This window comes from Sceloporus occidentalis, unplaced genomic scaffold (genome assembly GCF_023333645.1).
Source record: "Sceloporus occidentalis isolate IW3139 unplaced genomic scaffold, rSceOcc1.0.p SCAF_125, whole genome shotgun sequence".
NCBI lineage: Eukaryota > Metazoa > Chordata > Lepidosauria > Squamata > Phrynosomatidae > Sceloporus > Sceloporus occidentalis.
Genome location: NW_028317105.1, coordinates 471,286 through 759,643, shown reverse-complemented (window position 1 = coordinate 759,643; position 288,358 = coordinate 471,286). Strand labels below are relative to the sequence as shown.

The following is a 288,358-nucleotide window of genomic DNA, read 5'->3' as shown; positions in this document are numbered from 1 at the left end:
TGCATAGGTTTTTTTTCTACTTTGAAAACCTTAACTTAGCATTAGAAGCAATAACAATTAGCATTCTGGCATTTTGTACTGTTAATCGCTTGCTTTTTTGTTCATACTCTAGTCGATAAAACCCTTACACAGCATCAGATTACCAAGGGAAGAACAACAAAGGTATTGACAATAGTAAAAAATGGAAAAAAAATAGGATTTGATTAAACCGGATAAGAAAAAGGACATGTGTAATTAAGCCAAAATATGCCTCTGTGCATGTGTGTGTCTGTGTATGACCACAAGTATTTGGACACCTGACTATCACATCTATATGAGTTGTTGGACATCCCATTCCAATACAATGGGCATTACTACAAGCCGGATCCTAATTTTGTAGTCTGTCTTTGAGAATTTGTGTCCATTCAGCATTTGTCAGACACTGATGTTGGATGAAAAGGTTTGGCATTCAAATTCATCCCAAAGTTGTTCAGTGGGGTTGAGGTCAGGGTTCTGTGCAGCGACCCGAGTTCCTCCACACCAAACTCCTCCAACTATGTCTTTATGGACCTTACTTTGTCCACAGGGGCACAGTTGGTCATGTGGGACCAGGAAAGGGTCTCCCCCAAACTGGTGCCACAAAGTTGGAAGCATAGCATTGTCTAAAACGTCTTGGTATGCTGCTGTACTATCATTACGCTGGAACTGAGGGGTCCAAACCCTGAATAACAGCCCCAGACTGCATTCGTCCTCCACCAAAATTTACATTAGGCAAGTTGTATTCCAGTAGGTTGTGCTCCCCTGTCATCCAAACCCAGATTCATCCATCAGACTTCCAGACAGTGGAGCTTGAGTCATCACTCCAGAGAACACATTTCCCCTGCTCCAGAGTCCAGTGGAGGTGGCTTCACACCACTCCAGCCGAGGCTTGGCATTGTGCACAATGAGCTTGCACTTGTGTACAGCAGCTCGGCCATAGAAACCCATTTTATTGGGGTGTCCAAATACTTTTGGTCATGTAGTGTGTGTGTGTCTACTGGACTAATGCAGCTAATTCCATTAACATATATATATATATATATAATTTGGGAGCAGAAGCTGGAACGTTATCTCTTCTAACAGGAAAATAACATTTTGGATCAACAGCTCCAGTCCGTTTTAGAAAAGGTTATCTAAATGATAAGATACTCAAACAAACGTAGCTGTTCAAAACATCTGTAAACATTTGCTTTAAATCTCCTTTTGACATAGGATGTGAGCTGAGGCGTCAGTCTTTGATGATGCGATCTCTGAAATAATAGCGCACTGAAAAAATAACAATGGACGCTGATGAGATTTGTTGACAATAAAAACAGAGCGTTATCGAGAGATTTTCTGTGCAATGTTATCTAATGAAAGAATTTCTCACCAGACCTAATGCAGAGTCTGCACATCTCCCCATGGAGAACGGAAGGAAGATGATTATGACAACTAAAACTGGCGAAGAGATACGATGTGATTTGGCTTAGTGCTCGGGATTCTATTACATGCCAAACCGCTGCCTCTACTGAAAGTTCACAGGGATGCATTCTTTATTATCCCCATGGAATGCATTGCGTTATTCGTATTATTTCATACAACATATGGAATGTTGTTGTTTTTATGTATAATGTCATGATATATATATATATATATTTTTTTTTTAAGTTTATTTTTTGTGCTGTAAAAGCTGCCATATCACATTTTTTTATTGAAGCCAGAGGTGCTTGCGCTTCGTTATCCACGTGAAACCAGACCCACAAATCTACGTCGGCAATCCCCAAAGGAGTACGTCGTCCCTTCTTTCCTCCCTCAGCCAAAACCTGCAGTGGGAGCCGGATCTGCGTGGTCCCCTTAAGAGTGGTATAAGAAGGACCACTCAAGTCAAGGAGAGACACTGCTTTTCCCACCAAAAAAACAGAGTCTTCTGGGTTTCCCTGTCCGTTATCACCCTTATATTGTATTTTCATGCAAAAAAAAAAAATATACACAAATCACTTGGCAATTTTGCACAAAAATGTGCTAAGGAGAGAGAAAAGTACAAAAAATAATAGTGGCCATAGTAGGTCCCAAATTACTGTTGTAGTTAATAATATTTGCAATAATGTGGTCCTGCTGACGTCGGTCTTTAGTCCCACTGACGTTGCAGGTAGTCCCGCTCAGGTCAGGGGGCCGTCCCACTGATTCCGCGGGACAGGCGCCATTTTGGATGGGGAAGGGGGTGATGAATGGGGTCTCCAGGCAAAACCCAGAAATACAGAAGGTCATGGTTTTCCTTTCTGGATTTAATTATGGTTTTATCTCAAATGTGACTTTAAGACCAGAATAACCATATATTTCACCATTCACAATATATATTCATGAGAATTTCCTTAATACATCCATGAATTCATTTCTTTTTTGCAAACTGAAAGCAGCCAAGAAAGGAAATTATGGAGTAAAACCGATCAGAGAAAACATTTTATCAAATAAGTTTCTTTTTGCTTTAAGAAGAAGATTAATCAGAGATAAATCTTCATTATCATATAATTATGTAATATTGCCTGCTACCTTGTGAATATATTAGTCTTTGATAGAGTAAAAACTCTAGAATCGAAATCCCATTTATTGCTGAGATCTACCTAAATTGCAAATATATGGAAAATAATTCCCAATTGCCTTATGTTTGCTAAATTAATGTAAATGTGCAGTATTTGTTAAATATCTTACCTGTTTTTAAAGATGCTTATTTTTTTCATTAAAAAAACCTGTTCCAGGATTTTTTGTGTTTAGCCAGTTGGATATCTCTTGATGTTTATTATTTTTTCTTTTTTATGATTCAGTGACATTGATTCTCTTTTTTTCGACACAAAACTTAATTTTAAGGCTGACAATCAACAATAATGCATAGAATCCTCTTGTTGAACCTGAGGAATTATTAGTTAACGGTAAGAGATATTGGGCTGGATTTAATGCTAAAATCTATAGGGGTGGCTATTCAGTTACCCCCACCCTTTGTTAAGTTATACAAAAACATAACCCACCCCCAACATTTAAGGGCAAACAGGGACTGTCCTGTAAAATCTGGGACTGTTCTGCTGTCGGTAGAAGGCGAACCAGACTTCGTACCAGGGAACCATTATTGTACTTTTACACCATAATCGTGTTTGCGCTTTGTTTTAATTATGTATTGGTTATACTATTACATCATTCGAAAAGGTGATAGGGCAAAACCTGCGCTTTAACTTCACTTTATAAAAACAAGAAAGTGTTTCCTGAGATTCTGATTTTTCACATACATTCCACTTCCTACGAGGCCCTCGCCCAAGCCGACTCTTCATTCACAGCTCCAGAACATCATGGGAACTTTATCTAAATCAAAAGAAATTAAGTCTAGACATTATTGTAATGGACTGACATTCATATTTTCTCATTTGTCTGCGGAAGTCATAATACAGTCTATGGATTTTATGTCATTATTGTTGGTGTTTCTTTGCTTTATATATATTTTTTCATCCTGGTGATAATTTTAGTGTTATTTGGTTCCTGTACCTTTTGTGTGGCATTTTCATATTAGCTTTGCCATCCCTTTCTCTTCAAAAGTATACATTTCCACGAGAGGACACCATGTAAATTATTGGAGTGGAGTAACAGTCATCACAGATCAATGGTAAGGCAGAAATGCCTGGAAGGCACTATGAACATTTGCGATCCTCTACCGCCAGGGGCACTTTAAGGCCAACGATCGTCTACTGGTCATACATTTCGGGTTTTGCCCGGAGACTCCAGGAGAAGCACCACTTCTTCGAGTCGCCACCAGAAAACTCCAGGTCATGGGAAGCGGCATTCTGACATGCCACCTCTCCCCCCTTAAACATCAGTGTGTTCCTCGACATCAGCGGGACTGCTCCACCGAGGTCAGCATGGCTGACGGTGCGCGACTGGGCATACCCAACTGGTGGCTGAACACTACAGCTCCCAGTCAGGTTCTGGATCGGGTCTGGGTCAGATCAGGTTCATATGGAGCATTGTTAAGAATGCTGCTTTTAATCTAGATTTCAAGTTAAAATATGGTACCAAACGCGAAACAGAAAGTCAGAAGCGGATAGGGACAACACATGTAATACTACTTTTGTATGGTACATATATTTGGTTATTTCCTAATGTATTGACTGCTTCTCTATTGGTATATTGGTATAAGCATTATTAAGCCGACAGTGTGGCTCTAAATTACTTCACCTTGAAAAAATCACGGTTTACTGTAAATTATATTATTACTCATAGCAACATGTAACATACACAGGGAAAAACATATTCAGATCTGCTCATCGTTGGACCTCCGACACGGCCATGTTGTAAGTCCAGATGGTAGTTTCGGAATGTTTGATTGCTCCATTGTAAAACAAACCTGCCAAGATTCTCTGGTATGAGCGCGACTATTCCAAATCAATTCAGCGCTCGACATTAATAATGTTCTCTTCTCTAAAGTTGGCCATTGCCTGTGAGTGGGTGACTCGATGATTTTGGCAGCACGGATAACAAAATTGAAATTCTGCGATATTGCGGTTATTCTGGCAAAGCAAATGCCAATCTATGCAAGTACATCATAAGTTGCGTTAAGGTGAATGTCACTTTTCTGAATTATATATATAAATATAAAAATAAATATATATATATTAAATAAATAATTTATTATGTCCTTGTACTCACAGAATAAATATAGCTATAGATTATAGATATATACCATTAAATAAGTTATGGTGAGTAAAGGTGAATAAAATTAAGGGGGTAGTAGAAGCATTATTACACACTCATCTACAGACACCAGACAAGCCAGAAGACTGTTTTTTTCCCTCAGAAACCTCATGGTGCTGCCACAACCACAAGGGATTCTGGGTAGGCACATGCAAATAAGGTCACGAAATAGCTATAGAGGCAAAGGGTGATTATTGTTGACCTTATTTGCATGCGCCTACCCAGAATCATTTGTGGTTGTGGCAGCACCATGAGATTTCTGAGGGAAAAACCAGCCTTCTGGCTTGTCTGGTGTCTGTAGATGAGTGTTTAATAATGCTTCTACTACACACATATATATATATATATATATATATAATGCATGAAAAGCTGTTAATGCCCTGTTCCTATGAATTGCATCATTGTTCCTCACCATTAAAGTTATCTCTCCCCAGTTGCTGACCTCATATACCTAATATTTTTTTGTGAATTTTTTTATCTTAAATAAACAGGCTGGTTATGACAATCCCTTCTGCGTTTTTTTCCTCCAACAGTGAAAATCACTGTACTTGATGCCTTGCCTTGAATTGTATGTTCACCTCCAGTGGGCCGCTGGCAGACAGAACCAAAAACTCATCTGAATATGCCCAGCCGCACGCTACATGAGCTTAAAAACCTAGCGGGAGGTTGAACTTACGTCATCAGGCAGCCACCCGCCTTAAAGTCCTGCTCTTTAGACCGGCAAAACGTTTGGCATTCTAGAAATATACGTTACTGAAATAGCAGGAAAAATATTATTTTCGTTCTGTCTATATGGATTGTGACTTCTTATAGACAAATTATTTATAAGCAAAACTAACTACAAATGTCAGAAGCCTGATAAATACATATATTTATTATTTAATCATAACATACAGATTTACGGCCAATATGCCTCTAGATCGCAAAGCTATCTAGAACGGCATTAAGATTTATGAGTCTTTACAGAGTTAACAGCACTTAATTACCTAAAAATAAAAATAATAGTTTTATTATATAATAATTTATTATATAATAAAATAATAATAATTTTACAATACAGGCAAACCTGTCATCATGTCACATTCTGACATTCAAAAGGACAAAAAATTAATAAGTACCGCACAAATTATATGATTTCCGGTTTATTAGTCTTAAAATCTGTCCTTTAGCATCATGTAAGAAGGGAAAAGAGGACACTACAAACCGATGAGATTAGCAGCATTTTCTTACATCACAGTGAAGAATGTTGAGACCAAAGACTGAATGCTAACAAATCGCTTATGAGACAATTCACAAAAAACATAGTACATCGGAGTACACTCTAACACCACCACGTGGTCACCGGTTGCTATATGGTCTGTAGTGATACCCCCATTTCCCTATTGTATGTGCTTATATATAATGACATCATAAGCACGTGGTATGTCATCAGAGACACGACTTAAACACAGACAAGATCCATACATTAAACCAAGGATATAATACAAATATTAAGCATGTTAAATAATAATGTCATCCGTCTCTAGTATAACAGTATCACTGACGTGATTCAAACTGGCAAATATTCCAGTTATTTCCGTCTATTTCTGGCCGGGCAGTACTAATAAGGTTGCCGGCTGCACTTCCAGAATATTTTATCTTCTTTAACATAGCAGGGAGCGAGTATTTTCAATTTTATGTCTAAACATTGTACAGCGAATGAATAATGCAACAAAGGAAAAATCTTTTATTAAACTACAGCGTTACAAGTAAAGTCTGCATGACTTTTGTTTTTTTGTTTTTTAAAAGCACGGAGCCATAAATAATTAAAACGGTATTTTGCACATCAATGCATTCAGGAGATCATTCTGAAAAATTTATTATAATGCTGATTTAATATTTTGGCTGCCAAAATAATGTTCATACCTTTATATTAAGATATATAAAAAATATAAAATTATATATATATATATATATATATATATACACAGATCAACAGCATGTGATCTCCTTAATATGTATTATATATATATATATATATATATATATATATATATATATATATATATATATATATGTACCTATATGGCAGAAATCTATAAAATTACGGTAATTGTTTGAAATTCATATCTCCTTACCTTTACTGTTGTTTCGTAAAAAGGTTATCTGTTTCTCTACGTTGATGAGAAATGCACGTTCTTTAAGCAGATTTAAAACACGCCTTTAAAGAAAAATCTATAGGAATTGTGTGATTTTACAGATGCAGGAAAGGGCTACCGACTTCCTCTTCCCGCTAGCCTCGTCCATTAACAAATATTTATCTCTCTGTCTAAAAAAAAGGAAATTCTTGATGTATGTTTTTCTTTGCTCCCCCCGCCCGCCGCACATACATAACGACAGATTGAACTGCAAATTACATCCTCGTTCTTTTGTAGTTAAAAAAAAATACAATAAGTACAATAAGTGAAAACACAAGTTAATAGTAAATAACACAGAAAGTGGACCAGAACGTATTCACACTTAGACAGATTTACTATTTTATTAAAAGGCGTTATGAGGAAGCGTTGATAAATGTATTGGTTTCGCTTTAAATTTCACTTAAACTATGGGTATATTTGGGGATATATTTTTGATATATCGCAACGAAAAAAGGTTTTGCTCAAAAAAAAGGTATTTTTTGGTAAACACAGAAACATAAAATTTGATGGCAGATTAGACCCATTTGGCCTGTCCAGTCTGCTCCTTAATCAGTCGTTGGTCTCTTCTTAGATTGAGGAGCCGTATGCCTATCCTGTGTATGTTTAGATCCCCTCACTGTATTAGCCTCTACCACTTCTGCTGTGAGGCTGCTCCATTTATCCACCACCTTCTCAGTAAAATGAAAACTCCGTATATATGACATCTAAGCCTCTGACCCTCTAGTTTTAGATTATGGCTTCTTGTTCTAACATTTCTCCTCTGTTAACAGCAGCAGGCCAATCTGCTCCTGGAGAGACAATAGGGGTAAGCGTGCAGCGCTATCAGCCAGTGGCCCACCAGGCATTTGCCCATCGTGCCAGACGGCCTGTCCTGGCTTGCATTTCACTTAATTTTCCCGCGAAGCAGCAGCTCAAAAGTCAAGAACTTAGTTAGCGAAAGAAAAAAACACTTATATTTTAACTTGAAGATTCCACTTTGCAAGAAACAATAAAAAAGACACTTTTGATGTTTTTATCAGTGAAGGAAGACCTTTTTTGATATATTTTTATATATATATATATATATATATAAAGCCCCGGAGCAAGGAATGTTCCTTACAGATATTCTTTATTGTCTAGAGAAAAAAAGTAACGAGTTTGAAACCGATCAGAGACGAGATCGCCAGCCAGTTCTCCAACAGAACAATATAATTTTTAAGATGACTTAATCAATAGATGTCATTTTGAAAATTTAATTTGAAAGTTTCGTTTATTGGCATTTCAGTTTAAATGTGATCTTTTCTGATTGAATCTGTCTTCTTTCTCTATGTTTCAGTATCAAACAATAACAGCGATCTTTATTAAGAACACTGTCTGCACGCCATTTTATTGACTTTTTACATAAAAGTTGATTGCTATGGCAGAAGCCCTAATTACTTTCGAGGTGAGATCAGTGTTATTTGTACATATCCTTGCAGTAGTCAATACCACTAATATTATTATTGTTATAGATAAATATACTATACGGACAAAACTTTTGGGACACCTGACCATTACACCAACAGGGACTTTGACACAACAAACACTTCAAAATCTCATGGAAAGCCTTCCCAGAAGAGTGGAAGCTGTTAATGCTGCAAAGGGGGGACCAACTACATATTAATATCTATAGATTTAAAATGTGATGTCATCAAAGTCACTGTTGATGTAATGGCCAGGTGTCCCAATACTTTTGTCCATATAGTGTATTAAGGAATGCAGATGTGCCATCTACTGGTCAATATCTATCTATTTATCTATTAAATCTCAGTCAAATCAGGCAACTGAGTTAAATAAACACATATCTAAAACTATATCCAAACGAGAGGCTCATGTCTAAGATGTAAGCGTGATGAAGTTTTTCTTTACTTTGAGGATGTTGGATAAGTGGAACAGCCTCCCAGTTGAAGTGGTAGAAGCGAGGGAATAAGGATATGGCATATGTCAATCCTGAATCTAATACAAGACCACATGGCAGACTAAATGGGCTGAATAGCTCTTATCTGCTAGCAATCTTCATGTTTCTAAGGCTGCTTTGCGAACAAAGAGTATTAGCTGTATATGTAGATTAACATTAACAAATTTTTTTTTTTTCTAAATCTGAAAGAAAATAGAAAACAAAAATGTCCCCCCCATGGAGATTACATGCAGTAGCCCTCTAGATCTAGATTATGGCACACATGTAAATTATCTAGATACTCTTTGTTCATTTTTACGGCCGATTTTACGACAAAGTAATTACTCCACAAACAAACAACCTTCCGCAGAATATCGATGGGATGCTTTGAGTGATAACATTCTACTAATTGTATCCTAGAACTGGCTCTTTTTCGTCTAGATAAGTAACTTTTTTACAGCAAAAAAAGAAGAGAAATACCAGCTGTTTTCCTTCACAACATTGGATCCTTGACACATCCAAGAATAATAATAATGATAAAATTATCAGTTCTTCTAATATCTCTCCCCCAAATAAATCACATACATGTAACAAGGTATAATGTGTATAATGTGTCCATATATAGTGCTTAATAAATTAATTATTTATTTATTTTTTTCTAAATATTATTTTGCCTAGTTCTGTTTCATCCATTATACTCCTTATTAATCTTTAGCAGATAACAGTCAAATATTGTATTCTTTGCTGGTTTTTACTTGCACAAAAATATTATGTATTCTTCTATATTTTTCCAATATTTTTCTTTTTTTATATGTTTTTTTGTTTCTTTTTCTATGTTTGTCCAATAAAAGAAATCAACTTCAAGTAACGACTTTTTGAGGGGGAACCATAGCAGGACACAGTCGTGATTAAAAATATGCCTCCTACCCATCACTACTCTTTTTTAGCCCAATTGAACCCATGTCCAGCCTATCTTCTGACTTGGCCCCACAAAATTAACCCCTTATGGGTCTATTCACTAAAGGTTGAGCAGGTGCAAGTCGGTAGTTGAGTGACATTTGTAAAGCAAACCTGCGCAATGAGATGCACTAACTCTCAAGTCAAGCAACTCTAGCTTGACTGCAGACTCAACTGAGTCCCAGGTTAGTGCAGGTTATAACGGACAGTGAGTTTCTGCGGAAACTTACGTCTGATAGGAATCACAATACAGAGGCCTTTCAGCTCTTGTGTATAAAGAATATAAAAATAATATAAATTCCTTCTGATATTTTTGCTTTTATTGCAATAAAATGCACAGTAACCTTTACAGCAAATATCTCATATGAAAGCATTGCTTGGTGTTTTATCAGCAAACATCGTGGCTGGCAAACTTATTGCCGGTGCTAGTAATATAGATTAACACCGGCCACGAAATGTATTGGTATCCCAGCTGTACGGCTAGGAGAAAAGAGAGAAAAAACATGAAAAATCCCAGACAAAAACACAAAAAAGACATGCAAAAGGTTTTTGTGTCAAGGAGAGTGGCAGGAACCTGGATGACCAGGTATCTCTAACACCCAAGGACAGCCCAGGATTTGGAGTTCCTGACCCCCACCCCAGACAGTTTAATGCCTCTGTAAGTATAAAGAGCTCAACACAGTGTAAGTGTCTCCCAGGAGCTGTCGCCACACATGCGTGTGTATCAAACACACGTAGATGTGCATGAAAGCGAAGAACGGCTTCAGAGGTGTTTGTGTGCCTGTCAAGTCAAATTTGGGACGTGCCACCCTCTCTGACGAGAGAGTTTAACTGCCGGTAAAGAAACAAGGTTGGAATTTAAATTGCTTTTATGTGGCCGGAAACAGGCCTGGGGGGGGGACAAGGTGGGCAGAAACAGAGATAAGGCGATAAGGAGGAGATAATGGAGAGAGATGGGGGGCATGGAAAGGAGAAAAGCCGAGAGAAATATAAAAAGACAGAGGGGGGCAAACAGTGGTGAGCCAAAATATTTATGGTACTCTCATCTTTGTCACAGATAAGTAAAAGAATAATACATATACACCAAGGGTGACATCAGGGGGGGGGTTAACATTATTCAAATATAAGACTCAGAAAAGAATGGGGAAGCAGCTTTCCTGATCTGCTACAAGCCCCCACGTTGGCCTTTTTGACCCAGTACCTGTGTCTGGGGCAGGGGTGAGCCTAGGCTTACTAGTACCAAAGTATTTCTTCTTCCTAACTAAAATCCATATATAGTACCAACATGCATACACACATACTCTCACTCCCCTATCATGAGTGTTGTTTTCCAGCTCCCATTCCTCTTTATGTAAATACTTGGGAACTCTTCAGGTTTCGCTCATGGACTCTGAGAGAAGCCCCGAGTCTGATGGGTAGCCACCAGAAAACGAGGTCCTGACATGCCCCATTTCTGTCTGTTTCTCCTTAAACAGCGGTGAGTCCTGCAACATCAGCGGGACTTCCTCCCCATCCCGACAAAAGGGGGTCTCCAGGTAGCCAGAGCTCAAAGTTCCATAAAACTCAACATGATTTCTGGATAATTGTCATAATTCACAGTAGTTAGATATCGAGCAGAACTCTCAAAAAACACGAGAACAGTTTACAGATTGTGTTCACGAATGCTGAATAAGCATGGTAATTAATGTTATGTATTGTTATGCTTTGAAACCTTTCATGTACAATCATTCTGAAGGTAGTTGAGCTCCATTCTCCAGACTTTCATATTACACAAATAAATAGGATTTACCGCGTGGTTTTCTTGCCTGATTTCCTTGCTAATGTCATGTCAAGATAATTTCACAGCTGATACGTTTGTCCGAGGATCCTACCCCGAAGCACCAGTTGTATCATTTTCGTCTTTTTTGGGGTTTTGTTTTTTTGTAAACCAAATAAACAAACCCAGAGAACATCACCAAAAGATAAAGCTAGAAGCAGAATGAAATACTATTTTAGTGTCACAGATGTCTGCAGGACACGGATAAGGAATCAAAATTCATTTTAGCAAAATGTTATTCTGGAAGGGTACATGACCGGAATAATAAACAGATAAAGGGAAATAGCTTGTGGTGTGTAAAAAAGGCATTCCTAGAATGTCTCTGGATTTGCCCCAGAACGCAGGGTATGGCGAGTGACCTTTTGATCTCTGGGTAGAAGAAGGAATGTTTGGCTCCATCCACTAGATGCCCTGTGATGTATTTATGTTGGGCGCTGCACTAAGCCTGACCCAGTATACCGGCCCGAACCATGCTCATCCACAGTCATCGTCCTAACTGCAGAGTGATGTCATATGACATCATATACTGGCACTGCATTTCTTAAAGTGCACAATGTATTTTACTATTATAAAGGTAATGCTGGCTACATTTCTCCATGGTGTAAATGAACAACACGCGCGTGTTGTTCATACCCTGATCTGCCCTCTAAAACCAAACTGGGATCTCTGCTGACATGTTATGGAAGAACCAATAACAAAAGTTATAGTGGGTAAAGGTGATGGAAATCCCTTCCACTTAAAATTAATGGGGTAGTAGAAGTATTATTAAACATTCATCCACAGACACCAGAAGGCTTGTTTTTCTCTCAGAAATCTCATGGTGCTGCCACAACTACAAGGGATTCTGGGTAGGCGCATGCAAATAAGGTCAACAATTACCTTTTGCCTCTATATCCACTTTATACATGGATGCGTTGAAAGTAATGGCATCCTCTACAAGACAGCCTTTACACAAAACTCAAGTAATCAGTGCAGTAACCAGATCACAACTCATGGACAGCTTTTTTTTGTTTGTCTTTTATCCTTGATAAAAACTCATCCACATAATGGTTGTGAAACTGGCTTTATACCATTACATACCATTACATAAGTTATGGTGGGTAAAGGTGATGGAAAACCCTTCCACTTATAATTAAGGGGGTAGTAGAAGTATTATTAAACACTCATCTACAGACACCAGACAAGCCAGAAGGCTTGTTTTCCCCTCAGAAATCTCATGGTGCTGCCACAACCACAAGGGATTCTGGGTAGGCGCATGCAAATAAGGTCAACAATTATCACCTTTGCCTCTATATCCACTTCATACATGGATCCCTTGAAAGTAATTGCCCGCTGTACAAGACAGCCTTTAGACAAAACTCCGGTAAGAGGTGCAATAGCCAGATCACCGCTCATGGACAGCTGTGGTTTTTTTGGTTGTTTTTTTATTTGTTTTTTTTGTAAGCTTTTCGTAAGGTTCGTGCTTCGTTGTGAAAAAAAACAGAAAAAGTGCCAGAAGGCCACAGTGGACACCAGGTCCCCTTCTTCGTTTTCTTCGGGGGTCACACTCCTGAAAGATATGCAACCCCTTCCTTCCTCGGCCATAAGGCCTGCAGGAGGGCCAGATATTCTTGGCCCCTTCCAGCAAGGGTTTGGGCCACTTAAATCTTCGTTTGGAGGAGGGGGGGCTGCTCAGATCTACCTAACTCCCCTCCTCACCAGAAAAGCCGGACCTTTAGGGGGCCTGGCTCCACCGTGGCTTTTCAGTGTCATGTTCGTGTCCATCCATCACAGTTTTGTATAAATAATCTCAAATACAAAAATATATATCAAAAAAGTAAAAACACATGAGTACTGTGAAAAAAAACAGTGAAATCATGTGGCAAAACTATATACAAAAACACTCCCAAAGGAAGCCCCAGCCTTACCGGCTGGTGTGATAAAAAATTACTTGTATGAACCGCACACCGAGCCAGAAGGCTGGGGCTACTGCATACAAAAGTTAAAGTGCATGTAGGGATCCAAGGTGCTAAAAGGTGCTTGTCAGCACATGACACATGAAGAGGTGCAGCACGCTTAGAGACACACTAACACCCTTTGCACAGCACCCAGTCACAGACAAAGGAATAGCAACCTAACAACAGCCTTGGGGCTTCATGCATGCCAAGCCCTAAAACCAGAGCACCAAACTTCCCTTCTCTCACAAATATCCAGCCAAGAAGCATGTACAACAGCTTCATCCTTAACGAGACTCATCAGCACAAGGTTATAACACTGGTTTAGTACTTGAGGCTTGAGTAGTCGAGAAATACCATTACATAAGTTACGGTGGGTAAAGGTGATGGGAAAACCCTTCCACTTAAAATTAAGGGGGTAGTAAAAGTATTATTAAACACCCATCTACAGACACCAGACAAGCCAAAAAGCTTGTTTTTCTCTCAGAAATCTCATGGTGCTGCCACAACCAGAAGGGATTCTGGGTAGGCGCATGCAAATAAGGTCAACAATGATCACCTTTTGCCTCTATATCCACTTTATACATGGATCCCTTGAAAGTAATTGCCCGCTGTACAGGACAGCCTTTAGACAAAACTCGGGTAAGAGATGCAGTAGCCAGATCACCACTCAGCTGTCCATGCTAATGCACCTCTTGGTTTCATCTTTTTATTTGGGGTACCAAAAAGTTCCAGAAGGGTGAAACACCATTGAAACCAGATATGAAACAAGGCGATTTTTCCTCTGTAAAGCAGAACACACCGTAGGACAGGCTATGAAGCGTCTGTTTGTTCATGTCTGAGCATCTCATATTTGCTTTGCATGATGTTTTACCCTTTTGGGATTTCTAAGGGCTCACCCCAAATACAAAAAGTGAATCCAGAGGTATATATCTCACTCTCTTGTACCCAAAAGGATATGATCTATGTCTTGCTAAGAAGGTCTATATAGGCAGAAATTGGGTTTGTTGGTATTCTCATGCTGGAAAAATTTGTTTTCTGTTTTAGTTTTGGCCAACTCTTTGGGTAAGAACAGATTGATACTTCGCTGGATACTTTGCCTCTCTCTAAAGTAAAACGTGATATTTTGATTTGTATGTTAAATCCAATGTTCATTTGCGACTCAGCAGCTCCATCTGCTGGTGATCTAGTGGGAGCGCATGACACGGTATAGTACATATATATTGAAACATAATGCAAGGCATTACAAAAATGCAGCTGGGTAAACTAGCATGGACTTAACATCTGGCTCTACCAGGCTCTTGAAAGAGTGCAAGCTGGAAGGGAATGTCTCAGGTTCCTCCTCCGTGACAGTGTTTTGTTACATTTGTAAGGGTGCTTGTCTATGAATTATCAGGTTCTCCCAAGTGTTTTATTGTATTTGCATAAACTGTTTATCTCTCAAACCTTATGTTTCTTTGTAATGGAAGTCATCATATGTACAATTTAGGGGCTTATCATAGAAACATAGCATTTGAGAGCAGATAAGAACCATTGGCACATGTAGATCACATATTTTACATGCTGTAAAGACACACTTTAATCAGTCTTATCTTAGATTCAGGAGCCATATGCCTTTTCCATGCCTGTTAAAATTATCTTACTGTACCACTTCTTCTAGGAGGCTATTCCACTTATCCATCACCTCTTCAGTAAAGTAAAACTTCCTTACATCACAGCTAAGCCTCTGACCCTTTAGCTTTAGATTATGACATCATGTTCTAATGTTGTAATAAACTTTCCGTATTTACTTTGTTAAATGTATATTTATATACCTAAATGTTTCTATCCAATCTCGTCTCTCTCTTCTCTTTTCCATGCCCTTACTCTTTCCTGATCCTTTTATCCTGCATACCATTCACTAATCATTCTCTGAACTCTCTCCAAAGTGTTGATAGCCTTCTCCAGACTTGTACACCATGTTCCAAGGGCAGTCTGACCAAAGATCTTTTCTAACTTTTCTCCTACTGATGCCTCTTGCTATACAACCCAGCTTGCTTTGAATTCTTAGTATTTGCAGTGCATGTACATTTTTAATACGGATTCATCAACTAAAATACTTTCATTTAAAATCCTGAAGTAGAGAAGGAATGAAAATCTGTTTATGCGTATATTTGTGAATCAAATTTTTGGGACACTTTTACCCGCAGAGTTTCATATTCCACTAATGTTTGTGAGGCTGGATGCAGTTTTATACTCTTGTCGTTGTGCTTTGGTGTGACTGATAATTTTACATAGTCCTTTCAATTGCTTCACTGGAACGTAACTTTACCCGAAAACTCTCTGGGTTTGACCTGCAGTCTCCAGGTGAAGTGATGCTTATGTTTTTAATAAATGAGATGCCATACTGTCATTATACTTTTCAACCCATGTACCAAGAAATGTATTAGCATTTTACATCATTACAGATAAACATCAAGAACCGGACTACACAGTAAATTACTTTGTATTGAGGAGGAGCTTTATTTTTATATTTTGCAAATACAAATATTTACTGAAAACTAATTTTTCTTAAGTTATGCAAAATGCTGTTTTTCTTTCTACATGCTAGTTATAAAAACATATAATTCTTCGCTAATCGCTTCTGTGAGAATGCCCCAGGAAATTGCAACTTCTCCATTTAGTTCAGGATATAGAAATTTTACTATGGACTCATCCACACTTTAAGTGGTTTTATCACAATAGCAGCCACTGCAATGGTCCAATCAGAAGGAATATCCTAGTGATTACTGCTATGGTAGTAAGAACTTTTTTTAAACTTTGTGCCAGAATCCTTTTCTACAAAGCCTACTGCGCATGTGTACTGAAAATGTCTGCATTCTTTACTACGGCCACTAGAGGTCACCACAACAATAGGAGATGGAAGAGCACGCCTCAAAAAAACTGTTTTTTATTATTTGGATATACATCACTAAAAGAAAATCTAGATATCATGATTAAAATATCAACAAAAACATCTAAAAAAAATACACTATACACTTGTACACATACTATTTAGCATATTAAATATAATAATAAATAACATATTAGAGAATATAGTAAATAATATACAGTATACACCAATGTTTTATATACAGAAAGTTTAAGTCTTAAAAACTTTCCGATCTATCTGCTAAGGATTCAGTTTGCAGTCAAGTTACAGAGGTATCTGGAAACTCCTTGACGGAACTTCACTGAGCCATCTTGAACAGCAACTTGCCTATTGAGGCTGATGTGATGTTGAATGCTGTCGAGTTAGACATTGTCATTCCTCTCTCAAGTTGGCTCTAATTGACTTGAATTTCGACCCTTCAACTGTTGATTTTTAGTTTTGTCCATCAAGCACCTTGTGGAAGTCAATGGTTGAGTCTATCATGCAAGTCCTGAGGACACAAGTTGACTTTATCGAGTCTCAGATTTAAAACTCGACTCAAGTCAAGTCTCTCTGAAGATGACTTCTTATGCTTTTCAAAGCAACTTTTTGAGGTGTTAATAATTAAGTTGACTTGAGTTAACATGAACTCCGGTTACTAGGTCACTTTGACCCAACACTCTGTAGTGTGACATCACTGTGCATTATGAAAACCTACTTTAGACCATACAGGGGATACATCAACCTGTTATGGGCTCCCTGGATGCCAATGTGGCAATAACTTGTTCAGATTTCCCTTTCATACAATAAATGGACCTTTATGTGCTATAGTGAGGATAGCAGGCATAGAGTTACTTAATAATTTATGTATCTAAGCCCTGAATGAAAATACAGTAGGACTAACACTATTAATAAAATACCGTAGGATTAATGTTGTATAAAAAAAAACATATTTATTGCGCTGTAATAGCTGATTTCCTTAACCCTTTACTGTCCCCATTCTGATTCAGTATCCGCTAAGATATCCAGTTCTTTTTTCTATACACATTTCTATAGGAAATTATACCAACAGGAGCATTTCTACCACCCCCAGTATATCTTCGCTGCAGAAAAAAAATAAACAACTGTGCCAAAACATCCTTGTTGGTGATATTTACCATAAATTATATTGCTGAAAATATTAACGATAAAATAATCTCTCTTTCGTTCACCTTCACCTTCCAGATATGTTATTTTAGTTACTTGTTTCATTTCAAGAGAGATTAAGCCTCCCTTTAAATCACAGAATATTTCTATCTTCAGAATTATTTTGCAAAGCTCCTCTGTCTGCTTTATCTCCCATTTCATATCCTTTAATGCCTACACAAGCCGAGATTCACGCAGAACTGTCATTGTTGCCTTGATGTATAGCCGTGTCTTATACATCAATAATTTCCAAAGCCATGCACTCTCTGGTGATTGAAATTTCCAAGATGATATCAACGGCACATAAAAGATCTAAAAAAGGTGACAGATTGTAAAGGTTGTACCTCGGCAATCTAATTCAGTGTCATCATGACTTCAAATAACTCAAAAGCATAACCTGATAAGTAATCTCGCAGCCTAACTGGCTTGTAAAAAAAAAAAAAAAAGCAAATATGTGAATTCTTTCCGGCAAATCTTTAAAACCACAAGCCGGTATTATCCTACAACTGCGTTGAAGGGGAACGAGGTTCCGTCAGTTTCATTCTGTGGATATTCTAAAGCAAATACGTTTACTGATGCTTAGAAAGGCTCTTCCACCTCATTAACCTGTGATAAAGACGCTCTCTCTCTCTCTCTAAAGCGTAGCGTACGTGGAAACTTCAAGCAACCTTTGATTAGAAAGAAAGTGGTCACCAGAAACCTTTTTTGGGGGGACAGACATGGAAATCTTTTATCTGTCATCCAAATATCTCTCCAATATTCCCAAAACCAACAGAATAAGTCGTTAAGACCAAAAACCTGCTTTGAGATATGGAGTGCAAAGATACATTTGGAAGCCATTTAATCAGATGGTAGAAAAATAGAATCATCTCTGGTCTATTTTGTAATTGATTTACAGACACAGGGAAAAAGCACACAAAAATTGGCTACTGTTAAACAATGAAAAAACTATACAAAGGTCAATATGAGGGGTGGGGGGGCAATTAGCATGTTACTCCAAAATTGCAGTATTTCACAGAGGTTTTTGTTTGTTCCTAAGGTAGTGGGCAGGTAGTGGACAGGGTCGAGACTGTCCTGGCACTTTAAGGCCAGTGGACACTTGATGATGAGCTCATGTAGAGTCCAACCGGCATATCCAGCCACCGGCCACACGCTGCAGCAGCCGACCAGGTACTAGGCCAGTTCAGACCTGGTAGAGGACCCAACTCTCGATCTTCATTTTATATTACCATATGTCCATATTTTGAGGTCCTTTGTATAAATCCGGTGTGACTGTATCTGTAATACTGTATATCTTTTATAATCACATATAATAATGGCATATATGAATGGAATGGGTTTTTTTCTATTCAAATCACATATTTTTAGTTTCATTTTAATATAGCTAAAATAAAAATATTTACTCGTCAGGTAATAGAGTATCTCACAGATGAAAATAAGCATTATGCGCCTAATCAGCAAGTAGAACGACACATTTTGTGAAATGCTAGTCATTCCTAAGACAATCCTCCTCTTTAAAATGTCCGGTTATTTATATCTGTTCTCCATGTAAGGTATATGTGGTCCTTTAACTGATTTATAAGGAGAACAAAACAACTTAATAAACTAATTGGACGATGAAACATATATCATGGAAAATGCACATCGCTCTATATACGTCCCTGTATTAGAACATAAGCAGCAAGGGTTAACCCACCAAACCGCTTAATAGTGCTGTGTGTGAACTAATTACGTGAAGATGATGCTGTAGAGATAGCTGCGTCTAAAGTGAACCCAAGTGCTCTTGGTACCTCTACATTTTTGTTCTAGTGACCTGTCCTCTAATTTACTTATATATTATTTAATATATAACTACCTGCAACTCTATATATATATATGTAAAAATATTATTTTTTTTTTATTATTTTTTTTTATTATTATTTTTTATTTTTTTTATTTTAATTTTATTTTTACTTATTGTTATTTTCGAATCTATCAAATAAGCAGCCATTTGTCATTTCTCTGCTACAAATATGCACAGAGTGATAAGACGATATTTCACAAGACAATAATGGCTACTTATCCATTCCTCCGAAGCAGACAACTTGATTAAGTGACTTATGTGTATCGTAATGAGGTTGAATGTCTAAGTCAGCCTTATCTCCTGGAGTAATGTCTACAGTGCAGACACACTAAACTGTCCCATTAGATACTTAAAAGACTTGAGAAGGGATAGATGATATTATGGTCATTTATACAAACACCGGAAGAAATAATGCACGAAGATGCGAGACGTAATGGCCTTGGTACAAATCAGGTCTATTGGCTGTTGTCAACAGCTTTTTGTGTAAAGAAGTGAAATCAGCGCCTAGTGTCGTACAGTACTGGAAGCATTGTATCTGACGGCAGATGAGAACCAATCAGCCCATCTAGCCTGCGCGTAAAGGCTCACTGTATTAGCCTCTACCACCTCTGCTAGGAGGCTGTTCTACTTATCTACCACCTGTAAATTAAAACTTCCTTACATTACATTTAAACATCTGATCTTCTTTTAAACTATGACTTCTTGTTCTAACTTAAAATCTGTCACCGCTAGTCACAACGGGACTACTTATCCTCGTTAATCAAGACATTTATACTTTACCGTGCCAGCACTGGAAGATTTTTTTTTTTAACGGATAATCTTTTTTTTTAACTGATGGCGCTGGGCACGAGTGAACTATGGAGGGTTGTGCCAATTTGCCTGTTTTGCAGCAAAGGGGGCTGCCACCCCCCTGGACCTGTCGTCCTAGGACTACTTGGTCTAGGCTAAAATACACCACTAAAAAAAAAATGTGTATGAATGATAACCAATGGTAATTGTTTTATTTCACGTTGATTATAAAAAAGTTAAAAGTAACAGAGTCATAATCAGATTTATTATGTCAGCTGTAATACCGCAAAGGCTGAATAACCCAGAATCGTCATTTTCAAAGCAGTACTTTTTTTTTTTTTACCTCCATCAGAAAGGTGGGATAAGCCAAATAGTTCTAATCATTTATTTTTATTCTTTATACTAAGAAAGAGGACAATCAAACAAAGTAGATTTCATAAAACCAAGAGAGACCACAATAATGAAATCTTCTTTCAACATTTCTTTTTTTTTTTATAAATACAGATAGAAATAAAGCAAAATGCTTGACATTTATGATAAAACTGTCATTAACGGCACCTTTTGCCATAAAAAAAAAAAATCAAGACAGTATCTTTAATCTGATTTTGCCAGAACCTCTAATGTATTTGAAATTTCCGATTCATCCCGCATTGTGCAATTACAAAACTGAATAGGATGACCCAGAGATAGCTTATCATTCAGTCATACTCCTAAATATTTAAATTCTGCTGTAAATGTCATTCCACTTTCTTATTATTAGAGATATGTAGGTGATGAATTATCTGTGTTCTGAAAGAAATCATGGATAATTTAAATTGCTCATTGTATTCAATATGCCTGACCTGAAACTTACCCTTTTTCTTCTACAAAAATCAAAAAAAGAGTTTTGTCTTTAAACTTTGACACCACCATTTGTGCTAAGCTTAATAGAATGTTAAAATTACGCTTCTCTTTATGGAAATGTAGGAATATTTCATACTTTGAGGGAAAAACAAGGAATGTTAAAACACAGTAAGCTGTCTACTAAAAAAACAATATATTTGGTGTAATTTCCACAGCCATTAATGTCATTTTTAACATATTTTTTTATTTGTATACACGTTATTTGAACAAATAGGTAACAATAACTTACCTTTCCATTTTAACTGCAGTAAATTCCATTTAAACCCCTAAGGAGGGATGCATTTTGGCGTATGCATACTAGGTATTTAAGACACAGAGTTTCAGGCTATGATGTCATATCGCAACAGAAAGGACAGCAGCGGCTAAATTCTCCATGTTGTATTTAACTCTTAGCCCTATCCAAAGATCTTATGTATTTGTCTGTTTGCTATTAAAGGTTTACTCCAGTCGTTACTTTTAATGCTTATTGTCCCATTTGTTATAGAGTCCAACTGAAATCAATAGGAGCCCAGCTTGCCTGAGTGTGAGTGGCTGTGCCTTATTTCATGCACAGGCAGCATACTTAAGTATCTCAGAAGGAGGTTGAAACAATTATGCGATGGCCACATACAGATTCATGTTACATATACATCAGTTTTATTTATTATGAGATTATTAAAATAAATATAGTATACGTAAAATTAAATTACAATATTTTAAAATATTGTTATCCGCGGCAGTTTATAATGTGTTTCGCCTTAAGGCTTCATCAGAGGGTAGAGGATAGATAATCTAGAGTAACCTAATTTGCTTGAGGTCTTGTATTCTGTCCATGGAAGGAAGTAGTAGTATCTGTATTTTGTGTATTTGTTGTTTTTGTATGTTATACCAATGAATGATTGTTTCTGTTATTCCTGGGAAAGAGTCTGGTAGTAATTAGATTCAAAGCATTGCAGGGCTCCAAAATTATGCATGTCAGGACCAGGTAGTCACTCCTCATTCATTAATTCATTTATTCATTCATTCATTCATATACTTATTATTCACTCTGTCTTTATAATCCGGACATTTTTACCAACACCCCTCCTGTTGCTGATCTAGACACGTTATTAGAAGGAGATTGAGCCAGGAGTCTAATTTTACAAGTCTGTTGAAAAAGAGAATAAAAGGGTCAATTCATAACCAAAAGCCAACTACAAAGTCAATTTTTTTTTCAGCCAAAAGTGTTCCTTTCATATTATCTTTCTTTTTTATTTATCACCATTTGAAAATGGTATTAAAAACTTGATGTCACAGAGACAAAGCAATGTTTTTGGTGTTTGGTGTCCATCTGACGCATTATGATGGCACCATATTTGCCATCGGAAACACGCCACGGAGACATTCCGGAATAACATTGTTTTTAATATTATCATGTCGCATTTCTATATTTGCCTTTCTTTTTTTTTCTGCCTTTACTATTATATTGAAGATTTAAGTGGAAGGTCAGTAGGTCTATAATTGCACCATGTTATCGCTGCGATACAGCAGTAATTTCACACGGTTCATGACCTGCCTTTGTATTTATTCAGTTGATGGCTTTATGTGTGGAACCCAAATCTTCCTGATGCTTCTTCTCCGATTCATTTATAATAGGAATGATATTTCTGTCAAGCTGACTTGCATTTATGTGAGCTCTCCCTACCAAGCTTTTACAGAAGCCCAGGAGTGAAAGATTGCTGCCGACGACAAACTACCTCTGGCCTACGTTAGCGATGAGTAAAGGTTTTTGAAGCAAGGTCATATTTTATGTAGGTACGGTTATAAGTGAGCCCTTGTATCAGGAGATACTATAACACTGATTTCCATACCTGATTGATAATAGCGACATTTTTTTTCTATGGCAACCTACAATTCACAGGTTTTGGAAGATGAGATTTCAAAAGATCTCGGGGAGGGGAAAAAAAAGTATTTTGCTGTAGTAGCCCAAGAGAAAATAGATATTTTTAGTCAAAGTTGATAACTTTTGTTGGGGCAACCTAGAAACAGATATAAATTTATGTAAGCGTATATAATGTTTCATTTTTTTCAATGCTGGCCCAACAAAATGTATCAGATTTTAATGCTGGCCCATTATTCCAGAATAATGGAAGACATTGTATAGTTCTGCATTCAATAAAATAAAAAAAAAATCTATTCAATTTGAGAACAAATAGAGAAAAGGGCTTGATGGGCAACATAAAAAAGAAAAGATGTCGTTTGAGAAATAGAATTAAAGCATTAGATAACAACTAAATTGTCCATCTTGTCTGCCCATTCCTATTCCAGGTAATTCTTACCTATGCCTTGATTTTTTCCGAAGGTCACAAAGCCAAGATCGGAAGTCATACATTTTTCTATTTCAGCTTTCCATTTATTATGTTTAAAATTCCTGCATTACAGTTGCCCCTGATGGCACTTGTCTGGTGCCTTCTCTCGCCCCTGCCTACTGTTGCCAATATTTTATAAATGCATCATTCTATGAAACTGTAAATGTGGACACAAATCTAACCCACCTAATTTGCTGCGTGATGTGTATAAGTATACTAGAAAAATGTGCAACAGTGTATGCATAATGCCAATTGGGTTTGATTAATTATAAAAATAAAGAAAATGTTACAATGTTACCACTTCATGTAGATAATTTGGAATATAAAAGTCCTTTGACCACATTAACGCTCTAGATCCTACATTCTGAATGGCTTTCAAAAATTCCGAAGCCATTTGCTCATTGGTTGTCCACTTTCCAGAATGTTGGTTGTCCACCATCATTTCCATAACCGAGAAGAACTCAAAACCAACACATTAATGCTCTGAATCAACGAACACATCAAGGTAGCTTTAAAAATAAGCCAACTTTAATGATCTTGTGGCCAAGGACGGATTGCATGCGAGCCTGCATTACACATCGGATGACCATAGTTTGTACTCATGCTCAAGATACAAGTCATGGTAAACTGGTTACAATATTATTTAAACAGTTATTTTACTTCTGTAATCTCACTTTATTTTACTTTTCCAATCCACTTAATAACATAACTAATTTGGCAAAATACTCCCTAAATTCAGTAATTTTTCCCTAAATTCAGTGAAATTCTTACTTTTTGGGGGGAAAAAAGTTTTTTGGGCGTCGTGAATATGATTCATTCAAAAGTTGTCTGATTATTTTTTATTTTTTTTCACAAATTTGAAATAGTCATTCTGGATTTGGCTGCTGCTGAAAAATATAATATGACACTTTCGTATTACGATCGTAATGGTATTTAAAGTTGAACTTGAGCACCGCTAATTCTATTAGACTTCGGAAAAGCAAATAGCTACGAGGCCTAATTAATCATTTTGTCATTTTAGCTTTCCAAAACTGGTCAATATAAATTTGAATACATAAGTAGCCGTTGACCTGCATTCTCTACAGAGTTTAGCGTTCTAATCTTAATTTGCAACCTTTGCAAACCTGCAAGGTTTTGGTTTTCCTTGTTTTTTAATCTTATTCGGTCAAACTTTTTGAAAGAAATGAAATTATGTTGTAATCCTTTTAAGATCTATAGAAATAAAACAAGTTTTTTTTTTCTTTTTTTTTCTTTAGATAAAGACCTTTTAGTTAAATTTTTATCGCTGACATCGCATTGTCATAAGTCACATCAGCTTGTATCACTCCCATGACAGAATAATGGAAAATGACTGATGAAAACTGGAATAAGCTCGCATACAAAACATGATGGGTTAGCAATTTTTAATAGAAGCTTCCAAGAATGAATTTTTAACATTATATTTAAAAAGGGCAGCAGAGCTCCTGAGATATGCCTATAATTGTCTACCTTGTGTCAGGAGCAGGCATGTGCCGTTGTAAGTGTCTGTCCAAAATCTTTCAGGGGGAGGCCAAAATTACCCTAAAGGGTTGAATACACAAACACACACACATATGTATATATATATATATATATATATATATATATATACAAATATAGATAGATAGATAGATAGATAGATAGATAGATAGATAAAGATATCTCTTGTTCCTTGGGGTGGGATTGTGTTAACTCTTTGGTTGAGTATCCCCTCCAAACTTCAGACACAAAGAAGTGAAATATTATTTTTTTTATTTTTTTTTTCCTGCTTTATTACATGGAGTTTCTATTCGTAAAATGTAATATAATTGATTATTAACAGACATTTAAAATAATACCAATTTCTGTTTTAAAAAACGGGGGCTTTAATTAAACAATCCCTTATTATTTGGTCTTTAGATGAATATGCTGTTTTCCATGCAAGTTTTCAATTAGGGTATAAACTCAACGTACATCCTTTATTAATCTTTTATGGTCTGTTTTGCAATATGCTTCAATAATCCGATGGAGCAGAAACTCCACGCTGTTTTGTTTCAAGGATTCTGCAGATAAAACACAATTTCTCCGCACATCTTTCTTCCAGGTAAATGGACAGCAAACCGTTAGTCTTCGGGAGATTAAAAATAACATTGTTTGCTTTGTGTGTCTGGTCAAGGACAATTTGCTGTTGACTTATTCTAAGGGAGAGACTTGTTGATCTGAACGTATTCCTGCTACAGCCCCAGGTAGTAGATGATAGATTTAGCCGTCATTGTATTAAACAGAAGACGCTGAGCTACGAATGCACAAAATAAATAAAGCGACGTTGAATGTGTTGGGCGCCATATTGATATGTTATATACTACAGGTGACATTTTTACTGAAGCAAACATAAAATCACAGGGATTTCTGCATTTAATATAAACAGAACAAAGACTAGTTCTAGAGCAGACGAGGGCCGTCTTTGATGTTAGCAATGAATCCAGTTGTGATCTTTCACCTATTTATTGGGGATCTTGGACGTTCTTCCGAATCTTGGTTTATTTCAAACTTTCTGTTCTCTATTATATCAGAATGAAAAAACATTAAAATACATTGGAACACAATATGTCTTCTATTTAAAACATTTATTAAACCTTAAACAGATTTATAGTCTTGTTGGTAAAGTGTGAAGATCCAATATTATCATTGGCGGAAAACCTTCTTTCAGACAGATGGCTTATGGTGGTCCCACTCTGCGTCACAGGCAAAGCCGGTCAAGTATTGATCTTTCATTCTCTCTTTTTTGAGGAGCCATAAGGTATCTGTGCCTCCACAAGCAAGAACCTATCTGACAGGAGGTCCTTGTACTGCCTAGGACCTCAAGATGAAGACCACCTGAGATGATGGCAAATGCTCCATAATAACTATACCACCAAGCACAAGACCCTTCTTGAAGGCCCTCAAACTCTGTTTTGGGACATGGAGTGGATAGTGTTGTTTAGGGTGACTTCAACTTGCAATGATATTGTATTTCAGATTACTAAATAACTTTAAGCAAGAAAAGCTAAAAGTTTATCTCCTTTATGGTTGACCTGTTTAGAATGTTCAGAAAACTATACATAGAAATACACAGAGCCCTCTCTCTACCAAGTTCTTTGTGAAAAACCTTCTTACCAAATAAGTCCTACAAGTAATAGTATGAGAGATATTTGGAAATGCTGCGACACACAAAAAAAAAGAGATACAGAAAGATTGATGGATGGATGATAGGCGGGTCACAGACAGATAAAAAGGCAAAAAGATAGATGGGTCACGTACAGGGAGACATATCACGTGACCCATACAAAGACAGAGACACATTGGACGTGTCATACACCAAATAGAATAATAGAGAGACAGGCAAATGCTAACAGAGAAAGAGCGAGAGACAACCCAAAGCACTAACACACAATTTCTCACAAAGAACAAAATATTGGCCTAATGAAGACAACTTTATTCCATGAAAAAAAGGATTCATGGCCTTTAATTATTAAAATAATATGGAGAGTATATTTTAAGGAGGCCTACAACACACACACATTTATATATATATATTTTTTTTTAATTTTATTTTTTATTTTTTTTATTTATTTTTTATTATTATAATTTTTATTTCTTTTTTTTTTTCTTTTCTTTTTTTTTTCCTTAAACTCTTACAAATATAGGAGTAAAGGGTTTAAAGAAACTCAGTGAACAGACAGCTTGGAGACTAAACAGGGTTTGCGTACAAGCAATAAAACAAGTGTCATTAGAAACATCTTCTGTTTGTCTTGCATATCTCTTAATGTTCTAAAATGCTTTTACATACATAGTAAACATGTATTTCAGCAGTACTTTCTTTTAGACAAGGTGAACATAGCTTTGAATGTGTATTAGCCGTGTTGTTCACTATAGTGAATAGGGTTTTGTTCTTTTCTCATCACATTTACATACCAAGCAGTAAAATACATTTTTGTGGTTTTGCCCTGCTTAACCGTTACAAAACATTAAAAAGGTTTGACATTAATTATATAAATGCATTGTGAGCCCCAGAGCCAATGTAATTCTGAAATATTAATGTTAGAAGTCTTTCAGACTCAAAGCAAATTGCTCCTTCATTTAAAATATTTGTTACACACAATGGGTTTATAACCAAAAGAGAAAAAAAAAAAAAAAAGAAAGAAGAAACAGAAGAAAGAAAAAGTAATATGTTCCCGTTATACTAAAAAAAAATAACTGCAATTTGAAGCCAAAATATTTTCCAACGGATAAAAATTTGGCTTTGAATATTATAACTTGATGATATGTATATATAACTATTTTTATTACTATATATCATCCATATGTTTTATGCTATTGCATTTTAAAGATTGTCAAAAGAGTCAAATTCCTGCAAAAAAAAAATTAAAAAAAGAAAGAAAAGTTTACACTAATTTTTCCAGTTCACTTAAAACAATTAATGTCATTGTGCATGTTGACGTACTTTATTTTGAACACTAGGATAACTCGTTCTGGCAGTAAGTATATCCCACCAATTTAAATAACTGGGTAACTCGAATACTTGGGCATTTCGGAATGGGAAGTATAATACTTTTAAAACATTTTTATAGAGATTCCGGGTCAACTTAAACCTTCCTGAGCATTTAAATTGATCTTGTTGAGCTGACCAACCCAAAAGCCAACTCATCTCCACCATTTGTAAATGGCACAGTGGTTATATATTATCTTAAACTGTAGACACTGTTACCAGGGCCGGTCCTAGACCACATGGCACCACAGGCCACCATTTTTTCCCCCTTTTTTTTTGATATGTTGTACCACGATCTTTACATAAAATATTCCGATCTCTTATAATGGTGGGACATTGAGGGTGGGATGAGGGCCACAGGGATTTCTGTAGGGTACCATCGCTTCAGCCATGTCTCTCTAGGAAGAATGGGTTACTGCCTAGCACCGCCATGATTTTCCACCGCCCTGGAAGCTGCCTAGGATGCCTGAGTCCAAGATCGGCCCTGGCTGTTGCATAGGTTTGTTTTGTGTAGCGAGCTGTAAAATGTTAGGTATCGTTAAGAGAAGGATTCGCTTTAGTTCCCCCTCTTTGTGCATATAATATAGTCATGAACATGCAGGACTAGACAGTATTAAATGTTGTTGTAATATAAACCAGATTGTCCAGTTGAACACAATTTATTAACAGAAAAATCTACAAATTAACCACCCCGCAGAGTTTTCAGGTGTCTCCAATTATGTATCTTCTCTCCTCTCTTCTACATAGAACAAATAGATGGGAACACTACTAAAATGTACATCATAGACTAAAATATATAATCAGGTACATCATACAACCAAAGGAGCCATCAACACATAAAGACATGAATGTGGTTTAAACAAGCAGCGCTTTGATGTATCGCATTCACTTTATTCCGAATACATAATGTTCCAAAATGTGCTGTTTTGTCTCAGTTTCCCACTAGATAGCAGTAGATATCACATAAACATCTCGATTATAAAATGCTTCCCGTGTTTGCCGTGTCTTCTTTATGTGCGAATTTATTCATGTTTTTCCATGGTAAATATTACAAGAATATGGATCTTGCACAACAATTTATAGTCTATAGAAGAATGCAATGAAACATTGTTAATAACAATGGCCACCAAGGGCTCTGCTAGAATTACGTAATTTAGGCAATTCCTTAAAAATTGTATTTATTTAATTCTTATATAGGTAAACAACCTATCCCATTGCCTAAGGGGTTTTGGTCTTCCAGAAATATTATTTATTGTGTCTAAGCTCATCTTGATCACCCTGGCGGGTTTCACAGGCACCATCCCAAGAAGGGCCAGACTGGGGCCGACTTGAAGGCCGGCGGCCGAGTGATGACGTAAGCTGGATACCAACGGCACCTTACGTTTTTATGTTCAAGTACTGTGTACTGTGCTATGTATATGTCATATAACCTGAATTCAAGTATCTCTGTATATAGATAGAGATTAATGTGATACATTTCGGATCCCCTTCATAAACGGAGGGGGGGGGTATATTTTTGGATGGGGCCCAAGAAATAAACTCTTGGATTTAATTTTTAGACTGTGATTAGATTCACATTCATTATTAAGTAATTGTTCTCTTTATGACTGCGTTCCAATTTTCCAACATTATTTAGTGTCATCTGATTTCTATCCTCTTGAGTTGCTTTCCATGTAAAATGCAGAATGAAAATAAATTAAAAGTAATATGGCTTACATATTTTATCATTCAGTTCATTTTTTTTAATTTTTTTTTGCCGTTCTACCTCCGCAAAGCACTTTAACGGTGAAGGTTTGATGTAAGCTGTCCTAAATATTTAAAGGTGCTTTTTAATTTCTCTCTTCGATATTACAGATCAGACATCGCAAAACATGTTTTATGTCTGAAATTAGACGGTAATGTTTTATACTTAAATGCTTTTGCCAAGAAGGATCTGTACGTTGCCCTAATGCACACCCCTGTCATCTGCATTGCTGTATATTATTGATTGATCAGAGACTGAAATAAATTGATTGTTTTTGAAGGACATCAAAGGTCGCGTGCAATCTTTAAGACGCTAAATTCCCTTTTAGTTCCCACTTAATGACACCACGTGAGATATTTGTAAAAATGATCACGCTGAGAATGGAGACACATTGTGTATGAATTTAATATTTTCTAGCACATATAATGAACATCTGGAGACAAGGTGTCTGGTGCAGAAAAAAAACAAACTATTTTTTTCTTCCCTTCTTCCAAAATTTCCGTTTTTGTTGGTATTTTTAAGCCGATCTTCGTGTATTGTCGAAGTTAGGAAAATAGTAACAATCAATTTTTTAACAAGGGAAAAAAAAAAAAAAGCACCAAACTCATAAATATTGCATGTATTAATTGTACGGCTTAATGGAACATTTTATGTTTCTGAACAACTCGTTTACATAATTAAAATCTTCTTTGATCTGTAAGTAAGTGATTTAAGCATAATGCTCATTAGACTCAATGGGTCTTATGTTCCGTTATGTCAGGATGGTTATAAAAAAATAAAATAGAATAAAAGTAAAAAATAAAAAATCTTAATCCTTACAAAATAGTGTTTTGTTTCTTACCAACTAAAAAGAGGGGGAAAAATCTATTTGTTGCCCTAAATAGTTCCTTTTATCTTTCTTAATGTTATTGGATTAAAACAAACATTCACATTAAAGCATTTTTTGTTCTTTTTATCTGACTCTGTTTATTTTAGAGTAGTTCAGCACAGTAAGTGCTTTCTCGGTCAATTTATGTTCATTAACCACTTCACTGCAAAAATAATTAATTCATAAACCATTTTGTCTGAACTGTGCTCTAAAGATGCATAATTTGTCTCTTCTAGGGAAAAAAAAAATCATTTGCATTTGTACTGTTTAACATTTAAAAGGGCATCGGGGAAGAAAGGAAAAATGTTTAACCCTATAGATATTTAAAAGACTTTAAAGATTGAGATCTATGTATATTTATGATATGGTTTGGAACACAGAGATTGGATTACAATTAGTGAAGAAATGGATAAAAAAAAAACTAATTTTATTTCAATCATAGACCTCCTAGTATTAGGTCGTATATAGTTATTCAAGATACTTAAAGTCTAAAGGGTTAAAACAAAGAGTTGATTAAGTAACACTATAAACCCTAAACACAAAAAATGTATATTTCTGTATTGGTTCTCATAGCCCAAACTTTGTGATATGTTTTAGCAGACTGGTAGAAACAAAAGTTTGACTGCAAATCAGACACATTCGGCCCCCGTCTGGTCTGCCCATTTTTCCCGATGTAAAGACCTTAATCAGCCGGTGGTCTCGTCTTAGATTCATGAGCCGTTTGCCTCTCCCATACATGTTTAAGTCCCCTTATTGTATTAATCTCTACCACTTCTGCTATCACAAAATAATAATAATAATTTATTATGAATATATTGTTATTATTAGACTATGCCGTCATAAATTATTATTAGACTATGACATCATATTATTATTATTATTGACATTTAATTTCTTAAATCAAATAGAATCTACAGCCGCATTAGTAGAATCAGTTGCTGCTTTTATAAAGCATTATTGTTAAAAAACATTGTGTTTCTTAATGAAATAACATAATAGGATCATTGGGGTGACATTTCTTTTAGCAAACTAAATGAACATTAGGCAAGTCTGATTCTTTAAGTATCAGGATACTTTTGTTGCTCGGCAATGACCTTCAAAAACCATTTCAAGACTTGGTCCTTGGTTTTTTAACACCATTTGCCTATAGGCAAACCGTGGTATATTTACGGCTGCATAGAGCCTAATGAAATGTATTTTATCTTTAACCTTGCCATGTCTACGTCAATGAAAAACAGAACAAAACCTTGTTCGCTTGCATTCGATGACTTATTGCTGACTATGCGAGTGAATCAATTTCATTTACCCGTGCTTCTTAATCCATTCGTTGCTAGCCCGCCATATAATTATGCATGCGCTTGACAAAGTAATGTTTTATTTGTATGTAGCACACACTCAAACTGTTCCTTGCAGACACCCGTACCAGTCAATAAATTCAAATCACTCGTTCAGCAATGGACGCAAAAACCTGGCATATCCGTCTTTCTTCTGGAAATGAAAAAAATGATAAAATAAAGGAGAAAAACAATATAAGCTTCATGGTCAGGTAAACACCGAGTATATGTCACATTTTGGCAAACTGTAGACTTGACAAAAATTCTGTATTTCTCAAATATATGTCCTCGATTTCTGATTTAAAAGATAAATATATGGAGGTCATAGGAGCAGGTGGCTAGTAGCGGCAATAATCCCCATCTTTTTTAAAAGAAATTTGCACTATAAAGTTTAGTTTTTATAAGTGAAACTATAATTGTATAATTGTTTAACAATTAGTTTTCCCACATTTATAGATTTTTTTTCATACTAAATGATATATATTTATAAAATTATTGTTATTATTTGAAAAGAAAGCCCTACTTGTCCTGAAAAATATATCTATAATTTGTGGAGAAAACGTTCTGGTCCTGTAGCACATAAAATAACCCTTGTCCTGAAGGTTGGAGTGTGTGTTGGATAAGACTGGGCATTACGTCACGGTAGTCTGGATGCGAAGTGAGATTTGAGGCAGGGGTCTCTATTGAATCAGAAATCTTTTGTGTGCTTTCACCTCCAAGCTAGAAGTTGCCAACCCTACCATGAAGCCTAAGCCTAGGGTGCCAGGTCCATGGGGCAGCAGTCCCCAATCTGCCCTTCTCTGTGCCTCTACTCAATGGACCAGTTACAAAGGACATCGCTGATCTTTCCAACTGGCCCCTTTATACCATGGAGGCCTTTATGAGCGCACATAGCATCCATGAGAAGCATCACAAAGGGATTTGCGCCTTTAAGACATGAAGCGCCGAGATATGAAGCCACATCCAGGTGGCTGTCGAGAGGCAGCTGTTGACTCTACTGGGCCAGGCCTAGGGCAAAGCCCAATGTCCCTGGTCCTACCTTAATCGTGACAATATTTTTCACTTGCTTACACACGAGTCTTTATTCTCCCAGGAACCTGACCTGGAGCCTGAGATCTGACTTCCGATTTGGTCATAAATTTCCACCCTAGTAAATTGATTTAGTATAATTTTCAACACATTTAAGTTTGACGTCTTTTAGCACTGACCCCACTAAGCACATGCCAAGGGATCTAGAGCGTTGTAGCCATTGGGTTTACCTAAGTTGTTCTCTGTGGCTACCTATTCATGCCCTGAAAAAGTGATCGGCAGACTTTCCGTAGTGTTGTTCCCATTTTTTTTTATTGTCAGACTCATCCGCAGAAGCGTGTACATTAGATTACACTTCACGTTCTAGAGTCTCGTGGGGATAGTAAAGTACTTGGGAGCTCCAAGAATATTGATGAAGTGCCGTAAAGTATTAACCCGAGGAATATCAATTCTTATAATTGTATATTATCCTTATTGTATCAAATGTAAAAGAAACATTAAAAATGAACTTATGGTGGTGTCAGCTGTACGGAAAAGCAGCATAAATATTCCAACGGTATTTTAATCAAAGTACTCATTGGTTGTACATCATTCTCTTAAACTAAGGTTTGGCAAACTCAGCTAAGTTGTAAAGTTAATTTTACGTGTTGTCCCTGCCTCTCACCCATCTTCATAAAAAGTTACAACATTTAGAAAATAGAAATGTCTCCTTTGAGACTTTTTTGAGTATGCAAGGACGTACTTTAGCTTGATTTGTTAAATAAAAAATACATCAAGCTCTCAGATATGCTTGCTCCGCTATTTGTACATTGTGCTCACACGCAGCATTAAGACGCGGTTGTTCTAGATAAAATGCTTTGAGCATTTTTCACTATAAAGCTTTTTTTTTTTTTATTTACTTTTTATTTTTGTTTAGTTTTTTTTTTTGTCTCAAGCTGTCCGGCCCCTGTCCTCTACTGTGGTCCGGGCCTTAATGTGAGACATCTGCTGGGGGACGGATCGTTTAAGTTAGTCGTAAGACTCCAATTGACAGGGGAGCTTCAAAATCATTTTTTGGCCAGGACTGGACTATACGCGCAATGGATACAAAATACTTTTTTTTATTTTTTTTATTTTTTTTACTATACATTTTTTAAATAAGGATTTTGGTATTAGAACAATGCTCAATAAGATTTTATACTATGTGTATATTTTGTGTATATTTTGGTGTGCAAAAAAATACTTTTTAGGGTGTCTCTAGCTGCGTAAAGGGGAAAGGCTAGCACCGGTTTGCAAGAGAGGGCTTTGGACTGGGAAACTGGCAGGGAGTGGGGCAAAACGCGCAGAGTTTCTGTTCTTTGGGTCACAATATGCCACCATTTATAAAATCTCTTGTATTGTCTCTTTTCTTGCTCTAAAGGAGGTTGTGCTTAGAATACATAAGTAACAAATAACAGGACCAATATGTAACGTTTTTGTTAAAGTTAAATTCTAAATAAACCATGAGTATAAATGTGTAAATGGTTTCTTTATGGGTGCATAGGGATGGGGCAAATCACTCAAGAAGGGGCAAGTAGTGGATCTAGCCCACCAAGTGGGTGATAAGCAGGCAGGCGCAAGCAGTTACGTATTCTCAAAGAGTTAAAATGAAGAATAATCTAAACTCACATGTAGCAGACAAACAAAATTTAACATAATAAGGTTTTGTGGTTTTCAGAAAATATATATTTTTTTGTTAAATATAAAGCTTTCCTCCTTGGTACAAAGTAATTTACTGTGCAATTGGGTTCTGCATATTTATGTGTAATGATGTATAAAGCTAATACTTTTCGTGGGATGAAAAGCAGACATTTCATATTATTGCTTTTAATGACAACATGCAATCTCATTTATTAAAAAGTAATATAAACAGATTGTTATATGTAACATAATCCTTACCTTTGTAAAAGTTTATTGGCATGTGTAATATTTGGAATATATGCTCCAACAAAGTAAGTGCAACTCATTTTCTTTCGCTGTTTCCAGACATAATTCTTCTAATATTTTTAGTAGGGAAAAAAAAGGCTGCCACCATGAATAAAGATAAATGTTTATTGGTAAAATCAAATTGCCGTATGCAATATCTGATTACCTATTAATATTTTTGTTAATATTGTCTTACTTTAAAAAAAATATATATGTTATATTTGAGCTATAAAACTTATTCTGTATGTATATATTTTTATTTGTCTGTTTTTATTTAAAAACAAACAAAAAACACTCAACAAACCTTTGTAACCTATGTTGACCATAGCCATGTCTTCACCGGGGCCAATCCAATGGCTCTTGGTACCATAGATGAACTAGAATGCTAGAATGTCCTCCAACCCTCTCATTAATACAGCTTGTCTTTAACATGGTCAGAGTAAAAAATATGTCATTTGATAGCTTCTGGGCAGGTGTTTTGATGTTTAGGCATTCTTTGTTAAAGGAAATTGAAAAGACTTCCACAAAAAGCCTTTGTGTTCTACAAGATGAAGATTGATGGAACCTTCAGAGAACGTTCTCCTGCTAAGTTTCTATGCGATACATTAAAGAAATTCTGCACTTGATACAAATATCGAGTTCACAGAACTATCTTTTAATAAAAATATGCAACTGATGCCCTACAAATCGAGGTGTATTTCAATAAACTTATGTACAATGTATGATTCTTCTGAAAAATTGTCTTCTCTTATTTCTGAGGTCAAGGTTGCAGTTGCTTTGCCATTTGGAGATATTCCATTGTATCTACTCCTGTCTGCGGGTGCAACAATATAAACACAAAATACACACATATTTTTAACACAGTGTATAGTATGATAGGATTCTCTTTTTTCAACATGTCATCAGTTTTTAATCCTTAACAGAAGATTGTCTTTTAAAACTCATCCAGGTTATTATCTACTGACTGCACTTGATTCACTAAACGCACTTGGATATTTTGGTTTTGGGCTGTTTATTTCACAAGTGTTTTGGCGAAGTGCACAATGGTCTTTGTTGCATCATTTGTTGCTTGGTTTAACAATACCTTGTATAACCCTTGTGTATATGACAGCATTGTGTTTGCTGCTTAATATTTGTATTTTAATGACTACATTTATCAAGTGTGAACATTACCAAAGGTTTCAAGAGCAGTGGCATTTTTACCTTTATCATGATAGTCAATTAAAATAAGTTACAGTCTTACATAGTCGTACATGTCAGAATTGTCTCTAAAATGCAATGTTAAAAATAAGCACTTAGTCTCTTTAGATTTGCATATTGGCTCAGTTCTTCCACGATGTATAACCTCAGAAAGACATCAAACAATATATTATTCCCACGGACTAGTAAACGCGTAAGTCTTTGACACGCGTTTTTTGTCATATTTAAACCCAAGCAATTGTTCAAACTCAAAAAGTTGGTTCCTCTCACCAGGAAAATGTATCAAATGTAACATTATATTACATAGCTAACTACGTATATAAAACTTTGTTTCAGTTCTTACAAAATTTATAAAAGAGCACATTCATTGTATGGGCAAATAAACACCCCTACAAGCTGTTCAATATTTTCAACAATTTAACTTGATTTTTTATTAAAATAATTATAGAACATTAACACATGGAGCACAGACATATAAAAATTATAACGGAAACAACACACGAGACATCTTATTAAATACAATGTAACTTGCGCACAGGAAAAGTACTTAAGCTTCTGTGGATTAATCATTGTGTAGGGGAGGTATTTTACTGGCACCCAGACTTAACTAAAGCCGCAATAAACTCTTTTATTAGTCCTGACTGCTTGATCGCTGTATTAGGGCAGGGACAAACAAGTAAGAAAGAGAAATGTGGGTATTTTTAGATTATTTATCCTACCAAACAATGGTAAGTGTCAAATGTAAACAGCTGTAAACAAATCTTAAAGTGGCATATGTATAGTAAACAAAATTGTTTACGCCTTTTTAATGGAAGGTGATTGGCCCTGACAGCTTGAAAGGGAGGAGTTAAGAGAGGAAGTAATGTGTGAGGGAGGAACAATTCATTATTAGTTCTGGAGGTACAGTACTTCCAAGCAGGATGCTGAAATAAAATAATAACATTTACAGTAATAAAAAAAATATGACAAATTATAGACATTTTGAGAACAAATTGTAGTCTAGATATGCAGATACAAGAAAATGTCTATTTTTGGTCCTTCCGGAGAACTCATCTTGTGATAGTTCCTATAGAACTTTTCTTCTTCCAGAATGCGTGCTTCACTCTAAAAATGGAACCTCGGGTTTTATAATTCACTAATGAAACGATACCGCGTCACATTATGTTGATTCATTAATGGCATCACCAGTTCCGTCCATTTTGTACGGTGTTAACAAACACATTATAGCAGAATGAGCATCACTGTAGCGAGACCTGATTACCTTATAAACTATCATTGCTGATTAATAGCAATGGGCAACATTATTAGCCTCGGTGAAGATAAGCTGTGCCGATTATTTTTTAGTGCTATAGATCAGCAGTCGCACCCATAAATACTGCGCTAGATTGTTCCTGCCTGACACTTAATGAATATAATTGTGAAACTGCGTTTTATTCAAATGTGTTCTTTCACATAGAAGTGTGTTTTAAAGGTGACTAATAAGACAAGAAAGGCATGACTTTATAATGACTCAGTAGGGGGTGCTTAGATGACCCGGCACATTTCAGCATGGGGCCAAGGGTCATATGATATTATGGGCTACAAAAAAAGCATTGTACTGAAGGTGTTTAATTCTGTCCAAAATGTGATTGTAGAGAAAATCCCCTGAAATGACAAATTTAGATTAGAAATAGGAGAAATGACCAAGTCTAGAAATATGTCATAAAGAACTGTCTTTGGCAGTTCAGGTTGCTTACGATGTACAGTGTGCGTGGAATTTAGACAGGGCACGATGTGACCTAATGCAACCACGGCTGAATGTAGGCGGAGCTTGTAGCATCATCATCATCACATCAGCAAGCAAAGTAGGAATAAAATGACATCATAGCTCCTCCACCATTTGCTTCTCAGAAGCACTCTGTCCTTGTAGCCTGGGGTGGAACGTTGGCAACTGTGCCATCCTGATCTGCCCTGGTCTGTCGTGGTCTGTCTTCATTCCTTCCCTACTAACTGCTCTGCCTATCAGTGCCGGGATTTGACATCATACTGTCACCGAAAGACCGCAAAAAAAATAGCAGAAAAGAGAGAAATAGGATATATTCTTCATCACTACTTACGACTTGAAACTGTGTCGCTTTAGCTGTTGATGAACTTCTAATGATTCTTTATAAGTCATACTGGCTGCTGAACACCATTTTTAGCTCACCACCAGAGGGAGGGCCATACTTGGTTTCGTGCACCCTTTTACTAACTCTTAAAGATGCCCTTTAAAAAAATATCTCAAAATTTGACACTATGTCCAGGCCTCCTATGCCATACATGCCACAATTCCTTGTTTCAGGTACCTTGGTGCCTCTTTCTGTCCTGTGGAGTGAGACCTATGTCACCTGGTACAGAAATGGTTAATACGCAGCTCAGGATTATCTCACCTTCTCTCTGTACTAAGCAGCGCACACTGCAGAGTATTGTAACTATTATATATAATATATATATATATATATATATGGAAAATCTTTACTTTTAAACAACCTACAATGCTCCACATGAACAAAGCAAAGCATGACACAAAGGCGAAGACAATGCCCCGATTCCCACTAATGTATTTAAATCACATTTGTGTGATGCTCAAGCGTTCTGTATCTTGCTAGTCTGCCAATAGTAATTAGCCAGCTTCTAAAGTGATGCATTTTAATGCAACGTTTCAAATTTGACTAAAGCATTGGAAATACTCTTTATTTAGCTTATTAATGAATTCAATGTTTTATTGTTTTCTAATCTGCTGGGGAAAAAAATAGGTATTTAGCAACAGAATTGCCCTTTGTACATTAATTAAGCAAGCCGACATCAACATCTTTTTTTGAACTGTTTAATTGAACAATTAATTGTTTGCTAGTTGCTACCTCTCTTCTTTATTGGCTACAAAACGGGTTTATTAAAACATGGTTTTGGTTAAGATAAACCATTGAGTCTCTCTCTTTCTTCAGTATTTTATTATCGAAAACTTTTCTAATCTATCATGATATCACGATATCAAGACTCGTTTTGTTGAATGATATCAAAGACAACCAATTAAAATGTTCCCAAATTTAGACACTCGCCTTAAAAAAGTGACATAAGTTCAATTATTTTAAAGGGGAATGCTCACCATTTTTTTATTGCTAATATCAGATTTGAATTATTATTTACTGATTTACATATGAGGTGGGGGTAGATTACTGTATACAGCACTGAGGGTTATATTACTGTATACAGCGCCGGGGTTATATTACTGTATACAGCGCTGGGGGGTTATTACTGTATATAGCGTTGGGTGTTATTACTGTATACAGCACTGGGGGTTATTACTGTATACAGTGCTGGAGGGTTACTACTGTATACAGCGCTGGGGGTTGTTACTGTATACAGCGCTGGAGGTTACTACTGTATACAGCGCTGGGGGGTTTTACTGTATACAGCGCTGGAGGGTTACTACTGTATACAGCGCTGGGGGGTTATTACTATATACAGTGCTGGGGGTTATTACTGTATACAGTGCTGGAGGGTTACTACTGTATACAGCGCTGGCGGTTATTACTGTATACAGTGCTGGAGGGTTGTTACTGTATACAGCGCTGGGTATTATTTTTCCTTTGGACTTCCTTTGGACAGCTATTCAGTGCTTCTAACGGCGTAACATCTGGCTAGATAAGGGTTAAACTGCCCATAGCTAGGAAGTGAGGAGGACAAGCAAACATTTTGGGGGGTGCAGTTAAGAGCTCAAAACACAAGAGTACAAATACAACTTGATAAATCTTAAGAAATGTGATATAGGACTTACAATACAAATTGAATGTGTGTTTAGAGTTAGCAACACCCACATAGGTAGCTTGCCCTGCCCACATATGTGTATAGCCCCTTACATGGCTAACTCCTCCCCTCACAAAGCCACTCCCCTCAAATATTTCACACTCCCAGCTGTGGTGATTTCCTGGTGATTATGTTTGCATCTTAAAGTCCTGCTATACTACTAACGTCATCTAATGGAAGCCCCGCCTACACTTGTCAACTTGCTATCAATTACTGCATATGCTCCACCTTATTTTCATTTTGTTCTGCCCACTTTCCAAATATATATATATATATATATATATATATATATATATATATATATATATATATATAGTATGCCTCTTGACTGCTTGACTAACTGTTCCCCTCAACCTGTGCTGATCTAGCGATGAAGAGGCAGCCCCGGCACCTTAAGGCCAGCAGCCACCTGATGACATGAATGTAGCTGACAGCTGTATATGCGTAAACAGGGAAAAGAAAAAAAAAAAAAAGGTTTAATTGCACCTCCCCCAACACATTAATAAGGTTTTGGTAGCCGTATAAACTGCTTTGTGTGCCCACTATGTAGGAGGTGAGCGTAGGTTCTCACCCTATTGAGAGTGTGCCTTGACGTGGCGGGTGAGCTTAATTATGCTTTGGCCAATTCCTATAACCAAAACCTCTCATTTATATTATGTTTATATATGCCAACTTTATTAGGGTGAGAAGCGCAGACAGTATTTTGTTTTTTGTATACAGCTGTATATGCGTAGCCTATTAACCCCTTCTGTGGCAGGAGCGGCACATCGGGTGAGTGTGCTGTCAGGTGGCGGCCCATCAGGCATTAACGTGATATGCCCGATGGACAGTCCTGGACCAGCCCCAACCTGCTAATAGATTGCTAGCTCACCTATCTAATACGTATAGCCCATCCAGACATTAACTATTGAGTTGAGGCCGCATTAAATTCTACCTATTTCAGATGAAATAAGACGAGTTAAGTGATGGTAAAGAAGTAACAATGTCTTTATAAATGTTTTTTCTATACGATCTGCTTTTGTTACAATTAATGCAACATGCCAGATACAAGCCAGGTAAGATTAAGGATTATTAAACCCACGTCGCAAAGAAAATATGGAATTTAATATGGGTAAACACGGAGGCATTGATTCCTGCTTGCTTCCCTTTTGTTCTAAAGATTAGCGATGGCACAGTAAGGAAATTAAGGTAAATACTCAATTATAAAACCTCCACAATTAGACATAAACCATATGACTGTTTTTAATTGAATTTCAGGTCTGAATGGTTGATATCACAATCTTAATTAAATAGTAAATTATAAATTACTCGGAGTAGAAGGAAAATATTGAATAACCTAATAAAACCACATAAAAGTAGCCACTTAATGAACCATCTATCTTCATGTCTTTCCAAATGAAAATTAAGAAAAGCGGTATAAATAGTTTCTTTTATATATATATTATTAGCTTTCATGTGTTCGTAGCATTGTGTTTGTCTGCTTTTCTTTTGATTGTTTTCTGTGAAATGTTTGTTTGAAGTGAGATACTTATTTTGCTCTGTCGAACAAAGCTTTTGAATAGCCGGGTTAAAAAATAAAAATAATAATAATAAAAATACATTAAAAATAAAACAGTTGTAAATGAAAAAAGCTGCTACAAAGAACAGGGACGTCTGCCAAATGCGGTTTAAATGGTTTATTGTGCCCGAGCAATACAGAGATTAAAAAACATCTCTTGAATTACAATGACACATCAAAAATAAAATTAATGTAGGGGTTTTCATTAAAAGAATTGAATCTCCGTTTGTTATTCTTTCCATTAGATAAGGAAGAAAAAAAAACTCTGGAACATAGTTTTTTTGCTGTCAGAGCAAACATTTAGACAAATACCCGACAGCTTTACTGTGCGCCTTGCTGACTCAATCATGTTCCGTACAACTTGTTCCGTTCATTTGTTGTTCCGATGGAGATTCAAGGAATAGATTAGGCTATTGCACCTGAGTTCTTTGATGTACAAGTGTACATTGTTGAATATTCGTCACAAACAAGCCCGCAAAATGTTGGAATAATAATTATTTGAAAATCACTTGAATGCCCTTTCAACTCAAAATGTTGTAAGGATGCAGATTTACTTCACAAATTAGGTTAATCACGCAATACACAAGATTAAAATTGATTAGGTATGTACATGATGTTATCTGGGCAGATTGGTGAAATTAAATCAAACTTTCGGGTTAAATAAACAGCACTACTTGAAATCTTTAAACGGATCCTTTTTTTTGTAACTGGAATACGTTGCTTTTTTTAACTTCACCATTATTTCTTTTTTTTTTTTCTTGAAATGATATGACAGTGACTTTAATTGTACAATGCTGAAGATAATTACTGAGCAGAGCGAAAGGATATTTCCGATCAATACCGATGAAGTCTTTGGTGCTCAAGCAGATGTATTGCTAAAGCGGACATCAAACATAAAACAGCTCTTCGTAAAACAATGGAGGGTGCAGAGGAAACGTTTGTTGTGTTCTTTTCATTCTGAGATATTGTGCTAATAAAATCATACCAACAAGAAAAACAAAGCTTTATTATTCTATTACTAAGTATTATAAATATTCTTGACATGAGTTCAGAGGAAGGTCTTGCTACTAGTGGTCTACCGTAGGAATCAAGATTAGGACCTATTTTTAGTAATTTTATTAGCAATATTACAAAAGGTCTTAATGGTAAGTGATGTCTTTTTGCAGATGATACAAAGGTCTGCAACAGGGTAGACCTTCTGGGGGAGAGGACGTCACCGCAAGCACTGCCCTCGGTTCAAGTTAGGGCAACACGACGGCATGCTCGGTGACATTCTCTCTCCCTGATTGAAGGATCGGGGAGAGGACATCACCGCAAGCACCACTATTTTGGAGGTAGTTCCCGCCGGGTTATGTCCACGGAGATGTGGATGAAAATAGCAGATTGAAGATAGACAAGAGGAGAGAATGTGAAATATAGAAAAAAGAAGAAACGAGGAATAAGAAGTATCTTCTTTTGAGTAATTGTCATAAATTAATGTAACAATGTTAAACTCTGTGTTCTCCATTGATATATTTCTGTATGATAATACAAGCAAGCAAATGTAATAATGACACTGAATAATACACTTATAGATAGAATAAAACCCACCGATTCCTTTTTTTTTCTTGTATTATAAATGCTTTTTTATTTGTGTATAAACAATAAATATGTTTGGTTGTTACATTCTTTTACTAACTCACTATTTATAAAGGCAATTGGAATATTGCATTGACAGTAATGTTTGAAAGAATCAGTGTCAGAAAAACATTTGACTTGAATAGTTACGGAAACATTCTGCGCAAGCTGATATATCTTTGGAAATAAATGCAACTCTAACCAATAAAATTGTAGTTGTTGGGATTGATCACAAACACTAGCAGAGAGGAGTTTTCCCAAATACCTTTTTTTATGAGCTTGATCTGAATAGATACGTGTTGGGGAAAGAGCGAAATTGCCAAAGTAATAGATGGATGTTTTCTTTTTAGAGGCATAATGCCTTAATCTGAGAATAGAAGGCATTGCATTTCCGTGTTGAAAGCGAGCATAAAGTGTAGATTTAGACATTTATATGCAATGTGACCAACGGAAGGAATGACAATGGAGATTGCGAAATCTATGGTCTATGTAGAGCTGGCACCTACTTAGCGATGGCTGGCAGGACGGGTGGCGTCAGTACTTCTGGCATACGCTGCAGATTAGGGTCTATTCAGACCCCCATGCACAAAATAGCTCCCATCGATTTCAATACAAGTGCTCTCCTGCCATTTATTGGGCGCTTCAAGCTGCCAAACAATAACAGGAGCTGCAGCTTCTACCTCAAGTAAATGCGTAATTTTTTATTAATTTTTGAAGAATGCAGGCTATGAATATAAAATGCTTTCTTCTTTAAGTCCTTTTAATCGATTTCCCAGTTTACTGGAGAGTGATTGGTAAGAGAGATCAGAGAGCACAAAACATAGCAATTTTGCTAATCTCTTGTGATCCCCATACGGTATGGCACAGGAAATTCTAAACGCATCGGCACAAAGCATGAATGTAACAGATGCGACACCTATGGGTAGCCATTTACGGGTCAGCCACTTAAGTGTCACTCAATGAGAGCATTTGCTTTAGTTTTAACTAAAACGTGTTTTTACTAAAACGTGTTTTAACGTTATTTTTAAGACATTTACTCTCAGATTCCTCTGTTGCTCCACGCAGTCCCCTTTTTGGAATTGGATCTATCTTAGCCAGCGAATTTAACCAAACAAAACATGAACTAAGAAGATCGCACAATAACAGTTTCCTTTCCTAGGGGCGTCTAGACCAAAAAAGTTACTTTTATGAACTCGTAAAAAAAGAATGGGTTCAACATTTTCTAGATGTCAACTCCCAGTTCCGACGAGGCCATCATTTTTGGATAGCCCAACTCGAGTACAGTCAATTAAATGAGTTCAATTACTTGTTTCGAGGCAGGGATACACAGAATTCCGGAGTGTTTTTTGGCTCTCGAGGACACAAATGATCTAAAACCAATATTCTTCAGTAACTCTAACTAAACGGGGCCTAATGGAAAAAAGGCAAAAGAACTGGAATGCTGAATGAGTATGTCGGGCAGATATATTGAAGCAGGAGAGTTATTTTACAGAATTGATGGAAGAACAAGAATAGCATTGCTTTTTTTAAAATAACGTATTCGTTTTTATGACATTTCAATAACGTATTTTGAAAGCATAAGTAGCTGACAGTACGAATTAGGAATCTTTATTGAATAGTAAATTTTGTTTTATGCTGACTGACTGGGATCATTAGATGTACTTCTGCAAACTTGGTACGCAATAAAGTTTCTTTTTTATTTTCGACTGCCATCTCTTCTTATAAAATATGGATCGCTTTTCAAAGAGAAGTATTAAAACACGCAGGGAATCATTCTGAATTGCATCCAGTTAGTCATTACGCTACGTATACAAACAAATTAATTGCCTGTATGTGCAAATCTCTACAAATAAGCAAGCGGGACTGCATAGCGAAATTCCGGATTTCTTTGTGATTTAAATCAAAACCAGCAATAAGATAAATGCTCTGGGGAAATCACTGTGGTATAGGGATGGAGCTTAGCATAGGCAGAAGGACATGCATATGAAATGCAATTTATTCATTTTGTTGCACAAAAATATTTTCTTTTTTTTAATTTTCTCTAGCAAAGACTAAAAATGCACACAAGAAAATAAACAATATTTGGGTTTTTTTTCCCCCTTACTGTACAAAAAGTTGAGAGTTAAATCAATCAGGAGCAGCGACGCTACTAAAGTTGGCACGTTAGTAGAAGTGACTTGAAGGTCGTGAGAAAATATTAGCCCGACTAGGTATGCCGCAATCAAAAGGTTATGATCAACTTTTTTTTTTACCACTATGGGTAATAACCTGAAATCTGGATCGATTTTGGGCTCCCTCTACTAGCAAACTATTAAAACCTGTTTGTTTCTCGAAGAATGATCAGATTTTATGGAATTCTCTGAGGCGGTTCATCTGACCATTGAGCTTTTGGATCTCCTGTGTCGCTGGGTTGTTTGCCTGAAGTTGCCCCATCCAGGTTAAAGAGCAAAATATGAGTTTGGTACCTCCTAGGGCAACAAAGAATTCTCATTTTATCACATATCAGTTGGGTTGAACCATATATGTTCCAAGGAGCATCAGGAGAGCAGTATAAGAGGTATGGTTTTTGTAAAACTACATGTTTACAAAAATACAGGGACCTTTTGTTTATTTCGTTATCATACGATCTCAAGGAAAAGAAGATGTATAAGAGGCCATCCCATGTACAGTCAATCCCTCTTTCGGACCCTAATCCAACTACCTCTCTTCCCTCTGATGTCCCTCGTTTCTCGGAGCTTGAAATATTTGCTGGCTATGAGTATATCTCAGCGTTCTACTGCCAAGTCGCTATAAGTCACTATAATGCAGAATCATGCTTATAAACCATTGCGCAAACAAAACACATTTTCTTCTTCCCACTATTACAGAAGTGTCCCTCTTTCACCATCTGGAAATTGGGAGCCATGGAGTCAACACATGATCATCCAACTTCTTTAGAAATCTTTCGGAAGTTTCCAGACATGATCTTCAGGTCCTTAACTTCATCAGCAGACCAAATTCTAGAGAACATCACCATCAAATGGAAATTACATCATACATAAATCTAGAGTTACTTCATTCTAGCATTCTGCATACTTGAAGGCAGTCTCAGATAGCAAGAGACAGTATACTTCTGGTAGGCTCTGTTGATAAGGTCATCAAGGTGCTTGGAATGGTTAACAGAACATCTTCCACCAGCGATGTGCATCTTTCTGTCATCACCATGAAACCTTCTAAACTTGTTACTTTTACTTCAACTTAAGTAGCGACCTTTTTGTTGCCAGAGAAGCTCTTTAGACTCCACAAGAAGAGATGTGGTTTAAGATTGTCAGAAATGTTGCACCTTTAACTTGCCTCCGAGTGATGATTTTGATGCAGGTTATAACTAACATATAATTGAGCTTATTTCATTATTTTATTTCATTATTTTATTTCAGCTGCTTTGTTGCTGTTTTTAAACTTTTCCAAAATTAGTTTTTTTTAGAGTAGAACAATTTTTCATACAATAGGAGGTGACAACCGTGACATGACCGATCTCCGAATATACACTGAAAATTGCTCACCTGGCAGGCAAATAATGAATCAACGTAACGAAGACACAGGTTACTTGTGTACCAAGTGAGTTCATGCAACTTTAATCGAGTCAAGTCAGTCAAGAAAATGCTTAACGCAACCAACAGCCTAACATTTTAGTGAACAGAACCGGATGTGCTTTACTCTCAGCTAAACCTTTTGGTAATATATATGTTGTTACGAAAACACTAAAGGTAAAAAACGAAAGAGAGCCCCCTGAACAATGAATGCATAAAAAGTACATCTATATGCATACATCTAACCTGCAATAACAACTCACCTTATGGATAAACTGCAGCCCCAGAGCTGTAACTTCCCTTACCTGATGTTTTGCGCCACTGAAAGCAGCCCATTAGTGGCAGGATAGCGCTCCTATTGCCATTAACGAGAACGCTTTCCATGCATGAGCCCCCGGCCAAGAGCATTTACTGAGCCAGCGATGGAGCTGACTGGTCGTAAGTCCATCATGTGACAGAAGACGTGTCTGGCCGCCAAACACATCGCCTGCATGTCATATAGCTGCCGGGGGGGGGGGTAAGAAAAATTTAAAAGGGATGTCTAGAGTGTTTCTTTAAAACCGATATGGTTCTGTGCGGCAAAAGAGAATTAAAATAGGAACTCATTAGCCCGAGTGAAACCTCAACTATCATTTTGTTTTCTTTGCACGGACAATCACGGATTGTTTGAGCTGGGTGTGACACATGGAAGGATATGATTCATGCAGATAGAACAGATTCAAAGTATCTGTATTGGTACTTATTAATTACTATAGCACACATGTTTTGTTCCTTCCTCCCCTCTAGGGGATTAAACGCCACATAACATATGCTAGATTTTTGGCAATCTTATGTTTACAGAAGTTTAAAAAATATTTGGAGCAGTTGTGCATGAAATTATTTAATATCCCTCATGAGAGGAAATGCTAACAATGTTCAAAAAAGAAAAAAAAAAAAGTACAACTGCTTTCTATGAATGCAATGCTTTTCATATCTCGTGAGAACTTACCCAACAGAATATGCAATTTCCACAACCATGATCTGGAAAAAATAGCAGAGGACAATGTAGACCTGCGATGGTTGTTATAAATAGACAAGACTGAACTCGGAGAAACAATCGAACGTGTTAAATTAACAAGGCAATAAATCTCAGCTAAAATGTTCCGTACTTATTGTCTCTACATGTGTTGGACGTAGTCATGTAACTTACAGAGGCCATTTTGTCATTCTTCTGCAAAGAATGTTCTGCCAAGGAAATGTCATCTGAATGTTGCTATTTTTGAACATTCTTGCTTACTTACCAAGTCAAATCTCTGAAACCTACATGGAAATTTCCGTCGGTCACAACCGACAAAGTGATTAGCGGCCTCTGGATAATTTAGAGACTGTTTAGGGCGCTGTTGTGAAAATGTGTGTTGGGGAATTTTGTTTATTCTGTCCAAAAACATACTATAAAGTCTGCAATTATAAATATTTTAAGACAGAATCAGCATTGGTTTTTTTTTACCTTTTGGTGTATTTTCAGGAGCTACGGTAATCATATGTGGGAGCTGCCCATGGGTAGGCTACTCAGAGCTCTCCCTCTTATGGGGAAGTGACTTTGTGAGGGGGCAGGATAGCCATTTGTGAAGGATGCCCCCAGAGAGTATTACATGGACAGGGAGTAGGTGGGAAAAAGGGTGGGCATGGACAAACGCCATTACCCTGCTCAAGAAATAGCAAAGTGACTCGGAGACCCAGTGAAGTAAAGCTTCACCCGGAGACTCCAGGTCCAACCCGGGAGGTTCCCAATTATATGAGAAGTAATTAAAAACCATAACCAAGGAAAGTAGGTAAAACTGAAAAAAAAATATTAAAAAAAATCACATACAAAACACAGTTTTCCCCCAACAAAAATATAATCAGCTGATCATTGAAAGGTCTTAGATGTTTTTGAATGTTCTTGGGTATCACTCTTATGTCCTGGAATCTGTTGTCACATGATTTCAGTTACTCTGCTGAGAGTCATTCAGTCACCTCTGCTGAGCTCATGTCAACTCTTTCCGTTTGGCTGAATGAATCTGCCTGGATAGCAGTACAGTCTCAGCTCTGAGCGCATGAATGGGACGAATTCACTGGGGGTAATAATCATGTAGTTAGCTGTTTGGAAACTCGGGAAAAAAGTGGTACATGAAGCCTTGTCATAGATGGATAAGCATATATTGCTCTATATACTTATATATATATGTGCATATATATATATATATATATATATATATATATAAATAGTTTATATAGTGCCAGCAGATTCTGTAACTTTGTTACAATAGAGTGAAAATTAACATAAAAATGGACCATATACAAAAATGTAACACATGCCAAAAATGTTAAAACATACCAGTAAAGAAAAAAAAGAAGGCCCTGCTCTTTCTAGCTTGGGAGACAGATGGGGAAATGGCTTAGCCAAAGCGTATCTAAAGTGAGTGCAGGCAATTGCAGGAAACTTTAAGGGGAAGTCTAATGGGGGGAGGGGAAACATTTTGAGAATAAACTCCAGAGCTGTGTACTGTAATGTAGGTCAACATTAATGAACATCTTTTTACTTCATTTTTATCTCGTTTTGTTGCGATGCAATTCCTTTATTTGCAGACCTGGAGGCAGCCATTGTTGTCACTCACTTGGCATTCTGGGTGACTTTCCCTGCTCAGACCAACACTGAGCTGATTCTTTATGGCAATGCTCCTGCTTGTGCTAAGAAATATTTTTCTATATAGACATCCATTAGTCATAGTGTCAGGCTTGGTGATTAAGACCGAGCCATACTATTGTTTCTCGCAAGGAGTGCTTCTCTAATAGTTTGAACCACTTAATCGTCACAAAAAAGCAAAGATGCTTGACCACAAATTCGTACTGCAGAATTTAGTAACCGTTTACCAGGCTCAAACCTGAAGCCGGGCTGCTCACAATGCAACGGAGACTTTAACGAAGACGCACCACCATCCATGGGGTACGTGGGCATCGTAGTGCTGCAGAAAATATTTTTTTCCTTGCAGATCTCATAAATGAGATGTGTTGATTTACTTAACATTTCTATGGGCATTTTTTGCCAACAGGAAGGTCACAGAAGTCAAGGCTATAAAATATTGAAAAGAAAATAAGAAAGCTTGAAACGCTGCCAGGCATTGTGTTCTTTTTACGACTGAAGACAACGCGGATTGCCAGCTAGAAAGCTTGATTTTCAACGGGAGCTGATGAAACATTAGAAATCAGTGGAACAAACTACCTAAATCATTAAAGGACATACTAAACGTGGTTTAGTATTTACACTAGAAGCTTCCGATTTGGCATCGGTCTACTACATTTGCAAAGAAATACACAATATGCCACTTTTATCTTAAAATAGAGAAATATTACATATGACATATTTATAGGATATCATGTTATATTTCTGATCTTGCTTCGCACCATGACATCATATCCCAGTGCTTAAAAAAGAGGACGTTGGCCGTGAAGGAGTGTCAGCAGCGATGTTCTAGGTCAGCGCCAAACCAAGTTACGCCAATGCCTACAAACTCTTAATATTTCGATACTATATGGGAATGAATGTCGCAAGAATATTTTAGGCTGAGAGATCAGATGTTTGTTAAATCACAAGGGGGACATCAGATATTAAAACTTAACCACTAGGTGGCAAATTTTCCCAAAAATGTAATTTTAGGACATTTTGGGTGCATTTTTTAGATTCCGATCTGAACAACTAGAAACAACAACAAAAATAATACAATATGTAATGTGTTTTTTTATTAAGTATGTAAATTTGTATGTGTGTGTATAAGTATATAAACACATTTCCCTTAATGCCTCTGGTATCCAGAAGTATACGTTTACCATGATTTAATCGTAATTTCATATCCTGGATTGGGAAACAACAATTACTTGTCCCATTTCCCTTTATAAACGTATCCCTAGCTTCTCAGCAGGTCCGAACGCAGATGGCTGCCTTATTGTGACAGAAGCAAAAAATCCTACATTAATGTTTAAAGGGATTAAAAAATTCCCTTGGCAGCGGCGGCATATGTTACCAGTTAATTGTAGCACTGGAAGCATCCCTGCTGTTTTAAAACATGGAGTCCTTTTACATGTTTTCTACAGAGCAGTCTGAAAATGTCACATTTGTTGGTATAAATCACAAACAGAATGACCTATAAAAAATGGGAATATTTAACGTGTTTAGATCTTACAGAATCTTTTTCACTAATTCTGACCTTTGTCTAGAGTTAAATACAGGGTTTTCCCAAACTGGAAAAAGAATTATCATTAAAAGAAATTAATCAAAATATTCAAACATAGTTTATTATTAAGTGCACATTTATTCAGATGTATCAGGAGTGGTAAGAAGAAGGCTTTATTTATCGTATATTTAGATAAAGCTTTAGATTTAGATGTCTACATATTATTCTTGCTTCAATCAATTCATCCTCATCCAAGCAGTCCTCTACTACTGGCTCACCCCTCCAAACAGCGGCTAGATTGTAAGCTTGCAAGAGCAAAGCCCTCTCTTTCTTCGGTGTCAGTATGTGTTACTGTGTGTTATGTCATTTATTTCCACTAGCTCTTATTGTAACAGCACTACTGCATCTGCTGGCACTATAGAAATAAATGTAAGGCCATTTAATGGCTCCAAGGTGGAAGGGAATTCTTCTAGATATCCCTGACATGAAGGTTTTTTTAGGCGAGGACTGGGTATGTTGGTGTAGGTAAAAGTATCTACCTAAAGGCTTCTTTACAACTATAAGCATGTGTAACAAGAGACCCTTCGCACATAATTCACAAACCTACAGGCAGTACGTTTTGTGTATTTCTGGTTTTATGAGAAAAACTGGTGTGCTTCTTTCTTTTTTATTGATAGGTATATCAATATATTGATATATTCCCCTAATTTTTAGACCTGCTAAGGAACAGATGGTTGTTATTATGTCCTGATACGTAAAACCATAGAGGATGTACTTTCTGTAGTTATTTATTTTCATATGTTCTTTTTATGTTTTATTTTTCATTTTTTTGTCTGATTTTTTTATATTGTTTCTCCTTCACTACATCAGTAACAGAATCATCCCATGGAGTCAGTGGACATCTGCGTGGCCATCAGGAGACAACCTCATATGTCCATAATTGTTTTGCCTTGTTAGGAGGGCATAGATTATCTTTGTCATCATCAGAGTAAGATTAATATTCGTTAGATTATAAAACACTGAAGATACGTCCCAAAATTTACACAAGAAAACCAAAAAGCAATAACATGGCTATTTTATTATATATTTTTAACATTTGCAATAGACATTTATTACATTTAAGTATTTCTTTTCTAGTTTTCAGTTTACCTATCCCCACGACTGAAAATATGTTTCCTGGATATCAGTGTTCTAAATTAGATCTCTGGTCAACCCATATATTTACTGCTTAATACAAAATAAAACTGTATAATGGCTTAGAATTTTAAGATTTTTAATAATAGATTTATTTTAAAATTTCTTACTGACTTTTTTTTAAATTAAATCCTTACCAAAATGCCTGTAGTTTATTTCTAAAAAAAAAATTAAGAAATCAATAAATTCATTAAAGTGAAGTGCTGAAAAAGAAACATAACACTATGTTATTTGACTTATTTGAACAGCTTCATGACTTCTCAAGGACATTTGCAAAAATTAATAATACACTATTATTATTATTATTATTATTATTATTATTATTATTATTTGTCCTTAATCTACTAAGTATTGTAAATTGTGTATTTTTTCTTTGCAATCAATTTCTTTTTTGTTTTCTGAGAAAGAAGAAAATGAAATTCTGGCAATATAAATACTCTCTTACCCGGCATAATTAAGACAGCAATTCTCTCTGCAACATATTAGATTTAAATTTGTTTTTCTGTGTAATGATAATATTTTTTGTCATTTTGTTTTCCGACTGTTAGAACATCAGCAGCGCCAGTCAGAACTTCAAAGTTTATCAAGGGATTTTGCTCTCATTAATTCCATTTTTATAATTTAAAATTAATTTGCTACATTTATCATGTGTATACTAAGGAGACTCCAATAAACTCTTGTATCCTCAAAGTAATGAATGATTTGGCTGTTGTAAGGACATTTGGACCTACCCGATCAGGTGATTAACATACTGCTGAGTAACATTTTTCTTTTCATGCCACAATTCTCTGATTAACAATTAAACAATCTAAAATGAGTTTTCAATAGGGTGTGAATTCTATGCCCTTGTGTTCTTGTACAACTTTTGTGAAACTCTGGGGACAAAATAAAGTATCTTGACCATTTTAGAGGTATAGCATTTTACCATGCGAGCCATAGAAAAAAAAAGCAAATTTGGTAAAGATGATACTTTTATTGTTAAGTGAAATTTATTAGATTACAAGCATTGAAAGCTATCAATTGTCTCTTCCTCAGGCATTTTATCATACCTAGGAACGTCCAGGCTCCAGTTACCAGGTGGTCATCAGGTGGTCATCGGTGGGTATGACAATGTTGTGGGTGGAGCTAGTCAGAAACATTTTACATTTTTATGGGGGTTGGAGGAGAAAGTAGGCGGGGATTGGGGCGTGTTTAAATGCTGCTCCCGCGGCCTGGAGACTTTGGGCCTTTGCTCAGAGACCTGGAGAAGTGGCGCCTCACCATAAGTCTTGGGGCAAAATCCAGAGATTTCCCACGTATGCCATAGGTCTAACTCACGGCAATGCCACCCACCTCCGCACCAGCGCCCTTAATTCTGAATGTAGGATTATGATGTCATATCCCAGCCCTCTGATTTATAACGATGTTTGGTGTCAGCAGTAAGTAAACTATGGAGGCTATGCCGATTCAACACAGTCCTCCATAGTGGCAATGGGCATGTTGGAGATATCAGTGAATAGTGACTGTTTACCCCAAGGGGACGATTAGGTGGTCTGTATATGTCAATGAAGTTAAATGTCCCGGCTATTACATCATGCACTTAGTATTAAAGAAAAAGAAAAAAAAGGACGTGGAATATTAAAATCTCAATAAAAAAAATCTTATATTTTTTAAAAAAAGATTTAAAAATGAAAAGAAAGACCTTTTAAAATGAATGCTCCCCAATCTAATAACTTTCCCTATATTGTTTTACCTCACAATACCTAAACAGTTATTAATAATTACTCTCTGGGTTGCAGACATTTAACAGACCCATGCAGCTAACGTAATGGAATTAGCCTCCCACATCATGCAAATTCTGCAATATTAAAAAAGATGATATGGTCCTAGAGGATTGCAAAAGAACGGTAAAGGCGGCCAGCTCGCCCAAGAACGCGCCCGCATCGTAATCTGGATTTTAAATCTTCCGACACGGTGATAATATCCCGTAACTCAAAGAACTCCGCCATCCTAATAGCGGAATGTATGTGTATTCATATTCCTCTTGTCAAACCATTTCTAGCCGAACAGTTATCTCTACACCGTGTGACATAAAGGTCACATTTGTACTTAACTGTGTGTTTATGGCATTTCCCTGTCTCTTTCTATACGTCTATTTATTTGGCTTCACAAAATATATGTTTTCAACTGTATTGTTCCATCTCATGAAAAGCCATTTATCAAGAAACACACACACACAAAAAAACACACACGGCACAAAAATGATGTAAGACCGCATTGATTTATATAGTAATGCTGCATACGTTTTCTAGTTTCATTGCCTTTATGATGCAAATGTATGATTTATTGGCAAACAGCCTATGGAAAGATATATAACTTTGTGATATAAATCAATACTTGGGGTTTTTTTTGTTGTTTTTTTTTTGTTGTTGTCTCGTTAAGCTATTCTAAATATATTAACCTTTTAAATACTGGGAAGAGAGAGAAGGATACAAAAAAATATACAATTAATATATATTTACGTTATAAGATTCGGGTCGGTTTACTAAAAAAGAAGGCATATTAAAATAAATTCTGATGCCGCAGAAATTCCCCACGCGTTTGCCAGATGGGCATCGAGGCCATTTAAAGGGACTGCGCAGCAACTATTTGCATTAAAGTATATATATATATATATATATATATATATATATATATATAATGGCTGGAGTGTCCTTTTAACCCCTTAATGACAAAGCCCGTACATGTACGGGCTCAAAATGCATTGTTTTCAATGGGTTTAGGGGCCGCCCATTGTCCTTAAGGGGTTAATAATATAGTTCTTTAGTTTATCATTGATTAGGAAACAACAGCTGGATCTTACTATTGTAAATGGAGGATATGAAAAGCAAACATGACTCATATTAGGTTTTATGACGAGGTTTTAGTATAATTGTCCCCGCAGACAAATTTGCTTCCTTGAACCCTCTGTAGAAAAAACGAAAGGAGTAAAATTGATTTCCTGCAAACACAAAAGCTATTAAGAAAATAAGACCAATAAAAGTGAAAAATTGTGTTTCTTCATCAGGAAGCATAGCGCTATAAAAGTATTTAAGCATATGTGGTTTCCTTTTGTAGATGTTATATGGGACCGGCACCCACTTTTACATTTTTTTACACCAAAGCAGATATTATGCTGTCGAAAACTGCTAGATTTTTAAGACTAGCGTGACCGATGTGACAAAGCGCTAATTTCCAATAAGATCACACTTTTCTAATTCAAAAGACCAAGTGTTTATGTCAAAAAATGCATGACAAAAAAGTAGCACAAAATTAGTACTTGGGAAACGGAACAGTAAGGAAACAACTGTGAAAAAAGGTAAAAGATGTCAGAATAAAGGCTAGTTATCCTCGTGAAAGTGAATTGCCAAAAAATATTTATTTTACACTTTATTTAGAGGGACTCTCAAGTGTTCCAGGGAGCCCTCTAAATAATTAAGTCAAACAATTATTTTTTTAAAAAAATACTCACTTTAAGGAGAAGCTGCAGCTTTCCACCATATTTGTGACCAGAGGATTCATGCCACCGATTGGCTGCTTGAAGCAGCCAATCGGTGGAATTAAAGCTCTCTTATTGGAATTAATTGATAATCAGGTATAACGCACAGAAAATAGCAAGGGGTGCAGGCAAAGGGACAAATGGGGGGATTCCAGAAATGTTTGTAGAGACCCTTTCATTCATCATCAATACATATATTCAAAACATATATTTATCCAAATGTTGCAATGTCGCTAAATATATATATTTTTTCACATTATATTTGGCTCCTTGAAGAGGCAGCTCCAGAAACCCAAAAACCTCACTGAAGAGGGATTAAAAGAAACTTTTAATAAAAATAGCGCGTTTGAAGAAACATTTTGATGTTCTCGTAACCAACCATAGCGACACACAATGTGATTGGGAGAATACCCGGTGAAGGGGCAATTTTGTAATCAAAATGAAAGCAAGTTTAAGAGCAGCATATTCCCTCCATCTGTTATGAGATTTTTGTTTAACCTTTTTAAGATTTTAGAGGATTAATCAAGTAATTTACTGCACTTTTGATACTGATAAATATCATTCTTGCACGGTTTGGATTTTTATTGACAAAGCGCAGCATAAGCATGGTGGTAATTTGGAGGAGGCGAGATATAAAGAAAACACTCTTTGCCTTTTAAACTTTGTATGATATAACAGAGCCTTAATAGCTCCTGCTGTCTTTCCGTTCGCTATCCGCTACTGCCCATCTGCCTCTTGATTGGTAGTAAACTCCGAATGAGAATTACATGTCATTAATCATGTCACATCACAGGGATAAGGACAAAAATAAAACTTTAAGCATCACAGCAGACACCCAGACGTCGAAACGCCGGAATGCGAAACAGAATGGTTTCTCTCAACTTGATATCAATGTAACATTGTTAAAAAAAAATATTTGTAAGAAGGTAGAGGGCAAAATATACATATATATTTTATTTATTTATTTTATTTTTTGTATTTTCTTTTTATTTAGATAAAATGGGAAAGTTAAAGATGTCTCACTTGATTGTTTCTTGAAAGGCGAATATTAAATATTATGCAAATTTGTATAATTTGGATAGCATTTCCGGTTGAAAAAGGGGTCATTTACAAAGAGATGACTTATTTTATCCAATATCACCAAATTAAAGAGGTATTGAAGCTAATCATTCATAGATGGTTTGGTTCCACTAAAAATAAAACCATCATTGGTGCAAAATAAATAGGAGCTCTTTAAGCCTCGGTTTACTATAAAATATAAAAAATAGTTTCCATGGTTGCCACTGATTTAAGAATTTAAACCTTTTTTAAAATAAACAAATAAATATATATTTATTATTTTCTTTTTTTATTTTTAATGATGTCTTGCCAGCTTTATAAAGATAGAACATAGGTTTTAGGTAATAAAACCAAGAGTTCCCACTTGTTCCTGGGACCGTGTTCCTAACTTGAAGGCTTCTCTCGCGTCCTTCAGCATTTTGAGAGGTCAATGAAAAAAATGCAGTCAAGGATCTCTCAAGTACCTCAACATCAAGAACTTTCACCCAAATCAGGTCTTCTCTCCAACTGCTCCTCAGCCCAATTCACATTAAGGTTCATGTTAAAATGTATCAAGCATTCTTACTTGAGTAAGAACCAAGGGCTTTAAAGGTTTCACTTGAGGTTCAATTGGCAACCACGGCCACTAAAAGGACACCTGAGAGATTGTGTTTAGTGAATAAGCGCCTACAAATTAGACTCGGCCAAAAATGTCTCTGGTCCGAGGTGTGGCTGTCTTATTACTGAGACTTACTGCTGTATGTTCTAGTGAAATGTTAGAAAAAGAAATGTAACCAGCCAGAACCTTCATACCCATCTCTCTAGAGTGTTCAACTATTTTTTTCTAGACACTTAGGCTGATTTACGTATCCTTACTGAGAAGGGAAAAAAATAACAGATCTAATTCAGAAATATGACTGAGCGGTTGAATAGAGCAAGAAGGAGAGAGAAAGTGTGTACATGAGAGACGTCCATAGCCTTGGAAGAAGGCCAGCTTATTAATGAAACCTGACCATGCAAAACTGGTGCAATTCTCTTGTGCACATCTACTGCCATGTTTTAATATATTTAGCAAGGGGCCTGTCTTCCAACCCAAAAATTCAGAATTCTATTTTAGATGTCCGACTACTATTTTTTTTTTTTAAGGCAGAAGTATATGAAAAAAACATGAATGAACACTTTATAAATATTGAACAAAAGTATTTTTAGCTATCTCCCATCTCAACATCTTACAGTTCACTTCATCTAAATGTCATCTGCAGTAGAAATGGAACTACAGAAAACCAAGGAGCAACCTGGTTTAGAAAGAAACGTGGACCATGACCACTGTGGAAGTTCTGAAACATAACAGAGTTCTATGAAGGGCTGTGCCCATGGTAGCAGCAGGATAGGCAAGATGGCAGAATGACAGAGCAGCAAATGGAGCTGAGAAATTATCCGCTAAGATAACCTCTAGTCCCTGATGAAAACCCAACAGGCAAGTGAATCGCTCTCCTCTACCATATCTTGATGCTATTCGATTTCCCTGCTGGAACATTGTAGCTACTTAACCCCTTGACTGCTAACGACGGCATGGTGCCGTCGCTAGCAGTCCCAGTCAGGTGCTAACGATGGCACCATGCCGTCGCTAGCACTACCCTACCTTGATGGGGGTCTGTGGACCTCCATCACCACCTACCCCGGCGATCTGCCCCTTACATTGAAAGGCATCACCGGGACCACCCGATCCGGCCGGTGACGTCGCGCGTAATGACGCGATGACGTCACCGCGCAACTTTATTGAAAACTGACAATTGTCAGTTAAAGAGGTATGGGGGCATGCTGCTTAGATGCCTGTATCTCAGGCATCTAAGCAGCTACAGACCCTCAACATATACCGTTGGAAAGGTAATTGTGAAAGAAAGAATAAAAAATATTAAGTTAAAAAATAAAAATATAAAAAAAAAATGATTTGGGGGTCTCTAAAGGCAGATAAATAAAGATCAAAATTGCCTAGAGACCCCCAAATTAAATTACCTAAACATAAACTAGTTTAACTTTAAAAAAAAAAAAAGTTTAAGTATTCTAGCTAAATGATCACTGTGGTAGCCAATGTTACCACAGCGATCATATAGCTATAAAAAGTCACATTCCCTTTTTAAAAATGGCCGATACTAAATTTGAACCCCATGATCCCTTTGATCATGGGGTTAATTTTAGCCAATGGTAGAGGGAGGCAGCTTTTGAAATCTTGATGAACTGTAAATTAATTGCAAATATTATTAAAATCAGCCATTTAGCCTGTGCGGTACGTGAGTAACCATGTCATCGCTGGAGCGCCTTGCATTTTTACAGAAAAACTTATTTTTGCTGTAAAAGTGATTTTTTTTTTTCTCCCTTTATCATCATTTCTTTGGGATTGTAAGGGGAAAGAATGGTGTGTGCTACTGTGAGTAAATGTATGGAAAGAATGGCGTGTGCTTCTGCAAGTGAATGTTTGGAAAGTATGGTGTGTGCTTCTGCGAGTGAATGGAGAAATGAGAGGCGTGTGAATGGTCAGTAATTAGGGTTAAAGCCTTGACGTGGCATTACTGCAAGTTAAATTATGGCACAAAAAGTATACATTAGCAAAAACTACACCCCTTGGCGCATCAAATGAAGGGCTGCATGTGTTTCTAGTACAAACCTGGAGTGTGCAAGACACAAATGAACATGCCGCTATGGTTAGAAAAAACATATTTTCTAGCCGAATCGACATATTCTGTCATTGTTTGTGCACTCAACTTTTGTCCTAGAAATACATGTAACCCCTCATTTGAAGCGCCAAGGGGTGTAGTTTCTTGAAATGTGAACTTTATGAACCCTAATTTAACTTCCCAGATGTCTAGGCCACTTTAACTTCAGATATGGCAGATTTGATAATCTTGTAAAAAAATTGTCTTAAAACATTTAGGGGTGATGCCTGCAATTAGGCAGCTCTAGGCAGCTGGGAAGTTAAATTATGGTACATAAAGTAACTACAGAAACTACACCCTGCATGTATTCGTAGCACAAGACTGGAGTGCGCAAGACATAAATGAACTTGTCGCTTTTAATTTAATTTTTTTTTTCACTTATTTGTTGTGTACGTCAGATTTGTGATACAAATACAAATAAGACCTCATTTGCTGCAGCTTGGGGTGTAGTTTCTAAAAATATATAGTTTTGTTGGCATATTTTAACATCCCAGGCAGCTAGAGCTGTTTAATTGACGGCAGCCATGCATTAAATTTAAAGATGTCTTTTGTGATAGTCTAATAAATTTAACTTTTAGCAATAAAATATTAGAAAAACACAGTCTACTGTTCTCAATTTCTGTTTATTTTAGACCGGTTACCTACTACAAATATTTAGCAGCACAGCTTTTGATATTAGAGTTTAGATAAATAAAATTACAAACTAATTTTTATTGAGTCGGAAGTGAAAAATTACACTTTTTTCACATTTTTGGCTTTATTTTGCAAAACTAATATATTTGGAATCTGCTGGGTGTGCTGAAAAAAACAATATATAGTTTGTATAGTTTATTCCCAACAAATGTACTTCTAAACGCGTTTAAACGTCAGATGCACCAAAATGCCGAAAACCAGCTTAGCACCAGGGTGGGAAATGGCTTAGCAGCCAAGGGGTTTAAGCAAGGGTGAGTTTGACTCAGTAGTTCATCCATGTTCCAGATGTTCCCATCTCTTTATGACACATATATACGTATAGGCGTTGTACTCTGTATTCCCACTTTTCCAAACTATTAGCTACACGATTCTTTTCAGTTGATCCCTTGAGAGGTCATCCCTCTAAGCTGTTAGTATTTTGCCAGTAAAGTCAAATACAATTCCATTAAAAGTAAAATGTATGGAATGCCATGAAACATAGGAACATGGTATTTGAAGGCAAATAAGACTCATTGGGTCAATCTGGTCATTTTCATCTTGTAAACACTCAGTTAATCAGTCCTTGGTCTTGTCTTGAGGGTAGCCATATCATGCATCTTTAAACTCCATCATTGTATTAACCAAGAGATAACATCACGGCTTCCAATCCATCATACCAAAAAATCAGTTTCTGGACTTGTTGGCTAATAACATGTTACCAGCTTTAAAACGTATCATATAGAGTCATAGTGTATGCACATTAAGGCACAGATTTTGTCTGAATGTGAATAGAAGGAATTGTAGTGCTTGTTGGAGAAGACGGAAATAAATGTGTGCATTTTGTAAGATGCTGTTTATGAGTTTTAAACAGCCTGGCTATTTTTATTCTGTTCATCCTCTCAAAGGGAGAGGGGTGTAATGAAGCATGCAGCTAAAAGTAGGCTACACCTCAGCTGGAAAATGTCAAATTCTATTATGCATCTCTTAAAAGCATAAATCATGGGTGAAAACTCACAAAAAGGAGCCAGGAGAACAACACAATAGCATGATTGGGGAAAAAACGTAATATTTAAGAACACTTAATGTTACCATAAATATTCTAGGTCGCATTGGTTAACACCCTGCATATGAAATGAATGCGTAACTGGCTAACGCTATTCTCATAAACTAAATTATTAACTTTTATGCCTTAATATTCTCCTGGCAGCAGGGGTTGTTTAAATTGCAAGCTCTTTAGGACAACATTCCTTTTTCCATTATTTGCATTTATTTACACGTGAAGCAGCGTCTTGCAGAGAAAGTCACCTACATATCACATGACCGACAACAATGGCCGCCTCCAGGTCTGCAGATAAAGGAAATGTATTGGACCAAAACAGGATAAAACCAGGTTTTTGTCAATACCGACCTACATTACTGTATGCAGCCTTACGGTTTTTGCTCAAAGATAAAAATATTTCCTTCCCATTAGACTTCAGCAGCTTCTTTATTTTGGAGAGGAACCTGGACGAGCCACCCAGGTCTTAGGTTTCAGTCAAGGAGGGACACATATATTTATGTTGGGGAGAGCAGTCCAGAAGAGGAAGATTGGGGCATACCCACTCCCTTTATATGACGAGGGTAAGGTTAACTACCTTGGACTTCTGGAGAAAAAAAAATCAGTGGCTAAGGAACTATTTGTAAGACATGATTTAGAGGTTGGTGGTGTCATTGTTTTGCCATCCACTATCTAAATAAATGTCTTGGAAAAATGTGCTCTGAATGCATAATTGTGCCTGTACGTATAATTTACATACAATTTGTTTTCTCCGTAAGTAGCTTAAATGGAACAAGTAGGAGAGAAGAAAGCAACGTCTTAGGTTTTCAATTGTTTTTTTTCTTTCTTTCTTGCATTAATATCTAATTCCATCCACATAAGGGTTGCGCATTGGGGAAAAACAAATGTTTTATGAATTGAGCTTTTAAATAATAAATGCCCCGCTTACTGTCTGTTAAACTTGCCCTGATCTTTCTGTATACAAAGCCTCTTAGAAGTCAGCAAAGTATTAGCCGGTACAAAAAAAAAAAAGAGAATGTTTTTTTTCTATGGGAAAACCATAAACGTTTCTCAAAAATTAAGATAACACATCATAGCCTGTTTCCTAGTGTTTTGCATATTAATATAGCTAAAGTAAAAGAGTAAGTCATTTTAGAGTTTTTCCCTAGAGCTGCATACTTCTCCTTATATGTAATTATTCTCCGAGTGCATTAGATATTACTATGGTTCCCACAGCTGTATACACATCTATAAATCATTAATGAGGCAGTTAACTGAAACAAAACTATAAAAGATTTGCATTACCCGGCAGAACCTTTGCTTAATTGACTTCCAGTTATTTACAATTAATTTTTCCATTTGGAATAATGATTGCAAGCCACTGAGCTTTTTTATGGCTTAAAATGTAGATGCTGCCGATTCATCATAACTTTGTTCAACAAATAGTGTATAAATGACCGGTAATGAGCTTCGAGGTCATCAACTTAATAACGGTACATTCGAAAACATACTCAAAATATAAATTATTCCGAGAGTGTTCTACTTTTTGTTTTTGTTTGTTTGCTTGGTTGTTTTTTTATATTTTAACATGTTAAATAGTTTGCTTATATTTAAAAAAAAAAATGTGGCTAAGGAATTTTTGGCCCCATTCTCTGTCACCTAATTTAATCTAATTTAATCTAACGAGTACAGATTTGGATGTTATCTGATAATATAAATCGGTTTTAATATAGAATATTAAAACCCATTGTTTTTATCAGATATTGTCCATATTTATATCCGTTAGAGCTCGCACCTACTAATCACATCTACACTTATCTTCTTCTTTAGTTTTGTTACGGGTGCAAACATATGCCGAAATCCTCTAAAATGCATCCGATACAATAAAATACTACATAAATAGAATATTATTAGGATGGGGTCCTCAGCTTCCTAAAATAGCTCTGATTATGGAGCCTCAAAAATGTCTGCAAAGCTAAAGAAAAAAGTGCAAAAATACAGAACATGATACAAAAGCTTGATGGTGCTCAACAACACAAAACAAATAAGATTAGTTTTGCGTTACCACCCAAACGAAGCACAGAATGGAAATGCAATGCAAGCTCCCTAAGTGCATTGGGAGCCAGCAACCACAGAAGGGCTTCTCTAGCATCAATAAGCTGCGGCTGACATCGTTCATGGAATAAGCAAGGAGGTCTATATCCGGACTCACTGTTACACCTGGGGTGAACCCCAAACGTATATATTGTGCACATGGAAGTATAAGGCTACATTAACAGAGAAAAGAGCAATTAGCCTGCACTCTGGTGTGTCCCCCACATAAGAAAATCTCAAGTTTTGTTGCTTCCCCCCGCAGAGGAAATTTGCCTTGAATTTTGGTTCTTGGCTGCCCTTGTGAGTGGGATAAGGCTGATCTGTTGATGCTGGATTTTCCCTCTGTAATGGAACATAGTCCAAAGTAGCAAAACATGATATAACACCTAAGGATAGGGGAGTGGACAGGTGGAAAGGGATATCACAAAAGTCCAAGCGTTCATGGGACCAGAGGAGACGGGCTGATGATTCATGGTCTCCTCCTAGAGACTGCCAGTGATGGAGTAGTATTGAAGCCGGCTGAGGATCAGTCTAGTGGCAGTCTAGGACAGTGACCTGTTTCTTGCTCCAGATTAGGCCGTTCCGTGCAAACCACAAACCACAAGTCGCCCAGTGAAGTGTTCTGGGACAGCTTTTAGGCAGCCCTTTTAATATTCTGCGTTTAGAATATTCTAATTAATACCCAACTGCTCTGAAACCACATCCACTGTACCATTGTTGATGCTTGCAAAACTCTACGGTTTTAGCACAGACACAAAATTAACATAATAAGATATGTAGCGCCAATAGGTATTACCTAATATATATTTAAGTTGAGCTTTTTGGCCACCACGCCTCCTTGAAGACTACAGTGGGTCCCATTTCAGCAGAGGGGTCCTAGGAGAGCCCTTTTTTTTTTTTTTTTTTTTTTTTTTTTTTTTTTTTTTCCGGTTTCACCACTGATTCACCTTTGCTCAATTAATGGTGGGAAGTATGTGTTACCTTCAGTTGGGGAAAAAAAAAAATATTTCATTTTATTTATTTTTATAATATTATATTGCTTTTTGGCTGAGAGTAAATTATCAAATTTTTTCTGTCCTAATTTTTGAAGGGATAAAGCAGCAGTTTCCAATATGATATAGCATCAAGATTGTAAGATGGACAAAAAAATTCCACACCTGCGTTTTTAATATTTACATGTATAGTTATGTATTTATATATCATACTTTGCCCTTTTTAAAAAAAAATGTTTTAAATAAACATTAAATAATTGAGCAACATTCATACCATTGCATGTGGTGCTCTTGCATTTGATATTCACAGCCGATACTCCTTAAGCACCTTTTTTTTAATACCAGTGTGTCTAATTTTTTATTATTATTATTAAACCAGCCTCAGAGTGATACTCAGTAATTTTCTTTAAGCAGATTTTTGGATTATTTTATCCGTCCAAGTTAAAACAACACATGAAATCAGGCATCGACGAGTGGAAAGTCAAACGAAACAAAAAAAAAAGTTTTAATACTGTATCTTAGCAAGAACATTTTAACAAAGAAGTTGTATTTTAACTTAATATGGTACAACAGAGAAACCGTAGTTAAAAGTTTCCATTATCTAACACGCTACCGCAACTTCGTTTTGTTTAAAAGACCAAATTCCAAGCTGATTGTAAAAAGGAGTCGCAATCCCCATTATTCCAGCTGCCGAATGATGTGTTTTTACACACCTAGCTTGGTCGTTTCATTTTAAGCGTCATTTGTACAACTTTATTTTTATTTTTAAAAAAAATGTACACACTTTTTTTTTTTCTTCTTCTTCAAAATGTAATATATACTGAGGATCAGCCCTGGTAAACAAAGCAAAATTTTTAAACAAAATGATACTGTTCTGTGATGAGTGGTTATCAGTGATATAAACATTTTTCTGGTTGAGTCACAAGGAAAACTGGTACGGGACTTTGCCGAGTCTTGACAAACAATTGTGCCGAAGCTGAACAACATAGATAAATATCGAAACGAATGAGTCGAGTGCTGAAGGGTCTTGAAATGCGATGTCTAGTATCTAGCACTCAAAAAAATGTAAAGAAAAGAGAAGAAATATCAAAAAGAACAAATTCAAAGTCAGGTGGGTGATGGGGGGTAACTTTCAAATGTGCTTAAAAATGTTGATTTTGTTTTTTCTTCTGTTCCGAAAATCTACAATCTAACATTCTCATCTGGGTCAGATCGATACGACAATTTTGCTGGAAGTCCCTTGTTATCACTACAATGACATGGCAGCTCTGGATGCAGCAAACGCCACAATTGCTCAAATAAGTCCTTCTCATTTCATGCTTTATTTCATCTTTTTTTTAAATTTTATTTCATTTTTTTCTTTCGAAACCGAAGGCATCAGAGGTCGGGAGGAACCTTCCTTATGAACAGTGTAGTCTTCAGAAAACGATGTCCGTTGGCTTCTTCAATACATTATCGGAGGAGGCTTTATGTACGTCCTGTTTTCTAGGAAAAAGGGAACATAAAAGTGAATGAATAATTAATCTGATGCTCAAACAACTTTTAACTAATATTCATTTCTGTTTCGAAATATCCATTTGCAGCTTTTATTGATCCGGCGCAGGTTTCTATTTTTACTACGCAAACCACAACGAGAGCAGATACTGCATGCATCTTCAAGGATTCATTCGTTTCATTGTACAGTGCTACGGAATTTGATGGCGCTATATAAAACAATAAATAATAATAATAATTGTGTGTCTTCTTCAAAACATCTCTGATGTGTGTCAGGATCAAAACAGGGGGAGATCTGGATTAGTATAGTCAAAAAGGTATAAAAATGTATATTAAAAAACTCCATGTTTTTATCTAGTTGATATGAATGAGAGGATAGTAAATTTTCTTCAAAATGCACAGAAATCTTGGGTTACTGCAAACCGATTTGCTAAAATACGGTAACCAGAGGAGAAATCCAGAACCAAGATTAACGATGAACATTATTGGCAAAAGAAAACCCAAAGACCCCTGGCATATATATATTGATATTGTTGGGCTTCACCCATTAGGTGTCGCTGGGATTGTTGCATGGTGTGGATTCCCATGTTTCTCTTACAGATGTCTCCCAATCCCATTATAACATGTTATATATAACAATAGATGAGACTAGCTCTACCAAAAACCAACGAGTCCCCCAGTCAGGTCACAAACGATGGGGGAAAATCCTGTAACATTTCACTGGCCCCAAGCATTAGAGGAGTCCTGGTTTCTAACACCGGCCATGCAAGCAAAGTTGAGGCTAAATCCATAGATGTTGTGATGATAACGGAATGACCGTTTCGTGTAAGAATGAAAGCAAAATCAACATTTCTTCCTATCCCGTTTTGCATATGCCAATAGCGAATGCATTATAAGATAAGAACCATTATTGACCTGCTACGTGACACTGATCCTTGGAACAATTTCAAAGCTTGCCACATTTCAATTTCAAAATGCATTTCAGCCATAATATGAGTGATTTATCATTTAGCCGTAGCTGTCAGAATAAACACCTAGATAAAGCAAAAAACATCTGGAAGCGTAAACAGGGGAGAGCGGTGGCTGAATTTTAATCCAAAGCCGGCGTGCTCACTTCATTAGGAGCAGGAAGCAGCTAATTAGTAACTGAATGGTTTGGGCTTTAAGAGATCGTGTACTCCAAACAAAGATGATCTAATATGTATTCTGGATGTAAACATGAAACAAGACCGGGAAAAAACACAGAACAAAACATTTCAATAAAAATGTTTCAATGAGCCTGGGAAACTGTTTGAGATTCCAAAAAAACAACAACAAAAAAACAATAATTGAGGAAAATGAGATTAAAGTATTTATATACATTTGTAATAATGTAATCTTTCTTAATAAATATCGCTATCAATGCAGAAATATGACTTGGAAAATGTTATGTAAATATTAATCACTTAAGCGTTTGACCTCCAGCTACAGGGATCTCTAATATCCTATAATTTGCTATCTGCTTCAATCTGCTTCCTTTAAAAAAATATATATATTTGCCGAATAGACAAGAAAAATAAGTCTGCTAAGTGAAGTGCTTGAATAATACAGATAACAGTAAAGTTTAGCATAATTTATTTATAAGCAGGGTAAACAAAATTGGTTTAAAAACTAGCCTTCACAACACTGACATTTGTATATTATTTATGAAGTAAAGATGTAGTTAAAATAATTCATTATTTAAGATTCCATTTCCAACTTCTGTAAAAACTGAATACTGTGCAGCTCAACAGAGAGCATCTTACAGTTTTGGGGTTTTATTTATTAGAAATGGTGCAGTCTTGACGTTACCCTGAAAGTGAATGGTTCACAAGAGGACAAAATCAAGATATATACGATACATGGGGGGAAGAATTGCCGCATTAGTTTATCGGAAGTTGCTACCCAACTGCTGGCACTGACTGGTGTACAGCACACATTCGGCCACAAGAGTAAATACTGAGAAAGTCCACTGGAGACACATGCATCGTTTGCACGGTGTAGAGCTTAACGGTCGATAACACATCCTATCTAAGTTATGGTGGATAAAGGTGATGGAAAACCCTTCCACTAAAAGTTAGGGGTATGTAGAAGTATTAGTAAACACTCGTCTACAGACACCAGACAAGCCAGGCTTGTTGTTCCCTCAGAAATCTCATGGTGCTGCCACAACCACAAGGGATTCTGGGTAGGCGCATGCAAATAAGGTCAACAACGATCACCTTTTGCTTCTACATCCACTTTATACATGGATGCCTTGAAAGTAATTCCCCGCTGTACAAGACAGCCTTTAGACAAAACTCGGGAAGAGGTGCAATAGCCAGATCACCGCTCATGGACAGCTGTTTCATCCTTATTTTTATTTTTTGGGGGGAGCCCGAGGTGTTGTGCTCCTCTATGTGCTGCATTCTGTGCAAAGGGACGTACCAAACTGAATTCCTTCCCTCCCCTGCGGGTGGGCCAGATGAATTCCTTCCTTCCCCTGCGGGGGGGCCAGATGTTCAGGCCTAACCCCGAAAGGTAAGACCCCTTTAACTTCAGGTCAAAACCCCGAAGGGTAAAACCCCTTTATGGAGGAGGTAAGGGGCCATAAGGCTCCACTATACCTCTACCAGCTAAGTCAAGCTACAACCGCAGTGTAGTGCCCAAAAACAAAAGTGCCAAATCATAATCAAAAAACATGTAGTTGCCTCGCCGTGTTCAGTAACATGAAATCAGGCCAACAATTAATAGACATAAATAATTGTCCAGCCATTTCTGGCTAACATCAAATAAATACTGCTTATTCCACAAGGCCATAAGGGTCAGGAGAAATAAAGCGTGCACGGTAACAAAAGTCCTCGGTGCATATCATGTGCACACCTTCCACAGTGGACAAGGAGACTGTGAAAAAAGCAACTCCAGCATTATGCCAGGGCAAATAAGCACCTCAGGCTCCTCCCTACCTTAGCCTGTTCCATCCTTAACAGGACACATTGACATGAGATTGTAATACCGGCTTAACGCTTGAGGCTTGGGGTAGCACAAGAAATACCATTACATAAGTTATGGTGAGTAAAGGTGATGGAAACCCTTCCACTTAAAATTAAGGGGGTAAGAGAAGCATTATTACACACTCATCTACAGACACCAGACAAGCCAGAAGGCTTGTTGTTCCCTCAGAAATCTCATGGTGCTGCTGCAACCAGAGGGGATTCTGGGTAGGTGCATGCAAATAAGGTCAACAATTACCACCTTTTGCCTCTATTCTTCACCAGGATCCAAACCTGACAAGAAAAGTGTTACACTTTCTAAATCAACTTTACTTAAAGGATCATGGGAACTTCCATGGATACTACTGCTCCTAAACATTTTCATTCAGCATTGATGTCGATGTTGTTCTGAGACCCTTGCCCAACCTATAAAGTGTCCTATGTTACCAAACATGTACCACTGCCGATAGAGTCAATACATGGGGAGAAATGCAACAAAACTCATATTGTTTAGGCCTAAATCTACATATTAAGCTATAGTTCTGTTTTCTCCCTGACATTTTAAATAAATGTTGATACAATGGAACCGTACCTGGGAACACTAAGGTCTGACGTAAGTTTTTTTTTGGGGGGGGGGGTTTGCCCCAATTTTAGGGTCACAGGCACAGTCTGGAACTGAGTCCTTCCTTTTAAACTATATTGTTATCATACCTAAGACCGTCATTTGGTGCTTTTCCTACCAGTATGTTATGGTTGATATCCCTGCTTGAATGCAGGTGACTCAATCGTGTATCTTTAAATAATGGCAAGTCAAGGTTTCCACAAGGAGCTGTATAAGAACCAACTGATTAACACATTTTGTGAGTCACTCCATAGAATCTTAATGATGGGCTATTAATTCATATTTGAAGAATTTCAGGGTCAGCTTATTTCCTAGGTATGATAAAAATACCGTATTCGTTTGATTTAGGTTATTATTAATAAGCAATTTATTAAGAAGGCTGGGACATGAAAGCGAAGATTAAGTCTAAATAACAACCATTATAGACTGTACTAATGTCAGCTGAAAAACCTCAAATGTTCTTAGAACATCTAAAATGTTATATTAATGAACATTTTTTATTTTCTTCCCAATTAGAATTCATGTAGTATAAATAAATTGGATTTACCAATTCCGTCTGCCTGCCAGACTTAAATTCAATACACAGTTAGCCTCTCCGCCTTGATTCTAAGGCATGTGATAAAATGGTATAGACAAATCATCATTGATTTAATGTCACTCAGTGTAATCATGACTACTACTGGAATATAACTATGAGAAATACAGAGAACACCGTCTTCTTCTGCCTTCTTCTGTTTAAGTAATTTGAACATGTTAGAAACATTACAGTAATAAGGAAAAAACAGTTTACCAAAGAAGAATGGGTATTAAAGTACTCTGTGAGTTCTTGCCATGACTGTAGGTACCAGGTTAATTGGGAGTCTCTGTGCAGGTTTCTCCAGACCCTGGGTGAGGAAGGCAGCTTTAGAAGTGCCGGGTTGCTGACCGAGGTCTTCTGCAGCCTTAGACTTCGTAGGCACCATCTACAGGCACAAAACTAACAGGAATTGGCCGACGGGAAGGCCCGCGGGAACTGGCAGCAGACTGGGGAACTGGCAGACGGCACAGAGTCTGGGGACATGGGGAAGATGGGAATCCCAGAAAGACTCTGGGTGGTGACATGGGCAGGTGAAATGTCTACAATGGTTGGAGTGTCCCTTTAAACCTTCCAATGGAAGAATACAATGTCAGATCTGCTGAGGTTTACTTACTTAAGATACCAGAGAGTGCAATTCACGTTTCGTGTAAGTGGAACAGCACCTTTAAGAGTTTTAGCAAAGTCAACCTTGACGCGATGTTTTGTGGAGATAAGCAGGATCGGTGCTTGTCTGACTAATGTGTCCTGGCATACACGAGATCCAGAGCACAGGAGACTACTTAGCCCTTTAAAACAGTTCAATGTAAACGATATACGGCTTTATAGCGTTTCACCGTTCCGCGCATGGAAGATTTGTATGAGCCTCTGTGCAATAAATGCATTCATTTATTTCGTTTTCTCACTAATCAAATATTCATTTACGTGGGTTTCGTTCCATTAAAGAGAGTATTATACAAAGGTGAGCAAAACTGTAGATTTAGTTTAAAGCCTAATCTCGTTCTCAAGGGGTAATATTGACTATATAAAAACTGTATAAATGATATTCGGTAACACTAAAATATGCTTATAGCCCCCTTGTGCCCGTTCCTTTGCTTTATAACCTACAGCGAAATGCATGAATAGCTTAATAAGCAAGGCATTTGAAGAGGATTTTACACAGAGTAAAGATCTTACAAATTCTCGCAGCGCTGAAAAATCCTTCAATAATTGTAATTCTCCCTAAGGAGGCACATTTTAGAGAAGAAAATGCTGGGTAAATCATTGTGTGTCGTAAAACGCGGGGTAAAAAAGGACAAAAGCAGAGCCGCGCGCGCAAAATAAACAAATCAACGTTTTATTTTAGTTTTTGTTTTTTTAAACAGACTGAAGAAATGTTGAGATTTTTAAGAAAAAGATAAATTCGAGGATTGGGTTTTGCTGCGCTTCGAAGAAGCATTAATCTAACCAGATACGTTCGACCCTGAATCTCAGGGTTTTTCCCCCCAATCTCAAGGTCTCAGGGTGAAAGGACAGATTCTAATCGTATCTAAGACAGTATCTAAGCCAAGGTTTTCCACCCGGACAGGTATTAGAGCCATTAGATGAGTCGCTACATGGAATCTGCATGATGGGCCATTAAAGGGTTAATATTTCAAGAGTTTTAAAGTCATATAATTTAGAAAGTTCCCCCGGTACGATCACTTCTAATTGTCTACTATGTGTGGTCGTACTTTCCATAAGGCCGTGTAAAGTAGGATGACCAGCCGGGCTGACCCTACCATATAGGAAGGGTGCTGAGCTTTTAAGGTGCGCCCCCAAGAGGTTCTTCCCTATGTCAGCAGGCAACCGTACGAAAGAGGGGGCTTCGGAAACATAGCTTGCCTATGGTCCAACTATGCTAGCCTAGAACTCCTAGGGGGGGAACTTCCCCTGTTTTGTAGGCAATGTCCCTGGACCGCGGTCTTTCCACGGTTTTCAGTTGTCTGAAGGCGTCCCCCCATATCTTTAAAAAGGCAAGTTATGTTTCGGGAGTAACCTCGGCTTTTATTTTAAATGCTATAAAATATATCAACCATAGTCAATAGAATTTCTCATTGCAATTTGAAAAACAAAAAATGTATATTTAAATATTTAATGTTGTCAGCCATGTTTAAAGCTGCTGTTCCACTTAGACAAAACAGTAAAAACACTCTCTCCCTGCCGATCAGTCGTTGCACCCTTTTCCCCTTAAGGTATAATCACCGTAACAGAACATTTTCTGTTTCTATGACAACTTACCGACGTCTACTTTCGTGTCACATGACAATGAAGCATTCCCTGAAAAATTAAAGAGACTCTGACGCGCTTAAAACGCTCAATCTGGGAAGGGTTTGGGACTTAAATAATGTTACTAATGTAGAATACATACGAATGTAACCGTTTAAAAATTGTATCCAGATCTTACCGACCGGGCGTTCTTAGGGCAGAATGAAATAGCGCATACGGGATTCTGAACCTACAAGCCTACACTCTACTCATAAGTAACTCCAGAGAAAAATGCAGACACAAGGAAATTAATTGGGAAGTCGGTAGCTGAAAGCGATACATGACAACAGGCCAAAGTAATGTTATTGTAAACGGGAGTCACTAAGGTTACTCAATAATTTACCAGCTTGGTTGTCTCAAAGATGCTGACTGGGCAGAACAAGCTTTTTAAGCTAACAACTCTCCGGAGCTGTGTACAGTGAGACCTACGAATCGCATCCATTAAGTGAATAAGATGTAGATGCAATTCCGAACATGCTTCAAGACTCCGACTCAATTAAATCGTCGAGCTCCCCTGTCATCGGAACGTTCGCCGGGACGGTGGGAAGAATCTCTTCATCTTTACGTTCGCAATCCCAACACAGTGCCAGTTGTCTCCTTGGTTAAAATAAGATGTAAAATAGGGAGCAAAATTGAAAAATGTAATACATGTTCACCAAAGAATATAGAAACATAGAATTAAATGGCCCATTCGGCCTACTAAACGGATTTTATCCGTGGACCTCGAACCACCAATAGAAACTTGAGTTGTGTGGTTTTTTTTTATCTCTCTTGAAAGATTACTCCAGATCCCTTAAAATGAAGAGTTTCCTGGGTTCATCAAAAAACTACAAGAATAGAGAGAAATGAAAACTGTATGGGATCCCTGAAAACACCAGATTCACACCAGATCTTTAAAGACACAAGCAGCCCATAGCATTAATAGGTCTACAGATCCCTTCAAAGGAACAGCAGCAGATCTTTTAGGCACCTGGCGCACCCTAACACAATATCAGAATGTGATCTCGTTTCCATGCTGAAAGCTTTTTTTAATCATTTATTGGAATCATTGTGTAAAAAAGCGTGCATTTCAATCTCTGCGCGCGAGTGGAAACAGGCGTCTTCCCTTGATGGGTTCATACACATTGTATTGATTGATTATTGATCTAGTACAGATGCACGGCTCTTTAAAAGGTCACTTCTAATCAGGGGGTCATATATATATATATATATTTTAAGAAATTAGCTGGATTCTGAACATTACATACCTGGAATGTTGGTAAATGTGCTACAATTATCCCCGTTAGCGCCCAGTTGGGCGAACCACATCCACCCTACAGGCTTTGTTTGGTTACTGTTCTCGGAATGGTCATCTAGCTTGCACCCTACAGGCTTGTGAAGGATGGGGTGGATGATGGGGGTTGTTGTCAAATAATATACCCAGGTTGAAGGGAGACGCAGTCCAGGATAATCTAGAAGAGGGGAATTTAAAGCTATCCCTGTATCCAGACAGAAGAGCAGAGATGGAGCATATCGGCAGGATTTCTATACCAATGTTTGGACTGTAAGTGGCTTGCTTATGGTCCTAGCAGTGGTCCTTCAAGAATGGTGGCATTTCAAAACAGTACAAATATCCTTAGTTTAACCTGTATTCAAGCAGGGATTGTAGGTGTGATATGCCAGTGGAACAAAAAACACCCATCTTATGATCTCAGCTCCAGAGTATAACCGTATTCACCCTGAGACCAGGCAATTGGGGTACAAACAGGCAAAACCCTTAGTTTTTAGAGATGACTCCATCTAAGTTGTTGGAAGATTTAATTTGTATTTGGCTGTATTTCGATTAAAAAAGGCAACAAATTTCAGTATAAATGTTCAAATATATTAGTTTTAAATGGTTTTATTCTACAAGTGGTCACCCTATACAATGCTCCATAAATGTGCTCCAGCCGTGCTTAACCCTCTTAGTGCCAGAGGGCAGTACAATGTACTAAACAATTTACTGACACAAGTATATAGAAGCTAGACACCCACTTCCAAGGATGGACTGGTAAAGAGAAAAAAAAACAAAATTTTGTGTTTATTGTAAAAAAAAAATACAAAAAATATATATATATATGTTATGGAATAAATTGATAATCTCTAAGAAACTGAAAAAAAGAAATTTCAAAAAATATAAATTTGCAAATTAAATTAAATTTTATTAGATCCTAAAATATACTTTTAAGATCACGCATTATTTGACCATTGTATGGAAAAAAAAACCAGAGTGTCCATGATACGCCACTCTCATTAAAAATCAATGTCCCTTTCCCCAATTTCTATGACGGGTATAGGTTCCGAGTCCATACTGCCCCGGGAATCTTGCCCGCAGCCTTAAGCGTTTGGAAGGCTGTAGATGATACATTGTACAAACAACTCCTAACAATGAAATCATATAAAACTTAAGCAAGGTATAAACATGCAAAAGAAGAATTCTCGGTGCGGTCATAAAGTGATGTTATTTTCTGTTCAGCAGTTCACGTTACTGCTGCTCGTGCTAATTAATTAAAGGAGCTGTTTCCATAATGTGCAAACAGGGAATCTGAGAAAGCGAGAAGGCTTTTAGGTCTCGGAGAGAAGTTAAGTCAATCCGGGAGCGGGCAATCAAATGTAATGAAATCACTTGTCAGTGCTAAGCTTGCAAAAACTGTGAAGTTTGACTAGGGAGTAAAAGGATTATAATTAGATTTCCAATAGGATAATAACTAAATGGCACAGAGCAGTAAAGAGAAAATATTACTTTGTTGGCTAATGGTGGTGCTGCTGTTCAGTTTAGTATTTTTTTATTTTTCCTTTTTTTTCTTTTTTTTTTTTTCCGGCGATCTTGTTGTTGCTAATTCAATTTGCTTTTATCAGCAAAAAAACACTCCTTCAATGATACTCGAATGTCATTTGCAAGAATCATTGATCTCAAGGTGCTTTTAATGACACCCAATATGTTTTGCTATGTGAATGGGAGACTGAGGGGGTGAAATGGTTAATGACGGGTGCTTTTATTCACCATCAGATCTTAGAGTCACACATGACTTTATATCTTCTAAGCGTTGGTTTTTGGACCCCGAACCCCTCTCTCTGTTCCTTTTTCCTCCCCAGTTGTCCCTTTTTTTTTCTAGGATCTCAGAATGTTTGCTGGGTATGAGGGTTCTCCAGCCGTAAAAGCCACGATAATTTATATAGAAACAGCAAGAAATATATGTATTAAATATATTGTGTGAGAATAACACACTGTTATAAATGCCCGAAAATTCCTATTAAAGCCCCTCCTCAGCCACGCCCCTAACCACACCCTACAATGCAAAAGTGCCCCCCTTTGGCCATATGGAATGTCGGGGGGGTATTAACTTGTCATAAACCATGCGGTTCATTTCGATGACACAATACCGTGCAGATGGCGGGCTGTATGTTTCACTCCACCCTTTCCCGAGGCATAAAGTACCGGTCTCTACTACCTCTAGAATGAGTTTATTGCCCCAAGATGTCAGCAGCCGTGCATACGTATAACTCACTCTCTTTATGTCTATTTATACAAGAGAAATTACATTTGTGCTCCATACAGCAGCCCAGCAAGGACAGAGTTAAGAAATAGAATGTCTCCTTTTATTAACATGTGTAGTGCTGGTCTGCTGACCATAGAGGTTACGCTATGCTTACTTTACCATACTTCTCATGTGTCCCAGTTTCTACAAGATAGTCCTAATTATCAGGCCCTGCCCTGCCACCCTATGTAGCTGCCCCACTGTCCTTTTGCAGCATTGACCTCCATCACAGCTTCCATGACGCCAACTAATATACTGCTACTGATGTAGAGCTTGGGGGAAAGTGGGGCAAAATCGAGACTGTCAAGCACAAAGCCGTCCAGATGGGTGGCATGTGACCCCGACACCGGTGACCCAAACTACTTAGAGATTTATAAAATTAAACATTTAAACATGGAGTAGTCACCATGGCAACCAAGGAACGATGCTGAAGAGGGGTCCTTCTTTGGCACTTAGCACCGGTCCTTAACATTAAACGGTCACGCGTTGTAATTTTCCCATAAACATATAAAACATTAACGATAGCTGATTAGCAAAAATAAAAAGATTAGTTATTAGCGCAGATTATACATGGCTGACTTTGGGCTTAGGGGTATAATTAAACACTTCCTGAAGCGGAGGATGAAATTCACACATTTCACTTGTGAAATAAATTATCGTCCGTCCGCCGCCACTCAGAAACACATTATTTCGAGCAAAAGGTCAAACGAAATCAACCACCACAAGAGCTGCCGATATCCAGATGCGCATCGCCATCTCCCATAAATCAGGGGGAAATATTGCGTTTTATGTCCGTCCTGTTCCTGCATGAGGCATTCGCCAATAAAAGAGAACTTAACAGCTCCCATTCGCAAGGAAAGTGTAATCCTATAGGGGGTCCGAGCCGCCTATTCTCGTGGGACCCTTAAGACTGTAGTTTTCGCAATTATTTACCTTGCATTGGGGGGCTATCATGTTGCGACCCGCTGTGTTCTGTTTCCATCTCTGGGATGCAAGCGTCTGCAAAACATCAAATTATTAATGATTAGATGGAATTAATAGATATTTTTTTAAATCATTTAGTTACAAGAACTGCGGGTAAATTGGGCATTTTGTAACATATAGAAATATATATAAAGAAGAGAGAGAGGGGGTAGGATGGAAACATTTAAATACATGAAGGGGTTTAACAAAGTCCAGGAGGGAAGTTTATTTTAAAGGAGGAGATATGTTAGAACAAGAAGAGGGTTGTAAATAAGTGGAACAGCCTCCTAGTAGAAGTGGTAGAATTCCCAGTGTAGGGATTCACACCTCGGTGAGCATTATGCCTATCCCTGGCATGTTTGCATTTCCTCGCTGTATCAGCATCTACCACTTCTGCTGCCAGGCTGTTCCATTTATCTACTACCTTCTCAGTACAGCAAAACCTCTGTACATTAGCGACTGTTTATAAATAACAACGGCAATGCAGACAGATCTACGACAGCCAGGGACAGCCGACCCAAACTAGACAGTGATACAATCAATATATATATATGTATGCTGTGTATGAGTTCTTTTTATTTTGCTAATAAATGACAAGCTAACATATCACATGGTGGGACGAGGGGATCCTGACAAACCCAAATCCTCTTATAGATAATGTTACTATCTTAATGCTGGATTTGGATGTAATAGATTGTAAACTTGCAGTCCGATGTCTTAACCTGCGTTAATCTTATTGCCCATTTTGTATATGGCCACCTTCCTTTTGTAACAGCGCTATGTACTCTGTTGGCGCTCTACGGATAGTGTCATGTAATAACTTCAGGTTGGTTATGTTCCGGGGCTGCGTTACCGTTTAACATCCGCAGTCCCTCTCCTGACGTGGCTTGTTTAAGTGCCTGTTCAACTTGCTCCCTTCTTTTCGACTCGAACTCCAGGGCTTCCTGCAATTTTCTCTTAGCCTTTTTCTCTTTCTTCAAGCGCTTCTGAATTGTTGCTGAAAGATAGAAAAATAACAACCGTTACAGTCGGTTCTATTCTCGGAGGTATCTTCTTCCCGAACGAGTCTGATCTCCCTCTACGAAGTCCCCTCTATAATCGTTTCCAATAGCTGAGCGCCGGGGGATACAAATGTTGTTGTTTTCATATTCCTTTTAAACTGTATGTCGTCTAATATCTCAAAATAATAAAAAAGCTTAAGAATTATAATATATATGTCCAAAGAAAAAAATTATATATATATATATATATATATATATATATATATATATACACATATCAAATATACATCCAATTAGGCATTAAAAGACTCTCATTCTGGACAAATAACAATAAACGCAAATTTATACAGAAATATTTTAATTGCAGTTCTTTGCCATACCAACTAATATTCTTTACTAGAACTAATATCTTCTTATTGTATATAATAAATTAGAGAATAAAGCCTCACTAGCTGCACAAGTATTATATAAATCTACTTATGTTCCTTTTTATTTATTTTATCCTGGCATGATTTCAAGTATTAAATATATAAAAATAAATGAATAAATCACCAAGAGGAATAAAAATAAATTTAAAAAAATCACCAACTTTGTGTTAAATAGGCAATGTTTGACTTACGGTATTCTTAAAAAACATCTGGAAATGTGTGTGGAATATATATATATATATACCGTATATAATTATATATATATATAAATTAAAATCTCTCTAAAACAAAGTTATTTTCTTCTAAATTTTTTGTACTTAACACTTAAAATATCAGTAAATAGGATAACTTGTAATCACTATTGTTAAATAGTAATGTTAATTTATATAATTACGACAGCATCATTATCTTTTAATCTTCAGGAAGGAGTTCTGCAGAATAATTGTGATATATTACTATTCTTATATCTTTTCCTGGAGCATATAAATATGTTTCTCTGGTTGCGAGAGTATTTCATGAAGAAGAATGTTCTTTGGATGAGATCTATACACTTTCTAATGAGATATTTCATACCGGTCCCAGACTATATTCAGTATAATGGTTGCTTAACAGCTTCTCGGTGATATATTCAAATGGAACAAAGCGTGCAACACTCAATATATTTAGCTAAAGAGTAAAACGAAACTATTTCAATCCTGCTAATTTCACCAATGACAGAAAAAGGCCTGCCAAAGCGTTATCAATTTTATTATTTCCTACTTAACTCGCCTATTTATAAAAGATGACAACCCGTAATATTTTTTAATCCAATGCAAAGTAAATGATTGTAAGAAAAATGACTATTTAACGTATTATCGTTCTTTTAATGCCTTTTTAATACACATAGGACTTAATAATTAATTTTCTATCTAAAGAAGAGTCCTGAAAGCATATATATATATATATATACATATATACATACATATACATATACATATATATATACATATATACATACACGTACATACATATACACACACACATCTTTTTGGTCTTATAGAAGGTATTACTTTTGGCTAAAGACTACAGCTATATCTGTTTTCCTTAATTTTCCCATTATAACTATTTATTTTCTGTTTAAAGAAAAATCGATCTCAAAAAAACATTTTTTACTATTTACATTTTTTTTTTTCTTACATCTATTTACTTTTTTTTTTAACGACACTACTGCCTCCCTCCGCGATGCTTGGAGTTTCTTTAAGGGACAATACACAGGGCTTCTATAGCCATCTTTTGTACAGATGCTATAGATGGGGCAGTATCGGGTTCCCACCATAGTTGTAGTGCCTCGGGACAGACGTACAGGTAATGATGTTTCTAATGCTGTGTTTACTTACTAATGTTAAAAAAAGCAGAGCTGGTGGAACAGCACCTTTAGAATAAGCCTTACCTCGGCTCTGTAACTCTGCAGTCAGCTGTCTCTCCAGATTTTCCCGAAGTTCTCTCTCCCGGCAAAGTTCCAACTTTAACTCCTTCTTCTCCTGCTGTATTTGTTTCTCTTGTACTCTGGCGTTATCGACTGCGACTTTTAGAAGGCCCTGAAAACAAAGTGGTCATTATTCGCTGAGCAGCACTTAAATATAAGGCGCAGGGCCTTGGCAAGGTTAGTGTAGGGTGCCACTAGTCATTACTGCTGAAGAGTGAACAAACAGATCCGTAAACTCTGGGCCCGTGTCTACTAAACTGCGGTATTTATTGTGTCGCATAGGATGCCTTTTTAAAGAACGGGTCACAAGGAGCCATTTCGCAAAGGAGCTTCTGCACCACACCATTTAGTAGACATGGCTGGCTGTAATCTTAACATGCGTCCCTCCTCCCGTAAACAGCTAATTACAGCAGGTACTTTAAATTCATAATACTTTAAAGATCATCATTAGGATAAAAAAGGAGAAATCTGGTAGTTTCGCTGTCAAAATGTCTTCTTAAATTGTTTTTGAAATGTTTATCAATCAAGACATTGTTCTTCAATTTAGTACAACGTGCGTCAGTAATGTATTTATTAAGGGGCTTCACAGAGACTACTGAGTACACCTATTAGTGAGAAATATATGGATTTGAGGCTATTTCGTTCCATCCTTTGTGCAACAATTGAAAAATGGAGATTTAGGTCCGCGTAGTCCTTCGGTGATTAAGTATAATGTATCGAATTTGTAAAATGAAAACATGTTTGGTGGATGTAAGCGGAAAGCACGGGTTGGAATATTAAGTAACTGATGGACTGCAGGATGAGAACACCGCCTGCCCGGCGGAGGCTTCATTTACTGCAGTTTATTAATAACAGCTTTCGTATTCTGCCTTCGTTAAGAGATCCTTCAATTGGCCATTTTAAGCAAAAATAAGATTTTAAAAGGATCTTGGAATTTAATGATTTTTCTAACTGCAGAAATGTATATTTATTGATCTTTCATCATTCTCAGGCTGTTGTTGGCCATCAACGCATATCTATGAGCTTTTCTAGTTGACTTCCAGTTGAACTTAATGTTACTCAACCTTTGGAATCTTACCATGCTCCTATTTTTTATAAATTGCTTAATTTTTGGGGATTTTTTTTAATGAAACTTCCATAATACCAAGGTTGGAGAAGACAAGGAACCCATGCAAGGTGTGGATTAGTGAGATGGTCTGGGGTGGCCCCCCTAACATGAATGGTCTCCTATTGGAAGATACCGGCGGAAACATCAACGTGTAAATACCTGAATGTTAGTTAGAAGAGTTTCTACGGATGACAAGCCATCGGCAAACAAGAAGGGTGCAGGGAATCCGGGCGGTAAGGTCTGTCCGGCCAGTTGGACTTTATCCAAATGTGGTTTTATTATTGGAATGGCAATTTGGATGTCATCTGCAAAAAAAAAAACCCAGAATACCGAATTACAGAATAGTGATAATAATAAGTTACTAAGAAAGCCCGTTTAACTTTTTTTGTCGTTGGTTAAGGGAAGCCAAGATGCGAAGAACTGATGTCTTCTAAATCTACTTTATCAAATCCTTCTCGGAAACTGTGGGAACACTAGAATATATGACAGCAGTCGCAGCAGGAGCAGATGTGCGGTACGGCTTGACTAATAAATTAAAGAAATGTTTGAATGCTGCTCCATAAACTAATGTGATCAGATGTAGTGCGGATATTTAGTTCCGTGATTTAGGAACAGTAAGGACAATAAAGTATATATGAAGAATATATTAGAAGTGAAGGGGATCGCTCCCTGAACACAGCTCATCCCTCTGGAGCACAAAGAGTTAATACGGGATACACAGAATAATTAACAGCTATGTTATACTAACAGCAGGTCAGGCCGTGCTGACCGCCATCCAGTAGGGGAATGTTCAGTATCAGCGATTAACCTAATGAGTGCCAGAGGGAAGTGAAAAGCTTTCCCTTGCTCACCTCCATTAAAGATTATTTTGATCATTCAAATGGGAAGCCGCTCTTTTTAATATTATTTGAATATGACCTTTGGATGACACACAAAAATGCAATAACTCACCCTAAAACATATATCATTCTAGCATTAGAGTTTTTAGGATCTATTTAAAAATAAACCAACCTGTGAGTGATTACATTTCATTTATTTGTTACAATAGGGGACACGTTTTTACCATGACTAATTAAAAGTGACAATGACATCAACGCGTGTTAAGATAAGGAAAAGAGGGCTGCGATCAATGAAACCACTCATGAGATAGCAATCTATCAATGATGTTCCATTTTTAATTTCATTTTTTAAGTAAACTTGTATACTTATAATGATGTTTGCTAAAAATTCCTTCCTGTGCAACTAGATAGATAGATAGATAAATGGATGGATGGATGGATGGATAGATAGATAGATAGATAGATAGATAGATAGATAGATGATGGATGGATAGATAGATAGATAGATAGATAATGGATGGATGGATGGATGGATGGATAGATAGATAAATAGATAGATAGATAGATAGATAAGGAGATAGATTGATAGATAGATAGATAGATAGATAGATGGGTAGGTAGGTAGATAGATAAATAGATAATAGGTAGGTAGATAGATAGATAGATAAATAGATAATAGGTAGATACCACCTACTTGAAAACATTAAAGATAATTAAACTAAACATTTTTTGGGAAGAAGGGGACACTAAGGAAATGGAAAAGGTATCAAAGTCCATATGATGTCTGAAGTGTCCCTTTAAACCTAACATTCTTTTTTGGAAGAGAATGGATTTCACAATATGACACGAACTCCATAGACAAGAAGACACGAGTTATTTCAATATAACACCCAAGGCTGTATATGGAGTCACAAACACAGTAGATAATGTGCGAAGGGACAGGTCCCAGAACGGAACGCTGACATCCGTAGACTTCCATCGCCCGCATTTGGAGCACTTCGACATTACCATCACACCTGCGGCACGTCACCTCGAAGAGTTATTAGATAGACATGTGCATGAATATAGTTTTCATTTTTTATTTAAAAGTATAGTGATATTGCCACTCAAAAAAACAGTTCAATTTCCCTCTTCAATACATAGCAGGGCATAAACTCTGTTGAAATAATGTTTCCAATACTATTTTAAATGACTCGTTTTGAGCAAAAAGTGCAGCAAAATATATCACCTCTTTGGAGAAAAAAAAAAAGGTTATGAAGGACGTTTCTGCTTCAATTGCTTTTTTTTTTGGTAAAACCTTCCTCCAAATATATTAGCTTTAAGTACTTGATACATTTGTTTTTCTAAAGGCAATTGCACAACTGTCCTTAAGGCTCCATTTGTCAAACGCCCTTGTCATATTAATTCCAAGATTTACAATTAGACCGAGGTACAATTACTATTTTTTTTTCTTCTTCTTCTTTTTTATAATTCCACTGGGAACCAGCAAATCAGTTACAAACACACGGAGACATGATTAAAGTGCAGGGCTTTAACGTTTGTATCATGAAATGCAGACAAATTCCTTTTTTCGAGACAGACGCGATCTCTGTTATGTTTCGGAGGAGAGAATACAACAACAACAAAAAAAAACCACATTTGCTAACAAAGAATATAATGGAGAATTTTTCTCTCTTTTTATTTATTTGAAATCCATATGAGGGGGTCTCGGGGCACCAGACTGTACAATGGGAATAGAACCCCTCCGGCCCCATTTAGTCTGACGATTTCTCCTGATGTAAGAACTTTACAACCTTAATCAGTTGTCGGTCTCATCTTAGGACCAGGAGCCATATGCCTACCCCATGCATGTTTAGAAATCTATATAACGTATACAGAAAGGAGAATATATATATATATATATATATATATACAGCGATCTATTGCGAGTAAATACGGTAAACATTAATATATCAGAGGGGTTGATGTTTCACCGGGGTTAGAGGTCAAACTGGATGATGCCTTTATTGAAGTATAATAGATTGCAAGCTTTTCAGACTACCCAGGCTTCTTCTTCAGGTATACCATAATATAGTAAGGCCTAGAAGAGACCTAAATGGTTTCAAAAGCTTGCAATCTATTATACCTCAGTTAGCCAATAAAGGTTTTTTAATTTGTTGTTTTTTTTTCTTTCTACAGCTAATACAGTACAATTATTTGGCATCAGGGCTATCCAAGATACTCCTCATTACTTTGATACAGATAAGGGGAAAGCAGTTCCTTCGAGACCCCCTTGGGCAGTTAAAGTACCCCCTTGGATCAACAAAGTTGAAATTACTAAACAAAATGACTGCTTCCAAGAAGGACATCATAACCTACAATGAGCAGATCAAGGTCAGAGCTGAACGAAGAACTAAGGAACAAAACACTTTTCTTCAATCTGCACTGCGATATTGTGTAGCCTTAAAACATTTGTGAATGTTAACAATGTAACACTTAGTATTTCATGCGTCTGCATGAGTTAGGGCTTCTTGTTTTACATTTAATGTATTAGCAGCAACGTTAAATGTCGTTCTGCTCCCTTATTAAGCTATATATATTTGCTGCTGAGTAATGCACTTAATATGTAATTTTGACAGAGCTAGTTATTCTTCTCGCCTATTTGCTTATTTATAAACATGTTGACGTGAATCCATTGTTCTCCTATTAAATAAGTCAGAATGATGACAGTGGGGAAAATATGGTCAAAAGCTGTAACTGCTGTTTTGTTAAGTTTTTTTAGTGTTACGACTATGCCATACATCTTTAGCTTTGTGTGGGAGCATGGATGTGTGTGCATGAATGTGAATAAGAGTGTGAACGGGCAAGAATGAGAGTGTGAAGGAGAGTGAATGAGAGTGTGAGAGCATGAGTGTGGGAGCGTGACTGAGAGTAGGAGAGAGTGAATTTATATATTATGATATAGCAATGGATGCAGGCATGGTTGTGGTAGTGAGGGGGGCAGCATTTGGCTCTGCCTCTGCATAGGCAAATTAATCCAAAATTCACCTAAACTGTATCATTGGTTAATCCAATGGCCGACATAGAAACTTAAATTGAGCAGGGCAGCATGTGGATTGGAATTTAAAGGTACTGTTCCGCTTACATAAATCACTAATATTGAGCAGATATTTTATTTTATGTGTTTATCTGAAGTGTTAGTCACATAATAACAACACAAAAACTTTTTAGAAGCTTTTTCAGTCGTTATGAGAACCATTTTTTTAATGATTTTGGGTCAAATGACAATTATTACTGGGACAAACCTTTATGTGAAAGATTTATTTCAAAGGATGGTTTGACTACTCAGCAGAACCTGCAATTTTGTGCTTAATGTTGCATTTAGTTACATAATAAGTGTTAAGTTCAGCAAAGTAGGTGAAGCAGCACCTTTAATGAACATTCACGTTAAAATGTTACATTAATGGATTTAAAGAGTCCTGCTTGGGAGTCTTCTAATCCCTTCCATGTCTTCTTTTGCAGTTTCTCTAGGATATGGTCATTCATTTACCTTACTTACCTAATTTGGAGTAATGCGCTTACCTATGTGAGCGGAAGGACCTTTCGGCCATTTTTTACTGGTTGAATGTGTTTCTCTTTTACACAGACGAGAAGAACTACCAACAGGTAGAGCAAGGGTGTCCAAGCTGCAGCCCTCCAGCTGCTGCAGGACTACATCTCCCATAATGCTCTTTTAGCTAAGTGGCTGGCAGAGGAGTATGGGAGATGTAGTCCTGCAGCAGCTGGAGGGCCGCAGGTTGGACACCCTTGAGGCAGAGGCTTTTATATATATATGTAAATATATATATAATATTTGTTATTAGTGTTATTGTTTTATATAGCGCCATTATATTCCATAGTGCGGTAATGGGTAAACATTATTATTATTATTTTATTATTATCCTTTATTTATATAGCGCCAACAGTTTACGCAGCGCTTAATACAATACATATATTCAAGGGATATGACAAGACAAGAATTGACAGACTAAGACAAACCGATACATTTGGTGGAGAGAGCCCGGCTCGCAAGCTTACAATACATAATAAGTAATACATAATATAACAATTAGACTTAAAGCTTAGAACTTAAATGAGCTTATGGCTGATAACTAGTAATATTGATTTATTCACCTACAGTCTCCATGTATCCAGCTAACCTCTTACCTGAATATGTTGAATGAATGGAATCCCAGACCTGCTTACACTGTAAATGCCCATTACTGCTGGAATACATCTTTGTCACCTTATTATGATAAGTCAATACTCAGTAAATGGTCAGAAACCCCCTGGACACCCCCCTCCTAAATTCCAATTACATGATTGCACCTCTGGCCATCACGGCATCTGAAACCAAATCAGCGGGAACGCGTCCAGTTTTTTTCTTTTCCCGATGAACACAACGCCACTTACAGCCTTGCTCTGAAATATAACTGTTGGTGATGAAGACAAGTGTCGCGCCGCATGGCTCGCAATGTTTCCGTACAGTAAATTGAAGTTTCAAAATAATATTACTCTCCGTTAAAGACAGAGACACAGCTAAATTAGGTGCCCGCCGGCTGCAGCAAGGATCAAATGCAAAAAGAATCATATTTCATCACAGCTAGTCAAGAGCAGGAAAATAAATAGAAAAATAAGAGCTATGTGGGCAATGATTCATTTTGATAATCTGGCCCAAGAGAGACGCACACAGACAGCACACAGATCTAAGCGCCCGCCGAAAGACAGATAGGACGCAGAGGGTGGGAATCGGGATGACAGTGTAGCAGAGGTCACATTGATTTTTGGAGGCATTTTTCCCATAGATGAGATAACCCTGGACTCCATTTGGTCCATTGTTCATATCCTACCTGTCCCACAAGCAATAAATTTCCTGGTCCACGAAGAAACAAAAAAAAAAAAAGAGAGCAGCAAAGGAGAAGGATCCTACTTATGGCTTCTTATGAATACGTTTTTGTGCTAGCCCAACATGTTTTGCAGACCAAGGTCACATCGTATGTTAAGGTCCTTTAATAGGAAGACGTGGCCGCAGAGTATTACCGTTTACTGTGTACGCGAGGACCTGCCAAACCATTCATCACTTATTTTTTTTTCTCTCTTCTGATTGGAATCGCACACTGCAAGGATGAATGATAAATGTAATACAGATCTATTTCAATCTTGTAATGGCTCTTTACATCTGAATGGTGTCCGCTTTTCACCGCTCCCTTTTCTGATAAGTGCGCTTTTAGTAGGGCATTTATCAACCATGCGTGGAAAGTCTTAATTGGTAGAGCAATTAAAACTGTCAAGCGCTGGGACCATATATTTGGGGAGAACAGGTACGAGGTTTGGTCATATAGCCAGGGAATGTAAAAAAAAAAAAAAAAATGGGCCTGCCAACCTTGTTCTTAAAAGGAAATTAACCTCGCAAAATATTGTCTAACAATCTAGAACGTCCAGTCCTTATAAAGTGATTTAAAAAACTGATTTGGGGTAGCCCATGGAATCTTTTGATACCTTTTATTGGGCAGAAAAAGATGTAAATTCAGCAGTCTCTTCTTCAAGTGGAATTCTGGAGAATATGGAATATTGCCCAACATGGTCAATTAATTATTTGAATTTTAAAAATGTTCACATGATCTGGAAACTCGGCTTAACAAAAACCCCTACTGTAAGATGTTTTATAATAGATCATGTTTATATGCATTGTTGTTATATCATTTCACGTTACCTTTCGCACCTTTGTCTCTGAAATCAACTTTTTTTAACAATGTTATATACACCTTTTTTTGATTTAAATATCCCGTTACTTTTTTTTTGCATGTTCTTCAGTTACAACAACTTTTCCTGGTTCACCAATTTTTTTTAGGGTCCAAAATCCCATGGATCCAGAAACCTTTTTCACAATGAAATATAATTGCGTATATATAAGTAACACCTTCTCAATATATACAAAAAGAAAGAGGCATTAACCTACAACAAGCCTAATGAGATGTTTCGATAAGAAGAGAAGGAACAAATGACAAAATGATGACAAAAGTGTCCAATCAGCACTGGAATGATTACTGGACTCCCAAATCTTCATGTTCTGGGGTGGCACTCTCTGAAGAGATATGCGACCCCTTGCTTCCATCCGTGGCCAGAAGGCTACGGGATGGCTGTTTCATCTTGGTCCTCCTCAGAAGCAGAGAACCACTAAAGTCTTCAAGGAGAGGCAGAAACCCAAAAGGGTGACCTCCCCACTTTCACCAAAAATTGTATCTTCTGGGTATCCGGCTCCATTTTAGTAGCCATTTTAGTGTACCATATCAGTCAAACGTGCAAAAAAACCTATTACTTAATGAGGGCAAAAGGACAGACGCAACAACAAAAAGGTTCCATCCATAAAAATGGCCACTGGAAGGCCAAAAGACTGGGGTGAGTGAAAAGAAAAAAGAAAAATGTGCCAGGAAGGGTCCGAGGCAAAATTATGCTCTTACCCATGAGCCAAGAACTAAAAAGTGATTGTCTACACAAAACTAAAACACAATTTGTGACACACACACAGATCTTGGACCTTGCCTGGTGGCTCCATGGCACCTTGGGCTTCCAGCCTTTGCCCCCCATGAAGGCCAGAGGATCGAGTGATTCTCTCTCCAACAGGCACTATTAAATCTTAGCCAAAAAGGCCAAAAAGGCTAAGATACATTTGGAAAAACGCTGAAAGTCCCAAAGTTAATTGATTTCCCGACTTGGGGTAAAAGAGGCAACCTTGGCAGTATCATAGTGAATGCATGAACACAGCGCTCATCTACCAGGAGTCTTGGGCAGGAAAAAAGTTTCATATAGTGTCATATAGTTACGGAAAAATCCAGAAGAAGTCATAGAGTGCTGACTGTTTTAACCTTGTGATTCACATGCCAGCTTCACAATCAATGTCTCTCTTCTTAATTAGTCCGTGAACGCGCAGGACAGCGAATGCAAAGAGGGAGTAGCTGATTAATCTCTCCCACCGGCTCTAAATCACTTTTTTTTTTACATTTATTTCCCAAATAAATTAGAGTATATTACTTAAGACTAAAATTGCATTTTTTCATTAGTGGTGTTTATCATAAAAAAAACAGCGCTTACAATAAAAATACTATATGGTGCCCATTTTTCCTGAATGACCTTAACATTAAAGCGAAACCGTAAAAACCAACGACCATGCGCATCTCCCTTACGTAGTTACCGGGAGTTTGTATAAATTGGATGTACAGGCAATTTATTTTGTGCTGATAAAACAAATGTGAAATGAAACATTTTAAATATAATCTTAGAAACTGCATTAAATATGGCAATTAGATTATATTTTAACAGTCCTTGGCAGGTAGTTTTCACAATCGCCATGATAGTGTTTTAAGAAATGAAGTTCATATTTCACGGTTGTGTTCCCTACCAGAGAGAAATAATTCAGGCATAATAAAAGATTTAGTATCAAACTATGCTCTGCTCCACTCCATAATATCAAAAACCGGGACGAGTAAATCTTCTCTGGGTTTAATGGAATAAAAAAACAAAAAAATCACGCTTTTCATTACTCAAAAAAAGTTTTTAAAAATGTTCCAACCCATTCCACCAATTTCCTTCCATCGATATATCAGAAGCCCAAGAAGCACTTGACAATAGCCCTACCTTTTAAGTGTCACCTCTATGGGTATTGAATACCCCCCCCGGGGGCTAAATTTGGGACACCCGTGTTAAGGAGCTGGACGGAGTGAGGCAAACCGCAGAAATGAGTGGGGCAGGAGGAATGACCACCTGGCTGCCTTAACATAAGAACCACCTGATGGCCATGTGGGATCTTCAATGGTGGTCAAAGCTCCCTGAGCAAGTAAGAAGTGATGAGAGGATCTCCCCTAGTGGAAATTGGGACTATACCGTGAAAACCAAGACTGTTGTGAAGTATGGTAATGGCATTTTTCAGTTGACGCTCTTCCAGCTACATTATTTCTATTATCTTTTATTTATATGGCGCCTATAGGTTCCGCAGTCCATACGTTCAAAAGGTCTGACAAGACTAGAACTGACGGACTAAGACGAACCGAGACAAGAGGACTCGGCTCACAAGCTTACAATTATTATTATTACAATCTGCATATATGCCAAGTAAACCTCTTCAGGGAAGACAGTCCCTCTCTGGGATCCATATCCCCGCAAATCTCTTCTCCTTGATTGATGTCCCTGTTTTTAAGAGCCTGAAGGATTTTCTATGCTGATACTTCTCAAGAAATGTTCAGGATGGAAGCAGAAGCACAAAGTCCGATAAGAAAAAAAAAATAGCTAAACCCGCCAGGCAGGTACCGATCATTTAAAAATGTGATTGCACGCTTTTGCCAGAAACATATAAATAATGCCATTTCGTTCTAGATCTCGGTTGGCTTAATGTGCCACTTTGTTCAATATCGCCCTTCTTCAGTTTAATACCTAGAAGACGCCTCCGAGTCAGGTATCGGTGTTGAAATGTTTCGAAAACAAGCTTGCTGCAAATATTTATGAATCCATATGGAACGACAGATGTCTCTGCATACACATCGCAGGAAACACTTCATTTTACACCATAATCCTGCTGCTACATCAGCAGATTTTTAACTCAAACTCCATCCTCCACTCTCCCATCAAAATCCCGCTATCCAACATTTATCTGCAATTAATATATATATTTATATATGCCCTATTTTAATTTTAGATGGGTTCTGGAACTGTTACGGTAAAAAGGGAAAGAATATTTTATTATTATTTATATGGGACATGGGGCGAGACGCCGTTCCATACAACCCAAAGGATAATAGAAATAATAAAAAAAAAAATAACTCCCTGCCCCCAGATATTCAAGACGTCACAACATAGTCCCACATGTTTTTTGGAGGAAGTTTTACTTTACTGAGAGGGTGGTAGATAAGTGGAACAGACTCCCAGCAGAAGTAGCAGCGGTGAGTACAGCGAGGGAAGACAAGACTAAAGGACTGTTGGGCCGAATGGTTCCATGTTCCTAACGGCCCGGCGGCATGTCCACTAAAACACCGTTTAGAAGCCACGTCCGACACTTTTGTTCTTTTTTCCGCTCCATAACTCCAGACCGAGAAAATGTTCCCTGGCAGATAGAAAGCGGCGCTCCCTGCCCCCGAGTAATTATTCCTGCTTTATTAAGGTTTATTTTATAACTTTATAAAGCAGGTTATAAAAGACAGCGCCGCTATTATGTCCTCCCCTGCTTAGACTTAATAAATATTATGTCCCTTGCCATCGATTAAAACCAAGTAGCGCAGAAAATAGTAGTAGGTGTAATCTTCTGTATAGATGTAAAATAACCTTTATAAAACAGGGGTATATAACAGTCGGGGAGAAATGACACCGGTGTAGTTTAATAAAATAGTGCCCCTGTAGCTGAATTAATCCGAAAATCCCGGTGGCCGTTGCGACCGTGTCCTTTCGTAAGGCCGGGGAGCCGGTTAAATTGGCAAAATCCATATATTTTTAGCAATGTTCCGTTTGCGTCCGAACAGATACAAGGTTTGCAGCGAAGGTATCTGGGGACTCGTAAAACTGCTGGGAAACATATTTCTCGCTGGTATTTTAGTACTTTGAAAATTCAATCACTGGGAAAATGTTTCGCTGTAAATATCTGGAGAGGCCAACAAAAGCCGCGTCCGTGCCGAGCACCTGGTTTAGTCATTTAAAAGGACTGTAGCGGGGTTTTTTTTTGGACATCTTAAGAAAAACAAGATGAGGAGGGAAAAACAAAACCAAAAAAAGCTATCAATTGTTACTATTTAACTATTAAAGGAGACGCGATGCATTCGTGACGGCTACGCAAGCCGCAAAAGGAGATGGGTTCGTAAAATTTATTGGATGTGGCCTTTTAGGAGTAAACTAAAGACTGCGTTCAAAGGTTTTAACTGCAAAAAAAAAGAAAATCTAATTTTTTTGGTGTGTTTTACTTAAAATTCCAGTTTGGCCACATGGCTCTGGAAATCAGAGCTGAGTATAAGGACTTCGAGGCGGTGGAGACATCCGAAATGCTCGCACCTGGAGCGGAGTCTGGAGTGACCTTGGCTCTGCAGGGGTGATTCTTCATATAAATGGTCTCAAGTTGACTTTCTTAACTTAATTTTGCCCGTTTCGGCCCATGTTAGGACCATTCTGTCCACTCCTGCCCCCTTTCATGTCTATTGTGAGCTAGCTTTCGCTATACCTCCTCAACTCAGACTAGGGCCTGCTCCTCCAGGAGACATGGAGACCTTTGGGATACCAGCCCTGTAACCCTCCCGCAGCGGTTTAGATGACGGAGCAGACTACTTTCACAAGCGGTGATGGTTGTCTGCCGCAGACCGTTTCTGTGCTGTGTAGATGAACAACTGTAGTCAAAACTGACAGGAACAACTCAAAAATTTAAATGAAATCAACATCCTAAATGTTTCATTCCGCTTAAAATTCAAATCTTGCGATATAGAAAAGGTCATATTTTCTTCTAGTTGAATTACTCCTGGAAAACACTTAGACCGAGGTAAATTCAGTCGTGGTTAAACTACAACTCCCATGATGGTCAGCCAGCATATCTTGGGGTTCACCACAAGTGTAATGGTGAATCCAGAAAAGGACCTCCTTGCTCTAGATACCAACTGCAGCCCATTGAAAGCTGAAACATATGTCTGGGGTTGTTGGTTCCCTCATGCAGAGGAAATTTTTATCTCTTTTGGTTTTGAGCTGCGCTTTTGGGTGGGATCAGACTGATATGCAGATGGAGATTATTTTCTCTGTAATGGCACAAAAGAGCTTAAATATTGCCAGGTGGGGACGCACTATAGGGTAGGCTAAGAAGTGGCTGTCTGTTCTTGGTGAGCATCTCATATTCTTTTTGTAGGAGATGTTCAGCGAGTATACCTAGAAATTTCCCTAGGGTTGTCTCCAAAAGTTCTCCCTCTCTTGTTCCTCATGGGAGGAGCGAGAGGGAAATAGCTGATTCAGAGGCAGGGCAAGCCACAATATACAAGAAAAGATGGGTGGAGCCAAAACACCTTATAAAAAAGGACACCTCTATTCAACACCATTATATTCATATTTTAGTGCTAAAACTGCCACTACGATTACTGACAATTATACTAAATCACAGAAAAATAAATATACAGGGCTGGAATTTTGCAGATTACTACTGGACAATAAAAATCTTGATTTTTAATATGTCAAACATTGCGTGGACTACCAACATCCGCCAGCCCTGGCTAGTGACATTTTCTGATGGTTCACAAACTCTAATGATTCTTTTCCAAGACTCTGTGTATATATAAAAGCAGCAAAGAACATCAGTTTCAGGAGAAAGAGATGAATGCGCGCACAAGCACCCTGTCAATTTTTGAAGATTGTAAAGAGACAAAAAAAACCATCAACTAACTTTTTATGAACGCCATTCCGTGGGTACGTGTGATCCCCCCCCACCCCCCACAAACAGACGCATTATGGCTCAGAGTCTGCCGTGCATTTGTTTTACGGTAATAAAATATGGCCTTGTTCTCCTGCCCTGTGCTATTCTTTCCTGCGCTCTTCATTAACAGGCCACCGATCTGCCAAATTACTTGTTCTTTTTTCTGTCAATTTACAGAACAAACTCTGCTGCCTGGTGAAGGACATTAATGTGCAAACACAGATGAGAGAATGACTCCTGGCATCCTACAGAGGTTAGCAAAGCAGAAAGGAACACAACAGCCGCGATTGTAACAACGGACATTAGACATATAGCTATATGTGGTATAAATTATATACAGGGTATGTGCATGTATGTATAGATTCTGTTCTGAAGGGCTTCTGTTACTTTAGAGTCAGGGTTTGCCCGGGGCATGGTCCAAGTCCTGTTGCCCCAGTTGGATCTCTGATGTTTCACGTCTGTGAAGTACCGTTGTCACTTAGGTCGTCTGAATCTACTCATAGTTGCTTTAAGATAAAGCCATGTCCCTATGCCTCCTATGCCCTATAAGGAAATCGTTACGTGAACTTTTATAATTTATATTATAAAACTTTGTATATTATATTTGTTGTATGTAACGAGGTTTCTCCAGGAAATCAAGTCCAACGTTGTAAGCTTCTGGAAGTTCTAAAATATCCAGAGAGGAGGATATATACCGCCATGGCCAGTTCTACATCCTATGTTCGGCGGCTGCCGCATCTGACCCCTACAAGAGGTCTGGACAGATCTTCTGAAGCTGCGATTGAAGAGCTCATGGCCACCAGTCTAAAGTCACTGCGAAACCCCATGAGCAAACGGTCTGAGGATCCAGTCCAGACAACGTATAACAAACGCGACTCTAATGACAAGACAAGAGGCACAGACTGCGCTACCAAACATATTATATAACTTAATATGTGCTTCCAAGACCATCTTGTTCTTTCTTCGGCCGCTACGTCTCGTCCAGGAAAAGTTGTCTGAAAATGGCGGGGCTGAGCTTGCGTGATCTTTCTGAACATGAATTATAGTAACAGAAAAAAATAAAAATAAATAAATAAAAGGGAACGGACAAAACTCTTGAAGTATTCATGACCCCTCAGGCAATACCAATGTTAAAACAACGCGAACAACAGCAATAAAATACAATTGTATGAAGTGCTCTGTGTGTGGAAAACCCAACACGAATGGCATATAATTGCCGACTTAAAAAATTGCATGGCTGTCTCGATTTATGTCTGGTATTTCACCTTTTAAAAATTTTAATCAGGCTTTGAAATCATTGCCGGAAACCATATGTTTATTAGAGCATTTGCAAGCCAGTATCAAAGTCGGCGTGGCTCCAGATCACAGCAAAATCCTTTTTTTTTTCCCTCCCCTCTTTTGTCGATCAGCATATAAATCCTTCCCCATCTTCATTCCTAATACTTCTGTCATTACTAAGATTTTGGACGTATTCTCTCAGAATTCATTGAGAAGGAAACTCAAATTCACTAACAAGGAGCAGATTAGGGGACTCATATTGTCTTGGAAAAGTGCCCGCGCAGGATTAAAAAGAACAAAAACGGAAAGGGCCGTCCGAGAAAAGCGCTGTTTTGGGCAAAATTTTAATCCCGCAATTACTGCCAGGCGTATTATTATTACAAACAAATGTATGCAGTCAAGTGTTAGACAATCATGTTGAGATATAATGTTGCAATTTACGATATTTACGGAAAGGATCGTTTATTATACACAAGACGTTTTGAAATATTTAAAATTTGGGGGCAATACTTGATTTTTTCCACCCAAGGGAGACCGCAGTGATTGCATAAAAAGCAATTATTAACCCTTTTCTGTCTGAGAAGAAAATGCATACTGAAAGAGGTCATTATCTAAAACTAGAGGATCAGATTTAATAAAAGGACGTTTATGTTGCTGAGAGGGTGGTAGATAAGTGGAACAGCCTCCCAGGTGATGTGGTAGAGGTTAAAACAGTGAGGGAATGGGATAGGCATTTGGCTCCTGGATCAAAGATGCGACCAACGAATGGTTAAGGTAAATGGGCCAAATAGTTTTTATGTACCATCAAATTCCATGTTTCTGAAACTGTATATAGTAGAAATTTAACACTTTAAGGTCAGAAAGATAAGTAAAAGCTCTCTAAGGCAACACGTGGGTGTACAGGGGTAGGAGAGGCAACAAAAAAAAGGTCTAGGGGGTAAAAGAGGCAGTCCGCAGGTCTTTGCTATATGGTGGCATTTAGTTCTGAAGGCTGGATAGGGGCCCTGTGAATATATAAGGGCCCTAAAACCATCTCAGCTCACATTATTAACTATGCACAATGCAGGGCCAACACAGGCCAACTTGCAGGAGTAACATGCTATAGATAGCACGTAGTTAAGTAAGTTTACGTTACGCCTCTCCTGTAATTGAATAAAAGTAATATATGTAGATACAAAGAAAGTACAATTCATACAATTTCATGGTTCCAAGGATATCTCAATGAGGGGGGTGGGGGTGGGGCAAAAATTAAATAATCTACGCATTGACCTTGCCAGGACCATTAAACAGGGCAGTGAACTACTTCAAATAGCTGCGAGTGTTAAACATTAGTTCTGCCTTAAGTAGGTTGGTTTTAAGAGCCAAATGTGCACCGCAGTCTACCCGAACATTAAAACCACCTTTCCGACTTCATTTTACAGAAAACTTAATGACCTGAACAAACTATTGAAGAAAAAAAAAATAGAAAAGAAAAGTAATTATTCCAACAGATGAAAGAAAACAGTAAATTAACAATCTTTTTTTTTTTTTCTTTCTAGGGGAAGTTGAGCCGTCTTTGTTGGGCATGCACGCTTTTTGATTTTTTTTTCTTTCGAGAAGCTTACGGAAAGATTATATTAAACAAAAAGGTTTTTTTGGGGGGGAAACCCCCCATACAAGTTAATACTTTAGGTGTACGTGCGGAAGAGAAATAAAATGCGTATACTGGAGCTGAGGGATTGCAGAAAACTTCTCGGAGTACATAAAAAACAGATTAGCACTTAACCTTGTCAAACATAAAGAAAACATAAAGTGTGTATAAATGATATAATAATGTGTACATTTTTGTATCAGAAATATTAGATAATATATAAATTTAACTGATTAAAATAATATTATTTAAAAAAATGAAATATATATATATTATTCTGCAAATATTTTAATAATTATTAATAATATTATTATAATTATATTTTCATTATAATTATAATAATTATAATTAATCATAATTAATAATAATATTTTGGATATATTAACCATTTTCAGATGTTTTCTTCCTGTTTATTGAAGGACTTTTGAGGACATCTATTGTGATTGCCCTCTTTTGTATTAAAATAATACTTCTTTTTTTTAAAGGTTGACTTTTTAGTGAGAACACTGAGTAAACTGTTCCTCTGAAGTCTATCAGATAACAAGAGAGTAACAGAGACCTCATGCAACATAGAAATAAAAAAGATATAAAAAGTATTAAATGCTTTTATGTGCTTTGATCTTAGTAAAAAAAAAAAAATCATCCACAAAGCAACACTATAAACGAACTTTACTGGTGATTCTCAGTGCTACCAAAGGGTGTCTCTGTGGATTTTTATTAAGTCCTGAGGAACGTGAGCTTTAGAAGAACAAGGCTTTCTTAGAAGTGTATTTGAAGAAACGATGTTCTAAACGCATTTCAAAAATAATAGTAAAAAAAAGAATACTTTAGCTGTTGATTGAGGAATCAGAGAAACGCACAGTAATTTGACTTGATTAGTTGGTAATCATTATTTTGAATTTTTTCAGCCCACGATAAGATTATTAAACTATTTTTTAATGAGAAATAGAGTTTATGGGATAACTAACGCATTAAGAAAACAAATTCACATGAATGCGACCATATTATGCAAAACAAATTACTTTCAATAATTCATTAAGTTCAAAGCATATTTTCGCAATGAGCGAGAGCAGCTCTCTAACAAGATGTTTCCATAATACGGGAGCCCAGATAAGAACGTTCCTCTGTTTGGGAAATTAGGGAATTATTTCAGAGACGTCTTTGCCAGAGTTCACATTATTGTGTATCAACAATTATTGTGTTGTCCTTTAGCAGAACCTCTGTCGGACACAGAAAACTGAATGTTTTTGACTCATGATAAAATGATGTATTATATCCAATGGTGGTCATGAAATAACGATGAAAAGACTCTTCAGAATGGTATTAGGGGGGGTCACATAGGGAATGGAACTAGGGAGAAAAAGTGGGGGGACAGCATTTAGAATAGAGAATGAGAGAGAGATATGCAGAAAGACACAGCATATTCCCAGGCAACGAGTTAAAATGTTAGTATGTGTGCGTGAATGTAGGTGGTTAACCTTTATGCCTACAGTGAGATCTTCAGCGGAAGATTTAGGATCTAGAATTCTGAGGAATCTCCAAAAAGGAGCAACAGTCCTAAAAAGCATCTCCTTTTAGAAGGAACGGTCCTTCTTTTTGTGGACCTCAATCCCTCTGTCCCTCTTTCCCTGATGCCCCTCTTTTCTAGAAGCTCAAAATGTTTTCCTAAAAGTCAACAATGTCTACAGAAAAAGCAAGAAATGCATTCATAGATTACGCACTATTATTTTTTAACATGCCTCACCCAATTACAGGGTGAGAAAACTGTCTCAAAATCACACCATAAGTCTTGGTAAAAAGCCTACCCCATGGCCAATACCTCTAACCACAACCTCAAAAAGAAAAGTGTCCATCTTTGGACATAATGGGTTCCGATTGTGTTAGAAGCCATGTACGAGGCTTCAAACAGGCCCGTCCATAGATTCTTCTGATCTGTTTATAGAAATATGTAAATAAATCAAATTGGACAAAACATGTTGCCCGGCGCTCTTTTATTCCTGGTATTCTTTCCATCGATTCTCCTGAAATGTCTTTGCGTCTGCAACATCTCTGGTGGCCAAGGGTATCGAGAGCTCATTTAAAAGAAAGATCAATCACATGACCTTCATAACCAGGCCCGGAATTCTGGCACGGAACAAGTTACTTTTCACCTAAGAAATCATGTTTCATTCTTTATTGAGTTCAAACAAATATTATTTGAAAGTGGGAAAAAAAATGCAGTCCTTTAGGGGGAAAAAATGCTGCGTCATGAAAAAACTTGTGCTCGGAGTTTTGTTAACGCTGCGTTTTCGATATTACAGTGTCAGTCTTCATTCACCACCTGACAAACTTGTCAGTCAAACGGCAATCCAGTTTCGTAACCGCGGATCACAACTATAATACTGCTGCCTGCGCATTATCTTTTGATAAATAACAGCCCGGCTATCTGAAAATTATTATCTTAACAAACTCAACCATATCAAAACTTTCTTCATAGTGAATATTTAACCCTCTAAACCCTCTAGAAGAGGCACTTATCGCTTTCACAAGCCCTCAAGTCCTCCAACGTTCCTTGATTTCTGTATTTTCTGTCTTCTACTTCGATCATGAACGTATATCAGGTCTCCTATTCTTATAAAAACCATTCTTATCAGCCATAAACAACGGGTTTTAGCTCAAAATGTTCTTTTCAATCAATAGTTTTCGAAGGTGCATCCAAAACCAAACTTAGGTGCATGAATTAAGCAAATTCACCATTCATGTCTATCAAAGTAAGATGAAATAAACAAATGCTGATCCATTAATATGTTAAGCGACCTTAGCAGATCGGTCATTTTATTCTCTGCTCTGAACTATGAATCATATAAAAAAAACACGTTATGGAAAAGCTTTTTCAGTTTCTATGGAAACAACCTATCAGTGTCTGCTAATATATCACATGATAATTAAGTATTCCCATTGAAATTCTATATATTTTTTTACACGATTAAAGAAATATTTTCAGGAAAGGTTTGGGCATTGAGTAGTAATACATGATATTTCTTACGTTGCATTTAGTTACAAAGTAAAACAAAAGCTCTGACGATTACTTGGTTCTTACGTTAACACTATAAAGGGCGTTTAGTTGCTCGGAACCATCTGGCTGGGTTTCTGGAGAATAGCACTTTGGTGTACCAAGGGTTAATAACCACAAAATAATATTTTCAGAAAATTCACAGTAAAAAAGTACAGGATTGAAGTTTATTCCAAAAGAGGAGAAATGCTAGAACAAGAAGTCATCGAGGGTCAGAGACTTAGCTGTAATATAAGAAAGAATAACTTTTCCAAGAGGGTGGTAGGTAAGCAGAACCGCCTCCCAGTAGAAGTGGTAGAGGCTAATACAGCGAGGGTCTGAGTCTTTACAGCAGGAAAAACAAGTAGACTAGATGAGCCGAATGGTTCTTATCTGTCGACAAATACTTTTTTCCCCTAAAAATAGGGTGAGTTACAAAATATACATACGTATGGTGGCTTATGGTGATGCATTGAAGCATCTTTTTTTTTTAATTCATCAGTGGGGAGACTACAATCTTCAAAGTTTCTTGAATGAGGAATGAGAAAGCTACTGGGCAAAACATGGTGAATTGTAGACAAAAGATGGTAACAAAAGACCAATGGCAAATGAAAGGCGTCCAAAATCAATTTACAGAAGATGATAAATCCAGCCTTCTGAGGGAAAGAGGAAAAAAAAAACTTATATTTTGTAACCTCTTTATCAGTATGATTTGTAAGCAATCCTGGATGAATTCCCACCGCCTGGCATAAAAAAGCATCGCTCTTTTTGTGGCTCCCATAATATTTATATATCGCTTGTCCATAAAGCTTAATTGTATTTATACAAACTTAATGGGAATATATCACTTAAGTCTGCAAAAATATATACACTGATGTGTGACACTTTTCAGCAAACTAATTTGTTCTTCTGAATTGAGAATGCTGCGGTTCGAGATCAAAAAGAAGTCTCAAGGGGCAAAGTTTGGTTTTTTTTGTTGTTGAAATTTTCTTATTCCCATTTTTTTTTCTAGAATTACCGAAGCAGACATCCTCGCCTGTTTCCCCTTTTGTCGTAGATAAGCTTGGTTGAGCAATGAACCTGGTGGCGCCCTGTCTGTGCCACTGGTACGGATGCCTGCTTGATGACGACGTTTACTTTCCGCTGTTAGAATTTGATTATATTGTCCTATTTCATAAAATAAAGGTATTTTACCATATAAAAGCAGGTCCTTCCTCTCATTCAACGATATACAGTAAGAATAAAGGAAGCAGGTATGAAGACTCCACGGCCTCCAATCTCATTTCTAGAATTAGGATTTGACTTTTACTGTACAAATATAATTTTCAAACCCATAGCAAATTAATACTTTAAGATAATTAGTTCTATCCCCAGTAATAATTGAATCTGATGTAGGCAAGGATACCTTCCCATAGTTCACAGGGCTTTCAGGCTCATGGCAACGTACGGGCAACGTACGGGCAACTACCCCTGTGAAATCCCAACATGGCTTGTGTTATTTAAAACTGATACCTTTGGTAAATGTTGTGTGTTATGTGTTTGAATTTAATGTACATGGTTTTATTCTAGGGTAGCCATGTCCTCATGACCTTACGTTCTCATTAGCTTTGGTGGCTTTTTATCAAGACAACCCTGATAATTTACAGATACACAGAGGAGACCCTGGTGCAGGATAGGACATGGTGTCCCCACCGGTTCCACCTTGGGTTGAGCCTTTTGGGCTCGAGCGGCAGTGGGACTTTCTGATGATCCTCCAAGACCGCCAAAATTCAAAAGGACCAACATCACTCTGTTCAGGACATTCAACCGCGACTGTGTGTGACCGCGGCTGACTGCGAGGCTGCATCTGGCCGCTGTATTTTGAGGTGAAGAGGAGCGAGAACTGTCGGAGGCTGTCGTAGAAAGGACCACCGGACAGGGTAGGTCACTGGATGGATGGATGGACGCTGGAAGGCGTGGTGGAGGAGCGGACCTTGTGGCAACGTCGGGAGACCAACCCTAACATCAGACCAGAAGATGACAGGTGACAGGTGTATACCGTTTTAAACTAGTGATGCTTTGGATGACATCACTAAGGAAGAACGGCAAGGTTCCGTATAATCTCGAGCACTTGATGCCTTTGTGAAGTCTACTGAAACCAGGAAGTGAGTCAGAACTTCCTGCACGGGTTGACTGCAGCCTTGGCTGACGGATCATGGGAAATTTGGGGATATTTGTACGAAATTAACTGGCTATACATTTTTGGAAGCTAGACGCAATATTAAAGCTGGAAAAGAAAAATCTGAGTAACGAATGATACATTAAATAAATAATAGCAATGCAAGTAACAGATGGCACTCAGTGCTGGATTAGGTTATGGTTTTATCTCACACATGTTACTGTTCCCAAAGGTGGGAAAAGCAGAGATCTGTTAAAAATGATTTTTTTCATAAAAAAAATATATAAAATCTTTTAAATGGATTGCCGGTACGCGTTTAGGATTATCATATAGGAAAGTGATATCCTCCGTGTTCTACGGACTTGTAGACTTTAACGGAAAGACCTAGTAGCCTTCAGAATGAGACGCTTCTGTCTGTAGACACGGACATTCTAAGAGGTGTACCCCATTGATGGGGGCCCTTAAAACTGGATTTTTTTGAGCTTTATGGAAAGACAAATGTGAATTGCCATGCCCAATGGGGAATCTTTCCTCCTCGTAATTATTTTACCCTCGCAAGCGAAAACAAACATTTCTACTTTCTAGGGATGGAAGAAAAAAAAAAGAAAGTATTAAAAAGTTTTCGAATCAGCTATAACAGATGTCAAGGCAGTTAAAAAAATGATTTGAAAGCTCTGTGTCGCAAAAAATCAAACTTCAAACAAAGGCGGCCGATCGCTCTTTGTGCACATCAATAAGTTTGAATGTTTAAGAACTGGCTCGTAGATGTAAGTGGGTCTCTCTCTGCCCATATGTAATGCTCTTTCAGTAAATTGAATGTGGTCTTTATAAGCAAACAAAAAGGCACCCAGTCCTTTTAAATTATTTTTGGGATAATTGTTTCCGCAGCAAACATCATTATTTATCACTCTTGAAAACGAGCCAAATCGTAGCAGTTGAAATGCACAGCACTTGGCACGCAACAGAGAAAAATGTTAATCTTACGCTTTTTTTTTTTTTTTTTCCTTTTTACCCGAAAGTTAAATGTTTTACATCTATTTTACACGTTGGTAAAGTTCTTATCTCAAAGCCATGCAACGTTGCCCATTCCTATCGCAAAACAGGATACTCTGTAATCAGTTTTCTACAGCTCATTTGGTAACTTTTAAAAGGGAACATAGATTACTGCCAGATGCTGCTACTTTTTTTTTTTTTTGGTTTTCCAGGTTTTCTGTCGTTGTTGTGAGCGGACTCTAGGGACGAATGCTATGTCTCGGAAAATTATGGAAATGACAAGGTTACCTTGTAACAATTTTTACCCGGAAAGTAGATCCTAATACACTATAGAAACATAGAATTTGAAGGCAGATGAGAACCATTCGGGCCAAGCTGATACCATTGTGTCCTGCTGTAGACCTTAATCAGTCGTTGGTCTCATCTTAGATTCAGGAGCCATTTTCTTATCCCATGCAGGTTTAAATCCCCTCGCTGTATTAACCTCTACAGCTTCTGCTGGAAGGCTGTTCCACTTATCTACCACCCTCTTATATTACATCTATGAATCTGACTCTCTAGTGTTAGATTATGGCCTCTTGTTCTCTCCTTTGTTAAATCCCTTTATGTATTTAACAGTTTCTATCACACCTCGCTGCTTGTACATGTAAAGATCTTATATTTGTTTAGCATAATATGGTAAAAACAATGTATTTTTTCCCCATTAATCTTTCTGTACGAGATTTGGAAGCAGAATAAAGTTTACCGTGATTCCCTTACATCAACACATTACACGCCGGCATTACGATAAGGAATCACGTCCGATAAGGCCAAAAGAACAGCCAAGAGGAGCTTTATGAATAACGTAAAGCACTCAGCCAGATGTGTATGATAAAACAAAAATGGTATGATGGAAACCACAATAATATTAAACATAACCAACGATACGTTCCCAGATTCCAAAAACATTCATGAGGAATCAGTACTGTTGGTATTATATACTATATATATATATATATATATATATATATATATATACTATATATTAGACTCAATATGTGAAATCTTAAGAATTGCAGTGTGTTGATACTAGCATTTTGCTGTTAAAACCTGAAAATGAACTATTCTTCATTATTGTGGTTAAAATGCATTCCGCAGACACCACTTTCTCAACCAGTGTGGGAACATATTTCAGACGTGACTTCCCATTTCATCCTTCCATATATGAGAATGTACAGCTGGTATCTATATTATGCATGTATATTTAGACTGCTCTAAGGCTGAATCAAGGAGTAAATATATACACTACTGTTCAAAAGGTTTGGGGTCACTTAGAAATTTCCTTGTTTTGGAAGGAAAAATACATTTCGTCCAATAAAATAACATGAAATGGATCAGAAATCCAGCGCAGATGGGGTTAATGTTATAAATGACTATGGTAGCTGGAAAGGCTGATTTTTAATGGAATTTCTTCATAGGCGTACAGAGGCCCTTTATCACTCCCATCACTCCTGTGTTCCAATGGCCCTTTATCACTCCCATCACTCCTGTGTTCCAATGGCCCTTTATCACTCCCATCACTCCTGTGTTCCGATGGCCCTTTATCACTCCCATCACTCCTGTGCTCCAATGGCCCTTTATCACTCCCATGTTCCAATGGCCCTTTATCACTCCCATCACTCCTGTGCTCCAACGGCCCTTTATCACTCCCATCACTCCTGTGCTCCAACGGCCCTTTATCGCTCCCATAACTCCTGTGTTCCAATGGCCCTTTATCACTCCCATCACTCCTGTGTTCCAATGGACCTTTATCACTCCCATCACTCCTGTGTTCCAACGGCCCCTCATCACTCCCATCACTCCTGTGTTCCAATGGCCCTTTATCACTCCTGTGCTCCAAGGGCACGTTGTGTTCTCTTATCCAAATTTAAGTTTAAAAGGCTAATTGGGGCTTAGAAACCCTTTTGCAATTATGTTACAGGGAGAAATGTCCCTGTTTTTCCAGGAAAACAGCTAAATGACCCCAAACATTTGAACAGTAGTATATATTATCTGTCACACATTACACTCTTTCTCTCGCCATCTATGTATATATAAATACATATACATACATATACACATATATTAGAATATCATAAACCAGATATATACTTAAGAGGCAAGCATTTGTGCAAACGTCACACAACAAGCTATCGGGTATGCAAACTCTGAAATGTCATTTCAATTACTAGATATGAAAAGAGATAATGATGTTGTGAATGAACTTTACGCATCCACCTAATCTAAAAAATAACCAATAAGATTAACCTTAATAGTTGATTCTTTGTCAATATCCCGTAGTTGTAATCTTTCCTCGGGTCAAAAAGCCGCATCTATTATTCATGTGGTCAATGGCTGCATTTTGATATTTAAAGGCATAGTCTTGTCTCCCACACACACGTACAGGCACGTACACACACACACACGTACACACACATACACACTCACGTACACACACGTAAACACACACGCACACACACACTCACGTCTACACACACGTACACACATATGCGTACACACACGCTTACACACACACGTACACATACTGGGAGAATGAATTCACACAGGTTCAGTCTGGCAGCGTTCAAGTTACTGTAGCCAAAAAAAAGAAAAAAAATCAGGTTTTAATAAACAAGAACAAGTACAGCTACCGGTCCTGTCCAATGAGGAGCCACGTATAAAGGGAGCTCCAAAAAATATCACATCAGTTTGGGGGAAAAAGGAGGCGGTGTTTGCATACGCCCAGTCCCTGCCTACTCCCCTCCCACTCACCACCCACTAAAGGCTGTCGGCGGCCAACCCCTCCCCAACATGAAGTCGCCTCCCCAGAAGAGGGAGAGCTCCGGGTAGCTGAGAAGTTCCCAGGCATGATGACGAGGTGGCATTCAAGAAACTCAAAGTTGGAGCTTATAGGCCATTAACGCGGGCCACTTTACTTAACCCTGAATGCAACCGGGTTGCTGATTTTACTTCAAATACCAAAAAAACGGAGGGCCACGGGTTCTATTGGTTAATGTGACCACGTGAATTGCATTATAAAAGAGCGTTCCTGTAAAATGGATATACGGAGCATAGTCTTTTGGTAAAATAATCCATCTTCTGGCCTTCTGATATCCCAGCGGACAGCAACAAAAAAACATTAGTTTTACAGTTTTAGGAAATACACGTACTATAGCATGGAAGTAGAATGAAATAATGGATTACAGTTGTCTTAAAATTACTTTCTAACGCGTTCTAATTAGTTTTTGCATTTTGTACAGTAGAAAATATGATTCACTGCCCTTAGCTTACCGGTTTTCTCCTTAAAAGACCATCTGGTGCCCTCAGTTTACAGTAATTGTCAAAAAAAAGGAAAAAAAAGAAAATGTGATTTCTCCGGAGAGCGTATTTCTAAAATTCCGCGTATCCCTGTTGCTGTCTCAGGTGTTCTGCACCTGTTTTCGCCGTTATTCCCCTTAAACAACCTAATTCTTTTTGGCAATGATTAATTCAAAGGTGAGGGAAAGTCTACAGGCTGATGGCGAAAAAAATTGTAGGGTATGAAAAATAGATAATGTGTTCATTTTTCACAGTTTGAAGTTACGGAACGCACCATCCTCCCAAGTAATGCTGCACCTGGCCTATCTATGAGGAAGAAAAGGTCATTCGGACTGCGGCGCCGAGATGGCTCGGGAGAAGCCGTCTGCCTGTTTACCGAACGATATCTCCTCATTTGACTGCCAGATGATTGGGGCTTACTGGGGAGGAAAAAGGCAAATCCTGAAATGTTCTAATACATATGGGTAGACAGGACATAACACGTAGTAACATAACAATTTGACTTACAGAGCAACAGGTGAGGAGGGCCCTGCTCAAAGAGCTTACAATCTATTTACAGAGAGATTCCCGTCCTAGCAAATTGAGGGTTTCTTTTTGCTAAGACTCCACTGCATTTTACTGCATGCGAAAAGGTGTATGCATTGATCGAAAGTACATTTTACTTCTACAGAAGACTAGAGTGTCCCTTTACAGATGTCTGGTCATAGAGTCATTGTGTACCATCCAGAAGGATGTTGACATTCTGGAGAAAGTTCAGAGGAGGGAGACTAAATGGTTTGCAGGATAAAAATTATCAAGAAAGTCCAAACGAGTGAGAGCGAGAGAGAGCGAGAGAGAGGAGAGAGAGCGCGAGAGAGAGAGAAAGAGAAGGGAGAGAGAGGGGAGAGAGAGAGAAAGAGAAGGGAGAGAGAGGGGAGATAGAGAAGAGAGAGAGAGATAGAGGAGAGAGAGAGGGGGGAAGAGAGGGGAGAGGAGAGAGAGAGAGGGGGGAGATAGAGAAGAGATAGAGAGGAGAGAGATGAATGAGAGAGAGAGAAGAGAGCAAGCATGGGATAGAAACATTTAAGAGATTTAACAAAGTACAGAAGATAATTTGAAAAAAAGGAGAAATGTTAGAATAAGAGGTTATAATCTAACACTAGAGGCTTAGATGTAATGTAAGGAAATTTTACTTCACTGAGAAGGTGGAAGATAAGTGGAACAGCCTCCAAGAAGAAGTGGTAGAGGGTAATACAGTGATGGAATTTAAACATGCATGGGGTAGGCATATGGCTCCCGAACCAACGACTGCTTTAGGGTTTAGCCCGTAAAGCAGGAAATAAAAGGACAGATTAGACGTCTGAATGAGTCTGATCTGCTGTAAAAATTCTATGTTTCTAAATTTTTTCCCCCGTACACCGAATGCAACATAAAAACCCTTCCAGCCAACGCGTTTCGTGGGTTAACGTGTTGGCTCCTTTTGTTTCTGTAATAACCGCATCGTTGCCAGCGGCCGATGCCCCCGCTTTGCATGTCTCCAGCAAACTCGGCGTCTTCCAAACATGCTTTCAATGAAGTCTTACTGCATGTAAATTTGTAAGTAACGGCAAAGCAGGCGATTTATGATGTGGGGAGCAATAAATCATTTTTAAAATCATGATGATATTACTCAAAACAGATGTGAAAACATATGTTTGCCACAGTTGTATAAACTGCTTACTTGTCATACTTAATAAATGGTGATGCTTTCATTTCACACACATTTGGGTTTGTTTTTTTTTGGAAGTTTGGAAAACTTTGATGGGGGGGATTGGGGGCGTTATAAGTATTTAAGTGATTTTATAAATGATGGGTGCGACTTGTTAGCAAAAAGTAGCATTTCCAGCCGTGTCCCACAATGGTGTAGAAAGTCCTTTCATCTCGCCAAATAAAACTTTGCAATGGTGTTTATGTATTAAAATATGCAATATATATGAATTAGAAATCATTAGTTAATCATCATTATTTCTGTTGTGCGTCCCTGTTACATCATTGTATCAAATAAATGACTGTAGCAAGGCGTGACAATTACTCTTACCTTTCTCTTTTGACATCTTTTTTATACTGGTTCCGGTGTCCTGTTCGGTGATGTCCCCATCTCTGGAGTTGGGTAGCATTACTAGGTAAAAAAGACAAAACAGATAAAGATAAAAGGATACGACTGGGGAGAAGGTTTGTGCTTCACCATAAGTCATAAAGAGCTGTTTTTTGAGTGTAGGATGGCAAAGGGTTATTGTTATGGCCGGTGGGACCTCTCCTGTCGTAGCCCAAATGGCACTCCAAGCAAGAATACTACCGTTTCAAACCCCTAATATAGATGTTTTTTGTCAGCAAAAAAGAACCAGTGATTAGGATACATTTCATGTGAACGGATTTGCTTGGTCTGGAAGCCCAGCTATTTTACTTTAGCCGAGTAACGTTGTTCTTTGTCACTTCTCATGCGGTGGCGTGAAGTGGCCGGTAAGCTTGTGCTTTGGCCAACATACATCCGTCAGCCTCATGTTTATTCAGGGCACATATTATTGGGTTTGGATGTGAGCGCTGCTAATCTCATCTCGGTCTTGTAAATATGGCTACATTTTATTCCATTAGTGGCGTTGGGACTGAATGCAGACATACCTGTCCCTGTGTAACGTTGAGTGTGGCACGTTTTAATTCCACTTTAGAGTGTTGGAATAGTGATATTTACTTCATACACATATACACCTCCCAAGTGTCCTGGTTTTCAAGTGACACTCCGAGATTTAGGGGTTCTGCCTCTTTGTCCCCCGTTGCTGTCCCGCTTTTACAGCTAGTGAAGATCAAGGGTCAGTTGGAGCTCTAAAATCAATGGTCTGTTGCAGCGCAGACCTCTATTCCAGCGCCATTACGTGGCTCCTTAGGTATGGTGGGTGGGTGGCCTCTCGTATATTTGTGTATATGTATATATAGTACATATATATATATATATATATATTATATAGTATAGTGTATCCAGTGTTAACAAAGAGTACTTACCAACTCTGTCTGGTAGGTTGTCAAGATGAGAGGGCGAGCTTGATACACTACTGCTTTGATGTGAAGATCCTTGGCTTCCAGGCCTCTGATTGTCGTCTATGGATGGAGCAGGAGAAGGACTGTCCTGTATTCTTTCCTGGAGATACAAAAAAAACTAAGAACCGTTAATGATCAGAACTTCAGAATCAGAACCTTTTGTTTCAAGCTCTTTCCTTTTTATCGCAACAAGCATTGTTGACCTTGCTTCAGCGACCTACCTGGTGGCTGCCACCTGACACCTACACACGTGTACAGACACTGGGGTTTATCCACTAAGGCAGGAGTTGTTAAGAAAATCCATCTCATTAATCACTCACATAGATTTTAAAGACAAGAACATGTACTATCATAGAATGTGTGATAAAACACTAGAAAATCTCATACATTCTTCATCTAGTAGCAACTCGCCATTTAGTAAATAACCCCCTACCCAACCTCGTTGCGATATTACAAGGATAACAGAAGGGTGACATTAGATGTCCGGGCTTTGTTGTATCATCTGGTTTCCCTTTAGCACAGGGGTGTTAACTCCCCCCGCCCTTCCTGCGACTACTCGGATTTTAAACTCGGAACTGGATATTTGCCACGGCGAAATGCAATTTTCTATATCACATTATGTGTAATGGCCATTTGAATGAACAGTCGGGGAGAGTTTGCCAACTGTTTTCGCAAACAGGACCAAACCGACTAAATTATAGCATATTAACCCTCAGAAATCCCATAAACAGCGATATATGCAATCTTTAAATGGAAGTTATTCAAGCTTATAAAATATTATTGATTTCCAGACAGCCTTGATCTCAGGCCTTCTGTAAATTGGACGGATCTGCCCCGGTCTCCCTCTGCGGTAATCTGTAATATGATCAATTTACAGTGGTATTTTTTTTTTTTGAGGAGATGTTAAGAAATTATAGTTAATTAAATTCTCAGTGAAACTTTATTACATCGTAGTAATGACCATGTAAATTATCTTACTTTTATTTACAGTAGGATAGTATGTTCATTAATATCCTTTTACATGTTTGCAATGGTGCGATAAAGAGGTGCAATCATATGATTGTATACAAGTTAAAGCAATGGTGGCCTACATGATTTAAGTGGCCCTCAAGCTATATTATTCTCCTTTCTTTCCTTCTCTTTCTTTCTTTATCCCCCCCTTTCTCTCTCTCTCCCTTTCTTTTTATCACATCTATATTAAGATTGCCTATGACGAGCACACTCACACACTCTCACCACTAGATGGCGACCCTGATATGCTACTGTCAATAGCCAACATAAGACAATGGTGAGGGTAACGCCGTCACATTAGTGTCAAGGACAACAAATGCGGCTATAGAAAACTCACGACTATAAGTGAAATGTTAGCCCTGCGCTAAAGGGAAAATTTTAGAAAATATTTGGTATTCTTGTAAGAGAAAGAACCCTTTTTTAAAAAAAGAGAACATTTCCCTTCACACCTAGTCAAGTAACTACCAATTTCATACCCCCGACATTTCAGGACTCCAAAACGGACCAGTGTTAGGAGCTGTTTCAAGAGGTAGTCAGGTGCATTGCCACCTACCCACCTTACCCAAAGGGCCACCTTGTGGCACTCAGCTTTAGAGCGTCACTAGGGGGTCACTTGGGAGCTGCAGTCATTGATTTTACTGATCCCTGGGCCGGTCAGTGGTAATCAGAGGATCTCCCCAACCGGGTCGTGATCTCCATTGACTGCAAAAGAGGGGGCCAGTCGGGTAGGGACCCAGGACAATGCCTTAAAACCAGTCCTGTGAAAACCGTGACTGTTAGAAGTTAGAATTTGGCGTCTTTCTGCTGGCTTAAAGAATACAAATCTATATCTCCTTCCGTTCAAATTCAGCTTGTTCAATTAACTTTGGGATTCACAAATTTAAGGAAACACGCAGTACATGTTCCAAATGTACTACTTCGTAGTAAAGCCCCAGACTAGGCCCTGAACATTTACACCGCCTGGACGGAAGAGAGAGTAATCTCTCTGAAAATAGGTATCGATCCCAAATACCCTCTCTCTAAAATGTTTATGCCGCAGTCAAAAGAGCTTTTTCTCCAAACATAATAAATGAGTTTATGAACAGTACCTTCCTTCAAGTAAACAGAGCCATTTCTCAGGCCTATAATCAGCATGCATCTATTTAGCTACTTAACAGCAATATGCGTTGGATCATTAGGTAGCTACTGTGGTGGCTCGGCCTAGTTAAAAATTCACGGCGAGTTAATTTGCTTTATTACAAACGAGAACACGAGAGATAATGTCCCCTCCATTTGCCAAACACAGGGTTAACGGGATTTGCGTCTAATCAATGAGGACGTTTATATCTGAAAATTACAAATCTATAAAAATAAAAAAAAATCTACTGCCGGCATTTTTCTTGGGCCGGCGCTTCGGATTTTATACGCCATTTCTGAATTTTTACAGCTCTGTTTCGCCCCATATATTTAATATTTTCTCCTATTGCCGGTATCTCAAAGGACGCGGCACCGCAGCCAGACGTTTTAGGGCTCCTATTAGAAAGACGGAACGCTGTTATGATTTCGTAAGGAAAATATTTTTGTGCTGCCTGACGGCGGCCGTTAACCATTGGTGGAAAGTGCGGGGGCTGATGGACATAGAAATTTAGGTAAAAAAAAAAAAAAGTCTATCAATTTCAACCATTCTACCGATCCGTCCTGCTTTTGATCCAAAAGAAGGCAAAAACCCCCCAATTAAGCTATTTTTTTTTTATTTTGCCAATTAGGGTCCTCAAGCTAATGGTAAACCGAGTCGGGGGGCTGAAATTTTAATAATGCCCATGGTCCATTAATTAACCCTTCCGCTGACATTTAGTCATAGCACAGCCCTCTAACATCGCGCAGTCTACCTGACGGACATTCTAAATAGTATTTCAACAGGATTTTCCCTCTGATGCACCCTGAAAACCATTAAATGGGATTTCTTTCCTTAAATATGCCTTAAAGCGGCTATAGTGATTTAGGTGGGTTTTCTATACAAATGGTAACTCGGGATGATTAAGCGCTCCTGTCACTTTAAGGCCGCCGGTTGTATACGTGCGCATGTTACATGGTCACGTTATGTTTCTATGCCCTCGCAGTATGTGGCTGTGTATATCCAGCCGACGGCTACCCCGACCACTCTGAAACATTTCTTCTCCTTTCGGGTCAAGCCCTGTCCGTTCTTCTGCTTCCCTGTAACAAACCTTTTCATTTTCTACGCTCTTTCTGTACCTAGGGGGCACCTAGAACTTAAATCCAGCCGTGACGTTTACTTATGCTTAGACTACGCATTCCTTACTGATTCTCTATCTTTTTAACAAAAACCCACATTTTTGATGCTGAACCAGGCAGCACTCCAGAACATGAGAGCAAAAAAAAAAGAAAAATGCTAATTTCCAGCCAGTTAGAAAGATTTAAGATTTTGGTGCTGATTGCAAACTCAATATGAAAAGGAAAAAAAAAAACCTACAAATCTCAGATACTCACTTTCACATCTGCCATCGATTTTGGTTTATTTGTTAACAGGCATCAATGCGCCTTTACATTATTTAGATACCCCCCCCTCCTTTCTTTTTTTTCAGGCACACATGTAGATTTATATGCACATATATTTATTCTATTTAAAAGCTGGTGCATTTTTGTATCTCTGCCCCGAGGCAGGTTCTTACAGGGAAAGAAACCACTTATTGCAGCCCAAAAATCTGCTCATTTGATTTCGTCTTTTTAAATTATTTTTTTCAAATAAAAATGTAAAAAAAAATAAAAAAAAATAAAAAAAAATCAGGTTTTGATCTAAAAATTGATCTGGATGTTAAAGGTAGCCAATCATTTTCTAATAGTTCAAAAAGTTGGGATAGGAACATATCTTGCAACAGTAATTACTCTTCTAAAATGTTAATCTTTTAATTAGCTCCTGGAGGAGTAAGTGGCATTTCACAGTAGATGCCGCTTCGGAATGTTTAGATATTTAATTCATTTATCTGTCTGGCTATGACACATTTAATTGATAGTCTCTCTTTGCACTGTCAGTCTCAATAGCAGAAAGACAATACATAATTTGAGACGTGGTAATAATAATCCAGCCGTTTTTTTTCTCCTGTAGATGGAGTTTAAGTGCTTGGGTTTCGTATGTTGTAATTTTAATTCATTAGCTTGACATAGGGATGCCTGCATTCATTAAGTGCTTCATTTTTATGTGAAGTCCTTAAAAGAAAAGGAACGGGGTAAAACATTATGAGTTGCAAGTCAAGGATAATGGCGGCCACAAAGCCACAGCGATGTTCTACAGAAGGAGCTTGGCGCTCGTCAGCTGCGACTGCCATGATGCCCAGTCTGGGCCTGCCCGGCTAAATGTTGGGGTGACATCATGGAACTTGTAGTTTAATCCCATCTGAAGAAACCCATGTTGGCTACTCCTACAAATGGACAGTTCAAAGTTTCACCCAGCTCCACAAACAGAGAAAGCGTTCTAAGAAACTTTGTAAGAACTTTCTAACCATGAATGATTATACACAGCAGTCCGACTAGGTTGACCACATCTGCCATGCTTTCTAGCACACATACATGTCACATGTTATTGAGTGGTATAAGTAAAGTGCTGCCCCCTGCAGTGTGTGGGGTGTATAAACTCACAGAAGGGAATCAGTTACTCAGTTATACATCCCACACACACCAGGGTTTGTTCCTCAAAAAAAAAAAAAGGCTGACGTGCATACCTAGGAACTCTCCGGGGTTTCACCAGGAGTCTTTGAGTGAAGCCTGCTTCCCAGGTCTCAGAGTCAGTTTGTTTCTTTCTCTGGGCGGGGGAGTGCGATTTGGTTCCACCCACTCCCTGCCCACTTCCATTTCACTCCCCGCCTACTTCCCTCCCACTACTTCCGCCCCTTCACACTACCCCAGAAGACGAGGAGCTTTGGGAAGCCCACCCTGGGAAGTTCCTAGTTACACTGATATAGGAGACCTAAGCCCAGCAATAAACAGTCCAGCACTGAACTACAGCCTGCATTCTGCGCAGGAACAAGACGGCCACTTTTTGTTTGTCCTACCCCATGAAATGTGTATTAATGAACAATTCTGATAACGACAATATGGTCTTAGTACAGCCCCAGACCAGGCACCTTTCATCACAAGGCCACTTTTAATTGACATCTTATCCTTTTTAGTTTGAGATAAAAAAGTTAAGTCTCTAACAATGGGCTTTAGAGACTAATGCGCCTTTAAGTTCACAGAAACCTGCTGGGGGCAAATACCTTGCGTTCCTCGCCTTTATGTACACATCTGCATGTACGTTTCCCAGCCACAGCGTACGTACTATGCTATTGGTTACTGAAAATATCAAATTAGTATGTAAAGCCCTGCAGAACCCATAGATTCTATATAGATAAAGGATAATGTAAAAAAATATATAAAAATATGGATATACCCTCGCCTTAGAGACATACTGTTACGCCGGCACATTGTTCAATGACTGTGTAGCTAGTTACATGTATGGCTGTTTGTAGCGTGTCATTAGAACCACTTAATGAAAAGTGTGACCGCTAATTCAGCTTAGCACACGCAATATTACATCATATGATATGCTATTTACAGATGTTGCTACAAAGCGTTCCTTCCAGCCACGTCTGGAAAGGTTTCTTAAGTATTATTTCTTAATTATTTGCTATAATATGATGGACGTGGAAGAATTCCCCCCCCCCCCCCCCGTGCTACGGCTCCGGTGAATTCCCGTGCTCGGTTTCGATACTCTTACCTTTATAACCGAGGCTCCCACTCTGGACAATGGACTGTGCATCTGGGCCGCTGCAGCCATATTAGCTATAGTATTGAGGTGATTCATCTGGTTCATTGCCATGGCAACGGATGCAGGAGGTAGGCTGACTGGAAGGAGAGGATGCGGCATCATCATGAATGGTAAATCCAATCCTAAAAAAAAAAACGACAAGGTTTCCGAGCGTTACGAAGAACTCGAAGCACAAAAGATGCCGGCAGACTCCAGCTGCCTCTAGAAAGAAACTGTTGCTTTTTTATATATAGTTCTATTGTTTTGTTTGTTTTTAATCCTGCTTGCAACTTTGTATCCTTTGGAATTTGTAACACTTTAACAAGAGAGTTACTTAATCCCAAAGGAATTTAAACACGCGCGGGATAGGCATATGGATCCTAAATCTAAGACGAGACCGACGACCGATTAAGGTTTGAGTCATCAAAGTAGGATAAAAGGGGGCAGACTAGACGGGCCGAATGGGTCTTATGGAACTCCCATTATCCTCAGCCAGTTCGGGAAGCTCAAAAGTCACCATATCTTTGCTCAATGTATATATACATCCATTAAATCATAATAACTTTTGCTCATGTTACATTCTGGTACTTTTATGTTTTTCACACCAAATACCAAACTTTTTTGGGGGGGGTGGTTGTATTCTCAGTGTGAAAATTTTAAGATGATAATAGAAAAAACTTTAGACATGCGATAAAAGCATTTCGGGATGAGCTGGATTGAATTTGTATCGGTCAGCAGATTGGTAATTAAATTGTGCATAGATCATATTACTAAAGATTACACAATGTCTATTCTTTAAATTATAAGTAAAACTAATAAGCCGTATTGATTATCTCTAAAAATAGTTATCTTTTATAATTGTGGCTTAAAAAGTTGATACAATACTAAAGCTATAACAATATTAACAATACTAATAGTAATAATAATAATAATCAGATTAAAATGTTAAATATTGTAATCTAATTTAGATTTTTAGGTACTCGTTGATCTGTTAAAGATCATAATCTAAAACTAGATTTGAGATTGAGAGTCAGCGGCTTAAATGTAATGTAAGAAGGTTTTAATTTGAGGAGAGGGTGGTAGATAAGTGGAACAGCCCCGCAGCAGAGGTAGCAGAGATTTATATAGTAAGAGAATTGAAATGGCAAATAATAACCAAATTATTATTATTATCCAAGTTAAAATCACCGTAATTCTAATTCACACATTCACATTAGCGCAGTATATTTTGGATATATATATATATATATACCACATATATGAACAGTCCAGTACACATCATTTTATTAATACAGAAGCTTTACGGGTAAAATACTTCACAGGAAAATGTTAGAATCCTGACTTTTCACATATTCTTATCCCCAGAAATAAAATTTATAGCGTATCCTAAACATGCAGTCTCACAGAACATGCTTCATCATTTCGTTCTCAGCTAAAACTAATTTTGCAGGACATTTCTGATTTTATGCCCACTACATAAATTAATGAATTAACCACAGTTCTCTTTATGATGCATTTTCTACTATAATTTTATAATGACTTATACAGGGATCTAGAGTAATATTAAAAATGATTTTAAGACAATTACATGTCATTTACTGGCTCTTTTAAGATGTTCTTTTCTTCAATAAAGTTTTATTTTCACCTTCCAAGTTAGAAAATGTTGTAAAATATGATATGAAAAAAAAATGTGCTTAAATGTAATTCATTCTGGAAACGATTTAAAATTAATATTAACTAACATATCATACACCTTGAAAATAAGCATATAATTAGCTTCTAAATCATTCAGTTCACTCAGAATACATAATTTAGTCCATTATTACTTTCTATTGCTTTTTTTCATGGGCTATTGATGCAGGAGTACTAATGTAGGCGGCCATTTTGAAACTGATGTCATTGTGCAGTTTGACCAATGATAGCCTTTGGTAAACATTTTCTAAGGAGGACATAGTCAAGTTGGCTTTAGGGGGGATTCTGGCGGATATTTCAAGGGCATACAGGGGCATTGTTTAAAAAGCTAGCCCTGCAATCAGGTCAAACAAAAATGGCTGACTCCCATATGAGTTCATTACACCCAATGCATACAATTTCAAACATTTCTTTTTTCTGGATACCTACTGTTGGCTAGCAGGTGATTTTGCTGGAGTGGACTGAGTGGGTGAGCCCCTCCAAGGCTGGACTGTCCCGATAACGTAACATGGCCAATTCCATGCTGCGTCCCACTCGTGGTGATCGGAGACTGAAGCTTCTCCTTATCCCATGACGATTCACTTCCACCTGCAAAGTAAACAAGAGTGAAACGTCCGACCCTCACAAACACAACGACGCTCAACGAATAAATAACGTTCTGCTTTAAATCACCAGCAGTTTGAATAAAAAACAATGAGACGTGAACGACGCGGAATGCTTGTTTTCATGTAATTATATGTAAACGTTTGATGTTTTCTCTCTCTCGTTAGCGGTTTTGTAGTGTTAATTTGAACGCGGCCTCGATTTAATATTTGGATATAATTCTGCTGAAAATAAACCTACTTCTAGATATAATTACTTTCAACATGATTTAAACTGTTTCCAAATTGTCTGAGCAGACATTACCAGCTCGGCACTTCACGTGAAAATGATCCGAACCCCTTAAAGCGATTGTTTGAATTGATTTCTTTTCTCAAACCTATATAATAAAGTGTGTAGCAGAGTCAGGTTTACGCGTTTGGGTGACTGATCAAGTTTCAGGCCCTTATTGCCATTTTTACCGTCACTTATATATATGATATATAATGTATGATATAGAACTTTGGGAAACCTTTTCACTATTAGCGTAAAAGTTCTGGGCAATATATACCTCTGACAGTCCTTCATACTTCTGGATAATCATTCTATGACCCAGTCTGTTCTCTGTTCTACTCGTTGATATTTGATAATTCATATTTATTTTTCTGCTCAATTATTATATATTTCAAACTTAAGAAAAAGCCACTGAAATCTCCAAGCTATTGATCACATACAGGTTCAGATCTTACCTTCATATGCAAACACCACATGTTTCTAAGCCATTAAAAAATATTAAGATGCCTTTACCATTTTTAAGCATAAAGCAGGTGAAGCAGGTGGTGATTGGGCAGCAGGGTTACTCGACGCGTTCCATTGGTCGGCGGCAAATTATGACCTAGGAGGAGGCAGCCCATCTGCAGCAGATTGTCCTATTGGGTAATCAGGTTGCTTGGTGCGCCACGGCTCAATGGGCTGGTTGGGATGTATCAGCACCAGATTTTGGAATAGTCCTGCTAACTGGACTACTCCTTGGCTACTATGGTAATAAAACCACTTTTGATACCTTGCACCTGATTTGTATTTGAAAAATATTTAAGGGGTCAATTTCTTTTATTGACGGTGTGAAGAACAAATAAAAAATGGTTAGGTAATTTTCAGCAAATGTCTGTAAATGCATGATGGATCAACGTTTCCAGATGACTAAGGAACAACGCTGATCAGGATACTAAAAGCTTGCAAACAGAACCATTAGTTAATCAATAAACTTACCGTATCCACTGATGAATGGTTTAAAGCAAAAATGATTTGTGGCTGAATATTCACCTTTTCATAGCCAACCTACGTAGTTTGAGATAAAAAAAAAAAATTCTGCTGCTATGGCAGGAAAAGAAATTCTACCTCTCTGCATCATCGGCTTATGTCAAAAAATTACAGACCCTAAGAAAACAGGGAAATAACTAAAAGAAATGTATTTTTCTACATCAGCCAACTTATCTAACAACATACTTAAACCAAGTATCATCGACACGGACCTTTCTACATGACCTCTGAACTTCTAACCCTCTAGTTTTAGATGATGACCTCTTGTTCTAACATCTCTCCTCCTTTAAAATAATCTTCCCTCCTGTCCTTTGTTTAATCCCTTTATGTATTTAAATGCTTCTAAGCCCCCGTTCAATCGGAAATACTCCTCATCTCCAACACTGAAAGGGTTAAGTAGTCTGTAACTTTTTGAGAAACGGTAACCAGCAGATCTGTCCTTATTTCTAACATCTTCAAATGTCTCCGAGGACCTTTTCCAGTAATTGTGTGTTTAGTCCATAAATCAAGAGAAATAAACCAGATGAAGGTTACTTTTTTTTTCTTTTTATCTTGCTTTTGTTATTATCTGAGTTATTGTAGGAACTCTATTTATTGTCCATATGTTCGATGGCAGCGGAGATATATGATCTGGACAGGTGCAAGGAATATTTAGAAGAGCTTAATAGCTCGGGAGACGCGTACAGAAGGTACCATAGTCATTTAAATATATATGTTGTAATTAAAATTCAGTGTTCTCTGCAGGCTTAAGAAAAGTATCATCTCTAAATGGCGGGGCAACAGCGTTAAAGTCAACTAGGACTGTCAAACTTTGGGATTTACAAGGGCCGGTTTTAATTTACTGAGAGTGTGGCAGATAAGGGGAACAGCCCTCCAGTTGAAGTGGTAGAGGCTAATACGGTATGGAAATTGAAACATGCATGGGATAGGCATATGGCTCCTGAATATAAAACAAGACCAAGGGCCGAATAGGTTTTGACATTTTTACAGCAGGTAAAAACGGGCAGATTAGAAGGGCCAAATGGTTCTTATCTGCCGTCAAAATCCATGTTTCTAGAAACACCGAAAAAAAAAATATATAGAACAAGATGTCAAGTTTTATAAGCTTTTGGGACCTTCATGTACAAGAAGAGACCTCTATGGTCCATAAATATTATATAATGCTATACTGTTTTATATGGTTGCCCAACAAGGACGATGTAGCACTCTTACATGTTTGAAGCATTTAAACAAAGGAGTAGCCTGCTATGCGATAAAATATTTTAGAATAAAGGTGATGTCAATGCAAAGTGCTTTGGAATAGCTAACTACCTGTAGTAGGTAGGTCTGGCTCGTCACGTCTATCTGTCTATGGGGACTACGAAATGTTAAGCTGCTCATGAGTCCTTCTCAAGCCGAGCCAGCAGTCGAGGTTTGCTCTCTATCGGTCTGGTCAATCAGTTTATTGAGGGTTCTCCTCTTGTGGAGTCAAGCTTATTTTCTTAAGAGTCCTTTACCAACTTGATTGTAGCTCAAATTAGCTCAACCTTCTTGGAACAGACAGAAAAGAGAAGCTTTCCATTAAGTTGAATCAGATGGACGTCCAGTCACTTGTCATCTAAGTTGACTTTTGGTGAACCCTTGAGTCGCTTCTGGTAAAGTAACTCAAGCAAGTTGACCACAGGAACTTAGCGGAAACTCTGTCCTACCTGAACACACCGAGAATCTATAAGCCGCATGTCTCTGGAGTTCTATTTTAGAGTGTTGAAATGCCGATAAAGATATTTGAATCTGTTTTATGTTTCCAATATCTAGATATTATGCATGACACGGACAAGTCCATACTCCAAAGATGAACCCTCGCACAAAGAGATTATTTAGCCGGTTGCTTCGCTGAGTAGAACCTGCTGTCGAAGGAAACCGAAATTTAGAGCAGGTTAAAGTGTCAAATTGGAAAGCTTCAGTGATGGCTTTACTGGGCTGGATCCAAAAATGTATCAAGTGGTTCAGCAGATGTAATTACTGCTTAGCCCTGCCAAAGCATTGAAATGTGCCCATTAATTCTGCAATTCCCAATCTGTCCATCAGTCAGTCATACTTAAAAAATATGTCTGTCACTACTTAGGTGAAGTAATCTTTTAATAATTATGTAATGAAAAGCCGAAAATATGATCCCCGCTCTAAACTTTGTGAAAAAGTTAAAAAAAAAAAAAGAAAAAAGAGAAGCGTGGCTAAAAATGGTCAGTATGACAAGCTGTCAGGAATATGAACCATTTCGGAGCAATTTAGCACCTGTTGCGTATAATTCTTGCCGTTTTAGAACATAGGAATTCTTTAATTCTCTCTTATGTTCCGAAGCAGACAGAGAGTCTGCACATGGGTACACAAACATTAACATGCCCCCCCCCATCATTTCAAATGGCCACAGAGGGACACTTGTTTTAGAGACGTGATAAGGGGGGAGAGCTTTAGTAATACTCTATGTGGTTTTGTGACCTCTTAAAAGCTAACGGAAAATTATTTAAAATGGATTTATTTATTATGTTGTTTCTTTATCGAACATTGTGATGGGCTTATACCTAGCAAAAGGAGGACATCAGGGGACAGAGGTGGAGTGCACATCCACATGTTCCTAATTCCTAATCCCCCCATTAGCATGCCTCTAAAAAACCGCCCCCTGAAACACTTGCAATATTAACCCTTTAATAGCCCATCGTGAAGATTCTATATAGAGACTCGCCAAATCTGTTAACCTAATGGCTTAAATACCAGTCCTCGTCAAAAACCTTGATTTGTCATTATATAAAGATACACTTAATTGAGTCACCTGCATTCAAGCAGGGATATCAACCATAATAAGCTTGTAGCGAAGGGGAGCGTAGAATAGGAAGGTGTTAGTTTCAGACTGTTTGATCCCGAGAGCCTGCCCCTTCACCCTTAGATTAGGGTGAAAACCTTGAGCGTTCCCAGGTGTGCCCATCAAGCTAAATCCAGTTATTAACCCAACAAAGCCCTGCCTATATAATCAGCGCAGAAGCCTGCTAAACAGCCTGGGATTATAGAAAGGAAAAGAGGGGTGCTTAGCAATCGAGCAGTGGGTTTCACACAAAAAAACACTCTGTGGATCCCAAGGTATGACTGCTCCTTAAAAAAAATAGTTTTATCTAATTCTTAATTTATTAACGCACCTAAGTACGGGTAATCACATTCTTTTTAACCCTTCCACTGTAAGGCGCACGGTATTGCTGGCACATATGTGGTTAATGGTTTCCTCGCTTTCATCAAACTGCCTTTAGCAAATGTAGCACTTTCAGGCAGAGACGATAATACTTTTCTATCCACGTTCTTGGCTTCATCTCCAGTCCCCTTAAAAATCTATTTAGCAAAACATGGTCATCTTTGGAATGAATTCAGAGCATCTGTCAAAACCTTAAACTACTCCCTTTCTCTTCATAACAATCCTGGCAAAACAAACATATTAAATATATATTTTAATTTCCTTCGAACTGGCCAAGACATGCATGAGGGTGCAAGTTAACATATTTTGCTTATAAATATTATAACTATGCCATTTGCGTGTATATCTATATATATTTATATATATATATATTTGAATGCCTTCAACAATGCAGACTTGTATAAAAAAAGACACATTATGTAATTTGCTAATTATGGATTACGCCAAATGACCCATGTATCAGTCATTTTACTGATGTATAAGCAAGTTATGGTCATCTGGCCATGTTTACAGAGAGCAATTCTAAATGTGGAGTAGTTCCCTTGGAAACGATTTATCTGTTTCTGCTGATTCTGTTTAATTTAGAACACTTGCACAGGGGCCGGATTCAATGCCGGAGATAAATATACCACTATCGTTAAATGAGGAAAATAAATATAGTCCTATTGGCCCAAGAGAAGATCGAGTTCCTGGTCGAAGTTGATACCATTTGTGAGACCAACACAGAAAAACATGCAATTTATGAGATGATGGGACATCGGAGGTCTCTTATTTCACTTTCTTCATGTGATTAACACTAGTTACTTGTGACAGATCTACCCCCAAAACTGAACCCATCCCAGAGGAACCAACTCCTAAAATTTTATGTATACTTTTTTGCACTTAAAGTAGGTAAGTTTCCAAAAAACGTGAGAGAAGCTTAAGAAATGTTCATAAAGTTTAGGTTTTTACAATGAAATAAATTATATAAATGGAGTCATGATGCGGACCTAATGTATCCTCTTAGTGAAATACAAGTTAGGGTTTAAGAAGACAGTAGAACTACCAGACCTCAAAAAGAAGAAGATTAAGGTAAGCTTGTCAACATGGGAAAGCCAAGGCCATATACAATGAACCAAATTCCAGAATGATGAGCAAAGCGGGCTCCTTTACCCAGCATGTATAAACAAAATTTGGAACCATTTAAGGATTCACATCCCATGTGATGCTCCAATGGGAGCAAACGACAGAAGAACCAAATCATATTGATTTCCTAAAAGAAACAGAATGGACCATTCAAGAGTCACGGCTCCAATTGGTCCCTCAAAAGTTTCTCCTGGCAATTGTGAAGATTGATCACTTTCCGATTAGCTCGCAGTTCAATGGTCAGCAGACCAAGGCAGCTGTACCTTGAGTATGATGGTTTGGTGGGACTGCAGCGCACTCCTAGCTCGGTAGTCATGTGTCACCTTCACCAGGTCAATAGACTGGATATAAAACCAGGAACGATCTTCTCCAATCTCATCTTTGACCCCACCTTGGAATAGAGAGTTAAAACCCCCAAAATTCCTTTAACTATAATCTATTATTAAAAATAAGACTAGACACTCTCATAACCAGTTATTTCCCATTACCGAAAGTAATACAGTATTTATATAGCCACTGATTACTATTCCGACGTTCGGTTCGCACCCCGGACGTAAATAGGCTACATCATTAACAATGTTCGCTGTTATTACAATTCTTTATTAATACTTCAGACGACGTTTTCTATAATTGTTTTGAATAATGATATATTATTGCAGAAATAATGAGGCATTATTTATCTTGAAAACGATCTTGGACGAATCCCCATTCAAATGAACGAGTCCACTTAGCCGGCGTTCTTTCTCCACGTTGCGTTCCGTGTAATTGCTCTGTCTGGGTGCCCTAAACGAGAGCTGCCTTGATTATGTTTTGAAAAAATATTGACAGCTTGAATCTTCATACCACTGCCCGGTAACAAATTCCAAATGTTTTGTCGCATTTCTTGTGAGGAATGCCATCTGCCAGAGGGTGGCATTTCATGGCTGTTTACCCTGACTCCCTCGAAGAATTCATCTGCCACTGCCTAATGCCGCCTGAATAAAGGGGATTAAGACTCCGATGCAACAGAGACTATTGATAATTTGGTATAATTGGGAAGAAATGAAGATAAATGAGGTTGAGAATGAAGAGGCAATTAGTTGTACCGCCAGTACAGCTGTGTTCCTGGTCTAGCTCCCTTGGCCTTTTCTCCAGAAAGGTACGTGCAAATTAAACATAATGACAAATATATCCTTCCCCTAAGTACTAGCAAAAAAAAACTTAAATTGAAAAAATGTTGTATAAAATCATACCTGCATTCTGTAATACGTACTGTACAGTCTAGGAGAAGACTTACTGAGCATCCTGGACTTTGATGGACTCGGGTCTTCTTTCCAACCTAAATTACTTTGTAACTATGTTACCATCTTGTAGCTTCACATTTAAGGTTTTTTAATATTTCATATTACGCCATGCCAAGAAAACCAGGCAAATTGCCCCATGGGCCGCTGATTGATAGCTCCCACATACCTTTATTGCCTTCTGCTTGGCCGATCCTCCATTTAGTGTGTGGCCTTTACATATGTGGCTGCAAAAGTATTATTAAATTATTAAATTAACTCATTAAAGGCTACAGTCTAGGGCACTGGTCGAGTCCGAAATGGCCATCCAGTACAGCAGGCAAAAGCCCAGTGGGACGCTGGCCAAAAGCAACCCATACATCATGTGTTGCAGTGTGTGTGGCCTTGATTGGATGTGGCCAGCTACGTGAGCACACATATATAAAGTGCGGCTTGTCATATCCAGCCGTTACTGAACTTACGTCATTAGGCATCCGCCATTTGTGCTTCATATTTATATGGGGGGCAGGAAAGGCCACTGGGAAGATGAGTGTTTGTCTAAAGGCTGGTTCTGTGACTGTGACTGTGAGATTTTTGGCCGTGACCCGCTGACTCCAGAGTATCTGGGCAAATCTCGGGGCGTTCTGAGGTATGGTTATCCCCTGTTGATTGGCTATAACTTTCTATGATGTAATAACGGCACATAACTGAAGAGCAGGGTAGGGTCTGAAATCAATTATTCAAATTACCTTAAAACTTATCCACAGGTTTTTTTTGTGGCTTAATGAAGGAATTATAATGTATTATACAAACATACCAAAATATTTCTTTGATCATAATTATTCAGCTCAAACCTGCGTGTTTCCCCCCATTCATTAGGGTGGTTTGCACAAAGCCAAAATGTAATTCGGCAGAAGCGAAACGCCTGCTTGCCGCATTCAATTTGTGTCACCGACGGCACGACAAAAAGATACAACAATGTGCGAGGCTCTGGCCTGGAGGAACACGGCCCTTTCTAAACTTTGCAAACAAGCACGGGATCTTCTGATAAATTAGAACAGACATTAGGGTGGAAACTCCTAAAATCTGGCTGAGCTTAGTGGAGATCAATAGCTTCTGAGAAATTCAGAAGACGAGATTTAACCATCAGATAAAGTGCGTTGATCTGCAAGATAACATTCCCGTGTTCCACGCATTTAATAACCCGACTCCCGCATCTTCCCAGGCTAAATAAACCCAGTTAAACCAATATAGACCCAGTTTGTCTTCTGGAGGCATCAAAGTTCATGAAAAGTAGAAATGCCATAAAATATTTGGAAAAATGACATTATTTTTTTTACATTTTGCCCAGTTCCTAGCGATCTCTTTTTTTTTTTAAGGATGACTATACAATATACATACTCATAATCCATGAGTATCATTTTTCCTGTGAGGCTCATGGTGTTCATAGTATTTAGATAAAAATTACTTAAATATGATAATTTCATTGGAATGATAAGGTATAATCCGAGTTTTAGAATCCATTATATTAATACAGAAGCCTACTTTGAAGACAACAATCGTGGAACAATGCTTCTTCTTACGTGTAAATTACTGATCCTGACCACTAAAGCATAAATGAAAGGATTGGACTCAAACATTTCATGACGAATAGTATTTTCATAAATTTGCACTTGAAAGTAATGCCCAGTGATGTCAGAATTTAATTGTGATGCGTTGAGTAGGGCTGATGACATAAGAAATGTAAATTCCATCGCTTGCTTGCTTCAGCCACTTATAAAAAGACAACAAGGGCTTGAGGAATTGTATTGGTGGAGAAAGGGGGAAGGAAGTGGGAGGAGCTTGTTCTAAATGGGTGGCGCACAGGCCATCATTAAGTCCCTCCTACTTGTCCCGTACAAAATCAGAAACCTTGTAGCTCAACACACCTGTAATGTGATGCAAGTTGTCATTTTTGATTCATTTCTTTTGCAATTGTTTTCTTCAACGGAATTTTGTCAGCTACAAACAAATAAAAAAAAAAAAATATCTAATTGCCTAGAAAACAAACTACATATATTTGGATCGGGTACTTCCATTAAAGGTTATTTCCAGGCTTCTTTTAATCAAGTTTCTTTGTTCTTTGCACATGTCATGTCAATAAAATGAAAAATGATATAGATTTAGAAGCACAGTGGTCTCAGCGTAGCATCTCACATATTATTATTCCAGTATCATCTGTTACAAAGTAAGACCAATTCCCACATCTAATTACAAACAGGATTTCAGAGTCATTAAACAAAATACATTTCCATTAGTGCTGCTGTAAGAAGATAGGGGGAAAATGAAGATTAGTTCTCACCGCACCTCTGTTTTTCGGCTTTGAACAAGAAGTCTTTTTCCGCGTATACATTTCGGGTGTATAAAGAATGCAAGAAGATGGGTTCTGCCGCCGAACGCACATATACTCGGTGGGGTATGGACAGTATATAAAGCAGCCGGAGAGGTTAGCAGGCACTTTATTGTAACATTCTTAAAAGAATCCTTTAGATTGTAAGCTTCTCAACCGGACTCTCCTTCCCTAATGCATCGGCTCGTCTTAGTTCTGCCTGTTCTAGTTTTGTCAGACCCTTTGAATTTAAGAACTGTGAAAAGCGCTACAGAAACTGTTGGCGCTATATAAAAAAAAGTTATAATACTAATAATAATAATAATATAACTGAATCAAGCGCAGATTATGTTGCTATAATCTTTATTCTATATTCTGTTTTCGAATTATATTCCCCAACTCTGAGATTCAGCAAATCCGGGCATTTCCTTCAAATTTTCTTTCGCTTCCCATGATCCTTCAGTAGGAAGATGTAACATATTTTCTAAGCTTACAATTAAGGATTTTGTTAAACCATGTAAGGCTATTATCACGTTTGTACATTTCTACAGGGACAAGAAAAGGAAACCGTGATTAATATGCTATGGACTGGTATTTGAATAAGAATCAGGGACTACATGGAATGGGGAAATTTCCCTTTAACTCTCATCACGTGCGATGTATAGAATGTTAAGGAATAAGATTCTTTAGGGGACTAGAAAACTTTATTTTTCACCCCACGGATCACACATTATGTTAAATATCTTAATGTTTGTCTAAAAATAAAGTACCTGGAATTCATTACCAACATAGTTTATATATTGAGTTGGTCTTTTTTTCATTTACCCTTATCTTTGAATGCTAGCAATTATATTCATACGTGTATATGTATATGATATAGAGGGCAGTGGCTGGCTGAACGTGATGGGAGTTGCTGTCTAGCAGTAACCAGAGGAATGCTGTTGCCTAGTTACCGTATGGTGCTATAGGTGTAATGCACTCGCTTATTCACATGAATTAAATTGATAATTAATTGGACAGGTAACTATACGAAGACATATGTTGTACGCGATGATCATAAGAAGAGTCTTTGGGTGGTTATGGAAACACGCCAGTCTGTGTATGATGATATGTATGACCATATAGTTCCGAGCGCTATCTGTGCCTTGGTGCGGAGTTCCTGGCAGTGAAAGGGTGTGCATATTAACATAGGCCGGTAATGTAAAGCTCCCTAATTGAATGGATGAAATGAATTTTAGTCCCGAAATCACGCTGGAAGCTCTAAGTCGGCTTCTCGAGCCGGCTGCCATCCAGTCCAGATGCAAAACCGTTATCTAATCAGCTTCCATTACTAGCCGTGCCACGTGCCAAACGCCTGATGACTGCCAATCCATAAAAACGAACAGAGCCACGGGGGTACAGCACCAAGCTTTCTATACGTATATCGGGGATAAACTAAACTTTCACAGGGAACCTAAGAAAAAGTGAAAAGATTAGGAAACTAGTCTGGAAACTACGGATGGAACGATGTCCTCTGCTGGCTTATAACGGATCGAGTGACCCTAGGCGATGTAAGGCAGCTGTTTGAATAAACCCCAAGGCAACAACTCAGAACTGGAAATTTTAACTCAAGTATTTAAATTGGTGGATTTTCTCTCCAAACTTTTTATGTTTTCAGTTGTGATTTCTGGGGAATCTAACTTTTTGGGTTATCCGTACGCCGTGCCTACTGGGCGATCCCAGGCGCGCAAGAACTCTGGATTCCAAATAGTGCAAATGAAAATGTATTTTATTAATACATTAATCAGTTTAATTAATAATTGTTAATATGTTGCAAAATCCCATAATACGTCTCGGTGAGGCCCCAATCCCAAGCGACTCCTCTAGCTATACCCCAGAAAACAGATATCAAGAATGCAGATATGAAGAGTCATTCCCTACTACATCATATAATCTCTCAGCCCTTACATCATCTCCGACGTGGGGCCAGGTCCCGGGCTACTCCTCGTTGCCCTGCCGTGGTCAGCATATTGGATCTCTGCTGCCTGCCCTGAACTCGAGCTCTCTGACTGTGGCTTTTCTCGCTCCCATTGGGCTTCTTGCTCTTGGGTTCCAGACCAGCCTATCTGGCGTAGCCGTTACAATAATACAATGATGGCGTATATCATATTCAGAATACATTCATCTCCTGCATCATCGATATAGTGGCACATTAGCCATGATGCCTTCTCGGATCTTTTCAAACCACTTTTCACCCCCATTGTCTTTACCCCCACCCACACCGCCATCGTCTTTACTTCTAGAGCAAAAATAAGCACTCGGGCATCTTGGCTTCCAGTATAAAATCAAAAAAGCTACCTCTTGTGACATCTGAAGCTCTTGATAATGTTAAAAAAAAAAAAAAAAATGTAAAAAAACACAACAAACAAAAAAAAAAAAAAAAAAAGAGAAAATGCTGACCGTGTAATAGCTGGGTATTCATAGTGGGTGTAAAACATGAAAGGTTACAATATGGATCTGTGCCTACGCGTTTCCTTTCAACTTCAGAAGCATCCTCCTGCCTCTGCTAACTCGGCAATCATACAGCTGACAGATTCCGAGGTTTCCTTAATAATGCATAGGATTTTCTTTTAACATGTCACTGCGGAAGTATCAATTCTGCCCCTGTGTCTTCCTCGATGTTGATTTCTTTTGACAACATTCCATTAAACCAATGAGTTTTCCCCGTCGTTGATGGATCTTTAAATATTCCTCCGAGTGATGCATTTGTGCGTGTTTTATATTTTAGACGAGATTGCGAAGGATGTTGGCGGCGTGGCAGGTACCAAGTTTTTTTGGGGTTTTTTTGCGAAGAAAAGCATTTAAATTTAAAAATTTCAAATCGGATCCATTTGCTTTGCAAATGCCGCCAGGTGTGCTATTCCCCCCCCCCCCTTTCGTGTCTCGGACAATCCTCGGGACCGGGAATTTAGTCGACGGGAGGGTTTATGTGCAGTCTGACGTTTGGATATCCTAAGGAAATACTTGGAGCTGTTTGGTAACTCACCGGGGAGCCCAAGAAAGCATTTACTAAATCATGCATGGTTACGAAAGAAAAACAGACGCTTTAATCCGCTTCCTTGAAAATATACTGTGTTAAACGGTTCCGTACAGAACGGGACTTTGATCTTCCCGGTTATTCAATGCTGTATGAAATTTAAAGGCCCTAGAAAACGGTTTGGGGGTACTCATTTAGCAGTAAAAATTAACTTTTAATAACATTGTTCTTTAAAGCATATGAAAGCTATGTGGTCCCATAAAAATTTTTTGGCGCCCCCCCCTTGCAAATAAGTGGGGGGGGCGTCTGCAGAATACCCCATATGCATTTGCCCCATTCGCGCAGCTATCTACTGTGCAGGTTCTGTGCATCTTCATGCATGTAATATATTTACCCCCAATCGGCTTCATCGCTTGCATGGCGAATGTAGCGAGCGGGGTTCTGAACCCTTGTGCGCCTACACGGAAAACACTTTCATCAATGGGGGAGTTTTCCTGCCACCGATTAGCTGCTTCAGTGGCAAGAATCGTTGGGTCAAGGAGGAGGACGGTAGCTGAAGCTCTGAAGTTGCAGCTTCTAACTCAGACGGGTGATTAATATTTTTTTTTTACTCTTTTGTGGGGCTGTCAGGCCAGGAGTAGAGGGAGCTGATTGGTTGAGACAGTTTGTAGCCATAACAGCAGAGAAAACAAATTAAATGTATCTTGTGTTATTTTTTTTATTTTTTTTAAAAGGAGGAAAATCAGTGACAAACCTTCTTAATTTTTATTACTTATAGCAAGGCCATAGGCCGCGGCTTTCAAAACACGCCGAAGTTCTTGCTATTCACATAACATTTATGTCAGTTTCTCTTAGCTCTCGATATTCTGGATCATGCCCAAAATCACTTGACAGGTCAATGTTAAATTGAAAATATTGATTGAGATTTATAAATATTTGATGTGCTGTAGCTTTATCAATAAATCTTTTCCATGCATCAAGATCTGTTTAAAAATGTAATTAAAATAAAAGAACATTTTCCATTTTCCCCTTAATAACTTAAGTTTTTATTGCTGCTTTTTTTCGACGTACATAAAAGAGCTATTTTTAAACTGTCGGAAATAAGGTTAAACACCAGATCTAAATGAACATGTGACGGAAAGACAGTTTATACATTTTAATCCACTATTTTTATAACTGTGAGAATGTTTATGGTGCGTTTTGGTGATTATAACTCGGTTAGGTCCTAGAATTAGTTTATCATTGATCAAGTGGCTATCCTAAGTGGGTTAGTGAGATGAGTATCCGTGAAGTAAGCAGTGCTTGCTTTACTTAACCCTGAAAGACAAGACTAGGCACGATTGTGTCAATATTTATATATTTTTTCCGAGGACTAGGTGTTCATTTTAAACATTTGAGGCGCTGCATGCCCCTCCAGCACTTAGAGGGTTAATAGCACAATATGGTGGGCATCCCAACTACAATTAAGTACTAAGCCTCGTGTTAGCAATCTGATACAAACAACCCTAGAGTGTTTAAAGGACACAATGCCGAGTCTGCAGACACATTTGCTTGGCAAAGCATCGATCAGCTGCAGAAACTGCAGCTACTAATCTGAGGACAAGCAGAGAGCAGGTGCGCGTCTTCACGGTACTCCACTTTGGTTCTGAGAGCACGAATCCTGCCAACATCCCCGCCGCAAGAACTGGCAAAGACTTCAGACAGTGCTCCGCACCCCACGCAGCTAATAAGGCAGCAGACGCGCCGAGCAGAACACAAGTGTTTGCATATAAACAGGTAAACAACCAGATCGGAAAATATTTAGACCAAAGGTTGGGTAACTGTTTCCCTGCTGCTGCTGCTGTTGTTGTCGAAATGAAAATTGACGTTGCCTTCAGTAGAACGCTGGTGGTGGAAGTCGGAATGTAGCAGGAGGTCAGCAGGTTGTCGGCATCCGTCTCAACAGGTTGAGATGATGTCCATCAAACATTTAGAGAGGAGCGTCCACAAAGGGAAAAAAGGACATGCGGCCGTTAATTCAGGTGAGTAAGGGGCTATGTCGGCCATCAGCCCCACCTTTTCCAAGTGTGCCAGTTGGCCAGCCCAGGCCTGCTTTACCTGGACACTGCAGGGCACATGATGTCATTAATGTGCTTGCCCACAATACGTGGTGACGAGACTTCCACCGACCTCCTTTCTCCTATGGCTGGTGGGCTGTCCGTGCATGGGCCATACCAAAACGCAGGCTGCGTTCTGGAATCACAAACACTATTGTGCGCCACCGCGCTCGCCGGCAGACCGATAGAAACGTGCTGGAAATTTCACTAGAACAATGTCCAGCTTAAAACTTGGTAAAAAAAATATTTTTTTCCCATTCACGTCAGTTCTTTTGCTCGTACACACTTTTTGGTGGTCCTAAAATAACGTTTCATCTCGAAGAGAAAACAATCACATAAAAAAGAACATCTAGACATCCGTCCCCACTGTGAGCGTAAGCTTCTTCAACATTGATAAACTGCAACATTCTTCATCATCTTCGTCCGCAAACCCCCGCCAATAATCTTCTTCTACTGTCGCTGCTACTTATCTGTCCAATTGTACTGGAGAAATTTTACTAATGGGGAGGTTTGAAAAGCTGGTTCAGATACCTTCAGTTGATTGAGTTTAGACATAAAAATGCAAATTAACCCATCTCAGTTAACTTAATTGTAATGATCTAAACAGAAAGGCCAAATAATTTACTGTCTGAACTGAAAGAGTTTTCTCTAAAAAGCAATCAGTTGCAAAGCATTTATTTCTAAAATGTTAACAACTTCGGTGATTTATTTATACGTACCCTGGGAAGATTTCTATACACTTATTGGGTAAGTTAAATGGAAAAGGGGAATAATGTCTCACATGCATACTCTTAAAGAAAGCGGGGAAAAGTGCAGCAAACGATCAAGGAATAGACAAGGTCACTTGTCGAGATGTAGGAGTAGGAGGTTAAGGTCACTTTCCCACCTATCTAGGGGATGCCCCCCCAAAAATTACATTTTAAAACTGAGAAAAATATAATTATATGGAAAGGTTGTGGAAAATGAGTGGGTTTACATCAGAAAAGCAAAGGTTTACTCTGGAGTCTCCAGGCTAATCCCTGCTATCCCGGGTCTCTGGGTCAGCTTCTTCTTTCTGTAAGCAGGGGAACCCGTTGCCACACCCACTCCCTGCCCATTTTCCCCAAGCCCTGCCCACATCCCCTCCCTTAAAAGACACTCTAGGGCTAGCCTCACACCGCTATAGGAAGCATCGGACCCAGAAGAGGGAGAACTCCGAGTAGCCCGCTCTGGGAAGCTCATGTGCATGGCAAAGAGCCACGTGTTCTTAACAGGGCTGGGAATTCTCAGGGCTTTTACCCCAAATTCTGGGTTTCGTGGTGAATAGGCAGATTCTCAGAGTCCTCCATGTTCAGAATTAGCCAAATAACATTCTCTCTTCTCTATCGTAGCCGGAATCCCTCCCAGAATACAGAATATCTTTGCCTCCTGACCATTCTTATAACCATTTAGTTGCCATCACCACTGTGTCACTACAGCAGAATCTCTGTGGTGGACTAGTAAAGGGTTAATATATGGGGATCTCACATAATGAACATTAGTCCCAAACACATACCTGGGAACTCTCCAGGTCAGTTTCTTCTTTCTCCATAATGCGGTCATGACCACTTCCCATCCACTAAAGCCTCTCTTGGACTAGCCCTACCCCACCCGTGGCTAGCACGGCCACCATGCACGGCCTAACCAAAGCCAGCTAGAACTATGCATGTATACGATGCCTAGTCCTCGAAATCAATATCCACGTTAAAACATTACCACTTTCTATAGAACCAGACAGATTTGGAGCTTTATTAATCTCCTTTATAAAACATCTTTCTTCGTTTAATAAACGTTTTTCCCAGACGTATTATTCTCCTACGTATTCTGTTTTTGTTTTATATCCAGAGGCTCTCATTGTACTGCCTGCCGTTCGATACTTGTATCTGAGCCATTGTGTTTCATCCTCCTTAACAATGTCCCCCACGTTATGAAAGGGTCTGCATATCATTCCCAGAAAACAAGCGTCCGCGAGCTGTATTACGGTATTAAGTTATGAAATTCACGCCGCCGTAGACTTCTGATTTGACAGCTACAATTATAATCATTCAGGCATTTATTTCCCACAAACTCTCCGCAGCCATAACCTTTTGTGATGAATTATAAAGCTCGGAGAGCAATAGTACATCGACTAATTTCCTAAAACAATAAAACACAGAATTTCTCATTCCGAGCCCTAAATGAAACACGAACGAGTTGTTTTTCATGCTGAAATCTTGATGCGGAGTCATGTTTCAGCCATTATCTTTTGCTATTAAACACAACCTCCCCGAATCAAAGATACAGTAGGTTTCATTCGATATGTTTTTCGTTCCTCGTATCTTTGATTTCCTTTGTTTGCAAGCATGAAGTCAAATAATAATAATAATTATAATACGAGCCATTTGAATCTCTGCTTCCTGCACGGAACTCGTGGGAGCCATTGAGACGTTAACGGAATAGGTCAAATCAAACAGTAGCCTCAAGCAAATGTCAACGTTGTTATGGGCTGACTTATAAGCTTGTTTTCCTATTATTGCTCGGAAATAAATACCCTACAATAAACAGGCTTAAATCTTTACGCGGGAAGTGATTTACGGCACGGCCGCCGCTTCTATCCGTACAAACTCTGAGCCGAAAACAGACGATTAAAGGAATACTGTAGCTGAAATACCTCCAGTTGGAAAATAATTTCTACCAGGACTGGCCCTACCGTTACGGGTAGGTAGGTAGGTTGCTGCCTGGTGCGCTCAGCAGATAGGGGGCGCCATTTTTTATTACCCTAGTTCAGAAACTCAAGCAGTTAGGGGGCGCCAGAGAACCCCAAGACTGGTACTGACTCATACCAAAGATAAATATATGTAGATGGTTACAATGAGGAAGGAGCCGTCTTAACCCTTCCTGTCCCTAACATCAGACACAGCCATGTTTTGGCTATTGATATTCATATAAGTAACCTACACTTTACCTAGGGATATGTCTTCTTAGGACAAGTTAACGTATTCAGAAAAATGCAGTTTAAGGCAAACCATGCGTTATATCTCATGATCAGCAAACCCACAGCACCAAAGAGAGATGGCTACGTGGTGGACATTCATGGTCTACTCAACCCGATCCTTAAAGGAAGTTAAAGGGACAGTAAAGCTTTTTTTACAGGTTAACCTTGTGATAAAGGAAGCATATATAGGAATTAGAATAATTTTGCAGTGTGACCTTTTTTTTACAGATTTTTGCTTTCTATGATTTTGGAGAATTAGGCGGTCGTGCCCAACCAAGACCATCAGGGTCCCCAACATGGCCGAGTATTTACATCAAGAAAACAAGGGTGGTTAAATGGGTCATATCTGCCATCAAATTCAACGTGCAAAATACCCCCACTATGTCAGAACTGTAAAATATAAATTAAAAATAATAATCAATGGTTTCGGGTGATGGATTTAATTTTGATTTTTATGTCAGACACGACATTTCCCCATTAATATAAGTTTGTTACACGATTATGCTGCCTGTTTAAAACTCTCTTTTTTTTTTATATTACAGAATGTTATATTTGGGCTGCTAATATCTGGTATAATATCCACGGGGCACCACGTGATATGCGAGTATAAGAGCCCCTGAATCAATACAAATTGATTGATCGGCGGCTCAGAAACAGGACAAAAATACCTGACTTAATGTAAATTCTATTTCCAAGGAAAGCAACATAAGTGCCTGCTGTGGCATAAAACATCCTTGAATTAGACAACTAAAAAAGATTGCTTCTTTTGGTCAAACCATATGGTATGGAATTTCAAAGAAACGGTATTAAAACCCGACTGCAGGATGACTCAATCAGCCTCCGCCGGTAGCTTCTTTGCATAATAAATTAGCAGAGCAATGGCCTTGAAGAATAGGGAAAAAAAAACCTTATTTCTTACAATAACCGCTGCGCACAGTGACAATTCTGTAGCGAAACAGGTGCCGCGTAGATAAAGCTACATATATCTTTTATACAGGTGACAGATGGTGCTGTAATATATCAAATTATGTCGAATAGCGTCCATTACCTGCATGGTGAATTACTTCGGTGTGAAATGGTTCGAAAAAATATGGCAGACGCTGGAAAAACGGAAAGGGCGGGTACGGACGGAAAAATGGAATTAAGGGTGGATAGTGAAGGAGAGAAGGTAGATATTGGACTAAGATTCCAAAACTGAAGGCAGGTAATAGTCATGAGACTTGGAAATGAAAGGTGAATGGTGGAGTAGGAGACAGTGAGTGTGAACGTGAGTGGTGGAGCAGTAGGTGCATTGGTGAACAAAGCACAAGCACGTTGGAGAAACATTAAAACCCAAAACATATCTGTGAATTGATGGGTTTGACCTGGAGTCTCTGGGTGAAGCCGGACTTCCCTGGGTCTACTGGTCAGTTTTTTTATTTTATGGGCCATGGAGTAGATTTTGCCCGTGCCCACTTACCACCCACTTTCTTTCTATTCTCCACCCCGTATGCCTGGCTATCCCGGCTCCTTCGCAAATCCAAATCGGCAGAAAATGGAGCTCTCCGGGTAGCCAAAACTGGCCAAAAAGTCCCCAGCTATGGTCGAGAAGCTTACCTCTAGGTATACATGTGCCTAGCAACTGTATAAACGTGCAAGGGCAGCTTTGCACTGAAAATGTTGTTTGCTTTACTAATCTTTGAGGGGGAAAAATAACAATAAATGGCACGACTGTCCCTTTAAACTGCACCCGAAAGAAAAATGAATCTGTGGATATAACGTAACCATTTCTAAAAGTTACATTCCAAATCCAAACCTGATGCTCTCTATCAGATGTCATTCCTCTAAATGTCACTAACATAGCTTGGAAACCAGCATTAATAAATTAAATAGAATGGAGGGGGGGATAGATGACGGCAATCCGACAAAAACGTAACTCGGGGGGGGGGGGGATATATACAGAAAAGCAACATTTCTAACAGAATAACAATTACAAGCTAAAAGCCCCGGTATCAGCTGTCATAAGTGTTCTCGAAGCCAGGAGATCCGCCATTAATCTACCATGACCGTTGAGGTGTCCTCGAGAATACACTTAGGGAATGAAACCCTTTACCTGCGTTGGAGTTGAGTTCTTCGTTCTCCGATTCCGTCCCGTTCTGACTTCCGTTGCCGTGTAGGCTATTTATTGCCATGAGTTTCATCTTCTGCAGTTTCATGGCTTCGGCCATCGCTGCCGCTGTGAGACCTGCAAAGAAAGAAGAGATTTGAAGCGCTACGTTTTCGTAATCCATCCAACAATAAATAGGAACTTTCTGAATGTGCTGACAATAGTTAATGGAACGCTCCTTGCATCTTGAGGTCTCTTGGTCCTATTTCTGTGCTCCTTTTAAACAAGATACTGAATTATGCAAAAGAAAATACCAATAAAAATGACCAAAACATTAGCCTTTTATAGACACGTATCACAAAGATTAGATTGTAACTCGGAAATTATGGCGACCAAACGATTCCAAAAACTATTGTCAGGAGGTACGGATATTCTAAATGAGGACACCTGTATTCAAGCACCAACACCAACTGGAGAATGATCCGCAAATCTCAAATAATTACAATCATGGCCTCATCGTGGAGAGAATTTCCGAAACGCCGAACGCACAAAATATTTAAAAAATATTTTATTTCTGCTGAATTTTGCCCACGTCGCAAGCGATTTCCACATTTTACTTACTCCCGATAGCTTCCCGAAAGAAAAGAACAAAAAAAAATGAAATTATTCCGTATTTTATCTAATCCGATCAGACTGGCCTTGTCGCTTCGCGTTGCTTCGGAAGCATTTCACGTCAAAACTGTGAACAGCTAAATTAACAAAAGGAGAGAGCGTTTAGCGCTCACATTCGGAGGTTTGCAATTAATTAAACGAATGAAATGAAATGTTGAGTCGCTGAACTGATGCATGTTTCAATATTAAAACAAAGCCCTTAATTACATTAACAGTCAACACATTGCGACTAATAATAATCAGAATTAAAATAATTGAAACGCGGCCTGGGTGGAAACGCTGATTCAATGCAAGAGAGCGGGGAGAGAAGACTCCGAAAGTCGGGTATTCGTATCCGGGGCCGCTGTGGGCCACAAGCGAAGCTCTAAACAAAGATGACGAGACATCTGGAAACACAGAAATATTGGATATTACAGGATAACGTCCCTGTGAATACCTTTCGGTGATGTCACGTTAAATTTGTGTTATTTAAATCAGATTTTTGTCCTGAGTTTAAGGGTTTCTTTATGTTCTGCGTGACCTTCATCTGGGTTATGTCAGGGTTTGACCCTGAGCCCCACAGTTCTTACCCCAATTTCTGGGTGAATGGGCAGATTCTCCTGGTCTGGAGTCGTGTGAGATATTTAAGAAGTAACTCATTGTTACATAGACCCCCAGCTTGAGGGGTTCGTTCTAAAGGTTGGTGGGCTTTACGGCGCAGTTAGAGCATTCAGTCGAATGCCCATCAAAAAACATTGGGTGTCTTATAAAAACTTTTTCGGTGCAACATTTTAACTTTCTGTGTCTCAGGACACATTGTTCATGGTTCCATAATTTTGCTATATAGTTAGATTTAGGCGACAACCTTATAAACCGCTAACATTTTATCTATAGAAATCGTAAGCTATTCAAGAAAAACATATATAAAATGGTAGTGAAGTAATTTTCCCCGTTATTTACATGCCAGAATTAACAAAAACTCAGCAATTTTCCAGAAATGCTTCGGCCTTCAGTGGATTTATCCAATGTATGTGGTTGCACATACATGTAGATTGCACGCAAAGCACACATGAGAAGTGACATTCATTTTGCCGTAAATAAAAATTTAGATGAAGGATTTATGTACTCAAAGCTTTGTGGGTTATTATGATTATTATTTATATAGCACCATCATATTCTGTAACGCTGTACAACAGCTCACATGCCCGTCATCTTCATTCTGGCTTAGGCTCACAGGAGCTGCAATCCACATAAGCTCACTGTCAGGACTCGGGTGATCCGGTCGGGTAGGAGCCCATGCGCAGGGGATACTTGGGGTTCAGTATGTAACCCAGGGTGCATGATTATGCAAACAAAGACACTACCAACAGAAATCCAGGTAATGCAGTGTATTTTATGTATATAACAGAACCAGCAAATAAGGGTAATAGTCTAAGCAAGTAACCGGACGTATGGCAAAATAAAATACAGGTAATAAGTCTTTTGGCAGGGAGCCCGCTTGGAAGGGCACGACAGACAGAGAGCCCGCTTGGAAGGGCACAAAAGGCACACAGCCCGCTTGGAAGGGTACAAAAGGCACACAGCCCGCTTGGAAGGGTACAAAAGGCACACAGCCCGCTTGGAAGGGTACGAAAGGCACACAGCCCGCTTGGAAGGGTACGAAAGGCACACAGCCCGCTTGGAAGGGTACGAAAGGCACACAGCCCGCTTGGAAGGGTACGAAAGGCACACAGCCCGCTTGGAAGGGTACGAAAGGCACACAGCCCGCTTGGAAGGACACAGTAGCAGGGAGTCCACTTGGAAGGACACAGTAGCAGGGAGTCCACTTGGAAGGACACAGTAGCAGGGAGTCCACTTGGAAGGACACAGTAGCAGGGAGTCCACTTGGAAGGACACAGTAGCAGGGAGTCCACTTGGAAGGACACAGTAGCAGGGAGTCCACTTGGAAGGACACAGTAGCAGGGAGTCCACTTGGAAGGACACAGTAGCAGGGAGTCCACTTGGAAGGACACAGTAGCAGGGAGTCCACTTGGAAGGACACAGTAGCAGGGAACCAGGAACAGCACAGGTGCAGAGCCACAGCAGGAAGGTCCATAGACTTCAATACAAAGGCCCTGACTGAAGGGCAGGGCAGGTTCATAAAGGCAGGGTAATCCAGGTAATAAGGCCCAGCTGGATGTAGACTAGGGCTCAACCCAGGTAACAAGGCACACCTGAGTTCTGAGTGCTCCAGAGGGCGGAGGGTGGCCACTAGTGGTAGCAGATGTAAATGGCACAGGTATGAAAAAGCCATGGTTCAGGCAGCAAAAAAGTGGTTCCTGACAGTACCCCCTCCCTAAGGAGCGGTCACAGAACGCGAACAGTCTAAACAAAACCTGTACAACTTTAATAAACTGAGCAGAAGGGTGTACTTAATGTGATTTCTTTTTCTTCTTTTTCTTTTTCGGTAAAGCTTGTTCACAGATCTCCAGGTCTTCCTTTCGGATTATATTGCCATTAGGGGTAATAACACAATCAAAGGAGAGGTTATCTGTGGTGCAATTGTAGGTCAAAGTAGGACTGGATGCTGAAGTTGAGGAGAAGGTATGGTTCAGTGCTTTCTCTGTCCATGTACCAGGGGTCACATAGCTGCCCTGTACCCAGGGCACCACTGAGGGCAGTTCAGTATGGGAAGCATTGATGGAAGGCCCCTTCTTACCCAGAGATGGAATAGGGTCATGCATCTTTGTTACCAGTCCAGAGGAGATATTAGGGGCTATGGTAGTCTCTGGTGTATCACACTTTGCTGAGGTAGCAGTGATAGGAGTTGCAATCACGGCTGAACAGAAAGCAATAGGAAGTTTATCCATATGGGAGCAACCCACACTGCTACAGACTATAGGATCACAGACGCTGCATTCCATCACAAAACAATCATCAGGCTTCAGCTGGACATCCACTGGAGTTTGATAAGCATTAGGAATCACAGGGGTTGGTATATACTCCATGGGTTCACTGTCCTGGGGAATAAAGCTACTTCCCCTTTTAGGAGAGCTCTGTGCTTGTGACGTAGACTGTTCAACCGGTACAGAGGGTTTGGGAGGTTTCAGAGGACATTGGGTGATCCAGTGTCCCTTTTTGCCACAGTAAAAGCAAGATTCCTCATCACGCCTTTGTTGTAATTCGGTTGTGGTAAGGGGTTCACGTTTCCTAGATTTCCTAGGAGATTCCTTTTTAATACTGGTAACACGCTCGTTGGATTTCTCAGGTGCTTTAGCAGGTGTAGGTGAATGGTCATCATGAGAGTGATTGGAGTTGGAGTCCCAGATTTGCATTAATGATTTGCACAGTTCAAGCAAGCATTCTCCTATCACTTTGATGACTGAAAGTAACCCCGCAGACTCCTTGTAATGGCCTTTGTATTCTGTCAGGACTCGGGTGATCCGGTCGGGTAGGAGCCCATGCGCAGGGGATACTTGGGGTTCAGTATGTAACCCAGGGTGCATGATTATGCAAACAAAGACACTACCAACAGAAATCCAGGTAATGCAGTGTATTTTATGTATATAACAGAACCAGCAAATAAGGGTAATAGTCTAAGCAAGTAACCGGACGTATGGCAAAATAAAATACAGGTAATAAGTCTTTTGGCAGGGAGCCCGCTTGGAAGGGCACGACAGACAGAGAGCCCGCTTGGAAGGGCACAAAAGGCACACAGCCCGCTTGGAAGGGTACAAAAGGCACACAGCCCGCTTGGAAGGGTACGAAAGGCACACAGCCCGCTTGGAAGGGTACGAAAGGCACACAGCCCGCTTGGAAGGGTACGAAAGGCACACAGCCCGCTTGGAAGGGTACGAAAGGCACACAGCCCGCTTGGAAGGGTACGAAAGGCACACAGCCCGCTTGGAAGGGTACGAAAGGCACACAGCCCGCTTGGAAGGACACAGTAGCAGGGAGTCCACTTGGAAGGACACAGTAGCAGGGAGTCCACTTGGAAGGACACAGTAGCAGGGAGTCCACTTGGAAGGACACAGTAGCAGGGAGTCCACTTGGAAGGACACAGTAGCAGGGAGTCCACTTGGAAGGACACAGTAGCAGGGAGTCCACTTGGAAGGACACAGTAGCAGGGAGTCCACTTGGAAGGACACAGTAGCAGGGAACCAGGAACAGCACAGGTGCAGAGCCACAGCAGGAAGGTCCATAGACTTCAATACAAAGGCCCTGACTGAAGGGCAGGGCAGGTTCATAAAGGCAGGGTAATCCAGGTAATAAGGCCCAGCTGGATGTAGACTAGGGCTCAACCCAGGTAACAAGGCACACCTGAGTTCTGAGTGCTCCAGAGGGCGGAGGGTGGCCACTAGTGGTAGCAGATGTAAATGGCACAGGTATGAAAAAGCCATGGTTCAGGCAGCAAAAAAGTGGTTCCTGACACTCACCTACCCTTTTTTTATTTTATTACGAGTTATTATTTATTTCGGGGGGGGGGCACCTGTGACATCACACTGTCTGATCTCTGCATGTAAACAGGGATCAGAAAAGCTGAGGCGGCCCGATCCTTTTGACCCACCTCATTTGAGAGAAGGAATTAACGTGGTCCTATCACCATAGCAATACTTGATCACTTCTACTTGATCACTTTTCAACGTAGCAATTAGAATCCTCCTATGTAAATAGTCCAATTAACAAGTAATAAAGATTAGAAAACAAGGCAATGCGTAGATAAAGGGGTCTTTGTCTCGTGGGCCCCTGAACGGTCTCGCTTCCTTGTCACAAAGAATGCTTTCCCCCCCAACAACATTTGTTAAGGAACCCTATTTACTCACCAGCCTGTGTTATGTACAAAGCACAATGGAATGATTGTCTATCGGAAATTTTTTTTAAAGATTGCCCCCTTCCCCATCTCTTTGGTTTTTCTTCCAAAAAAATGAAAGGTTAAGATCAAAAAGCGAACTTTAATAGATGTTTGACTAAGGTCACACTCCTCGGAAATGGAACACTGGAGATGAAAGCGAGAAATAGATTTGGCTTTTGATCTCCGCCAAATCCATTTGGCATTGTTTAGGGGTTTTTTTTTTTGTTTTTTTTTTATTTAATACTCCGGTTGTACGTGATATCATGACTAAAATGAATTGGCTTCAGTTTACAGGTTTTAATAGCTTAAAATACCCTAAAAACGGAGCAGAATGCTTGGGATTTGGGTTTAGAGACAATGTTTAGCAGGCGGCTGCGTTGGGGCAGTTCCCCCGACCAGGGGCAATTCTTTTAGCGTGATCGATTAGGCGGCGCGACGCTGGTTGTAAATACAAATGTATCCACTAAAACTCCTAATATCTATATCAAACACCCCGCGTTACTGTGTACGTTTGTTTTAGAAAGCTTAGAGTAAATTAAATGGCTTTAGCTGCTTGCACAAGCAAATCAACCGTGACAGTAATCTGTACAAACGCTGCAGAAATTAGTTAAATTGTGGATAGTTTATTATGCCTTCACTCAGCTGCGTCTTACATACAAAGGAAAAAAAAAAATATTCCGAAGGCAAACTGCCTTCAGTAGACAACACTCAGAAAATAACGTAAGGATATTAGGTTCTCGGGCCGCTTGGTGAAAATTAGGCAAGCTTATCGTGTGTCTGATGAAGTTGATCTTAATAAAAAGTGGGTGAAAAATCTGAAAGTCAAGTTTCTGCAGAGGGTTTCCACGGTCGCTTCAATCACGAGAGACGTGGCGGTTAGTTTCAGGAGAATCGTTCGTTACGTCCTAGTTTCTGCCCGATTTCTTGACGGAGTTAAAGCGGGGAAATCGCGAGGTTTCTGCTGTAACAAACTATCAGTTTTTGCCTACTTTTCATCTTGCAGATAGAATATGCGTTTTTATTTAACTGGCTCGTTACGATTCATGACTTTATCAAATAAATACAGAGAAAGAATTGGGCTGGTTAACAAATTTATCCAACCGTAAATATCAGAATTTTACGAATTGGCTCAACAGATTAAATGATAATTGATTATCGATAAGTAACTAAAGATAATCAATCCACGGATTTCTATGAAAGACTTATAATTATAAACAATACCCTGCTTCTATCTTTTTTTTTTTTGTCTGTAATGTTTTCTGTCTGTATTTTAAAATAATAAAATTTGCGGGGAGAAAAAAAAAATCTGAAACAAGTTTGGACCTCACAGGCACCCTTCATATCAGAGATTTAATTTTGTTTCTGATTTTGATTTCCCGCCACAAAACAAATTTACTAAACCTTTCGAAAATCACTCAATTTCAACCCGATCCATTTATATGGAAGCTATAAGGGTCAGAGGATGCAGGGATGGCTATCTTGTGGGGTCCGGACACCTGTAACGGGCAAAAACCGGCAGAGAGAGGTCAGGGCTCGACCATTCTGTCACAGACGGAGGCCGTATCCCAGTTCCCAATGATCCTTAACCCCTTAATGACAAAGCCTGTACATGTACGGGCTCAAAATGCATTGTTTTCAATGGGTTTAGGGACCGCCCATTGTCCTTAAGGGGTTAAAAGATATCCCACTATACATGCCGTTTATATAGAATACACATATATGACCATTATCCTCCACGTCTAACGGCTTTGGTCAGTTTTCATTTCCACTAAAACCATATTTTGTACAGTGGCCCAAATACAGCTCTTTGTTGGCATTTTAATAAATGTTATTGATAGCCGTGGCAAAACAAGGCCTGACTGGTAATATCCAAAGCCGAACAAGTCTGCAACGTTCTCCGAAGCATTCATCAACATTAATTTAAAGTTGGCAACGGGCTCGGCAATCAGTGAATGAAAAGCAACCTTTTTAAAGAATGCAGTAATTCTTCCCAAAACAATACAATCATTAACAAGCTAAATGTTCACATATTTCATGCGGCACAAAAATAAAAAAAAAATAAAACATTCCTGGAGTGATAAATCTATAACTCTTGGGGGCCGACGTGTGAAAGGAAATGTTAATGGAGCTGCTTGTAAAGAAAGGTCCCGATCCCGTTAGAGGATTGCATTTCCGTCCTTACAGATCTTAAACCGCCTATTTAACCGGTGATGTATTTAGGCTGGGCGCTACTCTATGCCTGACCCAGGGCATCGCCCCAGCTGCCCTTATGGCCGACCTGAACAGCCGCCGCCGCTCCACCTCAAAAAGCCTTATGGCACGGGGTAACCATAATATCCCTATGGGGAATACCTCCATGATGTACTGGTGATCGTTTATCTCTCCAGTGGACTCATTGAGTAATGGCGGACCAGGAAGCCTAGACACCAGCCAAGAGGACCTGCACCGGTTTTGGGGTCTTATTAACCCTTTCAGTAGTAGCAGACGTGTGCAAGTCGACTCTTTACTTAAAACACTGGGAAATTTTCTTTTGGCCATCAGAAGCTACAGAAAAAATGCCTCGAAGTTGATACTGGGTCCCAAAATTTCAGATGGTGGCCCTGCTTATGATGTTTGAGTGATACTGGTTCCCTCTTATAGAGAGATATATTTACTTGAGTGGGTCTTTTCAGGTGAGTTTCCCTTCCAAATCCCTTCCAAAAGAGCTGAGATGCCCCTGTATAATGCATAGTTCATTCGGTCAGGTGAACGATCCTTATAGCTAAAAGGACTCAAACCTCCCAGCTTTTCATGGTTGCAGTAATGGTTACGAGGTGGACCTTTACCAATACTTTTAATGGGACTTCGCGACTTGTTGGTAACAATTTATATAATTGAAAAAGGCATTTAGAAGAAGTATAATGGATTTAATTTATAAACACATTATAGGCTGTTACCACAACTGGATCCCAAAGAAGACTGTTCATCCTAAACAGGGACACTTGGGAAGTATGTGGTCTGTTCGTTATATTTCACATTAGTGCCTACTTTTAATTAAAGTGGGTGGTTTCTTGGCAAATGTTATCCTTACCTTATCGTCCCTAACGGGGCAAACACATAAATGCTTATAAATCAGCTTTGAGTGAATCCGTTAATTGTAGGATTTGCTCAACTAAGAACGATCAGCTTTCTCTTCCACCCAACATCAAGCGACAATATAATGTAACATGTTTATGCCCATTCATGTTAATAAACATCAGGAGACTCCTAGCCTGGGCTCTCTTCCCTCGTAGAGCCAAAAGATTTCAAGCAATCTGTGTTTTCCATAACAAAACTCTCGAGGACCATAAAGTATAACAATCAGCAACATTTCAGAAGTTTAATCTCCATTATGAAAATATAAAGTTCTGCCTCATCTGCTAGATTGGTCTTCAGATAGATTTATAGTATCATCATTAAATTATTAATACATGTGCTTTTTATAGTATATGCTGTTGTGGGGCATCAAGGGATCTTGCCATCTGGCATTGGTAGCTGCTACAGTTTTCTAAGTAAACAGATACTTTTTTGATTAAAAGGTTCTCTTCATAGAACTTTATACAATGCAAGTGGTCGGAACGTTATATGCCCCGATTAATGGTACCGAGAGTATATTAGAGAGATCACACAACTGTACACAACACATACTTTGAGTTATTGTCTTTAAGTGTTAGAACAGCCCCAAAAGTTTGAGTACGAACAGGTCAGGCACAGGCAAAATGGGGGACACTGGTGGCTCATTCTTTCCAACATTTTACCCGTGACTTTTAGGTGATGCGGCGAGGAAGGGAGCCTTGCGGAGACATTTTACATCATTTTTAGAGTTATTCATGTAACTGGATGAGGCATTTAATTAATAATATGTTTTACATCCACAATTTAATGTACTAACCCTTTTCCTACTTTTGCTATTGTAGCTTTTAGGGCTGTAGAACCCTGCGATGCCCTCATACCCAGCAAACATTCTGAGCTCCTAGAAAAGAGGGGCATCGGTAGAAGAGGTGAGGGAAGAAGGACTGCCCTCCTAAAAACATTTATAAAATGCAGAATTCTAGGACCAAGTCACACATATAAACAAAACAAAAAAAATAAAATATATATATATATAATTGTTTATTTTCTATTATTTTTTAAATGTATTATTATTTTATTTATTTTTATTATTTTTTATTATTCAATTTATTTTTTTCTGGTACACAATGTCTGGATACATATAGGCAAGGATCATGGTTGGGGGGGATGCATAAATGTGATCTAATTTAAAGTTACAGATAGTATTGTAGATCACAGATAAGTTTAAAAAAAACTGAAATATGAGATATAAATCTCTGAGATATTAACTTTTACAACACAAGATACATTGAGGGTCACAATTAAAGAATGAAAAAATCATGGTTTGCCTCTCTATGTACTTACACATATATAGCTCGGAAGGTCAGGCACAGGGGGGGGGACTGACCTGCTTTAAATGGGACACTTGGGAAGTATGCATGACGTTCAACAACGTATTTACAGAGCTACCACCACTTGAAAAGGCTACTGGTTTATTTGGAAATTTATGTATTTTGCATTATAGCGTAAATAATTCAGGAAATGTCTTTGCTTTGGTTGCCTTGAATATGTCTGCATTAAACAAATTGATGTTATAAATACAGCATTAGACAAGAAAAACAAAAAAAAAAGTAAAAAGGGAATATGTTAATAACACAAAAAAAAAACCCCACTCGCATACCACGCTGAAAAGAATACGAGGCAGAGAAGATTTTGTCCTCCCTTAGATTTTATTTCAATGTTACTACTTAGTCTAATTTGATCCATCACGTTAAGTGCTTCTTCAGGAAGAGCACATTTTTGTTGGGTTAAAAGAACAAACGCGGGAGCCAGATATTATTTTTTTCCTTCTTCTCCGATACAATGGACCTTACATGACCATTAATGAGAGAAAAGGCCATTGTTCAGCGGAGCAGACACGGGGTTCTGTGGAGCGACGTAAGAAATCTTGGGAGATCTTCAACGTGACGTCCATTCAAATCTCATTCGGACGATTCCGATGAATAGGAAGGAAAAAAAAATGGCTGGTTCCAGGAACTGTCCTCTGATGGGCCTCCAATTGAATTAAGTTAGCAACAAAAAAACGACTAAGTGTTATCTCTCTGCAACCCCGCTGCCTCATTCATATATTTCAGGAAAGCTTAATTTTAAACAGAAATTATGTGACATGAGGACACAGGCTAAAAAAGCGGAACAGTTGTCTTCAATCGCCCATGCGCAGGGCAACTAACTTTGGCTCAGCCAGCTTTGACAAACAGGTGGAACAGATGTCACCAAGAGCGGGGCCAAAGTGAGAAATTCGACAGTGAGAAAGACGTTCCAGACATTATTTCAGGTTGTGGCTGGAAATAATTATTGAATAATAATAAAAAATACATAATAATACATAATACAGGTTTGGAAATGCTTAGTATTTTTATGGAATATCTGCGTCTTCTGTAGACAGAAAGTCAGCACAGGATAGTAATAATAATAATAATAATAATAGTCAACCCAACTTTACACAGAATATATTTTCAGGCTTTTGCATACAAGCTATTTGTAGACACTGACTCTTTATCATACATCCTATAGTAAACAATAGAATTGCTCAGTCTTAATACCCATTCAGACTCTCTGACTGACGGAACTCTATGGAGATAAGGACTTCATTAGAATTGCCATAAAGAATCAGCTCAGTGTGGTGACAATATCCCGGCCTACATTACTTTATGCGGTGCTGGCGGTTATTACTGTATATAGTGCTGGGGGGGTTATTACTGTATACAGCATTGGGGGTTATTACTGTATACAGCACTGGGGTTATTACTGTATACAGTGCTGGGGGATATTACTGTATACAGCGCTGGGTGTTATTACTGTATACAGCGCTGGGGGTTATTAGTGTATACAGTGCTGGGGGTTATTACTGTATACAGTGCTGGGGGATATTACGGTATACAGCGCTGGGGGTTATTACTGTATACAGTGCTGGGTGTTATTACTGTATACAGCGCTGGGGGATATTACTGTATACAGCGCTGGGGGATATTACTGTATACAGCGCTGGGTGTTATTACTGTATACAGCGCTGGGGGTTATTAGTGTATACAGTGCTGGGGGTTATTACTGTATACAGTGCTGGGGGATATTACGGTATACAGCGCTGGGGGTTATTACTGTATACAGCACTGGGGTTATGCTCAAGGAGAAAATATTTGTTTCTCCTTTAAAATTATTTCTTTTTCTACTCCCTATATGTACAATGGACGTGCGGAGTATGAATATCCACTAAACACGATATTTGCGTAACCGCGATAAGAGATGGAGAGAGAAGACTTTAAACAGTTATGCAAATGAGCCGTTGGCGAGCACAGAGCAATTAAAGTGATTTGGCTTTTAAAATGCTAGCCTCATTAGACTATAAATACCACTCAATTGACTTTGTGTCTTCTCTTTTTTTTTCATGTTATTGACACACAAAAAAAAGTTTCATGAGAAAACTGCCAATGCCTTTCCACGGAGCTTGAAAGGAATGAAGAAGAAGAAGTATTCAGACACAAATGTTCATTAGTTAGCGAGGAGTTTAAGGCCATTAATGGCTTCGCTTTCTTCTTCCGCGGTAAAGGAGATGTCTATTCAAGTCTAGAAATTCATTATCACACCTCCTGATTACATAAAGTGGTATTTCAACCAAGTGATCTCTGACATCGTGTCTGAAAATTATATTTCAGTGACATCTAAGGGTTTGACATAAAAAGACGAGGCACGCCGCTGACGATTCGATGGAACGATTAACCCCCTCGGTGCTCGTACAGCACAGAGTACCCTAATGGCGGACTTCGGAGAAACTGCTATCTGAAATATGCCATCTGCGCTGGTTTATACGGCACCCGTATAAAGTAAGTGCCCGTGTTTTTTGGGGGGAATTGCCCCACTTTTGCGGGCAGTTGGGATCATCGGACGTTTGGGGAGATCTTCTGATCTCCACTGACCGGCCCAAAGGTCTGTGAGACTGATGGAGCATACTCGGGTTCTCGCTATGGCTACCCGGAGCCCCCCTAGCGGGATGTGGGCGGGCGGTCCCGCTTATGTCAGTGGGCGGGACACATCCAATTTTTGGAGTGGAAGTGGGCAGGAGTGGGGCGTGGCCCCAACGCTGCTCTCGCGACCTCGTTTCCCTGCAGTGACCTGGAGACCCAGAGAATCGGCGCTCCACCCGGAGCCTCCGAGCAAAACCCCGAGAGTCCCCAGGTATGCTGATGGAGGTCTGTGGTCCCACCACCTCCTCCTACATTTACTTCCATACTTACCAAGGTAAACTATCAGGGTTTGTCCCTGAGACTTCTGAGGCTCACACAGCTCGAAGCTGACTCCTTAATATTCTGTTCTGATTTAATGATATCTCATAGCTCCCAATAGTCCTGACTTTTGCAAGACAGTGCCAACTCTCAATCACTCTAACACTGTCCAGATTAGATGCCACACAGAGCTCCATTGCAACCTCCCTGTGCCCTCCATACAATGCTCTGTAGCTTAGCTTCACAAGGTGCCTTTTTGGGGACCCTCCCTGCCCCACTCATTGAGAGGGTAGTAGATAAGTGGAACAGCCTTCCAGCAGAAGCTAATACAGTAAGGAGAATTTGAAAATGCATGGGACACACATACGGCTCCTGAATTTAAAACGAGACCAAGCTCTGATTAGACCCTTTACAGCAGGAAAAAAACGAATTCTATGCTTTTATTATTATTATTTTTATTACAATTAGGTTGATTTAGTACGAGCCCCTGCCCCCACAGTATTTTACATATACAGTGTATTTGTACTGTTAATGCATTCTCCTATGATTACATTAATTGTATTTACCAATCCGTTCCCCTATTGCTAAAGAGATGCACGCTGTTTATTTTATCTGCTCCGTCGGTCCGAGCGCACGCAGAAGGAAATTGCACGATTGCCTAAACACACATTGTATTAAGTAATTTATATTGCCACAGACAGACCTTAATAAAGTCCGTATGATTTACTGCAGGTAATGGTGTCTTTTAGTGGATCTGTTTATGCAACCTCTGTGACCGTGTGTTCTGATTACACATTTACCCGCATCTCCCGCCGATAAAAAAAAAAAAATTACTTCCCCTGGAAACTTTTATTGAGAAACCCCTTTATCTATAGAATTACACATATTAGAAAAAAATATCAAAAGGAGGAAGAAAATGAATATTTATTTTTTAAGAGTTTTATCTCCAGCACTACAGGCAACTGCTCTGCAACTGATTCTTCAACTCTAGGATTTTCATCGAGCTTGGAAGGCTTTTTTTTGCACCAAACGTCCACTCAATGGAAAAACTCAATGGAACCCTGTATACATCCCAAGTGTCCAGTCTAAGGAGTAACAGCCCCTCTTTGGGACCCAAATCCCCTTTTCTTCCCCCGATGTCCCTCTTTTCTAGGAGCTCAGAATGCTTGCTGGGTATCACAGTGTTCTACAGCCATAGAAATTACAATGATGTGTATAGAATCAGCAGAAATGTGATAGTTCTATGTTTTTTTCAGGCTTTAGTAACAGTATTTAGGGGAGTAGAATCTATAGAGCAAATAAAAAGAAATTCTTATGGTCTTTATTTAGTGTTTTTTGTTTGTTTGTTTGTTCTGCTTGTCTCAGTCACCAAAAGGACCCATAATCTGCTTATTTAGTAGCAAGGCTTCTGCTCAATGAAAAATAGGACTTGTCGTCAGGTCAGACCCATTCTCCCAGTCTAGTCTGCCCCTTCCTTCCTCTTTGAAGAATCACACCTTAATCAGCCCCTGATTTCATCTTAGATTCGGGAGCAGTATGCCTGTCCCATCCATGTTTAAATTCCCTTACTGTGTTAACTTCTACCACTTCTGCGGGGAGGCTGTGTAAAAAACAAGAAAGTGATAATCTTTGGCAAATTGTAATTTTGGGAGACATGTCATTGATCTCAACAGGGCTCCTGGCAAGGGAATCGTTAGGTTCCAAAAAAATGCAACCACAAGATAGAGTCACAAGACCTTTCATGAGTTGCGCTGATGCCCAATGTGCAGCAAAGCCCAATACTTCCCAGGACTTTGGCCGTGAACTGGCCCAGCCTGAGGTCCCACATTGTCAGCTGGAAGAACAAAGTCTCCAAAGACACGGGACAAAAGATTACCATCAGCGTCCCCATCAGCGACTGCCCACCGAAACACATATGGGGCAAAACCCTTGGTCCAGGATGTGTTTCACCCCCTGCCAAGGACATGTTGGGCCACAAATACCCAAGGTAAAGAGTTGGAGGAATGAAACATCTCAGGTGCTTCCCGGGGGCCACCTCGATCCTTATCGACCGACCTCGGCATCAGTTAAATGTTTATATTCCAGGATCTAGCAAACAGTTCTTATTACCGAGATACTGCTGACTTTATAGTCGGAGTGGCCACAGAACAAAGCTAATAATTACTAGCACCAGAAGCAGCTTGTGGTTTTATATTACATCGAGGTAAAATTAAACTGGAATTAGAGTGGATTACTTTTATCAAATAGGGAATAAGCTGTTAATTAACTCCCCACTGTAGCAATCTTTTTTTGAGCTTGCAACTGTTATTAGCTCTAGATTAAACTGTTGAATTAATTTCCATCTTACTTACTATTTCAAGAGTTTTTAATTTACCTGGCAGCCGTTTTAATGGGAAATTGTATTAGTGAGCATAAATTGTTTTTTGGGAAGGGTAAACAGTTTGTGATAATGTTTATTAAGTCGTTTTGTTTGAGCAAAAATATAATTGCGGTTTTAATTAGTGGATGGTTGTTGGAGTATTAGGTTTGAGATTACATTATGGCTTTTTAGGGAAAACAATCAGTCAGGTAATCCCAACGTTTATGACCGATAGCAAATACAAAAAGGAACATAGTCAATATGGCACAGATGAGCTTCCTTTAGGTTGTCATTTGCTGGAATGAAAAAAAAACCCAACAAAAAACAGGCGATTGAGAGAAAATAAGGGAGACGTGCCAAACGTGAGACCTCTACTTTAATCAACGGAGCATAAAACGGGCTTAATTCCTTAAAGATTGCGGCCGTAACTTCCATGGAGGCGAGCTGGGCACCTGCCAAAGTGCAGCAAGGTGAGGGTGGGCTTGAGCCACACAATGGTCCTGTGCCTTCTTCCACCAGCAGAAACGGAGGTGACCTCTGAACCTGCCCCAGGCGCCAAAAGACCTAGTTACGGTTCTGTTAAAAACCGTACAGAAGTTCTCGGTTAAAGGTGAATTCTCACCTATATAAAGCTTTAAAGTTTAAAAGTTTACCTGATGGAAGCAGAGATCTATCTCGATGAGGGACAGCCGTTATTATCTAACCAGTTTCCTGTCCCTCAGCCTTTACAAAGGCTGCCTGAGCCAATCGATAACAATCAGCAACTTAAACAGCAGAGAGATAACCTAATGGAGAGGAATGATGACTGCTCCCAGTGGTTCTTTTTTATGTATTTTGCGCCATTTCTTTAAGCTTCATTTGGCAGTCCAAGTATTTGTAAATTCAAAGGAAAATACAGAAATATACGTAAAAAAAAAATGAAAGAAAAGAGTAAATAAAAGCAAACATTAGTCCTGTGTAATATGCGGAAAGCAAAGCTCTCCATTTTTGCATTTAAAATTTAATGGTTCGGAGAAACCGATGAAGTCCAACCTGCTTGATTTAAATATATTGCATTTTTCCAGTTCTTAAGCAAGCAGTTGCGTATAAAGTGAAGCCTACAGGCATCGTTTTATGATAGAAAGAGAAAACATCTGAGAAGGAAATAATTTGTCTACCGTCACAAATTGCTACGGAACATTCCTCTGCTTCCCATTTTTTTTTTTGCCCCGTGAACATCTGGCTCTAAATTAGCGGGAACAGGCAGCCCTGGTGTTCAAGATGTCACGTTCCGCAGAGCTAATTGATGCGGTCTATGGAGAAGATGTGGTTAACCAGGGACGGTCTTGGTGATTGTGGGCAGCAGCCTATATAAGACGTATGGGTTCTCCAGCAGGTGTAAGGAGACCTCAGGCTACCAAAAAGCAAGATCTTCCGCTTAAAGGGGAACTCTCACCTATTATTTTTTATTATTTTATTACTATTAAACAGGTTTTTTTTATAGAATTAATTGATTTCTGTGTTAGTACATTTTAAGTGTTCAAATAATATGTTTTTAGACATACATTAGCTATTTGTATGATTCTCACTCTGTTTCCCAATGTACTAGACAAACACCCTCTCTCCTTATCATACTGCATGTGCTAAACAATAGAATGGTTCAGTCTTAATCACCTAGCCAGACACTATGACACTATGAGCCCTGTATGTGCCACAAAGAAGGACTTTTAGGCACCCTAAAGTCCCACCACATACAAGTTATGTAGTTGACATCCAGCATCCCTTTTGCCAATCACAAACATGGTGGGCACCAAAAGGGTTAAAGCACAGTCGTTTTGATCCTTCGTAGATCTGTAGAGTTTATTCTAGATCTGTAATCAGTAATGTTCTAGAACTCGGTAATCAGTATGATTGTTCTATATCCAGTTTGCTCAAAGGTCAGCTGTCCTATTACCGGCTGATAAATAATCAATCAGCCCAGAGCAGCTTACAACTCACCGTCAATAAAACAATGACGATATTGGGACCCAGGGCTCTTGACATGCTCTGAATATATTCACAATGATGCTCTTATGGGGGCACTTCCCCTGGACCTTACCAAGGCAGGGGTTTGCAGCCCCCAATTGCTGGTGGTGCTGGGGTATGCCGTCATATCAACATTCACACTGGAAAGGTGCTACCAACGTCTACAAAGATCTCCCAGTATACATGGACGGGGTCTTTTATCTCCCCAACTGGCCCATTGAAATCCGTAACCCCTAATGGGGCAATCATCATGCCTGGGAACTTTATCTCACTGCTTTCTATGGAACGACTGCTATTTAACTATTTATCTCCAGCATAGAATTCAGCCTCCAGAGAGTGATTTGTAAATGCTTTATCTTTTATGTTCGTGCACGATGTATACAGCCTGTTAGCTCTATTACTCATCGCCTTTTGATAGATTCAAGAACTAAAAACTCTAATGCGATATCGATAATTTCGTGAAATGATCATATAATACAGACTTGGTTTTCTTTCCCTGATAAAGATCCATGAACTTGTTTTCAGTCTACAGCATCCAGACTGCTACTTCCAAACAGAAATCAAAGTGAATTATTTGAAAGAGATCGATTTGTTTTAGTTACCTTGCAGTGATTGCTAAAGTTGAATTGCTTGTTAATGCTGTATGATTATAAAAAGACGATGCGGAATAGGAAGGGGGGGCTACATTAGCCAGATTTTTAATGTCAATGATTTCACTTAGAGAGCACTGTTATTACAGTCGGTATATATATATATATATATATATATATATATATATATATATATATATATAATATTCCATAAAGGAAAAACTTTTTATACCATCAATAGGTCACATTAATGTATATATACAGTATATAATGATTAAATCTTAAATATAAATATATATATATATATATGTAAAATGAGTTAATTTATAAATATACTTTTTATACCATTAATAGGTCACATAAATGTATATACAGTATACAATGATTAAATCTTCTATATATATGTCAAATGAATTAATTAAAATATGAATATACTTTTATATATATATATATACAGTATATATATCGACTCATTATATATATATATATATATTCATATATATATATATATATATATATATATATATAGATATAGATATTCAAAAGTCAATGAATATACTTTTTATACCATTAATAGGTCACATAAATGGGAAGCCTGTGTTAGCTGAGTTACTTTTAGCCATATAAGCTTCCAATTTAATGCAAGATTATAAACTCAAAAGTAAAGGTTCTCTTTAATGGGTCTATCATGCTTTATTTACCCTGAAAACACAGCGTTAACTGTTAATGCTGCATCTTACAAAATAATAATCATTAAAGTGGACAATAAAACTATTTGAAACATGTTATTAGAAAACTTGAATTGCATTTGGTTTCTTTCCCATAAAATATACATTATATGAGGAACTACTTTTTTTCCCATTGTTAGAAACAGGAAATTCATGCGATGGGTTAACGTAAGTTTTACAGCTAGGGAACACAATTAGGCACAGTATACATTTAATATTGTGAGTTTTTTTATCTATAAAAATGATTTTGATCTTCATTAATGTCAAAACCAGTAAAATGACAAAGCCTATTATATTGTTTTGCCTCTTTGGGGGAAAATTGACAGTTTTAAATTACAAACAAAACATAAAAACATTCAATTTAAGCTTTTTCAATTAATTCTTGTTTCCAATTTATGATTTTATTATTCAAGAAAAAAAAGAACACGAGAATAGAAATTATCCAAAGACACATTTTTCTGACAATAAGCTCCAATTTTATGACCATTTTAATATAAAAGTAATTTTAAAAATAATAGATGCAAAATACTAAAAAAAAACTACTAGTTTTCTAAATTACATTTTTTATTATGTGCTCTCGATAAGCAATTTCTCTTCTTAAAGTGGAACTGTTGGATCAAGAAAAACAAAGTTACATTTAACTATCATGAACGAATATATATAAAAATGTTATATAAAAATGATGTTTTATCTCCAGAATTGCAGATGCAGAAATATCCCAATTGTTGCTCATCTTTTTCGTCGATTATTAGCTTTCATAACACATTACAAATTCTAAGTAACCTTAGACATGGACGGCATTAGCTACAACGCTTGAAGGTCCTCCTCTGAACCCAGAGGTTGCCACAAGTTCCATCTACGGGCGGAAGCATTTGATTTATTGTATCAAAGCATTTTGTTAATGTAACATTCCTTTAAACACTTGCCCAATTCCTCAGCATTTACACTAGATTCTCGTCCTGATGGAATTATAAACTTAAAATCTGAAAAAAATGCTCATACAAAATTGAACGGTTTGTCGAAATATTGGTAGTAACTTCTCGGTTTGGATAATTTCCCTTTAGGACGGTTCCGGACTGGCGACTGGTCGGCGACTAATGACGTCAGTGTGGCTTACAGCTGGAAATGCGTGGCTCACTCATGTAGTGTATGGCCGGGCATATCCAGCTGCTGCATGCGTCTGCTGCTAGAGCGGCATATCAGGTGAGCCAGTGGCCTTGTGTGCCAGACGGCCGGTCCGGGTTTGCTTTAGGAACATAAAATCACATATTATAGATTGGTTAATTACGCAGACGAACCACAGGTAAGTAGAGTTTAAACTAGTTAAGCTTCTATTCACTAAGTTACAATATCCGCTATGTTCCCCCCCTTGGCAAGCTATGCTAAGAACTCATTGAGCCGAGTTAAGTCCTCACTAACTAAAGTGACAATCCTAGAGTATCGAATCAGTTTAGGTCGTTCAGTAGCGGCCGGCATCAAATATGTAAAGTCAACCATGGGCTTAGCTGCTACCTGTCAACAAGAAGCTGGGGTGTCTTTCAGAGGGTTGAAGTGCCATCCATGGGCAGTACTGCTAGACTAGGAGTTGTGAGTGACACTCGCCTTTGTTACTCACTCTCCATTATATCCGCTAACGCAACATCCCTTGATGTCTCAAAGACAACAGCTCGCTGCCGAAACAAAAGCTCATGTGCACTGCAGGCTGCAAATGGGCACACTGACCGGGCTCATTCCCGGATACTACATTGTCTTGGGACCCAGGACAGGTAAAGTCCCAGGCGATCCAGGACACATAGTGACCCTACACCCTACGCAATCATAAAAACATAGTCCCCAGCTGTCGGGCCACAGTTATGCCATCAGGTGGCCGCTGGTCTTAAAGCGCTAGAGCTGCCCCAGTCCAGCCCTGCTTTATGGGGTGAAATAGAACAAAAATGAGTTGTGTAAAGAATCTTGTGGAAGAAAGGGACTAAGACACCATCTAAACCACCGTGATACCCACAACAAAGAGCCATCGAGACAAAGGCTACAACCTATCCTAAATCTGAGCCGGTATCAAGTAATATCCAGCGTGAGTTGTGTTTACAATTACTGGAAGTGTTTATACATCTCTCAGACGTACGTGAGCTATACGCCATTCCTGTAACATATGTCGGCGCATATCACTGGAATAGCCTCATTTGTTATTGCATCCAAATCAGAGTACGTTAAACACAGCAAATAATAGCGAGGCTTCAGCCTGAATGTGATTTGGGTCTCCTTTGAAGTCATTAGAAATCTGCTTTGGTATTAGTTAATGCATTAAAGCATACAGAACACGTTACAATACAGGTGTATATTAGATTTATTCCACATGCCAAGAGACAACATCTGTGCCAAACGAAAAATGAAAATTAATCCAGCGTTCCTTTGGGGCAGAAAACAATATCTAAGAAGCAGAACGGAAATGTTATAGGCACTGCGGAAGGATGCGCAAGGCTTTTTTTCTGCTAAATCTGAAAGTTTGATTTAAATGAAGATAAATCGTATCCGTGGAAAATATTCAAGACTAAGGTCCGATCACTTAGGTTGTTGGTTAGTAAATAGGGAGCTAATATCTGATGCTGCTCAACGACAAAGTTTAGTTTAATTATCGCTTGATGATTTTCTGTGAGAATCCACTTAAAGGAACAATTAAAAGTTATTACTTTGGGCATTCTAAACTAGTGCCTTCTCTCATCATCCCTATGGGGTACTTCTATAAGTAATTGGGTCATGTTTCCCACTAAGGGTTGAGAGAACCTAATGGGCATGAAGCTACAGAAGGATCCCACACTAGCCAAACTTGGTCCACCTGTCCATGGTCACAGTGTCACGAGTTATACGGAACTTTGCTGAGAGGGTGGTAGATAGGTGGAACAGCCTCCCAGTAGAAGGGGCAGAAGCTGATACAGAGTGGGAATTTAAACATGTAGGGGGTAGACATGACTGGGAGACCATCAAGTTTGGACCTTTTTATTTGAACTCTAAATAAAAAATACAGAAGATAACTCTGATTTAGTCTAAACACCCATTAAACTTATATTGCCAACTAATATATCTATAGATCATAAAAGTTTCAAGTTTTCAAGTACTTTTAAGAGCATCCCTAAGAAGCTAAGAAATGATTATAGCCTAAAAAAAAAAAAAAAAATCGGAAGAGGAAGGGAAAGAGTTGATAGAAGGAAAAGAATGTCGGTAAAATAAATATCCATGCAGAATTTACAGTACTTTAAAAGTGTATTTTAATTCCTGGCTTGTGGTGCCAGGATGTTCGTAAAGCCGACTCGAAAATCTTGCTTTTTAATTATTGTGTTTAAGTAGATTTGTAAACATCAATCATTGCCACGGCATTCCTTACAGATGAAAAGCAAACATGAAGCGGTGTCTTCAGGATGTTAAAATATATAAAAAGGTGACAGCACCACGACTATATCTGTACATTCAAACATCCGACTTCTCCGTATAACCAAGAATGCAGTCTTTATTATTCATCCCCAGAATTCTGCGACTGTTCGGTAGCGTTACAAGCAGAAGTGAGGTTTATACAGGTTTTGTCACCGATACTTACGTGACAAACTAACAGCAGAAGCTGTGGAATTAATACAGTAAAATGTATATAAGTGGCCTCCTGGTCATGCTGGGAGCTCGAAGTTTTGTGCAGCTTTTCTGGCTCCTGGTCATCGTGCTTATTCTCCAGACATTGCCTACGTTTTACCCACCACCAGCCCTTCAAACTGAATCATGATCTGCACCACCTGCAAAAGCAGCACAGTGGGACAACTACCCACGTCAATGGGACAGGACCCACGTCAATGGGACAGGACCCACGTCAATGGGACAGGACCCACGTCAATGGGACAGGACCCACGCCAATGGCACAGGACCCATGTAAATAGGACAGTACCCAAACATCGGGATTACCCCACAAAAATGTGAATGTTTGGAAGCATGATTGCACACTCATGATCTCAACAGCATTGATGTATGTCTATCAAAGAAACATTAACATGTTAGGAGCCACATATTTCATATTTCAAGTACACAAAGAGTTAACTGACTGTATGGCCATAAGTATTGGTGGACTTTTATTAAATGGATGCCCCGAGTATGAAAGATACTTAAAATGTTCTTTTATTATATACTTGCTCAGCTATTGTAGCTTCATAAACAGATAGATAGACAAACAGACAGACAGACAGACAGAGGGGTGATAAAGGGCCATTGGGACACAGGAGTGATAGGAGTGAGAAAGGGCCATTGGAACACAGGAGTGATGGGAGTGATAAAGGCCATTGGAACACAGGAGTGATGGGAGTGATAAAGGGCCGTTGGAACACAGGAGTGATGGGAGTGATAAAGGGTCTCTGTACACCTATGAAGATATGCCATTAAAAATCAGTCATTTACAACATTAACCCCGTCTGTGCTGGATTTCTGATCCATTTCATGTTATTTTAATAGAAAAAACTGCTTTTCTTTCAAAAACAAGGCCCTTTTTATATATATATAAGTCCAAAGATTACAATTGCAACTTTCTGGTCAACGTTTCAGTCTTTTTATTTGTCAGGATGTCCTGATGAAAGTCTATAAATAAAAAGACTGAAACGTTGACCAGAAAGTTGGAGTTTTGTGCAATCATTTAATACAAGTCCCAGGAGTGCCGGTAACTATCATTGCAATTTATATAATCTATATATATATATATATACATACACACACACCTATAGATCAGGTATAAACTTATACCTGGTATTTTATGGTTTGCAACGTTAGAGATATTCTGTTCACGAGCACAAAGGTTTTAATCACAATAAGAACCATTTACTCCTAATACGGGACAAAATTAGCTTTTCTTTCAAAAACAAGGTTATTGTGTAACTGACCCCAAACTTTTGAACGTCTGTCCGCTCTGGATCCTCTTAACATTGTGTATAATCTATTGTGTCAGAATCAGATTCAGTGTAAAATGATGCCTTTAAATTCTAATCGTTCAAAGCTGCTTTTAAACAACTACGGCAATCAAAGCGAATGCGTCATGGGGCTCGGGCGTACGAACATCATGTCACAGCCATTCCGCTGGTAGATTTATCGAAGGGTAAAACATGTCATCAACTCACAGGAGGGGAAAAAAACAAGCAATCCCTGTGAAGGTAATCTAATAATAGACTGGAAAGCAATGATTACCGTTTCATATAGTTATTTGTAGCAGTGGTTGGCCTAATTCTACGGGCTCGCTTGTTGGAGCCGTGGGATTAGCGAGTGTTTAGCAGAATACCTTTTGGGAAACATCAAGAGATTGTTTAATGAGATATAAACACGTGAATTTCTCTCCAGAACAGAGAATGGAGGAGGATTTTGCTTTACTGACCAGGTATATATAAATATGTATATTGTCGGCGCTGGTCCTAACATATAAATAGTGGTAGGTGACAGACGAGAGAAGAGGTGCACTGCCAGCTCCGCACCTTTATTACTATCCAAGTTCATATGGAAGTGGGTGCAATAGACCTACGTCTCCTCTGGCATTAGTTTCTATAAGTGGATTCCGCTTAGGTGTGCTCGTATAAATCGGTCCCAAAATAGTTTCTGTAAGTCCAGCATGTTTTTCATTTTGGTAAATACAGGTAATGGATGCCCATCTTCCCTTCTCTCTTGAATCTATAATTCCTGGTATCTCCATCACTGTTGAGAATCTCATAATCTTGCCTTTGTGTCACCCATGACTCTGCTCTCTCCTTTACATCCCACATTCAAATCCCATGTTCAGTACCGGCCAAAAATATATCCATTTGCTAACAAGACGCACATGCCCTTGTGATATCCTGCCTGGATTATTGCAACTCCCTACTACCTGGCATCCCCATTTCACTAATCCTATCCATTCTGCACACCTCTGCCAGACTAAAGTGCTTATCCGATTGCTCTTCGTCTGCAGCCTCACTGGCTCCCCATACCCTCCAGAACCAAATTAAAACTTTTGACCCTTACATACAAAGGCCTTGGCAACACTGCGCCCCCTTTAACTCTGCTCTTTCCTCCACTCTCCTAACCTTTGTGCTGCCCAAGACCTGTCTATCTCTCTCTCCACCCCTTCTTTACCCCTGTTCACCCCTTCTTCCCACTGGCGTATCCAAGATTTTACCCTCACTGTACCTATTCTCTGGAATCTCTCCCCTACTTATTCTAACTTCAAAATGCTCCCCAAAACACCTGTTTAGAGAAGCATGGAGTCTATCCTCCTGATACCCGCAGCCTGCATCCTGAAAGGAAACCATCTGTTCTCTACACCTTGGAGATCTCCAGGCCACTGACTTCTCGCTACAATCAAATCATCCTCGCCCAAGCAGTTCCTCTCCTTCTGTCTCATCCCCCCTCCACCTCCTAATAGATTGTAAGCTCACAAGGGCTTCTGTACCAGTATGTATGATAAGTCTTAATGCTATTGTACTCTGTATATTGTCACTTTTAATTGTGAAAAAAAAATCATTCTTGATTCCAAAAATCTGATATCTCACTGGATCGACAAGAATCCTCCAGAATACCCCATAATCCCCCAGCCTAATATATATTAAATTTGATCAACATAGCTAGTAAATTTCACATCTTTTCACTGCTAAAAATGTCTTTCTTCAAGTCTGAATGGATAACGTCTCGTTCTTTGTTCTATTATTGAACAGATCCTCAGAGATCGGTCATACTGTCCCCTTATATATTAGTATAATGAAATCAATATATATATATATACCTAACCCGGCACTCAAAGAGTTAAAAATATGTGAAAATCTTTCAACGCACACACATATATGTATATATATATATATATATATATATATATATATATAAAATGTATTATATATATATATACATTGTATATATATATAATTTATTATATTATTATTATTAATGTATTATATATATACATTGTATATATAATTTATTATATTATTATTCATTTATTATATATATATATACATTGAATATATAATTTATTTATTTTTTCTGTGTACAAACCACATTTTTTTAATAAGCTGCTTCAATGTTACTATTTTGTTTCGCAGCTATTAGTGGAAAGTCGCTGTCATCGGCATGATTGCTCGGCTGAAATTATATAATCATACTTAAGTACACCTGTCATGCGAAGAAGAAAAAAAATACGTGGCTGAACTTTAAAGTGGACCCGTCATCTACAAATATAGCAAAAAGGGGGGGGGTGCTGCTGGGCTAACTATTAAATATTACATTATCATTGTTCTAATGAAGTTGCCAAGAACTATATCAATGCAATGCGCACATCGGATAAAGCTGTATTCTGTAGGCTATATATTTAGAGATTAAATTTAGGACATATAGGATAAAATTATATAATATTTTGTATCTAACAAGAAAAATGTATGGATTACGATCCACTCTATAAAAACTGGGGGGGGGGTCTTTTTTTGAGTCATGAAGGGAAGACAGATTTTAGAATCTCATCCAAGCGAGATAACAATTAATATATAGCCTTTAATTAGTGCCCAAAATGCAGCACTTTAAATATGAAATAAAATATTTAAAAAAATGTAAAAAATTATGAAAGCCGGGAAAGTGAATCTACTTTGCTTCCACTGACACTGCTTAATGTCTCTAAGAAAAAGATTTCAAGTAAAGCGTGTACTTTCTCTATGTACATGCTGCTCGCTATATATCATGCATATAACGGGGTTAGGATGCTGTGATCATTATCATCTCCCTTCTACCCTTTAAAGGGATCGTATGCACTTTAATGTATATGAAAGCTGAGAGATCCCTTTCGGTCTTTGTGGTGTCCCCTTTGAAAATACTTGGGGAGGGGATTCTGCCAAAGCCCCCGTATGTGTTTGCCCCTTTCCCCACACGTTCGCCATGTAGAAGATGTGTTTGGCACAATATATGTCATGGCATGTGATATATTTACCGCCTGTCAGCTCCAGCACTGGCGCAGCGAATGCTCCGGAGGGGGTAGTTCCAATAAGACCCCCAAACAGCGAAACAATGCTACAAAGTGTTGAACAACTGAAGGGGGTATTCTGTTCCAGCCCTGGAGCTGCAGCTTCTCTCCAAGTATTATGGTTCTATTCTTTTCTGGAGGTTAGATACAGTACATGCATAGAAAGTACTTACAATATACATTCATTGTTCAGGTTCACCTTCATCAGGAGAAGAAGGAGCTAATGGAGATGAAGAGTTTAACCCATTTTGGCTCAGGTTTAGCCCAGCTACTGTCACTTTACATATAGGAACAGACATTAGTCCCTTTTGCTTTCATACATTACCTTGATTGGATGTGAAGATACTTTTAATGGGATTCGGGAAGCCAGAATGTGGCTAATTCCATGACCTTCTAAATCTGGTGGAGTCTTTTCGATGTCGGTCAATGGAGCCGGCAGACATCTGCCAATCATATGTATCTATTTTATGGTTTTCAGCAGATTCCATTCAATTTGCTGCTTTAAATTACAATGGGAAATTGAATGAATTAAGACAATTATGCAGAACTGTGCATCTGCCCACCCTGCCTTTCATATTTAGAAGTCAATTACATGACCTAATTGTTAAGACCCGTCTACTGTGAGTTTATCCGTCAAACACTACAAATAGTTTATACTTTGTCATAGCAACAAGATTCCCATGGCCTAATATATATGTATATATGGAGGAGTATAAAATTAATCAAATCACTCAATGACAATTGAGCTTAGAACCTCAGCTTCAAAAATAATTTTTTTTTTCAAAAACCCAAAAAATTAAAACATAAAAACAGGTTTTTTTCGACTAAACCTCCAGTCAACCAAATAAATAGGGATTTGTACCTGGCCATCCATGGCGCAGGTATTTGATAAATGTAAAAATTCCATAGCGGCTCCCGTAAAGGGAATGATTGTCAGAATATGCACGTTAACGGAAAAAGTATAAAATAAAAAAAAAGGAAATTCGCACTAAGTGAAGGTTTGACTTATAGAAAGTGGCAGCTCTGATGGCCCAAGGCGTTGAATTAGTTTTGCCACTCGATAATTTGACTGATTCACTCGAGTGGCCAGAAAAGGATATTTTCTGCCTAATTTCAATGCAATCAAGTCACCTGCTCTGCGATTCCCGGGCCAAGTCATTTGCACAGACTGTATGCGTCGAGAAAACACAGGTTACCTGCATGGCCGATCCAAGAGGAGCAACGGGGCTCCCAAATCCTACTGCACGAGCACCAGTTAGCCACCAGTTTTACAAGAGGGCCCCCTGTGCACAGGTTTTCTTTTTAAATTTTGCGTCAGTAAAATCATTACAGAGAGTGGATGGGCATTCATTGGAAATTCCCAGGGCTAGCCCCATAGAGCTCTCTGTTTGCCTAATCTTTATAGAAGAAGGGGAAGAGGGGACAGGAAAGAAAGGTGGTAATAGCCACATGTGGTGGTGGGGCTAGCCACTAATAGGTCTGACAGGGGTGAGGAGTAACCGGAACCATGGCATGGATTGGGCAGAAGATGCTGGCCATGAAGCCCGTAATCAGCTCTGATTTCCGACACCTGCCGTGAAATCCGGACACGCTCCCATGCATGGGGTCAGGTGCAACTCCGTGGTGGCCTTCAGGCCAAGTGTCCTCCAGGACTCATGGTGGACTAGTGCGAAGGAGCAATGATTCAGTGAACCAAATGTGGGTTCTGGATATCATAGGACATCATCAGGTGATCCATGCCAAAAGGTCATCACCTTGGCGTTCATGGCTAGAGTCGAGGATTCATTCCCCGTGTCTTGATGATGTCCCATTCATCGTACGGTCTGATACTGTGGAGCATTCAGGGGAAGAAAACCTTCTGCCAGGTTCCCCCAAAAATGAGCCACAAAAATCATCCCCCTGCAGCAGATGCAGCAGCAGGGCCACAAAAGGCCCCAGTATAGGGCCTACTCGGAGGCAATAGTGTCTGTACCTAATCAAAATAAAATCCTATTATTTTTTAAATCCACCTTTGTGCAGTTACAGAAAACCTTGCAAGATTCTAAGTTTTCTAAACCCGCTGGAGATGTGAAAACATCGCCAAAAATCACCGCTGTTACATGGCAGAAATGTTAATTACGCATTCCTTTTGACTTGCAAAAAAAAAAAAACCTCATGCCATATGCTCCTGAATATATAACATTTATGAGAGGCATAATTTATGCTATATTTGTCTATTCGCACTTAATCAAGTAAAATAAACCGAGAGCAGGACTACATTTAAATGTTTGTCGAAGCTCGGCGAGTCTAGTTAATATATTTCATAATAAAAGATCAGTTCTGCAGAAAGCCGGGAGAAAACGCTAACATTTAAAAAAAAATTTTTTTACTGTTTGGATGCACATACAATCGGTGGCAGGAAAGCGCTCCCGCTACAATCAATGGAAGTGCTTTCCGTGCATGCGCGAGGTCTCATTCTGCAGAACCCCCCCCCCCCCCATTTTAACTTATAGATAAAGTACACATTATTATGGTTTTTAGAGATTCAGAGCCCATTGTGAGCTCCTAGAAAAGTGGGGCATTAGGGGAGGAAAAAGTAGAATTTGTGTAAAAAAAAAAAAAAAATCTGTAAAAAATAGCCGTGCGAAAATTGCTGTTATTTGTTTGCGTTACGCCATTTTTCGGAAGCAAATAAAGCACATGGTATGTATTATTCTTGTACAGTTTATTTAAAATGTGATAATTTGCTATTCCTCCCCAGAGGACAGGAAACCAGTAAAGCATATATTAGTCGGTACAGAAAAATAACAGGTTCGCCGGGGCACGTGGATATATTATATTATTATTTTTTGCAGTTATTGGTAGGTAATACGAGTGCCGGTTGAGGCGGTTTGGGTTAAATATTTCTCTCGATTTGTGTTGTTTTGGGGACGGAGCAGATGGAGAGCAATGCACCCTGGGATATGTCATTTATCATGGTGACAATGTGTAGGTTAGCCGTGGTCCCTTCACCGCAGGAGAAGAATGAGATGCAAAGTCTGCGGAAGAATTAAAGCCGGACTACCGGAGTTTGGCAATGCTTGTGCTGCTCATTAATACAATCATATTAATTTATTAGTCGTATATATCAAAGCAAGTCACCGCAGAATTGTCACGACCAACAATTCACACGCCGGGGAGAAAAAAAAAAGAAAAATTCCCGAATGGACAGGAATACTGTGGTTACATTTCTGTGTTTCTCCAACAACAGCTGCCGCTGAATCCCACATATAGAACCGGCCCTCACCCATACCAAAAATGGGTCGTTTTATGTATTTTTTTATATTTAACCCCTTCATATAAGGATTTGTCCTGTATCTATTATATTTTGTGAATATACCGGGCATTGATATGTGTATAATAGAGTTTGGGGGCTATCTATACATGGGCGGTATGTACAGTGGGGCAAATGGGGTTAATATCTATACACGGGGTATGTACAGTGGGGCAAATGGGGGTGGAGAGCAGGCCAGTAAGAGACGACCCATTACAATACATGATTATAAGAGGTTAAAAAAAAGATTAAAATCACTTATGATGTGCAGTTAAAGTATCAAAACCTCACATCGCCACCACCTCCTTACTCCGAATAAGAAAGGATAACAGTAAATACATAAAAGAAAACATCATCCACTCCCAGCCACCACTCACCCTTACCCCCGGACATTATCAAGAAACATATCAAGAGACAAGAAACATCCCCGCATATAATACAGTCCCGACCCTGTACAAACAGCTTTATATGACTTAATCATAATGTAATTAATGTAAAAGTAATTATCTATGCAGCATTTTATCTATCCATGCTATCAATACAATAGATTGTGAGCTCTGAAGAACAGGGCCCTCCTTCTTTCTGTACCAATTGGTCTTAATGTGTTCTAACTTTATGCCCAGTTTTCTATATTTTCAATGTTACATTTTCTGTCTCTCTAAATAAAATGTAACACAATGTAATCTCGTATTCACTTCATTTCACAAAAACAGGAAGCCAAATACGATTGTTTTTTTCAGTAAGTAGCAATTCAGCGGCCGCTGTATGTTTTTTTTTTTTTTGGGAAGCCTGAGATCAAGCGAGTTAAATCAATATTAGTTTATTTCCAGTGGATGAGTAGAAAGAACTGACCATGTAAAAAGGTTTTATTACCCGAGGGGGAGATAAGTCCAGGCGATAAGAGACCCGGAACGCCGTGCGGCAGCAAACGTGCGTTGTCTTGGATAGCAACCCCAAGCGATCTCTTCGGAGGCCTTCCTGGGCGAGAGCTGCGGAGACAAATCATAGATCGATATTTTAGTATTCTTCATTCACGGATGCCTAAAAGGAAACTTCTACCGACATTTTTATTACAAGTACAATATCGCACGCCTAGCAACTCCATATTGGCCTAAGTGTTTTTATTTTGCCTTAGCCTAAATTTCTGTAAAAGTGACGGAAATTTTAATGTGCACCCAGTTATAACAGAAAATTCCAGGAACATCCTATTGAATAAAAGAGCAACAGGAGACTCCAAGACCCTCATCTACTGGAATCTGGAGGTTTCAGAATCAGAAGCTGTGAGACCACCTATTGTTTATGCATATAAAAAATATGGGGGGTTTTTTTGCCTGTTTTAAATCAATTCTAGTTTTCACATAGTATACAATCCTTATTATATTGCCTCGCTGAAAAAAAAAATAAAAGAATGGCTCAGTTTTAATCACCCTGAGGGACCCTGTGACTCATGAAAATCTATCATTAGATAAGCAGGACTTTTTTAGCATTGCCATAAAGAATCACACAGTGTGGCGCTCGAGTTACCCAAATATCACATTCATACCTACAGCAAAAACCTACAGTTCTACGAATAAAGGACGTTTATTGGATAAAAATGAAAAAAAAAAACCTTCAATGCTAAATTTCATTACTTACAAAGTACTTCATTACTTAAAAAGCTTACAGATAAGGCGTAGAACGCTAATGGATCAGTTTATTCACTTCACTATTCATTATGAAGGCACAACGCTGGCAGGTTCCTCCAGCTAGAAGGGCTGAGCTGGCCCTGTATAATGTATAGTTCAATGCACAGGAGATATTTCACTGATTTAGCTATACATTATAGATGGCCAGCTAAGATCTTCCTGCAGTAGAAGATCGTTGGACCTTCATAATGTATCGTCAAGGACGTAAGAACCAGCTCTTCCAAACTGTCCTGTCAACTCTGCCTTTAGTGAATAGACCCCGGCGTCTGAAACACACACTTGGATGTTGTTTTGGTTGTCTGGTTATTTTTATAGCTCATAAAAAAGTAAAAAATCACCCTCTCTTTCCTTCTTCTTGGAAACCAAAAACATATAGTTTCCTTCATTTATCTACATAAACCGATTAATTCCATAAAATTGACTTATAGGTAAAATATGTTTTTCCTACCCCCAAGAACTTTAGGTTTACTGAATAATCTCTCGTTAAAGTTTATTTTCATCATAGCTGACCAGTTAAATGACAAATATTTAAAAAAAAAAATTTTTTAAATGCCATCACAGTCCAAAGCCTACACGATAAATGACTTTTGTTATTTATTATAATCAGTAACTTAACAATATGGGGGCGATAACTCAATGGGGAGGAATAATCGTGCGGATGCCAAGAACACAAAGCTAACATACCTTTCCCAAATCTATACGGTTTTTAATAAGTAAAAATTACATAAATAATAAATAATAATAAGTAAAAAAAAAACTTCTTTGTATCTTCTTTGTAAACATGATTTGATATGCTTATTTAGTGTATAGAAGATGTCGGATTTAGGAAAAACAGATTTAATTTCGTCACCAGAATATGTTTGTTTTTACCCAATTCATTTATAAATTAGTTATAAACATTATCTTACATTCCTAGAAAACAACTAAAATATATTCCCACCAGTAACACCCACCTACTAAATCCAATACCCCCCGGCGTGACCTGCTATAATATGTTATCATATCCATGTTATTCCATTCAAGGGGTTTATTCTTCTCCAGCCAATGCTCCTGATATCAGAAATAATGTTATTATATTTTTTATTTGTGTAATAATGCAGGTTCATCTACTTCCCTCCAAGGAAAAATTGCAACAATGCATTTTGACGTCGGGAAAAGGTTCAGAGGGGGCTTCGGATTCCAATTGCGCCTTCACGTTGAAAGATGGATTGCTTGCTAAGCTAGGGCAATGCTAACAGTGTTAACCCCAACTATCAGACCCTCATATATTTCCACCAGGCCACAAGGAGCTCATAAACCCAGCTTTCAAATTTAAATCCTTAGTGTGAGATAGGACAAAATACGTCTATATATATACATTTTTTATGTAGAACGTCTCTCTTCTTTTTCCGTAACGTAATTTGTGCAAGGCGCGTTTCTCGAGAAGTCAATGCAATATAACATCTATATCTACAAATCAACTTTTATCATGGAGAGTGATATATCACAGAGAATGCTGGAAATCTGGACCATAACGCTACTGACTCGGCAAAGAAAACCACCGAGAAATCCATTCATGGAGCCAACAGCCTCCTCTATAATTAGGGAGCGGAGGTTTGTAGGTAAAGTAAATATATCTACATTTTACCAGCTTATAATATTAGAATTGTTAGTAATATTAGGAAGGACAATACGTCTTTGGTATCCAACCTCTTTGTATGGCGCCCAAGCTTCCAGTTTGAACCAAGATGGCTCCTTTTTGGGGTATGATATTGCCGTCCCCTTGAGCTTCCTCACTGTCCCTCTTAGCAGGCCGTGTGGATCATGGACCAGTTAAGAAGATCAGAGGATCCCCCCCCGACCAGGCCATTGAGCTGGGATATTGATGAAGGTCTGCCAACCAGGGCAGCCCCCTGTCCATAGACAGTTATGGCTTAACGTCCCAAATTGTCCACCAGCCAGTCTGTAGGCATCTTTGACCTGTGTTTTCTCCCCAGCCACTAAGTCCATTTATAGTTCAGCAGATCAATCTTTATAGTTGGACTCCATATTTCTAAACAGAACCCATTCAGCCTTTACAGAGAGGATCCCCGGGGATAAGCAGTGGAAATAGTAGTGTTTTGAATCAAAAGTTTTATTAAAATATTAATGTTACATCCAGCTGGCTTTTTTTTTCTTGCTACGGAATAACAAGGCTAACGTTTCCAAGGATTTGAGTAAAATTAAGGTTCCAGAAAGTGATACCCTAACAAATTCGCACATGTTGAATTTGCAAATTATTGGAAGAATAATATTAAGATGCTCTACTGGCGGTCGTTAATTCCAAAAGAAAAACGAAAACATTATATGTGAGCAATCAGCGTTGTTACATGTTGAGGCAATTATCAGACCGTGGGGTTTATACGCATATGGAGGTCTTTCCTTATCATTAATGAGCTCTGGCAGGCCATATACTCTTAACAACCATCTAGGTGGTCCAGGACGAGCTCTAGAAATTTTAGGTGGACCGTAACGAACCCTCAACAACATCAGAAAGTTATAGACAGGGCAATAATCACCAGCCACGAGCAGTTAACGGGTCGCAGGAAAAGTGTCGCAGGGTTGCCCGCCAAAAAAACAAATTCCTAATCCAGAGGCTGAAGACCCAGAGCCTCCTGGAAGCAGGGCCGATCCCGGAGACTCCAGGTGAAACTTCAACTGTCAGAGAACATTCACATTCATTAACCATCAACTGCAAGAGACACCAAGCTCTTGTCTGGTAATGGTGTGCAAGAGACCAGAGGGAGCGCTCTATTTTATATCCAGTCCTTATTTTTTTTCATTATTATTTTACTATTTAGACAATTCTTCATAAAGGAATTGTAGTATTGTTGAAAAATATACTTTGTTCCATCCGGCGACACAGCCCGAACTTGTCATAAGGACTGTCCAATCCTTTCAAATTGTGGAATGGATAATAGGAATTAAAGTCCTAGCCCGACAAGAGTAATGCATAAGATATACTGTATCAACAAATGAGGTTTCCCTTCGATATGCGCGTAGCGCCGGAGTAATGTCCTTGGAATCGTTAAGTGAAAACAATACTAAGGCTTCAACATCCGATATGAATAACAATTTGTATATCGCAGAGACGTTCCCCGCAAATAATGTGCGATGATGTATGGTACGTGTTCAAATGGGCTGCGCAATCACAATTTCAGCGAGTCTAATAACTATTACACCAGTGGGAATTGATTTACACTCTGTATTTATCCGACTATTGCAATTGTAATTTATGGCGTTCCGTAGAAGATAAGCCTTTAATCCAATATGGTCACGCTCCTATTCATTATCTGCGGAGATCTGACTTTTAAAATTAGATTACCTTTTAAGAGTATTCAATCTATAACAGCGTGTTAATCTACATGTAAATGACTGGACATCGTTTTGGTATCGCGGCGGTAAGCATTTTTATTTTTTTTTAGAGTTTTTTATTTATTTATATATATATTTGCGTTGCACTAATTTACAATGTTTAGATCTGTTCAGCTAATGGGAACCTCTTGACAGATTATGTTAAAAAAAAAAAGGAGTCTTAATTATAGTTCAGATTAACTCTTTGAGTACCAGGGTCCCCTACTGCTGCCCATGGGGGGGGACTTGATAAAACTAGAACACTGACCCCTACATCAAAAACATCAAAAAAGATGATATTATGTTAAATATATTGAATGACTCGGATTGGATGTGTTGGAACAGGCAACCAGATGGCGCTGAATGTTGTTGGGCTGCTAGTTGCTTAATGTTTATCTTGAAAAAGTTATGATACCGTTGACTTTATCATGATGAGAGTTGAAGTTCCTAAACAACCAAAGAGCTCCCTGTTGGCAAGTCCAAGCCTAATACAGCTGCTAAGGATGAGGCTGGCCGCAGGCAAGTGATAGCCTGAAATAAGAAGGGAGTGGAAGGAGAATCGGGGAAGAGAGCGTGGCTAAATGTTTCTTCCCTGCCCAGAGAAGGAGGAGAGCGACCTAGAGATCATAGGAGGAGCGCCCTCCCTGGAGACTTTGGGTCCAACCTGGAAATTTCCCAGATATGGCTAGCAGTCACCAACATGGCGGCTCACACTAGTCCATCGCCCTGCGACACAAAGAAATGGCGCACTCCATTCCTGAAGGACAGAAGTGCTGTATCTAATCTAAGGCAAGTAACCGTCAGAAAGGAAACCATTAAAAACATTACAATGAATGAATAAAATATGTTTATATATCTATACAAACACATTCCTAATCCAATATTTAATGCATTTCCAGGGCAGCTTCCATTAATCTTTTATTTCCTCTCCATTAATGGTTAAATTCCATAAAATGTATAAAATTATAGACAACGTTATTACAAAAATCCCAGCCAGGCAATCATTTTTATTGACTACCGCTCTTGAATAATACAACGGTAATTTCAAAAAAGAAGACAACTATATACACGTTATAAATATATCGTCATTTAAACTTATTTTAAAAAAATACTGAAAAATGTGTCGATATTAAAGAAAGTTTGTAAACTTTTATAATCAGAGAAATATACGGAGCTTTTTTTTCCCTCTTAAATGTTTTTAGATTTCCGTTAAAAATTCTGGTCATCTTTCTATGAATGCCTTGAGATTATCTCCCTACAGATAACACAGTTTGGGAATCTCATGTATAAAAACATCCAGCCCATGTAATGCTCTTATTTTCTGAATTCTGAACTCAAATAGCTCGACAAAGGCCGTTTAATCAGCGAAAGCTAAAAGGTCCATGATTTCGGCTTCCTCTTTCAGCTAAAAACATTGATTAAGTAACTGATCGTTGCAATATGCTACTCGCCAGGACACGGATAATCATGTCATTATTGTTTAATTGCGCTCTGATTGTTTGTTAATGTTTTTTTAAATCTTTGTTTAATTAGGTGTTTTTTTTTGTCTCTTGTAATTTAAATGAACAATTTCTTTTTTTTTTTTTAGAAGTCTTTTAAGTGTAAGCAAAATACAGAACAATTAACCAGATGCAACATGTACGGTTCACTTATATAAAATTATAGTAAAGAATAGAATTTGGGAAGCGAACCCCTTTTAGCATCACATTTACCCCCCAAAAAATGTGCCCGGCTGCGATGAGAGCCAGGGTTATAATAATAAGCTGCATTAGTGGCACACTGGAGGTTTTTATACTAATGTCAATTAGCAATGGGGCTGCCGGAATATCTCTCTAGGTTAATTGGTATTAAAGGATCCCTAATAAGCTTTTTTTATTTAATGATGGGAACTTTCTAACCGAGCTCACTGTGAACCCATTGAAAACGCATATTCACTATTACTCCATAACGGCGGAAAGTCGCTGAAACATTTTTTTTTATAATTACTCTGAAAATATCTTGTAACATAAAGAGACGGTAAGTAAGGGAAGTAATGGCTATATCCATTATAAGCCTATGAGATGACGGAGTCTACAGTATAGGTGAAGTTGATACTTTGGAACATCAGATGTCTCTTCTGAGTAACATTTCGTTGGCTGTGTTGGAGAAGAAAAACATATTCAAAACCCAACCACATAAATCACAAGCGAATGGCAGCTGGTGCGTATAGGACATGTGGCCTTCTGTTTTATGAAGGCTTCAGCAGCACTGGAGACCAAAGAAACCTCAAGATACCTGAATCAAAGCTCTACGGTTACCTTACATTCATTATATCTCATGACACAGAATTAGTGGTCTGTGTCAATCCCGAGTGTTCCTAGCAGGAGGCTCAAAACTTTAAACCTAGAAAATAAGGCCAGTCGAATGGTCTAGTAATGGCCAAAAGAAATGCCTTTAGAAATACATATTGTCTAGGTCTGGCCAAAACCGTCAACATCTTAAGAAGCATAGAAGGGTTCTTTCCTATGTAAAAGAAGCAGGTTCATGCAGGGGGGAACTAGAAAAAGCTAGAAATTAGGGCCAGCCCTGTTGTGAACAATAAGATGTCCCAAAAGGTGAGGTTTTCAGGAGCTCCTCCGGTCAACATAAGGAAATTCAATCAGTCACCCAGTTTCTGTAACTGTAATAATTTTCTGCATCTCATAAAATGTGATAAATAAAAGGTAAAGCAGGTCATGCTCAGTAGGTTTACAAGGTGTTGGGACCGATCAACCCAGGTGCCTTTTGTAGCCAAAAGTGGAAAGAAATAGTGGCCAAGACTCTTAAAATTAAAGCAGATTTGTAGCCCCCCCCCTTACAGAAGCCTCTCCTAGAACAAAGGTAGCATTTATTTAAGAAATACTCCGAGTGTTGGGTGGATGAGTGCCAGTAAGGTAAATATTTATTGTAATGAACAAACCCCAGCCGACTTTGGGCAATGCTGTCGCCTCGATACTTTGTGAAGCTATTAATGTTGCACTGAATTCATATCATGCTTGTGATATCACATGTTTTTTTTTCCAAGAAAACAATAAATATAAAGACATTAGTAATTATACAACAAAGATATTGAATTCTTCTTTGCCTGGAGAGTTATCTTGTAACACAGAAAAATATATTAACATTAGCAGATGAATACAGTATCTGGAACGCATGCTGTCAGGTTATCCTATGGGATTTACGTTATTTCTAATAATATATTAGGTGCGCTTGCCTTTATTCTCTCATTTTACTTAAAGAGCTGTAAATAATACACTTGTTCGACCATAAAAAAAAAAACAAAGTCTGACAATGCGGCGAGTTAGTATTAACACATTTTATATCATCTGTTATTATAGCACAATAGACTATATAGAAAAAAATCTGAAAATATTTTTTTTTATCTGGAGTAGAAAATCTAGAAAAGGCTTTTTGAGGGGACCCCTTTACTATAAAGTACCATATATATATATATATATATATATATATATATATATATATCCTTCATTAAAAATAACATGCCAAAAACATTCCCTCCCATCACCCTCTCCCCCACTTCTCCTCTTTCCCATCACACGCTTCCTTTCTCACATCTGTCTCTCGCCCTCTCTCTCTCCCCCTTCAATTATCTTTCTCTCTTCTCTTTCCCCCTCACTCTCCCATCAGCCTCTCCCTTTCTCACCTGTCTCTCTCCCTCCTCTTCCCCTCTCCTTATGTCTCCTCCCACTCCCCCATCATCCTCTTCCTTCACCCTCTCCCTTTCTTATCTGTATCTCAACCTCTATCCATCTCTTCCTCTCTTCCTTTCTCTCTCTCTCCCTCACTTTTCCCCTGCCATACCTTTTTTCCTCCCTCTACTCCCCCCCTCCACTCTCTGTCCCCCCTCTACCCCCCTCCACTCTCTTTCCCCCCTCTACCTGAGAGTCGGGTTGAAAAGCCCATCCAGGCCCTATATCATGTCATTTTAACGCATATTAGAATTATATTGTTCTTTTCTTTTTTAATCTTGCTCTACAAAGGTGGATCATATTATCTCTGCTTATTTTATTTCTCATCATCAATGTTTTTTTTTTTAAAAAAAAAAAGGATTGATTGTTTTTCAGATACATTATCTGAGCCGCAGTATTTAAATTTACTGCCTATTTAGGGCATATCTGGAAGAAAAAAAAGATAAATACTTTTACATATTAAATTCTTGCTCTGTAGTTTTAAGATCTTTCTTAATAAAAACATCTCTGGTTTATTTTTAGAACAGTTTCATTTTAAATTGCATTATGGTGAAATCAAAATCTCCTTCATTTGGCATTTATTAAAGCAGCTCCAATGTGCCAAGAGTAGTTAAACTCTGCGTGACCTTACAGAAGAAAAAAAAAAATTTAAACATAGATCGGTTTCAAGGTGACAACATGGGCCCCTCTTTTAAAGCAGATCCGTCATATTTTCCAAATTCTACAACGTACGGGTCCGTACACTAAAGAAAAAAAAATATTTGCATTAAAAACACATCTTATGTTTACAATTAGAGCCGCCGTGTTAACTTCCAGTTAGAGACTTCCTGTGGTCAGAATATCCCCCTTATTGGGAAGTTCCTGATGCTTGTTGATTGGTTCGGAACAATTAGAATGACAAAACACACAAGAACGAGGATTCTGTGTGTCTCATCCTGACATAATATCATATATTTCTGGCGCATGAACATGTATGGGACACGCATTAGGCTGCACTAAATATAAGACAATAAGCCAAGGACCAAACAAGGCCCGAGGTCCTACGGCGGCAAGAAAAATGAGCTGACTAGATGGGCCAAATGGTTCTTATCTGTCATCAAATTTTATGTTTCTTTTTCTTTTTTTTATTATTTTGTCAGCATCTAAGGATGTGACCGCAGATGGCATTTGTGATGACCAAGCCTGGGAAATCTGAGCATAATCCGACCCTGAAACCAACAAAAATATTAACGCTTAAAAGACTTATTAGGACAATCTATATAGTAGTAATTATACCCCCCCCCCCTCCCTTTGAGGTCATTGTGAGCTAAGAAACACAGGATTTAGGTAACTTCAATGTGAGTATCTGTATTCATTTTGGGACCCCTGCTATCACAAGACCACGGAAAACCCCAAATGGAAGTTATGGGCCTTATCAAAGAAGTAAGGACCAGAAGGCCGACAGAATGGGCAACTAGAGGCGGATGATGCTGTGGACAAGACAACGACAACGATGCATAAAGAAACCAAATGACATTTTTCCCTGTAAATTAGATCTTAATCAGTTTTGGTGATAGCCTGCGTGTATCCTCGCACCTGCAGTTAATTCAATAAAAAATTTATTACGAGTTCCATTTTCAATAAAAAAAAAACACAACATATAACAAACCAAGCTGTGCTATGGGTAGGTTTTCAAGCCAGCGAGGCGGTAAAAGTGATTATAGATTAAATAAAACAGATTATCCACTTGAGAACCGATTTGAAATGGAGACAGGTCAACGGTCCATTCAAACCCCCTTTAGGTATCTCCTGGAACTGGAGAAGCGTAATCCCCCAAGTCGCATCTGCATGCCTTTGGTCTTGCTTTGAATGTAGTGTTTAAATCAAAGATCTTTTAAATATTTCATTCCCGACACTGTTTAACACATAGAATTACAAATACATTCGGTCCTGTGAAGTGACACAGTCTGTGGGAGTTGTCTGCCGATTGTAAGATTCTATTCCCACTTGGTGGAGCTTTGTTCTACAACCTGTGATGGTGTCTATCACAAAAGCACATCTTATTGTATGGCTGACAGTTTTCAACCCCTCTGTCTCTTCCTTGGGGGGGCCCGGCTGAAACAAAACGCGTTTTAGTCTACGTACATATCACCAAAGCCGAGAAGGTCGAACATTATCGTTTTAAACGCAGTAATTGAATTTACATTGGTGTCAATTGTACGCTGCCGTCTTCTTCGTTTTGGAACCTTTACAAACTATGGGGTTCTTTACAAACTCTATGTAATGTTTGTCATTAAGCGTTTTTTTGTAGGCACTTTTGTTTCAAGGAAGGTAAAAAAAAAAAACATCAATATGTAACACAATCTCTAGGTGTGTGGGTCAAACAAAAGTCATTTAAAAATGATTTCTATTCTGTCCAGTGAAAGCTGGCGGATATAATTAAAATACATAATGAGGAATCATTATCTTCTCATTTAGGCTTTAATAACATTTTCCATAGAGTTTATTAGCACAGTGATTCTGGGTACATACCCTACGTTAAAAAAGTAGGTAACATCAGAATGTGCCCACGTCCACTTACCCTCTGCCATATTTTATTTCCCAATATATTTTCAATAAGTTATTTACATTCAAGGTTTAATATTTTTTTTTTATCTTGAAGAAGAGGCGATGGAGAGGGGGTGAGTATACGACGGCTCTTTAAATACACAATTTAAGTACATAAAGGAAATGTTAGAACAAAAGGTCACATTCTAAAACGTCAGAGGCTTAGATGTAACGTAAAGAAGTTTTATTTTACTGAGAGGGTGGTACATAAGTGGAACAGCCTTCCAGCAGAAGTAGGGGAGTGAGGGAATAAAAGTCTGCATGGGATAGGCATTTGGCTCAGATTCTATATCAAACAGAATGAATGAATGAATGAATAATAGTAAATAAAATGTTGCCGTATTGCCTTTATTGTTGTAATATTTAACAGTCCACCGAAACCCTTTATATCGAATGCAATCAACTAGTTTGCTTAAGTACATTTTTTAGAAGAAAACAAATATAAACCCTGGTTTAAAGTTTTCTGAAATAAAATATAGTCCTAAGTCTCCCTAAGCGCTGAAAGTTTCTACATTTAATAAGTGTATGTGTCATGCTTTTCCCATTGACATGTTGTTACTGCGAAATAAATTGCATTGCTTTGTCTTTTGAATTCAGACTCTTCACTCATCAAACTACCGGAGAGAGAAGAGAGAAAAGGTGGCTTCGTTGTGGCACAGCCCCCCCCCTTCAATTTTTTTTTATTACCTTTCTTTTTTTTCTTCAACGTTTATAATTATCTTTTTTATGAAAAGATACAAAGATATTTTTTTTTTCTTTTTACGTACAGATTCTTCTTGGCAAGAGACCCGAGGTGAAAACGCTGTGTACTTAATTTGTAAATTATAATGTGCACAATTGTGTAGAGGAAAATGGGGGGGTGCAAAAAAAAGGAAGAACTAATGGATGCTGTCAGTGCTAAGGTGCAACTATTCAGTTAAAGGAAACTGGAAATAACGCTGCGCATGAGAGGTAAATTAATAGTTTAGGTTAAACACAGTTACTTTAGAGAAGACAGGATTATAAAGGAACAATACAGTCACCTCTGAAGACGGAAGGCAACTGGTAGAGCTTTTATTTTCTTTATTGGAATTTTAAACAAAGTGCTTGGATTAAAGAGAAAAACAAATCTAATTGGGTAAAATAAAAAAAGAATAAAAATATTTTTGAAGTTTAGAATCTTTAAACTAATTTAAAATCAGCCCAAAGTTCCATAATCAGACTGGAAAGGACCTAAACCAGACAACCATGTTAAAGTCACCCAGGGCACCAAGGGCTATAGGGCTCTAATTTATATTTAATTGTTAGAATGTGACAAATGCTATCCTTCTTCTTTACATGCAATTGGACTTATGGCACAAAGTCAACCTGAGAGACGTTTCCTGCTTTTTTGCCCCATTCCATTCGAAACACCTAGTCTTAGAATGGTAGATGGTCCACAGTGAAGAACATTCCACCGACCAAACAACAACTAAAACAAAGCACTTGGTAAAATAGTAATTTCATAAAAAAATATTTTGAGGGGAAAAAAAGAATTTAAACCAAACATCAACGTAAAGAACAGCATGTATGTAGACGATGTGCTCTAGCAAATTATTGATGAGCTCAGTAATTATCAAACATAGCGCTTCAAAATATATTTAGCACATAATCTTTGAAGTCGTCAGGGAAAGAAGGATGCGAGTATTATGATGTGTTTGTTACATTTGGAAACATTCTTTTCAGTCATCCATCTTTTGGTTAATGCTGTCTTAACGTTGCCTACCATGCACAGAAACATATACGGAGATTCTGTCTTGAGGTGTTGGAGAAGATCAGATGTTGGTTAGGACCTATGGTCCTACGTAACAGTGAATGCAGAGAGTTGGGTTCTACTTTTTCACTGTTACAAGATTTATTTTCGGAATAGATTGAGGCATAATTTAAGTTATACATGTTCCACATGTTGATATACAGGTTTTTCTGATGTTGGATAACCCATAAAATTTTGTATGGGGAACATTACAATCCAGTATCTACCAGACTTTTGTCTTGAAGACTAGAAACTTTGAAGAACAATAATCTTCCTTCCTATTACTGCTCGGCTTGAAAATTAAAGCATAGCTCTCGGAAACCTCGCTTTGTCCCAATAAATACACACCGCTTGACGAAGTACTGACTTATTCTTTCAACAACTGTGATTATTCAAAAGAAAAGTTACCAGGTACTGTTATGAAATCAGAGTACGACCTACAGAAGTCAATGATTTAAAGTTAGACTTTTTTATGGGTAGACAAATGGTCGGTAATGCCTGGTCTGCTCGGCTGCAGAACACAGCAGGGTACTTACTGAGGAGTTATGGGGAGCCGTTTATCAAGCTTTGTGAAACTGCACATTGTATAAGAACAGATGCAGGCGCCGTGTTCTATTCTTTATTATTAAACTTTGGAACATCTGGAAGCGTCCAAGAAGATACTATGTTTATCTGGAAGCTTTCTGGATTTCACCAGGAGGCTTCAGAAATCAGAGCCGATTACCCAGGGTGTGTGCTTGATTTCCCAAAATTTCAATTTCAATTGGCCAAAAAGGGGCACTTTTGTTTTAGGGGGCGTGGTTATGGGTGGGGCTTTGCAGAATTTGTTCTCTATGTGACCTCTGGATATTTATTTATGTAATCACGTAAGACATACAGGGGTATTTGGGGCCTAAAGTCTCAAATACCTTAATAAAGAGGGACAATTGGGAGGTATGCAATAGGGAAGCGGCATTTTGGACACACCCACTCCCTGCCCAGGTTACACCCCATTCCTGCCCTATTCTTCCGGTCACACCCCTTTCCTAGGTCTTATATGAAGCAGGAGAAAGGGAGATCTGTGGGGCAGCCAGTTTCGGGAAGAGCTACGTTCACGTCTACACCAAAAATAAAAAAGGGGAAAAAAACACTGAATGGCACCATTATGTACCTTTTATTATAATATATACAGTATATATATATTATATTTCCCCAAATAATATTAGCTTGGATGGAATTAATCATGGGGGAAGCCTGATAAATAAAGCAAGAATACCATATAACCAAAGTTCTGCTGTTAAAAATATTACATTATGCAGAACTATTTTGCTAGTTCATTTTTTCCCCTTCTTGCGCTGAAAGAGTTAAATTATTGACTAGCGTTTTTTTTTAAAGGACATAAAGTGTTGATATTTCTTAATAAATCTCACGCTGAGCATGTTGGCGGTTTTAGTGTAAAACGTTCTCAGTTTAACCAGTTGGCTGAAGGCGTGAAGGGAACTAATTTATTTCACTGAAATATTTGCCGTGGCATTTTGCGAGGGTGAAATATACATAATGAACGTACATAATCCGTGCATCGGGCGCGCCAATATTAAAGGTTTCCAGTCTACCTCTTTGGAAAATGAAATAAATTGAATGAAATCAATAAATGTGAATAGCTAAGCAGCGCTTTGAAATAAATTATAAGCGCCAAATCAGAGAGCGAAGCACAAAGGGTTGATATCCACTTAACCCCATGTTGTAGAATCGTAGAAATTGAACCACCCGGCCCGACTAGTCTGCCCATTTATCAGGATGTAAATGCTCAGACCTTAATCAGTCGTCAGTCTCGTGTTAGCTTTAGGAGCCATGTGTCATTCCCATCACTCACTATATTGACAGCTACCACTTCTGCTGGGAGTCTGCTCTACGTATCTACCTCGATCTCAGTGAAGTAAAACTTCCTAACATTCCATCTAAGCCTCTCTAGTTTTAGATAATGACCTCTTTGAATATCTCTCCTCCATTGAAATAAAATTCCCTCCTGTACTTTGTTAAATTCCTTTATGTATTTAAATGTTTTTATCGCTGCGATCGGCTTTTTGTGATGAATAAACACACTAATAAAAATGAAGCAATAAAAGCCTTAAAAAAGCCGCAAGTTAAAGGGTAGCAAAGGCAGAATTCTGGCTTAGGCTCACAAGACTTTTTTTTTTATTTTTTATTTTTTTTGTTGCAGTTCCATGTATGACCACTGGTGGTGTATTGGAAAATATAAACCCACATTTTTTTAAATATCAGTTCCCTGCACTTTTTTCCTCTGCTGATGAGCCTCTTTTCTAGGGGCTCGAAATGCTTTGTGCGTGTATGAGCCCTAAATCCAGAAATAATGCGCAAATAAATACAGGAATACATTCTTCTTATTACCTATTACATGATTACCTATCCATAGCTTACAGCGTTACCGAAAAACTCCCTGCTCCCTAGACACACCTCTAAGCACACCACATAAAACACAATTCTCCCTCTGGGTATTTCACACATTGCGAAGAATGTTATATACACAATTATAAGATAAGTGGAATAGCCTCCCAGCAGAAGTGGTAGAGGATAATACAGTGAGGGGATTTAAACGTACATGAGATAGACATACGGCTCCTGAATCTAAGACGAGACCAACAACAATAAATTAAAGACTAAAGAAGGCAAACCCAATGTGGTTTAATAAATTGAAACAAGGCACAGCGTGCACTATTTACATTATCTGAATGAAGCCATTTGGAGTGTTGATAGACCGGAATGAGACTGTTATTTTACTTCCTCAGAAATAATGCAGTGATATGAACACCGCGTGATATGACAGTGTACTTTTATCAGTTTTGAGCTCCTTGGGGTATTTAAAAACCAGCGCTTGATCTTTTGCATTAATTGCGCAATGCTTTACTATATATAAGCGATCAGACTTAATATAGCTGCTCCACGCGTTTTATCCTCCCGAAACTCTTCCTGTTGAGTTAAATGAACTGAAAAAGTATTTCTGAAAAATGTAAAGGGACGTTAATACCCCCCACCAAACGTGGGCAGTAACTCGACAATATACGAATACTAATTTACCAGTTAGAATAATAATAATGCATTCGGCATACATATGGGATTTACATATATATATATATATATATATATATATATATATATATATATATATATATATATATATAGATAGATATAGGGTAGTAGAAGCATTATTATTATTATTATTATTAAACATTCATCTACAGACACCAGAAGGCTTGTTGTTCCCTCAGAAATCTCATGGTGCTGCCACAACCACAAGGGATTCTGGGTAGGCGCATGCAAATAAGGCTAACAACAATCACCTTTGCCTCTATATCCACTTTATACATGGATGCCTTGAAAGTAATTGCCTGCTGTATAAGACAGCCTTTAAACTAAACTCGGGAAGAGATGCAGTAACCAGATCACCGCTCATGGACAGCTGTTTTTGTTGTTTGTTTTTTTTATAATCTGTTTTTATACTTCTTATTTTACACCAAGAATGCTCAGGACCCCAGCTTTCTTTACTATTCATCCAAGTCAGAAAGCTGTGTGCAATGGGTCCCTTCAAACCCTACTAGCCTTTCATCATCCCAGCCAGGAAAATGCAGCCCGGCTAGAGAGTTACCAGGTGCAGCTTTACCACAGGTGCCCAACCAGAAAGCATGGCTGAAGAGCTGAACATAGCAATCAGCTCCAGAAGCAAGAAACAGCCACAAACATGTACCACAGCCTCTCTAAACAACATCCTTAATGGGACTCATCAGCGTGAGGTTGTGATACTGGCTTAATACTTGAGGCTTGGGGTAGCACGAGAAATATCATTACATAAGTTATGGTCGGTAAAGGTGATGGAAAACCCTTCCGCTAAAATTTAGGGGTATGTAAACGTTCATCTACAGACACCAGACAAGCCAGAAGGCTTGTTTTTTCCCTCAGAAATCTCATGGTGCTGCCACAACCACAAGGGATTATGGGTAGGCGCATGCAAATAAGGTCAACAATGAACCCCTTAATTTTATATATGTATATACACATTATTCAAATGTTTTATTTGGTGTGCTGAACTACAAGATGTAATATTGTATAGCCTCCAACACTTTCTGGTGTCTCACCTTTATTGGATGTGGGGGGTGGTTAGATGTGGATCAAGGGGGGCACATATTGATGTCAAACTCCAGCATATGACATCATATTACTTCAACAAGTCCCTAGGTGTCCACGTTGGTTACTGTGAACGAGGTCTATGCTGCAAAAGGACAGTGCACTGAAAATCAGGACTGCTCCGCTAGAAACGAGGAACTTGGTAGCTATGATATTGCTGCCTGTCTTCTGGAGCCGTGCCGCAACTGGTTTGGGTTACCTTACATGTGCGCAGAGCATGCCGAATTCCATGCCTACCCATCTATTGCCCCCTTGTATTCTGGACCCGGCCACTAAACTTATAGTCTTCTACAGTTAACCCTTTAAAGGATGATTAAAAAAAACCTCAAAACTTCTACATGGAACATGTTTCCATCGACAGACTTTTGTTCTGCTCAATTATTGAAATAAAAGAATTGCTCTGTAGAGCCGTCTTACAGACCCAGAGTCCTTGAGCATACTGGCTCATGGAAATGTGTTTCCAAACCTCACGCCAATATGGTGAGGGCATTTCCTTGGCTGCGGTGCTCTCATTATTTTTCTGTTTGTTACGACACAATACGAATAATTATATTATTGTCCCATCGTAAGATATGTCTTCCTTTTCACCCGCAGGTGCTTCCTTTTTAGTAATGAAATATCCTACGCTCCGTAATCGTGAAAACGGCTCTTGGTAACAATTTAAAACACGAGTGTACGGAAAACAAAAATATGTAAGAAATGTTCTAGCAAAGAACAAGGTTTAATGGGCAAAAAAAGGGTTAAAAGTTGAAAGGTTAATTTGACATGACCTTACCCTTACGTATTCCTCCCCTTCCTTCCTATCCATAATGTAAATGTATGTCTGTTTGCTCATCAAAAGGAAACAAACGTAATTAGAGTTTCTATACAAGAAATAGAAAAATGGCTTTCCCCGCATAATTTTTCATTGAATTTTATGTATTTATATCAGAAATTGAACTTTTTGGGCTAATACCTAATAATTGCCTGTAAAGGCATTTGTCACTTAGCTGTGCGTTTTGTTCCACGTATATCTCAGGATGCCTGTGGCTAGTAATTCAACGACTGATCTCGTATAAGCAGTGATTTATGAATGTTCAGCAGGTGGCAAAATTATTGTCCAAAGAAGGACCCGGGATCAGGGCCTCCATCACTGGGCTATTTACATCAGCATTTCTAAGACAACAGACATCCAGGCACCAGCGTGTCAGGGCTTTTATAACGCGGTCCCTGGTGGGCCTTTGGTGGAGACGCGGACTTCTGCTGCCACATATCTTCCGCTAGATGTGCCTCCATCGGCAGCATCGACAAGGAAATAAAAGAAAGCTAGAAACAGCAGGGCACCTTTAACCCAAGCTACATGAAAGGGACGAGAAAAACCCTGATCCGATCCGACTGTTAATGTCAGCGGAGTGAAGAGTCTGATTCGTGGCCACATATGCTGACAGATGGTTTAACCCTTTGTAAAACGGAGGGTCCTCGTGTACGTAACACGTGGACGGTTGGTGACACTGCCATGGAAGCGACGTAAAGATAATCCATCGCTCTTCTTAGATATTATAATTTGTAGGTCCAGTCAGTCAAAAAAACCTCTACATACACCTCTGTTTACATTTTTATATATCCGTGCGTGTATACCAAGTGAGCAACCATCTTCGTATCTAGAGACTCTCTGGGGTTGAACTGGAGTCTCCGGGTCAGAAGGGGACCACAGTTTGGGCAAGCCCACTCCCCTCCCATTTCTCCTACTACTATCCACCAACTTAAGCCTGTCTGGGACTAGCCTCACCTCTATGCCCAGCTAGCCCCTCTCTATATGTGGCTAGCCCAGTCCCCTCCTGAAGCCACTATCTCAGAAGGAGATCATTAGGACAATATTCCACCCGTGTCCAGCAAACCCAACAAATAAAGGACAGTCCCAGTCATTGAAAAATGCTTTATTTTGGGATTTTTTGCAAGGTCCAAGTCAACTTACCCTGGCCACACCACTTGCAAACCTGTAAACTTCCCATGGTAGGCTACCAGGAGCCTCTGTTTGGATAGTGGCTTCATTAAGGAGTTGGGGTAGCCACAACAAAGGCTATGGAATATCCCTTGGTGGATGGTATGTGGTCATTATCAAACTCAGCTTCCCCAAGAGAAACAGACCTGGAGACCTGGGTAAACGGGGCTTCACCCAGAGACTCCGAGTCAAACCCAGAGAGTTCCGTAGGGAGGTCTACATTCCCCATCGTATCTTTCCGATATTTTCACTCAGTTCATGGACAGACCTCCAAAAAAAAACATTTAAAAAAAATGCCTGCTTAAGTCTCTCTGATTGTTTGGGGCTATTAAGAGATAAAGCGAGAAAGAAACACTTAACATACATTTGTTATTCCATCACTGATAAGAATAACTTTTCTGCCTTTTTGAAAATGAAAATTAATTAAGCGTAATTAAATCTGTATCAGGATTAGAGCGTTACCCTTTCGCAGAATAAATACTGTTAGAGATTAACCAAGGGGGTTTGTGTAACTTGCATGTGATATTATTTAAAGAGCCTGCAAGATAATAGCTTTCCAAAGATGGTCTAGAGAGGGAGCTGAATTTATATATAGCTGTTTTTAACAGAGTTTTGTTATTCCAGCCTCAGGCCAAAGGGTCGAACTGGGAGTCTAGAGGCTTTAGTGAGCCGCGTTAACTAAAATAATATAGGCTTGTGTTTTTTTTAAATTATATGCATGGACAGTGTGTGCTTCGCCACAAATATCACAAATATGCCATGGCAAATGTGCCTCGGACAACCAATAGCAGAAACATTGATATTTATACCTTTTAATGTTTAGTCCCGTTGCATACATTATCTCCGGCCGTAGGCTCAGCTACATGGGAAAGGTTTTAAAAAAATAGTAACTCGTATCTCGGAACTTTTTTCCTTAATTGGCACTGTGACCTTTCACTACTATAAACTCATTAAACCCCTATTAGGAAAAAAAATCAAGGTGCTGGCTCGCCAATTGTGTTAAAAAAAATAATAATAAAAATAATAATAATAATAATAATAAATTAAATAATTATTAAATTTTTAGTATTTTTTACATTTTATTTTATTATTATTTTTGATTGCTGTACAATGACTGAACACAATCTTCCTACTTCCTAAAAGGGCCAAAACAACAACAAAAATCTAATTTTATGCCTATTCTCAATTAAATATGTAATATTAATATAAGTGTTTGTGTACATTTGACAGTCTTGTGAAAACTCTTCTTTTTTTAACGCTGTGTCTATTGCAGGTATTAAGATCAGAAGTCAGTGTATGTTTATTGCTGCAGACGTCAATTTAAAAAAAAAAACCTCCTAATTGCTCCGTGGTCCTTCCTCCAACACAGAGGGATAGAGACAGCAGCCAAAAAAATTTAACAAGTCAGGGTGCCTTTGAAGATATTTAATTAAAATCTAATCCCACATTCTTAAAGGCTCACATAAATTAAGCTGTCATTCAGAAGATTTATGCATTCACATTTGCATATTACATACAATTCATCAATTACTCATGTTTGAAAGCAATGCCTTTCCCAGGGAGTTGAGCTGCCAGCCGTGCCAACGGGAGCTCTGAGACACACAAACTGTACCCGCTGGTATCTCGGAGAAAGCCACTTCCATATGTCTGCCCGTCTACTACACATCCACACAGCCCTGGGCACGCTTTGCAAGACGTAGGGCCATACATGATGGATACTTCGTTCACAATCTGTCGGCGCAAGAAGAATATTTTATTCTCAAAGCTCCATACAAGCAAAGAAACCTTAATCCCCCACCTTGCAACAAATAGATAAATAAATAAAAATAAATGGATCTCATCCAAAAAAAAGACTCTTATTCTTCGATCAATAGTTAGACTCTGTTAGCAGAGCAAAGAACATTGGGGATGGAACACTGCAGAAGAATATAAAAGGACGCTTGGAATTTTGACAATTTTTTTTACTGCCAGGTAGAAGTAAAATAGTCCACATGTATAAAAATCTAGCCTGCCCTTTTTTTTATTCCTACTGCAATTTTATAAAAGTTATTTGATCACCACATCTGTGATATGCGCTGTCTAATTCGTCTCTCATGTCAGGATTGAAGTGACTTATGCCTGCCGGTTGTACCCGGCTACTATGCTTTACCGAGACATTTGTTTGCTTCGTCATGATTTGCTGATGTAACCCTGTTGGGCATTGTCTCTTGCTTCACTTCATGTGTTGTACGACATGCTTTGTTTTGGTCTACGGATGTCAATAAAAACGATTTAAAAAAAAAAAAAAAAGTTATTTGATCGTCAGCTGATGGCCATACTTGAAAAACTCCACCTTTGTTACCAGCCGAACCTCCTGGCAGATAGACACAAAAAGTAACTTGAATGTGCAAGGCAAGATTCTCGAGGCACAGATGTGTGACCAGTCCTGGGGATTTGGTTTTATCGCGGGCTTTATTTACAAGATTCTGAAAGCTCGATGCCTTGTTACTGTCCGAGCTTATGTCAAGAACCTAGCCAGATCCAGATTTCTTTAAGAATAGGATGGGTCATCTTGAGGGCATCTTGAGGTCTCATTGATCTTCTGCAGTTTAGCTGCTAGGCCAACATGGGGATTGGATCTTCTGATCCCATAACAGATATCTACAAAGAGTGGTAGCAGCCGTACATTTGGCTCCTTATTTAGATTCCGGCTTAATTGTAGTAAAGAGAGTTAAAAAAACGGCTTATGCTAATATACTGAAAGTAATAGTAAAATCCGGGTAGAACAAAAAAAAGGCCATGATGATTTCAGCCCTTGGTCTTCTATACAAGAGGCCAGCAGAGGTGCGTGCAACATGAAACAAGTTAATTTAAGTCAAATTAAACTTTGGTTCCACTTAAGTGAAAACTATATTTCCAATACTATTAATAATTTTGCCCGAACACATCCAGTCAAGCCCTTTGGCTGCACCATGAGATTTCCGAGGGATAAACAAGCCTTCTGGCTTGTCTGGTGTCTGTAGATGAGTTTAATAATGCTTCTACATACCCCTAAATTTTAGTGGAAAGGTTTTCCATCACCTTTACTCACCATAACTTATGTAATGGTATTTCTCGTGCTAGCCCAAGCCTCAAGTATTAAGCCAGTATCACAATCTCATACTAAGTTATGCAAAGGATGAGAAGCTGTCTATGATCGCTTCTTGGCCTTTTGGCTAAGATCAAGTGTAGTATCCCTGTGGTGTGGTGTGGTGGGAGCATAGAGGTTGAGGTGTTGATTTGCCCCAGTACACATATGCTGGAGTCGCCATGTGCGGTTTGCACGCCCCTGCCCATGGCGGTCACGATCACACCAGGCGTTTTCTCTATGCACGTCCTCTTCCTTGACCCATCAGGGTTTGGGTTTGTGACCTTATTTTTGAACATGGCCAGGCCATGAATGGCCAACCCCTATTTATTTAATTTATACTATCGCAATGTATAACACATGTGTCTATTAATTTGGTTTGGATTTCACGGTTCCTTTAACCCACTGTGAGGCCATGTTTTTGGATCACTGTTTTTCTTTTTGAGGCAGTGAAGCCTAAAGGGAGTGCCCTGAAGGCAAAAGGGCCTCCTACTCTGTTACTTATGGCGAGATGTATCTGCTTTGTTTAATATACCTATATTCAAACATTCAGCTTTTGTCTCATCTGTGAAGTGTGTGTTTATCACTGTGTGAGTTCTTACACTCCTGTGCTCTGGACCCCAACATCCAGCAAGGGCTGAGATATGATGAGCCTGACAGAAAGAGAGAAGCCACCAGGAATCCCTGGGAAGCAGCACTTCTCTCAGAGACTCCAAGTCAGACCTGGGAAGTTCCACCTTATGCAAAATAAGAATTATAGTATAAACACTTTATATTAGTATTTTTTGTTGTGTTGCCACATACATCAAATATTTAGATCAGTTAGGTCGAGAAAAAAGTGGCATTTTTTTCTCTAAGCTACAAATAAAAGTAAATATAAAATGTATGAAAGCATTTATAAACCAGGTAATCAAACCTACTATTGCCGGAATCAGAAAACACGTTACTACACAAAGCCTCTGCTACAGCTGGCGACGGTGGGTAGAGACATGCAAATGAGGATGCTCAGTGTGTTCAGATCCCCGGAACCTCTTTTGTTTCATGTTTTTCTAAATGAAAGCTTTGCAATTTATATTATTACACATCAAACAATAATATTCCCAACGAGAAACGGCCAGCAGACTATTCCCATGCCACCCCAAATACAAACAAAATACCAGCATTGCTCACCGCTACAAAAATACAACCTCTGCTTTCGTAATTAGAAATAATGGTTTTTGGGGAAAAAAAAAAAAAAAAAAAAAAGACGGGTTGGACCAAACTGATTTTATCTACTGTCAATTCAAATGTTTTTGTGTTTCACGGAAAAATAAAATAGTGTACTCTTCGACCTTTTTTTCTGCTAAATTATTGAACTTTAAGAAACAAAAATAGGTTTGGAATTTTTTTTGGGGGGGGGATTGGTTGAGTTGTCTTGCAATATTGAAAATATTCTATTATTAACTGGAGTTAAGGTTTATATTGTGACATCTTCTAGTTGAAAATGCAAGTATCTAATTTATGGGAATTATTACTACTGGAAAAACACAAATTATTTTTATGTAACGAGCATGTGCTGGTTTTCACACTAAATTGTGCATTTTCCAAATTTTAATTGTATTATTTTTTTCTTTTTACTTTCTATCCACTTTGCGCTGACAATATTTTGTTAAATCACCCTAGATTTTTACTTCTTATTTCCACTTTTTTTTTATACCAGAGACCATCATATATCCTTCCCAGTCATACAGGGAATTTAAACATACATGGTTAGGCTAGACGGGGCCGAATGGGTCTAATATGCCAGCAAATTCCCGGTATTAAGGTCTTTATCTGTTTCGGATGGTTTAAAAACCCTTCTTTGACGGTGATAATTCTTCTGACAATGAAAGGGTTAAACAGCCGCCATAAGCATGTATATCATCTGTCTTAGTGGGATCCCTCTAAGCATTTCGAACCACTGCCTTTTTCAAATTAAGTCTCACAATAGCTATTAAATCACTAGTTACTTTTAATTAAAGTTTAACACACCTTGTAACCTTTAAATTCAGTGGCCTGGATCTGGTAAATTGAAATCCCTGTAATTTAGTTAAAAGGAACCGTTTTCCTAACAAAGAGCTTAATTCAGAGTTACTATATAATTTATTTATTTCCGAGGGAGGGGGTGAAGGTTAGGGTGAAAAAAAGCGTAGCTATGATCAGTAGGGCAAATCTACAAAAACGCACATATTCAGACAAGGACTGCAAATCATTCATACATTGTTCTGGTCTCTTCCACCAGCAGCACGTGGAACATAGCTCTCATCACTTCCAGCCAGCTTCTGCTGCTAAATGCGATATGAAACAAATATATACATAAAGTCGGATTGGCAGAAACAATGTAACACTGGAGTGCGAAATGCGAGGCCGCTACGAGTCCATCACGGATGGCCAAGACCCAACATTTTTAGGTTTCTGGAACTTTGGGAATCTATTAAATTCATGGAACCTTAAAAAAGGTGATATGTTGAGATATTCATTTAGAAGATTTATAACTAATCTATGCGAAAACAGAAATTTGTATAATTTGTTACTGTGATATATACAGTAATTAGCTGTTAAGATGCCACCTGTTGAAACCTCAACTCAATCAAGGATCCAACCTCATGATCCTCCTGGAATATTTCTATGTCCAACCACCTTCTCCTTGTATGACTTTGGTCTTATAAGGCATAACACCCCAATATTGTATACTAAATTTATAGGAAGCACAACAATAAACACACAGTCTATCCCTACAAGTTAAAACACCGTGATCTTTGCTCCACACAAAGGGTTAGGATGAAAAACTTGTTTTATTTTCACTATGGAACGTGGCCAGCACTCTGTAATCACACGTTCATGGGGTAGTTTCCTTTTAGTTGGACGTGGCATAATGTCTTTCCAGAACCAATTGATCATACATGAAGATTTGCACTGACTGGAAACCAGACTGCCCAAAAGAAATTCTCTTTGTTCCACAACCCCTTCGATTTCAATTTAAAATACTCAGATTAAAAATTATTCGTATTTCACATTGACAAATGTAACTTTTTCCAAAACGTTCCTTTTTTCCCCAATGTTTTATAGATAGTTTAATCACACCCATGGTCAGAAAGAGATGAAGTAAAACTTCTAACAACCGCCTACTGTATAGATGCAAAAGTGCTTGCAGCTGATATGAAAGCCGGCAGCCGCATGCATATAATGTAAGGGCAATTTTCACTGGCAGTCAGATCGTGGTGTAATATCTCTCCCTCTACTGCGGTTTCTGGTGGAAATAAATACCCGCAGAAGTACTTACTTCATAACTGTACCTGGGAACTGTCCACGTTTAACTCAGAGTCTCCAAGGTAAAGCCCTGCTTTCCTGGGTCTCAGAGTCAGTTTCTCCTTTCTCCAGACAGGGGAGCAATGTTTGGCCACACCCTCTTCCCTCCCACTCCCCACCCATTTAAGATTGTCTGGGACTTACCCCGCCCCTACGCATGGCTAGACCCACTACACCAGAAGAGGTAGCCTGCCCTGGTATGTAACTGAGCAGTTTTTTTAACAGATTTTATCCAAAGTGTCCTTTTCTGAAAGTCTGGCAAGAGTTATAAGCAACCGTTTCTTATAGTCGGGAAGTTTCGCTAACTGTGTTATTTGTACGGCTAACTTGAACTTTCTTGCAAGAAAAACTTTCTGAGGTCGCCGTTCATAATGTTTAGTTAAATAAACGTCATTAAACGTCCCGTCTCGGTCCGCTGTCCTGTAAATAGAATCCAAGACTTTGTGGCAAGGTTGGCCGGTGTCCTCAGAGTTCTAAAATACAATAAAAAAGTCCTCATATATTTCATTAAATGAATTCATCATTAAGAAAAAGAAAATAATTCTAATCACAGCCTGATAAAATCTAAAGGCCTACAAGAATGTTCTACGACGGCGAAGCAAAGGGCTTGTTTATCGCAGGATTCAGTCTGTTTGTTGAGCGTCGAGCTTCGGAGCCCCGCGTTGCAAACTTCAGAGATTTAGAGATTGTGGTAGGAAACGCGCATTCGCTTGTGTTTCAATTTTCTTTACATTACGGCCAATTATGTTGTAAGTTTTAATTTCCATTTTGCAATTAAATATCAAACTTCGGCTGCAGGCAGCCACTGAGAATTTAGATTGGCTGACGGCCAGTTTAAATCTTCAGTACTCCATTCCTGCTATTGAAATAACACTATAAACTAATCTTCTCTGCTGTTTGTACTGCTTAATATTGAGTTTGGCAACTGCGAGCGGTGGGAAGTTCAGGGGCCGACGGTAAGCTTAGTCCTAAATAACCCTCTTTTTCCTGTTGTTTGTTATTTATATATATATACTACGGCCTGGTGTATTAACGGCTTTTTTTTTTAGGCAAAGTTTTAGCTGACTAACCATGGTGGTCTAGATCGTCTTTACTTAAAGGCACTCAAATAATCCAAACTATGTTATCACGAGACACGGAGCCCATTACTTAGCGACTTCAGAGTTTGTTTTTGTATAAAAATGAGCTGAAATCACTTTTTGCCTTTCGTGGAATCGTATTATGGCTTCTGAAGGCGGCCATGATGTGCCACTTACCGCTGAGGTCAGTGGGAGGGGGTGATACAGATATATTTAGAGCCTATACTAGGTTTCAATGACCTACTGGAAGTCCTGGAAGGTCACAGCCATACCTGGAAGAATCGAGGCTCCCGCCCTAGGTAGCAGGTAGTCAGCGGGCCATCTGCTGACATCATTAGGCGTTCCACTGACATCAGCAGGTGGTCTGCTGACAAATTTGGGGGGGGGGGGTAGTGTGCCTCCACGCCGATCCCAAGACCAAAGCAAAAAAAAGGCTAGAGTTCCGAGGTATGGACATAGCTGAGGTCAGTTTGGAATAAATAAATAAAATAAAGGCACGAAGAGGACCCTGGACGTACCTGGCTTTTATCATCATTAAATTAGTCTGCCTATATTAGAACTGCCTGCCTGTTCCTTACACCAACCCTTTTACGGCTACCAGGGGACGGAAAATGTCTTAAAAATAACGTGCCACGAAATATAAAAGGAGCTCCTTAGTGTGTTAAGCAAACCAATCTTAGCAGGTCTGTCATGTTATTCTTTCCTGTGAAGGTCTGATCGCCTAAATAAACAGCACCGAGACATTTAAGAAGCTGTTTCAGCTTTAATTGCCCCCGCGAACGTCCCGTTAAAAATGACACCCTAAAAAAAACTGAAAGCCACGAGAGGTCATCTGAAGCCGAGTGGAGTGTTTGCGTGGGTATCCTGACTGTGGCTAGTGAACTCGGCTCATTGACGTGATCGCTCGGGAAAATCTTATATTTCATTTATGAATTGGAAATTGCATCCAAAGGAGCAGAGGAAAAGATAAACATTCCGTTGTTTGTTTTTTTCGGGTTTCTTACATCTTCACCGTTTCTCGACGGCCACGCCGGGATGACATTTACAAACATTTCATGTTGATCTAACTTGGGTCACATCAATCAAGCGTACAGTTTCAATGACACTTTGTTAAATAAACTGTCATGAAAGATTTATTGAGAATTTGATAAAAGTAAAGAAGATATAGTATTAAAAGGTGTATGCACAAAGAGAGGCAGAGAAGCCCCCGGCACACAGACCACTTTACCATTACTGACGCCGCAAAGGGCCGTACTCCCTGAACTTTACATTATTATATACAAATTACCATAATTACCAATAATAGGTGTGCCATGGACGCTGAATTCGCTAATACCTTTCCATAAATGATCCCAAAAGTGCATTATTTACACACCTCGTCTCTCCTATAGTAATTGCGCCACGGAATCTGCTGGCGCTATTTAAATAAAATGTCACGTAAATTGGGATTCCTTTCGACAACCTCTAAAGCTGTGATTTCTTTTGTGATAAATAAGGACTGGTATGAAAATTACTTCATTAGGATTTGGTACAAATAGACTTTTGGGCAAAGAAAGTTCCTCCACGATCAACCAAGAGCTCTCCAATTCATATAGAATTTAATAAACTATATACAGTGTTTGTTTTCTGTCCACCACGGAACGTTAAATGGGTTGATTTTACCTCCATCATATCCAGGGGCAGAATAAAAATGGAACCTATTGATTGGCTGTAATAAAATGGAACCTATTGATTGGCTGTAATAAAATGAAACCTATTGATTGGCTGTAACTAGTAGTTTTAAATGCTACACCCAAGGGTGCAAAGTTCCATTCTGCTGCTTTTCTGCATATATCCCCGATATCAATATTATACAAATATTATTCACCTGCTTGATCCCCCACTATGCGAACGGGCACGATGAGCTCTCTCCACCAGATATCGATGCATGAAATACAATGTGTACGTCGTGACGCAGTGCTATATATATATATATATATATATATATATATATATATAGATATATATATAATTTTTTATATAGCGCTATGGAATTTGATGGCTCTATATAAATAATAATAATATATATATATATATGTTCAGCACTATTGTGGGATGACGCTCACTCCTACATAACTCCCAAGTCTTTGGCAAAGTCTCGGTGCCACTCCGCCTGTCAATCTTCATTCCCGTGGCTGTGTGTTTCGGCCGGGCTGCTATGTCGTTGAGTTATGCCGCTTTCTTTAGAAACATGAATAATGCATCACAATCCTTTCATCCACTTCCTTTACAAACACAAATATTCCACATGTGCGTCCGTACCTTCGACACCGAGATGTGACGATGGGGGGGGGGGAGGGGTACGGATGTCTGTTACCCTAATAGCTACTTTTGTCTTTAGTTGTTGGACACAACACATTTATTGACACAATGTTTGTGTGTGTTTATCACCAGTTTAAACAAGTAGCGTGTAGGACAATCCAAGTAATGGCTGCCTGCGAAGGGCCAGAACATTGCCACACACCCCAACACAGGCGTCCCAATTCGGAATTATTGCATACCCGATCAAAAAGTGGGTAGACCACTGTGCTTATTATTATTATATGCCTTGACTTACGTTACCTTCCTTTTTATTATACCGTACAATGTCAAGTGCCAAGTACATTTGTATACAGTATATTCCATCATAGGTTTCTCCCAATTAGTTGGGTTACCCCATATAATATCCGCCTAGTATTTATTTCATTTTGGCGCAGACCAAAACCTCGATGATTTCTGTAATGCGATATTCGAGGCAAGCTGTACATCTGTAAGCCCGAAATAAATCAAAAATATTACATTTATGAATTACTTTATTTACCCAATTTACAAATTATAAAATATTTACCAGATTCTAAACTCTAACAGGACATGACAGCGAGAAATAGTTTCAAATTTCAGAAATTTCTGCATTCTAATTTAAGTCTTAATGATCATATTAACCCTTTTCCCCTTAAATCTGTTAAATTGGTTGCAATAACGTGCTTACCCCAACGACACTGAAAGGGTTAAGTGTTTGGGCCGTATACATGATGTATAGCTGTTTACCTTTCTATACAGACACTAATATTTGTGTTTAATGGCCCGCCATACTGGTATCAAAGTCCACGAGAGGCGGCTCGAGCAAATGCCAACTTTCCATTTGCAGAACATTGACCGCGCGGCCCGTGGATCTTCTTGGTGTTGAAGCGTCATTAAGCTTTCTTCGCACAATGTGTCCGATTCTGTTACAGCGCCAGGCGTTCCAAAACCTTCTCCGGAATCGGGATTGTTAAATAAAAAGACCGTAAAATGTCAGATTTGTTTTCCAATGTGGGGTTTAATTTTTCTCGGTAAACAACGAATTCCGGCTACACGTTTTGATTTTTCATCTTTTTTCTATTCTATTCAATTTAGAAAATACTACCTCGGAGTTTGCCATTAAATAGGATATATGTTTGTCTCTCGATACCACTTCTGCTGGGAAGCTGTTCCACCTATCGACCACCCACTCAGTAAAGTTAATGTTCATTATATCACGTCTAAGCATCTGACCCTCTAGATGTGCATGCACCGAAAAACACTTTCGCAGTTTATTTTTAAGCCCAACTCCTATTATTATCAGGCACACAGAAGGCTGTAAGTCTACCTCGTCTACAGTTGGGATCCGTATACATTCATTAATCAATGTTTTTCTCCTACTTAAATTAAAGTGAGATACATTTATCAGCTATGCTATAATATACCGTAATTCACAATGTTAAGCTAATAATCATTAATTTAGTAAAGGTCATTCATTAAACACAAAATTCGTAATTGCGAAGATATACTATTATAAATATATATTAATATTTTTTTTTATATAAAAGGAAATTAATGTAATAGCATATATGTATGTATATATATACTGTATTTATATATAATATTATATATTATCTTTGATTTCAAGACAATATTTTAGGTACTTTTTAAGTTCTTTTTAATGTTAAAATAATAATATAAAAATATTAATTAATTAATTTTTATTTTTTTCCCCAATTCTGGGAATTATTATCCTTTCCTTTATTTTAGATTAGCTTCTGTATTTTTCTAGTGGGAAACTATTTTAAATGTGCCTTTAAGAAAATAAAAATAAAAAATCTTCATTTTTCACCATTTGTTACCCATGACATCATAGTGTTTATTAAGTGATATTTCGTCTCCCAAAACAAAAGTGCATGGGAAAATAATTTCTTGGCATTTCCTGATTTTATATCATGCGGCCCGGGTTTGTAATTAATTATTCCGTTTTTTTAGACTGTCCTCTCTCGCTGCGCTGGGATATGGAAAAATACATGGGTTACTTCTGAGTCTTTGAATGCAGGGTTTAGAGAGTCAGACATCTGAATACTAACTTAAAGAGATTAAAAAGATTATTCTCTTGTTTTCTTTATACAAACATTTCCTACAAACATTAGTTGCTAAGAAAGAATTTATCTGGGAACGAAACAATAATACAGAGAACCGAAAGCGCTCAGGCGGTTCTGCACTACAAGACCCATGATGCAATGCGCAGCGTGGCTTGCTAAGCATCATGGGAGGAAATATGGTGCTTGCAGAAGCCAACTGGGGATGAGCCTTCAAAATGTATAGTGACGTCATGTAGCTGAAACACAACTCTCCATTTAGTGAATAGATCACACTGTTAGAAGGGCACGTCCAAGATAGGCGAATGGGACTACTGATAAACCCCACCGGTTTTCACCGCCATGAAACCCTGTAAGACTAGTCTTCTAGATCCATGTCCATCTCCCCGCTGGCGTATCAAAGGACGATACGTCTTAGAACTCCGTCACCCTATTAAGTGAAGAAAAAGGGTTACTGTGACCGGCATATTTCGGAAGTGATTTTTTCCCCAAAAAAATATGTTTAAAAAAAAATAAATTAAACATATATTTTTATTGTGAAATTGTACCTGGTATTTAATATATTTAAGATCTTTATGTTATTTATTTAGTATATCATAATTAATCAATTCCTTAATTAAAATGCTTCAGCAGAGATTCCATGCATGGACATACACTGAAGGTTGCAGGAGAAAAAAAAAAAAAAATGTAAAAAAATAAAGAATAAAGCGCCATTATTTCAATCACTCATGATATATGATGTTGTGTTCCCCGGTGGTCTAGTGCTTAGGATTCGAATCCCAGTCAGGGAAGTTGTGTTACTATATTCTGTTATTAATCTGTTTCCAAATGATTTTTTTTTCAACACTTCACAATACTAGAAGTTATAATAAATGTGCTTGGATCCGTTTTGAATGAAGTCTAAACGTCAAATTACTTTGTGATATGACCGGTACAGCGGCAATAGAGAATTGACAAACTAAAATAAGTACGACTTTCATAAGAATACTAATAGCTAGGTATAGAAATAAATAAATAATAATAATAATAAAAATATATATATATATATATATATTTTTTAGTTTAGTTTCATTATATATATATAATGAAAGAGGGGATAAAGAATTTCAATTGCCCTCCTAACACAAGGTATTTGCCTTCTTCCCCCTAGTGTTGCTATCGGACATATATTCCATTAATTATTTATGAACTGCTTTAGTAATAAGGACCTGCGATGGAAGGTACTCCAGGATTCCAAATTCCAAATTGCTGATGATCTAGAACCATTACAATAAGAGATCTCGGTGCTACATGCACATCACGAAATCTAATGTAGAGTTGAATAGAAAGTAGAGTGTGGGGTAAGGACTTATCGTCATCAGAGTCATGCGATGCTGACAACATGACTTCTTTTGGGGATAAAAAAGATAAAAACGACCCCGGGATTGCCCTAGTCAGTTTGACCTGACCACATTTAAATCCATTTAGGTCTACGACCCAGCAACTAGAAAGGGGATTAAACAGGAGTTATTGGACAGACTATGATAGATGACTATTTACACTATACATAAATATATTAATTTTATTTATTATTTCTCTGTTAATGCAGTTGTGAAACAGAAACACCAATTCTTAACTCCTTAATGACAAAGCCCGTACAAGGGGTTAAGGAGGATCTATGTAACTTTAACTCGAAACATAGTTGCAGAAAATCTATTTTTATGCTTCACCCATCCGAAAATATTAACAAGCATTAGTGAAACGTTTCATTTCTGTGCTTGCAGCAGGCAAGGACTCCTAAAGTACGAGGAGAAAACGCAACAAACTTATCTGCTAATATTCCGCACGCAGACAAAAGGATGGAAAACACCCCCTGGGAAATAGGATGTTCGCTTTCGAATTCACCGTACAGTAAAATAAAAAAAAATAAAGTCTCACTATAAAAGAAAATTGATCCTGCTTAGTCTGTTAAAATACAAAATCTAAGAAAGATTATAACATACAGACTGACATCTATAAAAAGTAATGAGCAGAGCCATCAAAAGGAGTATAAAAAGTGTTCATAAACTGGAAGATACACTCTTTTTTTAAAGATGATTTGCCATTCTGTTTGTTACAATCAGGGTTGCTTTTTTTCACCCAAAATGGGTGATTATTTTAAAGGGAGGACTGCCGCATTCCATATTATCTGTACCTCTAATAGGTACACCCATATACATGCATAATCATATATATATATATATATATATCTATATATATATATAATATAAATAATAATAATATATATATTAAAATAAAATAAATAAATACATAATAGCAAGTGTGATATTCACTCTGGGATCATGGGAAATGAATGTAAATTTGCAAAAAATGCCATGGCTATGTATTCAGTGGCAAAAGATGATTTTTCAGAACTGGAAAACATACTTATATATAATTTGAACATTAAATAAAAATAAGAATAAAACAAATGATGGTATTCCGTGCCGGATTGTATGGCTTTATTGCAGATGTTGAAGTTTCATAATCTCCGGGACCCATCCGGGGGCCATAAGTCAGGGATAATAACAGAAAATAGATACCGCAGGCATGCATTAAATTCATTAGTGATCCTCATGATATATGTTGTATAAGCATTCGAGTAAAAATGATCTGGTCACCTCAACAGCACCATGGGTGAAGGAAGAAGTGGAAGTGGGTGAGATTCACAATTAATGCCCAGAGCCCACGTGTTTCTGGGAATAAACAATTCAATTAAATGGAAAAGAAGCCGCTTCCCTCAGTGCCAGAAAATGATGTGGGGGACAAAATAGGCGCCGATCTCTAAAGAGCGCCAGAACTTCTCTTGCTATCAAATACTAGTAAAGGAGCTTCCCAGGGCAGACTACCGGGAGCTCTCCCTCTTATGAGGGAGTGGCTTCATTAAGGGGTGGAGCTAGTGGCATGTAGGGGTGGGGAGTTTTTTGGATAGGAGTGGGCGGTAGCGAGTAGTTGGGAAGTGGGCGGAACCTGGGCTGGCGTGACCAAATGCCACCTCCCTACACGGAGATTGAGGAAATCAACCCGGAGACTCCACGTCAAGCTGAACGTATTCCCAGTTATTGCCCCTGCTGACCCCGGATCGTCGTCCATTGATGCGCCGGCGGCTTGTAAGAATGCACGGATACTGCAGATCCCGTAAGCAGGGAATAAATATCGAATAATGTCATCTGCCCCTAACAAGCTCCGAACAGAAAACTAACAACCAATGCTCCAAGTGTTTGTTCTGCTCAACAATCACTTTTAGCCATTTCAGAACTTCAACTACAGGAACAAATTCTATTCATATAATTCCCAAATCAAACAAATACATTGATGCGCTGCGTTGCTGATGCCCTCTTGGTCACGCTGAAATAACACGAGCACGGGGTGACAGCGCTATCTCCTACAGCCAGGCAATTCCAGAGGTACACGTGAATGCGATTAGGAGCGAGACCCAGGCCACATTTTCTCCTGCGCTACAATTATACAATAAAAACAAACGTCTGGAGGAATGTGACAGCTTCTGGTTCCTGAAAATGTGTTTTATTACCCAAAGAAAACACTACGGCTCAAATATTTAGTTGGAATGTATGGACCCTTACAAGGCATGCCATCGCCGCAACCCCCATTTATTATTGAAGAGTAATTAGTAATTCTGCTTGGAATATGCTTGTCAAAAAACGTGCTACTGTTCTAAGCTCTTTATTTATGCATCCCCGCACAATAAAGTCATTAAAGATGTTTCTTTTCCCGAACGAACGGAAAATGACTTGCTAAAGGACCAGAGCGTGTAATAAAACAAAGAAGAACAAAAGAACGGCTTTGTGCCGCGATCATGTAGTCTGCGTTCGGCAGGCTCTCTTGTGTTTGCTTCTGAGGTTCTACAACACTCTAGAAAACTATCGGGTTCCGTGTCTACTTCCTAACGACGACTCTCGGCCTCCAGAGCAGAAAGAATCAACTACACAGATCAAGTATGTTTTCTATGGGAATGATATATATACATATATATATATATATATACATATATATATATATACATATATATATATATATATATATATATATATATAGGATATAGAAGGTCTCCCATTTTTATAGTTATATTGTAAAGAAGAAGAAATAAGGAGGTGAAGAAAGTAAGAATGTCCCACATCAACTTTTTCAACAATGTAATGGACCTTGTGCAGGTTGCCGCATAAGACCACTCATGTAGCTCTTACGTGGCCACCCCGTGACGTTCCTCTGCAGAGCACTGCGAGGTGGCTCCTCGGGTAGGTTGGGTGAGTGTTAACTCATTCAGTTCCAACCACTTATGGGGCCAGTCCATAATAATTGAGAAACAAAATGTGTTTTTTTAATTATAATTATTAACCCATAAACTAGATAGATAATATTTTTCGTCATCTAAATCAAACTATTGCAAAACTACAAAAAAAAACTGTCCTGGTCTCCCGCGCTGTGAAAAAATGTGCCCCCCCCCACTCCTGGCACTCAAAGGGTTAATACTTAACATGGATAATCCCTGTCATTTAATACAGTGCAAGATTTAACCCATGAAACGACAATTAATTATATATAAGTATAAAACGTACATTCCAGATCCAAACATTTTTGCATTTTGGAATTTGCCCAAATGGACCGCATAAAAGGAGCGCAGAAAGAATGCAGTCAGGGTGTAAATGTTGCATATAGTTCTTGTTACTCTAGACACCCTGATGGCTATATGTAGAAACGGGAGTGGCCCAAAATCTTTATATCAGAGGACCCCCATGGGGCAAATACCCAACTGCCCCCTCCTTGCCAGCCCCCCCCGCAGGGCAGCCATTATTTCAGCCCTATCAGTACGACTTGAAATATGGTTCCCTCGCTTAGATGCCTTTCACAGAAAACCACACGCATCTCTTATGCACCAAAGGAAAGTATAAATTATATAGATCCATTTCAAATTAAACGTTTGATTTAACACAGACAGGCTGGCGATCATTTAGATAATTTTAACACTAAACATCTGTTTCTCGGCTACAAAATCCCCCGAATACCAAACGCAAAGTTATTTTGTGATTAGTAGTTGTGACATTTTTTTCATAACGCTATTAAATAAAAAAACGCTATAATACCATTGACTTCTATATTCACAAACAATAATTCGAGCCAAATGTCTAATCTCTTGCTAATGGCGCCCAAACGCGGTCTTCCCCGGAAATTAGGAATTTTGCCGGGGAATTCCTCGGCGATAAAATGGATTTGGGTTTGACTTTCGCTGACAGATTGTTTGGGGGACATCGCGAGCCGGGAAACGTCACAACTTGAACTAATCGGTGACAGATACACAACATTCTATCTGGAGGAGTCAGATGATAAGAAAGCCACTGAAAGGTTATCGAGCCCGCTCGCAGCCCGATCCATATATCACAGACCCCCCCACACCGCCGCTGACAGTATTGTTTATGTCCTGTCGGGTAAAATAATGACCAGGCTTTAAGGGAGCGGCGCTTTACAAAGTGTTGATTGGCTGGATTTGTCAAACAAGTTTATTTATTCACGCGCTTTTGCCTGTTGTCAGTTATGGGGCCAGCGGAATTCCAGGTAAGGGGAACAATGTTTCTTCTCGCCTTCTGATTTTATCAAATACTCTAGCCAATGAGAAGGGTCAAAGCGTGCCTGTCAAGACCCATAATAAAGATATGTCAACCGGGAGGGGGAAAAAAATGACTTTGATGTGACATTTCCTATCGCACCCTTATTCTTAGTCTAGTTAAGTGATGTGAGATCAGTGGATGTAGACCAAAATGATGCATTGTCCTTCACAAGAACTTGTTTGAAGTTCCATTGAGATTAAAGGGACAATCTAGGCATCATATGGACTTTGAGGTATATGATGGTTGACTGGTCCCTTTACATTTTTACGTGGTCCTCCTTGCGTATGCATGGGGGTACTCTGCAGAATCCCCTTACGCTTTTGCCTCTTTCCCCGAAACCAAAGCTCCAAGGCTTGCTGGAGTTGTGTTCGGCCGAAGACATCTCCTGCACCAACATGGTGTAGTCACCACCAGTTCCCGGGGGGGGGGGTCTAATGAGACTGATTTCAACAGCAGCCCTTTCTTGCCACCGACTGGCAATATTGCCATACGCAATATAAACTCTCAACAGAAAACATGAAGACTTTATTGGAACGGCAACGTAGCAGGTTCTAGCACACTAGTTGGTCAATGGCACCGAAGGGTCACAAATGGGTTCAGTCCTTGACCCAGCCACTAGAGGGCAACGCAATGGAGAAATATATAAACATCTTGGAAAAAATACCCAACATGACATCCCAAGATGTTGACGCGTCTGGAACGTTATCAGGAAACCTGTACAAATCAATGGTGTTGCTTTAAGAATTCTATAACAACAAAACTATGTTTGGTCCCCCCCCCCCCAAAAAAAATAATAAGTATCCATTTTATACCTAGAAAGACAAATAACTGACATCCCAGGCTCTAGTTTTTAGGAGCCGCTACATTTTAATGCCACATTTGTTCAGCTTACCATGCGCGCTTCATTCCCGGCTGCGTTCAGATTAGTTTTCACTGCTTGAAGCTGACCAAATTTCCCTTTGAAATAAAGGCACCGGAGCTTTAACCTTGACACTGTGATAATGCAAAAATCCTGCTATAAAGTCACTGAACTGGTGACAGAAAAGCAAGAAGCACCTGTGAACGCAGCCTGTTAGACGGTACGTCGAGCCCCCAGAGTTTTCCGGCTGCAGCTGCTGAGTTGAGGAGCAGTTGGAATTGCTTGCTGTTCTCTTGACTACCGTCCCCCTGAGACTTACAAAAAGGTTTTGACTTTCTTCAGCTGCATAATTTCTTCTTTTTTTTTTTGTTGATTAAGAAGAATTGAGGAAAGGCTCTGTTTTGAAGAAGCGTTGACAGGGAGGAGAAGCTCTGTCTAATTTTTTTATTTTGTGGCTGTGATACCGTTACTCCGGGAAGGAAAGAGGCAACTTGAACAAGCTTTCCGGAGGTTCCGCACTCATAGAACGTATTCACAGGGCCAGAACTTTGGCTAGAACTATATGCATGGGTTGGCGTGCAACCGCACACAAGTGGCAAAGGGTCTTCATCCGCACAAGTGAAACTCGAATCACTAGTAACGTTCTTGTGTCTTCAAGAAAACCCTATATGTGTTTCAGCAGGACTCGGCAGCTTCTAAGCAAGCGTGTGATCCAGCGAGTTTCTGACGTGGACACTTCACAAATTTTAGTAAATAACCCAAGAGCAAAAATGTCTACTCACTAGTATTCTATATGAATACATCTCATGTCACTCTATAAGCAGATTGAGCAACTGCCTAGGGCGCCGGAGGATCCTAGTGAACCCCATCAGAGAACAAAACACTGTGCATAAACTAATTGTAAAGTTTCTCCAAATATAAACATTTTTATTGGGTTTCTTATTCTTTGTGTAATTTGATATATTTACTTTGTATGATGTTTTTTTTTTTAGGACCCCACGAAAACCAAATGCCACTGATGCCATACATTCTCAGCTTTCCTTATGTATTAAACTGATGTGTCAAGAACGCTTGTATTTAAAGCAAGACGTATACTTTTTATAATTGTAACAATGGTTTGTCATTTTAGTAAAGTAAATATATTATAGTAAATATTAACTTTGTGGTCACCGAACAAGCAATATTGTAACATAACCTGGGCCTTAGGAGGTTTCCCGAATGTAACTAGCCTGCTTTCTGGAGCATTACTAAGATATTCATAAAATATTAACAATACACCAAATGATAATTCTTTGTTTCTCCACCGAAAAATTCCTTACATTCCAGGTGAACCTTCGTCTTATCAAACCCTAGTTCTTGAAGACCAGATGTGATTGCCGGACGGGCAATCTGGACACAGCGGGCAACTGCCAAGCCATTGGCACTCCAACAGGAGATCAAGTTCTGTAGTGGCCGCACTCTACATGAGCATAAAAACACAACGACCAGCCAATGGGCACGCTGACTCCATCAGGTGGCCACGGGCCTTAAATTTCCAGTGCCGCCTCATCGTCCCTAGTCCAGCTCTGCTTACCCCTGCTCTGAACCTGTGGTCACATTTGGTGTCCTAATCATTAACATTCCATTCAACAAAAGACGCGTTTTTCCCGGATGCAACCTGTGACGCGTCATCATCATCATCATCATCTCAAAATGTGGAATTACTTGTTTCCAAGGTATTGTAGTAAGCTGTGCCCAGGAAGAACACCTAAGAGCCAAGTAAGAAATTAAAATCTCTGTCCTGCCCCCTGATGTATAAACTTCTCTATTTATTGTGAGGAACGCTGCCGAGCCAAAGTACATATTAATCTTTATCTGCCAGCCGGTTGTTAAAGCCAAAGCCACGTTAAACAGCCTTAAAGGGAAATGCCGTGCCGCTGTCTATCTGTGCGTTTTATTTCAATCACATACTGCCTATTAATATTAAGTACATAGAAATAATACACAGAGCACAGTGCTTTCTGAAATGACATTATTAGACTTGACGCATCAAAATAATATGAAAATAGAATATATTGACATAGGACATTCCACCGCTAAATCCTTTTTTTTTGTTTATTTTCTGGAATTTTTTTTACGGCCGTAAGACTTATTGCAGGGCAAATTAGGTTGTCCCGGAACAAAGCATAAAAATATGTTACCAGCCCCGTCCACCCTGGGCAAATACCCCAAGAGCCAATGGCCATTAACACACGTACCTTTACTTAAGCCATTTTTTTTTCGAAGCTGAGGTGTAAAAAGGGGTAATAGGAATGTAGAATGATCCAAAGCGTTTTTCCAGGTATAGATCCATGAACATAATATTTAATGTGTAGCGGAACATTAGGAAAAAGATACTACGCTTCGATCAAGAGGAAGCCTATTCTTGGCCTTCATAGTCAACACTAATGATGTGATGTTCAGTGTTTAGACGAGTAGATCCCCTGTAACCATCAGCACACCAAACGACTAAACCGGATCTTCTAAGTGGAATTAGATGCCTCCGTTCAACTAGTACAGAGATTTCAATTATTATTGGAGGGTTTTGTCGGCAAAATGAAGTTGGAAAAGCACAGTAGTTGATTTGGCAGCAGAAATCACTGCAGAATTCAAAGGTGTCCGTGGTGTTTAGGGTCGGAGAACGTTTGGAGAATAAGACCACGCTGAGCTCCACGAAAACAATTACAATGATGTTAAAAGACCAGCAATTTTCTAAGAGTTATAAACGTAGCTGGGTTGCCCTGGCTGGACGTCTCTCTTACGGGAAGTGGGATGCTTTGGGGCCAACTCTATATGTTCACCCACGTGTTTAACCTGCTTTGGGGCCAATTCGGGAAGGCTCAAAAAACATTAAAGGAGGCAGGAGTGTGTAAAACTATGGAGAGGATTAGCTCTCTTTGCCTGGGGATCAAACACTACCCTACACTGATTCCTGGAACTTTGGCGCCCAACATGTTCCGCAGTGCTGTGCAATCAGCAAAAGGGGACATAAGGAGGATTATAACGATTTGGACAAAAGGTAAGGAAGGCCCTGCTCAAATGGTCAAAGCTTTCCTGATATCCTCTTAACGCCAGTACCCCTTACTGTCCATTTGGAATGTTGAGAAGAAGGGCGCTATGAGCAGCATTCTCATCCCATCAGTTCTTACCACACATGGGAACTTTCTAAATGAGTTAACCCTGAGAATCTTGAGATATCCCCCCATTAATAGCCATACCTGTGGCTCCCTTGAAGATGTAGGTGGTTGGACCCGCTGACGTTGCATGTGGGGCTACCATCTCACGCAAGAAGAAGCCATCGTGGTCGGGTTAGTGGGCAGGGAGTGGAGCAAAACCCAGTGAGTTCCAAGGCATGTTAATAGCCAATTGTGAGGATTTTATGCCGTGACTCGCCAACTGGATAATACCGAGCTTCATGAAAACCTTAACCTTACACTTAATTGAGTCACCTGTATTCAAGCAGGGATACCAACCATGACATACTGGCAGCAAACTCAACAATTGGGAGTCTTATACACAATCACAGGAGTGTAGAATAGGAAGGAGTCCGTTCCAGACTGTGTGACCCTGCAAATCTGCCCCTTCACCCTGAGATCTGGGCAAAACAAAAATGACATTTGCCAGGTATGGTTGTTATGGGTAGAAAAAAACATTAATAATAATTTTTTGATGCAATGAGACAGGTATTTGTTTTCTGAGATGGTGGCAGCCACGGCTATGAGATCGGCGGCAGATACTGAGCTCATCTTGACACCCAGATCTGTTTTGCGTGCTAACGGCCGATACACACCGGCGCTGTCCCTTTAAACGGGGCCGTGCGCAAAATAAGCCTCGCCGCTTAAACGCACGCAACTGCAAAACTAATTAGTGAATTTAAGTTGAAAAATTCTGTAAACAAATGCCGTTATTATTCATTCCGCTCCGTGCTACAGATGTGGGAGGACGTGTTCAATGATAAATTAGGCATGAATCGCTTTTGCTCTGTAAACCGAACATGTTAGCAAAAGGCCTGCATTTGTAATTAGTATTTATGGCCACAGGAGAGAGCCTCTTTTAAAACAGTGACAAGAAATTGATCAGTTTAGGTCGTCATGGCAACCAACGCCCCCCCCCCCTTTTTATATTTTCGCTCTCTCTCCTTAGCGTTCAGCCTGTTAAGTTTCGTCCATGTTTAGCAATACATTTATGAGCCCCGGACGGAGACTGCTCAATAATGCAAAGCGACTTCGAGATGTTTAAATGTCAAACCTACTTTGTCCGGACAGACGGCTCAATAGATGATCCGAGAATAAAAGATGAATCTTTAAATAAAAAGAAAAAAAGAAAGAAAAAATAACATTGTTTTTTCATTTCTTTAGTCGGAGAAAGCTCCTAAACACAAGCCCCAAATGCAAATGACGTTAGGAAGACAGTATGAGGTCGTCAGATTCATAATAATAGCTAATAATGACTGATGATTTATGAGACGACGCCATGGAAACCGCATCTTTCTTCACCCTTGGTTACTTTTATGAGAGGTCTATCTGCGAAGGGAACAATGTTCCAGTATAAGGCTGGGGCTTTTATTTAACCTATTCACCACAGGTATGGCTTGGGCAATCTATCACAGCCCCTAGGCCTATAGCAACGAGACCAAACTATAGCAAAAAAAATGTTTTAAAAAAATCACCGACGGAGGGATCATCCATCACTCTCAAAAGGTAAATGTTTCGATAATCTGCTTTTTACTCCAATAGTGAAATCGCAGATCCCTGCAGCCGACACTTCCCATAACTTGCGGCTGGGGGGGTGAAGAGTGATGGGAGTTGCAGTAGCCACAGCGGCAGGTTTTGTCCGTCCACAGCCTGATGTGAACAAGGCAAATGCATTTTATCGCACAAAATTCAAATAAGAAGACATTTTATGCAATTAGGTTTTCAGATAGTTTAACTACAATTCCCACTATCCTAACAACAGCCGGAGTGATATCAATTGATCAACCCCTGATTGAAAACTCATATTTTTTCCCCTTTTTTGCTGTATCAGATGTCATGTTTAAATAACATTATGTCAGCCCATCTGGTTCCTTTTTAAATTGTTAGCATTACTACGCCAATAAAAAAAGACGAGGATTAAGTTTTAACCACAAGCATTTTCTTTCTTGTCATCTTCCTAAATTTTCCTCTTAACTTTTTATTCCTAGAATAAGGATAAAGAGGATAACACTTACTCCGCTTACTCAGCCATAACATCTGAAAAACGAGTAAAAAAAACACCAATCCGCATTAAAAAAATGTAATGGTGCTTTTTAACACTTGTTTTTATTTATTTTTTTAAATACATTTTTTTTTTTTGTTCAGGATTCATGAAGATTTCGATTTAGGAAAAAATTTGCAGCTGGAGTCCTTCTTTGCCTTTTATTGACGGCTTCTAAAATTTGGTTCCTGGCTGCTATATTCAACAAAGATTTGTTCGGCCCCAGGGTTTAAAGTAATTATCACCAGAGCAAAGCTCTTATTTGCTGCTCTGAAGCATAAAAGCAATTATTATTTTTTGTACATTTGTGTTTGAAAAATATGTAAAATTGAAACTTTATTTTGTTAGAATGTACTCTAAATAATAAAAAAAATGAAATAAAAAAATTTGAATATAAAAAATAAAAATTCAGATTTATTCCTGCATGCCATACTAATGATGATGTTATGGGTAACCCTAAGCTACCCCCTCCTTTTGTCTTAATTACCCATTTAATATGTTTTAGATTGTAAGCTCACAAGCGAGACCCTCAGAAGCCCGTCATTCTTGCCAGGGACTTTGAAAGAGCAGTCAGGCTAGATTGTAAGCTCATGGGAAAAGCCCTCAACTCCTGTTGAATCTGTATATGTAAATGTTAAGTATTTGTTAACCTTTTACAGCGCTGCGGCATATATTTGCTTTTAATAAATAAATAATAATAATAATACAGGGTATAAGGTGATCAAGATCTGATCTGGCAAGTTATGGCTCAGAAAGTCCAGGGTATATTAAAGGACGGCGAACTCCCACCCTGCGCAATGGTCTCTAACCCACCCACAATGTTTCTTAAGACAGCGTTTATTCTAAGTAAGAACAATCCCTACTTTGGACCTAACGGTCTAATGAAAAATTGATGAACATTCCGCAACAGTCGCACGAGCCGAAGACAATTAAAAGATTAAACGATAAGGATACATAATACATGAGAACGCTGATTTTAAGGGAAAAGCGGGCTTTGAAAACGGAGAAAAGTATAATGTTCTGAATACTCGGCACTAAAGGGGGGGGGGGACCCTACAGAAGTGTTAGTAAATATGAGTTTAAAGAGGCTCCGGGGGATAAAATGCTTTTGCGTCTTGTGCTTTGTAATGTGTTTTAATGTCATGCAGTTCAGCGTTCCAGCTAACAAACTGCAAGTTTATGTTGTTTAAACATTCTATTGATTTGTGATCACTGCGGGGATTTTTGTATTTCTTTTTGTATTTTTTTTTTATGTATATACATTTTAGGCATTCTCATTCTCCGGAGATCTATAGCCACTGACTACAGGAACCGAATCCAAACATATAGCATTTGAGGGCAAAGAAGAACTATTTGGTCCATCTAATCTGCCCATATAGATTCCATGTATTACTATCTATATTTATATATATATTATTATTATTATTTTATTATTAATATTATTTTAAATCTCGTGTTTTTACGTGGTCATCACGCCTAAGTTTTACTGCAAGGCATCTGTCTTTAACAGACGTCTCTTGTGTCCACTTAAACACAAAAGACTTCCGCCTGGGGGGGTAAGAGAAGGCTCCTTGTCCGCTGCTAAGTCGATGGGTAGCGCAACTTTATTACATTTTTTTTTAGAGATCGCTAAAAGTTTAGCCTGGCTACATAGCACTCTAAGCCTGGTTGGTCAGACACATATGGCATATGTAACTGGCACTCTAACAGTTAAAAGTTGACCTTATGGAAGCTGAGATCAGTCTCTAAATGGGACAGAACTACTATTATCGAATCAATTTACTATTCTAGAATTCTCTCCCTTCCACCCTTACAAAGGCTGCCTGAACCAACAACCAATCAGGGAGATTTATGGGGATAAGTAATCATGTTCCTGTGAAGAGATAGCAAGGTAGGTTACTAACATATCATATTTTAATCTGTAAGCACCAACATATGTCTAAAAATCTATAGGATTTGTTAGGGAAATCCCTATCATGTTTTTACTTCTAGGATGAAAAATAAATTTCCCAAAAGAAATTTCTACAATGTGTTTCTAGTTTTTGCATGATATAATGTTTTGAAACAGCTGCATATTCATTTTAGAATCAATCAAAAGAAAGACTCAGTCTTAATCAGCCAGCTGACACTCTGAATAATGAAAGTCTATGGAGAAAAGCCACAAAGCATCAGCTCAGTGTGGTGTTTGAGCAGGGAAAGTCGCCCAAGATGTCACATGACTGACAGCAATGGCCGCCTCCAGGTCTGCAGATAAAGAGAGTTTATTAGAATAAAATCAGATAAAAAAAACAGGTTTTTGTTAATGCCGACATCCATTACTGTATACAGCGCTGGGGTTTATGCTCAAGGAGAAGAATATTTTTTCCCCGATGGAACTTTCCCTTTAAGCCGTTTGTCACAGTCCTCGGGACATCCGCAAGAGCCCTTTGTGTGCCTCTGTTTCATAGGGTTTATTCGCCTGTTTCTGACAGCTAGGAATCACCAAGAACAACACACACAATAGAAGTTATTTGGAGTTATCGGAGCTTCCTTCTGCTCCGTTTCACATTAAAATAACCCCGGAGAAACACTGAATTAGGACGCCTGGAGAGATGAGAACTGTAAACCCCGCTACAAGGGCAGATTAATTAAAATTTCAAGTCGAGTCTTTAAGTTAAATACTATTCAGCCTGGTACGTATATGAAAGGGTAAATCATACTTCATTATTAAATGCTGTGCTCTAAACGGGCTACCTCTAACAGGCATTATTACAGCATGCGCTTTAGGGCTCGACTTCATAACCGTGTGTCTGAGGCATGTTAATTATGAACTTTAAACAAGATTAAACTATAATGCAGTTATTTCGTTTTAATTAAATTCATAATACTCTCCCTTGCTGCTAAACACGCCGGTTTTAGTTGGGAAAGGCTAATCTGTATCCACTTTAATAAACAATTTAAATTGATCGCTGAAGACATCTTTATACCATCTCTAAGCCACCAGCGTGCCCTCGAGGGTCTGGGCACCAGAATCTTTTTTTACGAACATTTTCAGGATGGACGAGTGGCGTTCAGTTTAGCCTACTTCCACCTTATTTATGATGCAATTGACCTACCCACCTCTATGCATGGCTGTATCATATCTGCAGCCAGTGGGATAAAGCCAAGGTAAGCCATCCTCATAAACTCCAACGTATGATTAGGATCATAGAGAATGGGGTATATTTGTTGAAATGTGAACAAAACCAAACATCAAACACTTCCAACAAAGTTGTAATAAAAACGAAATCAACCGATGAGTCTGTGTAAAAGTTGCCCGTACTAAAGGGGTATTAGCGACTCCTTTCTCAAGTTGACAGAGGCCTGATAATTAAATCATGATTAGGCCGGGGGCTAACGAAGAGTCAGCTGCACAGCGAACTAAATGTATTGCGCAGGTAAAACCCTACGGAACAGAGGCAAAGTTCCTGAAGACCCAACGTTCTGCAGAACCCAGGACAGACCAAGAGAGCTTCTCCATCACAAGCAAGGAGAAGACTCACAAGTTAAACTAATAAGAAGATGGAATCCAAATCCTCAATATGGAAAGTGCGCAAGGGTACTTTTTGAACGATGATCTTTAACAGGTCCGGTCCCACCTTCATATCTAATGCCACATCGGCTATGACATATCAGTTGAAGAACATCTCATGAGGGTGCAGTCCACCAAAGACCTAAAGTTGTATCTTGTACTTTTTATATCAGCCAAACTTTCCTTTTCAAAGCATGAGAGGAAGGATCGGTGGCTTCCTCTCCAAGGTGGGGCAACGTGTCTTATGATCCAAGTTTTAAGTGGACCTTCTCATTATTTTTTTTTATTTTTTTTATATTACCCTGAACATTTTTCAGATTAGATTTTTGATTTATACGCTCGTCACCCGTCAGACGCCAGATTAATCTATATTGAACCTGCTGACGCTGTGAGAAGATGCCAGAAGGTTTTCATAAGGATTGGGCTGCAGAGGGGGAAACTATTGACCCGTGTTTTGTCCTACTCTCGCATATGATTTTACAAAGTATCTGCAAGCCACCAACTCCTCTCGTCATCCATCTTTCCAACAAGTCTCCATTTAAACAATTCTAATGTCTTTCATGCTCGGGAATAATGGATTTGCTTTCTTCAAATGAATATCACTTTCTCGGCGGGGAACATCACAAATAACTCTGCCCCCTTCCCAGTGTAGGCCAATAGGTTGTGATTTATTTTGATGCAGAGGACATTTATACTAAACAGTCCTATTATTTACGCTACTAACGACCGTAAGTGATGAGCGAACATGCACTATCGGAAATAATGCAGAAGCAAATAAAGACGCATCGTACTTTTGGGCTTTTTTTTCTTTTTTTTCCAGGAATTGGAAGTCACATAATAATATTTGTTTGGGGAATTAATGTGGTTCCATTCTGAAAGCTGAAAATGCAATATTTCACTTTTATGTACATTGTTTCCTCTGCTTCGAGACAAAGAAACTACCTGCATACAAAACAGTCATAAATGATGTTATCTTATACAAAGTTACATTTTAATGTAATTTTAATAGCCTATAGAAAACATAGGTAAAAATAATCGTGTAAAGCTAAATATCCTATATATTCTTTTATATATATATATATATATATATATATATATATAAAAATAAATAAATAAAAAATATATATATATATATATATAGGGCGGCCCGGGGATGTTAAGGTCAGCAGCCATAACTGCAGTCACACACTTTGTTTTTATTCTAAATACAGTTTCTGAGTTCAAGGAGTCTTTTGAACATTAATGGCGGTGAATGCTAATGTATTTGCAAATACCTACTGTCATATAAAAAAAAAAGAATTTGATTAAAAAGCCTTTACTATTTTGGAAACTGAAAAAATTATAAATGTATTAATGCGTTTTTAATCCAGGGAGACATTTTTGTAAAAGAGATGCTATGAGAAGAGCAATATGACGAGGAGCTGTCAGTGTTACGGAATTTAATAAGCAACACATTAAGAAAAGTAAAGACTTTTTAAAGTCCAAGGTATAAATCTGATGGAAATCACATTCAAATGACACTTGGGGGACTTCAGGTGCCTGACCCTTATGTTTACATGTAGACCGCAATCACGAGCTGGCCCTGGCACTCAAAAAGTCCAGTGGCTGTCTGATGACGTAGGTGCGGCCGGATACGCGCCATGAATCTTCCATGGATAGTATGGGGCGCCAATGGCCAGCAGTACCAGCCAAGGGTGCCAGATGGTCAGTTCGGCGCTTGCTTGGACATCCATAATGGTCACCACAAGCTTCACTTAAGTCACCTATTCTGTATCACGGACTAATTATCTGCTCTACGTACAAGGATTTAAGAAACGTCTGACGCTTCACGTCCTTATATTTGTGTTGATGTAGCAGCATCACTGGTTTTATCTACCAAGTCAAGAGCGTTGGTTCTAAGAACTCTTCTGAACTGGAGGCGATCCGAAGAAGCCTCTTTGGCTCAAGATTTTTATAAACAAGCTCTGCGTTTAACAGATAGCGCCTTAAAATGATGAAATGGTAACACGCAGAATGGAGCATTATTATGCTACGCGCGGCTCTACAATCTTAGTATTCACGGGATTATGGTAATTAAGGCTTCCTTCACTTAGGGTGATTTGACACTTGCTTGACTATAATGTCACTCCACTTAAAGACTGTGTAAACAACATTATCTTCGTCACTCTGCATTACATTTCCGACTGAGAGTAAAATTACAAGGTCAAAGTGGACAGGAATCGCAGGTAATCCTAAAGCGATATCATGTAAGCAGCCGGTACAAGAGTCATTTCATTAAAAATAAGCCCCGTCATCTGAATTTTCGCAGGATAAGGAGATCTGCATGCTATTCGAGCAGAAATGCCGTCATACGTAATGTAAGGAAGTCACACTTTCCCAAGAGGGTGGTAGGTAAGTGGAACGGCCTCCCAGCAGTTGTGGTAGAGGCTAATACAGCGGGGGGTATTTAAACATTAATAGGATAGGTGTATGGATCTTGAATTTAAAACGAGACCGACGACTGATTAAGGTTTGAGTCTTTACAGCAGGAAAAACAGGCAGACTAGACGGGGGCCAAACGGGGCTGATCTGCCGGTAAATTCTATGAGTCTATATAAGATTCTGTATAGGCCGTGTAGCTGGACCAGTTGCTGGTTGAGCATTATAGGAGTTGTGGCTGTATAACCACAGGTCACACTGCCTTGCTTTAGATGTTAAGCCCTCGTTTGCTGGGTGCAAGGGGCCGCCCGATGGATGGCTGGGTTTATGAATACAATGTAATAGATTGTCAGCTCTTCTGTACCAGTATGTCTTAACATCATCTGTAATTGTCTTATTTATTTTCATTGTCCCAGTAACAGCGCTATGGAATCTGCTGGCGCTATATAAACGTGACTTGAAGGTTATTTGGCTATAACCTGTAAGCTCCTTCGCGCTCCAGCTATTTCCGTGCAATACCATCGTTACCAGTTACAAAAAGTCATTAGAACAGCGATTATGGTACAGCCGTCGTCAGACGAGGACGGCAGCGATTTCTAGAGCCGGAAGTCTTGTCTGCGCTGCGTGTCCCGTGAACGCTATTCTGATTATTACTCAATTACAATAATCTAGACACGCTGAAAGTTCCGGATCGGCGCGGAATCCGCTCCGTCGTATAAGAGAATCAAGGAACGCACGCGCTGGCGCACACCTCCTCCTTACCATCAGAGTATTAATGTAAAATGTGAGCATGACTTATGGATATGAAATTAATGAGGTTAAAAGCATGTCGTCTAATGGAATAAATTGCCTCCGTGTATCAGATTAGTTCAGCAGCGAAGCTTTTCATTTTTGCCACAATTCAGTCTGACACCAGTGATTTTCTACAGGTCACGTTTGGAAACACTTACAATATGCGGCCGTCCCTCCCTACTCGATTCCAAGCAAGGACTCTGGAAATAGAGGCATTAACTCTTTATTTTTAATGCCCCCCCCCCCCCGCTCTTCTTTCGCATTACATATATTTGTTGCGTACTAAGAAAATATTAAAAAAATTAATATTATTAAATATTGAAAAATAAAATATACTATATCATAATGAAAAATATTATATATTATAAAACACTGAAAAAAAAATACCATAAAAAAATGAAAAATAAAATATATAAAATATTCAAAAATAAAATATACTACAACATAATGAAAAATAAAATATATCATAAAACATTGAAAAAAAAATATATATCATACAAAAATGAAAAAAAACATATATTATATTTTATTGAAAAATAAAGTACACCATAAAATAATTTAAAATAACATATATTTTAAAATATATGAAATGAAATATATGTTATAAAATGTGCATTAAAAAGGAACCTTTTGTTAAACAATTTAAGAAGTCTCAGTTTACAGCAGAGCTTCAAAACTTTGTTCACAAAGGTGAAAAAATGTTTAGAATAAACTTTGATTTGACTATACTTAATGCCGTATAACACAAAAAAAACCTGTATTAAAAAATGTGAATCTGGAAGTCATGAAATAATAGGAGAATAGCTGCGGAATATGATGGCGATATAAAAAATATATAAATAATATTAATAACATAATAAGAGCACATTTTGTAACCGTTTCCCTTTAAACATATGGAGAACTTATCATCTGAACACCGTGGAGTTACTTTTAGAGAGTGGGAATCTTTCAGCTCCCTGTGTGTCCTCATGTTCAGTTTTACAGATACTTTCGCGCTGTATGTTTTCCTTAGGAGAAGAGATTTTATGCCAGAGTGAGCTATTTAATTGTTTCTTTTAATATAAATACACGGCTGGATTAAGCGTTATGAAAAGGGCGTTTGGATGTCAGAAGGGCTTCGATGGGGAGAGAGGATTATGTGCTTGTGTCTGGGGCAGAGCGCGCTGTTAAATGTGGGGTCTGTGTCCTGAATCATTTTAACCCTTGTTTTATGCACATCTCACAGGCACTGAAAGGGTTAAGTCATCTTTGGATACCCATTTGTTTAACGGCCAAGAATGGAATCCAATTAACTCGATGAGGGGATTCTAGGTTGTAAGATTGCTGGCCCAGGGCCCTCCTTACCGATGGTGTCTGTGAGCCCAAGCTGTTATGTGACGCAAGCGATTATAGAGCAAATATCCAAAAAGCAGCATTATTGCGCCATTCCTTTGGTTGTTATGGTGATAACACCAGTTTTGCACCGGAACCACTCCAAAAGTTTATTATCCACTAATATCTCTATTGTATTAATAGGGTATTTCAGTTATAAAGACTTTGCCATGTAATAACCTGTGATGGTCCGTGTCCATGTGAACGTCCATGTCACCATATGGACTTTCATGCATACGTCTGCTACAGACGCCCTGGTGGCAATATGTGGAACTGCAAATTAGTTTTAAGTAGTGGTCCAATATCTTTAAATCGGAGCCGCCGGGGGGGGGCAGAAAGTATGCAGGGCAACATGTACAGTGCAGAAACATGTGACATTATTATTATAAATACGATTATTGTTATTTTTTATTATTATCATTAGTATTCGTGCATTAATATATAGGATCCATGGCATCCTGGATTCCGTGAACTCCTGTCTGACCCCGTTACGCGTCCCCGCGTGAAGTAGCACCTGTGTCATCCTTCCTCTTCCAGACGAGCGCTTCTCTCCCTTTTGTCGTTTGTGGGAATATCTGAACAGTTTTAAAATGATATCTTTATCCATGACATATTGTGAATATCGCCCGGTAGCAGCTGCTTTAAATCCGTCTAATCTCTCGCAGCATATTCTGTCTAAATCAAAATCTAGTTAACTCTTTTGACAGAAAGGTAGGAAAAGAACGCAATTTGCGCTCACCCCCGGTACTGGAAAGGGTTAAAGGAGCCTTATTACGCGAAAACTGATTATATTATTATTTTCTCTGACATTTCTGGTCTTCCTGCAGGGAATTTATTCAGGTCACTTGACAGCTAGAAAATGCATATGATATAATATTTACGTCCCTTTGGCTAAAACAAACAAAAAAAAATTATAATTCCAAAGGAAATCATGTATCAGTATATGAGGGTTACCATGTTTTCTGTCGATTGTAAGCTCTTGTGCACAGGGCTGTCCCCGATCTTAGGCCTTATTCACTAAACCATGTCTTTATAAACGGTCCTCCTGTAAAAAGACCAATTATCACCAATTGTCACCAGTTCAATTATGCATTATGCACGACTAACACAGCCATTCTTGCAGGGGGATTTATTCGGGTTTCCCCTTAATATTGCATAAAGATGGCCGAATGCCCTCCTCGTCACTCTATACGGCCGTAGAATCTCTCAATACTTTATATTTAAAGGTAAAGAAGGAATTGATTATATTTGAAGGTCCCACCTCTTCAAATCTTATGTAGCGTCTGGATTAGTGTGGCCAGAAGGGAGATCTCCTTGGTTTGAAAGGTTAGTTTATTATAATCCGGCATTGATGTTTTAACACTGATTTGCGGTATTTTCTTTTTTTTTTTTCTTGGTGTTTAATATATCTGTCATCGGGGGCCTAATCTCATTTCTCTGGGGGAAGCGTGTAAAGCCGTGTTACAGGGCACGTTGTGCGTCTTGTTTCTTTCATGACAAATTCTAACGTCACCTCTAACGAAGACTCGATAGCCTTTAAACTGACCAGGAGACCCTCTATCTCCTGGCCTGGGGCAAGAAGATTAGAGCCTCTAACTTTAGTATATTATCCTTAAATAGGAGAGGAGCTGGATGACTGACGTTATCTTGGTACCTTACTCATGTCCAGTTTTGGGGAGAACGCTGCCTTCTCCCCTCTCTATGGTATTTTAAAGGGACTCTCCACTCATCGTATCCACTTTAATGTATATGATAACGGAGTATACCCATCTCTTGCATGGAGGGATGTAGCAGAATCCGTACTACGTATTTGCCTCTTTTCCCAGACCCTCTCGCTCCTTGCGTTGTAGGAGATGTGATGGCGCAAGTGCTAATACCACGGCCAGCCATCTCTATCTCACCCGAGGCGCAGGATACAACGACAAGACCCCCAGCACACATGAACCCAAATGGGGAACCACTGCCTTCAATGGAAGAGCCTTCTCTTCGCTGATTGGCCGCTTCAAGTACCCAATAGGTGGCGTGAAAGCTGGACCATGTAGATGGAGCTGTAGACTCTTGCTACACCCCAATCTGAACCATCCTGTCCGTGAAAGAGTCATGATCTACTGAACAATATTTACTGCTGTTTTCGGAATACATTTACAGATCAAAGCTCGTTTAATTCCTCCCCGGGACAGAGATCTTTTGTAATAGGAAGAGTGATTTATTTTACATAAAATACGACTGGCATTATAAGTATAATAACTCGCTTTAAAGTGCGTTTGTATATCAAATGGGTCTTTGATCAGCTTATATGAGCCACATTGTAAACTCCACGCAAACCCGGCTATAGCACCAACGAATGCACAGAACTGTATTCATACGAACGCTGGCTTTAGTCTTTTATTATTATTTGAAATTACTTTTTATGGTTCCCTATAAATCACTTATTCCTAGAGAATTTGGTGTTTGCCACTGAAGATTCATCTCATTTTCTTACTTCTAAATCGTTTGGGGTGTAGATGTTCCAACATGGAACCAGAGTTCTGGTTACCCCAGGTACTTCCAGGGCATTAGGGCTAGACTGGGGATGACTAAGTGGACCTGGCACGTTAAGGCCACCAGCCCGCTAGGCATTTGCCCGGTGTACTAGATGACCTGTCCAAGCCTGGGGTCTACGTGAAAATCATATTACATTGTATTCATAGAGCACTAGCGGATTCTGTAGCACTATTACAATAGCGGAGAACACGAAATCATCCGTAACATTAAAATTCACACGGAAATTAACATATATTCTACAGAAAAGGCTGCATTTGCATACAGGTCTGTAGCCGGATACATAATATATTTGATGATGTTCATATATTTCTTCTCTACTCGTGTATTTCTGTGCCGGCGATCCACTCTGTAAGCAAAGCATTTTTTGGACACTTGAGACACTCTATCGCTGCCACGTTATGTGTCTATTTAAATCCATTTAAGATATCCGAGAAACGTGTTGCCTATGAAATCAGTCCATTTCCTAGGATTTGCCCTGCGTTTATTGCTTTCTCTTCCAATCTACATGGGTGATATATTTTGAATGTCACTTATTTCTGCAAATTACCTCTCCTTTACTTCTGCAAACCCCCGAATCCCCTATGTATGGAATGCAATTATGTTCATCATCGTCCTTTCCATGAACGATCTCCGACACGGTTACATCACTGAGAGCTCGGTTTATGATTTATCTACCACAGATCTGTTCTCTTCTACCTTTTTTCCTCTTTTCTCCTTTTCTCTTTTCCTCCATCAATTTCTTCCTTCATCTGTTTGTAAAGTACAGTAGCCAGAAACAAACCACATCTCTAACCACAAAGCCGAAACTAAAGTCTCTCCTAAACTTTAGGAAAGCATGAAGAAAATAATAACAAAAACTTAAGTTATCTCAAAGAAATAACATGAACAACTATACCTTCAAAAGAAAACCTATAATAAACAATTCAGGACCCAGATGTTGAAGAACGTCTCTTGGTCCTCTGTTACTTTACTCTGCGGCCAATCTAACCTGGTGTCTTTTCTGCTGGTCCTGATCTGATTCCATACGACTCTATCAACATTATTACATCGTATGGTCTACTTTTATTTCTTCTATGCTTTCTGTAATACTTTTATACACTGATCCCGAGTTCTACATCTCCAACCTTAAAACCACTTATACCATGAATCTCAGAACTCCCATAACCCTAAGCCAGCTGAGAACCACCAGCTGCATAATTATAGTATTTATTTGAAATTAAAATGTTAGCAGTTCCCTAGCTTGGAAAGAAGTTATTTTTGTCCCGTAAGCAGCTTACCCGTTCTACGGAGTGTTTTACAAGAAAAGGGACAATTTACGCAGAAATACATGTAAATCAGGTAATTTGTCAAAGGTGAGGACATGAAATGAATTCATTTGGAAGGTTTTCCTACTGATTTTAACCCCTTATTGACAATGAGTTAACCTTAAACCCATTAATGACAATGCACTGTACGGGCTTTGTCGTGAAAGGGTTAAAGTGACCCCACAGCCATCGCACGCACTTCAATGCACATGTTAGCCGACAGTTCCATTTAACTTCTCGGGTAGCCCCCTCGGAAGAATCATCAGAACACGGAGCAGAAGAGAAGCTGCAGCTCTGTAGCTGCAGCTTCTCCCCACAAACTAGATATAGTATGTATCAGTCGTTGCTCTCGTCTTAGATTCAGGAGCTGTATGCCTGTCCCATGCATGTTTAAGTCCCCTCGCTGTATTAGCCTCTACCACTTCTTCTGGGAGGCTGTTCCATTTATCTACTGCTGTTTTAAAGGAAACTTTTTCCTTTAATTTCTCTCCTGGAGGAAAGCATATTAAAGCGCTAACATAGGGTTAGGATTACTCACCGAGTACTTTAACGAACAGTAAGCTGTCCCTTTAACACGCATTTCTATGGAGCACACACACAAACCTATCATTGTTATTGCGCGTCTCCGAGTGATCCGCTCACCAGCTAAACAATGACCTAGCAGCTGCTATTACAATGCTACTCCCATGATCCCCGCGGGAGTCGTAGGTTAAGAATAACTTGAAAAATATAAAAAAAATGCTTCCATTTCTATTAATTGCAGCTTAATGAAATACAAAATACCAACTACAGTCTGCAGAATGTCCATAAAAATATATAATGAGAAAAAAAACCAAAATCGGGTGTCAACACGTGGGGTTAGATATCGTAATTACTTTCTCATGCAGGCGCTGAACTCTGCAAGTTCACTCCGAGATTAACTCGATTCCGGGGGAATGTTTAACTCGATAACTCTGAACATTTATTTATGCTCGTCTCCTTCAGGAATCAGTGGGGACTAAGGCTCACAGCTGCCTGGAACCAGATTTTGTTTATAAGGAGAGAAATATGAAAGATGGGAATGCTTTCTAAACAAACAAACACCAAAATCTCAGTTCCACAAAAGCAAACACGCAAGATATCTTTCATCTCGTTAAGCAAACACGTAGATGTTTCCGAGCCGCTTCGGGAAAAAAAAATAAAAGTTGCATGGACGTCAAAGTAGAGAAGAGGTTTGATGGTCCTCGCGGAACAGAGAATGTATTATAGAGATCAAGTTGGGAGAAGGCGTGACATCAAAGAGTCAAGACTTTCTTCTGGATTAATAAGAGGTTTTGGCAGGACAGAATAGACTGGACCTCATATCCGATTGTGTAACCCAGGAGGGATTCTGAATATAAGGTTCCTGGGATCTAAATAACATCCATGGGGCCCTTACGTGAAAATGGGAAGGCACCTACATGGTTGACTCGGCTTTTGGTCACCATTTGTAATAAAATCTAGATGTTCAAGGTGGTCTCCTCCACATCTCCTCGTTGAGGGCTTCCTTAAATCAATCCTGCTAATAAATGGAACAATATGGGTTGAAGTCTATCTTAATGTCCGATTACCCTATTTAGGACTGTATAAACCCTAAAATATTCCAAATGTCATCATCGTAAATCTAAGACAAGACCGAGGACTGTTTAAGGTTTGAGTCCTAACATCTCTTCTACAGCCTTCAACTCATTAGTCCTAAAACCTCCGTCCTTTGTCAATGTGAAGCTGTAGACTCACCAAATGTTTGTATCTAATAACCATCAGCTTTCTATCTATTTAAGAATGTTTTATTCTACCGAATAATATTAAATATTAATAAAATATTATTAAAGGACATCACTAATCAATACATTATTGAATTATTTCAAACAATAACGTTTAATATAATAATAATTAACAATTTACACTTGGATAAATTTTTACTAAAAAAAAGCAAACCAGCCGTCATTTTAAACAATCAAATAAATATTTCTGGATCGGTGATGTATTATTATTACATATTCGAAAAATTGATTTTAATTGAATATAAAATTTAATTAATATTAATATTATTTAATTTAATATTAAAAATATACAATGAATAAATAAAACTGAATTTTAAAAATGAATTTTTTTTATTTATTTTTTTAACAGTTAATAGAACATAGAATTTGAGAGCACACCCATTCGGCCAGTCTAGTCTTATTAAAAAAAAAAGATATCTATACATCTCTAACACAAATAAAAATCACTTTAGTTAATGCCATTTAGAACAACGGCAAGAAGAAAAAAAAGAACACAGAAGGAGTTCAAACTGAGGAATGATGTATTGACCATTATTTGCTGTTACACGTGAGCTAAATTAAAACTCACTGCAATATATCTGGAGCTCTAAAAAGCTTTGGCATATTGTTAAGACATCAAGAACTTCTATTACTACATTTACAAAGTCTGCCTAATGCAGGGAATTAAGGCGATTGCCAGGTAGCGTGATCTCACTTAGAGAACACCGTAATTGTCCTTTCCTCTTGACCCATAAAAAAGGTACTTCTTACCTTCTAACGATGCACATACATCTCGTCAGCCTGACAAAGAGAGCGCAGGCTGCGATTATTACACTGTGCCATTTAGATAAGGAGACACAGACCCGGTTATAAGGCTAAGGAATAGCCGTCTATTCTACCCATGAACCAACAACAAGGTGCTTTGCGATATTCTATTAACCCTTCGCAATACGCTGTAGGAGAAGGCCCTTAAGAGGTTAATGGAGTGCATTTGTGCTACAAAGTATCAAGGGCTAATTCCTGTCCCTGGACTTTCTTATTACAGGGACGATACTATCTCCCCATTGTATGATTGTGTGTTATTAGACAGGGCTAATTTATCAAACGGGGAGATATTTCAGACACTTTGACAAACCATCCGCATAAAATAACTGCGCATGTTCATATTATAGAGTCTCGTACAGAGCTTCATTTATTACAGTTTAGGCTATACAGAGAAATAAACACAATAGGCAACCCCTGTCGGTTCAAATGGCATGATATAGACATAGAGCACTTATATTTTATCAATTATTATTTTAATTGTGCTTTATGTCTGCCAGGAGGTTCTCCTCTGTATCCACTACTCACTCATTGAGGTCATTTTTGTCGCATTAAATCTGATCTTTTGACAGTAAAATGTGTGTAACAAATAATTTTATTTACCTTAGACTTAATAATATAATATAAACGTGTCATAGGTGTGAAAACTAAAAAAAAAACAGAAAAACTCTAATTTTGCTTGTCCAAATTCATACGTTTTTTTGCCACAAAATTTCCTGAAGCTCAAAAGTCTCTCGGAAATCTAGATCTTTGATCGAAAAGACACATAATTATGGCAAAATAGGTTGGACGGATCAGAGTTGGGGGTGCTGGATCCGCAAGTTTTCTCGATTCATCCACGTTTATACATCGTTTTTTACGAATGCAGAAAAATATTACTTTCTCATCTGCTGAGCCAGCAATTTTTTGTTTATTCCGAAAAGGGGACGATAAGTCTTTAATTATTAAACAAATTGCGTTTAGCAGATGGTCAAAGAAAAGTACTTAAAAAAAAAATAATAAAAGAAGTTGCCCAGAGGGTTATAAAAACGAACAACAGAAAAAGCCAGCAGCTGGTGCGTGAAATCAATAATGAGAAAATTAGTTCTACTGTATCTTTGTTTTCATTGTAAGGACAGTGCGGACAAGGGGAAGGAGCGAGATAATCAACTTGTGAACTTCACAAAGTGCTTGAATGGAATTATGTGGGACTAATTAGGAAAAGGGCTTCCAAATGGAACCGGGAAAAGATCGGCAGACGAGGAACGGTTTGGACGAAGGCGCAGGAACTATGATAGAGAGAAAAAAAGGAGCAAAATGTTTGAGGTTCTTTTACAGTCTTGGGAAACTCTGCAGGATGTAGAAAGCAAGCAGACGGCAGATAAATAAAATGTAAAAATACTTTAATTCTGGAGCTGATGCTGGTTTTCTCTGCAAACTCTAGTGAAAATAAGTATCTATTCCTGATCCTCTGCTTGAGCCACACCTGGAAGACGGATACGAGCCACGCCGTTCATACCGCTCTATTATAGAACGAAGAAGGCAGACGGGTAGCGTTATATTATGTGAGGTGTCCTGAAACAATATGTTGGTTTGGTAGGGTATAAAATAATTTACAGTGATATGATGTAGTGAGACGGCTCAGAGATCCAGTACAGGGTCCGTAGAGGGAGCCCAACCAGTAGGGGTTTATGGTATTGAGCCAAGTGGTATCCATGACTCTCACGCTCCTCAACATAGCAGACGTTATATAGGTCTCGTTATATGGGTAGAAATTGCTACAATTAACTCATGAGGCCACCTAGATATGGTTCACAACGTCCTACCCCACAGAAACAATGTTACGTAGGCATGTAAGGAAAGCTAGAAGTATGAGGTATGGCTGGCTCATCTGGTTGGACCCAGATTTGGCTGAGATTATGAGAGTGGCAGTTTACCGACTGGAGGTCTATGAATCGTCCGACCTTAGTATTGGGAGCGGTATTAGTTCCATTTAAAATGTGTGACCTGCATGCTTGGTACATCACGTCTGACTGACGGCCGACCGCTCAGGTTTGAGGACCTGGTTGCTTCTAGTACAGATTGAGCAGAAGCATGGGAACCAGAAGGGACTCGACACAAAGGCAAACACATGGGCAGACTGACACGTCACCAGTGTGGGAATGGAATTCAGCAACCAAGGATCTGACCATTGTTCTACTAGCAATGTCCTAATTAACAAAGGATGGGGAAAAAAATGCAAATGCAAAAGAAAGTGACAGGTCGACTGAAAGACCTTCTGTTTAAGCATGTGGTCTGTGATCAGTGCAAGGAAAGAACACAGAGATATGGAAGGAAAAAGAAAAAAGGGGTTAGGGATCCTCTATTCTTCATTTAGCACTTGATTTCCAAATAATATCAATATTTGTCTAAGAAATATGTAAAGCCGCTTGTTTTATCTGCATTTTATTTATCCGGGTCACACATATAACGTTTGGACTTTAAGTTTATATAATTACCTATAGACATTATAGTAGGGAGGTCTTAAAACCCTTAAAGCTGATTTTTCCCAAATTTTACATTTTATAGTGATATAAATATACATAGATATAGAATTTGATGGTAGACAAGACCCATCCAGCCCATCTATTCTATCCAATTTCCCAGCTGTAAATAATAAACTTATACACTAAATAATTCTATACATATTACGACAGGTGTCAGATTAAAATAGGCAATAGATATGTATACACCCTGGGTGGAGATGTCCTAAAGGTACACTTCAGCCATTAATATGCATTAATGTATAGTCCTCCCCATTACGTTATCTCTCATCAACTGTTAAGTTGCTGGTTGTTGTCGGTTGGTTCAGGCAGCCTTTGTAAGCTATAGGGATAGTTTAATAAATGGATTTAGTTAAAAGCTGAAAGGGCAGCAGCGCCTCTTTCACAATGACGTATGGTCCACGGGTCTTCAGTAGGACAACAATCAGCGTAAAGTAGGACCCTGTCAAGAAACGTCTTTTTTCCCCCTTTTTCCAAATGGTTCAGCGACGTGGGCAGCAGCTGATCGTATGAGAACACTGTCAGCCTAAACCCATCTTCTTGTGTTATTATTGGCAAAGGAAAGCAAACAGCCATAACATTATAGAGGGATAAACCGTTCTGAGCCTCACGCGATGCACTATGATCAGTCCTCTGGTTCTCAGCGTGAGATCAGATATCCTCAGATCCTGAAAGCATGTTATGGTGTTATTAAGTAGCCAATTTGAGACCCAAGAATGTTTACTTTTTAACTTTAATGTAACAAAGCCAATACAAGCGGTTCTCCCAGTTTGCTACCCCAAAGTCTACTAACCGGCCCACCATGGAGCTAGAGGGATGCAGCTAGTCAATACACTAGTTTTAAACGAGGTTTGGAACATGCAGGAAGGGGAATGGGCGACAAAACTTCCCCCACTTACCAAAGATCAAAATACTTCTCCAGAGACCCGTCAATCAGTTCGAAAGAATTTAACTTGTGTCTACTTTCCATATTACTCCACAGCCTTATTATTCACATATATTATGATATATTATATAATTATATTATTATATTACAATTATACAACATTATATATTATTATATATGTATTATTCACAGCCTTATATAAAACAGGAGAAATATTTATATATATATATATATATAAAATAAAATGCACATACATCATGTTTCCATCACGCCTGATATATTCACATACAAAAAAAAGGGAACTTGACCTAAGCGTTTAACCATTCACATAGTTACAAAATCTCAATAAGAAGAGGATCTACTCAATACTCAGTGGTTTAGCGATTCTGCCCTCTGATAACAACGTCCCTACTCTGTAATAAGCTGTGTCGCATATTTAAATGGCCAGACTAACTGAACTGACTTAGTCCTATGTACTAGTAAACTACGTGTTTAAGTTTTAAATCCGATTGCTGACGTGATCAGGGCCGGACTGGCCATCTGGCACGTTGGGTTGGATATGGCCAGTTGCACACAAAAAATGCATAAAAACATAGCGTGCAGCCACATATACCTATCCATCGGCAGCACCTATATCATCAGGCGGCCGCTGGTCTTAAAGTGCCGGCGCAAGCTTTTCATCACCAGTCCGGCACCCTCAACGTCTGTTGTATTACTGAGACAGACATAGATTTTCACACGTGTTCTGCACTTACCCGTAATATCATTTTAGCAAAGTTTTGGAAACAAATATACATCCGCAGTGTTATATTTCCTATCGTTTATATGCTTAAGAATGTACACATTCACAATACCCTGCCATCTATAATAGTGCACCAAAAATATACTACAGTAATACACAAAGACCGCACTTTACCAATGAATACAAAAAAGGTGGAGAAAAAAAATATTTTGACATAACTAGCATGCATCCAGATGGCATTTCAGAGCAGATTCTCTTACGTAGAAGAATGTTAATTGAAATATTTACAGTGACCTAATTCCACAATAAAAGGTTCATAACTGCGTGGAATAGTTTGTTGATGTAATATCCTTTTACCAACAATCGCTACGTCGGGGTAAACTAATAAAGAATTGGATATCATGTTTGTTGGGCTAAAACCATGGAAGAAAATGTTAAAACAGAACAGATTAACCACGTTATACACAATTAGCTTTTAGTAAGAGGAATCTAAAAAGTTTAATTTAGCAAGGAAATTGCAAGATACAAACCAAGACTGCCTCGTTTGATTTCAGTTAAGATATGTACAGACAGATAATAATGTTGTAATGTGTGTGATATATATTATTTTTGCTTTGAGTTTTAAGGAAGTGTAAAGCAAAGAAAGCAATATTTTGCACTGATCTGTCAGTTGTATGCATGGGCTTGGGAGTGTCTGTAACTTTAAATGTTGCGCCTTACAGGTGAGGGCATGCAAGTTTAATGTGAATTCACATGTCCTCACCTGTAAAGCGCAAAATACCCTCCACACCTACACTACATGAAAATAAAAATAATTTCAAAAATGAATGAAATTGGCAAAAAAATTAAAGAGGTCCGAGGACACCCTATTTACCGGGTGAGGGGGTGGGGTAAATGGGGTTCAGGGCCGGCCTTAGGGGTGTGCGACCATTGCGACCGCACAGGGCGCCATGGTAGCAGGGGCGCCTGCCCGGGACTTAACTTAAAACATCGTTTTTCTTTTTTTTTAAACTTTATTTAATATCATTCATGTTAAATAAAGTTTAAAAAAAAAACAAAAAAAAAACTATGCTTTAATCTAAGTCCCAGCAGGGGCGCCGAGTGGTTGCTCGTGAAGTTCTCAGCAACCGCTTGGCGCCCCTTACTCTCCGTGACTCCGTTGCGGTGCCGGCATCTCATGTTGAGCACCGGACTATTCCGGGGGCAGAGGGGGGGTAGTTTGAAGGGGCAGAGGGGAGGGGTAGTTTGAGGGGGGGTAGTTTGAAGGGGCAGAGAGGGGGAGTAGTTTGAAGGGGCAGAGAGGGGGGTAGTTAGGGGGGGCGCCAGAGGAGTAGTCCGCACAGGGCGCCACAACGCCTAAGGCCAGCTCTGATGGGGTTGACCCCTTCTCACCCACCCCACGCACAGGGGTAATGAAATAATCCTTGGAGGGGGTATATTTACCTTTAGGCTTTCTTCTCTTGCTAATGAGCATGTTAAATAATCTTAAAGCCCTATGGGAGGACGAACTCCCTGCTGTTCCTCCCTCTCACCCCCCATCCTTTTCCCACCCTGCCTACTGTGTATCAAAGAGTTGGTGAGTTTGTGAGTTGCCTGCTTTTTAAAACTCACTTATAGTCGCATCTCCTGCATGTAAGTTTATAGAAGGTTTTTTTTGTGCCAGTGCCAATGCGAGTTGGTTTTTAGTGAATTTCACAGTTGGTAAACTCTCACTTTATTGAACAGACCCCTTAGTGTTTGTAAAAGGGTCTCCATGAAGTCAGGTTCAAAACCTTGTTATCCAATTGGTGTCCATATTATGTAAAATATATCAAACTCTGATAGAAATATCTAAATCTGGAGAAACCAGCCGGAATGTTCATTGGTTTCTATAAATTCCCTCCCGTTTATCACCTTATCCCCAAATTGTCCCTATCTCGATATTTTTATACAGTGACTTAAGTAAATTATTTATCCATCTAGAGATATTGTCATTGCTACAACAGCAGAGCACCAGGGAACTGGGATTTTCTGGTTTGGTAGGTAAAATGCAGCGAGAAGAATGGCAGATTAATCATATTTAAATACAAATTAAATTGTATTTAATAGAATAATCTCCATATAATTCCCACCGCTAGGAAATAATTATTAACATTCTATATTTAACTTGCCGTGTTCTCTGGCTGTCAATCATAAAGGTTCTATTTTTAAACACCAGTATAACTCAATGACTTGTTTCTTACACTAAAGGCAAGCGAGATAATATGTAGATAACCAACTCTGTCCCTCACTTGTCCGCATTGTTCCGTTCTCACCGAAGCTCTCGATTCTTTCTGTTCTCCAGTAATTCCGAAGCATCTCGCCGACACTCGGCACGCAGCAAGGTCAGGCATTCTTAAGATTCCTGGATTAATGCTGAGAGCTGCAGCGTGCTTAGGCAAGGTCATCACCCTAAGCATCAATTTAATCAAATTTCTCTGCTGCTTGTCCCAGTGGAACCATCACAACAAGAAATTGTCTCAATGAAACAAAATGAAAGAAAAGAACTCGGCATACAATAAAGATACTTCTCGTCTCTTGCTGCTTACACGCTATTAGGTAATTATTTCACCCTTCGACCCTCGCGGTCCCCGGGTTGGCTGCGATATCGCCAAGGAAGTGATCAAACAAAGAATTGCTTAGTTGGCTCGACGTAATTCATTCATTGTGGAAGATTTAGCTAGAAGACTTTGAAACAAACTTGAAGGACGTGACAATGTCTTCGCTAATGATTTCCCTAATTACAAACACAAAGAATGTCTTTAACACTTTATCTGACCTATTGCATGGAAACCGAGATGGTTCTGGTTCTCTCTATACCCCATCCTTTTCAAATGAACAATACATTCTTTTCAGTAATTTTAAATTTTGTAATTAACAAAAAATATCAAAAGTTTCCATCTGTTTTTTTGCTAATTGAACGTAACCAGATAAACAATGAAACATACGCAAAACCACTCAATCTACATTTCTGCAAAGGTATCTTTTAAATCAAAACATAATACATTAGTAATTCAAATATGTTCAGTGAAACATGTCTACCAGTTGCTCTATCTCACACAAAACCAAATCTTTAAGGGAAACCCCCAAGACAAGGGGCATGGCTAGCCACAGAAGGGCCAGGGCTAGCCACAGAAGGGCAAATGCCGCTCTCTTGCCTGGAAAAAGTGGAGAGCAACCCGGAGACCCAGAGGTGCAGAGCTTGACCAAGAGACTCTGCTTCCAACCCAAACAGTTCCAGGTATGAAAATGTGTTATAGAAGGTAGGACTTTCTTAAGAATGTCTTTCCCAAGGACCCCATTACATATGTTTAATGGTTCAATATAGTATTGAATAAATAATGACACAGTGTATGACATCATATCTCAACACCTACATTGGCTGAAAGCAACATCTCGACTTGACCATTGCAGAGTAACACAAGAGAATCAACCTTTCTTGACCCTAAATAGGTTTGCAGCCCCCAGACACAACACCCAAACATAAAATTAGGTAACAGAAAGCATTCTCAGCTAGGACAGCCTAAATTGCCGGGACATGTGGAGCTGGGGCTTGGTTCTCCCACGGCGCATGTTTGATGCACCTGTCCTAGGACAGAAATTGTGACCCTAGCCCAAGCAAGTACATGTAATCTGTTCTGCACTGCCGAGAACTGCCATTCATTCATACACACACACACACACTCTCTCACTATATTATCTGTACTCTGAGAATTCAAGTCATACAAATTTATAAAGGCAACTTACTACCTCATTGACTACCTAAGTCGCTTAACATTTTCTGAAGAGTTTTCAATAAAACACTCATCTTTAATGCAGCACTTGTATGGGGCAAAGAGCAGCGGAGAGGCGAGTAGGAAATAAAGAATTAGTTTGCCTTTATTTAATGGCGCAATCAGTCAGAGTAATAGAGATGGATAAATTTGTAACCTATTCACCCGAGCCTTCCTAATTGCTATCCTGAAAAGCACGGAGTGAAGAGGGGGCAGGCAAAAAGTTTAGATCTAATTGCAGTTCAGAAATTAGAGGTGAATGACTTGAAAGCATAATCTCGCACATTATGATCCCGCTCGGAGAGGGGCTGCAAAAAAATACATACAATTAGAAAGCAAAGAGTGGCTAAAACAGCCCCGGGTCTTTGAAAACCAAAGACATTTTTCATTCCAGTTACAATATTGTTTTTGCTGACAATACGCACGCTGTGCTGTCAGGGTCTAACTTTTTTTTTTTCTTTTCTTTTCCAAGGGGCTTTAAAATGTACAAAGCTTTCCATAATATTCCAGCCAATTCGTTCCCCAACAAGCATGCGGCAAAAAAAAAAATAATAAAAGGGTATGGAAATCAATACAAAGCAAACAAGAATTAGCAGGACTGTTACTGTATCTGTTCTCATGACGGATGGGAAATCACAATAAGGCCAAAGAATAATGACCAGAAACCCGCGCTCTGCTGTCAGACGCTGACACTCTACACGGAGAACAGACCGGCCGGGAAACAAACACGTTTTGGAGTTATTTATTAAAAAATGGGGTGTTTTTCTGAGTCAAATTGATTGCTTTTAACAATATGTATTAGAAGAAAAAGAATTCTGATGTTCTCAACAGGATCCTTCTGGATCCTTTCATCACGGAACCCTTTTTACCTAAATATCTGAAGTTTTGCTTTAGAACACACACAAACACACCTTAGAATTGTTACACTATCCTTTAGAATGGTTAGGAATAGAATTATAACATTTATACTCATTTTATAAACTAGAAACATAAAAAATGCAAGATGAATAGCTATATTTTGGTGTAGAAACTCTTCAATCCCAAATGTTCCCTTATTCATTTTGACCTGTCGTGTAAAAATAACTGTACTTTAAATATTTGCCTAAAAAAAAACAGTATTGGTAATTTTATTATTAATTTTCAAACAATGAGTAAATAGGATATAAAAAGTAGTGGACAACAAAACAATTTGGACTTACGGAAGCAAAAGTTAAAGTTGGACCTTGCCCAAAAGAGCTTACAATCTACAAGGATTTGCCCTTTCAATATGAAATGCTAATACTAAAAAAAAAAAAAGTTTTTTTTGTATTATATTTAATAAAATCAAATTTCATTCTCGAGCCACATTTTTCCCATCCCATAGTATTTCCCAGCATGCATCTGATGCTCCCGTCCTAACGGACCAATACTACTTGGAAATGATGATAAGTAATAAGACGTGAAATATTGAGTTCCCCTTCATAAGAATTTTAAAGTGTGAACAAAATATGCAGAATTATTGGGTTGTTTTAAACACAGAATGATTATTTTTGGGATAATAGGTCCTACTTAAAATAAAGGACAACGGTAACCAACAGATGTCTTACAAGGGACTGTCTTTGATACTGATGTCACCATTAATGTATATGAACCAGCTAATGAACCAGCTCCTGATTCACAGCCCCGAACCCATTGCGATTCCGAATGATGGAAGACCAAACGTGATCCTATTACCATCCTTATTCATCATGTTCTCTGACTGTTCACTTTAAGAAAGAGCAGTTGCCTCAGAGATCAATAAAAATAATCAGGGTTATTTTTAAAGTTCTGGGGTAAACAATAGATTTATCACAATATGGAAGATGTGAGAGGACACGGAGAAGCGTCTTCCTCCACGTCTCAACCTGTAGCATTGCAAGTCTAGGGATATTCATCATATATCTACATTGGTTTTGTTTAGAGTTTACAAAGGAACATCTGAAATGAAGGGACATTGGGAGGTCCACATATGTCCCACAGAATCAGTCAAGAGAACTAAAAATAGGTCTATTACATAAAAAAGGCAATGATTATCTAAGCAGTCAACCTATATGACCTAACCTAAGGAATGGCCTCTTTCCATCATAGAGATCTTTCTATCTTTTGTCATAGAAGGCTTCCATCCCCAGGCTGATATGACCCTGTATGTTATGGTGGATATCCCTGCTTTAATGTAGGTGACTCAATGAAGTGTATCTTTAAATAATGACAAGTCAAGGCTTCCACGGGACCACAGCTATGCAGTGAGTCACAACATAGGATCTTCATGATGGGCTATTAAAGGGTTAAGAGCTGAGCTTGCCCTATGTAATGCATAGGTAGAGCCTGGCAAGTCTGCTTAACGCTACTTTTATTAGACGACGAATCAGCCTTTAGAAGCTCCTGTTAACCCTTTCTTTAAATTGACACACAACCCATATAAGAAATGTGACATCTACGATGCAGCCCAACTCCCTCTTCTAAATAAATTATACAGTTTCTTGGGCCCAAAAATACAGTCCTGTCTAGCAACAGCAATCGCGTCTCACAAAAGCCGCTACTTATGCATCTCCAATCCATACATGACTTTAAGTCAATTCAATGTTGTGTAAGATTTGCTGATACAATACAAATTTCCACCGAGTGACAAAAAGCGCCGCTGACAACCTGAACATTATGCAATTATGACTGTCTTTTTATTACTGTTATTAACTTATTAGTATAATTGCCATTTTTTCCCCCCCTCAACGTCAGGATGGGATTATAAAGGACTTGTCATTACGGAGTTAACCCCAGAACATCTCTGACCTCAGGGGAGGAAGTAGGAGCTTTCAGTCCGAAATGAGCTGTCACTTATAAAAACGTCGTGATGACTGCATTATCGTATAATTAAATGTCTCAACAAACTTTTGCTTGTGATTGACAGTCAGTTAAGACTATCGTTGACCACAGGGCAGTCTCTTTATATTTTTTTTTGAGCGAGAATAATTTCCTGCCATTGTATGAAGAAGACAAGACATCTTTAAAAATCATACAACCTGAACAGCAGATTATCCCAAATGTGTTGCTCATAAAACAAAAGAGATCCCCCGCATTGCATTTTCTGAGGCTGAAGTTGTTTTGTTACATTTGACAAGTTTGATTGATTAACGGTGTTTTCAACGGCTCCTTGTTATTGTGAGTGAAATTTTTCCCGTCTTTATCCTTTGAAGTCGCTTATTAGTACAGTGAGGGGGGGAAAAAAAAGAAGACAAAGTTTACTTTGCCAACGGAACATCAACTTTCGTTCAGCCCGCCACATTCTATGGAACAAACTTTTGATAATGAGCATTAGTTCCAGGCAATGGAGAGACAGACGTGTCTCCATCAGGGTTATACGGAGGGGCTGTAATCATTGCTTTCGCTTCCAAGCTGCCTCCCATTTTCAACTCATCTTTGGCCTTCTTTTCTCCTCTCCTCTTTGTCCTTGTTTTCTCCTCTCCTCTTTGGCCTCTTTTCTCCTCTCCTCTTTGGCCTCTTTTCTCCTCTCCTCTTTGGCCTCTTTTTTCCTCTCACCTTTTGCCTTCTCTTCTCCTCTCACTTTTGGCCTTCTCTTCTCCTCTCATCTTTGGCCTTCTTTTCTCCTCTCCTCTTTGGCCTCTTTTGTCTTCTCGTCTTTGGCTTTCTTTTCTTCTCTCCTCTTTGGCCTTTTTTGTCTTCTCCTCTTTGGCCTTCTCTTCTCCTCTCACCTTTGGCTTTCTCTTCTCTCACCTTTGGCCTTGTTTCTCCTCTCGTCTTTGGCCTTCTTTTCTCCTCTCTTTCCATCCTCATTCAAAATGATCTACCACTGCATAATCAAAACAGGTCCATCTACACACCATACTTTTCTTCTTCTTCGTATCATAAATGGATATTCTTTCAGCCAGCAAAACGTAAGTGTCGATAATCCTACCAACTGAATTACTGTAATTAATCCCAGAAATGTGTAAACAAAAATGTTGACAAAAATACTAAAAAGCTACTGTTTTTGGCAAAACATTTGCGAATGCCTCAGCTCAGTTAAATTAGTCTTGGCAAGGCGCCAGGTTACATAATTTCATGCAGATATGTGTATTTGATTAACATAAATGAAAGCAAAACAGCGAATTAAAAAAATAACCGTGAAAATTCATGAGCTTTTTGTGAGTTTGTGTTTATTATGTTACTTTAAAGAGCTGAAACCTCCTTTTTTGGGAGGAAATCGGTATTAAAATGAATAAATAGGGGAATTAAATAAAGCATTTAACATAAAACCTAGAATTTCAAGTTTAAGGACCCCCCGAGGTCTATTAAGTACACCTCCAAGCTGAACGTTCCTATTAAGCGGAAATTTACTTCGGCAGTAAGCAACATATTGCGATGTTGAGAATATGTTCATAAGCGCAATATCATTTTTATTAGGGGCTTTCAAGAGCATTTTGATGTTATTATCAAAGAGAAAGAGAGAATGGATAAAACTTGGTATACAATATGTTACGGAGTGCTCTGTATAAATAAATGTGGATACATTGCCTTGAATACATCAAAAAGGTATTTGTTATAAGGCTTTGTGTGGAGTCGGAGAATCCAACGAAGACATCTTGCATCGCTCCAGAACCTCCAAGGAAGTTTCCCTCATCCTGAAGAAGGACGTCGTAATTCATCAGCGAACTAACCTATAGACATTTGAATGTTTCAAAGCACCTCTGAGGGGCAGTTGACCTTCATCAACTAACGGAACTGGAGTTAGAGTCTTAGTCAATATATATTTATCTTTCTGTTGGGACTCTCACAACTGTTTGAGGAATGCTGACCTTGAAAACTTCTCCTGTAAGGTGCAGTAATATAACGTTCCCTGTAGGAAGCCCATAAAACACCGCAATCCTTGTATCTGCTATGCACTTTGCTAAATAAAACCCCCGGTGATGATATATTCTGTGATTTTCCTGCTACTTTAACCACCGTAATCTTGTACTCCTTGTTACAACGTTATAAACTGTAACATAGTTGCATAATTTCCAAAATAATAATAATTGTTCATGAAATAGTGTTCCGATCACGGTCTTCCTGCCTACTGTATGGTCTATGAAGCTTTTATCTCGTCTCTGTATGATGGAGCCTACATAAAACACAGAAAATTTCACTCTAATGATCTCAAGTTGTTGCTGAGGTCCATATATGAAGACCTCTTGTAATGTGAAGTTGGATCGCCACATGGGCTTTCATACCCCCAACGTGTCAGGTGCCCAAATCAGGACACTTGTGCTGGGGTGTGTGATAAGAGCTGAGGGTTGGCCCTAGAAGTCGGTGGGGCTACCTTCCCACCATACCGGAATAGTCATCTTGGGACACTAGTGTGGCTAAGGGGCCACGTGGGAACTACACTCAAGGTCTGTGTTGCAACAGACCCTCCTCAACCAGCCAATGAGCCCAATTGCCTGTAAAAGTGGGACAGCACTTAATGCCAAAAAATCAGGATTGTCCCTCAAAATCCAGGGTAAGAAGTATGGACTTAAAATAGAAACAGATTTTAGTAAGAAATACATGATTTTAGTAAAGACCATTTCCATGATTGTTCCTTTAAAGGTCGAGGTGTGTTTGTCATCTCATTAACTCATCAAACAAGACTAAAGTCAACTTTTTAACCCCAAAAACTACACACAAAAAAACACCTGTCCTGATTTATCCAGTAATGTCCAGTATTCTAGCAGAACCTTGGGATTAGGTCACCGATCAAAAGATTCCAAAGACATTATGTTTCTAAAACATGGTTAAGAGTACAGATGAAGCAAGCGCCTCTAAACATTTCCGAGCGCCGCGCTCTCATTTCTTTTCTTCGAGATCACTATTCAATGTCTCAAACCATGTTCGTTTCTCATGCGCATTAATTTCGATATCTTATTTCCTAAGGGTGCTGCGTATAATGCGATGTTATCCATCTCTATCATGTCCCTCTTGCATCAATGATTTCATGTACAGTCTTTGGTCATAGATTACATTTACTCCAAAAAGACGTCTGCCCGGGGGCAATTTTTAGTGAAAATGTTCGGAACACTTTGGTTTTGAGTTCTGCCTGAATTTATCACCTTCAACATTTGCACATAGTGCCCTAGAAAAGCCAGGCAGACAAGGAGAAGGCTCTACGGAAACCGCGATGGCTGCATTATATGGTAAATGCTTATGCCTTCCTGTTCCAAAGGGGTGGACAAAGCCTTAGGGGTATCAGTTATTCTCCTCAGTCAAAATGAGGTCCTCCTGGTGGTGTTTGTTTTGTCTTGTGGGACATCTGAACAAATCCTAATAAGATTGGACACGTTCTTATGACTGAGCGTCCTATGTCATGACATACTCCTATGAGACATGCTAAAAAACATATATTTACTTTCTTTTATTACTACATTTACATAAATTTAGTGTTTTTTATAGATTTGTGTGTGTTGGGATGTGATCTTAGGTAAGTAATCAACATATCTAAGAATGTCTACATATACAATTGCTAATAGTGGCAGAAGCTCTTGGAACACTGAAACCATTCCAGCTGACGGCGAAACCAATTAGAGATGGGGTTTAAGCTCCAGTTGGCCGTACTTGGAACGGTGGATCTCCAAACTAGAGAAGGAACGTTGCCTTTTATATGCAAGCTTCTCGTGTAAAGCGGCTATTGCTTGACATTGTTGATTGACAATGTCGTTCATGCTTATATCGTCGCTGGACAGTCCTGGCTTCCAAATCCTTTGTATCGAAGTCGACGTCCGGAAGTCCTGCCACAACACTTGGATTACTGTCTCTTTTTTACCCACCAAGTCCCACCACAGCTGTGCTTTTATCACACATACTCTCCCTGTCTTGCTACCCTAAAAACAAATAATTAAACAATGTATTTGCTTTTCAATGCGGCTAAGGGTGGATTTTTTTTTATTTTTTTTTGGTGTTTATTTTATTTTTATTTTTTTTATTCTCTCTATTTTACTTCTGAGTACTGACACATTGATGTTTAAGATAATAAATCATTCCAATTTGTTCATCCCTGCCAACAATGGTTTTAATCTTCATTTACGACTTGCAAAGTCCGTTTTGTTGGAAGCGTTTGATAAAATACTCAATTACCATTTTTTTTTCTCTTTTTTTTTTTCTATTTCTGCTCTGCAGTTCAACTGCTGGGCTGATAAAAAGGCTCCGGCTCGCAAGATAAACTGCAAATAATTCCTGAAGAACAAATGTCAGAGGCGGTTTACTATGAATGGGATTTTTTTTAGAGCAGATTACTCTCTCAGCAAAGTGACAGGGCAGTTCAATATTTATTTTGCTGAGAATGTCATTTAAATATTGTTTGACACCTGCTCTCTATAGTCAGCTACTCAACGCATTATGGTTTAAGGGGTTTTAAAGTTTTTAAAGGGTTTTTTCTCCTTTTGTGTCTAGAGAGAGAGGAGCGTTTCTAGCTACACGATTCGGAATATCTTTTCTAAAGCCGGGGAAACAATTTTGATATAGACGCAAGTATTTAATTTACAGAAAGGGGAAAAAAAGCTGTTAGTTCAAGAGCGTTAACCCCTCTAAATAGAATATAAGTATGTCCATACGTTACCATGTGATGCAAATACAACAGATCCTTTCAGGAAAAGGGTAGAATTACTTTGTTTAGCAATAATGAATATTTAAAGGTTCTATAAATGAATAATACACAGGAAAATGATTGATCTAAAGGAAAATAAAATTAATAAAAACTAAAAATGTTATTTTTATTTTATTTTTTCTACATGATGTATATTAGGTTGTTTTGGGTTGTTGTTTTTTTGTTGTTGACCATAATTGGAGTTCATTACATATTTTCTGCACCTCTTTTTAGATCAAATTGATCATCAGGAATGAGTGACGGGGCGAGTGTGATGAGCCGGTTCTTTGTCCGCACATTATATACTGTATCATTATGGTACGTTTTTTTATAGATGGGGCAAATGGTGGTTTGGTGAATGAGATAGGGATACGGCTCCTGAGACCGACGACTGATTACGGCTTGAGTCTTTACAGCAGGACAAACAGGCAGGCTAGACGGGGGGCCGAATGGCTCTGATCTGCCGGCAAACTCGATGTTTCTGTGTTCGATTGTCATTGTCCCCGTTAAGCTGCCCTCAAAATACCCAGAAACCAGCGAATCGCCAGGGTTCTCAAATCCAGATTTTATTTTCCACGCCTGAACCTTGCGGTTCAATACAGACATCATTATGTCTCAGCCAATGTAGTGATTCTGTTCTGTTGGAACAACCACGGCACAAAGATTAAATACAATCTATATCCACATAAATCACTGAATAAATGAATCATGAAATTAATATGTAAATTGTGTGTTTAACCTCTATTTATACAGCACTGTCTGTCACTGTGTTGTAAATCTAAAACTAATTGCAAATGCAAAACTCTGCAAAAAGAAAAAAAAAAAGGCACGCTACAATCTTGACACATTTATTAACTAAATGCTGAACTACACAGAGTCAGTAATTAACAGGCAACGCCAGATCCGAGGGAGAAAATTATATTTAAGCACAGATGTCACCTGTGCAGCGCGTCGCAAACTACTTTAGATTAGATTCCGATATTAATCATAAGGAGCTGCTATTTAATTTCGGGCATAGACATCGGCTCCTGTTTGTTTTCTTAATTAAATTAAACAATTAAAAGGGAAAACGCAGAGAAAGAAATCGACTCTTTATAACTTGAAATAATAACCAAAAAATAACCTGAGAACCAAAAAAAAAAAAAATATCTATATTGTTTTTTGGGGTTTTTTTACGTTGTTTTTTTTTGGGTTTTTTTCCAGCATATGTTGAAATATTTTAGATTTTGTAGGGTCAATTATTTTGCTAAAATATCTTAAAAAAATATATGTATATTTATTATGTATATATATTAAACTATGTTAGCACTAGAGTATATTTTTACTATAAAATTATAATATTATTATTATTAATATAATTATTATTTTTATTATGCTTCAAGGGTTAATAGTGAGGGCTAGCAGCCACACTGTTATTGAAAAAAGCTATTTAATTGAATTTCTCACAAGCAGAACACTTCTATTGGAGTTTTAATTGATGACCCTTTAAATCTGCAGTCACCATCAATTAGTCGCTAAAACCCAAGCGTTCCGTACAAGTTGCTTTTCTGCAAATCTCCCTGCTGGTTAGAAGGGAAGCTAAAATTTTGCGCTCTGTAGAGCTCTTTAGAAAGGTAAGTCAAGCAGAGATTGCTATCTAACCAACAACCTTTATAATATTACTAAAGGTTTTACCCATGTGGTCAGAGCCATCACGTCCTTCATACCTCTGTATTAACCAACCGGAATGCACATAAAAAAAGAGTAGAATTAAAACCTTTAAATTGCAATTCACCAAAATGTCTACAAATCTGGGTCTCAAAATCCAACCCAATTCACTTTTGTATCAAGTGTCATCCATTCTATAGAAATACAAAGTAAAGAGAAGTCTAAATATGTTGGCAAAAAGAGCATTCAAGTTATGACTTTTAATGGGTTTTTTCGTGCTGGAGGGGGTTCTTTGGTTTGAGGGACCCCAACCACCTCTCTGACTGGTGGGAACCAAAAGGTAGGTGAGCTGCAGAAAACTTGGGCAAAGTCGAATCGCCGCGTCGGTCAAGAAAGCCAACTTCTCAGAGCTTGACCACATAAGGGCCCTGCCTGCAAGAGGTCGGGGAATGTTTCAGTTTCTGCCATGATGTTGGATCTCAAGCCACATCCAACAGCCAAACAAAGTCTTGTCTCGACTGCCCCAGCGAGGCTGACCTCTACTTTACTCGCATTCCGGGTTCTGTCCATCATTTCATTTGACGGCAAAGCGAGTCGGCGGCTCAACTCTGCGGCAGGAGTGAGCAATCCCATTGCTGAGATAGAACAGTCCCTCCACCACAACATCTCTGTATTACCAGGGACCCCTCCGCTGCGATCCGTCAGCGTCCGCTGGGTACGTGACACAACAGAAACAACGGCCTTCTTCCAGTGTGGGTTTCTGTTATTAACCCCTTCAATCCCCTATGGACGTACCGGTACGTCCAGCCCTGCACGGGAGATCAGCTTTCTTCTGTCTGATCTGATGTAACAGCTGAAAATGAAACTGAGCGATCGGGCATTACCTTCCGGGTTGCGTCACTGCTGACGTAACCCGGAAGTTCATCGGTTTGCTATAACAAACCTTGCAGCTTCCAGGTCAGGCTGGCACAATAGAAGATGTCCGCGCATGCGCGCAGGCTAATGCACACAGGAATCCTTGACTTGTCATTATTTTATAATACACCTGAGACACCTGTATTCAATCATTTACCAAACTTTGTATTATTTTATTTAAAAGTCAGCATAACAGAGATTTCAGCCATTTTACAGCATTAAGTCAGAAGCCAGAAGGGAAAGTTTTTTTACTCAAATATTTGACAGCAGATCAGACCCGTTCGGCCCTTCTGGTCGCTCATTTTTCATGTAAAGAATCAGATCTTGATCAGTCATTGGTCTTGCCTTATAATCAGGAGCCATATGCCTATCCCATACTGTTAATATCTACCACTTCTGCTGGTAGAAAGCAGAAAACTGAGGAAAATTAATATTACTGTATACAGCGATGGGGGTTATTACTGTATACAGTGCTGGGGTAATTACTGTATACAGCGCTGGGGTTATTACTGTATACAGCGCTGGGGGTTATTACTGTATACAGCGCTGGGGGTTATTACTGTATACAGCGCGGGGGGGTTATTACTGTATACAGTGCTGGGGGTTATTACTGTATACAGCACTGGGGGGTTATTACTGTATACAGCGCTGGGGGGGTTATTACTGTATACGGCGATACGGGGGGGTTATTACTGTATACAGCGCTGGGGGATATACTACTGTATACAGTACTGGGATAGTTACCGTATACAGCGCTGGGGGTTATTACCGTATACAGGGCTGGGGAAGTTACTGTATACAGCGCTGGGGGGTTATTACTGTATACAGCGCTGGGGGGTTATTACTGTATACGGCGATACGGGGGGGTTATTACTGTATACAGCGCTGGGGGATATACTACTGTATACAGTACTGGGATAGTTACCGTATACAGCGCTGGGGGTTATTACCGTATACAGGGCTGGGGAAGTTACTGTATACAGCGCTGGGGGGTTATTACTGTATACAGCGCTGGGGGGTTATTACTGTATACAGTGCTGGGGGGTTATTACTGTATACAGTGCTGGGGGGTATTACTGTATACAGCGCTGGGGGGGTTATTACTGTATACAGTGCTGGGGGTTATTACTGTATACGGCGCTGGGGGGGTTATTACTGTATACAGCGCTGGGGGATATACTACTGTATACAGTACTGGGATAGTTACCGTATACAGCGCTGGGGGGTTTTACTGTATACAGTGCTGGGGTGGTTACTGTATACAGCGCTGGGGTTTAAGCTCAAAGAGAAAATTATTTTTTTCTTGTGCATTAAAAGTTAAAAAGCCTTTAAGAGAATGATTTCTGGAATCTGATGTAAAACACACGTTGGATATTGTCTTGCAAACACAATATGCAGTAAGGCCGCCAGCACGGAGGTTAATTACAGCAATTTCCCTGGCTGAGTCCGTGTTTTTCCTGATGCGTACTCCGCAACACTTTCCGTGATTACAGCATAAGGCGCATTTTAAAAATGACTCCTCAGAAGTTGGGAATGTAAACAACACTGAGGTCAGAATAATTCCGAAAACAGCTTTAATGCCGTTAAAATAAAATAAAAAAGTGCTTTTATCGAACTTGTCTTTATTATTAACCTTAGCCTGAAAACATGATAGAATGGTGGAGTCTAAATTATTGGTTGCTATGGTGATAAAACCACTTTTCCATACCTTGCACCAAAATGAGTTGTTATAGTACAGTTACCAACTTGTATCTACATGGCGGCATTCGAAGGGTTAAACAAAAAAAAAAAACAAAACAAATTCCATAATCGGGAATTTAGAATAATCATCCGGACTATTAACTTTGGGCAGAGAAGAGATTGACGTTAATTCCCTGTTCCTGGAATCTGTAACTTTCCATTAAAACCTGATGGATTTATAACAGAATTTATTTAAAAATTTAGTTAAAATAAATTAATAACCGCGGTAAATGAAGACAGTCAGGCTACTAAATACCTGACTTTTCGGAGGGTAAATCTTAGACACATCCATCTCATTATCTCCAAAAGAGAATTTACTTCTAAATATAGTGATACGATAGCAGAGATCACTCATGTAAACCACAGGGGTCTCCTTTAAGCAGCGTATTTATTGTGTTAGTGATATTTCAGCACCTGCGCAGGCGATTCTGGTTTATAAAAATAGGTCATCTAATATCCTTCCTTCCATAATGTTTACGGCGCAATCTAATTGTCTCGGCGGTGAGCAGAACGTTTGTGTGATGGACAATAAGAAGCAGGAGGGAGGTGGAGGACATTCACCAGACTCCAAGTCATCTGGGTCTCCTGTTGAGTGCACTCCAGTCTAGATTTAACTTGAGGAGCATGACCCGTTCCGAGTCTCGGGTAACTTAGGTCCAAGAACTTTCTAAACTCAGTCAATTTTCACTTCATTGTTTTTCGACCAAGAATCCAAGAGTTTTGCGCTACGTTCCAGAACCCTCACAAGTTTGTAGGACATCGACAACAAAAAGTTTCAAGAGGTTGAAGTTTCACCACCAGGTTTGATAGAGTTTGTCGGCAAAGTTCCTTAGAGACAATATAACAAATGTATATGGCCTCAAGAGTTACTCATTTCAACATGGCTCCTCGGGAAAGCTCGGCAGGCTCCCTTAAACCTTTCAATCCTGCGACTACAATGGGATTATTTGGAGATCAACACTAAGAGGTTCCAACCCAGGTCATACGGGACACGCAAGTCGACCGAGATGTAAGTGGCTCACGATCCAGTGAATGCACTCAATCAATCTCTTTAGCGTTATGTCTTTGCTTCCAACCCTCATACCTTGACCAGGACAGGACCAGTTGCTTTACCACCTTCAAATACAATGAAGGAGAACCCAGGGATATATGATGTCATATGATGTCATATCCCAGCACACAGCTTCAGCCAGTCTCAAGGCGGCCACATTGTCATCAATCAATTTCACAGCTTGTGGCTTGGGGGGAGATCTCCTGATCTTCCCAACCTGCCTGTGATCTCCATTGGTCACAGTGATTGACGAGGGAAGTGGCAGCTTATCTGGACAGTGCCTGAACATCGCGACTGCACCACTTAAATAGGGACACTCGGGAGATATGAAATCCTTTTTTTTATTATTATTTTTTTTTAAATAAAATTTTGGTAAAAATAAATAAATAAACCATAACTTCTGTCTCATAAACTCAGTAATCGTTGTACAATCTATGGGTTTTAGCTAAATCTTAGAACCAACTGCCCCAAACAGCCTGTTAGTTAATGCCGCGCGTATTTCCGTAATCTAATGAAATTTAATCGACTTAATAAAATCTAAATCAAACGTAATCTTTTTATAATGCTTCTCAGCCGAATCTTAACATTCCCTACATTTATTCCTCGGGGATTTAAAACATTTTCTTCTGATCCCTTCTCCGCTTAGAACTTGTATGTTTATGATCTTGATCAATACCTGTACAGGCCCATAACATCCTTTAATCTTCTCTGCATATGCCCTTAACCCTTGAAGTGCCAGTATGCACAAAAACGTATTCTTTGTTTCTTTTATTAAAGCGGATATGTGCCTTTTTTTTCCCCCTAATCCTACATTGTAGTGTCAAGTTAGTATAATAAATAAACCTCTATAAAAAAATGTACAAATTAAATTAGCGATTATCTCACCCAAATTTTTACATTTAATTTTAAATTCAATGAAATATAATTTTCTGTGTGGTTTTAATACTCGCTAACATATTGATATGATTAATAAGACTGCAATATTAGTATTTCTTCTTAGCTTGTAATAATAATATATAAAAACTGTAAAAAAAAGTTACAAAAAATATAAAAAATAAATAATAATAATAATAAAAATATATACATATTATATATATATATAATTAAATTTATATTTAAATAGGAAAATATTTTTACAAATTTTCCAAAAACAAAAGAAGAATTTGCAGTCAAAATTTGAATGAAAGAAATAAAAAAATAAAATAAATTTAAAAACAAAAATTTAAAAATAAATAAAAAATCAAATAAACCCCAGGCATCACTTCACAAATTGCCAATAAGATGCTGAGAACACACAGAAGTGAGCGGCATGAAGTCTACTTTGTAAAGGAAAGGTATTCCAAGGTCAAGCTCATCCTGCTGAAACTCACGAGATACAAATAGCGCAAATTTATGGGCCCCGGGTACAATGAATTCTGTTCCTGGCGCAGTTTCTCAATATAGTAAGGGACCGGATCAGACAGCTCCTTCATATCTCAATACCCATTGCATATAACATACCTCTTGCCGATGAAATATATCACTCGACGGACACTATCTTGTTAATAATTACACCCTGAACTGCCGAGGCTTTGGTGGAGACTCGGGTTCTTCGGATGCGGTTTCCGCGATCGCACGGGGATAAATCGAGCGGAACTTTAAAATTATTAACCTGGATGGTGAACATGTGGTGATGTAAAACAGCGCTCCCCAACACCGAGGATTAGCAGCGATCTGTAATTAGACTGGAGCGGTGCGGCGGGAGTCTGGAGGGGCTCCCGCGGCGCTCGCTAGGACATTGGAAAGGTTAAAATGCTACTTTCTTTACATTAGCAATGTTGCTGTGTAAATAAACCCGTATGTTCCGCTACTCGGCAAAGATTAAAGTCATAAGTAAGGAGATAAGCCGTCGCATTGCGATACGAGGGGGGGGGTCAATGCATTGAGTAAAAGGAAGGCAAAGATTAATTTGTTAAAGTAATACTGTCATCCGAACAAGTTTTGGATTCATTAAATTATGTGTGGCTTGTTGTTGGGGTTCCCCCCCCCAGAGACTCCAGTAACGCTGGGATTTGCAAAACCCGCCGGCCCTGATACTCCGCTGATTCTCCAGCGATGGCCCAAAAGAGTAACAAGAAATACATTAAATGCATATGATGGCTGCGCGGTCCCTTTAAATTTTCAGGGTGTCCCCCATGCAGATGTATAGGGGGGGTTTCTGCAGAATCGCCCCGTATGCATTCGCCCCTTTCACACCCCAGCAAATGACGAGTGGTATTCTTATGGCAGTCAGCAAGCCGACGAAATGAATACTCAGCCATAGAGAGAAGATAACCGACGCGTTCCTCTTTATTTTAAAGATGGAAAAAAATATATCATTTGATTCTAACTCAATGGAGGCAAAACCACTTAACACGGAATATGACTTATAAAGACATTTTTAATCGCGCCTCGAGCTCAGCAAGTGTCCTTTTTTTGTTAATTTTCCGCTGATTGAATTGGAGAATAAAGGCTGTACCGGCATTAAGTGTCGTTGGCTACGAATAGCAATGCGGATTCAGATCAGAAAATAAAAAATACGAATATTTTATTAAAATGACTTTTTGAGTAGCAGCGTACTGTCCCGCAGATTACACAATACAAGCGTATACTCTAAAATCCCACTTTCTGGGTAAGTATTATATGTGCCTACAAAAAAAGCCACTTGTACATAAAATCGTCCTGTAACTTTAACCTCTAGATTGTCAGCCTGCGAGCCAAGCTCTCGTTATCTAATGTATGTCGTTTTTTCAGACCCTTTGAATGTAGGGACTGTAAGAAGCGCTGTGGGAATTGTTGGCGCTATATAAAAAAAAGAAAATAATAATATTAATATACCCTTTTTTTTATATATATACTAGAACTTATACAGCCTCCCCATGACCATGCATCCCTGATATGATCTGTCGCGGGGAGGGGCGGGGCTAGCCCTTTAAATGGGTGGGATAGGCTGTAGAAGTGGGAGGAGTCAGAGACCTGGCCACCCACCGTACACAGTAAGAGCCACCTTACGGCACACATCCGGCGAGTGTCGCAGCGTGAATGTGCGGGTTGCCATAGCAAAAGCCTCCATTCATTATCCAGCTTCCGGGGCCCATCAGGAAAGATTAGAGGATCCCCCTTACTGTCTCATGATCGCCACTGCCAGAAAAAAGCAGGACAGTGGGGCAGCTCCCAGAAAAAGACTGGGACTGTCCCACGAAAACCAGGACTGCTGGCAGGTAAGCCACGATACTGTCACCTAGAAAGTGGTGGATGTTAGCCATCTTGGCCCCGGTATTACCGACACCTTCAAAACTGTGAATTTCCACGATATTAACCGCAGGCAAATCACACGCAAACGATAAAAAAGGCAAATCAGGGGCAAAAAAAAAAAAAAACAGGCGACTGCGATAGATTATTTTTAAAAGTAAACCGGCGTAATTGGCTAGAAAAAAAAAAAACCCTAAACGTGAAAATTCAAGACAAATATTCCCAATGCGCTGAATTAGACGGCAAACTCAATTCCTGTTTAGCAAACAATGAAATGTGACATACGCGACGGATCCGGCACAAGAAACGACCTCTGTGGTTTTTTTTTTGGTTTTTTTTTCATGAATAAACCATCTTAGGGGATAATAATAAAAAAAATAAAAAATAAAAAATAAAAAGTCGCCTTTCTATTCATCAAAAAGAAAATAAGAGCCCCAAGGTCACCCGTCAATAAGAAAACAAACCTCCAGTAAATCAGGAAGAACACAAATAAATTCCTCATCAGTAATTAAAAGCAGCCCCTCTCTTTCTCTCTCTCTCTCCCCGGCCCCGGCGTTATCAGCTCATCAAATTCAGCGCTCCTCTAGAATAACAGATCCACATCTGCAGTCATTACTGCATGCCAGATAAATCAATCGTCTCAATGATGCTTTGAGCTATCTCCGCTCCCTTTTAACCAACCCCATATTTATTTCCCTCTGACACGTCTGACAATCTATTTACTGTAGGCAAATGGAAGCCAAATCCCATCGTGGGGTAACATCTTTGAAGACGGATGGGAGCAATAAACCAGGCTTTACGGTGTAAGGGCGAGTGTCTGTACGCGTAGGACGCCCTAACTCAGGCGGAGGACAGGTTTTACGGCGCCGTTGGAGGTTCTCCTTGGTGTGGACCTCGTGGTCTCGAAGGGTTTAACCAGCCGCATTCCAAAAATACGTTAATATAAGAAGGGTTGAAACTACCGCGCTAAAGATTCTGATTTACGTTTCGTGGACAATAGAGATAAGAACAACCCCGCTATCAGGGGCGGCAGGGGCAGTTCTCGTCGGCATGCGCTGGAACTCTCTGGGTTTGACGCAGAGTCTCCGGGTGAAGAGCTGCTCACCCGAGTCTTCGGCTCACTCTCATCCAATCTTGATTTTGAGTCGTTAAGTATTTTACTGACAGCCTAGCCACGAGCGTCCCCTCCATAATCATCGCATGGGTTTATTAACCATATAAATAATGGTATTTCTATAGATAAAATTGGTATTTAAAATAAATGATAGAATAAATACTTTTTTAGAGCTTTTTGATTCAAGGAGAAATCAGATCAGATAATTCAGACTTCTTTTAGAGGGGTTGAGTTTGATAGACTTGGGTCTTTTTTCAACCTAAATTACTATGTCACCATACAGAGCAGATTTACTTTATTAACCCCTTAATGGCAATGCATTGTGAGCCCATACATGTACGGGCTTTGTCGTGAAGGGGTTAATAATAATTTTCTATTTAGATTGACATCGAGGTCCCGTAAACCGTACTTTAGGCATTTGTGCTCTGCAGAATCCCCCCCCCCCATGCATTTGCAAAAGGGGCATAACAGAAATTTAAAGGGACCTCTCAGCGATCATATGCTTTGGATACCAAGTGGATATGACGGCTGCAGCGTCTCTCTAATACTTGCAGTAAATGTAATTAGTGCGTATTTACAGAGGGTCAAAGGGAAATGAGTAGAACTCAACACACGCGTGTCAAGGTCATACATTAAGCATTTTATATCCTACTGAAGGCATCATAAAGATGCCCAGAAAGGCGCTTTGCGAGCGGAGCAGCGTCGCCTTCTAGGCTTTAGTGCAATACTCACGGCGGCTGCCGCCGCTCCGGCAGATAATGCTGTTTCTTTTCCGCGTCTTCGATTTACTGCTGACTTAAATCATGAGGCAATTTAAATTACTCTTCTTAATTAATCATTTTAACAATACTTATTGGTATTTGGATGGCTTGTTTCCTGTTGTTCTATGGATAACGCCACACCAACATTATGGATCTAATGCAAAGGCATCTGGGATTTAACCCTTTCTGGTACCGGCCACAGACTAAACAGAAACGTGTCTAGACAATTCCATAGTTCCAAGCACAGGTACGGGCTGGCTGTGCATGATAGGAATAGTGCAAGCACTTCTGTATTATATAGTGAGATAATACGTCGTATGTATACAGTTAGAATGCCGCTCATCTTGTAAGCTTTGTGGGCCACAAAAATCATAACACAGACACTATTTTGCCCTACAGACGAGGCTGTTAAACAAAATGCTATCTAGACTTCGGCAGCACAAGAAAAGTAATGCCTAATTTATCTTCCATTCTTATAATAGCCAACTGCTCTCTGTGTTGAATTAGATCAACAAATATAATAAAACCTGTCAATCCTTCACTGAAAGTAAGAGAAGCAGAGGTCATTGCCGGGCTAGAAGATCAGGAAGCGGTCAGCGCTAAAGACAGCGTTAAAATAGCGACTGTTAAGATACCTGCTCTCATCATACGCACATAACATGTATACATTGTAACTCCTTTACATAACCGTACGTGCCACACGGAAATAAGAGATCTAATATTTGGGGGAAATGACCAATCTGCTTTAAGACGCCGCACAAAGATACCAGATCACAATAAGAACTTGCCAGGTGGGTCGCGGAGCCTCCGGGTGAAGTGTTACTTTCTCCATGGCTCCGAATCAGTTTCTTCAATCTGTAGGCGGAGCGGTGTTTGGCCACGCCTACTCCTTGCCTGGGTTCTGCTCATTCTAACTAGGGCTCGCCCCACCCATATGTGCACGTAACTCCGCCCCCTTGAACATAGCCACACAACTGAATGAGAGGGGCTCCAGGGGGCCAATCCTTGTAAGTTCCATGTATATAAGACCTAACTAACAGATTGTGTTGGTTACAGAAAATAGACAAACTTTGTGATTTCAACTTGTTTAGCACCTTAATATATATATATATATATATAAAAGCAGACGGGGCTTTGCCAGGGGGCAGCTTTAAAATACCCCCCCCCCATCCGCTTTTATTTTCTGTAATAAAAGTTCTTGTATTTTAAAAAAAATAATCATAATAATGTATCACTTTAACTACAAAAACAGTAACCGGTCGATCGCTATATAAGACCTAAATAAGAGAAACCAATTATTAATGAAGCCGATTGCAGCCATAACACAATACAGGGTTTGTACATCAAACAATCCTCAAGGAACACAATGGGAACGGCACACAAAGGCTGGGAGCTCGGACAAAGATCGTGTTAATGTATCACGTTTAGAAATCAATAGTACGTCCTGCACATGGTATAAGATTACAGAATAGAACAGCATGGTGACTATGCGACTTATGATATGATAGTGTTATATATGATAGTGTTATATATAATTGTGTTATTTATGATAGTGTTATATATGATAGTGTTATATATAATTGTGTTATTTATGATAGTGTTATATATGATAGTGTTATTGTTTGGGTGGAACGGTTGCTCTCTGGGACCCAAGTCCCCCCTGATGCCCCTCTTTTCTAGGAGCTTTTTGTTTGCTGGGAATAAGGGTTTTACAGTCCCAAAAGGCGCAATAAGCTGCAAAAATGGATTTATACATTAAATGGTGTAAATAAAACCCAATATTCTTCTTTTAAATGGCTTCATCATAGAAACATAGAACGCGACAGCATTTGGCCATCTAATCTGTCCATTTCCTGACGTAAAGACTCTATTCAGTCGTCGGTCTGGTCTCAGATTCAGGAGCCATATGCCTCTCCCATGCACGCTATTCCATTTGTATAACAACCGCTCAGTAACGTAAAAATCTATGATATAAAGAGAGATCATTGGGTCACCAAGCCCAAGAGGGACATGTCTGCTTTATGGGGTGCGGTCAGAGACGCAGGTGGGGGCCAGGGCTGAACTTTTTTAAATGTGATTTTGGGGACCTATTAATGCCATTTATGTAACACAGTTAGCCAATTTTGATACATAAGACTAATTTATTTACAGAATTCTATTCGTAAACGTGTCTTCCATTGTTTCTATACACATTATTGGGACTTTTATGGCTGTAGAACCCTCGTACCCAGCAAAACTTCCGAGCTCCTAGAAAAGAGGGACTTCGGGAGAGGAAAGAATGATTTGGGTCCAAAAGACGGACACTTGGGAAGTATGCCAAAGCCTCAATCGCTCCTTGAACGACAATCACTTTGAAATACCGGGGGATTATGGAGCCCTATAGAATTTTGGGGTAGCGACATAATCAGGAGAAGGCATTAGGCGGCCTGTTATATGATTTGGTTCCCTACTCCCTGCCCAGGTTCCCTTCCACTACCACCTACCCACACTCCCCACCCCTTAACAGCCGGGGGGGTAACCCTGCCCCTATAACCCCAATGGGCCATCTCCAAAAAGCCCAGCTCCCGTTGGGGCTATGTTGTCCTCTTCCGGGCAGATGTTCCTCCCATGTCGTGTGAGGCAAAAGCATGACTCTTACTGGACACAGCCCACAAATTACAACTATTCTCTTATAATAACATCCAGGAAAAGGTGAAGCAGGATGACACCCGTATCGTAGAATCTCTTAACCCTTTCCATTCATCAGAATAAAATAATCGGAAAAGGTCACCACAAAATAATAAAAGAAAAAAAAAACCCAGCTCTATCAACAAAGATTTAAGTCAGCAGGAAGTAAATTTCACGGCGTAGATGCAATAAAACAGAATTTTCAGAGGGTACTAAAATTGCGGTCATAAATTCTTATTAATATCCATGTTTCTGGGGATCTCTAAATGTTACAGTGGAATTATAGTTTGCACTTTAAAACCGGATAACCTACTCGGTTGCTTCTCCGAGGGATTCTGGAGGCAACGTAGAGGAGAGGCGGGAAGGGGTTAATGATACCCCGCCGCTATCTGAAACTCCATTTGATACATAATATGGAAGCCGTTCAGGATGAGGAAGGAGGGGGAAAAAAAAAAAAAAAAAGATACCTGCGCATGAGACTTGCTAAAGAGAAAAAAAATTACATGTAACCCAATTTTGACCCTTGATATTTGAGACAGCAGATCAAATGCTTGCCACCGCAGACTGCTTCTCTGCCTTGGCTTTGTAGTTTGTATTTGAAGTGCGGTATTAACTCAACCTTCTTACCTTAAAAGAAAAAAAAAACCCAAGCGAAGGAACTCTAAGGGCGATCTCTCTAGAAATAACTCGGCGCTTAATCAACATCGCGGGTAGTTCACCAATACCTTCAGAAGCAAGATGAGTGGGGTTTTATTTTTTTTAATAATATGACATCAAATAAATTGAATGAGTTTGGTGAGTGACGGTCATGGCTGAGAGATTCCCAAACGTGCGGACCCTGACACCCTTCAAATATTAACCGCTGGCCTTAAAGTGACGGGACTCATTTACGTCTCCAGGCTGGTCCTTGAGGAAAACGATGACAATAGGTAAAGGTCATCAGAACCGTGTCGCCTGTGTTGTCAGCTGTGATTAACAGTGAGAAAAGCACCAATAGGATGCTCACATATTGTTACGTTCAGCCGAAGTTATCTACTGGCACGCGATGCGTGCATGGGGGGGTCCAACAAAACCTCTCATGCATGGAACGTGCTCCCATTAATTTCAATAGGACCATTTTCCTTCCACTGATTGGCTGCTTCAGACAGCCAATCAGTGGAGCGGCCAACATGACGGCCCGCAGATGAGGCGTACTGCTGCAGCTCTCGAGCTGCAGCTTCTACTTACGTTAAGTCTTCCTTTTACAAAATGCTTTAACATGCATTCTTTTCTTTCCAGGAGGCTGCCGGGGACTCCGTCCCTTTAAGGAGAAATGAAATAAGTGCCGTTTGTCTGCTGACATGTTTATGAGGAAGAAGGCAGCTCCCACCACCATGTCCTATCTCACAAATTATTGTCCTACCTCCAGCCTATAATTAGATTGTAATTTTCAGTGATATAAATAGCAATCGCGAAAGTCTTTCTATACTCACGGGGGATCTATGGTAACAAATGGAAAATGCCGTCGCTTTGTTTTCCCCTCTTTATTCTTTATTGCTTTTTCGCAGACCCTTTTACTGTTTATTACAGAAAACAAATGCTTGGTTTATTCCGACGCATCCTTAAAAGCAAAAAAGACAAATGTCTACATCTGAGATCTGCCGGTAAAAAAAAAAAAATACAGCCGTCTTTGGCCCTCGTCCACGTATAAAAAAAGGTAATAATTTATGGATTATACAGCCGTTTTTTTTTTTATTACATTTTTATTTATTAAAATTCCCAATATCTCGTACTTTTTTCTTTCCAATGGGCGAAATTGTAAGTAAGGGGCTATTTTATGTTTAGGAAGTGGCAAAAGGTGGCAAACTGTAATCTGTATTCTGTCCTGATGTTATCTCCCCCGTCTTCTCACCCATCTCTGACAAAAGGCTCCAAAATCAAATCAACAACAATCAGCAACTTAACAATGGGGTGAGATAACTTAACGAGGAGGAATAATTACGCAGGTCCTGAGAACAGGGATTTTTAGGGGAAATTGGGTCGCCATTGGCACTTTGACGGATATGATAGCCGGGTGTTACCTGACAGCGTTGGTTTGACCAGACTCGGAGTTTTCTCCTTGTAGGAGACGCGTTCTGCGCAAGTGCGAGTTACTCATCTCCAGCCAGCGCTAGCGAGTGCTTGTGCGGGATTTCTAGGGTGTTTAACGAGACCCCAACATGAGAATCTATTCGGACCCGCGTGCGCATGTGCAGGAGGTGCTCCCATTCATTGCAATGAGAGCGCTTTCCTGCCACTGATTGACTGCTTCAAGCAGCCAATCAACGGCAAGAATCATCATAACAGGGAGGAGGAGGGCAGCTGCTGCAGCTTCTACCTCTGCTTGCTGTGTTTGGGGTTATTCACAGAGATCCTTCTATAGTAGGGGCGTCACAGACAGCAAACTGTCCCTTTAATGGCGTCTCACCTTTAATTTTCTAGGTTACCATAATAACCCGGTTTTGGATTCAAAACCAACTCGTATTGCACATCATTCCTAATTAGATGATTAGTGCTTTGAAGGGCAGAAGAGAAGTGATTTGCATAATCTAATCATAAAAAGAAGTTAAAGATAGGGATTTTGCCGTTCGCGTGTACAATTATCCCCACGACCTGGGGGGGCCGAGATATAAATGTGATTAAACAGTATTTCTGCATTAAACAGGCAACTGTGTGTCCTCTAATAAAACAGGGGCTAGAGGCAAACGAAAAATTAATTTCAGAAGACAATCAATTTTATTCTACACGTCGCTAATAAATAACGGCTCATCTGCAGACAGATCATTCTGCCCTGGGTGGGAACACATGTCACAAAGACATGAACCGAGGCTGAAGCTGCCCTATAAGTACAACGAAATCCGTATATTGTCTGCCAGATGAGTCACTTAATAGGAGTTCCTAGAAGATAGATAAAAAGGAGATAGACAGACAGACAGACAGATAGATAGATAGATAGATAGATAGATAGATAGATAGATAGATAATGGATAGATAGACAGATAGACAGACAGATAGATGATAGATAGATAGATAGATAGATAGATAGATAGATAGATAGATAATGGATAGATAGACAGATAGACAGACAGACAGATAGATGATAGATAGAAAGATAATGGATAGATAGATAGATAGATAGATAGATAGATAGATAGATAGATAGAAAGATAGATAGATAGATAATGGATAGATAGATAGATAGATAGATAGATAGATAGATAGATAGATAGATAGATAATGGATAGATAGATGATAGATAGATAGATAGATAATGGATAGATAGATAGATAGATAGATAGATAGATAGATAGATAGATAGATAGATAGATAGATAGATAGATAGATAGACTATATGGACAAAAGTATTGGGACACCTGGCCATTACACCAACAGGGACTTCACATTCTAAACACAAAGACATTAATATGAACTTGGTCCCCCCTTTGCAGCTTCTGCTCTTCTGGAAAGGATTTCCACAAGATTTTGGGGTGTTTCTGTGGGAATTTTAGCCCATTCATCCAGTAGAGCATTTGTGAGGTCAGCCACTGATGTTGGACGAGATGCCTGGATCCTAAAGGTGTTCAATGGGGTTGAGGTCAGGGCTCTGTGCGGCCGGTCAAGTTCTTCCGCCCCAAACTCATCCAACCGTGTCTTCAGGGACCTTGCTTTGTGCGCTGGGGCCCACTTATGCTGGAACAGAAAAGGATCTTCCCCAAAAAGTTCCCACAAAGTTGGAAGCATCACATTGTCCATTGATGCTTTATGGCAATGCTAATGAAGTCCATTCCTTCATAGACGTTCATTAGTCTGTGGGGGTACAGATGGGTAATCAAGACTGAGCCGTTCCATTTTTTATGAGTCGAGGTGTTTGTCTAGTAGATCGGGGATCAGATAACAGCGAGAACGCATACAAATGGCTGATATGCAGCTGCCTGAAAACATATTCTGCAAAAACTTATCTTAAATCTGATACTAGTAATTAAAAAAATCACTTTTCCATCGCCATAGGCAGATATATAAGAAAAGGTGCTGATTGGGGTGGATTTGTTTGTTACATTCGTGTCCCTGAAAAATACTAACTAGAAAAATGTTGATGGATCCGCGTTGTATTGAAGGCAGGAGATAAACTGGAGCCCCGCACTGGAGCTTTGTAAACACAGCTTTACCAAGGAATGAACATCCTGAAGATCAAAGTGAATCACGGAAGTCGCACAAGGAAGATAACGCGGTTTACGAATGGCTCACAATGCAAAAATAATCACTGATGATGAATTGCGTACTCAATACCGCTATAACCGGGGCGAGTAAAGCAAGAAAACCTGTTTGGATCAAAGGAAGCGGTTACAATTCCAATAAATCAAATTAAAAAAAAATTAAAAAAAAACAATAGTATTCTGGTGCAAATCAAATCTCCGCCAACTTTTTGTACAAAATTCTAGATCCTGTAAAACAAACCAAAGGAATGACTAGTAGTCACATCAGGGACACTCCCGGACAGCCTCCTAAACAAAGAACACATGTTAACGTACTTTTACATACTGCCTTATTTATTCCATGACATTAAAATAACATGAAACGGGTCAGAAATCCAGCACAGACGGGGTTAATGTTGTAAATGACTATTGTAGCTTGAAACGGCTGATTTTAATGGAATCTCTACATAGGCGTACAGAGGCCCTTTATCACTCCCATCACTCCTGTGTTCCAATGGCCCTTTATCACTCCCATCACTCCTGTGTTCCAATGGCCCTTTTATCACTCCCATCACTCCTGTGTTCCAATGGCCCTTTATCACTCCCATCACTCCTGTGCTCCAATGGCCCTTTATCACTCCCATCACTCCTGTGTCCCAGAGGCACGTTGCGTTCATTGATCCAAGTTCAAGTTTAAAAGGCTAATTGATCGTTAGAAAACCCTTTTATGTTACAGCTAAAAATTTTCTTTCAAAAAGCTGAGTGACCCCAAACCTTTGAATGGTAATATGTATGTATATACTCTATATGATACTTGATGTAAGCAGAAGCGTTCCGCAGACACGCATGGGGGATCTCCTTAGAGGCCGAATGGAAAGCTCGCCAAGCCAGAGCTGGAGATGACGGGCGATGAGTATGACGTTTCTTTGAACACATCGCCTGCATGGGCAATTTAAAGGGACCACGCAGCTGTCACGTGGATTAAAGTCCATATGATGGATGTCGCTGTAAAGGTGTAAGAGGGGCTCTCGTTTATTGTTATAAATTGTTTCTTTCAGTAGCTGTTATAAGCTGCTCAAATACCTAAACCGAGAATAGCTTTCAAGCGGTAGCCGCGAGGGTCACAGTAGTTTGCCCGGAGCAGAGAGAGCTCTCTGGTATCCAACGCTTTACCAAGACGCAAGTCACTGATCACCCAACAGCGTTATCCGCTTTAAGAGCGGATAAATAAAGCTACTTTATTTTTAAACTGTTTTAAGTGACATTAAAAAGAAAAAAAGAAACAATATATCTGGCGCCCCCTTTTATGAGATACAGGGCCAACAACACACCTGTGTTGGGGGTGTGGCCAAAGACAGTGAGGGTGTGGCCAGGTGATTAAATGGGTGGGAACAGGTGTTGAAGTGGGCAGGGTTGGGGAGGGAGTCATGTCCCCCCCTGGGCCGGTCACGGGAGATCCGAGGATATCCCAAACCGGTCTATGATCCCCCCCTCACATGCACATGTGGGGTACTTAGAGACAGTGGGGGAGTTAGGCAGGACAGCAGGCCTGTGAAAATCAGGACACTTAGCAGGTATGGGCTAGTAAAGCTAAGAACACACACTCTTAAAGCCAATTGTAATGCAGAAGTACCCAGAAGTAACGGGGAAGCAATCCTCCCGATACTAAACCGACACCTTACAGGCCGCGCCGTTCACCGGGCGACCGACAGCGCACGTTGAAAAGGCTTCGTGATTAATACGCTATAAACACAGACCGGCCCACGGATAATGTTATTAGAGCCTGCGCGATAAGCACAAATTCCACACTTATTGTAAATGATGTAAAAATAATTACTCTAGAATTTAGCATTTACCGCAAAGTAATTATATAGCCTTTGGCTAACTCCTGATTTAGGAGCAATACGGCTCTGCCTGGATCGCGGCTTCCCTGAATCCCATTACAGAAATACCTGTTAACAAATCTCCTCCGCTCCGACGCCGTGTTCCTCTTAGAATTATATTGCTTTTGGGATTGCAGTTGTGCCACCAAGTCATTTGTAGGCTAAACGGCTTGAATGTTAGATGAAAGGACAGCTCGTTATGATGTAATATAGGTCTTCTTTTACAATCACATCCCTTTAGTATCGTTAACCCTTTCATTTCAAATTGCTTTTTCCCCCCAAATCAGCCTAAATTATTCACCAGATGTTTCCATGTAATAACATTCCGCTAACAGCATAGTTACCAACACACTTGATTGAGGCAAGACAGTCCCAAAAGCTCTTCTTTTGTCTTCCTGCCCCAATTCACAAAAACGGCAGAAATTTTGGACGGGTTTCGACCTTTTCACCCGAAGAAAACCGCTGGGTTTGCGCAAAAAAAGGCAGGACCAGGATTTTACGTGGCAGAAGCCGACATGATGTCATACGTCATCTTGACTCCTAGCTGTCCCCTACACCGCCACTGTCCTCAATGCGTCGTACCGGGATATGATGTCATATCCTGACCTTCCATGATGCTCAGTTAAACCAGTCCATGGGGGCTCCATAGTGTAAATGGGCCGGTTGGGGCGATCAGAGGGTGCCCCCTGGTTTTGTAGGGAGGGGCTGCTGACTCACTAGTCCTATTGCCCTAGGCCAAGGCCAGAATACATTGCCGGTCACACAAGCCGGGCCACCAGTCATGTAACCCCGCAGATGTTGGCACATATGCAAGCCACCAACGAAAATACATAAGGAATTGTTTCCAGACGTCTTTACAACTCCATTGATTCCGAGGGCAAGCCACAACTTGTTTGTTGTTCGGCGCAAGCAAAATTATGCGTAACCCCTATTATGTAAATGTATCGCGCTTAACCTTTTCAGCGCATTCTGTCGCCGCTTCGTTGGCAGGCTGGCCAGCTGCGCTCGGTGTGACAATACGCCGCGCAATAACCGGAGGTTAATATAGGAAGGATATTTCTGAGCACACACACAATTAAATTCAGAAAACAACGGTCCACTGCCAAGGAAGAAACCGCTTTACCGCGTTTTAATTATTATTTCGCTTTATCGGACAGCGTTCTCTAGGAAATAGAACATATGCAGCATTTTTACGTATTTGGATCGGGAGAGAAACAAAAAGTTGCTGTTTAATGAATAAACCCCCTTACCATAGATTTTGGTGACCAGGGCATCCATTTTTTTATGGGGGGCATCAGGTCCCTTTACTACAGGCCCGAGATCTTTTACTTAATTCACATAAAGATTATGTTATAACGCTTTACACATCGGGTGACAGGGACAGCTGGAATGCGATAGCCAGTTTGAGGGATTATGTCCATGTTTAAAACCCAATTACCAGCCATTATCGCCGTTAATCAAATTTCCAATTGGCCATAAACTGTTTGAACATAACGGCGTCTCATTGGCAATATCCAATCTTCTTCTACTGTTATCAAACAGCTGAACATTTCATCACCGGCAGAGGCTGGACACTGGATATACTTCCCCCTTAATGAAGTCGATTCTGTGACGTAAGGGTCTCCAGGGCCGGGCTGGGGGTCCCAAGGCGCACTGGCACTTTAAGGCCAGCAACCGCCAAATGACGTAAGCACGGCCGCACGTTTTTATGATCACAGAGCCATAGAGCTGGAGCGCCAGATCTGGTGAGTATGGGGCGCTGTCAGCCGGTGGCCCACTGGGCATTTGGCCGGAATGTCAGATGGCTAGTCCAGGCCTGTTACTTTCGATTAACTTGCATTTAATGCAAATCTTAATTTAATTCCCATAAACCCTCAGTGAAGGTTACACTACAATCCTACCGTCAACTCAAGCAGGAAGTTGCAACTCACTTCCTGGATTTTACCTGCAAACCTCTACAAATCGTTAAAAACTGTGCAGTTCCCCCGTGAAATAGTTATCACGAGTCTTCAGGTGAAGCGCCACTTCTTCGGTTATCTGGCTCACCATACTCTGTCTACAGATCGCGAGACCGGCGGTAAAGCTCTCTCACTCTCCAACTCTCCAACTCTTATATACCACCCACTCCCCGCCTTATATACCTCCCACTCCCCGCCTTATATACCTCCCACTCCCTGCCATCGCCCCCTCCCACTCCCAGCCTTATACACCTCCCACTCCTTGCCCTATCCCATTCCTTGCCCTATCCACCTTTCCCTCCCACTCCCTGCCATATTTCACTCCCTGCCCTATCTCACTGCCTGTTCTGTCCCCTCACACTTCCTGCCCTATCCCACTCCTTGCCCTATTCCCCCTCCCAATCCCTGCCATATCCCACTCCCTGCCCTATCTCACTGCCTGTTCTGTCCCCTCCCACTCCCTGCTCTATCCCACTCTTTGCTCTATCCCCCTCCCAATCCATGCCATATCCCACTCCCTGCCCTATCTCACCCCTTGCCCTATCCCCCTCCCAATCCCTGCCCTATCTCACTGCCTGTGCTGTCCCCTCCCACTCCCTGTTTTGTCCCCGTCCCTATTATCCCCCTCCCACTCCCTGTCCCACTCCCTGTTTTGTCCCCCCTCCCTATCTTATCCCCATCTTACTCCTGCCCTATCTCACTCCATGCCCTATCCCCGTCTCGCTCCCATACATTTTCAAGCTAGCTGCATAACCTATATTAGCGCACAAAGCATTAAGAAAGTGCTGTATACAGGCGCAGGCATTAGGATCATCCCCTTTAACATACTGTATGGCGTAATATTTCTCGGCGCTCCTGTTAATCCGACGCAACTTTTATACCGGCTCATAAACAGCGGAGTGGAAAAAACAGCACAGATGTTCACCTCTAATGCAATTTCCATTCAATTTCCTAAGTGCGGTCCCTGTGTGCAAACTAGCTTAACGTTATGTTTAGCTTGCAAATTCTTTTAATAAATAATGAATGCGATAAAAAGCCGAGATCAATGGCAAGCTGAGAAAATCATAAAACGAGGACCCCTCGCGTTCGGGGCGGCCGCCGATTTCAAACTTTAATCCGGAGACAAATCAATATGACTTTTTCTTTCTCCGCCTGTCACACATGAGGCAGATAACCCACATGTAGCCTCCGAGCGGATATCTGATATGAGTCACCTGAAACGCGATCGGATTGAGAGACGCCGCGGAGAGCTTAGCGCACATGCCCAGGTTAACCCTTCGCTGCGTGCCGCAATTGGCAATTCTAGATTCTTTTCAGTTCTTGGTGTTACTGTTAGTGTGTTATTATTTAGGAGACTTCTAAAATCCGGGGATATATATTTTATATATTAAGTATATCGCCTTTATATATCACCTCCTATAAGTGCGGAAGTCTATTAAAGCGAACCAAATGGATGTTGTGAAATGGTATATTCCAACATTCACCTGTATTCAGGCAGGGATTTCAAGTTGGGACACTCATATATCCCCCTGCTTAAACCGACATAATTTAAGAAATGTAATAAATAATTTAAGAAATTGCTGGTATTCTTTGATAAAATTCACCTTCTGAATAAAGAGCTCATTCGCTAAAAAAAAAAAAAAAAAAAAAAAAAAGATTTTACGATAACGCTGCTTAGCGAGCGAGACACTTGCACACAGGGCTGTTTTTCCCTATAGTAAATGTCAATGAGGTTAACCCTTTAACGGCCAGAGAGGTCCTTTAGCAGTCAAATGGCTTCATTAGCTAACGCGCTAATTCCAGCCCAGAGCCTCGGAGGGGAAATTCAGCTCCAGCCGCCATCTAAGAAGCGTAAAGGAGCCGTGAAAATACTTATTGGTAACAAAAAAACATCCCCAAAGCTCTTTATTAACGTTAAAGACGTCAGATCGCTTTTTCCGATAAGCTGGGTGTTTATAGGCTTCACTGATTAATGGAAAGTGGTGGTTTTTGTTGTGTTTTTTGTTATTTTTATTTTTTTAAAGGCTGCTTTTAATCATCTCTCTTTTATACAGCTGCTAAGCTTTAACTCATTAATGACAGGTGGAGTACCGAAATCCGGAAATGCCGTCGAGGGGGGGCCAGGACCTGCAGTCCGAGAAGCTCTGGTGTCCATGAGATAAGATAATGATAAAAATCAGCAAAATAAATCTCTCTTATAATCTGCAAATTAATACGCCATGATCGTTCAGCTGGTAAATGTGGTTGGTAGCAGCTGGCAGAATTACAGTCTATTCTATATACGTTCATTTGTAAATGTTAAAGCAACAAAATAATATAAAGGGGGGGGTTCTGTGTAATAAATAAAAAAAACTTTTAAAAATAATCTATTGAATAAAAATGCCCAATATGACATATAACGCAAAATGAAAATAAAAGTCCAAAATGACTTACAATTTAACACACTGGATGCCAAAGGGTACCAAAGGGTTAAATAGCTTTTTCACCTTTTTTTCATTTCTGTCTTCCCCTCTTTTTTCTGTCTCTTATAGACAAAAAAAAAGTCAAAAAGACTATTTAAGGCTATATTTGTCAGACATCTAGTAAAATAATGAAACTTCATTAAAATCAATAAACCTCAGAATATTTTCCAAAACTAAGGAAGAGGAAGATACCCACCCCGCTGAGATCTACAACACAAGGGGTATGGGAAAAAATACACCGGGATTAACCCAATGATAATTAAGAACACTCAAAGGGTTAAACACCCCTTTAAAGCGCTAAAAATCCCATCCACAGCTCCATTAGATTTGATGGGAACAATCAACGGTTTAACCCCACCAATGCTGTACTAATTATAATTGTTCAGGAAAGTCCCAAAACAATCATTGTTGTATTTCATCCCATAAAAAAAACAAATAAGTGTGTTTTCAGGATCTCCTCCGATGCACGCGGGCAGGCATGGCACAGCACACCGGCCGCCAGTCGCAGAAACGCTTAAGATCGCTGGCCGCTGATCTCAGTCTTTCATAAATGAGCGATCAATTAGCAATGTGCACAACCTTGGCATGTGAGGGGTTAAATTATCTCTTAGGGCAGAGCCTATACAAGTTATTACCATACCCTATATTTATATATATATATAGGGTAGCGCATGTACAGCTCCCTCTATACCACAACTTATTCCTTCTTTATCTCAATAAGGCCAGCAATAGAACTCGAACTCTTTTTAACAAAGCTGAATTTTCAGACTTAAAATGAATTAACTCAGATATATGGCGGGTTCCGTAAGACAAGCTCCTTACCAGCTGAGAATATCCTTATAGGTCCTCGTCTATGTGTTCCGGTTAAACTGTACGAATACATCATGTGTGTTTTAGGTTTTTCACCTAAAAAATCTACATGAGCCGGATTGTCAGCTCTTCTAGCGAGGGCCCTCGTGGCGTTTTGTCTCTGTAAGTCCAACTTATTATGTGATGCACTACTTGTTATGTCCTGTTTACCCATTGTGCAGCGCTGCGGAATATGATGGCGCTATCTAAATCAATAAACGCCAAGAAGAACTAGCTCAGCCCCTGCAAAGAAGATATAATGTGTCGTGGATCATTAACCCTTTAATTACCAATCCCTTCTGCATCCTGATGATACAACCTGAGAAACTGGACCAAACTTAGAATTTTTTTGGGGGGGGGATAAAATACCTAACACTTGAAAAGCATGACTGCGTATGTTACCGACATATCCCAAAAATCCAAGATGGCGGAATACCCCAGCACGCGGTGAGCGCTCGTTACCGGAGACGCCGGAGATCCCGGTTAGATTGATACGTGACATTTCCCGTCCTCTCTAATCATTCATTACCTGCTTCTGTCATTTCCATTACAATCAACTCTAAATATGAAAAATGCTTCACCAAACTCGCTATTTCCTATCGATTTCCTCCTTTTTTTTTCTCGAAATAATTACTCCTTATTTACAAAAAGTTGACAGTCGGGCTCCCTTCTCCCTCATTTTTTGTTTTTAACACCGGGATTCTATCCGAAAGAGCGTTTCGTTCCGAAAAACCCAAACCCAACGGATTTATTTATTTACAGGAAGTAAAAAATAAATAAATAAATAAATAAAAAATGGCCGCCCCCACTTTAAATGCGGCCGTCTGTGTAAAGAGTCTCCGGCATTAACGCATCTGTCAGAATAACAAGCTGGGAATTACACGCAGACATCAAACCGAGCGCAGAATCTATCTGAAGTGATTCATTTAGATCTGTCTCATTGATTTATTAAACACGGGGCAACATCTGCAGCCTGGTGCAGCCGCCTGGCGAAATGAATGCAGGATCAATTCAAATGGAAAAAAAGTGCAAAAGAGATAAATCAAAACCAAATTTGCATGCGTTTTTCGCAATCAGGCTTATTGGGTCCAAATTTCCCATTTTTTTTTAAATTTTTTTTTTTGAAAAGAAAATGCGCCGAGACGTTATTTTATCTTTTTTTTTTTTTGAAGTGACGGAGATTTCTCGCAGGTTCAGACGCTGAAAGGAGAAAGAGAGAGAGAGGAGGGGAAAAAAAAACCTGCTTGTATGTAACCTTTTGAATATGCATGGAGGAAAAGCATTAATGCGCGCTCTTCTCGGCTGAGGCTGCGGGTCCGGCCGCGGGAATGCAGATCGACCCGAAAAAAAGATACAAGAGACGTTTTTCAAAGGCCGTCGGCCCCGACGTGGATTGTTTTACAGCACGCTGCGATGTGAACGTTCCCTGAGCTGGTCTGGAGAGCTCGCAATCTATATCTCGGCCCCTTAAGCTTGTAGACCAAGTGATCAGGATCATGATGAACCCTAATAGCCATGGCTCCTAAAATGGGATTTCTAACTTATTTTGCCAAAATAAATAAATAATAATTAAAATAGATATATAGTATATATTGTATATATATATTATAGTATATATATATATTTATTTATTAAATATTTACCTTGAGCCTGTATTCTGCGCTATAATAGCGCAACAGTTGAATAATGGCAAAGTTGGCACGTGCCAAATCTAAACTCTTCTGTTCAGTATGAATTCGCCCAATATAGAGTTTTTTAACCCAACAAGGTGCATGCATTAAGGACAGGCAAGCAGGTATTAATAATACAGTTCAAAAAATATTTCTTGTTTCATACTGTATCGAACAATCATAATATCCAGGTGTCTTCTTGTAATGCAGTATAAAAGTATTATTCGGTATATATATATATATATATTGTATACTGGTCTATATGATATATTATGTTATGATATGTATTCTTATGATATGTATATGTATTACTCTGTTTAAAGGTAATGTGCTGACAGCGTTTGGTCTCTGTACAGAACGAAGACGACGCGGACCGTCTTCAGAAACGTAGCCAGCGCTTACGGATTTCGGGATCACCCAATAGGAGCTCAGAGGACCTGTTTAAAGAGATACAGGATGTTCATTCATGTACCTTCACGCAGGAGAGGAGATCTGGAATCCCTCTCTTGAAGGTCCACTCCCCCCCCCCCCCGGAGTCACAAGTGATATTAATCAAGAACATGGCGATTGTTTAATGTGACGCGACGCTAATACCGCAAAAGGTTTGTTTAAAGGGTCAGATTGTGGTTCTCGCCAAGAAAGGAGTGTGAATGAAATTTCATCACCAAACTTCGATCTTTTTTTTTTAAATCATCACCCTTTTAACCAGATGCATTCCGACCGCTTCCCAGAACACGCAGCTTTATACAAGTAACACACAACTTGTCACACCGTAGCGATTAGCGGCACAATTGGCGATTCGAAAGCCTGTGGTTTTCATTCCTTCGCCCGGTGTAAGAAAGTTACAGCGATCTGTGCCCGCCGTGCGGAGATCTGTAAGTGTGCAAATGGCTGCTCTCTGTAATTATACTCCTGCCATCATTGTTCTAATAAAAGACTGCGTATTACTAAGTGTTTGGCTCCGTTCAGCAGTCTCGCTGTCTGGCCTTTTTTTTTTTTTTAATCCGATGAAATAAAATATTGTCTTTATTTACGGGCCCTAATTAATTCCTGTGAGTCTTTATGGGTTTTTTTTTGTTTGTTTTAATCAGCAAGTTGCGTAAAATCTGGAAAGAAGTCAGAAGCTGGGGCCAATGGGGGACCATGCGTTAGCTGGAGCGGCTTTTAAAGGGTTAAATGATCATCCCAACACATTAGGGGGGGATATGTTATAGACAGAGGGCTTCCCCACACCAAATAATGACATTCCGCTGTAAGAAACGTCTCTTATGACATCATTACTTTAACAAACAAAAATGCAAGGAATGGAATTTGAAACCGAATGATGTTAAACAGTTATAACAAGTTAAGCAGAATATTAAATAGAGTATTCAGGCCAGTGCTAGATGGAGTCGTTACACCAGTACATAGCAAATGCATGTGCCCCTCCCATTGTACAGCGCTACACTGCGTGTTGGTGCTCTGGAAATATACGATGTTTAATTTCACTAATGTTGTCAGCAACCAAAAAGACTGAACCGGCGCTACTGTCTACTCAATGTCCACTAAGGAAAGTTTAAAGCAGTGGTGATACACAGGTGATGAGGAAGAGACCTAGATGGTCTCAGAAGCTTGCGCTCTAATATGCAATTATGCAATAATGTTTACACGTCATTCCTGAAGCCCCATTCTTGTACATGTCTTATGTTTATTTCAAAGGAGAACAAGAGGGCATCGTCGGAGGCTTAGATGTAAGGAACTCTTACTTTACTGAGAAGGTGGTAGATAAGTGGAACAGCCTCCCAGCAGAAGTGGTAGAAGCTAATACAGTGTGAGATAGATATATGGCTCCTGGATCTTAGACAAGTTCTTCTGCCAGGACTTCTTTCAAGCTGGGGGGGGGGTCATTAGCATCCTATATATTTATCCACTATAGACTCTTTGTGTGCCAGTGTACTGCTAATTCACCTGGCACTAAAAACATGAAGTTAAAGAAAAAAAACTTTTTTTTATAAATAATTATATAAAGGGACTGCCGGCATGAACTGCCCCAAATTATTATTATTATTTATTGTTTTCTAGACAGCGCCATCGTATTCCGCAGTAAACTGATACCCGCACGATCCCGATTACACATTAATGCCGCGTCCCCCAGTCTAAAGATAAGAGCAAAAAACAGAGAAATAACCAGGAAATTAAAAAAAAAAAAAAAACAACTTACTATGGTTTGTTTTTTTTTAAGAACTAGCAAAACTGTGTTTTCCCCCAGAAATATGAATTGAACTTCTTAAGTTGATTCTAAAGTCTGGAAAAATCCCCTCAAACTAACGGCAGAATCACTTTGTCTGTTTGTATTGTCTGAAATTAACTGAAATACATATTTATTTAAAAAAATAATAGTAATATATATATATATTAAATATATTCATCAATTTTTCTTTGAAACCAAGTCATTCCCACGCTCAAGTTCAACAAACTGCATTAAATCTCTAAAAATACGTAATTGATCAATTTATTTAAAAAAAAAATCCACAAAATGAAATAAAATCGTACCTTAAACTCCAGCAAAAAAAAATAAAAAATATATATTTTATGTTACCACCCAAGTTGGTCTCTAATACCGGCAGCCTGACATTTTTAAGGCACTCCTTACATATCTGTGTAATATTTTTGGTAAAGCAGGTTATTTTTTTATAATATACCACAATTTCTAGAGCCGTGATCATAAAAATCACCGATGTAAAAAGAAATAAAATCATATCCATATTATCCTATTATATACATGCATATACACACACATATACACATACATACATACAGTATATCTACCCTATATATATATATATACTTATACATACATATATATATATACGATATATATACATATACACACACACATATACACATACATACATACAGTATATCTACCCTATATATATATATATATATACTTATACATACATATATATATATATATATATATATACGATATATATACATATACACACACACATATACACATATATATATATATATAAACATATACATACAGTATATATACCCTATATATATATACATATACACATACATATATATATATATATATACACACATATACATACAGTATATATGCCCTATATATATTTATATATATATATACTTATACATACATACACACATGCACACACATATTTATATACAGTATATATACAATATATATATATATATATATATATATACACACACAGTATGTATAACCTATATAGATAGATAGATAGATAGATAGATAGATAGATAGATAGATAGAATTTGCCCAAATTCCTGGAAATCAGATATTTCGGGGTGATATCTGTAGGAGGTGGGATTATTGATTAGAATAGATTAGATTATTGTATATCTGCGGGGAATCTGTGTGCAAATCACAAGTCAACAGAAATCCCTCATCATTGATTTTTCTTGTTCTTGGCTCTTAAATATTAAACAAGAGGGTCGCGCTTCGCTCCCGTGACACCATAACTAAAGGTGATGAGGTCATAAGCAGAGCATCCGTTACCAGATGGTCCCAAACCCCAGACCGGGGGGGGGGGGGGGCAAATTGCAGATGACTACTAGCGATCACACTTTGGGACTATATACCCTGAGACCAAAAATATAGAACTTCACGGACCCCCCCGAGGCTCGTGATAAATAAATGATTCATCGCTGCTGTCTGGAATTAACAGAAATCCAAAGAAATTATCATCGGCGGATCCCGGTCTCCCCCAAATTATATCAAAACAGAAAAAAATGTTTCCACCGGGAGCAAAAACTTGTTTCAAAACAGAGCCCACCAACATTATATCTAAATGTAACCCTTTCAGCGCCATGGGTCACGCATATATATTGATAGATGTGGTTTTTTTAACACTTAAAGTCACAGATCTACTGCTAAGGAATTCAAACTTATTAATATTAAACTTAGGATACAAGGAATGTATTAAAGGGAGCCTCTACCACTTCTGCTAGGAGGCTGTTCCATTTATCTACCACCCTCTCTGTTGTCAAATTATTCTTTTTGGTTTGTATGCAAAAAAAAATTAGGTTGTAGGAAGTAATAGCTTTTTCTGAAAGGGTTAAGTGCCCAGACATGTATGTGGGTTTTATATCACACGTCTTCTAAAAATAAACATTTCTATATATACTATGATATATATATACCGGTACTATGTAATAAATATATACTATGTAATATATATATATATTATATAATATATATATATATACTATATAATATACCGGTATATACTATGTAATATATATACCGGTACTATGTAATATATATAATATATAATATATATATATATATATACCGTTATATACTATGTAATATATATATATATATATATACTATGTAATATAAATACTATGTAATATATACACACTGTGATATATATTTACTATGTAATCTATATATATATACTATATAACATCTATACTATGTAATATATATCTAATACCACCAACCGTGGCACTTGACGCTGGCGTGTGCTCCGGCACACGGCTAAATAAACATGTTTTAATTAGCCGTAATGGCTGCCGGCTATAGAGTAGATGGTCGGTCTCTTTAGAGGAGGGGACGGCCTCTTTATTTATTTGCTGTCACGGTGTGTGAGATGTCGCGCATGCTGTGCACACACACAAGTCCTTCCACGCTGCTTGTTTTTTTTGCGAAGGTTTGCGCATCACGATTGAATGTTTTACGCGGCGCGTTGGCGTGTGCCGTGTATACGCTGGCGTGTAGAGGAGCCGGAGTGCTTTATATGACGGGGGTCACGTTTACGGGCATTAAAAGTGATCGGACGTCTGGAGAGCTGCCGGAGGTCTGGAGGACGAAGCCCCCCTTGCATCATTAAAGGGGCGCCTTTCATCGCCTCTGGCCCCTAACTTCTCCATCAGCCTCCTTTCTTCAGTTATAGGAGCCTCTACCATTGACCCCATAAAATAACTACACCCCCTCAATCCTCACTATTACCCCTATAGACAAGCGGACCCCCGACCACCTGATTATCCCCTAAGGCCAAACTGTCGCTGTTAACCCTTTAGGCGCCCATAGAAGAAAGGTCTTCTTGCCTCCATCTGAGGCTCACAGCGATTCTGATTGGCTGCCCATCACCAACCTCATACTCCAGGAGCCTCCAAAGCAGCCTCACTCCCTCACCTATAGCGAGCCTCCCTTGAGCACTTACTAGCCCCTCGTAAAAAATAACCATTCTTTCGGGGAGGAATAAACCTCCGCCACAAAGAATAAGCCTCACTCAAAGACGAGCCTCGACCGCTCCATAACAGCCTCCCTCGAACAAATCCAAACTTTCATGTTTCCCATCCCTCAGTCCCAACTTATTATTATGTTTATACTTTTTTTTCTATTTTACATTATTTACCATTTTTTCCCCATAAGAGTTTAAGGAAAACGTCTGAGGATGTATATTATCACATTTTGTACATAAAGTAAAGCATGTAACATGTGCCAGTGTATGAGATGTACAGTGCTGCGGAATATGATGGAGCTATATAAAACAACAATAATAATAATAATAAAATAATAAATAATAATAAATAATAATAATAAATAAAATAATAATAATAATAAAATAATAATAAATAATAACAATAATAAATAAAATAATAATAATAATAATAATAATAATAAGAGCTGCTGAGGTATGTATATGCCATATGTATACCATACGGGAAGCGTATATATCATGATTATGGGATTGGGATTGTTCCAGAACTTCTGGATAGTGGACGGTGGGGAGTGTAATAATGTGTACGGCGCACCTGCGACAGGTAAACTCACGGAGCGCTCCGCACGCACGCTCTCTATATTAGTATACAGGGACAGTATGGAGTCTTACGGTGCGTTAACTTTCATGTCTGCATTCACAGGGCATTAGTCTGCAGTAACAAGTAATACAGAGTATACCCCGGCTATACGTACAGCACAGGGTACAGCGTATGCAGCTTTGGGTAACCAATGTTTTTTTAAGCTGGTGTATACGGTATAAACAAACACATTACGGCAAATATATAGATATATATATAAAGGAGCGTCAATAAAGTCAGCATGATACATGCCTGAAGCATGTATATACAGTGTGTGCCCATATACACAGCGTACAGCTGAGTATATATATAGGGTACAGCTGGAATATACTTAATGCCCATATATACAGGGCACAGCTAGTCCACTCAGTCCACTACATATTGGGTACAGCAGGTATACAGCGTGTGCCCATATACTCAGCGTACAGCTGATATATAGTGAATGCCCATATACCCAGCGTACAGCTGATATATAGCGTGTGCCCATATACAAGGGGTACAGCTGAGTGTCCGTATATATATATATATATATATATTATATATATATATATATATATAGGGTACAGCTAGAATATACTTAATGCCCATATATACAGGGCACAGCTAGTCCAGTACATTCAGGATACAGTAGATATACAGTGTATGCCCGTATACACACGGTACTGCTGGGCTCTGCCCACATGCTCGGCTCTGTGCCCCCCACACCCGTTGCCTGACCTGGCGTTGGTGCAGTCGTTGTACAGGGTCTCGAAGTCCCTCCGGGTGATGAGCTTGCAGCGGTTCACCCCGGGCTGGATGGCCCCCAGCCCCCGCAGCACCCGGACCTGCTCCACCGTGCACACCACCGGCGTTATATCCAGTCTCTTGAGCTTGGTGTAGACCGTGTGCAGCCCCCCCACCAGGTGCTTGAGGAACAGATCGAAGACCTGCGGCAGGCAGATCAGCTCCTGCCCGTCCAGCACGAACGAAGCCACCTTCACCCCGTGCAGCTCCACCATCCGGCACTCGCTGCTGCTGCTGCCCACGGGGCTTGGGCCGGACGACATGTAGCTGCTCAGCATGGCCAGCCTGGGGGACTCTGCCGGGCTGGAGGGGTACAGGATCCCGGAGCCTGGGGTGGAAGTTGCCCCCATAACTGGAGGGGGTGCAGACACGGCCATCGGATCGCCCCCTGCCCCTGGCTCCGCTGGGTTCCCTGGCTGGGGGTGCTGCTCCACCTTGCTGCCTGGCTGGGGACCTTGCTGCCCCGGCTGAGGGTATTGCTCCACCTTGCTGCCCCGGTTCAGAGTATTGCCCCACCTTGCTGCCCCGGCTCAGGGTATTGCTCCACCTTGCTTGCCGCCTGCCCAAGGATGCTGCCTGCCCAGGGATGCTGCTCCAGCTGTCACTCACTCTCTAACCTGCTCTCCCAACTGTTTGCAGTAGTCCAGAGCTGGTAGCATGCACAGGCAGGGCTGCAGGCACTCCTGACACACGGAGTAGCCAATGGGAGAGCGCTGTGCAGAACGGGACGTCTCCTGATTGGCCGAGAGTGGGGCGGGGAGGGACAACTCTTTGTCATTGTACCTGAGCCATAGGGACACCATGTGTCCCATATCTGCACAAGCACACTGCCCAAGCATACAATCCTGACCCAGCACTGCAAGGGTTACAGCACATCCCAATCCATATATATATATAATAAGGCTTCACTTTTTTCATATATTTAGCCCAATTTTATTATTTCACTTTTTAACACAAATCCTGTATCTAGTGGTTTTTTTTGTGCTATATTCTTTATAAAAACAGATTTCTTCTTTGGAGTGAGTGTTCCTTGGGATTGATAAGATGCAGAATGTAAAGGGTTACTGCTATCTATCTATCTATCTATCTATCTATCTATCTATCTATCTATCTATCTATCTATATATATATATATATATATATATACCGTATCCTTATCCCAGAGGTTACACTAAACTGGTATTTTTTTTCCATTCAGGAATGCAGGGGTTACAGCGACATAAATATTATTAAAAGGTACAATAATACAGGGACAGAGACATAAATAAAATATATAGAATATACAGCGACGCACACATTACAGCATCCAAACACACTGCAGGAGAATAACATCATACAGGAGCACAGCAGGGTGTGGGTTAAATGTGTCTTCTCAAAAGTAATAGTGTTGTCCAGCAATGCAGGGGTTACAGTAAAGGACAGCCATTGGTGTATCTGTTGCAAATTACTCAGTGACCCCTGAGTTTGGTGACAACCTGTACAGTACATCAAGGGTTACAGCGAAACTATCATTAATTGCAACTATTATTATTATTATTTATTGATTGATTTTTATAGTGCCATCATATTCCGCAGCGCAGTACAATGGGTAGACCGAACCATTTAACAAAGGGAGAGGAGGGCCCTATGTGACCTGGACTGATACATGTCCAAAGATACCCTCTTAACCAATACTACTTCTGCTGGGAGGCTGTTCCACTTATCTGCCACTCTCTCGGATGAACCATACTTTTGCTCTGGATTGTAATGTCATTTTTTATAGGCAGAATACACTAAACTGAAGAAACTCCACAAGATATAATTTAACCCTTCTATTCCCAACAAGGTTCAGCAACATACATTGAAAGTATTATTATTTCTGTTATATTTTATTTATGAAGCGCCAACAATTTCCGTAGCACTTCTTAAAGTCCCACCATTCAAAAGGTCTGATAAAACTAGAAGAGACAGGTGTAAACTATTATGGCTCTCTCATTCTCTCTCTCTCTTATTCTCATTCTCTCTCTCTCTCTCTCTCTCTCTCTCTCATTCTCTCCCATTCTCTCTCTCTTTCTCTCCCATTCTCTCTCATGCTATCCCATTCTCTCTCTCTCTCTCTCTCATTCTCTCTCATTCTCTCTCTCTCTCATTCTCTCCCATTCCAAACAGTATATTAATAATAATAATAATAATAATGAGTAGTAAAATTTAACAAAGTACAGGAGGGAAGTTTATTTCAAAGGAGGAGAAATATGGCTAGGAAAGAGGCCATAATGTAACACTAAAAGCTCAGCTTAGACGTGATGTAAAGAAGTTTTATTTTATTGAGAGGGTGGTAGATAAACAGAACAGCCTCCCAGAAGAAGCGGTAGAGGCTAATATCCTATCCATGGGATAGACATATGGCTCCTGAATCTAAGATGAGACCAACAACTGATTAAGGTCTTTACAGCAGGAGAAACGGGCGACTAGACGGGCCGAACGGGTCTCATCTGGTGACAGATTCCATGTTTCTATAAGATTTCTTTTCTTACTTACTTATTTACGGTACATTTTTTGTATCCTATAGCTTTGGATTCCTTAGCAGTAGATCTGTGACTTTAAGTGTTAAAAAAACCCAACAACATCTGTATGCGTGACCCATGGCACTGAAAGGGTTACATTTAGATATTATGTCTGTTGGAAAACAAGTTTTTCTCCCCCAATGGAAACATTTATTTCAGTTTTATAATAATAGAAAATAGAATAAAGGTCGTATTGTATTGACTGGTGACCCCATACTAATAACAGCATCATCACAATCTGACAATGATGTCACACAAATATCTCATATTTATTTCATGTTAATTTCCAATAAGGAGAGTCTTGGTACAAATACCGCTTACACATCCCTACACGCTACAAATAAAACCTTTTTATTATTTTAAAGAGCTTTGTAGGAATAACATGAATGAAAATCAGAGGCAAATGCCCACACCTGGCAACTCTCCAGGTTTGAACCTGAGTTTCAGGGCTTTTGCCCCAATCCCAGGGTAAAGGGGCAGATTCTCGGGGTCACACAGCCTGGATCTGACCCCTTCCTATTCTACCCCGCTGTGATCATATAAAAGGCTCCCAACTGGTGTTTTTGCTACCAGTATGTGATGGTTGATATCCTTGCTTGAATGCAGGTGATTCAATTCAGTGTAATTTAAATAATGACAAGTGAAGCTGTCCACGAGGACCGCTATTAGAGCCTATTCGGTGAGTCGCCACATTCAATCTTCATGATGAGCTATTAAAGGGTTAATATTTCAAGAGTGTCAGAGTCAGCTCATTTACAAGGTTCTTAGGCAGGAAACCCATGGCAATATTATTATTTATTGTTTTATATAGCGCCATCAAATTCTGTAGCGCTGATAGACAAACATATGTGCATGTATATATATATATATATATATATATATATATATAGATAGATATTTACTTAAATATATATGTATATGTTTTTATATATATATATATATATATAATATATAATATATTATAATATAATATCAATATAATATATAATACGGTATATATAATATATATATAATATATGTAATATTCACGTTAGTACGTGCCGAATGTCCAAAATCTATTTCACAGGTCGGCGGCAAAATACTGACTATTGTTTCCAAAAAAAATCAATTCCAAGCTTAATATGAGTACAACACCCACCGCTTGTATCTGCAACGCCCGGCAAGCAGTAAATGGTGATTAGAATGTTTCAGCTATTCAACAAACAATGGATCCATCTAAATTTATCCTTCTGCAATCAGCATGTGAAGAATAGCACGGCCCTCCGTCCGGGTGCGCGTCCCAGCTGACCAACAGCCAAGCCATTCAATTATTTGCCGCGTCTATAAATTCAGATCAAATTCCCCCTTAAGTTCTTACATTCGCTCGATACATTTTAAACGCGCTCAGATCACCAAGGACAACTAAGTCTTCCATGACTAGCGAAATTGCGTCGAGAAATATAACAATTCTGGATATCGGGGAGGAAAAAAAAAAATATATATATATATATATATATACCCTTGAGAGGTGACAATCCTTGGAGAAACAGCGACATTCAAAGTGTGAACATTCTCAAGGATCTTTTAGAAAACCGGACAGGAGTCAGAGAAGTATGAAGTCGCACGCAGTACAACTTCATCAAGCTCCTGTTTTGATATTAATACTTTTCTAGAATAATATCACCAGAACAAAACCGTCTGCTCAGCGCCAAGAGAATAAAACATCAGGGCGGATATTTTCTACGGGATAAATTAATTCATAACACAGGTGTGACTCAACTTGTCAGCTTTTGATGAATAAAAAATGCCATGAAATATATATATTTTAATTTTAATTTATTTATTACCATTTTTTTTTATTATTTTACAAAACTTTGGGGGCGGGGGGGAAATCCAGAAATATTCCATCATTTAAACTAGTATATTGAGCTATATATATATATATATATTAATTTACTGATAAAGCTTTTATCTCAAAATACAGAGTTTTCTCCATTTTCCAAGTGAGCACGCATGATAAAACATATAATACGTAAGTGTACAATTTAGAAAAATAATTTAATTCACTAAAAAATTGTATATTGTTTAATACTTAGATATTATAGGATAGTTGAGAGTTACTCGTTTCCAGTTGGATGTTGTGGGGATGTCAGAGAGTGTTGTGTTTTCACGAGTAGCAAAGCTCCAAAACAATTAGCATCTGCAGATATGTATAAAATGATTAAAATGCCAGAAAAAAAAAGAAACTAGTGTGAAAGCGAAATAAAAACATGAATTTATCACTATGGAAGAATTTTGACGGAGAAATGTCACACCTGTAAGAACCCTCTTCAGTCAGAACGTGAAAATAAAAACCTACAACGGTGTCATTTTTATTTACATAAAACCTATTTTATTTTATTTTTATCTATTTTTTATTTTATATATATATATATATATATATATATATATATATATATATATAAATATATACATACACCGGTACACATATATATATATATATTTTATATATTTTTTTTATTTATATATTTATGTGTATATATATATATATATATATATATATATATGTTTTTTATTGTTTAGCCTTTAAAAGAAAAAAGCTAATTTAAATTTAAGAAATAAATGTAAAGTATAAGATGCAGTGATCGCTATGCTTTATAAATGGGCATTCCTCTTGCCCTGAATAATGTATAATTTAATGGGTTTTTGGAAAACTCACCGATTTAACTATACATTATACAGGGACAGCCAAGCTCTTTCTGCAGCAGATGCTTATTAAAGATGGACCTTCATGATGTATAGGAGCTGCAACGCAAGCCTCCTAAAAACTCGCCCCTTAGTGAATAGACTCCGTTGTTATTGGGTTCCGAAGGAAAACTAAAGGTAACTAAATACCAGTAAGCCTAAAATACAGATATTTCATCTTATTTTTATGACAATAAGGATTAGTTTAATTGATTTTATTGATTTTCTTATCCCCTTTCTATGGTTTGTACACATTTTGTGCTCGACATTATTTCCGTATAGGTGGCAGTTTCATCATGCTGCTGGCTTTGAGTGATAGGAGTTGTAACCCAACAGCCCTTGATTTCTAGAAATAATATTGTGAAGGGAAAGGAATTATTTTCTCTAAATCTCTCTCCCCGTATAGATCTAGATTTGTACGCAGCGGGCGAGAAGATCTCTCTCGTTAGTAAGCGCTCTGGGTGTAAGCGCACTATTTCTGTTACTGAATATCTCGTCCTAGGAGATGTATAGCGTGATTCGTATTCGTGGAGTCCTCGCTCGCTACCTTCTCCTCCTCAATCAGTCCGAATGCCACGTTAGGCACCTGGGATTCCCAGGTCCAGCCGCAGATTGGGCGCCGCAGCCTTAAAGGGCCAGAGACGGACCATCAACCTCTCTCCGGGTCGACAACCGAATCCTCCGGGTCTCAGGAGCGGGGCATCACTTCAGTTGGGAGTTACTCTGTGAGTAGTGTATTCACCAAGCACTCCGACAAGCCTCTGTCCCTTAAACCTATGTTTTCTATAGACTAGGGCTCTACTAAGTAGACCACAGAGGTCTTCTCATCAAGACCTTCAGATGAACCTAATTGAACCGCATAAGGACTATCAAGAACCCAACACATCACATTAAGGTTCCGTGTTCTACGAAGAGTTGCAGGGTTCCGATGGACTGGAACTTGTTGAGTTATGTCGGCCAAGCTTTGCCATAATCAAGACTGACGAGTCCTGTGTTATACTTACAGAGCGTTACTTCCGTTACCTACCATTACTCCAGTATCCACCGAGGTATTTATTTTACTCCAGCTATATCCGCTTGGGTTAAACTCCATGGCTGACAAAATCAACTCATTCAGAAAGCTTAATTTAGTTCTTCTCTATTCTTCCTTACCGCTACTGCCGGACGGCAATTCCATGTGTAAACCACTCATACCACAATACTGTTTATGGCTACAATTTAAACCACTTCAGTCACGGAATTTTTTTTAATCATCAAAAATTCTAGGTTTCGAGATCCCTTTACCCCCAGTATGAACTTTAAAAGTGTAAAAAAAAATCCCAGTAAACCATAAAGTGCCGGTCTTATTTTTCCAGCTTGTTAAACTCAAATCCCTGGTCATAAAGAGGTTTAAGTCCTAATCCAGTTAATAACGTATCATAATATCTGCCCATTACCTGTCTTATAAACATGCACAGAATATTTTTATGAAAAAAACCCCTGCTTTTTATATTAACGATTTTTTCGAAGACATTCGGTATTCCGTTCAGGCCCTGATTGACCAAATGGCGCGCCGGGCAAATGTGCCACGCGCTCAACTGATCGGCCCAGCTGCGTGAATCTAAAGCTGTAACGCATATTCAGCTACCGGCCGCACCTACGGCATCAGACGGCTGTTGGCCTCAAAGGGCCGGACTCTGTTTCTGTTAAATTTGGCTGCAAAATTATTTATAAATTAACAGAATCACAATTTTTTTCCCTATGACGCGTCACCCCTCCCCCCCGTGGCTTATTGTGATTTTTTTTGGGGGGGGGTGCTGGCTTATACCCTAGAATTTTTCTTTTTTTTTATTATTATTATTGTAATAACGAAATTGTTGTCTTCCAAAGTCTGCGTATCGATATAAAAGCGACCCACTCTCGTGTGAAATTAAAAGCGCCGTATTAACGTGTTCACGATGCAGAATCAATAAATAACGTATTACCGCTGATTGTAATTGAATGTTTTTATAATTTTTTTTGTCGGCTATGATAAATAATCAGTACATTTATACCGCTTTAAATTAATTAGTGTGTCATTTCTATTACATACATCGGCGGTGAAGTAATGCGGGGACATCTGCTTTCAATGTCTTAAAGATGGTGTATCCTTATTAAGTGAAATAAAGGATATTAGGAGCGGTCCGTGCGATTAGCGCATGGCGGGCGGATATCAAACATCAACTTTTATACTTCATTTCAGAAAAAAAAAAATACTTTGTAAAGTAAAAACATTTTTAATTAGCCGGCTGCCATGTAAAACGCGTGATGGAACGTCGTCTGCATTTAATTAACATCAGATCCATCATTTAAGTGCGAATCCGAACTGTAAACGAAAATATAATTTGCGCTTCATCCTGTAGTTTCAATTGCTTGTCATCTAGAAATGAGATTGCTAAATAAATCGAAATAATTTGTATGTAAAAATAGCCGACGGCAAAAAGTTATCGGGATGCCGAACCCTCTTCCGCGTGCGTTAGCCAATCGGAGCCCATCCCCATAGGGTTCGGCCAATAGCAACCAACCTTAACCTTAAGGTATATATATATATATACCATTACATAAGTTATGGTGGGTAAAGGTGATGGAGACCCTTCCATTTAAATTTTAAGGGGGTAGTAGAAGCATTATTAAACACTCATCTATAGACACCAGACAAGCCAGAAGGCTGGTTTTTCCCTCAGAAATCTCATGGTGCTGCCACAACCAGGGATTCTGGGTAGGCGCATGCAAATAAGGTTAATAATTATATATAGAGGCAAAGGTGATAATTGTTGACCTTATTTGCATGCGCCTACCCAGAATCCCTTGTGGTTGTGGCAGCACCATGAGATTTCTGAGGGAAAAACAAGCCTTCTGGCTTGTCTGGTGTCTGTAGATAAGTGTTTAATAATACTTCTACTACTAAATATATATATATATATATATATATATATATATATATATATATGCAAAACTCCAGAGTTAGTGAATGTAACTTGTTTATTTAAAAAGAAACATAACAATTTTATAAAATTGATCCATGCACTTGATTCATACTTGGGGACACTAAATAGTTGCTTCAGTTTCCTATATAATGGGATATTTATGCAATGGGGTACTGTCCAATATAGTCCTTATAGACAGTAATGATCAGACGTGTTCTAGTAATTCCCATGCGCCTAGAACACTGGTGTGTGACAGCCCTGACCCAAAGTGTGTAAATAGAGAATCTGGGGGGAAAAACATTGGAAATTATGCAAATTGTCTTTAATTTTTTTTCTTAATGTAATTTTTCCCTGAATGAACCATCTAGTATTACCAGTTGAATTTTGAAACGAGCTTGGCTGTATTTTTAATAAATCAACCTGTACATTCAGCTAAATAAAATATATTTTGCTCAAAAGATTCTTTTTTTTTTTTATCCACCTCGGGGCTGTCACCATAAAAATGTAAATTACTCAGGTGCGCTGCTGGCAGTCCGGCAGTAGATTTTTAGCATTCATGCACCTATGCACCAACAGCATCCTAAAAATTAGTTAAAAAATGAATATCGGTCATCTGTGCATGATAAGTTCCCTATAAGTCACCAAACTTAGAGAAAAATGCCACGTTGCATTTAAACAACTAAAACACCCAATATTCTCTAGATTGTAAGCTTGCAGGCAGGTCCTCTTTACCTGTCTCGGGTCGTTTTAGCCTTTGAGTTCTAGTTTTGTCAGACCCCTTGAATTCTTATTATTCGGCGCCGTATAAATTAAAGATAATATCTTTTTTTGGCTCCTGTGGCAATCAAGAGGTTAATATTTAGAGATGTTTAGCACTCAAAAAGCACTTGGGCTTTGAACTGAGTGCAGTGCCACCTGGTGGTCAGGAGATGTACTGCTTTCCTTTGATACCACTGAGATGTAGCAGGTGTTTCTAAAAGGATTACATCAACCCAGGAGAATGTGACCCAGAAGTCACTCATTCTATACATTACACGCTTCTTCTGTTTAGTCTGTCATTATATCAAAGGAACTAATTGCGGAGGATCTCTCAGCCCATCAATCTTACCAATTCAAATCAAAAAAAGTATCAGTGTATGCATTACTTATAAATTACTCCATAAATTAACAGTAATCTAAAAAAGTATCAGTGTATACATTACTTATAAATTATTCCATCAATGACGCTAAAAAAGTATTAGTGTATACATTACTTATAAGTTACTCCATACCCTATAAGTTACTCTACTGTATATGTTACTTATAAGTTACTCTATAAAAAGGTATCGGTGTATATGTTACTTATAAGTTATTCAATGTCACTTAAAAAAGAGTTAATTATAAGTTACTCTACAAGTTACTGAAAAAATGTATCAGTGAATACGTTCCTTGTAATTAATGCGGTAAAATTACATTTACGTATTTTAAACACTTATTTAAGTATTTTCTCTAACATTTTGGAATGGAGTACCTTACTAAACAAATCTGTAAATCACATGGATTAACCCCTTTGTCCCTTTGACTGAACTTCTAAAGCTTTCATGAATTTCCCCCAAAAAATAAAATCTTTGATGGAGCTTTTTGTATTTTCTGGCTTGAAATTCAATGTATGGTTTGACAGCTAATTTGTGAATTCGCAAAAACTACTGAAGTAGCAATTGCACCCAAAATTATGGTTTATCTTAATTATTTACGCACTAGTACAAAAAATATTAAATGGAAGGAGAGACCCCTGGGGGGTCCCAGGAAAGGAATCAATATGGGAAGCATAAAGCGGGCTTGTAAAACGTTACACGGATATTAAGCGTTACGTTTGGAAACCTTTATAATGAACGGAGGTCTCATCAGAAGGGGCTAATATATTACCTCCAAAGCGATGAGATTCATTTCATGGAATAACGACCTTGGGTTTGACCCGTGTACGGTTTACCAGGATCTGTCACAGGCGACAACTCTTCATCAGAGGAGGAACGATGTGGTCTCTGTTTTTGGGTGGATATTTTGTTAAAAACAGAATAATTCCCAGCGTGCTTTTAAGCCGTTCTTCTCACTATTATTTTAAAGGAACATTTGTGCCTGTTCCAGTTCACTTCTGCTGGGAGGCTGTTCCTCTTATCTACCGCGCTCTCATCTAAGGCCCTGACCCTCTAGACCACATCTGCCATGTTTTCCAGGACACATTTCTTTCACGTTGTTGACCAATGGTGCTGCCCTACAGTATAGGGGGGGATGTATAGACTCAATGACGGGAGCCAATTAGCCAGTTATACATCCTCCATACTGCAGGGCAGCACTCTGATTGTTGACATGTATGGAAAAGGTCGGCCCCATTCGGCCCGTCTAGTCACCCGTTTCTTTTGCTGTAAAGACTCAAACCTTAATCAGTCGTTGGTCTCCTCTTAGACCCGGGAGCCGTATGCCTATACCATGCATGTTTAATACCCTCCCTGTATTAAATGAGAATAGGTGAGGATGAGGGCCGGAGCGTCCCTTTAAATTCATGCTAAAGTGCATTTAAATGTCTTACAGCTGGAACATATTGCGCAATAATAGTAACCCATTAACTTCTGCCTCCTGTGGAATAAAGCCCACTCCCCACTCCCTTAAGAATAGCTTTCATTGTAAGAGTGATTTATGGGACCCCCTAAACCTCACTCTCTTTAGCAGGATGGCATTTGGATAGCTCACCTTTAATGTAAGAGGACCTAGCAATCCAGTTTAATAGTTTTGCCATTAATCCGATTTAAATGTGATGTGCGTACAGTATATACAGCGAAAGAAAACAATATTGTGGGGTTTACAGACTAAAATAAGTAACATATATGTGATAGAAAGCGAGCCTTTTATGTTTATCCTGGGAGCAGAGGTCCTAACCTCTCAAGTGCCATTCAAAACAATGGTACGTATGACCCAGACTGATATGACATCATAGACTACAAACCCTCCTATCCAGCCAAATGCCTCACCAAATGTTATGACTTTTTGTAGCTCACAAATACCGGGGTCGTAATAGGTCATCGAGAGGTTAATAAATCTGCATAAATAAATCCCCACTTGCAAAACTTGGGGTACTTTGACGTAGGGGCAGGCGAAGCCATACATGACCATAAAGTGTGACGGAATCCCCAATATTTATGCAGCAGATAGGTGTTTTTGGAAATTTTGGGGGAAATGCTGAATATATTCTGTTACCAACGCCTTGCAGGTTTACTGCGCTACTAACTCGGTTGAATGCGTCGGTCTCTTAATATTCTCCGTACAAACAGATTACCGATTCTCTTTGTTCTTCTGATACCTGGCTCGAAAACGATCCAATTTGCATTTATGTGTTAGACATATGTTCAAAATCTAGATCAGAGGGTGTAAGTAAAATCCCAAATCTCAGCTGTCACCTGCTACAAAATATGCTAAATAAATGCAAGCAATCTTGTATTTACTAGGCATATACTTTTATCCCATTGTACAGCGCTGTGGAATGTGATGGCGCTATACTTAAAAATAATAAATAATAATAATTTACAATTAAACAAAACGGGCGCATAAATACTGAAAAATTCAGAAGATCAAAAGTAAAAAATGAAAAAGTTAAAGGTTTTCCAGAAATGTATATATTTGAGGATTACGCAACATTTTCTTTAAGATGATCCCAGAATACGGGAGGAACAAGAGAGAATTTAGTGAGAAATTGAATTATTTAATCAGACAATTCATTTCTAAAAATCATAACTAAATTTCTTGATCACAAATGTATAATCTGATTGTTTCTGAATGTAAGTTGGGAAGGTTAAATCATTTTTACATTGTTGTTAATATTTATTTTATCCATTTTTTGATATTGAATAGATCTAATTAGAGAAATACATTTTTCTTCTGGGGCCACACTTCCACGAGGTGATATGTGGCCCTCTCCTTTCTTCCTTCCCAGACCAAGGCCTAAGGAGGGCAGGATCTTCTAGAGTCTTCTCCGTAGAGGAGAACCACAAGAGTCTTCGGTGAGAAGCGGCAGCCCGTTCCTCGTACCAAACTCAAGTGTTCGAGGACCTGGTTCCACTGCGGTGTTTTCAGTGTGAGCCCACATCCAGTGATTCCTAAATCATACGTACTCAACCCCCCCCCAAAAAAAATACTGGCCCCCACCGAAAAATATCCCTCCACTGCCAGGTGGTCGATTTAAGAGGTGAATGAAGAGAAAAAGTTAAAAAACAAAGGGTGGGTCCCGCACTCCACACATGTGCCGAGAGCCCCTGCGGAACCAAACCAGGGGACCCTATCAAAAACCTCAGGCCTCGTAATACAATACTGGCCCTAAGGACGGAGGGCCAAGCTTTCTCTGTCACTCTTTCACCGCCACTCACTTGATCTTAGCCTAATGAGAAACATTTTTCAGCTTCTACAGGCCTCATCAGTGGCACAAGTGACACATCTAGACTCACATTTACGCTTCAGGTGGACCCCGCCAGACCCCAAAGGGGGAAATGCCATGCAAAAATAACTTGAGACGCTCCTCGGCGGGAATGCTCAGCAGGGGAGGTTGCCGAGTACTTGTCAGTCCTCAGTTGAGTTCTTCTGAAACGTTTTCTGAGGCATTTTCACCCTTCATGGGATCTCTTGGCGCTCACCCCAAGTGTAAAGATGATTCCAGATGTGGACTCCTTGCCCACGTGCGTAGAGGAATACCAGCCGAAGCTCACTGAGGGTGCTCCTTCAGGGCAAAGCAAACATCTGAGGTTATTGGTTCCAATGTGTTGTTGGTCCCAAACTTACTTTCCATTTCAGTTCTAGATTTCAGCAGGGAGCTTAGTTTAGGCAATGCCTTGTGGTGGTGACCTTTAACCTTTTGTTCTAGAACCCCAGCCATGGTCTATAGCTGCCATCTTCCTGCTTTAAGAGATTTAAATACCGGTACCGCCATCAGGGTCCGCAGCCCGCCCTGGCTTTTTAATTAATGGGGCGACTGTCAGAGAACGTTCAAAAATAAAATGAATCCCCCGGAATTTATCATAGAGACTTTAATAATCATTCGCCGGAGTGAGAAATCACACGTGTGAACCCATCGTAGATAAAATTAACACCGAATTGTTGACAGGGCGTTAGAACGCGTCACTCGTATACGGATTAACCCCATGCATTCCTAAAAGGTTTTGAGAATAATTATCCGCGTTTGACCCTAAATCCCTATGGAAATAGAGAAGATAACGTATAATACAGATGTATAATATAGAGGTATAATATAGACGTATAATACAGACGTATAATACAGACGTATAATATAGACGTATAATATAGGCGTATAATGTAGACGTATAATATAGGCGTATAATGTAGACGTATAATATAGGCGTATAATATAGGCGTATAATATAGACGTATAATGTAGACGTATAATGTAGACGTATAATGTAGACGTATAATATAGACGTATAATGTAGGCGTATAATGTAGACGTATAATGTAGACGTATAATGTAGACGTATAATATAGGCGTATAATGTAGACGTATAATATAGACGTATAATATAGGCGTATAATGTAGACGTATAATATAGGCGTATAATGTAGACGTATAATATAGGCGTATAATATAGGCGTATAATATAGACGTATAATGTAGACGTATAATATAGACGTATAATATAGGCGTATAATATAGGCGTATAATGTAGACGTATAATGTAGACGTATAATGTAGACGTATAATGTAGGCGTATAATGTAGACGTATAATATAGACGTATAATGTAGGCGTATAATGTAGACGTATAATATAGGCGTATAATGTAGACGTATAATGTAGACGTATAATATAGACGTATAATATAGGCGTATAATGTAGACGTATAATGTAGACGTATAATATAGACGTATAATATAGGCGTATAATGTAGACGTATAATATAGCGATAACTCTCAAGCTTCTTGTTCTGCTGCATTATCACAGAGAACTTGTGTGTGCGAAATGAATTGGATTTCATACCACGCATGGTTAAGCACCTGAGCTGTCTCTTTCTCTTACCGTCATGCTCTCGGTAGCCTGGAAGTGTTGCAAGTAGCCAGCGCTCACATCAGTTTCCAACCCCCATTAACAAGCAAAAGCAGCAAATTAATTTTCCTGAGTCCGACAACATACCAATTACAGATAATAATTAACCCTTTGTGTACTACAGGCATTCAAGACCAGCCTGGCACATGAATAGCGAAAATGGACACTCGTAGCCGTCACATGCGCATTATTGCATTTAGTAGGTGGTTGTCCCCTATAAATGTATGGAAACTACATAAGGGGATACTGCAGAATCGCACCGTATTCAGATGCCCACCCCAGTTCATTTACATCCGGGGTATGTGTTCGGTTCAAGCTAATTTTCTATTGGCTTCAAGCAACCAATCACCGATGAGAATCATCAGAGCATCAGGAGGCAGGGAGCTGCAGCTTCTCCTAAAAGATCGTAGCTTATTATTTTTTCAAAAAATATAAAAGAATGCAGATTAAAGTAGAAAGCGACTTTAAGGGCTGTGGAACACTGTGATACCTTCATACCCAACAAACCTTCTGAGCTCTTAGAAAAGAGGGGGCATCAGGGGAGGAAAAAGGAGACAGAGGGATTTTGGTCCTAAAGAGAGACAGTTCGGAGGCTTAATTTTGGATAAAAAAATATTCAATAATAAATATAAATCAGAATACAAAAAAATAAAATAATATAAATAAATAAAATAACGCAATACACATAACCTCTGCAAATACCTAAAGGGATCAATAAATGAATAGAAAAAAATATTATTGCCTGGCTCGGGAAAAGTATTCACTAATTAAACAATTTCGGGAATGACTAAAGTTTTTTTTTACTTTTTCCCTTAATTTAATTTAAGCCTGACCTTGTGCCGTGGGGTGGTCTTCTTGAGCGCGTTGAGTTTAGTGGCACCGATGACGTTAAAACCGGACTCCGATCCAAAATAACGCTCATACCACCTACCAAAGCTGAAATGTGACCGGTAATGATAATGAAGATTCCGGAATGTTTTATACATTTGTTTGTTCTCACAATGCATTTACATGTCAGACCACACGTATGAGATCTCCCGTGTATTTAGCACTCTCGGGGGGGGGGGGGAATGATGGTCCAGGCTAATAAGCAAGGGTCCAAGGAGCGGGCGGATTAATTACGCTGATGGGCGATTCCGAAGCAGGACCATTTTGTGGTCTGTTATGCAGAAAATATCTAATCCGGCTTTTCGTATCCTCGGAGAAATCTTCTTTACTCAATGGGCTCGTTCATCCGTGCCAAACGGGCAAATGCTGCGTTATGTCACCGAGTCGCCGCGATGAACACATATTAGGAGGCTTGGGAAAAATTATCCGAGGAGCCCATGGAATTTCGGGAATTCTATATTTCTATATCTTTTCATATTTTAAGAAAATTTTAATAAAACTGCCTTTTTTATTGGTTTTGACAGGTTTTACCCATTTAGACCTGGTATGAAAAAGTTGTTTTTTTTTCATTTGAATCCAATGGTGAGAGAAGAGGGAGAGGGGGATGGGATAGAAATGTTTAAATACATGAAGTACGGGAGGGAAGTTTATTTTAAAGGAGGAGAAATGTTAGAACCAGAGATCATAATCTAACACTAGAGGGTCAGAGGTTTGGATGGCATGTAAGGAAGATTTAGTTTACTGAGAGGGAGGTAGATAAGTGGAACAGTCTCCCGGCAGAGGTGGTAGGGGATGACACAGTGAGCGAATTTAAACATGCATGGGATAGGCGTATGGCACCTGAATCTAAGATGTGACCGACGACTGATTAAGGTTTGGGTCTTAACATCAGGAACTGTTAAAATGGGGCAAACTTAAATGTGATAAATGTTTATTTTCCATAAGGTGGTGAAAAGCTAAATTAACCCATTCATTGCAGGAGAGAGATGCAGAAAGTGCAAATGTCTCATCCGACATATGAAACAGATTTCCGACTTATAGGGTGACCTGACGGCTCCTTTAACGGGGGGGGGGTTGCGGTTATAAAAAGAATTTGTGCCTCAGGGCTGTCCTCCCGTTTAAGGAATCGCCTGAGTTTATAAGGTCTACTACCGTATTCATTGACAAAAATATATGCAAATACATGATTGAGGGGGAGGTTGACGCGATGACGTGCTGACGCTCTCGGAGGCGGATCCTACGAGCGGTCGGACCCTGGGATATGATGGCGGGTAAACGCTGGCCTCGCGGGTTTCGCGGGTTTCGCTGACCTTGCGGACTTGACGCTGCCCGCCTACAATTGTGGGGACCGGAGCAACTGAAAAATACAGAGCAACGGAGATCACAGTGCCGAGACCAACTACGTATAAACATAGCTCGCGAAGCTTGAAGGACTAAATTTGCTCTCCGGCAAGTAGAAACTTTTTTTTTTTTTTTTTTTTTTTTTAAATGGATATTTTTCATCTTATATACTTTAATACAGAGTAATGGTAAAGGAAGAGAAGGGAAGGGT

The 288,358-nt window shown here is 38.9% G+C and overlaps 1 protein-coding gene and 1 pseudogene across 1 annotated transcript; one reads left to right on the top strand and one right to left on the bottom strand.

The window, feature by feature from the left end:
• Positions 1 to 74,214: 74,214 nt before the first annotated feature.
• LOC149281985 (dachshund homolog 2-like) lies at positions 74,215 to 272,005 on the bottom strand. The gene is made up of 12 exons (XM_089498743.1): positions 271,563 to 272,005; positions 166,577 to 166,692; positions 135,919 to 136,050; positions 116,284 to 116,442; positions 114,133 to 114,305; positions 108,336 to 108,471; positions 107,377 to 107,457; positions 80,775 to 80,920; positions 79,472 to 79,619; positions 77,467 to 77,610; positions 76,584 to 76,649; positions 74,215 to 74,222 (listed from the first exon to the last, which is right to left on the bottom strand). The coding sequence occupies exons 1-12, from the start codon at positions 272,003 to 272,005 to the stop codon at positions 74,215 to 74,217; spliced, it is 1,752 nt and encodes a 583-aa protein (XP_089354869.1).
• LOC149281986 (U2 spliceosomal RNA) lies at positions 188,177 to 188,329 on the top strand (annotated as a pseudogene).
• Positions 272,006 to 288,358: the final 16,353 nt, after the last annotated feature.

Coding starts and splice junctions, on each gene's coding strand:
- LOC149281985 (XM_089498743.1), bottom strand. CDS start 272,005: ATGGCCGTGTCTGCACCCCCTCCAGTTATGGGGGCAACTTCCACCCCA. Junction 79,620..80,774: donor CTCTTCTAACTAACATTCAG/GTATTTACACGT, acceptor CTTTGTTTTCAG/GGCCTTCTAAAAGTCGCAGT. Junction 76,650..77,466: donor GGGACTGCGGATGTTAAACG/GTAACGCAGCCC, acceptor GATGTTTTGCAG/ACGCTTGCATCCCAGAGATG.